The following is a 288,358-nucleotide window of genomic DNA, read 5'->3' on the forward strand; positions in this document are numbered from 1 at the left end:
AGGATGTATTTCAAGGCCTACCTTCAAACTCAGCGCCTCTTTGCTTGACATCATGGGAAAATCAAAAGAAATCAGCCAAGACCTCAGAAAAACATTGTAGACCTCCACAGGTTTGGTTCATCCTTGGGAGCAATTTCCAAATGCCTGAAGGTACCACGTTCATCTGTACAAACAATAGTACGCAAGTATAAACACCATGGGACCACACAGCCGTCATACCGCTCAGGAAGGAGACGAGTTCTGTCTCCTGAAGATGAACGTACTTTGATACGAAAAATGCAAATCAATCCCAGAACAACAGCAAAGGACCTTGTGAAGATGCTGGAGGAAACAGGCACAAAAGTATCTATATCCACAGTAAAACGAGTCCTATATCGACATAACCTGAAAGGCCGCTCAGCAAGGAAGAAGCCACTGCTCCAAAACCGCCATAAAAAAGCCAGACTACGGTTTGCAACTGCACATGGGGACAAAGATCGTACTTTTTGGAGAAATGTCCTCTGGTCTGATGAAACAAAAATAGAACTGTTTGGCCGTAATGACCATTGTTATGTTTAGCGGAAAAAGGGAGACGCTTGCAAGCCGAAGAACACCATCCCAACCGTGAAGCATGGGGGTGGCAGCATCATGTTGTGGGGGTGCTTTGCTGCAGGAGGGGCTGGTGCACTTGACAAAATAGATGGCATCATGAGGTAGGAAAATCATGTGGATATATTGAAGCAACATCTCAAGACATCAGTCATGAAGTTAAAGCTTGGTCACAAATGGGTCTCCATATGGACATTGACCCCAAGCATATTTCCAAAGTTGTGGAAATATGGCTTAAGGACAACAAAGTCAAGGTATTGGAGTGGCCATCACAAAGCCCTGACTTCAATCCTATAGACAATTTGTGGGCAGAACTGAAGTAGCACGTGCGAACAAGGAGGCCTAAAAACCTGACTCAGTTACACCAGCTCTGTCAAGAGGAATAGGCCAAAATTCACCCAAATTATTGTGGGAAGCTTGTGGAAGGCTACCTGAAATGTTTGACCCAAATTAAACAATTTAAAGGCAATGCTACCAAATACTAATTGAGTGTATGTAAACTTCTGACCCACTGGGAATATGATGAAAGAAACAAAAGCTGAAATAAATCATCCTCTCTAATATTATTCTGACATTTCACATTCTTAAAACAAAGTGGTGATCCTAACTGACCTACCAGGATTAAATATCAGGAATTGTGAAAAACTGAGTTTAAATGTATTTGGCTAAGGTGTAACTTCCGACTTCAACTGTATATGTGACCGACCACCTTGATTCAGTTATATGCAGCAAAATTTGAAATTGTGTTTTTCACATTTGATAAAAGCATTCACAGAGCTACAAAATGGAATGTCTTACAATGCATTTTTGAGGAACAATGTTCAAATAATTCTGCTTTGAAAGTTGATGAACTTGCAACTTCAATTTTGAGAAAATGGCCTTTGAATATTTTGGTATTACTACTGGAGAGCTCTCCTTTGCTACACCCATTCAGCATTGTTCACACACCCTTTAGCTAGTCCCCCACTCTTTAAGGATTCACATGTGAGGTCATCAAATAAAATTAAAATAAAAAAGTCACATGCGACGAATACAACAGGTGTAGGAGACCTTACAGTGAAATGCTTACTTCCAAGCCCTTAAACAACAACACCGTTTTAAGAAAAATAAATAAAAGTAACAAATAATTAAAAAGCAGCAGTAAAATAACGATAGCGAGGCTATATACAGGGGGTACCCGTACAGAGTCAATGTGCGGGGGAACCAGTTATTCAAGGTAATTGAGGTAATATGTACATGTAGGTAGAGTTATTAAAATTACTATGCATAGACAATAACAGAGAGTAGCAGCAGCGTAAAGGGGGGGCAATGCAAATTTGATTAGATGTTCAGGAGTCTTATGGCTTGGGGTAGAAGCTGTTTAGAAGCCTCTTGAACCTAGACTTGGCGCTCCGGTACCGCTTGCCATGCGTAGCAGAGAGAACAGTCTATGGCTAGGGTGACTGGAGTCTTTGACAATTTTTAGGGCCTTCCTCTGACACCGCCTGGTATAGAGGTCCTGGATGACAAGAAGCTTGGCCCCAGTGATACACTGGGTCGTACGCACTACCCTCTATAGAGCCTTGCGGTCGGAGGCTGAGCAGTTGCCATACCAGGCAGTGATGCAACCCAGTCAGGATGCTCTGGATGGTGCAGCTGTAGAACCTTTGAGAATCTGAGGACCCATGCCAAATCTTTTCAGCCGCCAGAGGGGGAATAGGTTTTGTCGTGCCCTCTTCAGGACTGTCTTGGTGTGCTTGTACCATGTTAGTTTGTTGGTGATATGGATGCCAAGGCACTTGAAGCTCTCAACCTGCTCCACTACAGCCTCATCGATGAGAATGTGAGCATGCTTGGTCCTCCTTTTCCTGTAGTCCACAATCATCTCATTTGTCTTGATCACGTTGAGAGAGAGGTTGTTGTCGTTGCACCACACGGTCAGGTTGTGTCATCTGCAAACTTAATGATGGTGTTGGAGTCGTGCCTGGCCGTGCAGTCATGAGTGAACAGGGAGTACAGGAGGGGACTGAGTACGCACCCCTGAGGGGCCCCCGTGTTAAGGATCAGCGTGGCGGATGTGTTGTTACCTACCTTTACCACCTGGGGTCGGCCTATCAGGAAGTCCAGGATCAAGTTGCAGAGGGAAGTGTTTAGTCCCAGTGTCCTTTTCTTAGTGATGAGCTTTGAAGGCACTATGGTGTTGAACGCTGAGCTGTAGTCAATTAATAGTAGTCTCACATAGGTATTCCTTTTGTCCAGGTGTGAAAGGGCAGTGTGGAGTGCAATAGAGATTGCATCATCTGTGGATCTGTTAGGGCGGTATGCAAATTGGAGTGGGTCTAGGGTTTCTGGAATAATGGTGTTGATGTGAGCCATGACCAGCCATTCAAAGCACTTCATGGCTACAGATGTGAGTACTATGGGTCAGTAGTCATTTAGGCAGGTTACCTTAGTGTTCTTGGGCACAGGGACTATGGTGGTCTGCTGAAAACATGTTGGTATTACAGACTCAGACAGGGAGAGGTTGAAATTGTCAGTGAAGACACTTGCCAGTTGGTCAGTGTCAGGACCCGGTGCGAGAAACAGTCACTAATAATTGGCAGAACCCAGAAGATGAGGCAGACACAGCAGTACTAGAGATGGTGGTTTAATAAAAAATAGATATCTTCCAAAATACAAAAGAAAAACCACAAAGTGGTAAAAACAGCAAGGGAAAAAACAAACCTCAAAAGACCAATCCAAAAATACACAGGAACAAAACCAGAGAACCTCTGGAAAATCCAACAAGAGAAAAATGTTCACAAAGGCTGGGGCTGGGTGCTAACATACAAACACTGAGCAAGGAACTAAGGAACACACAGGGTTTAAATACTAACAAGGGAATGACCTACAGGTGCAAACAATAATTAGGGCAAGAAAAACAAAAGGTACAAAAAAGGTGCAAGGGGGACATCTAGTGAACAAAACCAAACAGTCCTGGCCAAAACCTGACAGAATCCCCCCCTAGGAACGGCTCCTGACGTTCCTACCAGCCTTCTCAGGGTGGAGGACCCTGAACTGACGAATGAGGTCAGGGTCCAGTATGTCCTTGGCAGGAACCCAGGAGCGCTCCTCGGGACCGTAGCCTTCCCAGTCCACCAGATACTGCCAGGACCGCTGCACCCGGCGGGAATCCAGTATCCGGTGGACCGTATAAGCCGACTGGCCTCCGATGACACGGGGCGGAGGGGGAGGTCTGCCTGCCGGGATAAGGGGAGAAAAAACAACAGGTTTTAATAAAGAAATGTGAAATGTGGGATTGATTTTAAGGGAGCTGGGTAAGTGCAGGCGAAAAGTAACGGGATTGACTCTCCTGGCAATCTTAAAGGGACCGATGAATCTCTGGGACAGCTTGCGAGACTCCACCCTTAGCGGTAAGTCTTTTGTTGAGAGCCATACTCTCTGGCCGGGGTACAGGGTAGGACCGGGACGGCGACGTCTGTTGGCTTGTCGCTGGTACTGCTGTGAGGAACGCAGAAGATTAAGACGGGCCTTCTTCCACGTAAGCCGACAGCGTCTGATGAACCTCGAGGCTGAAGGCACTCTGACTTCTGCCTCCTGGTCCGGGAACAATAGCGGAGCATAGCCAAACTGACACTCATGCGGAGACATACCAGTGGAGGAGGAGCACAAGGTGTTGTGCGCGTACTCGGCCCAAACAATGAAGGATGACCATGTGGACAAGTTGTTGGAAACCATACATCTGAAGGTGGTTTCCAGCTCCTGATTCATCCTCTCAGTTTGGCCGTTGGACTCCGGATGGTACCCTGAAGATAAACTGGCCGTGGCCCCTATGAGTTGGCAGAAGGCCTTCCAAAACCTTGAGGCGAACTGGGGACCTCTGTCGGAAACCATATCTTGCGGGATACCAAAGACTCGGAACACATGGTTAATCACCAACTCAGCTGTTTCCTTGGCAGAAGGTAACTTAGTCAAGGGAACGAATCTGGCCGCCTTAGAAAACCTGTCGATGATGACTAGGATAGTAGTATTACCATGGGACGGAGGAAGGGCCAGTAATAAAGTCCAATTAGATATGGGACCAGGGTCGGTGGGGAATAGATAGAGGGTGAAGGAGTCCTTGAGGGCGGAGGTGAGAAGATTTGCCCTGGCAGCACACGGAACAGGCCTTGACGAAAGTGGCAACGTCTTCTTTTATGGTGGGCCACCAGAACTTACGCTGGATGAACTCCAAGGTGCGACCTACGCCCGGGTGACAGGTGAGGCGAGAGGAGTGCCCCCACAGAAGGACTTGGGACCTTGCTGCCTTGGGAACAAACAACCGATTAGCAGGACCTCCTCCAGGGCCCGGTTCGATGGCTTGAGCTTGTTTCACGGTATCCTCCACTTCCCACGAGATCGGAGCCACGATCTTAGCGGCCGGAAGGACAGTCATGTCAGTATCTTCTCGAATGGCAGGAGAGTAGATTCGTGACAAGGCGTCCGGTTTGAGATTCTTCGACCCGGGTCTATAGGTGAGAATAAACTGAAATCGGCTGAAGAAAAGAGACCATCGAGCTTGTCTGGAGTTCAACCGCTTCGCCTGCTGGATATACTCCAGATTTTTGTGGTCCGTAAGCACTTGAAACGGTTGAGAAGCCCCCTCGAGCCAGTGTCTCCATTCCTTCAATGCCATCTTAACCGCTAGGAGCTCACGATCCCCGACATCGTAATTCCTCTCGGCCGGGGTAAGCCGGTGAGAGAAGAAGGCGCAAGGATGAAGCCTCTTGTCTTCACCCCTCTGAGACAGGACAGCTCCAACACCCACCTCTGATGCGTCTACCTCCACCACAAAAGGTTCATCCGCCGTCGGTAGTGTCAGGATGGGAGCAGAGAGGATGCGCTGCTTGAGTCCTTGGAAGGCCGTCTCAGCTTCTCTTCCCCACAGAAACCTTGTGTTGCCACCCTTGGTTAACGCTGAGAGAGGGGCTGCCACCGAGCTGAAGTTCTTGATGAACTTGCGGTAGAAGTTAGTGAAGCCCAGGAAACGCTGAACTTCCTTAACGGACTTGGGGGTGGGCCAATCTGCTACCGCCCCTACCTTCTTGGGATCCATCTGGACTCGACCGGGTTCCACTACAAATCCCAGGAATTGTACTCGAGAGGAATGGAATTCACACTTTTCAGGCTTAACGTACAAATGGCTGTCTAGAAGGCGTTTGAGCACTTGTCTGACATGCTTAGTGTGTTCTTGAAGGGAGCTCGAAAAGATGAGGATGTCATCCAAGTAAACAAACACGAAAATGTTAAGCATATCCCTAAGCACATCGTTTATGAGCGCTTGGAACACAGCCGGGGCGTTGGTCAGGCCGAAGGGCATCACCAAGTATTCGTAGTGACCAGTAGGCGTGTTGAAAGCAGTCTTCCACTCGTCACCGGGTTTGATCCGCACAAGATGGTATGCGTTCCGCAGGTCAAGCTTAGTGAAGACCACTGCTTCCTGGAGCAGCTCAAAGGCTGTGGCCATAAGGGGTAGCGGGTAGCGGTTACGGACGGTTATGGCATTAAGTCCCCGGTAGTCGATGCAAGGACGTAATCCCCCGTCTTTTTTGGCCACAAAGAAAAACCCTGCTCCCGCCGGCGAGGTGGATGGACGCATGAGGCCTGCTGCCAGAGAGTCCTTGATGTAGGTATCCATAGCAGCTCGTTCGGGAGGAGATAGGGAAAAGATCCGACCCCTGGGAGGGCAAGTGCCCGGAAACAGGTCGATGGGGCAATCGTAAGGTCTATGGGGTGGTAGTTTGGTGGCCCTCTGTTTGCTAAATACCGGTTTGAGGTCATGGTAACACTCGGGAACTCGGGACAGGTCGATGGATTCTAGAGACTCGGGAGGGGAACTCGGGGAACTTGGGAAGATACAAGTGGCTTGGCACGTAGGACCCCACTGCTTGATAGTGCCCACAGACCAGTCGATGTGAGGGTTATGGCTGTGAAGCCAGGGGTATCCAAGGACGAGAGGGAACTCGGAACACGAGGTCAGATGAAAGTTCATCACTTCCTGGTGTTGGGAAACTGAAAGTCGCAAGGGGGTAGTGACACGAGTGACAAGTCCAGATCCCAAAGGGCTTCCATCCAACGTAGTAACCCTTATGGGATCACTTAGAGGTTCAGAGGGAACGCCATTTTCCTTCGCCCAGACACCATCCATGAAGTTACCTGCGGCTCCAGAGTCTACCAAGGCTTGAAGGGGAAGCTCGTGGTTGTCCCAGGAAAGGGTAACTGGAATGAGCAGGCGGGAGTTGGATGGATGGGAGGAGGTTATGTTTCCCGTTACAGTCCTCCCAGGCCTGCACGGGAGAGTGCGTTTTCCCTGGAGCCCGGGACACGTGGAGAGGAAATGGCCCGGTTTGCCGCAATATAGACAGCATCGCTCCCTCATCCGGCGGTCTCTCTCAGCCTGGGAGATGCGTCCAACCTGCATGGGTTCCGGTGGAGTCAGCGAGGATAAAGGTGGAGACTCGGAGCTGGGACCGATAGGAGCTAGGGTGAGAGATCTACGGTTGAGCTCTCTCTCTCTCAGACGCTGTTCTATGCGTGAAGCCAACTTGATCAGGGACTCGAGGTTGTCTGGTGGTTCCCGAGTGACCAGTTCATCTTGGATGGTGTCGGAAAGACCCTTCAAAAAGCACACTGTGAGCGCCTCGTCGTTCCAGCCACTCGCTGCTGCCACCGTGTGGAACTGGATGGCATAGTCCGTCACGCTGCGCCGACCTTGGCGGAGAGTCAGGAGCTGTTTGGCTGAGTCAGGACCGCTGGTAGGACCTTGAAACACTCGCTTGAATTCTTCAGCAAAGGTAGAGTAGCTGGCACAGCAGGGACTTTGGGCATCCCACACAGCAGTAGCCCAGGCTAGGGCTTTTTCCGACAGCAGGGTGATGATGTATGCTATCTTGGACCGGTCGGTGGGAAACGACGAGGGTTGCAGCTCGAAGGAGAGAGAACATTGGGTGAAAAACCCCTTACAAACACTCGGATCACCTGAGAACCGTTGGGGAGGCGGCAGACGAGGTTCAGCCAGGGGGTTAACTGCCACGGGCACTTGAATCTGATGAACTGGAGCAGAAGCGGTTGCAGGAGAAAGTTGATCAGAAATCTGCTTTATGGAAGTCATCATCTCCGACAGAAGTTGATGTCCAGCCAGTAAGGCCTCTTGCTGAACCAGAGCAGCTTCGTGACGTTGGACAGTCCCCTCGTGGTGGGACAGCATGGGAAAAAAGTCCTGGGTACTGGCTGCCTCTGGGTTCATATTAAGGGCTCAGTGTTTCAGTCAGGACCCGGTGCGAGAAACAGTCACTAATAATTGGCAGAACCCAGAAGATGAGGCAGACACAGCAGTACTAGAGATGGTGGTTTAATAAAAAATAGATATCTTCCAAAATACAAAAGAAAATCCACAAAGTGGTAAAAACAGCAAGGGAAAAAACAAACCTCAAAAGACCAATCCAAAAATACACGAGAACAAAACCAGAGAACCTCTGGAAAATCCAACAAGAGAAAAATGTTCACAAAGGCTGGGGCTGGGTGCTAACATACAAACACTGAGCAAGGAACTAAGGAACACACAGGGTTTAAATACTAACAAGGGAATGACCTACAGGTGCAAACAATAATTAGGGCAAGAAAAACAAAAGGTACAAAAAAGGTGCATGGGGGACATCTAGTGAACAAAACCAAACAGTCCTGGCCAAAACCTGACAGGTCAGTGCATGCTCGGAGTACATGTCTTAGTAATCCGTCTGGCCTTGCGGCCTTGTGACTGTTTAAAGGTCTTACTCACATCGGCTGCGGAGAGCGTGATCACACAGTCGTCCGGAACAGCTGATGCTCTCATGTATATTTCAGTGTTACTTGCCTCGATGCAAGCATAGAAGTAATTTAGCTCATCTGGTAGCCTCTTGTCACTGGGCAGCTCTCGGCTGTGCATCCCTTTGTAGTCTGTAATAGTTTGCAAGCCTTGCCACATCTGACGTGCGTCAGAGCCGGTGTAGTACAATTCGATCTTAGTCCTGTATTGACGCATTGCCGGTTTGATGGTTCGTTGGAGGGCATAGCGGGATTACTTATAAGCTTCCGGGTTAGAGTACCGCTCCTTGAAAGCGGCAGCTCTACCTTTTGGCTCAGTGTGGATGTTGCCTGTAATCTATGGCTTTTGGTAGTGGTATGTACTGTACGTACAGTCACTGTGGGGGGGACGTCATCAATACACTTATTGATGAAGCCTGTGACTGATGACATAATGCCATATTCCAGTCTGTGCTAGCAAAACAGTCCTGCAACTTAACATCTGCTTGATCTGAACACTTTTTTATTGACCCGAGTCACTGGTGCTTCCTGCTTTAGTTTTTTCTTGTAAGCAGGAATCAGGAGGATGGCATTATGGTCAGATTTGCCAAATGAAGGGCGAGGGAGAGCTTTATACCTGTCTCTGTGTGTGGAGTAAAGGTGGTCTAGAGTTTTTTCCCCTCTGGTTGCACAATTAACATGCTGGTAGAAATGAGGTAAAACGTATTTAAGTTTCCTTTATTAAAGTCCCCGGCCACTAGGCGCAACGCCTCTGGATGATCGTTTTCCTTTTTTTATACAGCTCATTGAGTGTGGTCTTAGTGCCAGCATCCGTTTGTGGTGCTAAATAGACAGCTACAACGAATATAGATGAAAACTTTCTAGGTAGATAGTGTGGTCTACAGCTTATCATAAGATACTCTACCTCAGGCTAGCAAAATCTTGAGACTTCCTTAGATATCGCGCACCAGCTGTTGTTTACAAATATACATAGACCGCCAGCCCTTGTCTTACTGAGGATGCTGTTCTATCCTGCCGATACAGTGTAAAACCCTCCAGCTCTATATTATTCATGTCGTCGGTCAGCTACGAGTCGGTGAAACATAAGATATTACAGTTTTTTAATGTCCCGTTGGTAGGATATACGTGCTTGTAGTTCGTCCACTTTATTATCGAGCAATTGTACGTTGGCCAATAGTTATGATGGCAAAGGCAGATTAGCCACTCGTTGCCAAATCCTCACAAGTTATCCCGATCTCCTTCCGCGAAACTTCCGTCTCTTTCTCCTGCGAATGACGGGGATGAGGGCCTGTTTGGGTGTCTGAGTAAATCCCTCTCGTCCGACTTATTAAATAAAAATTCTTCATCCAGTTCAAGGTGAGTAATTGCTGTTCTGTTGTCCAGAAGCTCTTTTCGGTCATAAGGGACGGTAGCAGCAACATTATGTACAAAATAAGTTGCAAACAATGCGAAAAAGCAAACAAAATAGCGCGGGTAGTTAAGAGGCCATAAACAGCAGCCATCCCCTTCGGCGGCATCTTTAGGATTTTGTGCTAAACAGTGAGTAGTGTCGTAAAGATTAAGACTTAAAGTGGTAAAAGTAGTAGCCCACAACAAGGAAAAATTCCAGGTGAACAGAAAGTGTCAAGATAAAAATATTTTATAAATATTAGATGACGCTTACCCAGATTGGTCATGTGAAAGAAATGCTATAACCCCCAGCCACATCTTGCTAAGTGGATGGGTCTCTACAGAAGGTGTAAACGGTACAGCCAAATGGTTACTTGCATAGTAGCAATATCAGAAATAGATAGTGTCAATATAAATAAAATAATATAAAGTATGTACTAGAACAACATCAATAATGATATCAGTGATAGATGATGTACTGTAGTTAGTTATATGCATACAATCAGGGGTAAAGTGGCTGAGTAGCGGGATATTTTTTTATAGTGGCAGCAACGTATGGCATGTGTGTTAGGAGAGAGTCATGTGAATAGAGGCACTGCAGATAGTGCTGAAGACTGGTCCGTCTGAAACCACGCATGAACAAGGGAATCTATATTCGGAGATTCTGTTTCTGTCCTGCCCTTGACATTGGTGCAGGGCATGTGATGTCCATAGCCTCTACGTCGCAAAATTCCCTGATTTCTCAAAAAGATAAGTTTGTCTAGCTGTGTCCAGTCCAGGTGGTGCTTATACAGGCAGTCCATCTATGGAAGGAAGGATGTCAGCGTCACGCAGGAGCTGCAACATGGTCCCGACTGAGTCCAAACGCTCCTTGGCGACAACAACACCAGGCTCCAGAGTATCAAAGCTGTAAACAGGAAATAACAAAAACATTTTAGAAGACATTACAACCTTGCACAACATCAATTCACCTCCCAAGTTTAGATAAGAAGAATAACCTCATACAATGCAATGAAAATGATATTCACCTGAAGTGCTGGTACTGCTTGATCTGTGGCAGCGGCCTGAAGTACAGAGTCAGATGATGTTGCCAGCCATAGCTTTCCACCAGCACCTTACCATCCTCCAGTCCAACCAGCTATGGGATGCTGACCCCTGTCCTTCACAACACCAGCAATCTCAGTCAAAGTGCCGATCATGTTGGAGGGTCAATTAAATAATCAAAACGTGTTGTTTATGCTTTCCATACCAAGAGTTGTCATTGATTCCTTGTAGAGACGCCAAACTGCTGCTTTTGTCACATGGGATGGCAGCAGCTTTCCACCAAAGTGTTTGTGTCCTGGGTGGCATCCTGGTAATACTATTTCATTATCTTGCAAGTCCACTCGCTGCAAGTCCTCATGCTTCAGGTGTAACCTGTGCTTGCTTGGGCCAGCTCTCTTTTTGATGGGAGGCATTAGACCATTCTCTTTGTATGACTGGTGGAGGAGAGTCAGGCGTGTTCTACTGATGCTGAAAGACAAATTCCAGATACAAATATCTAATGTCAGCTGGCTAGCTAACAGTAAGCTTTAACTTGGGGTGTTTTGTTTAGACATGTAGCTAGCTAGCTAAACAATGAACCATATTCCCAATCCATAGAGTACTAGCAATACAAACCAATTGTCATAGCTAGCTAAAGTTAACCAAATAGGTTCAATGTTAGCTAGCTAACATTAGGCTATAACTAGCAATGTGAAATAAGAACAAGTTTCTGACAAAATTAGAAACGTATAATATCTGAAACTAGAAGCTAGATTCGGATGAACGCTTCACTGCAGCTTCACGGCAGACAGCAACCCATTTCATTAAATAAGATGTCCTGTGTCTTTTCCGTTTTGTTTGTGCAGCTTGCTTGGCCCGTTGTGTCCAGTCACCCTGTTTCACACTGACTGTGTGCAATGCCATAAGAATCATCTCAAGCTTTAGCCCCCATCCAAACTCTGACCAATCATGTCATGCGGGAAGGTTGCTGCCTTTTTTCTGTGGCTTAACCAACTAGGCTCGTAATTTAACAGTTTGAGTTGTATTTACAGATGGCAGATATCGCTGCACAGAATGCTGTGGTAGCCATGCTGGTTAAGTGTGCCTTGAATTCTGAATAAATCACTGACAGTGTCACCAGCAAAGCACACCCACACCATCACAACATGTATTATAATACAAGCGTTTTCCGTATAGGCATGGCCACCTTGCAGCTTGTTACTTTGACTTGCATTCTCTTCTACAGATTTTGACATGGCTTGGAAGACATCAAAGAACCCAATCCCACAGGCAACACAAAAATAGTCTCATATGGGCTTGGAGTCATTCAAACTCCAGAGAGCCTGCTGGTTTACTAGAGTATACACAAATAAACAAGCAAATGTAAATGTAATGTAACCAGTCATCTCCCTTTGATGTCCTCATGTGATCAGACATGCAAACCCTGATGGCAATAGATCTCTTTGAACAATATCCAGAACAACATCACTAAAGGAATAGAGAGACTTTGTCCACGTAAACAACACACTCCTCTGAGATATGGCTGTACCCTACCAGAGCAAACACTAGACTTTCAGACGTATCAATCATTGTGGAATATCTATAAAAACAAATTTAATCGTTATAAACCAAGAAATGGCTATTGTCGCTTTGAAGGTAGCTATATATTTTTTGAACCTATTTTGCTTTTGTGGCCAGTTCTTAGTCACCACTACTTAGAGTCCAAACTCTGACTCCCTTTGTCCCTTGTGGTTCTCTGCTTTCATATTTTTTTCTCTGAAGGTATACAGTATGTGATACTCAAGCTTCCTCCATTTTGTATGTGTGTGTGGTGAAATTGGTTGGGAGTGGGACGTGGGGTTCTCTTGGAAGTGGAACAGAAGTATTCTGTGCTTAGAAATGACTGGCTATACAAAGGGAAGGAAACAAGCTCATATGAAACCACAGATGGGTGTAACATAAATACATTGATGATAGCCAGATCCCAATTTTTTCAGCACATTCCTAAGAAATTAACTAGTCCAATTTGGAATGAACAGATTAAATTACAGTACAGAGATACAGTACATCGGCAGCCATAAAGTATGGTAAATGATTATGTGCTTTAAAATTGTACAGATCACATGGCTTTTAAACAACCTTTTAGTTCTAATAACTATGGTGATGTGGTTTCCAGGCAGAAGACATTAGAAGAGTCATTAGGGGGAGAGTAGATCTAAAGTGATGTGCAGATTGGCACACCCTCAATTGTTTAATGTTTTCCCCGCCCTAAGACAATATTCCGGCTATTATTTTTCTGAATGGGTTTGCCTCATCAAAATGTCAATCTCCTTTTTTGTTGTTCTTATACTACCACAGATAACATGGACATCCATCCAAAAAGCAATCATTTTCCTACGCCTCTCACTTTCCTCTGCGATGGTGTGTTGGCTGAGCTTCATGTGTTGTGCCTGTGTGGTATGAATATGTTTGTGTGACAGTCATGTAAACACTTAACCTTTGAGGGGAGAGTAAGAGCAGAGGCATGCAACCCAGAGCGAGAGTGCATGTCAAATAGCCTCTAACTGTCAGCTTCATGACAGCCATGCTGCAAATCTGAAAAAAAAGGAGCATCTTAGAAACACCTCTAGTGGAAAATGAAGGTGGAAAACTGCTCACTCGCACCGCTTGCCAAGCCATGGGCTATATAGGCTGGCATCAATCAAGATCTATAACCTTGTGGTAATAGCACTCTCCCTCACTAAAATATGAATAACATTTTAAGAAAGTCCTACCAGCTCCAGCTCAGTGTGGTCCACTTCGATTGACTCTCAAGACATGCCGGTCTGTGTTCATTAATAAGACATGTATCCTCAGATGCCTCACACTACACCTGACTCCCTGCAGCAATATAGAGCTGATTCTGTCTTAATAACATAAAGCACTCTCATGTCTCTCCAGACTTTAGTCTGAAATGCTTGGATCAGTTGTACTGCCTATCCAATTATAGTACTGACTAGCTTGATATGCAGTACAGACTAGAGATTTGTAATCTTACTCAGACATCTATGGGCATGACAGCTATTGTGTTACTGCAAGGACTGCCCATGTGTCTTTTAGTGCTCGAACAGACCAGAAAGGCTGTTGGTCGCGGTACATAGCACCTCTGCCAAGCGTGTCGGCAGTCACATTTTTTTTGTTTTCAAACAGCACAGGACATTGGCCGTCAGCCTGGTAAAAACACTCCAGGCCACAAGGTGGCAGTAGTGTTGCTTTCTTTGTTTCCATTGGCATATGTGTACATGTTCTGCCAAGGCTAGCTATCTGTGCTAATGTTGATCCCTAGCTAGAATTTGTAGAAAGCTCTTGCTGATAGCTAGATGGTCACAACTAGCTAGCAAGACGATTAAAAACATATTGACATTCACACTGGCAGTGCTAGATAGCGAAAATGTAGCTAGCTAAATGTCTAGCATTGTCATTCGCTATCAAGCTAGCTAAAGACTTGGTCAAAGATGATAGCTTTTCATCTGTGACTCGGTACTGAACTGACTTTCGGCAGACGAATAGGCAGTTACTTCATGAAAACAAATTAATTTACATTTCATAATATTACTACCTAACATGACTAGATAGCTAGCTTATGGGGAAAGCTTTCCCATTTGTTTCATATGAAGTGTGACTGGCTCAGCTAGCAAGCTCGCTACCTAATATGTCCAGGAAAAGTGCCCTCTTTTCTCCTTGTTGTTTCTCCTTTCTGCTCGCGTCTTACGGAGGTTCATCCTCTCTGATTGGCTCAAAGTCAAGTTGTTGGGCATTGACAGCCAGGCCGATTATGCATGTTAAAACGCCAGAAGCCACAGTTCATCGGGCACACAGCAGGGGTGTTTTCCTTACGCCGGCTCTGTTTGCTTCCATTTGGTTCTTAAACGGTAAACGGTTTCCATTGCAAGACGTATTGATTACACCCTTGGTGTTACCTATTGTTGTGCCAGGTAAGGAGAGCAGCCCCCTACTGTGCATGCCGACAATCTGGCTGGTGTGTTTGACCCCTTACATGATGAATTTGTTTTAAATGTGTTTAAAGAGTATAGCGCTTAGGGACCTCTTAAGTCAAACCCAGATGCTAGGTCTCCAGGTTAAGTCAAGAGGGAAATAGCTCATGGGCTGTTCCTATTTGTTTATGTTGACTTTATGAAGTTAAGTTTTATTGACTAAATTAATCCAAACATACATTCTCACACCATGTCTTGGGAAGGATATTTGTTTTCCCACGGCTCAAATCTCAGCAAACTATTTTTGTAATTAATTTTCACTATACATAGTTAATGTAAAAAGGATTTTGAAAACCACTTTTACATTGCAGTAACGGCTATGCAGACAGAACTGGAATGGGTTCCAACAGCAGCTTGTGCGGTGTGCTGATTCTTCCCCTGTGGTGTATGAGTGGACTGTCTAAAGACCTTGAAAAGCTGCTGCTTTCCTTTTATAATTTTTTTCCTTCTTGATAACCAAGCATCCCACAGGGGTAAGAAACAAGGACGTTAATGGAGGGGATGTGAGAAGGGGAAATAGTGTGAGACTGTGTGCTCAGGCTGATGAACACACATCATGAGAGCTAGTGGCTGAAAGGCCGTTTATTTCAGTTTCAGACTCTCACAAATCAAATTAAATTGTATTTGTTACAAGAGCCAAATACAACGGGTGTAGACTTTACTGGGAAATGCTTGCTTTACGAGTACTTCCCAATGATGCAGAGTTTAAAATAAGAAAAATACAACATAGTAACACAAGAGGAATAAAATGAAGGTATAGACAGGGCGCTGTCGTACCCTCTTCACGACTGTGCGGGTGTGTGTGGACAATGGTAAAATACACCACCACTCCTCTCACCCCATCCCTCCCCTGGTATACTTTCTTTCTTTTAATAAAATTAAATAATAAATACAGGTAGCAGTCAATACCATTGCAGTGTGAAAATGAAAATGACTGAGAGAACAAGCAATATTGAATTGAATGTGTTGAACACAAATAGAAATACTATGACAAAAGAATATTGAATGCTTCCCACAGAAACTATAGGGTTAGAAGTCCATGGGGGGATTTTAACATAATCAAGTCACTGCAATTACAGCTGCAGTTTTGCTATACTAAGAGTAGATGAACTACCTAAAGCTTCTACCAATTAGTTATAACATGAGAGACACTTAGCTAAGGCTAAACATGTATATATACTGTCATGGACATCAATACAGCATGGCATTGAAATTGACCCTTTTAACTGCCAATGTCAATCTTTTTTCCTCTTCCTACGTTGAGATATTTCAGACATAATTTTAAATCACTTTTAAAAATCCTTCAAGAAAAAGCTACTTAAAGCACTTTAACCTTCACTGAAATGTTGGTGCTTTTGTCACTAAAAAGGAATCGGGAAGCTATTCTGGGGAAATTACTTGATCATGATGCAAAGTGTCGTTTTCTAGTAATCCAGTGTTAATTTCCCTATACTTGAAGTTCCCTCTAAAGATCAAATGGTCTTGATATTTTTAAGGGTAACAGCACCCTCTGATTTGGCCTTGTTTTTTGGCCTGCTCCTCAAGAAATGCAGACAGAAGTCAAATGTGAGTTGACTTGGAGGTGTGGTCTGATGTGTTTCCCGCCACTCAATCACAACAAACAAACCTCCTGCATGTTGAGTTCAATAACTACAGGCAGATGTACTGTATTGTGAGATGCGAGAGGAAGCTTTGCATAAGTCAGTAGCCTACAAAGTAATATGAGAGGAATATAATTGCTGAATTTATGTAAGTGTTTTGACAACATTCAAATGTAGTAACAGGTCCATGTAAAGTCCTTACATAATACCATAGGATCAGTGTTCTGCTAATATAACAATGTACACCTTTCACCTTTCATTGTCATTCCCAGCCGATACAGATACTGTGGTTGTTGCCATTTTGTCTGGTGGTAATGGGGCTACCTTGGCAAACATGTCAGAGTGGTCATATCTTCCTGTATGGAGTCCTGTATGCAACAGGAGAACCCTGATCCTGGTGCAGAATACACAGGGTTTCTCCATCCCCCTATTGACTGATACCATTCAATTCAATAATTAATAAAGATAAAGAACATACAAGTAAAAGTTGCGTCTAATAAAAAGTTTATGCAGAGTGCCAGGTCTCTCTCCATTTCGAGACATCGGTATCAAGTCCATCTGTCAGTCTGGACTCCAGCTCAACATCTTGCAAGTCTCCAAGTGCTAACTCCATAGATGCATCTGTGAACACATACATGCAGTCACTGTTCTATTACCAATGGCAGTTAGGATACGGGATATCTGACAAACAAACATATACTATATTGTAGTTTGAGCAGGTCAGACGAAACCTACCTAATTCTGGTTTCCCCATGGACGACCGTGGGTGAGCAGGCAAGAAATTAGGCTGGAGGTAAGGTATTGCCATCACCCCATTGATGGGCATATCAGCGTAGATCAGCTCCTGACCCCTCATCAAAGATATTGGTCGGTCACATACAAACGCAGAGCACTGATTACATTATCAGTGGTGGTTATGATTATCAGTGGTGGAACCAACCTGATTGCTGCATTCACCTTTCCATTTCACTTCAGATATCATGATATGTGAAGTCAAATAGAATGGTAAACACAGCGATCAGGCTGGTTCCACCAGGCTAGGTTATGAAGGTAAATTGGGACAAAACTCTAGACTGTTTTTACCTTTGACCAGGTCATATGTCACCAACCTGAAGTGTCCTCTCTGTTACATTCATAGGAATGATCACAGCGAGGGTATATCTGCGTGATGTTGAGGGTCCCCTTGCTGTTCTTTCTCTATGTTGCATGTTCGGCTGCAAATCTCTTGAACAGCTGCAGCAGGCAATCCTCATACGGCTCATAATAATGGCCGGAATGGATCACATGGAATGGCATCAAACACCTGGAAACCATGTGTTTGATGTATTTGATACCATTCCACAGATTCCACTCCAGTCATTACCACAAGCCCGTTCTTCCTAATTAAGGTGCCACCAACCTCCTGTGACTTCTTCATCTTATGAGGTGGTGTTATCTGGGAGGGCCTATGACAGGATAATACAATAGACAGCGAAGTGGTCAGTTGCATTTCGTTTTAAAGAAAGGACAAAGTTTTTTGATTAATTGACAAAAGAATTACTCTACTACGTGTATCTGCTTGTCTGGGTAATTAACCTACTATTTTATGAAACCATGTCTTTTTTAATACAACTTTTCCCATAGCACACATTACCGTTGTTGATGAAGCCATCTGTGTCACCAGGGCAGTAACACTGGTCAAGCTAATTCTAGGTCATCACTAGTTACCACAGGCACAAAGTCATAAAGCCCGCCTATTTCTACAATTTCTCTTCTTAAAATGTGATTTTAAACCTAACTTTAACCGTAACTACACTACGAACCTTATTCATAACCCTAGCCTTAATTTAAGACCAAAAAGCAACAACAAAAAATTATCATGAATATTTACGAAATAGCCATTTTTTTACTTTGTGGCTGTGGTAACTGGTGGAAAATCAAAATCTATGTACACTGACTGTAGCTTCAGATTGAATGGTGTCATCTCTGGTGTTCCGTTGAACATAGAGGCTGTGTGGTTTAAGGAAAACATTCAATGAGTAGTAGACGCACGTCAATTGAATCGAATGATAGACAGAAGGAAGGAGCAAAGCCTATCAATTTAACTGTCGTTTGATGAAGTGGTTCTCCCAACTTATGTAAAACTTGGGTATGCGAGATATGCGGTGAGACCGTATGTGCAGAAGCCACTGCAGTGTTACCATTGTAAAAAGTTGGGACACGTGGCAAGTGTTTGTCGAAGGAATAAATATGTAGTAGTTGAAGAGTCAGATGAATAATTTTGTAATTGTGACGGGAATCACGTTCCCGAGTTCCCAGAGTGCCCTGTACAGATGAAGGAGGTTGCAGTAGCTTGGATCAGGGCCATCCAGCAGGTCTTCTATGTGGAGGCAGTGAAAATACTGAAAGTGCTAAATGGTAGTGAATGAGGTTCCCCCCTCCCAGGTTCCTGAGCCTGTGTAGGGATCTGAATAGTACAGTTTTTGTTATTGTTTGAAATTCAGGGTAGTAATGTGAATTTGGATAGTGTTTTTTTTTTTTTTGGTAATTAGTATGATTTGTTCATCCAAAACATATTTTGTTTTTGGGCCATTTTTTACTACCCTGTACAGTAGGTGGTGGCAATACACCTTATGAGTATAGTCTGCCAATAAACCTCAGAAAAGAAAAAGAAGAAGCGCCTGATTGGATTAGATTCAGGCCGGTGACGTCATTTTGGTTTGTTGCTTCTAGTTTACTGTATTAATCTGTAATCAGTTTACTGTATTAATTAGCTACCACCATAGCTGCATCCATTATATAGTTTTGCCATAGACAATACAGAATACACTTGTATGAGGAACTAACTTGCAAATCCAACTTGTATGTTAACGTATCGAGCTATCTAACGTCAGATAGCCTGTAGCTAGCTAACCTGCCTCGCTAGCATTATAAAATTATACTGTTACATATTACATAACCAGCAGTATCTAGACAATACACAATAAACGTGTTATGCTATGACCTAACTAAGTTGTAATGAGATAGCTGGCTAGCTAGGTACACTAGCGTTAGCTAAAGCATTAGCTAGCCTGCCTCGATAGCTAACGTTAGCTAGCCTGCCTCGCTTTATCAAAAGATAGCTACCTATATCGAGCAATTACATTATCTAACGTCGTTAGCTATCGTTACTGGTGCAGTCTTGTGGTCAGATGAACTCCAAGCACCTATTCCGCATACTAACTAGAGTCCTTTGACAGGGCATGCAAACTACAGAACCTTTGGCTGTGGAGGCATGGTAATTTGCACGTGGAGCTTGGCAAAAGGGGGCCTGATATGTTGACATAATTGTAATCCAAACACAACCTTAGTTTACCTTCCAAACTCTGCTTTAGACAACACTGATTTTATCACCAAAACGATCCTATCTACACTTTGTAGTCAATTTTGACACCAGAATAAATGTTTTTGACTCATATTGATGCCGTTTTCAAAGGGATTATTTGCTTTTCATATGCAGCTCTCTTTAATCAACTCCAAAAGGTATTGTAATCTGCTCTATCTCTTGACATCTAACAATATGGACTGATATAACGATTGTGCATTTTCATTTCACATCAAATGTACTTCTAACATCTAACAACTTTTTTATTTGGACAAAAAAAATATTTTTATGAAAATGACATTCCATTTCTCCATGAGGAGTTAAATGTTCAAAAGGTTTCTTCCCAGCCTGATATATGGCTTGAAGGCTGGAGCCTTGGGTTTCCTATTAATTCTATCTTGAAAGGTCTTGGTCCTCCATTAGCCTTCAGTGCTAAATAACATTTTTTCCATTTCACTGATATACATACGTCTAAATGACAGGCCAGGTATCTGAAGCCTTAAGTTCAATATACATTTTGAATTTCAAATACAACACATCTGTGTTTTGTCTTGACTGGGGGAGTAGCCATCATTCTACTTGGTTGCGCTTAGTAGTTAAAAAAAAAATCTGATTATTCTACCTCTAAGTCATTTCACGTCACATTTTTAACATGTTAATTTTGTTTTCTGACCTACAGTATGATTATGAATGACCAACATGCTCTCCGTGTGTGCTGTTTTGATTGAAACCAATAGCATAGGCCTTTATGATTTATTTGTTCCTGCAAGGCAACTATTTGACCACCTTGGAGGGTCCTTTGGCACCTCAGCAGGCAGAAACAGATGCCTGGCAGTTAAAGTTGGCTGTAGAAGCTCTGCAGGGCAGCTGCCCATTCAGCTATTTTGAAAAGATGGGACATCAGATGAACACATTCCCAGTTTCATGTGGGAGGATGTGAGAGGTCCTTGGAAAAGGATGGGAGGATTTGGCAGTCATCGTTGACCGGATTGCATTGTTTGCTTGTTCTGTTTCCGAACTTAATTAACAAACGAACATGGCGGGTCTTCACTAAGATCAAGAATCATAATTTGACCGAATGGTAAATGTTCTACATCTTTTCAGGTGCTTTTGTTTCTTTGTTTCTTTGATATTTGTTTATTTTGGCCATATAGCTACTGCACTACTTTGTGGCATCGAGTCTTTACCCATGCATTCTTACAGAAATAAAATAAAAACAGAAACAATAAGACATGAATGATGATGTTTGAAGTACTTTTTTAAAGTAGATTTTTCCATCAAAGCATCATTAGATAAAAATGGGTATTGGGTGCAGACTATGAGCCCTAATGTGTTTTCAGTGTATGCCAGTGCTCAAGAATCCCTGAAGATCTTGTTACGAGGCAATGCTTTCATATTGAGTGCCATGTCCCCTCTGCCCGGTCCACATTTAATGTCCTTGATGACTGGAGAGGGTCAGGACCTTTATACGAAGCCATCTGGAACATGAAGTGGCCAAAGTAATGTCCTGGCAACAGGGGGAAAAGTAGGATGGTAGAACATGGTGCCCTTTTTTTCACAAAAAAAAAAGAACTTTAACCTTCAGTGTAGTTTAAATCAATGCACTTGCCCGAGTAGTGGTATATGCGTCATCAAAGAATCATTACAGCAAAGCTTTGAATGCACATCATAGCATCATTCTTCCCCCGACAGGAAAAAACACTACTGAACCACAATTTGGCTTGTATTAGTGGTAGCTGATTGCTATGGACACATAATCACTTAGCAAATCACAACATTTGAACTTGACTGCATTAAGCATAAAACAAGTCTTTATTTCTACAAATTGGATGATGTTTAACATTACAGCAGAAAGTTGCTAAGATAGTGAGAACGTATCTACTGTACATGTAAGGTCAGGATAGCCTGAAGTCAAGATTAAACCAAATACCAGATCAACCCAGCAAAGGGTTTACAATTGTTGTGATTTAATATCTGAATTAAGGGATGTAAAAAATATAACGTTTTAATTAGGCCCATTAAGAAAACACACTAAATATAGAATGACTTGCTCTTGGCTATAAAGGCTCATTTGGTAGCCATGAATGGTGAATAATACATGGACCTGTCAGGGTTATGTTGGGTTATTGTGTTTTGAGTCCTGATGGTAAACCCAGCTAAAATGTCAGACTTGGCTTTGAGTAATCTATTATCCAGTGAGAACCATTTCATACCAACCTTCTCATGAATGCTATGTTGTTACATTCCAAGGCAGTGTGTTCTAAATTATGCAGCTCTCTGTGAATATGCAAATCTTGACAGTCCGTAATTCACATTTGAATGCCATGGTTCAGGTAGGAATGCAAATAACAAGGGAAACAAATGGATATACTGTACACGTCCGAAAAGGGGGTTATGGTAAAACAAGAATAACGTACACTTTAATTGCCTCGTGAGACATAGGCCTAAATCATATTATACCTTTACTTCAAATCCATGCCTAATAAAACCTAGTATTAGAATTGACATTGACGTCTGTCATGCTCCCAGATGTGAATGTCAGGACAAAACATTACATCTCTTCTCCTTCTCTTCTCCTCTTCTGGGGCTTCCAAGTGGTGCAGCGGTTTAAGGCAATGCATCTCAGTGCAAGAGGTGTCACTACAGTCCATGGATCAAATCCAGGCTGTATCACATCCGGCTGTGATTTGGAGTCCCATAGGGCGGCGCACAATTGGCCCAGTGTTGCCGGGGTAGGCCGTCATTGTAAATAAGAATTTGTTCTTAATTGACTTAATTGACTTCTATTTACATAAATAGAAAAAATATTCTTGCCATCCCCATCTCACGCCTTTCTAAATAATACCTATATTTCTCTTTATTTGTATTTTTATGTTAGTTAAAACCTATTTGTTTTGACTTGTGAGCAAGACACATGGGTTTAGCAAATACTAAACCCTCTTACAACAAGTGCCTCAGTTTAAAGCCAAATGTGAGAGCTCTCTGAAGTTCCTAGCAGGACAGTGAGACATGTTTTGTAATTAACAATGGCCTGAGAAGCACTTTGGAACCTACTGTATATGAATGCTGGGCCGGATGCCAGTCAGAGACAGGCGAAAAAACATAATGCATTAAATCAGAAATGCCCTCATGCAGAGCTGTGAAGCTCACATAGAGTGGTGCTGTATGAGGTGCATTTCCAGATACTGATCTCGACATGATGTAATTATAATCTTCCATGTGCTTATTGCCTTGACTAGTGTTCAATGTGCTGCATTCATCATTGCTTGTTCCAGCGTGAAAGCATCACTCATACTTTAAATGAACTGTGAAAGCTATTTTTAGTGGAATAAGTGTGCTAGAAGTAGGGTTGCAAAGCTACTGGTAATTTACGGAAGTTACTGGAATCTTCAGTCATTTTGATAATTAACAGAACATGTACTGTAACATTGGGAATCTATACATCAAAACTTTATTTTTAAGTGTTAATGTACAGTGTAAATTGTTTATATCTGTGGCCATGCATTTCTAGTAGATACACCATTGACGACAAATACATATTGACATAGTCAAATAAATAAAAGTGAAAGTAAAAATATTTTATATATTTGACATGTGTTAAGGCCACACAGAGGGCCAGAGATAATTACAGACACCTGCAATAATCTGAACTACCCAAAAGGGCCACTAGTTGTTTTGTGATAGATTACATAAAATCCTTGAAAGATGCCAAAATTCTGGTAGTTTATTGGTACATTTTGAAGGTTTCCAGTAATATACCCTCCCTTTGCAACCCGAGTTAGAAGCTAAATACAGTAAAGAACAAGCTGTGTGGTGGTTTTGTCTCTGGTTTTGTCTTTGGCATCAAGTTCTATACAAGCAACGATTTCTCACGCTGGAGTGAGGTGGAGTATTTAAGGTTTCGTGAGAGTCTTTATAACTATGGGGATTCATTTGATCAATATTGTTCACACTTTCTGAGGAACACCCTTCTCCCCAAGGCCTTTGAGTCACAATGGGTTATATATCAAAGTGATATTGACTGAAACTTATTTCTCTTAGCCATCCTCAATTGGCGGCATGACTCGTTCCAATGAACTGTACCTGTCAACGAACTACTCTAGTGTGTACTTTAACCTTTGCACTTACTGCACTGGATAAAAGCCAGTACAAAATCAAGTTCTGGGAAAGAACTGACAGTACCATTTTGTCATGGTAACAAACAGTGCCGCAAAATAAATGCCTTGCCATGAAACGCAATCAATGCCCTTTGCAGAGAGAGAAATATGAATGTCTCTTGAGGTATTGTTTGGAGGGAGTGACATTAACAGCAGCTGGTAGGGACTGGAAGCAGACCTTTACAGTTTTCATAAAATATCTGGTACCATTACCTCTTACTTAAATGATTTATGGCCCATTGTTTCCATCACAAGGAGAGTGACCTGTTAACCCAGTCCTCAATACACTACTGGCCCATACAGGTACACACACTCATACACACAACATTTGGCCACAAGATACATTAGGCTTCTTGGCACTGTACAGTACAGTAAGTAACAATGGAAAATGCTACTAAATGGCAAATGCTATATAATGTAACAAATTATAGAGGTTTTTATGTCACACCTTTGGCTGTGACCCAATACACCGAAAATACACTATATACTGTATACAAAAGTATGTGGACACCCGTTTCTGAAAGGTGTATAAAATTGAGCTCACAGCCATGCAATCTCCATAGTCAAACATTGAAGAGATCAGTGACTTTCAACTTGGCACCGTCATAGGATACCACCTTTCCAACAAGTCAGTTCGTCAAATGTCTGCCCTGCCCGGTTCAACTGTAAGTACTGTTATTGTGAAGTGGGAACGGCTAGGAGCAACAACGGCTAAGCTGCGAAATCGTAGGCCACACAAGCTCACAGAACGTGACCGCCGAGTGCTGAAGCGTGTAGCGCACAAAAATCGTCAGCACAAGAACTGTTCATCGGGAGCTTCATGAAATGGGTTTCCATGGTCGAGCAGCCGCACACAAGCCTAAGATCACCATGCCCAATGCCAAGCGTCGGCTGGAGCGGTGTAAAGCTCGCCGCCGTTGGAGGAGAAAGAATAATGGTCTGGGGCTGTTTTTCATGGTTCGGGCTAGGCCCCTTAGTTCCAGTGAAGGGAAATCTTACTGCTACAACATACAATGACATTCTAGATGATTCTGTGCTTCGACTTTGTGGCAACAGTTCAGGGAAGGCCTTTTGCTGTTTCAGCATGACAATGCCCGTGTGTACAGTGAGGTCCATACAGAAATGGTTTGTCGAGATCAGTGTGGAAGAACTTGACTAGCCTGCACAGAGCCCTGACCTCATCCCCATCGAACACCTTTGGGAATAATTGGATCGCCGACTGCGAGCCAGGCCTAATCACCCAACATCCGTGCCTGATCTCACTAATGCTCATGTGGCTGAATGGAAGCAAGTCCCCGCAGCAATGTTCTAACATCTAGTGGAAAACCTTCCCAGAAGAGTGGAGGCTGGTATAGCAGCAAAGAGGGGGACCAACACCATATTAATGCCAATGATTTTGGAATAAGATGTTTGACGAGCAGGTGTCTACATACTTTTGGTAATGTAGTGTACTTCCTTTACCCTCAGACAGGGCGGCAGGAAATACTGTCCTTACCCTCCACCAGAGTCATGGGAGGGCGGCCAAACAACAGCAGCTGCTCATGAATCATTTATCTCACTTGCACTTGGATGCGAGTGCCCTCATTGTCTGGCTTCCACACAAAACAACTCAGGCCACTTTCAACCAGGCAGCTAGGCCGTCCAATTCATAAGCGAAGCCATTTTTTAAATCCAATGTGTGATTTATGAATAGTATTTTCCGGAATAATCCCCATTCATTTTGAACCTCACTGAGAAGTATTAGCTGGTTCCAGCCATGCAATTGCAGCAGCCTCTACAAAATAACGACTAAGGGCGGAAGGAAAGTAGAAAAAGAAAACTCTGACCATTTGTTTCAGCATCAAAATACATGGCCGTCAATAATGGTTGGGATTATTGTTCATGCGCTTACCCTGGAAAAATGTGGCTGTGCAGTTGTGAGTGCCTTTTGAGTCGAACCTTGACCACTCTCTTTATAGTGCTGATAGTTGTGAACAATAGGTACTTTTAAATGTCATTGACCTGGTAAGACATTATTTTCTGCTGAAATCATTGGCTGATAAAAAGAGCAACCCTACATTTCGTAAACTACAATGTACCACATCAAAAAAGTGATAGGACTTTAGAGAACTTGTTATATTTTGTTGTCTTCTTATTCCTTGAACCAGGTACATTTTCCACAAGCCACAGTATCCAGTGTGCCTCATAAATGTTTCTCAATGTGTTGTGAATATAAATTGGAAACCTTTAAAAAAATGTTGAGCTGCCTTATGTTTGTCCTCACTGAACTTAATTTCCTGGTTTTGACAGTGTATCTGACTCTGTGTGTATGTGTGTGTATGCATGTGTGTGTGTGTAAATGTGTGTTTGTATACGTGTAGGTTTGTGTGTGTGTGTGTGCGTGTGTGCTTGCCTCTATGTATCTGCGTGTGAGCAAGGCAATACTTCGTCCCCTGGAGCTTCCTGACATTTAGTTTCCTCAAGCATGCTATTCTTACTGAACTTTTAAATGCTTTCTGAGGTGAGGGTGGAAAAGGGGAGAATATGTTGCCTCACTGTGCCCTGGCCGTAGTGGCTTCTTAACATTTACCTTGAATTAATTTATATTCCAATCCATCAGGCTAAAACCGTGTGCGTCAATGCTGTGTGTACCATTACCACCCACTCTCCAACGTCCTGGTATCAAATCAAACTCAGACACAGCTACCATCCCCTCTGCATAACCTTTCCCCCTAAACAAACTGTTTCTCACTGCATTTGAATGGATCCCCGCGATAGCCCTGGGAGAAATAATGATTCATCGATGCTCCAACATTCCAAATGTTAGCGAAGGCAGAGATTTTAACCGTGTTTTAATTGTAATTTTATTCCCTCAGTCTCACCCCTGCAGATTCATCCTCCAGTTAAGGTATGAATGGAAGTCAATAGGGGAAAGGTTGCATGGCTGGAAACGGAATTACGGGGGTGGACATGGTATAGATTTAATATGGTCATTATGACACGGACATGACAGTTTAATTAACATGCCAATACTTATCATGAACCCGCAGGGACATCCCTTGCCATCCATTTTAAATGACTGTGTTCTGACAAAGGAGACCGTTAGCCTTGTGCCACAAATGACACACTGTATAACAACACATTGGAAAACCTGACATGACTTTGTCATACTGCCGCGTCAAATTGATTATTGTCATGCGTATGTCAATCACATGTAATAAGAGAGGAGGCATAACTTAGCATTTTGTCGATAGCTAGATGGTATTGCCTCAGCTGTACTTATTCAGCCATACTAACATAGAGAGTGTCTTCAAAAGAATCTGCTACTATTAACCCAATTATACCTTTTTCAATTGCCATGATGGCTAGGTGTATCATGACACTAGGCGAGACCCAAATGCAGACACAGGAGGCAGATGGTTGGAGTTTAAGATGTTTAATAAATCCAAAGGGAATAGGCAAGAGAATGGTCGTGGACAGGCAAAAGGTCATAACCAGATCAGAGTCCAGGAGGTACAGAGTGGCAGGCAGGCTGGAGGTCAGGGCAGGCAGAATGGTCAGGCATGCGGGTACAGAGTCCAGAACAGGCAAGGGTCAAAACCTGGAGGACTAGAAAAAGGAGAAAAGGCAAAGCAGGAAAACGGGAAGGCTTGGACACCCTGGCACAGAGAGACAGGAAACACAGGGATAAATACACTGGGGAAAACAAGCGGCACCTGGAGGGGGTGGAGACAATGACGAGGACAGGTTAAACAGATCCGGGTGTGACAAGGTGAGTCTGAGTGGATGACAGTGCCTCAGGTTCCTGAAAGTGGAACAAATGGGAGTGATGCAAACCGGTTTCAATCTGTTTCCCTGTGGGGAACCCCCTACTGAGAACAACGGGCTTCCTTTGTTATGTGAATGACTTGAAAAAGCAAAGATCAAAAGCATTACCAGTAGTGTAGAGCTATGGCAATGGACAAGGACTGTTAGAGGTCGCCATTGGTTGCATGTGTTTTTCTTGGTGAGATTCCGGAATAGAATAAGCTAGACAACAGGGTCAGGTCGTGATTTTCAAATGATCGTCTTGACTTCCAACTGCGTCCTCACCTTTTTTACTTTTTCATTTCATGAAATGCGTGATCACAATCATTGAGTATTCAGTGATGAAAGGGATGTGACTACAGGTAGATTAGAAACAACATTTTGAGACCTTTGCAATCCTTATGAAATAATAACTTTTTACTACTGTAATGTGAGTGTGACCCACTAGACGAGTGTCATTGCTTCAATCTGTCTAGAATAGATTTACTACTATAAGGTCCAATCAATGGCGTTCATCAATTCTGTATCCGTCAAATTTTAATGCACTGTCCATTTATTCGGAATAAAAAGACTCAATCATCAGACCATACACCTTAAAAGTAGATCCCGTTGAAGTAACAGTTTGCTGCTGATGTTTTAAAGTAACCTACAGTGCGAATCTCCGTCATTTGGAAGTTCACTGAACTGTTCAAACTTCCAGTGCTCAACAGGGCCTTGCACAGACCTTACAGGGGCAGATGCTCAAAATGAAAAAAAGGGCACCCACTGGCACACCTTCTGTCCCCCTACCTGGAAACAAAAAGGGTTCTCCTATGGGGACAGCCGAAGAACCCTTTGGAACCCTTTTTTCTAAGAGCGTAGTTACAGTGCCTCCTAAAGACATGATTGACATTGGGAAAAGAGGTGGGGTATCATGTGATCACTGATGTTGATGATTGATGTTAATCTGCTAATTAGATTGCTCAATACTTTTATTTTTACTTGATTGTGATATATCTACAATGCTCTTAAATATTATATTCATAATCTTCTAACTCATGATATATGGTTAGTGGCTTTTTTAGTATGTGGTGGCTAACTAGAGTCTAGACTACGACTACCTGTGCTGCTGCTGTCCTGACACACATGTGCAACTCCCGACTGAAGAAGGGATTGACTTGGGTCGGAGGGTCGTAGAGGCAGCCACTCCTTTTTATGTCTTTATGCCTCAAGTTGCTGTGCGTAGGCTATCAGGCAACCAGACCGAATATTGATGTTATCAAGTGTTAATCAAATGTTATGCTGCAGCTGCTGTTGCAGTACTGTTGATATTTAAACTAAGTAGCTTGTTACACATACTCGACCGGTGACCATATCTCCAGCCATGCATGTTTGGATTCCGGGCGCCCGCAATCGCGTACAGGGCAGACTGGGAAACGAGCTCTGTACAGGGCAGACTAACAGACTTAACCAACTGACTGGTTGGGGGTGGGATGGTAGCGAACTTGACGACGGGACGACGAGCAGGCAGTGGGTTCATTCAACAATGTCAAAAACATACTGTATATCTTGTGTAACATGTAAACAGGTCAGTTATGTCCACTATGAGAACAACTTTAGGATGTCCATACAATTTCACTAACAAACAGGTATGTGTGTCAATTTCCATGCATGAATCACCTCTAATTCTGCATACACATTAAACCTTTATCTGCAGTTGACTGAATTGGGGTATTATTCTCATTTTCAGGCCAGAGGGGTTCACAAACGGAATGTTTTAGTTTTCTCTCTTCGTCTGATATGGACAGGTTTTGATTCAGTTTTAATGGATTTGATTCGGTGTGGCTTGAAATGAGTTATCTTCAGCAGAGCATGAACTTGGGGATGGAGGAAACAGTGCCCTGCAATCGAATTCTGTCCCTCTGCACAATCTCCTCATGCTGCTATGAGAAGCACAAAAACAACTCAAGACAAATTTTACAGGCATGGTTATTACCAGAATGTACAGTAAGGCCTTGACATGGATGACATCTCTCTCCTAATCCAAGTGATTTATGAGGAAAAACATGGCCAAAAAGATCTATACAATAGCATTGCTTAGGTTTTCACATTTCCATAGCTATGCGAGGTTGTCTTGCCTCTCTTCTAGCTCTTCATTTCAATGTATGAATACTCAACTTCAATTCGAAATCAAATCACCAAAAAACAATTGGTTTCAAAGTAGCTGTTCCAAAAGTTGTAATCCATAACAGTTAGTTAGCATGCCACCCAATGCCCAGACAGAGTGTGAAGCTGACTGTTAAATTAAAATGGCTGGAGTGTACTTAAGGAGTACTGGGAGGTCGAGGCTGCATGCTTTGATGCAATTATGACAGTACATGAATAATTAGCCTGCCCCAGTAAAGTGGAGCAGATTTCACACCGACTGATGTACTTAAACAGTAGCCAAGTGTTGGCTATGAATTGGAGCAATTGTGTAAGGCTTATGCACTATTTTGAAGACCTAACTGTAAAAGCCTTGTCCTTTCTCCTCAGATCTACCTTAACAGAAATGTCCTTATAAATCACACAGCTATGTCTGTTAAAAGTAAAATTATTTTTGTGCAAGATCCTCAGACATCCACATTATCAGTATATCTTTCAATCAGTCTATTTTGCAGTCTTTATCCATTCCGAATGTCCATACCATCCTGGAGTGAACCATGTTTAAGTTAAACTGGCTCCTTGTATACAGTGGTCTGAGGCGGACTCTGCTATGACAAAATGTGAAGGCCTAGCAAGGTCCTACTGGGCAATGCCTTATGCCATTAGACTAGTGGCAGTGACTGCTGTAAGAAGCACTGCTCCGAGCTTGGTAGGGGTCAGGTGGAGGGGTCAGGTGGAGGGGTCAGGTGGAGGGGTCAGGTGGAGGGGTTGGATGTCTCCTTTAATAAGTTGACTCATGTAATGTCCGTCACTGGGTGCCAGATCAATTTTACTGGACTTTCAGTCACACCTTTTCTGCCAATGGAAGATAACTACATCCATCAACTACTTTTGCACTACTACATCCACTAAGACTTTGATGAGGCAATTTAAAGGCCCAGTGTAATAAAAAAGTTATGATTTTGGAGGGTTAAAAGTTAAAGCTTTGACATTTTTTTTATAATAATTTTTCGTCTATTTTTTTATTTTAATCTCTCCTGAATTATAATATGTGACTCATTTCAGGAAACTAGGCGTATGTCGCACGTCACTACTTCACAGGAGAGGCATTTGAACGTAAACATTCATTACTAACAAACTTGTATTCCATGCGTAAATACAAATACAATTGTTAAATTACGACCCTAGTTGGTTTAGCCACGGAAAAAGTCAGGAACCTTCCCTCTAGCCATGATTGGCTGAGATAATGGATGGGCTGGTCATGCCGTACTGTTACCTAGAGAATGTTAGCATGCTGGCTCGCTAGCTATCGTTACATGTATGATCTGTGTAGTAATATTCCATTTGCATTCTTAGTTATAGCCTAATGTTAGCTAGCTAACATTGGACCTGGTTTTGATACCAGCAGATTCATACTACAGCTATGACTATGTTAGTATTGGTTGGTAGTAGTATGAGTTGGGTTCATTGTCTAGCTAGTTACATGTATAAACAAAAGACAAAAGACTACATGTCTATATAAAACAATTTGCGAAATGATTACATGACCCATCAAGTTAGCCAGGTGTCTGGGGGTGATTACGGCCATCTATTGTATTTCATGAAGATGTGTACATGTCTAGACAATACTGACTCATCCACTTAGCTAGATGTGGCCGGGGGTTGGTTATAGCATTTGTTTCACATGACCCATCAATTTAGACAAATGTGTCAGGTAAGCATCATCTAATATTACACAAAATGTATTAAATATTTTTATCTGGACACTATCTATTTTTGATATTGCTACTATGCAAGTAACCATTTCGATGCACTGTTTACACCTTCTGAATCCTCTGCATGTGACAAATCAACTTTTTATTTTATGTGATATAGTGTTTACCAGAGACGGTAATGTGAAGAACAACATGACCGGCACCAAAGTCAGATTAGGATACAGGCCAAGGACTATATAAAGTGTATTTTTACCAGAAATTTTCCTTATTGTAGGCTACTACTTTCCCCACTTTTAGTCTTAACATTTTTGGTTGTTTACTAAACTAATCACTTTGTTCAGCAAATGGATTCACGTGAATCCTTAAGAAGATGGGTGGGGCTAAGGCTTCAGAGGGTGTGAACGATGCTGAATGGGGTGTAGACAAAGCAGACCTCTCCAGTATGTGTACCAAAAGCCATTTTCTCAAAAGTGGAGTTACAAGTTTATCAACTATCAAAGCAGGATTACTTTCCCATTGTTTTTCAACAGTTGTGGTTATCAGGAATCAAGGTAAGACCCAAGTGCAGACTGTGTGAAGTAACAATGTTTATTGTAACCACATGGGCAGGCAAACGACAGGTCAAGGCAGGCAGCGGTTGATAATCCAGAGTAGGAGTAAAGGTACAGGACGGCAGGCAGGATCGGAAAGACAGAGTAGGCAGGCGGGTACAGGGTAAGGACAGGCAAGGGTCAAAAACCATGAGGAAGAGAAAAAAGAGAGGCTGGGAAAAGACAGGAGCTGACAGGACGAACGCTGGTAAGCTTGCCAAACAAGACGAAATGGCACAGACAGACAGAAAACACAAGTATAAATACCCAGAGGAAAAGTGGGGAAGATGGGCGACACCTGGAGGGGGTGGAGACAAGCACAAGGACAGGTGAAACAGATCAGGGAGTGACAATTATATACTATTTTCTAGCTAAGAGTCTCTACTTTTATCCAATGTAAAAAACAGAATTTCAAATTTTGCTACATAGGACCGAATCGAGGCGGTCGGTCACATATACAGTACATTCAGTGGCGACCCGTCATTCAGGGCAGTTGGGGCACAGAACCACCAGTTTTGAGCCCCATCTGTTTAACTGGAAAATATATATATATATACAGACTATATCTTTTTTGGGGGGGATTGCCTGTTTTGCTTGTTATTTTGGGATTAATATGTGTTACATATCAGTTCGTAAACAATGTAAGAAAAATCCATACATAATTGAGTTAATAAAGCTGCATACAAACATGGTCTCTTTTTTTCTTTCTTAATTAAGGCATCTCCAAAATACATGTGTTTCAGCCTAGCTCAGTGCTTTCTGTGGTGGTGGGGCAGCCAGAGGAAAATACGGAGCGTAGGGGTTGGTAATGTTCTCTAGTTGCGCCATGATTGGATCAGTGTTCTGTCACTCATGGGGACACTACGTCACTGCAAAATCTCTGGGGAGAGCTCGAAAATTCAAGCCCCTTGCACGCTGCCATAGAGTTATTAGAGGTGCCCATACAAGAAGGCTCAAGATCATTGGCCACAAATAAAATGACATCAAAGCACGTTATATCTACAGTAGCTTTGATTGGACTGATCAAAATCTTAGCTAGCAAGCTAGCAGTTATTGTCATGAATCAAGTCGACAATCTACTGGCAAATCTTTTCGATCCTTGTCATATGAAGAAAAATTATGAAGAGAAATTGTAGATAAAACGTATCGGTGCTCATCGGCCATTGGACATAAACATTACGCAACAAGTTGGAAATGGCAAATTCAACAATGAGTGGTTTGTAAGGAATCCGTGGCTAAGTGTAAACATTGCAAAGCAATCACTAGCCTGCTATCCAGTGGAGTGGATGTGTGGTTCAAGTCTGGGTTTAAGGGTCTCTTTTCCAAGCTTAAATGATAAACATTTAACATAGGCCATGCTGTCAATCCAGCATGACTTCTACCGCTTTCAAAACAACTGGAAACTCGGAAATAGGGAAATCTCAGACTTCAGTGAGTTCAAGATAACTGGGAACTCGATAAAGAACGAGCTCCGACTGCGAAAATACATTTTGAACCGTCATCCAACTCGGAATTCCAAGTCCGTCATCCAACTGAGAATTCCAAGTCAGGGACTTGGAACAAGTTTGATGACAACATTTGCCTACGAAGGTCCGCCACGCAACTTTCCTGTTCAAGTGAGCACAGCACAACAAGGTGAGTCCAAAATTGTATTGTTTGCTGCTGCATAAATTATGCAGCATGCCAGAGAGGTATGTATACTGTAGCTAAGAAAGTAATACTAAGTGTATGTTGTGTAGTATGCTGTTAGTATCCCATGTGCCTCATCCTAATAATTTGGTCCCTTTTCCCCTTATAATTTAGCCTACTCTTCTGACTTGGTGGTGCACATGTAGCCTATAGCCTGTTTTAGAGAAATGTCATCATCGAATATTGTAAGCGCTTTCATTGTCTGCTTACATGCACCTTTTATTTATCCTATGGTCTGACTTGGTGTACAGGGAGAATACTGTAAGAACAGCCCATGTTCTGAATTCTGTCGCAGTACATTTCAAAAGTGCTGATCAAATAGTTATATTGACTATGTCCGTCGTAGCTCGCTCATTAATGTCTTAATTGAAATTACGAATTGCCTCTTATCCGCTTGTCGTCCCCTTATGCCATAGTTTGTACATCTCAATTGTCAGTAGAAACCACATTTGTTTAAGCAAGTTAGCCATATCAGGATTCTTTTTAAAGGAAGTAAATGAGGCTGATTGAACTGTTTCGCTGTCAGACAAGGCTCTGCTGATAGCCAGGTGTAACAGTGGTATGGTGTTGGGACTCTGCTGTTGGGACAGCTTTGTGTAAGCCCTAACAGTTTGTGGGCACCGTTTGTCACTGTTATAGTTCATTGAATGTGCAGTTTAGTGTTGTGTTGGGTTTTGTAGTTGCTTTGCTACCATGCATCTAAAATATAGTTTTTGGGTTTGCCCCACCAATATATACAGTACATGCTAAAATCGCCACTATGTTGCTTCAGTATTCTTTATCTATGTTATTGTCCTATGAACCAAAGAAGACAGTCATTTACAGAGTCCGAGTTTTATTCCTTCTGAGCATCAATTAGACACTAATTAGTAAGTATAATTGGTTAAGGGCAACAGTCTGACTCACCTGGAAGCTTTCAAATAGCTACTGGTAATACTTCAAGTAGTCCAACTATGGCCATTTAATTTAACCTTGTTAAAATCGGAGTGGTTGGTTGAAATGAAAACCTGCACACGCAGCGGGATCCCCCTGAGAAACCTGGAGTCCATGCCGCCCTGTGAAGAAGAAAACAATTGTTATTGAGAGATACATTTTATGGCAGCTACAATTTTCAGGTTGGATGAAGTCAAGGTCAACAGAAAATTAGAGGACAAGGGGCAGTATGGTCTGCTAGGCTAAGTGTTATTGATCACAACTCTAGACCATTTGTCTTCTAAGCTCCGGTGTGGGAAAAGCAACCCAAGCTCCATCTGACCAGGTGACATTCAATGAAACCTCAAAATTATGAGATATGGGGGCCAAGGAAACGGTGACCTTCACAGGTTACCCCATTTACACACTGATGTTTTTATCATTTTTGTTGTTGGTCTCAGACCATGCAAACAGGCAAAGTCTTCCTTTAATCATACTTGGCCAAGTCTTTAGTTGAGATATGAGTAACTCGAGCATTTGCATAATCCATGCCTTGATTTTAATGGACAATTTGTGTGAAAATCATCATAATCATCATCATCATTATCATCATTACCATTATAATCAAGATTTTAAAAAATGCATATAATCATTATGCACATACAGTGGCAAGAAAAAGTATGTGAACCCTTTGGAATGACCTGGATTTCTGAGTTGCCATCCTGCAAAGATGACTGCAAGAGCACAGCGCAGAATGCTCAACAAGGTTTAGAAGAATCCTGGAGTGTCAGCTGAAGAATTACAGAAATATATGGAACATGCTAACATCTCTGTTGACTAGTCTACGATACATAAAACACTAAACAAGAATGGTTTTTATGGGAGGACACCACAGACGAAGCCACAGCTGTCCAAAAAAAACATTGCTGCATATCTGAGGTTCGCAAAAGAGCACATCGATGTTCCCACAGTGCTACTGGACAAATATTCTGTGGACAGATTAAACTAAAGTTGAGTTGTTTGGAAGGAACACACAACACTATGTGTGGGAAAAAAAAGGCACTTCACACCAACATCAAAACCTTATCCTAACTGTAAAGTATGGTGGAGGGATTATCATGGTTTGGGGCTGCTTTGCTGCCTCAGGGCCTGGACAGCTTGCTATCATTGACAGAAATATTTATTAAATTAATTAAGTTTATCAAGACATTTTGCAGGAGAATGTAAGGCTATCTGTCCGCCAATTGAAGCTCAACAGAAGTTGAGTAATGCAACAGGACAACAACCCAAAACACAGAAGTAAATCAACAACAGAATGGCTTAAACAGAAGAAAATACGCCTTCTGGAGTGGCCCAGTCAGAGTCCTGACCTCAACCCGATTGATATGCTGTGGTATGACCTCAAGAGAGTGGTTCACCCCAGACATCCTAAAAATATTGCTGAACTGAAACAGTTTTGTTAAGACGAATGGTCCAAAATTCCTCCTGACCGTTGTGCAGGTCTGATCCTCAACTACAGTAAACGTTTGGTTGAGGTTATTTCTGCTAAAGGAGGGTCAACCAGTTATTACATCTAAGGGTTCACATACTTTTCCCAACCTGCACTGTGAATGTTTACATGGTATGTTCAATAAAGACATGAAAACGTAGAATTGTGTGTGGGTTATTAGTTTAATCACACTGTGTTGGTCTATTGTTGTGACTTAGATGAAGATCAGATCAAATGTTATGACCATTTCTTTCAGAAATCCTGGTATTCCAAAGGGTTCACATACTACTTTTTCTTGCCTACTGTATGCATATAAGATGATAATGCAAAACCATATGTGAAAAGTACAAGGTGAGGCATGAAATCGTTTGCATCTAGTGTGCCTACATGTGTAGTTGTGCAGAGCATTTTTTCTCTAGTAAATTCTTTAGGAGGACAGTAAATTGGTTTCACAAACCTTGGATTAGAAGCCCCCATTATGGTTGCTGTCTATGAGTGATTGCCTGCATGCTGAGATGAAAGGGTAGCCTGGGAACTGAGGCGATGAGGCGAATGGGATGCGATAATGAAATGAAATGAAGCGTGAACATTGGCTGTGGCTGTTATCACTTAAGAACATGGGAAAAGGGGAAGGGGAGTCCTACCGGAAGGACCTGAGAGGTCTCTGCTCAGCCCAGTTCCCTACCACCTTAATGGGCCTGCTTGCATCTGGGAGTTTATCAATATGCTAAATACATTTTATCAATCTTACTTCAGGGTCAACGGAAGAAGGGGAAATGAGGGAAGGGAAATGTGTGTCTCCCTGCACAATACAATTAATATATGTATATAATATAATAATAATTGTTGACAAACGTTCATATTTATAGCATCATCCTCAACTTAACTTGGCTGGACTTGTCTTTGCATGAAGAATTCTACGCTTCCAAGGAGATTTATTTATAGCATATTGTGATTTAAATGATAACAGTATATTTTTGTTAATAGGGAGATTGTTTTTTTGAAAATTCAGCCTAAGTAAAATAACTAGAAAAGCTTTTTTGAATTTCCCAATGTCACGTTGATATGCAAAGGTTGATTTGGAAACACATCAAGAGGAAGCAAGCACTGTAAGCACAGATACCACTTTTAATGATGTACTTTTTTCACACTAATAGACAGAAAGTAGCTAATTTGGGATAAGACAAGCAGGGTAAGCACCCAAGAGAGCATCTAACTGGATGGTGCACAGCCTGATTCACAAACACCTACAATGAACAGAGGTCATTTAAAATACTGTCAACAAAGTTTCCTGCTAAAGGACTGTAACACTGAGTGATGCTTTGTCCTCTAACTGCTCTTGCAGATCCAGACACAAGTGAGTGAAATATACCCGTATGGTGGACTCATAAGGCGCGGTGTCATTTAATTATGGTCACTCTGATCGCAGACCATGTGGAATTACAAAAGGTTGAGCCATACAATAAATGCAGTCCTTCCTTGGTCAGTCCTGAAAGACCTACTGTTTTTACAGCCTCACAGATTTAATGAGAAGTCGATTTCTATTCTGCCCTCAATTGGAATGTAACAAGTCCACTAGGTTGCTTCTCCGGCCAGCCATCCAGCCAGCGTGTGAGGGAGAGGTACCTGAGGGAATGGCTAGCAAGACTACCAAACAAATTGTTTTGGACTTCCTCTCTCCTCTGAAAAAACAAGTCAGGGGCAGACGGGCAGCATATTGGAAAAGCACTGGCCTTAACAAATTAATAAGATACACACCTTACAAATTAATCATTAATAAGATACACACCTTACAAATTAATAATTAATAAGATACACAACTTTTCTCCTTAAGCTAATTACATTTTTTAGACCTGTTGATTGTATCACTTTGTTTAACTGTGAATATCATGCCTTGATTAAACACTGTATGAAACATGAGAATTCCACACCTTTTTTATACCACGAGAATAAAATGTCCAACTTCCCATTTCTGTAATGTTATTTAATTTTTAAACACGTTTATTATTAATATATTATACTAATTAATATATTGCTACTTTGTATGAATAATAATTCATATTCTTGTGTATGATATGAGCCTATCGAGCTCTGATATTTGATAATTTCTACCTCCTTTTCTCTTCCTTTCTCTCTGTAGCTGTGAGAAGTTAAATAAATAAATACACTTTTTATTTTCAAGAGTTTATATCCTTATTGATGAATAAAGCAGAGGGTTGCCATCTTTGTGATGAATGGGGTAAGTTTCCTGAGCAAAATTTCTGAAAGGAAATTATGCAGAATACCCAAGATCAATGCCAACAACAATTATCGGTAATACTTTATTTGACACCCAGAGTCATAACACATTATGACATGGTCATAACCATGTCATAATGTCATAACAGCTGACATAACTTGTCATAACCTGTCATAATATGGTCATAACACCGTCATTACCCATATATTTACAACTGTTGTGACATATATAGCGTTATATTATGGCTGGTTATGACTCCTATATTAGAGTCAAAACCCATATTAATTAAAATATTTGTTTTACCTTCCAAGAAGTTTAATTTAATTTGAAAGTTTGTCTCTTAAATCCTTTGTTTTTGTTGTAGTGAATTCTTTAAAGTCAAATTTATCCCCATCTTATTTTACATAACTTGTAAAATATACACTTTATGACACTGTCATGAACCATTATGTCCATCCGATGTCACTTTACTTGGGCTAAGAAAATACACTTTATGACACTGTCAAGAAGTATTATGACCATCATAATCATTTAAGGGTGTGTTCGTAAATTTACTTTGGCTATCTTCTCCGATTTCAGAGCACTCTCGTCTGAGTGTGCCAGAGCGCAGAATAACTGCTGAATTTACAAACGCTCAACACCCATTGAATATAACACCCAGTAAACATCGGCAAAAAAGCATAATTCAATTGTTGCCAGCAGCACAGTTACTGTCACCAACGTTCTGGATAACATGAAAATAGCCTAACCAGCTCTGCTAGGGCGAGAAAAATGGTCAGAGAGATGTGTTCTCTCATTTGTGTCTGGAAGTAGCTAGCAAGCTAGCCAACTTTAGCCATTTAGCTTGGGGGCTTGACTGCCTGACAACGCTCTAAATTTAAGAACAATTGATAATTTAACATGGTCATATTTTTTTTTACAACAACAATACATAAACATACTGTTGACACATAGACTGTGGTGTATTGGAATGTTTTGCTTTGTGTGTCTTTACACAAAATTACACAATATATAACACAACAGGTCTAAATATATGTGTCATGACAGTGTTATGACCATATTATAACAGGTTATGACAAGTAATGTCAGCTGTTTTGACATATGACATGGTTATTACAGTGGCATAACGTGTTATGGTGCTAGATGTCAAGTAAAGTGTTACCCAATTATCAAACAATCTCCTTTTTGAGTTCTTCTTTGAGCAGTATAAACTGCTATTGCTCAAATACATTTTAAGTGACTGTACACTGAACATTTAAGAAGGTTTTTAAGGAGGTAAAAGAGTTTCAAGTGAAGCTGAGTCCATATTCTCTGCTAATTGTTGTCTAGATTGTACAATGCATGTTAATAAAAATCGAAAGGCCTCATTCAGAAATGAATAGAACTGATTGGCAACATCTCTGTTTAAATTGATTGAGTGATCTAGCTACCCCTTTAAGTGGTATTCATTCATGGCTGTACCTCAAATATAATGGCTTGTGTTTTGTACTAGCTCTACCTTTATTTCCGGTACTACCTAGCCACACATTGCTAAAATAGTGCATATAAAATATAATCATAAGGAAACCATGTATGTGTGATACCTTTAAAACCTTGAATTGATGCATTAGGGGCCCTATTCAGATGCAGGAAATGTACCCCTTTCCTACGCACACCTTTCCTACGCACACCTTTCCTACGCACACCTTTCCTACGCACTTCTCAGTAGTTGGTATTCAGACTTAATTTATGCAGGTGCGTAACAGGCTTTGCAGGTGTGATTCCTTTGAGTGTGCTGAATATACAAATTTTTTGTGACCACATTTGTACTTGTTATGTAATTTTTTGTTGGGGGTGTTACGGGTACATTATCCATCTCAAATGATATGTTTTGAAAACATGTACTTGTAGGATGCCAACAGTGTACATCGATGCAGTTTAAGATGAGGGAGGACAAAAAAACATTTTAATGAGCACGGCCTTATTTCTATTACAGCATATTGGATGACTGTCAAGACGTGGATGTCGATTATGGCAGCCCCCTGCATGCACCTCTCTGATTCAGAGGGGTTGGGTTAAATGCGGAAGACACATTTCAGTTGAGTGCATTCAGTTGTACAACTGACTATGTATCCCCCTTTCCTTTCATTCATATTCCATTCACCCAGTTCAATGTAACATCGATTGGTTTAGGTTACTACTTTACACAACATTTTTCCCTATACCCATCATGAGGTTGCTACAACCTATCCTATGAATGAAAGTTTACAACATAGGTGCACACAGGTCGAGAGAAAGATTTGAAGTGACAGACAGTGATATATGGAAAGACAGTGACCCAATCAATATGGACTTGCCTGCATCTAGCTGATCTAGGGTGTAATCATTAGACCAACAGTTGCAAACGAGAGTTTCTATTGGACAAATTCAGGTATTTTTATCCCTGTTTTGTGCCGTTTGCTTCCGTTTAAGAAATGTCTTTCAACAGAATCGGCGGAATGAATATACCCCGATCACACACAAACAGTTCACTTTAAACCCTGTCTAGTCTTAACATTCTGTATAGTCCACTTGTCCTAAGGGTCACAAATGACCCGCCTTCACTAAATCCCTAAAATAAAACAGCTTAATTGAATGTTAAACTCCAAATCTATTTTGCTTGAAGAAACAACCTGTCATTCATCACAAACTTTTTGAATATCTGGGTTTTCCCTCTTCACAATGCAGAAAGACTGCATTTAATCAGTGGATACCATTCGTTTTTATTACAGCACACCTGTCATAATTGTTTTCTTTACTAAAGTAGAGGTTTATTATTATTATTATTATTGCTAACGGTACTGCATAGGTGTAAACATACATTGAAGGGAAACAATAACAGTCTTGAACTTTTTTTGGTTTGGCAACATAATGATATATTCTTATATACTGTACAATGAGGAATTCAACTCCCATTTTTTAACCATTGCCCCTACCCACAAGGTGTATAAACAACAACAATAAATAAGAATAAAATAACATAATAGATATTAAACAAAACACAAATGCGAGGAACATAAATCAATCAACTCTAATTACCACATGTAGGAGAGTATGCAAGTGTGTGTGCATGGACTTTACAGATGTATTTCTCACATGTGCAGCATATAGTATTTGTTTTACAGTCCTTCTTTGGGGGGCAGAATTGTAATCTCCTCCTTTTGCCTGCCCCAACTGCAGCCTCAGGTGGATCAGGACAAGATTCAGCCCCCTGAACAGCTTTCACAAGCGCTGAAGAGGCTGCTGTGCGGGGGAGGCGCTCCCTTCTTTGAATGTGTGGGGTTACAAGTACCTTTCCCAGCTGCTCCAGGAATACCCTCCTCTTGTTCCGCTAATCAGGCATCCAGGTAGGGTTGATCTTGTTCCATATTACGAAGGCATTGTATGAGGACACATCAATGATGTTATGGAAGATGACCAGGGGCCAGCAGGCAGTCATCCTCCTGCAGCTGTACGTTCCACTCACATTGTCCAGGTTGTCCATGCCTCCTTTGTTGTCGTTGTAGTCCAGAATGATGGCTGGCTTCCTGTACTCACGATCACTGATCTCAGCCGTTTTGTGCAGTGTGCTCAGGAGGACCACATTCTTGTTCTTTTTTGGGAGGTAAGAAACTAGAGTGGTGGTGTGGGTGAAGGCAAACTTTGATGAGAAGGTCTCTCTCCCCCTTGTTGCGAGGAGTGCAGGGGGGAGCTCAGGCTTGTTTTTTCTAACTGCGCCAACCTTGGTGATCTTCCTCTTCAGGAGCTGCTGGCTGAGTTATATCAGTAGCACACATAATCTTAATTTCTCATTGTGTGTGTGTGTGTGTGTGTGTGTGTGTGTGTGTGTGTGTGTGTGTGTGTGTGTGTGTGTGTGTGTGTGTGTGTGTGTGTGTGTGTGTGTGTGTGTGTGTGTGTGTGTGTGTGTGTGTGTGTGTGTGTGTGTGTGTGTGTGTGTGTGTCTTTATGGTTTTTGTGGTGTGTAAATTATTTTATAACTGCCGGGTCAAAAATGACCATAAGACAAACTTTTTTTTCACCTTTATTTAACAAGGTAGGCCAGTTGAGAACAAGTTCTCATTTACAACTGCGACCTGGCCAAGATAAAGCAAAGCAGTGTGACAAAAACAACAACCCAGAGTTACACATTGTCACGACCGTCGTCTTGAAAATGACCGGACCAAGGTGCAGCGTGGTGTGCGTACATTTTTCTTTATTTTTTAAAATGTCGCCAACAAAACAATAAACAACAAAAACTAACGTGAAGCTCCGTAAGGCTAACATGCATTTAAACGAAGACAATATCCCACAACTAAGGTGGCAAAACAGGCTGCCTAAGTATGATTCCCAATCAGAGACAACGATAGACAGCTGCTTCTGATTGGGAACCACACTTGGCCAAAAACAAAGAAATAGAGAACATAGAATGCCCACCCAAATCACACCCTGACCTAACAAAATCGAGAAATAAAAAGGCTCTCTGCGGTCAGGGCGTGACACACATAAACAAACGTACAGTCAATAGCACAATAGAAAAATCTATGTACAGTGTGTGCAAATGTAGAAGAGTAGGGAGGTAAGGCAATAAATAGGCCATAGTGGCAAAATAATTATAATTTAGCATTAACACTGGAGTGATAGATGTGCAGATGATGATGTGCAAGTAGCGATACTGGCATGCAAAAGAGCAAGGGGATAAATAACAATATAAAGATGAGGTAATTGGCTGTGCTATTTACAGATTGGCTGTGTACAGGTACAGTGAACGGTGAGCTGCTCTGACAGCTGATGCTTAAAGTTAGAGAGGGAGATATAAGAATCCAGCTTCAGTGATTTTTGCTATTTGTTCCAGTCATTGGCAGCAGAGAACTGGAAGGAAAGGCGGCCAAAGGAAGTGTTAGCTTTGGGGATGACCAGTGAAATATACCTGCTGGAGCACGTGCTACGGGTGGGTGTTGCTATGGTGACCAGTGAGCTGAGATAAGGCGGGGCTTTACCTAGCAAAGACTTATAGATGACCCGGAGCCAGTGGATTTGGTGACTAATATGTAGTGAGGGCCAGCCAACAAGAGCATACAGGTTGTAGTGGTGGGTAGTATATGCGGCATTGGTGACAAAACGGATGGCAATGTGATAGACTACATCCAGTTTGCTGAGTAGAGTGTTGGAGGCTATCTTGTAAATGACATCACCGAAGTCAAGGATCGGTAGGATAGTCAGTTTTACAAGGGTATGTTTGGCAGCATGAGTGAAGGAGGCTTTGTCGCGAAATAGGAAGCCAATTCTAGATTTAATTTTGGATTGGAGATGCTTAACATGAGTCTGGAAGGAGAGTTTACAGTCTAACCAGACAACTAGGTATTTGTAGTTGTCCACATATTCTAAGTCAGAACCGTCCAGAGTAGTGATGCTAATCGGGCGGGCGGGTGCGGGCAGCAATCGGTTGAAGAGCAACTGTAATCAGTTGGAGGCCACAGAAGGAGTGTTGTATGGCATTGAAGCTCGTTTGGAGGTTTGTTAACTTCTCTTATCTACAGATACCGGATGCGGGTTTGAATTCGACAACATACGGTGATCGCCACAAATAGTCATATTAAACATTCCTGAAAATACAAGTGTCTCACATGCTTCAAAAGCCTAGAATCTTGCTAATCCAACTGCGTTGTCAGATTTAAAAAAGGAATTACTGCAAAAGAATACGATGCGATTATCTGAGCACAGAGCCCCATACCAAACTACTTTTTCAACCAGCACAGGCATAGCAAAATCACAGATAGCAATGAAATAAATCATTTACCTTTGAAGATCTGGCTCTGTTTGCAATCCCAAGGCTCATTGTTACACAATGAATGGTCTTTTGTTCGGTTAAATCCATTTTTATACCCTAACACGAAACATTTTGTGAACGCTTATCTCGTTGAATTTCGTGTCATTCAATTTTCGACGAAACATTCGACGTAAATACACAGACTAAACCTGACTTTATCCAGTCATGTTTGGTTTCCTTGCAATCAACTGTTTGTTTGTAACACAACCAAACTTGATGGGTCATTTCGCGGGACGTATTGACCCGAAAAAAACGATTGGAAGACAACAAGTAACGACCTCATTGTGCACCAATTATATGACCGCTGTTTCGTTGATTGACTGTATTTTAACCCAATGACCACTGATCGTCTTGAAATCTAGCTGGGTAGATAGCCAATGAGCAGAGGTAAACGGCAATATCTAATGTTTGTGTTTTGGAAGACCAACCCATGTAGTAAACTCCGACGTAAAGATTGTCATTCGCCATTGAAGTTTCATACTGGAAGTAGCCAAACTCATTACGCACAGCACTGTTTCGGTAACAAGCATCTTCAGATGTTTATATATCGAAAATCATGGCGAATAAGTCAGGGAAAGCTAAATATAAGACTAGATATACGAATGTAGACAAAATTATAGAGGAAATTGATCGTGAAAGTGAAACATATGCTTTTGGAAGACGACTCAGTTAGCGACCATGACTCAAATGGAAGCATATTTTTTGAACGGAGAGGACATTGTTTTGGACTGGTAAGTTCTTCTCATGCTAATGCCGTTGTTTGAAATTAATAATATAAAATATTATTTGTGATTGTTTTTACATTTTATTTGCAATATATAAAAATGTAATGAAATGTGTAAAGTACACATTGGCTATACTTCCTCCAGCGCATGCTTCCTCAACTCAGTCTACATATTATGGATTAGAGGGAGCATGGTCGAGATGTGTGTGTCTGCCGCCAACGTGTCCATCCCCAACGTGTGTCTATCCCCCTCTGAAGCTGGTTCATCCAGCTGGACCCCTGCTGTCTCTGGCTCCACACCTCCCGGGCCATCTAGAGGTAAACTGTTCATATTTACTCTTGAGGGCTATATAAATTGATTTGATTTGATAGAGGACTGAGGGTCTTCCAAATATTGAAAGTGTGTAAATAGTTACCCATGTTATTTTGTAAATGTATATATTTTTTTTCTTTATTTTTTCCCCCCCATTTTTTTCTCCTCCATTTTTTCGGGGGGTGTGTTAGAATACCATTTTGGTATTTTGTATATAGTTATTTGTTTCAAAATGTATACCTTCACCAATTTGGCCACTTGGGTACATTTGGGCTACTTGTGTGGGACACCTGGGTGACTTCATGATAAATGTCATGTAGCACACTCATTTTGGAAGTTATCATTCTGAAACTTTGCACAAGTACTGTTGCGCTCTTATGTTTTTCACTGAAATTGTCCCCATATTCATATCTGAATGTTTGTTTTATCTTGTTCATTTTAAAGATGATGATACAACAATTAAAAAGAAAAAACGTATGGTTTTTCATTGTATTATCTAAACCAGATCTATTGTGTTATATTCTCCTACATTCAATTCACATTTACACAAACTTCAGAGTGTTTTCTTTCAAATGGTACCAAGAATATGCATATCCTTGCTCCTTGTTGTCACCATATTAGCTAAAGTAGCATCATAGTCAACATAACTAATAGATCTAATGTGTTAGTAAACTCACTACAATCATGCAGTACAGTGTACAGTCAGTAATCAGTTTAACAGTTACACCAGTGCGTCCCGGGGGCAATAAATTAGTGAAACCAAAAGCTTACCTTGACTTGGAAGAGTTCCAGTGTTGGATAATCATAGCCAGCTAGCTAACATGGCATCTCTCTTTTTGAGCTGTGTATTTGAATAGGCTAAAGTAGCTAGCTGTCTTTGCTAGCTAAGTACAGTAAGTGAAAAATAGTATGAAATATATCTCTCTCTCTTGCTCCTCCTTCATTTTCGAAGAAACTAAAATAACTGTTCAACTGTTGTCTCTCTCTCTTTGAGTCAACTAGTCACCTCATTTTATGCACTGCAGTGATAGCTACTGTAGCTTATGCTTTCAGTACTAGATTCATTCTCCTATCCTTTGATTTGGTGGACAACATGTCAGTTCATGCTGCAAGAGCTCTGATAGGTTGGAGGATGTCCTCCGGAAGTTGTCATAATTATTGTGTAAGTCTATGGAAGTGTGTGAGAACCAAGAGCTCCTAGGTTTTGTATTGAAGTCAATGTACCCAGAGGAGGACGATAGCTAGCTGTCCTCCGGCTACACAATGCTACCCTACAGAGTGATGTTGAGGCTACTGGGGACCTTCATTGCAAAACAATGTGTTTTAATCAATTATTTTGTGATGTGAATATTTTTGTATAGTTTTATCTTAAACGGATAACTTTTAAATGTTTCAGTTTTTTTTTAAATTAAATTCACTGAAGAGAATGATCCTCCCCTTCCTCCTCTGAGGAGTCTCCACTGGCTGCCACTCTTAAGAAGAAAAAAAATACTGTAAAAAATGCATTAAATAAATAAATTCAGCATGAACAGGAAAGTTTTAAAAAAGTGGGATTGATAGACACAACAGCTAAAACTTTACATACGTTTTAGTAAGGGGTGTCAGGTGCGGTCAATGGACATCTCCAAGTGTCCCCTCACCCTCTCCAAAGTGTCCTAAGTATGTAAATTAGGTAATTCCACTGCTATTGCACATTGAATGTGCCTATAAGTTATTGGTCACTATAAAAACACAATTTCTACAATATCAACCTCTCTCAAACATTGTGGTGGTGTCAGGGGACAACTAGGGGACATCCAGGGGACATCCAAGTGAACCTGGGTGGTACGGGCTCCACATAATCTTCAATAGCTTCGTGACATCTGTCCTCAGGTTAATCTCCCTCTGCTTCAGTGCCCCTACATCTTGTCATCCCTCTTCTCTGTTGAGGCTAGGTGTCCTCTCTGCCCCCGCACCTCAAGATGAACTGTCTGAGAGGGGAGTGGAGCCAAGTCCTGCAGTGGGGGCAGTGGAATAGGAGTGGGGCCTTTTGTTGAGTGGTGGAGCTTGAATCATCAGTAGACGCAGCATTAGAGAATGTAGAGGGGGTTGTGTATCTGGCAAGAAAGGGTGAAGACCTTAACCGGCACTACATTACTGTCATATAAAGGCAATATACTAAAAGATAACACCCAGCCTAAATTCCCTTATGGTGTTTTTTAGCACACCATCTCACAGCCCTCTCTCAGAGACAACCTGTTCAGTAGGCACCCCTCCGTCACTGGACATAGAAGGCCAGGGGGATTCTTAACTGGCCCTTCACAACTAGCAAGTGGTGAGGAGCATTCTTGTAGTAATAATGTGTTCTTTTTTATTTTATTTTTTTGGTTGGGTGGGTCTGGCAGGGCCTGCACCCCAAGTGGAAAACTAATTAGAAATATTGCACAAACAGGACACAGTTACATACTGTAGGCCTATGCTGTGTACAGGCCAAAACACTAAAAAGCAGACCACAACTATAACAAAACGATATTACTGTAATGTATAGTAAAAGCAATAAACTAGCCTATACAATGCAGAATGTGGGACAAAGGTAGCCTACCTTTAGAGACAAAAGTAACAATGGCCATGAGAGCCCTGCTGTGTGATTTAAAAAGTCATAGTCAATCGATCAAAAACATAACACTCTTAGCAAAATCTTTTATCTTTCATTTACAATCTGTAGAATCTATGAGAATAGAAAGGTTCAGAACTTTTGTGAAAACTCACAGCACATTTCAAATATATAGCAAATATACATAAAACCTGGATGGAGGGGTTGAGTGGAGCTGAAGTGTGGGACTAAAAATAACAAGATAATTAATGCAAAATATACTGTGTCCATAAAATGTATATACATACAGTGCATTCAGAAAGTATTCAGACTCCTTGACTTCTTCCACATTTTGTTACGTTACAGTCCTATTCTAAATTATAATTTTTTTTCTCATCAATCTACACACAATACCCCATAATCACCTCCCTGACCAAGGCCCTTCTCCCCCAGTTGCTCAGTTTGGCCGGGCAGCCAGCTCTAGGAGAGTCTTGGTGGTGGACCTTGCTGCAGAAAGGTTTTGGTAGCCTTCCCCAGATCTGTGCCTCGACACAATCCTGTCTCGGAGCTCTACGGACAATTCCTTTGACCTCATGGCTTGGTTTTTGCTTTGACATTCACTGTCAACTGTGAGACCTTATATAGACAGGTGGGTTGCCTGTCTATATAATTTGATTTAGAAATATTTTTGACATTTTTAGTTCACAAAGCAAGCAATGGATAAGAGCTGTTCTTTCACCATCATGTTCAGCTTGGTCTGAATACAAAAATGTATGTGAGACACAATCCTCTGGTCTCGGATAAGATCATTTTGACCATGGTGGTCTCTAATGTCTTGGTCTCTGACAGCTTAATCTAAAACAAGCTCCTTAATTATGCCAGATCCTCCACCACCCATGCTATTAAATTCAAGAGATGCTCTCAAAACATGATTGATTGCAGCTTCACACGGAGAGAGGTTGCCTGTTGGAATTCACATGGCCCTATTACAGATGGGTCGTTCCATTAATTCGGTGCCTTTTGACATGTGTAACTTGTTGAAAAAAAAACTGTTGATTTCACCAAATTGTAACATTATGTCATAAAGAGCACATGTTCAACTTAATAAAAGACACATTTTCCCATCTCGAGATCAAATAAAAAAAATACTATAGTAAATGCCTATTATGTTCCAAATAAAGAAACAGGATAGAGGATTTCATCTTAAATCATCCTTGAATACCCTTGTGACTGGGGAAATGGAAGCTTGTTGTGTGCAACATGGAGGGGAAATTTGTCACAACTTCTACCGAAGTTGGCTCCTCTCCTTGTTCGGGCGGCGTTCGGCAATCGACGTCACCGTCTTTCTAGCCATCGCCGCTCCATTTTTCATATATCCATTTGTCTTGTCTTGTTTCCATACACACCTGGTTTTCATTTCCCCAATTAAGCTAATTGTATTTAACCCTCTGTTTCACATCATGTTTTGTGTGTAATTGTTTCTTGTTGCTGTGGTGTCTTTTACGCGCTTTACTTTTGTTATGTTCCATGTTTTTGAGCGCATTTTATTTATGTTGTGCTCTTGCTTTGTAACTTTAATGAAGTGCGCCTGTTTACATCACGCTACTCTCCTGCACCTGACTTCGTCTCTTTTACACACGCTGACAAAATTGATTGCAAGCTTCACCCCAAAAATATGTTAGGACATGCTCGACCCACTCAGTTTTCAAACAAATACACAAGAATAATGGCAAAAAGGAGTAGAATCAGCTCACCTGCTTTTACACTATGATTAAGCTATTAGATGTTCAATGTTTATTTTGAAAAAAAAAATATATATATATACATAAAGGAATAGTTTCACCGCCATCATTGTAAAACCCTAGTTATTTTGTTGCTTTGACAAAGTAATTTATGCAGATGTTTTTTTATGTGATAAGTGATTCACTTTAAGGTTAAAAAAACTGTCCTTCATGTTAAGGTCAACCTTGAACTGTCGTTTTTTATTATTTTTTATTATTGAAGTCTCCATGTGGTCTATATTAAAGGTACTTCATTGAATATAACAGGCTTTTACTGTAACTGCCAGATCTTTTTTTCTTGTTCTTTTATTTTACTTTATTTGTACTTTCTTTGTGTTCCTACAATAAAAACAAAGTCTTAAAAAAAATGAATATTGGTGCACAATTTCTACTTAAAACGTGAAAATGATGCAAAATGCACTCATTGTGTGGAATGACCCAGATATTATTATGTATCAGATGTGCTCACACTGTAGCATGGGGATAAATACAGTATCTATTACTTGTAGATGATAAGCCTGCCACAGATGGAGAAGAAAAAGCGCTCCCATTGAAGACAAATTGGCGTCGAAACAGATGGTTTAAAACCTGTTGAGGATAGAGGGCGCTATTTTCACTTTGGGGGAAAATCGTGCCCAATTTAAACGGCCTCGTACTCTATTCTTGCTCGTACAACATGCATATTATTATTACTATTGGATAGAAAACATTCTCAAGTTTCTAAAACCGTTTGAATTATATCTGTGAGTAAAACAGAACTCATTTTGCAGCAAACTTCCTGTCAGAAAGTGAAAAATCTGAAATCGAGGCTCTGTTCCAGGGCCTCCCTATCAATTTGCTTGAAATTTATGACTATACATGCACTTCATACGCCTTCCACTAGATGTCAATAAGCAGTGAGAGAAGAAATGGAGTGTATAGCTATATCTATGGTCAAAAGAGAGGTCTTGGAATGACAGGACCCCAATTTCCTTTGTTCAGGAAGACGCGGGAAGGACATCAGCTTTGGCTTCTGAAAAGCTTTCCTTATAGACGGCTAATGTCTCCGGCTTTGATTTTATTTGATAAATGTGATAATATCATCGTAAAGTATGTTTTTTCAATATAGTTTTATCAGATTATTGAAATTTTTTCGGGAGTTTTGGCGTGTTCCGTTCTCTGCGTTTGGTGACGATGGACAGCTTCGCGCCACTTGGCAAGTTTTGGTTGCTAATTCGAGAGGTGAAAATGGACATTCTGAAACCAAACAACGATTGTTCTGGACAAAGGACCCCTTGTGCAAGATTCTGATGGAAACTCAACAAAAGTAGGACCCATTTATGATGTTATTTCATATTTCTGTCGAAAATGTTTACTATTAGTTTCCGCCCAGATTTTGGGCTCTCTCTCGCTATAACGTAAGCTGCATGTCGTACTAAAGCTATTTTTAGAATTCTAACACGGCGATTGCATTAAGAACTAGTGTATCTATCATTTGCTGTACAACAAGTATTTTTTAGTAACGTTTATGATTAGTTATTTGGTCAGAATAGGTGAGTGTCAGAAATATATCCGGAGATTCTGGAAAATAGTTGCTACATTTTCACAATGTATAACAGGGGATTTCAGCTCTAAATATGCACATTTTCGAACAAACCATATATGTATTGTGTAATATGATGTTATAGGACTGTCATCTGATGACGTTTATGAAGGTTAGTGAAATAATTAATATCTTTTGCTTGTTTTGTCGCTATCGCTACTGTTGCCTTGAATCAATGCTGTTGTGTGGTTGGCTATTGTAGTAAGCTAATATAATGCTATATTGTGTTTTCGCTGTAAAACACTTAAAAAATCTGAAATATTGGCTGGATTCACAAGATGTTTGTCTTTCATTTGCTGTACACCATGTATTTTTCATAAATGTTTTATGATGAGTATTTAGATATTTCACGTTGGTCTCTATAATTACTCTGGCTGCTTCGGTGCTATTTCTGATGGTAGCTGTGATGGTAGCTGCAATGTAAAACTATGATTTATACCTCAAATATGCACATTTTTCGAACAAAACATAGATTTATTGTATAACATGTTATAAGACTGTCATCTGATGAAGTTGTTTCTTGGTTAGTTTGGTTGGTTCTTGGTTAGTTTGGTTGGTTTTGTGCAAGCTACCAATGCTGTGAAAGAAATGTCTGTGCTTTTTTGTATTTGGTGGTGAGCTAACATAAATATACGTGGTGTTTTCGCTGTAAAACATTTTAAAAATCGGACATGTTGACTGGATTCACAAGATGTTTATCTTTCATTTGCTGTATTGTACTTGTTAATGTGTGAAAGTTAAATATTTCTCAAAAATATTTTTTGAATTTCGCTCTGCCTTTTCAGTGGAATGTGGGAGGAGTTCCGCTAGCGGAACCCCGGGGCTAGAAAGGTTAACACAATGTCCTTCAGTCATATATTAATTTCTGGTATTTATTGACATTTTGTTTTAGAACCTCTTAAGGATCTCTACAGATCGGTGTCCCACCCTCGGGACGGTTGAGCTAATGTGTGCTAATGTGATTAGCATGACGTCGTAAGTATGAAGAACATTTCCCAGGACATAGACATATCTGATATTGGCAGAAAGCTTAAACAGCACTGTCCAATTTACAGTAGCTATTACAGTGAAAGAATGCAAGGCTATTGTTTGAGGAGAGTGCACAGTTATGAACTTGAAAGTTATTAATAAACAAATTAGGCACATTTGAGAAGTCTTGATACAAAATTTTCAACAGAAATGGACTGGTTCATTGGATCAGTCTAAAACTGTTCACATTCACTGCTGCCATCTAATGGCCAAAATCTAAATTGCGCCTGGGCTGGAATAATACATTATCGCCTTTCTCTTGCATTTAAAAAATGATGGTACAAAAAAATACAAGTAAACATTTTTTTTTCCCTTTGTATTATCTTTTACCAGATCTAATGTGTTATATTCTTCTACATTAATTTCACATTTCCACAAACATCAAGGTGTTTGCTTTCAAATGGTATCAAGAATATGCATATCCTTGCTTCAGATCCTGAGCTACAGGCAGTTAGATTTGGATAAGTTATTTTAGGCGAAAATTGAAAAAAAGAGGCGAGCTTCTTAGGGCTTGGCCCCTTTTTTCCCAATTTCCGCCTGAATGACATGCCCAAAGTGAACTACCTGTTACTCAGGCCCTGAAGCCAGAATATGCATATAATTGGTACCATTGGAAAGAAAACACTTTGAAGTGTGTAGAAATGTTTTAATAATGTAGGAGAGTATAACACAATCGATTTGGTAGGAGAAAATACAAATAAAAACAAACCAGATTTTTTTTTTGAGAGACCTTGCTCTTCTAATGGCAAGTATAAGGACATACTCAATTCCTATGGCTTCCACTGGGTGTCAGCAGTCTATTTTCAAGGTTTCAGGCTTGTAACTTGAAAAACAAATAAGAAATAACAGTTTTAGTACAGGGACACAGTCTTGGAAATTCGTGTTTTCGCGCACCATGGATAGAAGACGCACCTGCTAAAATCGGTTTCCTATTGAACATACTTCTTTCCCATAAGAAATATTATAGTTTGATTACATTTTAGGGTATCTGGGGAATAAATAGAAACATATTTTGACTTGTTGAAGCTTAGGAGTAGAAAAGTTTAAGAGTAGATTTTCAGATGCCTTTCTCTGAATGTTGAACGAGTGGATTACTCAAATCAATGGCGCCAACTAAACTGACTTTTTGGGATATAAAGGATTTTATCTAACAAAACGACACGTTATAGCTAGGACCCTTTGTATGACAAATCAGAGGAAGATTTTCAAAAAGTAAGTGAATATTTAATCGCTATTTGTGAATTTATGAAACCTGTGCCGCTGGAAGAATATTTTGATATGGGGCACCGTCCTCAAACAATCGCATGGCATGCTTTCGCTGTAATGGCTACTGTAAATCAGACAGTGCAGCTAGCGGGACGACTATCCCTGCAAGGTTTTAAGAGGTTTGCGCACTACATCGTCAATATCTAAGCATAACTCAAAATGAGTTAGGAATGCCCTTGTTGCAGAAAATAGGGCAATTAATCTTATCGTTTGTGTACACAAACAATTTGACAGATCCCTATTTGGCTTCATTATAACACTGCATCCAGAATATAATGGATTGCAATTGATTAATGGTGTAATTATCTACCCATCCTCCTGTTGCAATAACTTTGTAATGTTCTAAACGCCTGTTTAAATGTGCATTATAAATTGAATAATCTAAGCTTGCTGTTATGCATTTGTTTTTGTGTGCTAATTAAATTTTATAGTCTTAGACGTTGGGGGGAGAGCGGGGTGCTAATCTGACATATGGAATTGTTTTAAGATGGTCATATTATGTATTATTTAGCTATTTGATTTTGAATTTTAGGACCGCTTTAGTTATAGAAAAATATATAAATAAATATTTGATAAAATATTGATTTTGGCCTTTACTACTAAAACCCATAGAAAAGCATGAATTCATAAATGGCAAAAAGGACCAAAAAAAAGTGTCTGTCCTTAATCCAAGAAAGATATATACAGTGGGGAAAACAAGTATTTGATACACTGCCGATTTTGCAGGTTTTCCTACTTACAAAGCATGTAGAGGTCTGTAATTTTTATCATAGGTACACTTCAACTATGAGAGACGGAATCTAAAACAAAAATCCAGAAAATCACATTGTATGATTTTTAAGTAATTAATTTGCATTTTATTGCATGACATAAGTATTTGATCACCTACCAACCAGAAAGAATTCCGGCTCTCACAGACCTGTTTTTCTTTAAGAAGCCCTCCTGTTCTCCACTCATTACCTGTATTAACTGCACCTGTTTGAACCCGTTACCTGTATAAAAGACACCTGTCCACACATTCAATCAAACAGACTCCAACCTCTCCACAATGGCCAAGACCAGAAAGCTGTGTAAGGACATCAGGGATAAAATTGTAGACCTGCACAAGGCTAGGTAGGCTACAGGACAATAGGCAAGTAGCTTGGTGAGAAGGCAACAACTGTTGGCGCAATTATTCGAAAATGGAAGAAGTTCAAGATGACGGTCAATCACCCTCGGTCTGGGGCTCCATGCAAGATCTCACCTCGTGGGGCATCAATGATAATGAGGAAGGTGAGGGATCAGCCCAGAACTACACGGCAGGACCTGGTCAATGACCTGAAGAGAGCTGGGACCACAGTCTCAAAGAAAACCATTAGTAACACACTACACCGTCATGGATTAAAATCCTGCAGCGCACGCAAGGTCCCCCTGCTCAAGCCAGCGCATGTCCAGGCCCGTCTGAAGTTTGCCAATGACCATCTGGATGATCCAGAGGAGGAATGGGAGAAGGTCATGTGGTCTGATGAGACAAAAATTGAGCTTTTTTGTCTAAACTCCACTCGCCGTGTTTGGAGGAAGAAGAAGGATGAGTACAACCCCAAGAATACCATCCCAACCGTGAAGCATGGAGGTGGAAACATCATTCTTTGGGGATGCTTTTCTGCAAAGGGGACAGGACGACTGCACTGTATTGAGGGGAGGATGGATGGGGCCATATATCGCGAGATCTTGGCCAACAACCTCCTTCCCTCAGTAAGAGCATTGAAGATGGGTCGTGGCTGGGTCTTCCAGCATGACAACGACCCGAAACACACAGCCAGGGCAACTAAGGAGTGGCTCCATAAGAAGCATCTCAAGGTCCTGGAGTGGCCTAGCCAGTCTCCAGACCTGAACCCAATAGAAAATCTTTGGAGGGAGCTGAAAGTCCGTATCGCCCAGCGACAGCCCCGAAACCTGAAGGATGTATGGAGGAGTGGGCCAAAATCCCTGCTGCAGTGTGTGCAAACCTGGTCAAGAACTACAGGAAACGTATGATCTCTGTAATTGCAAACAAAGGTTTCTGTACCAAATATTAACTTCTGCTTTTCTCATGTATCAAATACTTATGTCATGCAATAAAATGCAAATGAATTACTTAAAAATCATACAATGTGATTTTCTGGATTTTTGTTGTTGTTGCATCATCTTTCACATGTACAAGAAAAGCAGATAGGATGCTGGGGATCATTTAGATGGAGAACACAAGAGTGCAACTGTAGTTGTGCAAAGTTTCAGACTGATAACTTCAGGAATGAGTGAGCTACATGACATTTAGCGTGAAGTCACCCAGGTGTCCCACACAAGTTGCCCAAATGTACCCAAGTGGACGAATTGGTGAGTGATACATTTTTATGCAAATAACTATATACAACATAACAAAATGCTATTCCAACACATCAAAAAATTTATAAAAATGTAAAAATAAATAAAATAACAAGGGTAGACCTTTGGAAGACCCTCAGTCATCTACACAATATTGTGCTGCTGATTCCATGTCCCATAGCAGTCTCTTTCTGCTGTAAAGCAGAGGCAAACCGAAGTGGTGCAGGTGATGGGGGACTTCATGCGACAAAGAACACAACGACGCCTCCATGCTGTGCCCTTTTGGCCCTGAGGCACATTCATGCCTGCAGTTATGAATTTTGGCATGTGAACACCACTGGTGGCAGGAGTAGAAGGGACAGAGGTAGAGGGGACAGAGGTAGAGGGGACAGAGGTAGAGGGGTCAGAGGTAGAGGGGGCAGAAGGTGATGCAGTGGACTTTGTGCCATAGCCAGCAAGCTCCAGGATGAGCAGCTCCCTGAAGGGTAGCTGTGAGATGGGGGGCTGTCCACAGCTCTTAGCCATTTCCTTCTGGAGGATGAAGGCATTCACCACAGCAATGTCGATGAAATGATAAAACAATGACTTGTACCATTTCATTGTCTTGTGGAGAACATTGAAGTAACCTATCAGCGCGTCTGACAGGTCCACACCTCCCATGCCCTTGTTGTAGTCCTTTATAGCTGCAAGAATGGGGACATTTTGGTGGTCCATGCCCCAGTAGCGTCCTTCACATGCCTGACGACGTGATCGCCACTGAAGGACTGGTGGATTGTACTGCACATAACCACCTCTCTGGTATCCATCCACTTCACAAAGAGCAGGCCATCTTCAAGAATCCATCGCATGGTACCCCGATCAGCCTGCTTAGGCATGTCATTCACCTTTGTCTTTGGAAAGCCCACTCTGTTGGTACGAATGGTGCCACAAGCCCACATATTCAGCTTCCTCAGGTCTGTAAACAGGGTAGGGCTTGTGTAGAAGTTGTCCACAAACAGTTTGTAGCCCTTCCCCAGCAGTTGAAAATCCAATAACTCCATAACGGAATCATAACTGAGTCCCTTACCGGTCGCAAAACTGCTTTTCCCCTCATAAACAAAAAAATTGCAAGTGTATGCACACACAGAATCAGCCAAAACAAACAGTTTGTAACCCCATTTTGTTGGTTTGTTACGCATGTATTTTTGAGGCCAATTCTGGCCTTTGAGGCTACCATCCTCTCATCTATGGACAAGTTCTGAGCGGGCTGAAAATAGGTCTTGCAGGCCTCAACCATGCTGGGGTAGAGAGGTTTGAATTTGCAGAGCCTATCAAACCTTGCGGTGCCTCTCCTCTTGTCATTGTCCTCATCAACTTTTGGGTCACTGATGTGAAGCGCCCGTGAGATAGTCAGAAACCTTTTACAAGACATGACAGTGGGGGGGAAAGGCAGTTGATAGAGTGGGGATGTTTTCCAGTAATCCTTGAGGGTTTTTAACTTCACCAGCCCCATGTAAATGACCAGTGAAAGGTAGCAGAAAAGGTCTTTCATGAAAATGGGCTTCCATGTCTCTTTCTTGCCTGCTTGCTTCTTAGCCCCATACTTGTTGGTGTTAGACACCAGGGAATCATCAACTGATGGGGTGAAAAACAGTTGAAAAAGTTGAAGGGGGCTGTACTTTGCAGTCATGTCTAGTTGAGGTCCTGGCTGCCTTTTCGGTCTAGATACTGGTAGAATTGGATCCACATCATCTTCTAACACAGTGTGCCAACGGCCGTCTGCCTCTCTGCCAGCAGGTTCCACACTTCCCCTCCTCCGCTTCTTTGTTAGTGTCTTCACACCTCTACATGGCCGGGCGGGGGTAGGTGTGGAGCCGGAGACAGCAGGGGTCCGGCTGGATGAACCAGCTTCAGTGGGAGATGGGCACCTTGGCACCGGGAGCTCCCAGTCGGAGTCGGTATCACTGTGAAAGAAAACATTTCAGAAAATAATATTTGTTATGTATGAGCCTTGTATGATCACGTAAAATAAACAGATATGTATTATATAGAGCAGAGGGAACACAGTCACTATGGTGAAATGCTGTTCCATTCCACTCCGGCCATTGTTGTGGGCCTGCCCTCCCCCCAACAGCATCCAATGGCTGTTTCATATGGAATGGGGTGGTGGAGCAGCGGGCGCACGCATCTCGGCACAATGGCCGTGTGTGTGTTTGCTGTTCAATTCTACTCCATTCCATTTTTATAAAAAATGAAGAAAAAAAATAAAAATAAAATATATATACACACACACACACACACACACACACACACACACACACACACACACACACACACACACACACACACACACACACACACACACACACACACACACACACACACACACACAGGTTATGGGTCATACATATACACACACACACACACACACACACACACACACACACACACACACACACACACACACACACACACACACACACACACACACACACACACACACACACACACACACACACACACACACACACACACACACACACACACACACACTATGTATAGCCAATGTGTACTTTACACATTTCATTACCCATTTCATTACTGATTATATTTCTATAAATACACAAAAAAAAGAGGCCGAAGAGATGTTTCTGCACGGAGGGGACATAACTTTGGACTGGTAAGTTCTAATGCTAATGCCGTTGTTTGAAATGAATAATATGATAATAATATGATGTTTCTGCACGGAGGGGACATAACTTTGGACTGGTAAGTTCTAATGCTAATGCCGTTGTTTGAAATGAATAATATGATAATAATATGATGTTTCTGCACGGAGGGGACATAACTTTGGACTGGTAAGTTCTAATGCTAATGCCGTTGTTTGAAATGAATAATATGATAATAATATGATGTTTCTGCACGGAGGGGACATAACTTTGGACTGGTAAGTTCTAATGCTAATGCCGTTGTTTGAAATGAATAATATGATAATAATATGATGTTTCTGCACGGAGGGGACATAACTTTGGACTGGTAAGTTCTAATGCTAATGCCGTTGTTTGAAATGAATAATATGATAATAATATGATGTTTCTGCACGGAGGGGACATAACTTTGGACTGGTAAGTTCTAATGCTAATGCCGTTGTTTGAAATGAATAATATGATAATAATATGATGTTTCTGCACGGAGGGGACATAACTTTGGACTGGTAAGTTCTAATGCTAATGCCGTTGTTTGAAATGAATAATATGATAATAATATGATGTTTCTGCACGGAGGGGACATAACTTTGGACTGGTAAGTTCTAATGCTAATGCCGTTGTTTGAAATGAATAATATGATAATAATATGATGTTTCTGCACGGAGGGGACATAACTTTGGACTGGTAAGTTCTAATGCTAATGCTGTTGTTTGAAATGAATAATATGATAATAATATGATGTTTCTGCACGGAGGGGACATAACTTTGGACTGGTAAGTTCTAATGCTAATGCCGTTGTTTGAAATGAATAATATGATAATAATATGATGTTTCTGCACGGAGGGGACATAACTTTGGACTGGTAAGTTCTAATGCTAATGCCGTTGTTTGAAATGAATAATATGATAATAATATGATGTTTCTGCACGGAGGGGACATAACTTTGGACTGGTAAGTTCTAATGCTAATGCCGTTGTTTGAAATGAATAATATGATAATAATATGATGTTTCTGCACGGAGGGGACATAACTTTGGACTGGTAAATTCTAATGCTAATGCCGTTGTTTGAAATGAATAATATGATAATAATATGATGTTTCTGCACGGAGGGGACATAACTTTGGACTGGTAAGTTCTAATGCTAATGCCGTTGTTTGAAATGAATAATATGATAATAATATGATGTTTCTGCACGGAGGGGACATAACTTTGGACTGGTAAGTTCTAATGCTAATGCCGTTGTTTGAAATGAATAATATGAAATATTATTCATTTCAAACAACGGCATTAGCATTAGAATTTACCAGTCCAAAGTTATGTCCTCTCCGTGCAGAAACATCTCTTCGGCCTGTGAGTCAAAGCTATGCTCACTCATAGACTCGTCTTCTTGTAACAATTCTGTCTCACTTTCCCTATCAATGTCTTCTAAAAGTTGGTGCAAATCTGTATACCTAGACTTTGACTTTGCTTTTCCCGATTTAGTCGCCATAATGTTTTCTATAAAATTGTTGAAAATACTCTTTACAAAATACTGCTGTGTGTAACGCGTGTACCTGCAACAAGTCTGATCTTGAATAGCGAATGAACCTTCTTACGCGTGTGTTTACTAACAAGGGCTGGTCTTCCAACCCATAACCATCACATACTGGCGTATATCCCTGTGGCGCTAGGCTAGGCTATGCTAGTCAGCTTTTTTGATGAGGATGATCCCGGATCCGGGAGGGGGGGGTTGGTAAAGGTTAACTCAGCTCATTGGCTATCTACCATGCTAGATTTTAAGACGATCAGTGGTCATTGGGCCGAAATAGTCAATCAACGAAACTTCGCTAATATTATTGGTGCGCAATGAGGTCATTGCTCGGTGTCTTCAAATCAGTTCCTTTGAGTCAATACGCCCCGCAAAAGAACCATCAAGTATGGCTGTGTTACAAACAACCAGAGGATTGCAATGAAACCAACCATGACTGGAAAAGCGTATGTTTAGTGTGTGTAATTACATCGAATGCTTCGTCGAAAGTTGATAGAGACGGAATTCACGACACAAGCGCGGTTTACAAAATGTTTCGTGTTAGACTATAAAAATTGATTTTATCCATTTGTTTTTGTTATGTAACTTAGATTGAAGCAGAGGTACGTCAATCAACTCTAGGGTTTTAAGGCCCTTCCAAAAATAGAACCATTGCTTTTGTAGATCAAGCAGAAAAGTGGATTGAAGCTTTAGGCCCACTGCACACTACAACAGGTGTACCACTGTAGTGAGCCATGCAACCTGTAATAAGACTATGCAATTAACATGAACAGTCTATTAAAAATGTTTATCTGACTCAATAAAGATTATTCATCAATGTGCAAGCAGGACTATTGTTGATTTACAGGAATAGTCTATCAAGAAACGACTGATAATGTAATGCTAAAAGCAAATATGTTTAATTACATTGTAAAATGTATGGATTCACTTATAAGGTATACACAGCATTACTAGCATTACTAGCAATATTAACCTAGCCATGATCAGAGAGAGACAGAGCGAGAGAGCGTGAGAGAGGGAGACAGTGTACTTACAGTGAGGGAAAAAAGTATTTGATCCCCTGCTGATTTTGTACGTTTGCCCACTGACAAAGAAATGATCAGTCTATAATTTTAATGGTAGGTTTATTTGAACAGTGAGAGACAGAATAACAACAAAAATATCCAGAAAAACGCATGTCAAAAATGTTATAAATTGATTTGCATTTTAATGAGGGAAATAAGTATTTGACCCCCTCTCAATCAGAAAGATTTCTGGCTCCCAGGTGTCTTTCATACAGGTAACGAGCTGAGATTAGGAGCACACTCTTAAAGGGAGTGCTCCTAATCTCAGTTTCTTACCTGTATAAAAGACACCTGTCCACAGAAGCAATCAATCAATCAGATTCCAAACTCTCCACCATGGCCAAGACCAAAGAGCTCTCCAAGGATGTCAGGGACAAGATTGTAGATCTACACAAGGCTGGAATGGGCTACAAGACCATTGCCAAGCAGCTTGGTGAGAAGGTGACAACAGTTGGTGCGATTATTCGCAAATGGAAGAAACACAAAACAACTGTCAAACTCCCTTGGCCTAGGGCTCCATGCAAGATCTCACCTCGTGGAGTTGCAATGATCATGAGAATGGTGAGGAATCTGCCCAGAACTAAACAGGAGGATCTTGTCAATGATCTCAAGGCAGCTGGGACCATAGTCACCAAGAAAACAATTGGTAACACACTACGCCGTGAAGGACTGAAATCCTGCAGCGCCCGCAAGGTCCCCCTGCTCAAGAAAGCTCATATACATACCCGTCTGAAGTTTGCCAATGAACATCTGAATGATTCAGAGGACAACTGGGTGAACGTGTTGTGGTCAGACGAGACCAAAGTGGAGTTCTTTGGCATCAACTCAACTTGCCGTGTTTGGAGGAGGAGGAATGCTGCCTATGACCCCAAGAAACCATCCCCACCGTCAAACATGGAGGTGGAAACATTATGCTTTGGGGGTGTTTTTCTGCTAAGGGGACAGGACAACTTCACCGCATCAAAGGGACGATGGACGGGGCCATGTACCGTCAAATCTTGGGTGAAAACCTCCTTCCCTCAGCCAGGGCATTGAAAATGGGTCGTGGATGGGTATTCCAGCATGACAATGACCCAAAACACACGGCCAAGGCAACAAAGGAGTGGCTCAAGAAAAAGCACATTAAGGTCCTGGAGTGGCCTAGCCAGTCTCCAGACCTTAATCCCATAGAAAATCTGTGGAGGGAGCTGAAGGTTCGAGTTGCCAAACGTCAGCCTCGAAATCTTAATGACTTGAAGAAGATCTGCAAAGAGGAGTGGGACAAAATCCCTCCTGAGATGTGTGCAAACCTGGTGGCCAACTACAAGAAACATCTGACCTCTGTGATTGCCAACAAGGGTTTTGCCACCAAGTACTAAGTCATGTTTTGAAGAGGGGTCAAATACTTATTTCCCTCATTAAAATGCAAATCAATTTATAACATTTTTGACATGTGTTTTTCTGGATTTTTTTGTTGATATTCTGTCTCTCACTGTTCAAATAAACATACCATTAAAATTACAGACTGATCATTTCATTGTCAGTGGGCAAACGAACAAAATCAGCAGGGGATCAAATACTTTTTTCCCTCACTGTACCTCACCAGAGAAGGACAGGAGCAAAAGAAACAGAGCAAATTAATCTAAGACCCTTTTGTAACTGTTTGACTGCTTTGATTCAAAGTCTGAGTTGGTGACCAATAGCATTACTGTTGAGTTAACCTCCAATCACATTATACCTACAGGACCAACAGTACACCTCTGGTTTGCAGAGGTGTCAAGATTGTGGAGATGGAGAGAGCAACACAGATAATTCAGCATTCCTGAGAAGACAAAGCAATCCTTGCATACAGTAGTTTAGCGTTCACCCTGTACAGATAACAGTTACCACATACTGTAGATCATACATCTATATAGATGGCATCAGTGTTCTCATCAGGGAAGAAGTTTCAAATAAATACCAAACATGGCTGCAGTAGTATTATCCTATCACACATTCCAGTAGTCAGTTATCTGGATACTGTAACAGAGAGAGATAGGGACATTTTTTCCTCTTGACAAGGGAGGGGCTGATTACCCCCAAAATAGTATTTTGGGTTTTGGGCCATTTGGTCCCAGGTGACAAAGCACATTTGGGTGCAGGACCTACACCGCTGAATTATCCATTTCATTTTCCATAACTGGGAACACAGTGCGTCTTGCGCTGGTTGTAAATCTTCTATTGGGGTTTCCAACAATGTTAAAATGTTTAATTTTCCCATCACACTCATATTTCTAACATGAAATTGGAATAGAATATTCTTAGCATGTCCACACTGATACACCATTTCATAGACATCTTGTATCACTCATTTTGATCAATGATATGTTGACAGTGATTAGCTGTGAATTATATTCAATATTGATTCAGCACTGACCTGGAGGTTAAAGTGCAGTTAACTCACAACTGACTGATTTAAGTAGGATTAGGATGTAATTAGGACATTGAGTAAATATAAAATACAAAATTGCTATGTGAGTTAATCATTGTGAAAATATTTCTCCAACTTAACAGCATAGATTGGGTCTCTAAGGAGAATGAGATTCACTGACATCTGAGAATGATCACTTTTTACAGTGTTCCCATCAAATGATTGAGGTGACACTCCAGTTGGAATTGAACTTGGGGACGATTTAGAAAATATACAAATATATAAGCAGTGAGTGAAAAACAAAGACAAACAATAGGGAAAGATTAGAAAGCCACTTCTCATCCCTCTGTATAGGTTTTTTGTTAAACTCTTGAGTGTGATCACAAGAGCAGATATCACCCCAACCATATGAAATCAGGCTGCAGACAGAGAGGTGAGGCTTGACAATTTCCCCCCCCACAATGTTCAATCATGGGTTAGCCTGTGATTTCTTAGTTCCCTCTTGCCTGGCTCCTGACCTGGCCTCTTAAGACATGATGGATGAAAACAATCACACTGGATCATCAATCAGGCCTGCTACTGCAACAGGACAAAAACGTTATTACCGGGTGACGCCAGGTGAAATACATAAAATAAAATGGTTCTTTCTATCTTCTGCCACACCTTCCCCAAACCATTGTGCAGCAGGCCCAAGTGTTCACAGCAGGTTGGCATGTATTGCCCTGGAGACAGCCACAAAGTCATAAGATCTGATTTAAAATATAAACGTAACCACACTGCCTAACCCCAAGCTTAAATTCAGACCAAAATTTTTTTTTTCTTTATAATTTTACGATATAGCCAATTTTGACTTTGCAGATGCCCATCTAGCAGAAATAGTTCAGTTCTGCCTCCAGGGCAAGATTTGAGACAATAAACGCCAACCTGCATGTTCACAAGGGAACACAATGTTAACTTTTGGAGAATCCTGCCAAAAAGCACATTAAATACATTAATGTTATGCATTTTGTCTATCATACATACAGTAAATTATCCCTTAACATCCTTTGTCCTTGTTTGTCTTGAGATATCAGCTGTATTTCCTGTTCATTTCATATACGGTCAATTTCTTCTGTTATAAACTACAGACTATCAGTAACATTTCAACTATCTACTAACTCTATCCCTTATCCTAACCCTAACCTTAACCCTTACCTTATCCCCTATTCTAAAACTAACCATAACCTTAGCAAGCAGTTGCTTATCAACAGATAGTATGACTCTACAGATGGAAAATCCGGACTATCCAACTTAAGTGTGACCGAATCTTTTTTCACCAGAAGAGGGACGGATAGTCATGGATATTGTTGCTCATCCCTAAAAGATATCAGACTTCTGTAACCTATGCACCACTATAAACAGATTCTCACTCGGAAGATTGGCTTTTCTCAAAGGTCATCAGTTTGTGTTTCCGTGGCAGTCCACTATAATATTCCACTATCACTGTTCTGAAGGCTAATTCTGTACTTAATGGACAGCTCTAGGACTCTCACAGTTCTGTCACTTAGGATTGGACTACGATAAACCAGATGATGGATGGGGGTGTCAGTCAAATAGGAAAATACCCCCAGGATGCAGCTCTGCTCTGGACTGCTCAACAGTAAAACCAATCTCTAGAGTCAGGCCCAACAGCCACACTGCACAGAACACTAGCTACTTTAAGATCAAGTCCCAGGGCCCTGCAAGATTGCTCACATTTTATTTTATTTAGGAATGTGTCAGTGCATTGATGGAAATGAAATGTGTGGCCACTCTTGATGCTCAGCTGAAGACACTTAAGTCCATAGTTTACATGTGGTTATAAAAAATAACAAAAAATAAATAGGCTAGCATGTAATTTAACAAAAATTAACTCAATCTGCATTTTAGTTGGGGATGAGATGCTGACTCATGAAAATAGTCAGAGGTAATCCCTCAGTGAACACAATACTATAATTAAACATTTACCCTACAAAGCACCTTATTAAATAACCTCATGCCACACACAAAAGCAGCAGTATATGTTCAACTTTCCAATGCCAGTTAATCCCTAGCCACCCTGGAATTCAGAATGGACAGCCAATACATACTTTTCTTCGACTGCAGTTTCCTTGTTTCACGACTAAAATAACAGATTATTATTTATAACCTATTACGATAGTGTACTCAGACAGCTGTTGAATCTACACTATAATTGTAAATTATGGTATTAAAGTCAATCTCGTGATTTATGGTCTAATTCTCATTTCATTTGGAAAATACATAAAACCAAAATAATTGAATGCAAGTCTCTTCTTCTTATTGGTGACCTTTAGTAGTGGTTTCTTTGCAGTAAATCAACCATGACGACCTGATTCACATGGTCTCCTCTGAACAGTTGATGTTGAGATGTGTCTGTTACTTAAACTCTGTGAAGAATGTCTTCACTATTATTCTACAATGTATAAAATAGTACAAATAAAGAAAACCCTGGAGTGGGTAGGTGTGTCCAAACTTTTGAATGGTAATTTTATGTAAATAATGTATTTCTGTTTTCTATTTCTAATACATTTGCAAAAATTTCTAAAAACCTGTTTTTGCTTTGTCATTAAAGGGTATTGTTTTTAGATTGCTGAGGATAAAAAAATAAACAATTTTTTTAGAATAAGGCTGTAATGTAACAAAATGTGGACAAAGTCTGAATACTTTCCGAAGGCACTGTATACAGCATGTAGGGGTAAAGTGACTAGGCAACAGGATAGATAATAGACAGTCGCTGCAGCATATGTGGTGTGCATGTGTGTTTGTGTGTGGCATCAGTATGCATATGTGCACGTGTTATTTATGTGTGGGCGTATGTAGTATGTGTGAGTCTGTGGATAGAGTCCAGTGTGTCTGCATAGAGTCAGTGAAGGAGAGATAGCGCACAAATGTGTGTGTCGGGGTGTCAGTGTAAGTATGTGTGAGTGTGTGGGTAGAGTCCAGTGTGCAAGTCAGAGCAAAATAGTTTTTCTGTCTTAAAGGGACCATGTTGTATTTTGACACAGGCTTGAATAAGCTAAGTAGCCAATAGGCAGAAGGTAGCATCATTTGTCTGATTCTCTGTAATAATGGTATGGGAATAATAATGCCTTTTATTTAGCATCAAACAACACCATTTTAGTCACCTCCTTGTCTGATGGACAAGTGGATAAACAGATTTATGTCAAGTCCTGCATGTTTTTTTCCAAAAGTCTCATGGAATGTAGGCCTACATTGAACACCACACATTGGCTGCTACTGTAGGCTGAATGATAGAACAGCTATTCCCATGTTAAAATGTTGTGGGATGCATTCTCTCCATTGTTTTAGATGGTAGGCCAGTCTGGTAGGCCTACATTATGATCAAATAGCCACAGTAGCCTACTTGTCCACTGTGGTAACTGTAACTTAGAGGTTACAGCCTCAGTGTTCACAGTAAACGCATGCCAGAAGTTGCACAGAATTTTCACAATGTTCAAGTTTGCACTCAGCAGACCTGAAATTTGCTCAGTGCTGAAAAATATGAGAGGGAACATTGGTTGGGAGCATTGCAGTTGCAGTACCAAGCGGTGATGCAGTCAGTCAAGATGACCTCATTGGTGCAGCTGTAGAACTTTTTGAGGATCTGAGGGCCCACGCCCAATATTTTCATGTTGTTGATGGGGGTGTTTCCGCCCCTCCATTTCCTGTCGTCCACGATCAGCTCTTTTGTCTTTCTGACGTTTAGGGAGAGGTTGTTGTACTGGCACCACACTGCCAGGTCGCTGGCCTCCTCCCTACAGGCTGTCTCATTGCCTTCAGTGATCACTGCTACCACCGCTGTGTCGTCAGCAAACTTGATGATGGTGTTAGAGTCGTGCACTGCCACGCAGTTGTGGGTGAACAGGGAGTAGAGGAGGGGTCTAAGCACACACCCCTGAGAGGCCCCTGAGCTTATGGTCAGCATGGAGGATGTGTTGTTGCCTACTCTCACCGCCTGGGGGTGGCACGTCAGGAAGTCCAGGATCCAGTTGCAGAGGGAGGTGTTCTGTCCCAGGGTCCTGAGCTTGGAGGGGACTATGGTGATAAACGCTGAGCTGTAGTCAATGAACAGCGTACATAGGTATTCCTTTTGTCCAGGTGGGTGAGGGCAGTGTGAAGTGCAATTGAGATTGTGTCATCTGTGGATCTGTTACTCCATCCTTGGAATGTGTCTGAAGTGGGTATGGTGAAATAAGTGGGTGGATAATCAGCGATGGGTGTAACTCTGTGATTGGGTGTAACATCAGTGCTCTGTGATTTTTTTGACGGTTTTGATTGACCGGTGTTGTTTCCATGGAACTACCGCGAGAGTTTGGAGTTTTGATGTCAGAGGATGAGTCTGAGTTGTATTTGAGTGTTAGTTTTCACAAATAATTGCAAATGTTCAGTTAATAAAATTGATGATTGTTTATTTTTATTAAAAGCACTGATGGGGGTAATGTTGCTTGTATGCGTTGTATACAGTACGTGTGCTTACTGTGACTGTCACCCTGATATTGGCTACACTAGGCTAGCTCCCATGCTGTTGTGGGACAGCAGTGCTTGGCAACCGGGAGGGAATGACACTGTGTTCCAGTGGTGTTGCCGCTGTGTTCCAGTATTGTTCCCGCTGCCATTCATGCTCTACCCATTAAGTAGACTGTATCAAGGTGACATCTAGATGGTTATCAATATTAGTTATTTATTGTGTATACTACTTGAACTAAAATCATGGAAGGGGAAAAAAATGGCCATGTTAGCTACTGCCGGTGACATGGTGATATAGCTGCAGAGTGGGAAGCACCTCAAGTCGGCAAGAACCTTGACACAACGGCAGTACACTGGCCGCAACGTTAGCTACCGCTGGTGACACCGTGATACAGCTGCCTAGTGGGAAGCAACTCAGCTCGGCAATCCTTTATACCTGGAAATGCTTTGGAATGACTTTCTATGTATTTTGGGGGGTTTTCCATTGGATCAATGCTGCCTTCATAAGTGGGAAACTCCGAAAATACTACTTGTAAACCGGGAGCAACGAGTTGTGTGAGTTCCCGTGCTTTGAACTCGTTGAGAACGCTAATTGGCTAATGGCAAACAAGCTGCATCAACCATAAACTAAAAGTACAGCTTTCATGCTTGCAAACATATTACAGTGCTGAAAAACCATATTAATTAATAGATTATTTTTCCTAAATTATGTTTTGTTGTTGTTAGTTTGTGACTTGGGAAAAGTCGGATCTGAGAAATGACAGACAAGTTTCCCAGGAGTAATTACCAGTTGGAGAGGTGTTAAAGTGGATTTTCCCCAGTCGTATGCTGGTATTTACGAATTTACAAGATGTACCGTTTGAACACAGCAAGTCCTTGGATTTGGACTTCCTTTCAAAGACTCAAAAACTCAGACCAGGAGTTCTAATAGGACATTTTTATTTATTTACATTGTGGTTTTGTCCTTTGGACTGTTGTCTCTGAAAGGACTATTCATTTGTTGTTTATTACATCATTATTTGGTTGCTGTGTTTGTTATGATTTTGTAATGATTTGTTATGAATTTACTCTCAATACACTAATCCACTGACCAAGTTATTTCTGACAAGTTTGTGTGTTTTATGCAAGTTTGTTGCAGTTCCATTTAAGTGGTCAACCGCGTAACAGCATGGTTTAGAATCCACAGAATGGTCAACCATAATATGGCGGCATTGTGTAGAACCCTCGAAATGGTCAACCATGTGATGGTGATGTGTAGAATCCTCGGAATGGTCAAACACGTGACACTACTGTTGTGTAGGATCCTCAGAATGGTCAAACACGTGACACTACTGTTGTGTAGGATCCTCAGAATGGTCAAACACGTGACACTACTGTTGTGTAGGATCCTCAGAATGGTCAAACACGTGACACTACTGTTGTGTAGGATCCTCAGAATGGTCAAACACGTGACACTACTGTTGTGTAGGATCCTCAGAATGGTCAAACACGTGACACTACTGTTGTGTAGGATCCTCAGAATGGTCAAACACGTGACACTACTGTTGTGTAGGATCCTCAGAATGGTCAAACACGTGACACTACTGTTGTGCAGGATCCTCAGAATGGTCAAACACGTGACACTACTGTTGTGTAGGATCCTCAGAATGGTCAAACACGTGACTCTGTGTGTTGTGTAGAATCGTGGGTGTTTGTCTTGTTTACTGACTGGGTGAAGGACATGTTTCTCATTAAGTACAAAGAGTTCCTTTAATTAACCGTGGAGCTGGCGAGAATCTCTGTATTGACTGGGCCATGTTCATTAACATGAAGTCCCGATGGGGATAATTGGAATAGAAGTAAATTAGAACATTAACAACAATGTTGATCTGATCTCTGTCACATACACTTCACAGAGAGGAAGGTGGCCGGGGCCAGGTTGCAAGGTAAATTGTTGTGCTGTGTTGAATCACAATGATTTTGAACCGGTTTGAGTTAGGGATCCCTGATGTTTCTCAAACCAAAATATATGTAGATACAAACAGAGTGCTACATTTTCAAGTATGTAATGCTCACTCTCTTAACTGGGATTTCTGTTTTCATTTTCATAGAGTGTCCCCTTGAAATTACCAATATTTCAGAGATAATAACTTGACAGTATGCTAGTTCTAAAGAAGAAAAATGTCAAATACAACTTGCTAAGATAAAGAGGAGGGAAATTAATGTAAGGAGCAACTGTGCAACTGACTGAAATATATTGCCAACTGTGAAACTAGGGCATTAGTTGTGCCAGCTTCACAGCTTTAGAAACTTAGCTTTGATGAAAGTTTTAGATCAATTGGTTTGTTTTTGGAAATGTGCTAGCTATGTTAATACCACCCAGTTATGCAAGAAGTATACAAGTGCAATTCTATCTAACGGAATGTTTTGATTTGATTAAACTCACAAAGACCACTAGCTATTTCAGTGAGGAATGACACTGTTATAACATTAATCCAATAGCCATAACAAATTTAACTGGAGAAGAACTGTTGTTATCCATTCGCTATGACTTATCAAATCAAATTGTATTAGTCACATGCGCCGAATACAACAGATGTAGACCTTGCAGTGAAATGCTTACATACGAGCCCCTAACCAACAACGCAGTTTTTAACAAATACAGTTGGGGGTCAATGCAAATAGTAGCCAGACTATTTACAGTAGCATTCATAGCAGCTCTCCAGAGGTCTATCCTACTACTAGATCTACACAGAGTTTTCTAAAGCTATCCAGCTTAAGCTAACTTCACATTTCACATCCGTACTAGACAGTGGATATTGTTAGTCTGCCTGCCGCTAACTCTAGCAGGCTTGTAACAGTGCGTACACGTCGCACATGGCTAGTGGAACGCCAAACTCTTCATTGAGACAATGGTGGAACATCAATCCATGAGCGAGTCAGTGACACATTTTCATTTGTGACAAAATAGGAATGAAAGAAAAGTTATCTTGCAAATTCAGCAGGCTATGGTGTGAAATAGGCTTTTAGAAGTGGTGTCTTTATTTTTTTATCGTTAATGCCGTCTTTGCTGTGCTTTGATGTGCTTATCAATGCACAAGCACCTTTTTTCACACTCCTATCGATATTTTGTTTTTAATAAGTCCTACAAACATGTTACATGTCATGTAAAATACATTCTGTCATTATTAAATGTTTATAAAATTGAACACAGAAAAAAACATTTGATTAATAAAATATTTAATCAGTCGTCTTCCTCAAATGAAGGGGTTGATGATGCAATCTTTGCAAGAGAGAGGGAATCAGATTTCATTGTTGGTCCTCAACTCGCGGCTCAGTCTTTTAATTCAAGGTAAGTGGAGTTCAGTGGCGACTGGTGGGAGGAGCTATAGGAGAACAGGCTCATTGTAATGGCTGGAACGGAATGCATGGAATGGTATCGAACAGATCAAACATATGGAAACCACATGTTTGACTCCATTTAATTTATTCCATTCAAGCCATTACAATGAGCCCATCCTCCTATAGCTCCTCCCACCAGCCTCCACTGGGGTAGTTAACCCTGAGTTAGTCTGCCCCGAAGCAGGTTAGTTCTGAAGTATTAATTACCCCAAAAAATGTACCTGGCTAAAAGGTGAGTCACTTTCTTATGACCTGTTATCCTGAGTCGAACTCAGAGTTGACCTGTTACCTTGCTAACTCCTCAAACCTGCCCTCAGAGCAGGGAAATTGTATGTTTTGTTAGCGTTTTACTCTTCTGCAGAGCCCATGTCAATTTAGTTCCCCTTTACTGAGGACATGGACATGCTGATTTGGGGTGGGGGAAGGCCCTTTGGTAAGGTAGAAAATGGGATAATCGGTCCCTGGGCCACTATTACAAACAGGGGGCTCATCACAGTTGGAGTAGGCAGTCGGGCACTCTTTCACCCTCTGTCCTCACTTCTGCTCCATTTCCTGGCTGATTTTATGCACTCCCAGCAGCACAGTGGAATGACCCAATAGAAAATGACAGCTTTTAGCCTCCTCTGACGCCACATGAGGGGTGAGATGAAACATCTCCCATTAGCTTGTTGAGGAGAGGTGCAAAGACCACCCCCAAATCTCCCCTGTCTGTAGTTCCAGCAAAGGATGTTAACAAATAACAGGAAAGCCCCCTCTTGCCGGACAGACTTAGCGTCTTGGCAACTTGAAGGAGGAACATGCATGGTAGTTGAATGGGAGTTGAAACCACACAGAGCATGATGGTTGTGCATTCAGCTGAGTATATATGGATGCTTGACAAATCTATGTATGGCCTCCGGATTCCCCTCATGGCTATGAGTGGTATGATACTGTTGAGGGGATTGAGTGAGAGCCGACTGGTTGTGCCAGGACAGGATCTACCAGAGTGAGCTGTACAAGCCCCAAACGTCTCTTTTGACTGAAAGGTCAGGTTGTGTCATGGGCTGGTTCATCGAGGCTAGAAAGATAGAGAAACTTGAGATGCTTCCTGTTGGGCCTTGGCCCAGAGAGCTGGTCTCTGCAGTGAGAGGAGTAGGGAGCATCAGGTGATTTGTGGGGATGGCTGGCTGAACAGATCTGCCCCTGGGGAGAATCAACCGGATGACTAGGGAGAAAGGCAGCGGAGAGCAGTTGACATGTCAAAACATTTGACACACAACATCCGTTCAAAAGCAAAGGGGTGGGATTCACCTTTGAAAATACTATTAAGGTCGACCTGGTAGTCAAAGAAAGAGAGGGATAGAGAGAGACATTGTATGTTGCTCAAGACAGATTCATGATTGTCAACTTATCTTCTGTTGTCCTCTTCTAATGCCCATGGATCATGCTGGACCCAGACACCACATGATTAGCAAAAAACATGCAGCACCATGTGATTAGCATGGAGGAGATATCCCAAGGACATCAGCCATTTCTGAGACTCTAATGCAGTCCTAGACACCTGCATATCCAACGTAACCAGACACACTCCTTACACTCTGCAGTAAAATCAATTAACAAGGTAATCTATAATTTAGGAGTATTGATTTGCAGCAGCAGCTGTGCTAATTGCCAGAGGACTCATCTTGCATTGTGTGTGAAAAGCATCCCATGTCATTGCAATCACAATGCAAATGAAGGCTCCTTGTCTTTTTCCATTGAGGATAGAGTAGGATATCTGAAGGACACCTTAAACATGTCATTTTTCCTTGACCTTCTGTTCAATTGTGTCAGTCAATCTTATACAGAACTGTTAATCAACCTTCACTCATGGCATTCAGTACCATGTCTGCAATTTTTTATATTTAAACAAATGAAAAACAAAAAAATCCATAAAAGTACAGGAACAAAAACTTTGTGCCTTGAACTACAATTGAACGTGCAAAAACAGAGCTTTTGAACTTGCCTCTGTAGTCCAAACATATTGATCACAATCAACCTTTACTAAAGTTATCAAACGCCCTGATGAGTGACTGAGAGTGCTCGTACAGAGATTGCCTCCATTTGGTGAACTTCAAAGATTTGGGATTACATTGTTCCCCATACCACAGAATGATTCATATGGCCGTGCGATGCCTTTCATTGTATCGACATTGAATCTACGCTTTCCAATTGAAATTAAACGATTTAAAAAAGGTGTGGTGTTGCAGTATTGGTGTAGAAATTGGTTTTGTCTAGGGACAGGCACTGCAAGTTAACACGTTACGGTGCAATGCAGATTACTGATCTAAATTGCAATGTGTCAATGTTATTGCATCTGTCCCTACTCAAATGAATGATGATAATAATACAAATAATAATAATAACAGGGTTGATACAATATCTTGGATTTTGTTCTTTGGGACAGTAAATTAGAAAAGGGACTATAACTTATCCTGGCAGTATTGATATCTACAGTTGAAGTCGGAAGTTTAAATACACTTAGGTTGTAGTCATTAAAACTTGTTTTTCAACCACTCCACAAATTTCTTGTTAACAAGCTATGGTTTTGGCAAGTCGGTTAGGACATCTACTTTGTGCATGACACAAGTAATTTTTCCAACAATTGTTTACAGACAGATTATTTCACTTGTAATTCACTGTATCACAATTCCAGTGGGTCAGAAGTTTACATTCACTAAATTGACTGTACCTTTAAACAGCTTGGAATATTCCAGAAAATTATGTCATGGCTTTAGAAGCTTCTGATAGGCTAATTGACATCATTTGAGTCAATTGGCGGTGTACCTGTGGATGTATTTCAAGGCCTACCTTCAAACTCAGTGCCTCTTTGCTTGACATCATGGGAAAATCAAAAGAAAACATCCAAGACCTCAAAAAATTGTAGACCTCCACAAGTCTGGTTCATCCTTGGGAGCAATTTCCAAATGCCTGAAGGTAAAACGTTCATCTGTACAAACAATAGTGCGCAAGTATAAACACCATGGGACCACGCATCCGTCATACCGCTCAGGAAGGAGATGCGTTCTGTCTCCTAGAGATGAACGTACTTTGGTGAGAAAAGTGCAAATCAATCCCAGAACAACAGCAAAGGACCTTGTGAAGATGCTGGAGGAAACAGGTACAAAAGTATCTATATCCACAGTAAAACAAGTCCTATATCGAAATAACCTGAAAGGTCGCTCAGCAAGGAAGAAGCCACTGCTCCAAACCACCATAAAAAAGCCAGACTACGGTTTGCAACTGCACATGGGGACAAAGATCGTACTTTTTTGAGAAATTTCCTCTTGTCTTATGAAACAAAAATAGAACTCTTTGACCATAATGACCACCATCATGTTTGGAGGAAAAAGGGGGAGGCTTGCAAGCCGAAGAACACCATCCCAACCGTGAAGCACGGGGGTGGCAGCATCATGTTGTGGGGGAGCTTTGCTGCACGGGGGACTGGTGCACTTCACAAAATAGATTTCATCAAGAGGAAGGAAAGTTATGTGGATATATTGATGCAACATCTCAAGACATCGGTCAGAAAGCTTTGTCGCAAATGGATCTTCCAAATGGACAATGACCCCAAGCATAATTCCAAGGTTGTGGCAAAATGGCTCAAGGACAACAAAGTCAAGGTATTGGAGTGGCCATCACAAAGCCCTGACCTCAATCCTATAAAAAAATTGTGGGCAGAACTGAAAAAGCGTGTGCGAGCAAGGAGGCCTACAAACCTGGCTCAGTTACACCAGCTCTGTCAGGAGGAATGGGCCGAAATTCACCCAACTTATTGTGGGAAGCTTGTGGAAGGCTACCTGAAACGTTTGACCCAAGTTAAATAATTTAGAGGCAATGCTACCAAATACTAATTGAGTGTATGTAAACTTCTGACCCACTGGGAATGTGATGAAAGAAATAAAAGCTGAAATAAATCATTCTCTCTACTATTATTCTGACATTTTACATTCTTAAAATAAAGTGGTGATCCTTACTGGCCTAAGACATGGATTTTTTACTAGGATTAAATGTCAGGAATTGTGAAAAACTGAGTTTAAATGTATTTGGCTAAGGTGTATGTAAACTTCCGACTTCAACTGTATGTATTGATGTTTTTAGCTCACACGTAAGTACCATGCCATTGTCCATCTACAGTAATGGAGTTCTACTACCATTGACACAAACGTATTGACATATATAATCAATTAAAGATTAATCTTATAATAAATCAATGAAGTGCAGTTCTTGTCATCAATAAAGCAGACACTGTAGCACTATATGCAAGTGATGCCTCGAAGTGAAACAAACATAGACTTTTAAATACACTGTGAGTTAATGCTTTTTATGGGCAGTTCTGGACTTAAAGTGTTGGTCATGACATGTCTTATTTTTATGTTCTGCCTAAAGCTGTTTATTGATTTTGATGTCTTTACTTTGATGGTGAACTATCTCTGAGAGTTTTCAAGATTGAACTACAGTATGTTGGAAAAAGACATTGTGAAGTTTTGACATCTTGAAACCCTTAAGATTTCATTTAGAGTTATAAGCCTTTTGAGTTATAAGCCTTTGAAGCTTACAGAAACTCATAAAGGATTTGGCAATGCAATCTCACTTTGGTTATAAATCATTCAAAATCAAGACAGGCATTCATTAAGTCCACTTTGAGAGGCTAATGAAATTTTAGCTTTGCCTCAATAGTTTCATTGCACACAAAATTGTTAGCATAATGAAAAATGTATGGAGAAAATTATGGAGACCAGTTGTATGGTTGTAGAGAAATACCTGACCTGTATACTGTAGCCACAGAAGTCAAAGTTCAGACTCGAAATGTATGAATTTACTCCAGGAAATCCATATGCTACATTGTTTTTAGATAGTAGACTACTTCTTATGGTATATTATCGCATGCTACTTCTTATGGTATATTATCGCATGCTACTTCTTATGGTATATTATCGCATGCTACTTCTTATGGTATATTATCGCATGCTACTTCTTATGGTATATTATCGCATGCTACTTCTTATGGTATATTATCGCATGCTACTTCTTATGGTATATTATCGCATGCTACTTCTTATGGTATATTATCGCATGCTACTTCTTATGGTATATTATCGCATGCTACTTCTTATGGTATATTATCGCATGCTACTTCTTATGGTATATTATCGCATGCTACTTCTTATGGTATATTATCGCATGCTACTTCTTATGGTATATTATCGCATGCTACTTCTTATGGTATATTATCGCATGCTACTTCTTATGGTATATTATCGCATGCTACTTCTTATGGTATATTATCGCATGCTACTTCTTATGGTATATTATCGCATGCTACTTCTTATGGTATATTATCGCATGCACCTCGAAACAACGACCGTGACATTATCATAACACTGCTTGCTGAGAGAATGATTGTATACGTGTGATGAATTTTTTATAATTTTTTATTTAACCTTTATTTAACTAGGTAAGTCAATTAAGAACCATTTTTTATTTACGATGACAGCCTACCAATAGGCAAAAGGCCTACTGCGGGGATGGGGGCTGGGATTAAACAAAACAAAAAGTTGGACAAAACACACATCATGACGAGAGACACCACAACACTACATGAAGCATTCATTCCAAAACAATTATATAGTAAGTGTTCCTATGTGTCCATAAAATGTAGCTCATTGCTTTGTGAATAGTAATTACTATTCTTTACAGAATTTACCCATTATTCGCAAATATTCAGGAACTATTCACCAACCATTGCAAGCTTCTTATAAACAATTAATATCACTAATGCATGCAATTTTACAGCACAGAATATAATCATGCTCCCTATGTAAGGGATCGTTTTACGCGCTTCATTTTGTGAGGATTGGTAATTGGCAGCATTCACAGTCTCAACAGATTGCTGCGCCATAATTTTTCATGACCTTACATGCTTAATTATGCTGGTTGCTGCAGGTTCTTTGTACTCAAAGATCCCTGTCTATCAGTCTGGCCAATGCATTAACCAAGTATCGCCCTTATCTGCATGGAAGCACCTAATTATCAAAATTCTACATCAGTGTTTGACGTCTACACATGATCTCTCCTTTCGCAGTTTGTAAGACGACTGACACATTATTTTATCTTCTGAACTCAATCATATCAAGGTACTGTGGGCACAATGTGATGAAGATGGAAAAGTCAAGAGAGGTTCGATTTTTCCTATACCTCTACTGGCTGTCCATCAAACCACAGCATTCTTTGCAGTGAGATCAGATAACTATATGGGGGAGAGAGAGCCTGCCAATCAAATTACACCAGAGATAGTGCAGTGTTGTGGTGTGTAGAGGCAGGATCACTCCACCAAGATGTCTTGAAAATGAATGGAAGATTCTGGTGGTACAACATAAAAACTATCCCATCCACACCACACAATAGTCCCTGAAAGCTCTGCTCAACAGGTATGGGTTTACATCCATGACACAGACGTTTGTGAACAAGATGATGGAATAGAAGGATATGTGATGTGAGAAGTAGGTGGTTGGAACATCTTGACAATTTTTGTGTTAATATCGATAGTAGTTAAAGGCCCAGGGTAGTCAAAAATGTGATTTTTCCTGTTTTAATTTTAGTCCACACAATGACGTCGAAATAACACCGAAATTGTGCAAATGATGATAATGACCCTTTTCTGTAAGAGCTGTTTGGGTGAGATGGAGTTTTTGGCAAATGCATAACGTCACACGGCGATCTGATTATAAGGGATCAACTATCGTTCATCTTGTATTTGCACAATCATCTGGTATTTATTTTGTAACTTTTTTTGTAGGGGGTAGATCAGCTTTAATATTGCAAATAGATTGTGGCTTCCATCAATGTAATTGTCTGCATTCCAATCCTCCATGTATATTATTTTGTAAATATACAGTGTAACTATATACAGTATATACTCAACTAGTCTAAAGAAGGCCAGTTTTATTTCTTCTTTAATCAGAACAACAGTTTTCAGCTGTGCTAACGTAATTGCAAAAGGGTTTTCTAATGATACATTTTCCTTTTAAAATGATAAACTTGGATTAGCTAACACAACGTGCCATTGGAACACAGGAGTGATGTTTGCTGATAATGGGCCTCTGTATGCCTACGTAGATATTCCATAAAAAATCTGTCGTTTCCATCTACAATAGTCATTTACAACATTAACAATGTCTACACTGTATTTATTATCAATTTGATGTTATTTTAATGGACAAAAACATTTCTAAGTAACCCCAAACTTTTTAACGATAGTGTGTGTGTGTATATATGTACATTTGAATATAATTAAAAATACGGCTGTAACACAACAAAATGTGGACATTTTTGTTGTGTTACAGCCGTATTCTAAAATGTATTAAAATGTATGTTTTTCCTCATCAATCTACAAACAATACCCCATAATATAAAAGTGAAAACAGGTTAATAGACAATTTGAGCAATCGGGGGAAAAGGGCCTTGGTCAGGGATGTGACCAAGAACTCGATGGTCACTCTGACAGAGCTCCAGAGTTCCTCTGTGGAGATGGGAGAACCTTCCAGAAGGGCATCTCTGCAGCACCAATAAGGCCTTTATGGTAGAGTGGCCAGATGGAAGCCACTCCTCAGTAAAAGGCACATAACAGTCCGCTTGGAGTTTGCCCAAAGGCACCTAAAAGACTCTCAGACCATGAGAAACAAAATGATCTGGTCTGATGAAACCAACATTGAAATCTGGCCTGAAATGCCAAGTGTTACATCTGGAGGAAACCTGGAACCATGTTTTTCAGCGGCAGGGACTGGGAGACTAGTCAGGATCGAGGGAAAGATGAACGGAGCAAAGTGCAGAGAGATCCTTGATGAAAACCTGCTCCAAAGCGCTCAGGTCCTCAGACTGGGGTGAAGGTTCGCCTTCCAACAGTAAAACAACCCTGAGCACACAGCCAAGAAAATGCAGGATTTGCTTCGGGACAAGTTTCTGAATGTCTTTGAGTGACCCAGCCAGAGCCCGGACCTGAGCCAGATCGAACATCTCTGAGAGACCTGAAAATAGCTGTGTAGCGATGCTCCCCATCCAACCTGACAGAGCTTGAGAGGATCTGAAGAGAAGAATGGGAGAAACTCCCCAAATACAGGTGTGCCAAGCATGTAGCGTCATACCCACGAAGACTCGAGGCTGTAATTGCTGCCAAAGGTGCTTCAACAAGGTACTGAGTAAAGGGTCTGAATACTTATGTAAATGTGATATTTACATTATTTATTATTTATACATTTGCAAAAATGTCAAATAAACTGTTTTTGCTTCGTCATTATGGGGTATTGTGTGTAGATTGATGAGGGGGGGAAAAACAATTTAATCCATTTTGGAATTAGGCTGTAGTAACATAACAAAATGTGGAAAAAGTCAAGGGGTCTGAATACTTTCCAAATGCACTGTAGGCATTTATCTTGTCCAGGTGAGATAGGGCAGTGTGCATTGCAATGGCGATCTGTTGGGGTGATATGTGAATTGTAGTGGGTCTAGGGTGTAGAATAAGGTGGGGGTGATATGGTCCTTAACTAGCCTCTGAAAGCACTTCATGAGAGAAGTGAATGCAACGGGGCGATACTCTTTTAGATCAGTTATCTTCTCTGTCTTGGGTACAGGAACAACGGTGGAAATCTTGAGTGGGTCAAGAGACTGGGATATGATGAGATTGAATATGTCTGTGAATACTCCCATAAAATAGTTTTTCCCTGTGAGTAATGCTGAGACAACCCAAAAGTCTGTATGTGGTAATTGACATTGGGGTTGGTAAGGGCTTCCTCAATGTGAGTCTAGAGAGGGATCATTAGAGGCAGGAAACAGAGGTTCCAGGAAGCCTATTATGAGACAACACCTCCAGGACTGACAGTTAGGCAACATTTTACCCGCTAGCATAGCCCAAAAAAGTTGCTACACCTCGTATGAAACCTGGTCCCTAATGTGTTCTCCTACACAAGATCATCGTCACATAATGATGCCAAATATAACTGTGTTATGTTACCAATTAGGTGAATGTTGTTGCTTCCCACATAATAAGATACCCCAGAGACTGAGGTACTAATGTTGGTACTCTGCTGAGCTGCTGAGGAGGCACCCAGTCATTAAAATTGCACTCTTCCTGAGAGGAATTGCCAGGATACCCAGACTAAGATGTTCAGGTATAATTTACTGGCCATCTGCCCCTGCTCTTAACTAACCAACTAGCTAATGTAATAATTTTCACTTGAATTGTCCATTTACTGCCAATGGCACAAACTAGAATATCATGTAGGGAATAAAACGAGGGCAGGATAGCAACAACCTTATAACGGTAAAGAGAGATTGGTATATAGTAATATATAGACTGGAACTAGATGGGGGTTCATGGAAGTTTCCCAAGAGATGTCTAATATAAAGATCAAGCACATCTCATTGTCTGGTGTGACACAGTAGCACTGGGCTGAACCTCGACAAGGAATCTGGAGTGTTGCTCAACCAGCCATGACAGATCGCCATTTCATAGGAAAATACAGTAATTAGCCAAATCAAGTGATACTGTAAATACATTGACAGTGTGCCCTACTACGTGTAACTGTTTGGGGCTTGCTCCACTATACTGTTTGTAGGTAAATGCAGTGGACATTATTTTGTAAATCGTCAAGGGGGCATTCACAGATGTAAATACAATGTGTGACTTGACTGAAATGGCACAGTACCTACCTCTATAACTATGTAGACATGGTTTTAATATCACTTGACAAAAAAAGTGGAACCAAAAATGCTTTCATAAAAAAGAAAATGCTAAACCAGCTGTCAGAAGGATTGCAGAGCTGACAACATATATTTTTTACCCAATTAGGAGAAACCACAGGGTACCTAGAACTACCGTAACAATTACACTGACAGTTGCAGCTGCTGAGCTGCTGAGGAGGTACTCCTAGGAAATATGCAAATATTCAGTATGAGCTCCCACCTCTACGGCAGCTTACCATATCGACATTCTTCCTGTGAAAATTACTGGAGATCTAATGTCTACAACTTGAAGAGCAGTCTCACATAAAGTGCTTGTCCAATCAGTTTCTGTAAGGTCCGAGTCTAATAATATCTATTACATTTTCTTCATCTCTATGTCCCTCCTTCTCTTGATCTCACACTCACACTCACACACACACACACACACACACACACACACACACACACACACACACACACACACACACACACACACACACACACACACACACACACACACAGACACACAGACACACACACACAACTCTCCCTTTCACACACAATCTCATGCTGGGAAATGTATTTTTCTTTGCGATGCAACATCGTATCCCATTTTTTCATCAGATTTGAATTTCAAAGCCTCCGAACTTCCTCATCTCTGGGCCGGGATGTGACCCAGCACGACTGAGGGATAAAACGACTTTTTCTTTTCTACTAAGTTTAATACTTCAAAGCAGCCGGCCCACTCTATAGACTAGACCTATCAACAGGGCAGGCTGGATGGAAAGGTACTGCACTTTGAAGTCAACTAGGGTCTTTAAGCACTGTGTGTCAGATGGTTAGGGAAATTGACCCAGAGTTAATCATTGGTTGCTGTCCAATGTGCTGAATTGGCTGAGTAGTAGTGGCTGGCTGACTGACTGGTAGTGGCCGTGTCCGAAAACCCATACTTGTGTCCTAAATAGTAGGCCGTTTGAATATGCGAACAAATTAATTTCATTGTATGTGACCTTTCAGTATACTTTAAATGCTCCGATGTCATTCTCATTTCGGCTTTTCGCGCTACCGAAATCAACAAATAGCGGGAAACAAAGCAATCACGTAAGACGCATTCTCATTATGCAAAAATAGAAAGTGTTATACAGTAGTATGTGAATTTTCAAAAATTGAAAATACTTTAAAGGCCAGGATGTTATACTCATTTGCTGCACACTTTTCGGGAATTTTCCAGCCACAGTGCATGGGAAGAGGGGGGCTGGGGGTTTTGATAGCTAGATCTGTCAAGTAAAAAACAAAACAACTTTGAAGATGGCAAATAGCAAAGATTCTACGGTGGTGTTCAAAAGTAAGTCGTTTTTGTTCTCCTTAAAATAATCACTATTTCAATGTAACATTGGATCTTTGAGAACAGATCAGCAGCTTGCTGCCTGGCATGCCTTTAGCTAGCTACGCACTTTAGTATGACTAGAAATTCTAACTGTTCGAATAGTTAGCTACAGGGTTACTTGCTTGCTGCTGAGCGTCGACTTCATATTTAACGTTAGCGTAGTTATCTAGCTAGCTAGCTGCTTGTTTTAAATACCAGGGCTTGTGTTCAGACTGTTACAGGGTCTGATGACAATACTAGGCATTTAATTCAGTGGCAAACACGGCAGGTGAAATGCCGCCAAAAATGTGTCCATAGTTGGCTTTCTTGCCACTGCACTATGCACTGCCACTAGCTATAGCTAACGTTAGGAACGCGGTACCCTAGCTACGTTCCTATTTTACAAAGCAGTGCTCGTTCCAACACTTCTCTTTTCTTTTGATTTGTCACGTCGATTTATTTGTGTTGAGCTAACTGTCACGTCTGTTTATTTGTGTTGAGGTGATTGTAATGTTCATGCTATGCAATATTAGTTTCTACCTGAACGGTTAAAACCTGAATGGGTCGAGCTAGTTTCATTGCACATAACCTGTTATGGTGAAAGTAATGGTAAGCTGCACTTGTTATTGTTTTACCTTGCCACTCCGATTTGATAAAGTATGTGGCAGTCTAGCCTTCTACAGCTAACGATAACTTTGCTGATGTTTTGGTTAATGTTGTAAGTTCATCTTATGTCTTTCAGGATTTACGTGAACGAGTGTGAGCTGGAGGGGCAGCTATCTCCTGCTTTTACAGGTCTTTACGTGTATCATGTTTGATTCTGAAAGCTACCCATACAGCAAGTGGTATGCGGTTATAGATCAGGTGTTGCAGGAGATGTCACTCCATCACCCACTGGTCATTGTCTCCTCCTCTCACTCGCAGAAGGGTCCATATGTGGAGGCAGGAGAAGACTGCCAGGGATGCACACCTTATAGCCATTTTAGAGGCCATGATTAAGAAGTATTTTTATGTATTTTATTTATAGCTATTCATTTTCTGTTTTTGGTGCATTCCTTTTTTCAAACCCAAAGTGAATTTCTGTTTTCTCATTAAAAAGTGTTTCTTGTTCTCAATAAACCTAATAATTTAATAGCGGTACATCTGTTGGTGTGTTTTACATTCAACATAAGAAAAATCTGAGCTGTCTTGTTGCAGGTGCATAATAACAACTGCATAAGTTGAAAGGAAAAAGGAACCTGCACACTGCTCTTGCTAGTATATCTTTTTTATTGAAGCTTGTGTGTAGGCCTCTTGGTCTTCGTCAGAGCTTTTTTCTCTACTAAACTAAATCATCTTTGGTATAATAATAATTGATTACATTTCAATAGCGCTTTTCATAATCTCAAAGCGCATGAGTAGCCTAGCTATAGGTCAACCAATAGAGGCAAAGTCTAAGTGCATGATGGAGAGTGACAGTTCATGGCTTGATCAGAGGAAAGTGATCAGGGAGATGATTGATGAAGATGGAGTCTGGTGATGATCTTGTAGAGGGCTACTCTGGGAACCAGCCTGAGTCGTGTAGCCACTCCTTCACAACGTATGGCACCCACTTGGGTGATGCTTCAGAATCAAAGCTTAACACACACAGTTCAGAATTGTAGCCAGTCATCCTCACTACGAGCCCTCTGCCTCAGCACTGCATTCTTCTATTGCATCTCCCATTCCTTTCAAGCTTCATGTGACTCTTCAATTGATACATGCGTAGGCCTACTGTACACTCAAGATTACTCCAAATATGTTGTTCCAAATCCAAAACAACAACATGAAAGGTCACTGGGTGGTACTACAGATGATCCTTTCTGGTTCATATGTCCTGTGTTGCTCAGTTGGTAGAGCGTGGCACTTGCAACATCAGGGTTGTGGGTTCAATTCCCACTGGGGGACCAGTACCAACAAAAACTCATTTTATGCACTCACTACTGTAAGTCGCACTAGATAAGAGTGTCTGCTAAATGACTCAAATGTAAAATGTAACTGATGGTGTGTTCAAGACTACAGGGAACAACGTTTTTTTTTTTTTACTGCGACTGGGAAAAACTGTTTTGAACGGTCATCCAACTCAGAATCGCAAGTCAGAAACTCGGGCATCATCCTAGAGCATCGACTTCTCTGACCTGAAGTTTACTGATGTCATTCCCAGCCTGAGCTCGTTTTCCCGAATTCCTAGTTGCCTTGAACACAGCAAATGTAGTACGTTTCGGCCATGGCATACTCCATTCTATCGTACTAAACAGTACGTGCTAAATATTGCGTAGTATGATTAGTACACAGCATGCAAGTTTAAGTAGTAGGCAAATCCGATTTTGGACATGGCCAGTGTCTGATGGCTTTGAGGTTGCTGTCCATTGTGCTGAATATGCTGAGTAGTTAGTGTGTGAAGTGGTTTTGGTCGTCCATTTGGTCTAAGTGGGCTGATGGTGCCTTTGCACAATAATTCATAACTCTATGTCCTACTAAACATACACCTCAAACCATAGCCGTTATATATCTACCTCACAAACATTTTAAATATTTACAAATTTGAACAGTGAGATTGTTTGTTTGCCATTAGAATCTATACAATAACGAGGAAAACATATTTAAACCATGAATACCTCTGAGGAGGTAACCTCTGCAGGATTGTATATTTTTATAACATGCAATGTTGTGGTTTGTCCCCCCCTCCCCCCGCCCATGATGAATCCAGCTGATTTTCACATTGCATCTCCACAGGAGTGATTCCCACTCGAGGTAGACATAACATTAACAATTTGGATGGGTTTACTTTCGAAAGCAAGAGGAACAGGAGAACTGTATCATTGCAGTACATAATCTTGCAAATAACACATTTTAGTGTTCCCTGTTGTTTCCAGGTGCTCCTTCTCAGGAGTGTAAACCTCACGGTGTATTCCTCATCCTTCTCCCCACTCCTGCTCTCTCCCACTCCCCATCGCCCTCTCTCACCCACTCTTTCTCTCCCCCTCTCATAACCTCTCCATTACTCTCTCATCTCCCATTACTCTCTCTCCCTCCACCCCCCCTCTCCCTCTTTCCATCTTCATTGTATCTATATGTTATCTGAACATTTATTTTCTGCATCTAAACCCGTGGACTCTCCTTTGACACACCACGGGTTATTGTTCGATAGGGGATGATAAAGGATTTTCTGTTAGCATTAATCCAACAAGACAGCCTCTATCTTCTGTGATGTCAGTTAATCTGATACCAATGTGCAATCTCAGTAAACACTTTCCCAACTGTAGAAAGCCTGTCAGATTTCATTAGCCGTTTCACTCAGAAAATGGCTGTTCTTCAAGTTATCCCCCTCGTACGATTCCCGGTGAAAAACACAGTGCCAGACAAGCCTCATCACTAGTCACCTTCTGTTGCTGTCATCACAGCAACAGTGTGTATGTGTGTGGTGTTACACTCCACACGTAAAACTCAATTGTCCCAGAGGAAAATGTACGTCACCGAAGAACTTTAATTCTTGCAAATCAGGAGTGAAGACCAAACGTGTAGCTTTGAAGGATCTGAAATCTCCTGTTCTTGTCATCACATCACGTGTGTATGTGTTGTTTTACACACTACATGCAAAACGTCATTGTCCCTGAGGAAAATGTACTTCACCGATCAACATCCATTCTTTTACATAAGTGAAGACCAAATGAGCAGTTTTGAAGGATCTGACAGCTGCTCATTCATCTTGATATCATCTCACTTGATATTCAGATATGTTTTGTTTGTTTGTTGGTGCATTGTTCTCATCTATAGTTTTGAGGTTGGGAAACAACTACCCCGAGGACGTTTACAGCAAACAGATATTTTACAGTCAAATCATTAAATTAACATCATGAACTAACAATATTAATACCAACATTTTTGCAATTGTATTTATTATTTTTCTTCTTTGTTTTATCATCCCTATTGTTCCACCAAGTAATTCAGCTACTTGTTTGCAGCCTTGCATATGATTCCAGGCTGGCATAGGAAGCATAGAGACCTTTTCATGGTAATAAGAAGCTCCATCTGGCTAGTTCAAATGGGGCTCTATGTACCCAGTGGGAACAGCTGCTTTCCCACCTGTCTTCATTGCCTTCATCCAGAGTGCTTACTTTATTGTGGACCATATGAGAATTCCAGCTAATATGAACTGGTGAGCTGAAAAACATCGCTAAAGCATTTGCATGGGTTCATGGGTTTAACAATGGAGCACAAATGGCAATCCTCCAAAATATAAATAAAACGGTTTAAATTAAACCACTAAATGGCTATGGTCAGCTGAAGGACAATCTGCTCCTATGGTTACCATGTTGAGTGAAAGAGTGAAAGTGAAAGGGGCAGGGAGGTGTCCATCTCTTATCACTAGGTAGCGATGGGTCTCCCGTTGTCAGGTACCCTGCTCTCCTCGTCCCTCCTCTACTCCTCCCTGCTCTCCTCCTCCCTTCACTCCTCCTCCCATCTCTCCTTTCTCCTCTCCTCCTCCCTGCTCTCCTCCTCCCTTCACTCCTCCTCCCATATCTCCTTTCTCCTCTCCTCCTCTCTGCTCTCCTCCTCCCTGCTCTCCTCCTCCTTTCTCTCCTCCCCGCTCTCATCTGCTCTGCTCTCCTCCTGTAGGTGGGGGCTCAGTCAGCCGCAAAGCAAACCATGTACTGCTGGTTAATGAGCCATCATCTCAGAGACAGAGCTCAGCCATGCGGCACTGAAAACTCCTCAACTCCAGCTCCTACAGCTCCAAGCTAGAGAAGGTAGAGCTCTGAGACTCACCTGATCCAGGGACCAATGTTGATTTCTGTATTATTTTTGTGTTCATGCATCACACATTTTTTTGCTCGTGCATAAAACATGCTTGTGCATAAGAGATTTGTTTTCGCTTTACTGTCAAAGCATGCTGCATGCATTCATGATTGAACTTCAAGGAAATAAGAAGATTATATACATTTGTAGGAAAATTCCACATTCATGTTGATATTTGTTGTGCTCGAAGATACATAAGTACTGTACACTGATGATGCTGCTTCATGTCACAGTAGCAGCATCATCATCCATAGGTTTCTTGTTTTTTTCTCCTATATGCCTTCCTAGTATGTTGCTGCTCCGAGATGAAACGGCTAGATTATCCTAGAGGAAATGCAAATGGCCGTTCTCATATTTACCTTTGAGAAACAAACCGAAACACCAGTGATCCATTATTGGTGGTTTCCCCTGTGTCAGGTGAAAGAGATATTGACAACCACATCCTCTCAGAGGACCAAGTCCTCATGCACTCCTTTCCCAGAGAGAGATAACGAGGGCTGCCCCTTTAGCTCCCTCTACCCCATGAAAGCAACTCGATCGGCTGTGGTGTAGCTTTTGGCACTGGTGAGAAAGCCTCTACATGACTTATAAGCTCTGCTTTAAACAACAGGGAGACACGAGAGTAAGGTGGCCTCAGAGTGATGGTGTGGGCACCATTAGAGTGCTAGATAACATGTTTCACACCCACATATTGCAAACATTTCCCAGTCCTTCATCACAGGCCTGACAGCAGGGACCTTAGCTATTACCGACAGCCTATGGACACTTTCCTCTCATCAGTGCAGTGCTTAAACCTCAATGGCAGCTGGGTTTGATATTGTCATACCAGTAATCTTTTCTGCTGTGATTGGTCTATATTCTACCTCTTTGGATGGTTGCCATCATTTGACCAAAGCGTCAGTACCATAAAGTCATTGGTTTAAAGTGTTCCTGTGAGAGTGAAAAGAGGGTCAGTGTGAAAGGGGAATGTCCTAGTGAGAGGGAGTGTATGGTTTAGAATGTTGCCTCAAAATTGGAGCTGCAAGAGATTTAACCTCTGAAGCAAGTGTTTAACACACTTCACCAATGGCAATGTAATGTGCCCAGATTGTGCCAGCCAGCAGCATGACCTTGGGCTGTAAAGAAATATGTATTTAATAAATTAATCTTAAACTTAAATATGAAAATTAGCAAAAACTTGGTCAGGGAGATATTTAATTGAATGTTCAATGTGTTGAAACAATCTGTAAAAAGAGAAAAGGAAGAAAGAGGAAAAGAATAGTGCCAGAATCCCAGTGATATTTTGAAATTGGGCAAGTCATCAATATTTTCAAGACACTGAACTATCTGACTGCAACGGAACTTTTATGGAGTTGTTCGGTGAGAAAATGTGTCATTATAGACTGCAAAGTTCAGTTTACAGCAGGAGATCTCTAAAATTGCCATGCAGATTAATGCAAATGTTCTCTGTTTAGGAATTCAAACTGTGGCATTGAGCCACTGAATGGCTGATCAATTCATCAAGTGATAAATGAGGTAGAACTCCACACCAGGAGTTCTCTACATTCCATCCCAAGCTCTAAAATTATACTATGTGTGACGGATGATACAAATACTGTTCCACTGTTGTTCACAGTTTGGAGGTCCATTTAGGGAAGAGTGTCTTTCTTTTGGAACACTATTTATTCTCATGTGGAAGGTTTTTAAAGGCCCAATGCAGCTGTTTTTATCTCAATATCAAATCATATCTGGAGAACAATTAAAATGGTCAAAAATAAACAAAAATAGCTTTTAGTGGGGAGTGGGGAACTGAAAACTATCTGTAATTGGCAAAGAGGTTTGGAACTCTATTTGTTATTTTTCGTTTAAAAAATATACGTCATGGTGATGTCACCAGGCAAGCCAAAACTCCACCCATGCAAAACCTGCTGATTAGGTCCTGTGTAGACTGTATTGTCAACCAGCAACTACTAGGAAATAACACTGATATCTTTTTTTCAAACTTTTACAGTGTTAGTTTCATCAGCTCTTGTACAATATGATACAAAATGCAGGAACAACAGAATTTTTGTCTGCACTGGGCCTTTAAAGTACTTTCTCCGCATTTGACTGCTCTAAATCCAGCAGAAACATTACCCTTAGTACTTGCTTCACTATAATTACAAACCCACTGACAGGCAGTGTTGCGTCACGGCTGCGGTTAGTGACCTAACATTCAAAACCGAATGGCTAGAGTCAACATGGTCATCTTTAATAGAATAATTCAAGTACCCTTTGGCAACAGCACGTGGTTTTCACAGTTGTGCTGTTACTCAACAGTCTCACATCTATCATGAAATCACGGTCATACTTTATTTGGATAGTCCCATATCAAATCAAAACAAACTTTATTTGTCACATGCGCCGAATACAACAGGTGTAGCCCTTAACCAACAGTGCAGTTCAAGAAATCGTTTTTTATTTAACCTTTATTTGAAGTCAGTTAAGAACATTAAGAACAAATTCTTATTTACAATGACAAAATATTTACCAAATAAACTAAAGTAAAAGATAATTTAAAAGAAGTAACACAATAAAATAACAATAACGAGGCTATATACAGGGGGTACCGGTTAAAAATAAAGAAAAACTTAGTGTGTCCAAACTTTTGACTGATACTGTACACTGATAATGCCAAACATTAGAAACACCTCCCTAAAGCCTAAAGGCTTTCTCAATTGTCTCAAGGCTTTAAAAAAACATTATTTAACCTGTCTCCTACCATTCATCTACACTGATTGAATTGGGATCATAGCTTCTACCTGGATTCACCTGGTCAGTCTATGTCATGGAAAGAGCAGGTGTACAAAAACAACAAGATAATTCATGTAAAATACATTTTGAAAAGATATGTATATATATTTACACAAAAAAATATGGGGGATTGGAAAAGATGCAGACAATTACATTGATGGAAGCTACAATCTATCTGCAATATTAATACTAAGTGTAGATAATTTACCGATGGTTATACTATCAACAAACAATTTGTTGATAAGTAAATGCTTGCTACGGTTACAGTTACGTTTAGGGTTATGTTTAAAATACGGGTTAGGTTTAAGATGGTGTCTGTTTGTGCTCGTATCAAACAATGGGTTGCACTGTCTGCATATTGCAAGTTAATATGGTCTGGAGAGGGTGACTGAACATGCAGCGTTTTTTGCCTGGGGGATCAATGGAGGCCCAGAGCTCAGAGAGGTCACTTGCAATGGTTCAATGAGAGGAGGACAACAATAAGAGGAAGACAATGGTTGATTAAGTGCTAAGGGTAAACAAATAGAACAATTATAATAAAGAATGAAAGCTGGATCAATAAATCAATAGGTAAATAATTGAATAAGTAAATAATATAGTAAATAATAAAAAATCACACCAAGGGTTTAATGGATTTAATGCTGCTATGTTAAAATGCAAAATATAAGAAAATGTAATAAATATAAAAAGACAAAACTAGACACAAAACAAGGTTATGGTTATGGTTAGGGTAAGGGTTAAGACTAGGGTTAGGGCTAGGGTTAGGGTAAGGGTTAAGACTAGGGTTAGGGCTAGGGTTAGGGTAAGGGTTAAGACTAGGGTTAGGGCTAGGGTTAGGGCTAGGGTTAGGGTAAGGGTTAAGACTAGGGTTAGGGCTAGGGTTAGGGCTAGGGTTAGGGTAAGGGTTAAGACTAGGGTTAGGGTAAGGGTTAAGACTAGGGTTAGGGCTAGGGTTAGGGTAAGGGTTAAGACTAGGGTTAAGACTAGGGTTAGGGTAAGGGTTAAGACTAGGGTTAGGACTAGGGTTAGGGCTAGGGTTAGGACTAGGGTTAGGGCTAGGGTTAGGGTAAGGGTTAGGACTAGGGTTAGGGCTAGGGTTAGGGTAAGGGTTAGGACTAGGGTTAGGACTAGGGTTAGGGTAAGGGTTAGGACTAGGGTTAGGACTAGGGTTAGGACTAGGGTTAGGGTAAGGGTTAGGACTAGGGTTAGGGCTAGGGTTAGGGTAAGGGTTAGGACTAGGGTTAGGGCTAGGGTTAGGGTAAGGGTTAGGACTAGGGTTAAGACTAGGGTTAGGGTAAGGGTTAAGACTAGGGTTAGGACTAGGGTTAGGGCTAGGGTTAGGACTAGGGTTAGGGCTAGGGTTAGGGTAAGGGTTAGGACTAGGGTTAGGGCTAGGGTTAGGGTAAGGGTTAGGACTAGGGTTAGGACTAGGGTTAGGGTAAGGGTTAGGACTAGGGTTAGGACTAGGGTTAGGACTAGGGTTAGGGTAAGGGTTAGGACTAGGGTTAGGGCTAGGGTTAGGGTAAGGGTTAGGACTAGGGTTAGGGCTAGGGTTAGGGTAAGGGTTAGGACTAGGGTTAGGGCTAGGGTTAGGGTAAGGGTTAGGACTAGGGTTAGGGCTAGGGTTAGGGTAAGGGTTAAGACTAGGGTTAGGGCTAGGGTTAGGGTAAGGGTTAAGACTAGGGTTAGGGCTAGGGTTAGGGTAAGGGTTAAGACTAGGGTTAGGACTAGGGTTAGGGTAAGGGTTAGGACTAGGGTTAGGACTAGGGTTAGGACTAGGGTTAGGGTAAGGGTTAGGACTAGGGTTAGGGCTAGGGTTAGGGTAAGGGTTAGGACTAGGGTTAGGACTAGGGTTAGGACTAGGGTTAGGGTAAGGGTTAGGACTAGGGTTAGGGCTAGGGTTAGGGTAAGGGTTAGGACTAGGGTTAGGGCTAGGGTTAGGGTAAGGGTTAGGACTAGGGTTAGGGTTTGTTGAAATGTTGTTGACAGTTATTGAACATCTACTGAACATCTACAAACAATCTACAACCATCTACTTGGGACTATCCAAATAAAGTGTAACCAAAATCTGTGGTTTAGAATTGGCCTGGGAATATTCTCTATGTATGGCCAACATTTTACAGTTAATATACGTACTAAGTATATCTGATTATATTTGTCTCTAATAATTTATTTTATTTTTTATTGAGTCATCAGAATTCATTTTCCTCCATATGCCAAACACTCAATAGGATCATTTTGAACAAATTGGTTACAGGTGGCTCTTTACACTTGTACCTGTATACGGGTTGAAAATGGCAGATTTGGGCACTGATAAACACCTAAATTGGACTGCAGTGGCTGTACAGTAACATGCTATACATGATATAAGACTCCGGGTTCTGCACTTCACAGCGCTGTATGGGTTTTGACTGACAACCACTCTGAACTTGAGCACTGTGAGCGACAAGAATTTGACCCCATCCCTCCTGCTAATTGCACATTTTTTGTTCCCTAAGTAAGGGAAATGCTGTACATTAGGAGGACTCTATGTATTTTCAAAGATGAGACGTTATGGATTAAAATAAATACCACACCTGGGCAGAAAATGGTTGTGGAAATACTTGAGATAGTCGAAAATACTGTAGTTCATATAGAGTTTCAAATAAAAGGCAACTTTTTTATTTAACATTCAAATACAGGTCTCAGAAAAATATAAACATATTTGAAAGTATTGAATGCCTCTCAGAAAACCAAATAATATTTGAAGGCATATGCAAGTTAATAGAAAACAAAAAAGTATTATTAGATGGCTGCCAAATATTTGATGAAGAACCAAAAACCTAGTTGAATTGAGTTAGTTGAATTAGTGTAAATATATTGTCATATGCACATGGTTTGCAGGGCTCTTAGGTATGAATCTTAAAGCCTATAGCCTAGAATTAAATACATGGAATCAGCTCAACATGAGAGTAAACCCCTTTTGCAGCTTCAAAATGATTAATAAATATATTTTCACATAAGGTAATACAGTAACTGTCACGACTCCCGCCGAAGTTGGCTCCCCCTCCTGTTCGGGTGGTGCTCGGCGGTCGTCGTCACCGGCCTACTAGCCGCCACCGATCCCTTTTTCTTTTCGGTTAGTTTTGTCTCATTAGTTACACCTGTTCCTATTTTGTGTGTGCTTGATTTGCTTCCCATTTTAGTGTGTGGAACTCACCCCTTTGTTGTGCGGGATTATTTTCATGTTCACGTTTGTGTCGTTGGTGTTGTTTGTGCTCTGGACCGTGTTACCCGTTGTGTTGGGTTGGTCAGTGTTTTGCGCCCTGCGTGTTTGGGCATTTACTTTTGGTGCCGCATTAAAGTGCATCTTTCCCCTGGACCTCTCTGCTCTCTGCGCCTGATTCCTATCTACACACCTAGTCAGCCGTGACAGTAACACTTCACATCAGGTTCTTATACATGTGTAGTAACTTTGTGATTATTACAATAGCAACATTGTTGTTACATAGGACTTTGGAAATTGCTTAATAGTTGCAAAATTATAGAGTCATTATATAAATGGAATAAGGAACAGTCAATGTTCCTCTTCAGTACAGTAGTAAAAAAATGTCAGCTCATTGCTATGCAATTCAAATGTAATTACCAAAGTATTACGTAATAACATGCTAATAAAATGTTACTCCAAAAGTAATTACACTTTTATAACACATGCACAAGAACAGTTTAATGTTAAATGTTACTGAGAATGCTAACAGTAACAAAATATGGCTATTAAGTGTCGAAAGTAAACTAAATAACCTAAAACTGCCTACTTGAATGAACTACAGGCGAGGTAGGTTGAAAATCATGTTAGTTTCTATCCCTTCAACGATGGTATAGTGCTTGTTTGAAACAAGAAGCCCTCAGATGAACAAAGAGTTTCAAAGTTGTTTTTGCTAAGCATCCAACTTGCTGTTTGAAATGTTTGCAACTGGCTTTGAATTACTTCAAATTATTTTCAGGTATCATAAAATTAATTAAGCTTTCAACCTTTTCAGTGGTATGTTGAAAGAGTCATACAGTAGTTTTGCGTCACAACTTATTTATACTTATCTGTTCAAAATATAATTGGTTAATTGGTTTGACTTGATTAAGTACACCTGGGGCTATGGACATTAAGGAGAATGGACATTTGTAAAATGTTCAGATAGCAAAGTACTGTGTAGATAAAATACACAACATGACCAAAGATATGTGGACACTTGCTCGTTGAACATCTCATTCCAAAATCATGGGCATTAATATGGAGTTGGTCCCCCCTTTGCTGCTATGTCATTGTATGCTATAGCGTTAAGATTTCCCTTTACTGGAACTACGTGGCCTAGCCCGAACCAAAACAGCCCCAGAGCATTATTCCTCCACCAAATTTTACATTTCGCATTATGCATTTGGGCAGGTAGCGTTATCCTGGCATCCACCAAACCTAGCTTCATCAGTCGGACTGCCAGATGTTGAAGCGTGATTCATCATTCCAGAGAACACATTTCCAATGGTCCAATGGCGGCGAGCTTAACACCACTCCAGCCAAAATTTGGCATTATACATGGGGATCTCATGATTGTGTGTGGCTGCTCAGCCATGGAAACCCATTTCATGAAGCTCCCGGTGAATATGTCTTGTGCTGACGTTGCTTTCAGAGGCAATTTGGAACTCGATAGTGAGTGTTGCAACTGACGGTCCCGTTATGTGAGCTTGTGTGGCCTACCACTTCACGTCTGAGCCGGTTGATGGTTGACCGGGGCAGCTCTAGCAAGGCAGAAATTTGACGAACTGATTTGTTGGAAAGGTGGCATCGTATGACGGTGCCACGTTGAAAGTCACTGAGGTCTTCAATAAGGCCATTCTACTGCCAATGTTTGTCAATGGAGATTGCATGGCGGTGTGCTCGATTTTATACACCTGTCAGCAACGGGTGTGGCTGAAATAGCCGAATCCACAAATGTGAAGGGGTGTCCACATACTTTTGTATATATAGTGAATGACCGTCAGATAGATTAAAATATCACAGGAGATTGTGTGTGCTATATTCATTATATTTCTATCTTCAACATTCAGTTCCAGTTATGAACCTGCCATTAGTTGAACACAACCAAACCAATAATTTCAGAAAAGTAGTCACTTCCTGAGATCTGTAATAAAATATGTGTAAATGGAAGTTGCTTTCTCAAATCTGTATTAAAACAGTTTACAAAAATAGGTTACTTTCTGAGATCTGTATTTTTTGGGATATATATTCAAATATTTGTAGTCACCTCCAAAGTAACTATTTGTTCCCTTTGAAAAATAGCTACTTTCCACAAAGCATTGTTAAAACTATAGTTATCCCAGGTCTAAAAAATACTGATTTGACGTCATACATGCAAGCCAAACACCCGTGAGTCCGAATGTGCACTTCACATTTCCATATCATAAAACTCATGTCATTTACAGTGTCAACGTTTATATTTGAGGTACAGTTACATGACATGGCGTCATACCCTGGGTTGTCCTGAACTGAATGAGCCTATATTTGTCTACTGTGAAGAAAATTCACTGCAGCGCACGCCCTTGAATGCACTCAGGACTCCTTTCTATGCGCACCAAAATTATAATCTGTTTCTCTGAATTGTATTGTGAAAGCCTAACACTGTAATATCATATATTATAACTTAGCTAGTCATGTTGGCAATAGAACAAGCTTTCAAATGATGCCCACCTGACCCAGATTGGGATTTATAATGCACTGTTTTTGGATTGTGTAGAGAACAACAGTAATTGTGTGACGGCGGGGATGCAGGGTTGTGTTCCAAACAGAACAACTACAAGTGTGCTTGCTCTAGTTCCTCAACGGCACAGCTAGGAGAGCTCGAAAAAGGACCTTACAGTTGAAGACTTTTCTTTGTCATAAAAGTGCATTGAAATTACTTTGGAAATGTGCTCACTTTAGAGTGGTGTGGGGCCACTTGGAGACAGCAGTTGGTCCTCTCACTCAAACTCTTGTAAAATCTTATGTTGCACCTACAACACATTTTCCAGGAATATTCTTATTCGTTATCAACAAATGTGGCAAAAATTACAGAAAATGTAAAATGCACATACAATCAACAGTATGATGTTTGTTTTCAGTCTTGTGTCAGGTGAACTGTTGCGTCCTCACCTTTGTTGTAATAATTTTCCCATAATCTCAAAACGATTCCCTTTCAATTGCTACCATGGTTATGCATAAGCTTTTCATATTTCTTCTGTAAGGAACATTTACATTTATCCCTATCCATATACTGTAGGCCAATTCCCATGAGTATAAAGGGTTAAAGCTGATCATTTTTTAATTGAAAGCCAGTGTTGCCATTGAATTCAGAGAGCCTCTGTCATATTCACAAGCCTGCAGGGTATTTAGTACAGACAGCATTTAAAACCACAGGCTTGTGAATATCCTGTTGATTTGAGGTTGGGATTTTGATAAAGTATTGAATTTATTTGAAATCGGCACCCTTATCTCGTCGCGCCATCCCACGTCAGCTGATGAGACTGATATTGTCATTTTATGTCACACTGGTAGAGCAGGTGGCAATACGGGCTCCACAATCGATGGTATCACGCTGTGATGTGGACTCCCAGATCAATGCTACAATACATCTGATTCAAGTTGAAAGAAGCCTAAAACGAAGCTTGCCTCTGGTTCAGTTGTCTGGAAACTGGGTGATGTCTACACACGTGTTGCCTCCGGACCGTCAATCACCAATAGCTAATGATGTGAAACCGCCATGTGTTTATTATAGTTTTTTGCTTAACATGACATTTTGGTTTGGACACTTTGCTTTTGAATGTGTGACAGAATAATAAGCACATAATGTATAAGTATCCACACAAAATATACATTCCATATTTACCTTTACTTGAGAAAACACTAGTGGACCACACCAGGCTAATATGTGGTCATAAACAGCATAGATAGAGTGGATCCAAATGTATCAAAATGCTGCAGAATTTCATGGCTTAGGAGCTAAACGTTTCGAGACAGTCACAAACCCCACTGAAACCAGACAATAAATACGCCCACACAAGCAATGCAGAGTTGTCTGATTGAGTGTGCTTCACAACCCGATTTTATGCTGCACAAGCCCTCCGAGAAGTGGTTATGATAATTCATTCCCCATTGTAGCAAAGTATTGAATATCAAGAGAACTTCCTAAAAATGTTGCACTTTTCAGTTGTTGTTGTTGCTGTTTGATTTCTGTTGATCAGAATTGTAAGGCAGACCGAGAGACAGACCAGGTATAGTCATGAATTTACCATATCATCCAGGAGTCTGTGACAGACCATAGAAGAATGTTTACAACAGACTGAAGAAAAACTGAACTGCTTGAACTAGTAGGCTTCTGAGAGCTGTGTTCACAGCTTTATCCTGAACTTTGTTACGGAAGTTTCGTTATTCGAAATGTTCCCAGACACAGCAGGAAATAAAGAAAAATAAGAAATCTTTCCCTTCTCAGTATTTTCCATGTTTCTCCAAATGTACTTGATATCTATTGAAAAAATAATCTGCTTTTGTGTATGTCGTTTTTCTATGATATCATACGGAACAAACTTCGAGGCAAGGCATATTTATGTTGGCTGGGCATTGAACCTGCATCTTCTTGCATTTAAAAAGTATATCAACCTCCCCTTGTATCTCACCCCCTTGTATCATCAGATTATCAATTTAAATAGGAGTTCACTCTTATACTCCATAAGTTAACCTTTCACAGACTCCAGTCAGGCTCCATCCAGTTTTGTCTACTCTCTAATGAGGTTAGTAGGTAGATGGCAGCGAGGCTTTCCAACAAACCAGAGGGCAGCCGTGTTGTTGTTTTGTTTCCACTTGCACTTTCAGATCAATCCAAGGTGAGCTCTTTGAAAGAGAGTTATTAAGTGCTCAAAGCTGTCAAGTTCCATCCTTGGCAGAGAGGATTTTGCTATGACTGATCCCACTAAGCATCGTAAGAGAGCAGAGGATGTTTTCTGGGACTCCCTTTGGCCTTTCACTGACTCCCCTTCCTCTCAACAGTCATGTTCAAACAGTCCTACAGGCCATAACACCGGCTTGATGCATAATGCATTATTCTCAGCATTATGGCTATAGTTTTGGACAAGGTGCCAGTTATGTGGTGATGCCTGGTGCATGGGGCTGCGTGAGGTGTCTCCCCCCCAGATAAAGAGAGACTTTTGTGTCAAGCTGCACTCTGGGCCTCGTTACCATGTGTGCATAATTGAATTGCCGGGGGGGAAATACATCTGTTTGTTCTTTCCGCTGTTGGTGTGAATGCATGAATACTTCATATCCCATTTGGATGCCCCAGTTAAGTCAATTGCAAAAAACAATTACTACAACTGTTGGCACCTGGAAAAAAATGAGTTGACAGTGGGTAAAGCCTGCTCGATATCTCTGGCTTGTGTTGATGACATACAATAGGAGCATAGCATTTCAGAGCAATAACTGGAGAATCCTCACCAGGGCCTCTGTGTTTCCTGTTATCTTGTATGTTCACTGCTTAAAAAATCATGCACTTTTTATTTACTGCACAAAGTTCAACGAAAGTGATAGTGAGCGTATAGAGATTTGAAATGACACTAGATTATAGAGCTTTGAGGGGACCTCTAAGTCACAGTGTAAAGGTTCACTGTGACCTTTGTGTCAAGCAAGAAGTGACAGAGGTGTCTCAGAGGTGACATAGCTGTCTCAGTACCTCACCAACTGCCGTAATCTTTTTGAGACAGTCTATGATATGTGTATCCGCATAAACCATAGGGGAGCTATCGATTTCCCAGATGGTGTAAATTATCCATTTGTTAGAGACTGTGCACATAATACTATAGGTACGTACATAAGTCATCTATGGTCTACATAAAATGGCACAAAATACTGCAGTGTTAAAAGTAACATTTTACTTAAGATAAGCTGAGGTATAATCACGACTGGAACAACTTCAATTTCCTTTTTACCCAAAAGCGATCCTCCATGTATCTCATACCTGTTTAATTCCAGAGGAAAATAGCAGGTGCGTGTAAGATATGGTTGGATTTCACCTGACAGTAATCCCTGCAATCCCTGCATAGACCCATTTGAACCTGGGACTGTAATATATGCAAGCCTCCCAGGTCTCAGCCTCTCAGTTGTGTGCACCTGACAGTACCCTCTCCTCTTGGGCAGGGGCTCCTGAGGGTCAGTAGCATATTCACACTTTGCATTTTGCGATTAACAGCATGTTACCATGGCAGCTCTCAAGGGCAGGCTCATCCCTAGGAATAGCATGTCTCATTATCTCCAGCTTCATATATCATGTGTGTTCTGTAGTACATGAAATGCTCCCAGATGTCATTAGAGATATTTCAAAATGCTTGGCTGTGTCTTACTAGAGACACATAAACATATATTACAATGGAATGTACAGTAGTTGCCGTTCTCTGTGTGTTTAGCTAGTGATGAACAAAGTCACTAGAGTCATAGAGAACATTGGTATTCATTGCCTGTTACTCACTACCTAAAAAGAGAAAACTACTTGAGCACGTCTGGTGTCCATTGAAGGATTATCAATTAACATTCATATATCAGAGTACTGTGCTTTGTGTCTTTAGGATTGGGAGATTATATTATAATCAATCCAGGCTTTGGAACATAGATCATGCTGTCTGTACTATAAAACTTCCAGTCATCTATCAAAAAATGTAATGCATCAGGGGGGATGAGGTTCAATTAGAATGTTCTCTCCTGAATGACAGGGAATGTAATCACTTCTTCACTGATGGTAATGACAGTGTCAAATACTAAAACAGTGATTTCTGGTGGACAACATACAGCGTTGATAGAGGCAATGTTGGTGTATGTTAGAGATTTTCTCAATACGTGCCCAAGTTAGGTGAAATGGACATTGTCCTGTTTTTGTTTCAGGCTGTGCATAGTTTTATCATGTACTCTAATTGTAATGTAGCGCAACATAATAAAAATACACATACATTATGGACTCACAATATAAGAATATCTGGCATTCTTTCTGTCCATTGTTACCCTGTAACTAATATGGCACAAGATGTTTCTCAAAATAACTGTTATTTTGTTCCTTTCTCACTGTCCCACAGTTTTCTACGAGACCAGCTTGACATTGTCTCTCCGTTGGACTGAGACAGACTTGCCAGACAAGAAAATTGAAATATTGTAAAACCTCATGGAAGGTAACAATGCCATGGATATCTGTCAAGTATCCAATGCTCTCTTGGCAAAATGCAGGATGTAATTCTTACTGTTCACATGCAGATTGCTTCTCGCTTAAATATATTTGAGCAAATCATATCTGAGATAGCATTGGCACTTCAGAGTCAAAAGACTGCCCGTAGTAGTTTCAGCTGGATAGCTTCAATCACAGTAAATGGATGTTCTAAATGCCAAAGAAGCCATTGGTTCTGAGAAGGGAGCAGAGAGCTAACTAATTTAGCACAAATAATGTATTGTAGACTGCCAAGACATTTCCATGCATTTTCAAGCCAAATCAAGATTAAATATAGATTTCACAATGCCTCCCCTTTGTGAAACAGCCCCCATATCCAATATCCACCAAACCATTTCCTGGGTCATCCTGATGCATCTCAGTTTCCCTCAATGTCACTGTTTAGTTGAATGAGCTGCCTAGATTTGTTCATTCTAAACTCTCATGTTTATTTCTATTTGAATCCCTCACACGCCATATAGACGTGGGCTTTTACCAAATAGGGCTTCTGTATACCACCCCTACCTTGTCACAACACAACTGATTGGCTCAAACGCATTAAGAAGGAAATAAATTCCACTATTTAACTTCCAACAAGGCACACCAGTTAAATGAAATGCATTCCAGGAGACTACCTCATGAAGCTGGTTGAGAGAATACCAAGAGTGTGCAAAGCTGTCATCAAGGCAAAGGGTGGCTACTTTGAAGAATCTCAAATATAAAATATATTTTGATTTGTTCAACACTTTTTTGGTTACTACATGATTCCATATGTGTTATTACATAGTTTTCAGTATTATCTTCAGTATTATTCTACAATGTAGAAAATTGTACAAATAAAGAAAAACCCTGGAATGTGTAGGTGTGTCCAAACTTTTGACTGGCGCTGTACATATCCCACCCAGAAGCCATAGATTACAGGCATTATCTGCACTGAGCTAAAGGCTAGAGTTGCCACTTTCAAGGAGTGGAACAATATTCTGATGCTTATAAGAAATCCCTCTACGCCCTCCGACGAACCATCAAACAAGAAAAGTGTCAATACAGGACCAAGTTAAAATCCTACTACACTCTGAAGCTTGTCAAATATCATAAATATCATACCCCACCAAAAAATGCTGATGAGAGGTTAGCATATCATGGGGGTATGTTATTTGTGACTAATTTCAGGAAACTAGACGTATGTTGCACGTCACTCCTTTACAGGAGAGGCATTTGAATTTGATTTATTAACCCTTTTTCTCCCCAATTTCATGGTAGCCAATTGGTAGTTACAGTCTTGTCTCATCGCTGCAACTCCCGTACGGAATAGGGAGAGGCGAAGGTCGAGAGCTGTGCGTCCTCTGAAACACAACCCAGCCAAGCTGCACTGCTTCTTGACACAATGCCCGCTTAACCCGGAAGCCAGCTGCACCAATGTGTTGGAGGAAACACCATACACCTGGCAACCATGTCAGCGTGCATTGCGTCCGGCCCGCCATCAGGAGTCGCTAGAGCGCGATAGGACAAGAACATCCCTGCCAGCCAAACCCTCCCCTAACCCAGACGATGCTGGGCCAATTGTGCACCGTCCCATGGGTCTAACAGGCGTGGCCGGCTGCGACAGAGCCTGGACTTGAACCAAGATCTCTAGTGGCACAGCTAGCACTGTGATGCAGTGCCTTAGGCCACTGTGCCACTCGGGAGGCTGTAAAACTGTTTTTAAATATCAAAATGCCCTCTGGAACATATAAACTTTCATGTGCCTTAATAACACATTTGTATGCCATCTGTAAATAAGAAAAAATTAAAAAATTACGATCCCAGTTGGTTTAGCCATGGAAAAGTCAGGAACCTTCCTGCTAACTATGATTGGCTAAGATAATGGATGGGCTGGACATGCCGAGAGATGAGTCTTCCATGTAACACGCTTCTGTCTATAACATTAGCTGCTTAGTATGTGTTGGAAATCATTTCTTAACCCTCCTGTTGTGTTCCAGTCGAATTGGACCGATTTACAAGTTTTCTCTCTGAAAAATGTAGTTCATTTCATCCCACTTCTTTGGGATCGGTGTCCCTTCCACGGGACGGTTGAGCTAACGTAGGCTAATGCGATTAGCATGAGGTTGTAAGTAACAAGAACATTTCCCAGGACATAGACATATCTGATATTGGCTGAAAGCTTAAATTCTTGATAATCTGACTGCACTGTCCAATTTACAGTATCTATTACAGTGAAAGAATACCATGCTATTGTTTGAGGAGAGTGCACAATTTTGAACATGAAAAGTTATTAATAAACAAATTAGGCACATTTGGGCAGTTTTAATACAAAAGTTTGAACAGAAATGCAATGGTTCATTGGATCAGTCTAAAACTTTGCACATACACTGATGCCATCTAGTGGACAAAATCTAAATTGCACCTGGGCTGGAATAATACATTATGTCCTTCCTTTCTCTTGCAAAACAAAGATGATGGTACAAAAAAAGACAATAGAACGGTTGTTTTTTTCTTTCTATTATCTTTCACCAGATCTGTTGTGTTATATTCTCCTACATTAATTTCACATTTTCACAAACTTCAAAGTGTTTCCTTTCAAATGATACCAAGAATATGCAGATCCTGATTGTCATATGGTTCCATGACTTTGTCCACACAGGGCATCTGAACACACCAAATAAATTTGGATGATTTTCCAAAAATTTGGGGTGTTTTATTTAACTTTTGTACACCTGTGGTGTTCACGGTCAGAAATGACCAGTCATTAGAAATTAATTGGTGAGACTACAATTAGTGTATAAAATTGAGTTCAGGCACATGCCCATTCATCAGATGGACACACTTCCTCTACCAGACCCCCACTTGCATGTGTGTTTGAGCACACACACACACACACACACACACACACACACACACACACACACACACACACACACACACACACACACACACACACACACACACACACACACACACACACACACACACACACACACACACACCTCTCTCCCCTTCTTGGCTTCCATGGCAACCCCCACGGGATGTATGATATACAATTTTCTAGCTCTGTCTACTTTTATCCAATGTAAAAAAACAAATGTTCAAATGTTGATATATAATCGGTCACATTTGTGCGTCCTTTCTCACTCTTTATTCACAATTCATTCAAGACTATCCGTAATTTACATTTACATTTAAGTCATTTAGCAGACGCTCTTATCCAGAGCGACTTACAAATTGGTGCATTCACCTTATGATATCCAGTGGAACAACCACTTTACAATAGTGCATCTAACTCTTTTAAGGGGGGGAGGGTTAGAAGGATTACTTTATCCTATCCTAGGTATTCCTTAAAGAGGTGGGGTTTCAGGTGTCTCCGGAAGGTGGTGATTGACTCCGCTGACCTGGCGTCGTGAGGGAGTTTGTTCCACCATTGGGGTGCCAGAGCAGCGAACAGTTTTGACTGGGCTGAGCGGGAACTGTACTTCCTCAGAGGTAGGGAGGCGAGCAGGCCAGAGGTGGATGAACGCAGTGCCCTTGTTTGGGTGTAGGGCCTGATCAGAGCCTGAAGGTACGGAGGTGCCGTTCCCCTCACAGCTCCGTAGGCAAGCACCATGGTCTTGTAGCGGATGCGAGCTTCAACTGGAAGCCAGTGGAGAGAGCGGAGGAGCGGGGTGACGTGAGAGAACTTGGGAAAGTTGAACACCAGACGGGCTGCGGCGTTCTGGATGAGTTGTAGGGGTTTAATGGCACAGGCAGGGAGCCCAGCCAACAGCGAGTTGCAGTAATCCAGACGGGAGATGACAAGTGCCTGGATTAGGACCTGCGCCACTTCCTGCGTGAGGCAGGGTCGTACTCTGCGAATGTTGTAGAGCATGAACCTACAGGAACGGGTCACCGCCTTGATGTTAGTTGAGAACGACAGGGTGTTGTCCAGGATCACGCCAAGGTTCTTAGCACTCTGGGAGGAGGACACAATGGAGTTGTCAACCGTGATGGCGAGATCATGGAACGGGCAGTCCTTCCCCGGGAGGAAGAGCAGCTCCGTCTTGCCGAGGTTCAGCTTGAGGTGGTGATCCGTCATCCACACTGATATGTCTGCCAGACATGCAGAGATGCGATTCACCACCTGGTTATCAGAGGGGGGAAAGGAGAAGATTAATTGTGTGTCGTCTGCATAGCAATGATAGGAGAGACCATGTGAGGATATGACAGAGCCAAGTGACTTGGTGTATAGCGAGAATAGGAGAGGGCCTAGAACAGAGCCCTGGGGGACACCAGTGGTGAGAGCACGTGGTGCGGAGACAGATTCTCGCCACGCCACCTGGTAGGAGCGACCTGTCAGGTAGGACGCAATCCAAGCGTGGGCCGCGCCGGAGATGCCCAGCTCGGAGAGGGTGGAGAGGAGGATCTGATGGTTCACAGTATCAAAGGCAGCCGATAGGTCTAGAAGGATGAGAGCAGAGGAGAGAGAGTTAGCTTTAGCAGTGCGGAGCGCCTTCGTGACACAGAGAAGAGCAGTCTCAGTTGAATGACTAGTCTTGAAACCTGACTGATTTGGATCAAGAAGGTCATTCTGAGAGAGATAGCAGGAGAGCTGGCCAAGGACGGCACGTTCAAGAGTTTTGGAGAGAAAAGAAAGAAGGGATACTGGTCTGTAGTTGTTGACATCGGAGGGATCGAGTGTAGGTTTTTTCAGAAGGGGTGCAACTCTCGCTCTCTTGAAGACGGAAGGGACGTAGCCAGCGGTCAAGGATGAGTTGATGAGCGAGGTGAGGTAAGGGAGAAGGTCTCCGGAAATGGTCTGGAGAAGAGAGGAGGGGATAGGGTCAAGCGGGCAGGTTGTTGGGCGGCCGGCCGTCACAAGACGCGAGATTTCATCTGGAGAGAGAGGGGAGAAAGAGGTCAAAGCACAGGGTAGGGCAGTGTGAGCAGAACCAGCGGTGTCGTTTGACTTAGCAAACGAGGATCGGATGTCGTCGACCTTCTTTTCAAAATGGTTGACGAAGTCATCAGCAGAGAGGGAGGAGGGGGGAGGAGGGGGAGGAGGATTCAGGAGGGAGGAGAAGGTGGCAAAGAGCTTCCTAGGGTTAGAGGCAGATGCTTGGAATTTAGAGTGGTAGAAATTGGCTTTAGCAGCAGAGACAGAAGAGGAGAATGTAGAGAGGAGGGAGTGAAAGGATGCCAGGTCCGCAGGGAGGCGAGTTTTCCTCCATTTCCGCTCGGCTGCCCGGAGCCCTGTTCTGTGAGCTCGCAATGAGTCGTCGAGCCACGGAGCAGGAGGGGAGGACCGAGCCGGCCTGGAGGATAGGGGACATAGAGAGTCAAAGGATGCAGAAAGGGAGGAGAGGAGGGTTGAGGAGGCAGAATCAGGAGATAGGTTGGAGAAGGTTTGAGCAGAGGGAAGAGATGATAGGATGGAAGAGGAGAGAGTAGCGGGGGAGAGAGAGCGAAGGTTGGGACGGCGCGATACCATCCGAGTAGGGGCAGTGTGGGAAGTGTTGGATGAGAGCGAGAGGGAAAAGGATACAAGGTAGTGGTCGGAGACTTGGAGGGGAGTTGCAATGAGATTAGTGGAAGAACAGCATCTAGTAAAGATGAGGTCAAGCGTATTGCCTGCCTTGTGAGTAGGGGGGGAAGGTGAGAGGGTGAGGTCAAAAGAGGCGAGGAGTGGAAAGAAGGAGGCAGAGAGGAATGAGTCAAAGGTAGACGTGGGGAGGTTAAAGTCACCCAGAACTGTGAGAGGTGAGCCATCCTCAGGAAAGGAACTTATCAGGGCGTCAAGCTCATTGATGAACTCTCCAAGGGAACCTGGAGGGCGATAAATGATAAGGATGTTAAGCTTGAAAGGGCTGGTAACTGTGACAGCATGGAATTCAAAGGAGGCAATAGACAGATGGGTCAGGGGAGAAAGAGAGAATGTCCACTTGGGAGAGATGAGGATCCCAGTGCCACCACCCCGCTGACCAGAAGCTCTCGGGGTGTGCGAGAACACGTGGGCAGACGAGGAGAGAGCAGTAGGAGTAGCAGTGTTATCAGTGGTAATCCATGTTTCCGTCAGTGCCAAGAAGTCGAGGGACTGGAGGGAAGCATAGGCTGAGATGAACTCTGCCTTGTTGGCCGCAGATCGGCAGTTCCAGAGGCTGCCTGAGACCTGGAACTCCACGTGGGTCGTGCGCGCTGGGACCACCAGGTTAGAGTAGCAGCGGCCACGCGGTGTGAAGCGTTTGTATGGTCTGTGCAGAGAGGAGAGAACAGGGATAGACAGACACATAGTTGACAGGCTACAGAAGAGGCTACGCTAATGCAAAGGAGATTGGAATGACAAGTGGACTACACGTCTCGAATGTTCAGAAAGTTAAGCTTACGTTGCAAAAAATCTTATTGACTAAAATGATATAGTACTGCTGGCTGGTGAAATAGGCTAGCTAGCAGTGGCTGCGTTGTTGACTTTGTTTGAAAGTGTAGCTGGCTAGGTAACCTCTAACTGGCTAGGTAACCTCGACAATTACTCTAGACTACACAATTATCTTGGATACAAAGACGGCTATGTAGCCAGCTAAGATCAAACAAATCAAACTGTTGTACTGTAATGAAATGAAATGTAATACTACCTGTAATACTACCTGTGGAGCAAAGCGGAATGCAACTACTCGCTCCAAACCAAACCGGAAGTGCGTATCGTAGAGGGAGAGGCAATAGAAGTGTTGTTTCTTGTATTATTGTCTTTTGTGTCTTTAGAGGACTGCTTCACCTTAATGTCCCCTTTCCCTTTTCTTCTGTCCTTATTTTGTCCCACTTTGTCCCTTCTTTGTCCCTTCTTCTCTTCTGCCAACTAGACACTCCTTGTTAGCTAGCTAGCTTCTTTCAGGAATGTCCCTAGCAACTGCCTAGCAACAGGTAAACAACTTAGCTAGCTAAGAAAACGGTATAATTTTATGAAAAATTGTTACTTTTTCAAAAGCCTTTCTTCTTTGTTTGCTGCTTGTTTGGTCTCCTATTCAGTTTGCAGTTTTCTTTTGATTTTTTTTCGATGTACTTTACTCTACAAAAACATTTAAATTTCAATATTTGTAGGAGCTCATCTTTTCAGCTGCTGCTGCTTAATTTGGAACTCCGGAACGTAATCATGGTAGCATCCACAGTATTAATGTAGAAGTGTTAAGAAACATATTCTATTCACTCCATTCCAGCCATTATTATGAGCCGCTCTCCCCTCAGCAGCCTCCTGTGCGTTCAATGCCATAGTGCCCTCCAAGCTTATTACTAAGCTAAGGACCCTGGAACTGAACACCTCCCACTGCAACTGGATCCTGGACTGGTGGCGAGGGAAGGCAACAACACATCTGGCATTTTGACCCTCAACACGGGGGCCCCTCAGGGTGCATGCTTAGTCCCCTCCTGTTCACCCACGACTGTGTGACTGAGTACACCAACATTCAATTTGCAGACAACACGGCGGTGAGAGGAGCTGATCGTGTACTACAGGAAACGTACGGCCGAGCCCACCCCCATTCACATCGATGGGCCTGTAGCAGAGCGTGTCGAGAGCTTCAAGTTCCACGGTATCCACATCACCTATCATCACCTATCACCAACACAGTCGTGAAAAGGGCCCAATGCCTCTTCCCCCTCAGAAGGCTGAAAAGATTTGGCATTGGGTCCTCAGATCCTCAAAAAGTTCTACAGTTGCACCATTTGAGAGCATCTTTTCTGGCAGCATCATCGCTTTGTTATGGCAACTGCCTGGCATCCGACCATAAAGCGCTACAGAGGGTAGTGCGTACAGCCCAGTACATCACTGGGGCCGAGATCCCTGCCATCCAGGACCTCTATACCAGGCGGTGTCAGAGGAAGGCCCTAAAAATTGTCAAATACTCCTGCCACTCAAGTCATAGACTGCTCTCTTTGCTTCCATATGGCAACCGGTACCGGAGAACCAACTCTGGGACCAAAGGTTCTTTAACAGCTTTTACCCACAAGCCATAAGATAACAGTTCAACAAATGGCTACCCTGACTATTTGCATTGACATCATTTTTATTTGCACTGACTCTCTTGCACCAGCTCTATGCAGATGCACCGAATTCTACCCACACACTCACACATACTACAATGACACTCCAAAACACACATGGATTACATAGGCCTACATACGCTCACACACACAAAACATACACACGCATATTGACACCACACACACACACGCACACACACACTCACACATAGACACACTTTCACACTCTTCACATACAGTGCTTTCGGAAAGTATTAAGACCCCTTGACTTTTTCCACATTTTGTTACATTACAGCCTTGTTCTAAAATGTATGAAATAAAAACAAATCCTCCGCAATCTGCACACAATACCCCATAATGACAAAGTGAAAACAGGTTTATTGAAATTTTTGCAAATGTATTAAAAAAGTCAAACTGAAACCCTTTATTTACATAAGTCTTCTGACTCTTTGCTATGAGACTCAAAATTGAGCTCAGGTGCATCCTGTTTCCATTGATTATCCTTGAGATGTTTTTACAACTTGATTGGAGTACACCTGTGGTATATTCAATGGATTGGACATGATTTGGAAAAGCTCACCTGTCTATATAAGGTCTCACAGTTGACAGCGCATGTCAGAGCATAAACCAAGCCATGAGGTTAAAGGAATTGTCTGTGGAGCTCCAAGACAGGATTATGTCGAGGCACAGATCTGGGGAAGGGTACCACCAAAACATTTCTACAGCATTGAAGGTCCCCACGAACACAGTGGCCTCCATCATTCTTAAATGGAAGAAGTTTGGAACCACCAATACTCTTCCTAGAGCTGGCCGCCCGGCCAAACTGAGCAATCGGGGGAGAAGGGCCTTGGTCAGGGAGGTGACCAAGAACACGATGGTCACTCTGACAGAGCTCTAGAGTTTCTCTTTGGAGATGGGCGAACATTCCAGAAGGACAACCATCTCTGCAGCACTCCACCAATCAGGCCTTTACGGTAGAGTGGCCAGACTGAAGTCCCTTCTGTAAGTAAAACACACATGACAGCTTGCTTGGAGTTTACCAAAAGGCATCTAAGACTCTCAGACCATGAGAAACAATATACTCTGGTCTGATGAAAATGAGATTGAACTCTTTGGCATGAATGCCAAGCCTCATGTCTGGAGGAAACCTGGCACCATCCCTACGTGAAGCATGGTGGTGTCAGCATCATGCTGTTGGGATGTTTTTCAGCGGCAAGGACTGAGAGACTAGTCTGGATCAAGGCAAAGATGAACGGAGCAAGGTACAGAGAGATCCTTGATGAAAACCTGCTACAGAGTGATAAGGACCTCAGACTGGGGCGAAGGTTCACCTTCCAACTGGACAACGACCCTAAGCACACAGCCATGACAACGCAGGAGTGGCTTTGTGACAAGTCTCTGAATGTCCTTTAGTGGCCAAGCCAGAGCCCGAACTTTAACCCCTCTTCTAACATCTCTGAAGAGAACAGAAAATAGTTGTGCAGCAACACTACCCATCCAACCTGACAGAGTTTGAGAGGATCTGAAGAGAAGAATGGGATAAACTCCCCAAATACAGTTGTCTCAAGCTTGTAGCATCATACCCAAGAAGACTCAAGGCTTTAATCTCTGCCAATGGTGTTTCAAAAAAGTCCTGAGTAAAGGGTCTGAATACTTATGTTAATGTTTCTGTTTTTTAGTTTTTATAAATTAGCAACAAATTCTAAAAACCTGTTTTTGCTTTGTCATTATCAGGTATTGTGTGTAGATTGATGAGGGGGAAAAAACGATTTAATCAATTTTAGAATAAGGCGGTAACCTAACAAAATGTGGGAAAAGTAAAGGTGTCTGAATACTTTCCAAAAGCACTGTACGCTGCTGCTACTCTGTTTATTATCTATCCTGATTGCCAAGTCACTTTTACCCCTACCTACATGTACATATTACCTCAACTATCTCATACCCCTGCACACTGACTCGTTAACGGTACTCCTTGTATATATTCTCGTTATTGCTAGTTTCTTGTGTTACTATTTCCTTTTTTATTTATAATATTGTAACTCTGCACTGTTGGGAAACTGCTCAGAAGTCAACACCTGTATTCTGTGCATGTAACAAATAACATTTGATTTTCTTTGTTATAAAGTTGACTAAAGTAGAGCTCATCTTCTGTTTATAGGTATTTTCACATGGTAATGAGTAATAAGCAAATATATAGAAAGTGCTCATAGATAACTATAAAGTTACACTTCACTTCAAATAGCCAAATCAACTAGCGATAACCTAGATATGTACTCTGTGGTGTATTAGTGTTTTTATTTTCACACTTGGAAGGTACTTTCAGAAGCTGACGATTAGATTGTCAGGATGGGTAACGCACTTTGTAAGTGCACAATAATTACAAGTACCCCTCAATATACACTTCATTTCAACTAGCTAAATCCTTTGTTAAACCTATTGATTACATGGTACTTATGCAGATATTACATGTGCTCTATGGTGTACTAGTGTCATTATTTTCTCACTTCGATGGTGTTTCCAGAAGCTTTCAAATGATGGCCAGGTTGTCAGGTTGGGTAATGTACTATATAAGTACACATTAATTACAAGTAAGTACACCTCAAGATATAATTAAATTGAGCTAGCTAAATCCCGTGTAACACCAAGTAATTACCTTGTACTTATGCAGATAAATATTACATGGGCTCTGTGGTGTACTTGCGTGTTTATCCTCCCATTTGGATGGCGCTTCCGGAAGCCTTAAAATAAGGGAAAGGTTGTCAGGATGGGTAATCTACACATTACTTACAAATAAGTACCCCTCAATATACACTTAATTTTAACTATCTAAATCATGTGTAACACATAGTAATTACATTGTACTTATGCAGATATAACATTTACTCTGAGGTGTACTTGGATGGCAAGAAGGTTCAGGTTGTCATAATGGGCAATGTACACATTCATTATATATATAAATTAAAATATATAATCTGGGATGACACCCATATGGTAGACCTCAGTCAGTGAGGTTGTCCTTTTATCTGATCTGTTTATGTAAACTCAACCAAGTTAACCCAGAAGGTAAAAGTGCTAGCAACAACATTGAGTAGAGAATTTGAAGAGTGCGCGTTCATAGGTAGGTAGAGCCTCCAACCTTTGTAATCTGGGACACCCAGCGCATCTGTCCACAAGAGATTACAACCTTGTGACAGTTATTACTGAATTGGATGCAGCTGAGAAGAAACTAAACACTAAATTGGGGAATTTTGTGGAAACTTGCCCATTTGTAACAAACATTTGTTGTTACACCTCTGTAATTACAGACTGCAATTACCACCAGTTACATGTTATTATTACAATGTAACTATGAATTACTACAATTAACTACAATACTTGTCTGAAGGGTGATCTCCTCAGATATAATAAGAAAACACCAAAACGCTGAGAAAATAACAGACGTGAAGCAGCCCTTGACTTCACATGTGAAGAGGGGGTAAAGGTTTGAGTTTGACAATGATGCCACCCACACCAATTTAGCTAGGTACTGGACAAATCCACACTAACGGAATTACGGTAAAATCTCCCTCAGTTTGTTATGCAACCACATTTTTCCAAAACTCTGTTAAACATCTGCTCTCAATTAAGATTCAAAAGATGTCTGCAGAAAGAATGGGGTGCCAGCTATGACATGGCACCTTGAGTTTGAAAATCCACTTCACTACAGTAAGTGAAGTGGATTAACACCTGGTAACGGAATTACAGTAATGGAATTACATCATGGGTACCTGATCTGTACTACACAGAAATGCAGAATTATGTATATGAATGTCATTCTCCTAATGTTTCACAAGTTTACAGCACAGCATAGCAGATCAGAGTAGAGTAAGGTAAAGTGCAGTACAGTGCAGTAGAGTACAGTAGAGAACAGTACAGTAGAGTTCAGTACAGTACAGTACAGTAAAGTCGAGTATAGTTCTGTACAATAGAGTACAGTACAATATACTGTACTCTAGTTTACTGTACTGTACTATATTCTACGTTTTGACAGTACTTTATTGTACAGTACTATGGTATTATACTGAACTGTATTGTACTGTATTGTATTTTATTGTACTCTACTCTACTGTACTCTGTACTGTACTGTACTGTACTGTACTGTACTGTACTCTACTCTACTCTACTCTACTGTGCTCTACTCACTGTATTGTATTGTACTTTACTGTGAAACATGGACGTTAACATCAAAGCAAGGGTGGACTGACCAACTACTTTTCAACATCCATGGACAGCCGGTGTCAGTCGGTGCTCAGTGGGTTAGGATGCGGGGTCTCATGGGTAGGTGTCAATAAGAACTGGGAGAAGTGATAACTGTGGAGTGAGAGAGAAAGGCAGAGAGAGACAGTGGGTTAGAGGGAGGTGTTGTCCAGACTGTTTTATACTCTTGGTTTGACCACCAGACGACATAAAGAGAAATAAAACAGTTATGAGCTGAACATAATAGTATGCCAGTGGAAGGGAGGACAGTAGCAGGTGACACAACTGTGGTTTGTTAATATTATGATTTCCCATTGTAACCAATTCAGTTGCAGTAATTCCGTTACGGATTTTATGGGTATTCTGTTACCAATTTGGTAACAAAATTACGAGTTTTAATCACTTAATAATTCATAAACAAAACTGATGTCAGTCAAATCACCTTAACTAATTTGTAGTTCTACCATTACCTTTTACTTCTGTGAACGTTCATTATCCTCCATCTTCAATTAAGACTCAAATCTATTCTTTCCATTTGTGAGCTCAGAAAGTCACTTGTTGGTCATGTCTAAAAAATTAAATACAAATTACCTCTGTGCACCTATCATCTGTATTTTTAAAATAAGGTATTTTAACAAGTTGACAGTTACCCTGATGATAATGTGACAGAGAGTCAGTGAAAAAAAATCTACACAAGATGTAGAATTAGGTGTTAATGTGTAATTACTCAATAAGGTTGGACTACCTGATTTGGTCGGGCTCCAATGTTCGCAACAGTTCCATTGTCCACAGTGGCAGGTTAGGTAAATTACAGGTTAGATTAACAAAATTGTCAGGTTAGGATATTTAACATAAAAGGTTAGGTGAATTCACATGGCAGGTTAGGATAATTAGGTTCAATCTAGGAAAAGTACTTTATGGGAGCAGATATGCCGCCTTTAATATAAAGAAAATCATAGCCAGTCACATATGTGACACTTCCCATACGGAAAACGAATATATTATAATATATGTACAGTACATACAGCACAAGTCAAAAGTTTGGACACACCTACTCATTCAAGGGTTTTTCTTTATTTTTACTATTTTCTACATTGTAGAATAATAGTGAAGGATTCAAAACTATGAAATAACAGATAGAGATTAATGTAGTAACCAAAAAAGTGTTAAACAAATCAAATAGATTTCAGATTCTTCAAAGTAGCCGCCCTTTGCCTTGATGACAGCTTTGCACACTCCTGGCATTCTCTCAACAAGCTTCATGAGGTAGTCACTTGGAATGCTTTTCCAACAGTCTTGAAGGAGTTCCCACATATGTGACCCGTTTCAGGAAACTAGGCGTATGTCGCAGGTCACTACTTCACAGGGGGGCTGTTTGAATGCGTTTTCTGGCAGAAATGCCTTCTCGAACATGTCAACTTTCACGTGCCTTAATAACAAATGTATATGCTATCTGTAGATATGAAAACCAGATATGCTATCTGGTTTATAAGCGCAGAAATCGACTCTGCCGCACGAGCATGCTTTTGCGGCACAGTCGATAGCGCGCCGGACCTCGGGCTAGAAGGTCGAGGGTTCGAGACCTGCTCCCTGCTGTTTCATAACATTGGTGTCAGAAGTAATCGGACCTTGCATCCACGACAGTGCGTGTGCTTTGCCGGTGAGCGCGTTCCTGTAAGACGTGGAGGCGCAAGCTAGCGCGAGGACGCGCTCTTTGAAAGGAGGGAGTAGTGTAACGACCCTGGGTTTATAAGCGCGGAAATTGACTCTGGCGCACGAGCATGCTTTTGCGGCACAGTCGATAGCGCGCCGGACCTCGGGCTAGAAGGTCGAGGGTTCGAGACCGGCTCCCTTCTGTTTCATTACATTAATAATTTTAAAAAATCTATTACGAGCCGAGTTGGTTTCGCCACATAAAAAGTCACAAACCTTCCCACTAGCCATGATTGGCTGAGATAATGCGTGGGCTGGACATGCCGAGAGATGAGTTTGCACGCTTCTGTCTATTTGAGCTGGTCAGTATGCCTAGGTAATCCTGTCTAACACAGCTTTAAAAAAATATATATATTGTGCATTAAAACTACAAAAGTGTTGCTCTCCACTTTCTGGAGGACTGAGTTTTGAAATCAGTGGAATTCGAGTATGATAGCTAAGGAGATGGAGAAAACACCTGTCTCTGGATTACATTTTCAAACTAACGGCAACCATGGCATCCGACAGGAGACGTGTCCATTCATGAATAATGTATACAGGTAAGATAGTCTAGCTAGCTAGCTACATTTTCAGATATTACATGTTTCTAATTTTGACAGAAAGAGCCATGTGCTTGGCTAGCTACCTGCAGATTCATGCAGGTTAGTAACGTCATGAGTTGGGATTATGGTTCATTGTTTACCTAGCTAGCTAACATTAGCTGGCTGGCTCACTAGCTAACGTTACGTGTATGACCTTATTATTCATATCTCAGAGCCATTTGCTTAGCTAGCTAACATTGCACCTGGTTGGTTAGCTACCTGCAGATTTATGCAGGGTAGTAATGTCATGAGTTGGGATTATGGTTTATTGTTTACCTAGCTAGCTAGCTAGCTACTGTTGACTAACCCCATTCCGTACAAATTTGCGCAACCGCTGCATTCAAACGCGGCCGCAATGAAAACTAATGTGACTGCAACGACTGTGTTGGCATCAAAATCTGGGGTGTGAACTACGTTTCTATTCAAGCGCTGATTGACATGGTAATGGCTCGATAGTATTGGAGAAAAGTTGAAAAAACGGACCCCTCTGACGTTGTACGTTAAATTGTGACGTGTCATGATTTAACGTACAGCACGCATAATTCAACTCATTCTGTGTCGTACAGCCTCTCTCCACCAGGTGTAGAGCTTCTCTCGCAGTTTGAAAACAAGAAAGGGACACGGTAAGGGGGATACCTAGTCAATTGTACAACTGAATGCATTTATCTTTTGCGTCATCACTGCAAGCTAACATGACCCTCAAAAGCTGCGACAGACGCTGTTAACTTCTGAAGATAACTTTAGCGCCACCCTAAAAACCCAATTCAAATTCGACACAAACCTTCAAATAGGTACGTAATGACACATTATATAAACTCTTTATAGTGTTTCATTTACATTTTAGAGGTGATGTTGGACAGATCAGGTGAAAAAAGTTGTTTCCCCATACTGCTTATCTCCCCCTTTCCCTATCACACAGTAGGTTTCGCTTCCCCACCCTCATTTTTAAAAAGACCCGACAGAGCTCATTGCCTTCTTCAATCATGCAGAGACAGGCAGCATGAAGGGCCTTGTCATTGATTTTGCTGGAAAGGAGATAAATTGTGCTTTACAATGGTATTGATATTACAATTTACTTGGAAGAATTAATTTTTTTGTCTTTTACTTTCGGTTTTTACACCATCTTCAAACAGATGAAAATACAATATACATTTGTTAAGATGGTGCAATGATTTTCTATACTACACTTGCTTGTTTTAATACATAAAATGAAATTAAGCCAACTATTAGAATTTTTACAACCAGGAAACGGCGTAGCGATTTCTGCATTGTGCATCTTTAAACAACTAAACAAAACTCTATAACTGGAAAAACCTTCCCGGGACAGTTAAAAAAAAAAAACTATTTTCACTCCAAACCACTTTTTGTTGATAACTCTGCGAAACACGATCAGACTGGGCTGTTTTTTGTTGTTGCAGGGAGCTCGTCCACCATGTTAGTAACGTGCTTTGTTACTTTTGTCCTGGCTTTCAGCTACCCTCTGTAATATTACAAGTATATACAGTTTGTAGTAGATATACAGTAGCAAGCTGATGATCACAAAAGTATATGCTATTTTCTAATGTACATTGCCTTGCAAATGTATTCACCCCCTTGGCGTTTTTCCTATTTTGTTTCATTACAACCTGTAATGTAAATTGATTTTTATGTAATGGAGATACCCAAGTTGTCCAAATTGGTGAAGTGAAATGAAAAACATTACTATAAAAAAATGATAAACAATTGAAAAGTGATGCGTGCATATGTATTCACCTCCTTTGCTATGAAGCCCCTAAATAAAATCTGGTGCAACCAATTACCTTCAGAAGTCACATAATTCATTAAATAAAGTCCACCTGTGTCCACCTGGGCACCACCAAGCAAGCGACACTATGAAGACCAAGGAGCTCTCCAAACAGGTCAGGGACAAAGTTGTGGAGAAGTACAGATCAGGGTTGTGTTATGAAAAAAATCTGAAACTTTCAACATCCACGGAGAACCATTAAATCCATTATTAAAAAATGGAAAGAATATGGCATCACAACAAACCTGCCTAGAGAGGGCTGCCCACCAAAACTCACGGACCATGCAAGGAGGGCATTAATCAGAGAGGCAACAAAGAGACCAAAGATAACCCTGAAGGAGTTGCAAAGCTCCACATCAGAGTTTGGAGTATCTGTCCATAGGACCACTTTAAGCCGTACACTATACAGAGCTGAGCTTTACAGAAGAGTGACCAGAAAAAAGCAAACACGTTTGGTGTTCGCCGAAAGGCATGTGGGAGACTCCCCAAACATATGGAAGAAGGTACGCTGGTCTGATGAGACTAAAATGTATATTTTTGTCCATCAAGGAAAATGCTATGTCTGGCGCAAACCCAACACCTCTCATCACCCTGAGAACCCCATCCCCACAGTGAAGCATGGTGGTGGCAGCATCATGCTGTGGGGATGTTTTTCATCGGCAGGGACTGGGAAACTGGTCAGAATTGAAGGAATGATGGATGGTGCTAAATACAGGGAAAGTCTTGAGGGGAACCTGTTTCAGTCTTCCAGAGATTTGAGACTGGGATGGAGGTTCACCTTACAGCAGGACAATGACCCTAAGCAGACTGCTAAAGCAACACTCGAGTGGTTTAAGGGGAAACATTTAAAAGTCTTGGAATGTCCTAGTCACAGCTCAGACCTCAATCCAATAAAGAATCTGTGGTATGACTTAAAAGGTTTCTGTACACAAGCGGAACCCATCCAACTTGAAGGAGCTGGAGCAGTTTTGCCTTGAAGAATGGGCAAAAATCCTAGTGGCTAGATGTGCCAAGCTTATAGAGACATACCCCAAGAGATGTGCAGCTATAATTGCTACAAAAGGTGGCTGTACAAAGTATTGACTTTGGGGGGGTGAATAGTTATGCACGCTCAAGTTTTCTGTTTTTTTGTCTTATTTTTTGTTTGTTTCACAATAAAACATATTTTGCATCTTCAAAGTGGTAGGCATGTTGTGTAAATCAAATGATACAAACCCACTAAAATCTATTTTATTTCCAGGTTGTAAGGCAACAAAATTGGAAAAATACAGAGGGGGGTGAATACTTTCACAAGCCACTGTAAATCATCAGGTGTTGCCATCACTCATGGCATATGAAGCTTTCGATAAGAACATATTTGTAAGCTCCATTAGGTTTAGAGAGATGGGAGTCTGAGAACTGACTTTCCAACAAAATTATTCCTCTTCTTTTTTTTGAGGTGTCACAGTTGGAGTTGTTTTAAATGCCAAATTTCTGTTAAATGTTGGACTGTGATAAGCTGTCAGTGAGTGAGGTGGGCGAAGACACACGCCCTCTGTTCTTTTGCTTCTGTTAAGGCAGACCACTGTGGAGCACAGGTGATCTACAGCAGCCCATTAGCCTAGCTGTCAGGCTGAATTAAAGCTGTGAGTGGGGCAGGTTCAGACATCTGCAGAAATCCATGCATCCCCCTGAATAGAACGCCACTGGCTTCAATACATTCATTAACCTTTGAAAATAGGTGTTCAGTTCCACAAGGTATTGTGGTAAGTTAAAGTTCTGGAAATGTTAGCAAGAAGAGGGGTTTTGGGGGCTTTTAAAGCCTGCAAAGTATCTGTTTTACACCTGTTGAAATGGAAAATACAGTGCAAACATTTGTAATGAAATTTAGTTTGTATACATTTGTTTGAGCATATACTTTGAACATAGAAATACAAACCCCTACTATCCAATACTTTGCTTTGGTGAATGACCTGAGGTGATCTCAATATACTGATATGGAGTGAAATGAACGAGAAAGTTCAGCCAATTGCATAGGAGGGAGATATTGTTCCTCTGCAAGAGAAATGAGAGTGGCAAAAGGCGATTGTATAGTAAAAATCTATAGGAAAGGAGGAACACTTTTATCTATATTCTAGAGAAATAAAGCACTAATGTAGTGTGTGGGAAAAGGTCTGGTTACTGTGGTCTGTCTTTCCATTTGGAAAACATAGTTCACATTTGAGGCATATTTTGTGTTATGTGCCGCAGTGCTTAGATTGGTAAGAGGTTGACATATTACATTTTAAAGATAGTATTTGTGACTTTTCTTGTTTTCCATTTCCACATTTATATTGTATGTGTTTTTTATGAAATCCAAGGTCTTCAAAATCATTGATGGCGAATCCACTCTTTTTTTTTCAAACAGATTCAAATTTAAAAATGGCTCTGCTCTAAATGATTCATTTCTTTTTTTCTTGGGAAATGTATTATTCAACCGGTGGAAAGTCAAAGCATTAAGATTTTCTATAAGACAACTGTGATGTTTTCTCTCTAAAATGCATCAAAACAAATGTCAAAGCATTAAAGAAGACTAGAACACTCTCCTGCCGAGTGCTTTGAGTAGGAATACAACCTCTCTGTAGGTGCTTTAATGGATATGCCCGGTTTGAAATGGGGACTCTCTCCATCTATAATGCTGAAGGCCTGTGGATATCTGCCCACTGTAATATAAACAACAACACCCACTACTGACTCACAATTTATAAGTAACACACAGGTTTTGAATTATACTGTGGCTTTTGTGTGGATTACTAACACAAATACACTCCCTATTGAGTTTGAAATTAGTGGCTTCCATTGACTATCATACAGTGCCTTGCAAAAGTATTCACCCCTCTTGGTGTTTTTCCTATTTTGTTGCATTACAACCTGTAATTTAAATTCGTTTTTATTTTAATTTCATGTAATGGACATACACAAAATAGTCCAAATTGGTGAAGTGAAATGAAGAAAATTACTTATTTTAAAAAATTCTAAAAAATACAAAATGGAAAAGTGGTGTGTGCATATGTATTCACCCCTTTGCTTTGAAGCCCCTAAATAAGATCTGGTGCAACCAATGTAAGGGTGTGTGCTGGTGGCAGGGAAGTCAGGTGCAGGAGATCGAACTTGGTATAAACGGAGCAGTTTAATAAGTGCTCAAAAACTCTGAAAAACAAAATATACAAAATAAAACAAGTGGGCACAAAACCCGTCGCACACCAGAACATAACTTGCACAATGCTTACAAACAAACACTCACTGACAAGGACAATGAGGGGGAACAGAGGGTTAAATACACATTAATTAATGTGATTAATTAAATTAATAGGATTGAAACCAGGTGTGATACAAGACAAGACAAAACCAAAGGAACCATGTTTTGTAAATCAAATGATACAACATGAAAAATACCAAAGGGGTAAATACTTTCGTAAGCCACTGTACATATGTAAACAGGATGGTGTGTGTAAAAAAATGGTATTTCGAACAGGTGCTATAGAGCACAGACCTAGGGAAGAGGAGAAATCTCTTGGTTGTCCCAGGCCCTGTGGGTGACAAACAGGCCACTAAAATGTAACTGCCTCAGCAAGCTGAAGTACCCATCCATAAAATGTTAATTGATAGCCCTTGAAAGAGATATTGATGATGCAATCCATACATTATCGCTAGAGGGAAAGGGTATTTGCTAATGTCAGGATCATAAATGGTATGGTGATGGAACACACATCCTGTCATGCGTGTCATGAGGTCACACACTTGGCAGTCGTACACAAGGCAGTCGTACACAGGGCAGTCGTACACAAGGCAGTCGTACACAGGGCAGTCGTACACAGGGCAGTCGTACACAAGGCAGTCGTACACAGGGCAGTCGTACACAGGGCAGTCGTACACAAGGCAGTCGTACACAGGGCAGTCGTACACAAGGCAGTCGTACACAGGGCAGTCGTACACAAGGCAGTCGTCACAGGGCAGTCATACACGGGGCAGTCGTACACAGGGCAGTCGTACACGGGGCAGTTTTACACAGGTCAGTCATACACGGGGCAGTTTTACACAGGTCAGTCATACATTATACTGGGCAACACGGAATGAACAAGGTACTGTACAGTCTTAGCATTTGCTTCGCCAGTAATTGCTACAATAGGCCTAATTTTCTGATATTTTTCTCAAGCACATAATTACAAATGAAAATGCTTGCACACCAAGCCATTAATTTGCAAACACATTCATCTCTTTCTTAATTTTGTCATGTTGGGCTAATAAGTAGCATGAGAGCTGAAACTACTACTTTGGAGGATAACTTCCAAGGGACCACAGCTGGTGGCACACATGGGTATCTCTCAGCAGTAAATAACACGGCCTACTCTAAATGGGTGGAGGCCCGGCTTCCCCTGTTAAAAGGCATCAGGTGCTATCCCGAGTTTACAGCCACAGTTTCATTTCAGATCCCAAAATTATTTACACCATGCTCTCAAAGCACATTTATTTGCTGTGGTGGGATATGCCCATCTTTCAACAGGCAATTTTCGAACAATTGGTTCAGCCATTTTGATACCTGGGGAAAGGGAAACTTCGTTTGAGCATAGCTCGGCTTGATTAATTGTTATGGAAGGAGGTAGCGATATGGCAATCTTATATTCACAGTCCGGGAACAAGCAGAGCTTATTTTTAGACCAGGCAGCTGCCAAGAGACACATTTAACTAAGATTTCTCTACTAGGTGACATGATTCTGCTCTCTCCCCTCTTCTCATATGAGAATGAAGCTGTCAGTTTGATGGCTGAAATCCTGTGTGGTTAGAAGACGTCTCAGATTGCATATATATTTCAGGGATATATCCCGATCTAACCATCCTCTTGGCTACAGAGTGCAAAGTGCATTTTTTAGGTAATTATTCAGATTCAAGCTGGTGTCGTTCATGAGGAAAGATAGAGATTTCAGGCCTTAATGATATTTGAACTAAATGATATTCAACTGAAAGAAGTTGAAAGAGTCATGCAGTCTAATTCAATCTCCTCTACTTTTGCAAACAGCGCTTTCTAAGTAAAATGGCTATGAGAATTAATAGAGTAAAAAATGATATATTCTGTATATATATACAGTATGTATATGTTTTTACTCTGTCCCCATCAATGGCTTTATAAAAAGGTCTTACCTTGGTCACTGAACATTATAATTTATCTCATCTCCTCTTCAGAAAGCAGTAATTTAATTATTTGAGGTAGAAACACAGATGCTAATTAACCTTGGTTGGGGTGAAGGAGGTGGGAGACTGCTGTTGTTTTAACTGGTGAACCAATGTCTCCCAACAATGATTAATCGTTCCAGGGCTGCAGTCTTCCAATAAACAGGACACCTTGGGGTTCTACAGTTACCGGTACAGTAGGAAGTAGGAAGCTTGTTAAGGTGAAGGTGTGTGTGCGCATGTGTGTGGAGGGTTGTACATCACTCTCCTCACGGGGCCCTAACACCTCGCAGGATACACAGGGTTCCTCATATAAATGTCATACAGAGGGTATCTCAGGTATTAGTTCTAACATGGTGAGAGGATGTATCCCTGTGAGCCACTGGGATGTAAGTATATTGTTTGCAATTATTCATATCAGGATGAATACAGAATTGTACCTCAATAACAAACCACTCTTTAGACCATGGATATATACGTCGTTTAGAACTGTTTACTGCTGAATGATGTAAACAGAAAATGGCATATCTGCTTATTCATGGTAAATGTTTTCTTCCTCTCTAAACTGGCTCTTCTAGAGTATGTTACAGAGAATGTGTACTTTATCTCTTCAGAAGTGGTCTCTTGGCAAGTGCTGTCACTCTGTATACCCAGAGCCAGCTCACTATGTTAGAGGGGTTATTGAGTTCAAACAGGAACATATTTTGCACAGGGCTATTGTTATTTGCATGGAAACAAGCTAATTATATAAAAACAAATGTATTATTTACTGGGGCAGCACAGTGGAGTGTAACACTGGAGGGAATAACATTGCATCACGTAGTTGTCATACTAACAATGTGTTTTCCCACACTATATAATTTCCTGTTTGTTTTCCAATTCACAGTATACCTGTCTGTGACTGTTTGCTGGCAAGCCAATATGTTGTCTGCCTTTGGAGTAATAGTCACGTCTCAGGGCATTGAGATCAAAACAGGGGGTGCTGAGGAATATTTCTCTCCTCTAATATAGGAGTAATAAAGGTCTAGTTCACCCAATTTGTTGGATTATTATTAGTATATATATACTTTTTTGTTGTTGTTGCAAAACATTTTCTGTTGTTGTTGTAATTTCTATTAAACCCCCTACTTCCCGCGGCTATGGTCCTAACCTAGACATGCCAGCTGGTAGCTCCGGTACCCTCAGGCTCAGTCCCAGTCAGACCAACTAGTTGTGACCTTTACTATTGAACACAACATTCACTTTAGGGAGGAAGTACAACATTGTTTGTTAACATAAATGTTGAGATTGGAGAATGTGTTTCTCTCGAGGGTGCTATTAAAATTGAGATATTACCACAAGGAATGGAACTGATCGTAAACTGTGGTTGAACATGTTATGAGGAAACAACTTATTTTGCTTCCCAGGAGAAAATCAATTACGTCTTTTGATGGTAATAAAACTAAGCAAAATGGATATGCATTCGAAGTGTGAACACATACCATATGTATACAATATAACTGTACACTGTGTAGAAGCAAACTATAACCTCGAGAGTGTCATTTCAGTGACAAGTGTTCACCAGACACTCACAATGCAGTCTTTTCATCCATTCTCTTTCCCAGACAACTTCAAGCATGCATCTCTTTGTGTAGCTAAAGTTTGTCTCCTTTGACAGGGGTAAAAAAGATTTTGACCCTGAATAAAAAGTAAGCATAGGATTCATCCAGCTTAACACTAATCTACAGATAAAAGAGCTGGTTTATATTGGATAACAGTGTCTGTAACTTCCTACAGAAAGTTTCCAGGACAGAGGACCTATTTGACCTTGGTACTCAGAAAAAGACCATCAACACCAAAGTCTTAGGAGGTGGTTGGTAACATCACTGACTTGGAGACCATAGGCAAGTATCAAATGAATAAACAGAAAACAAATGCACATGGAACACAGGAGGACCTCCTGTCGTGGACAGAACCCTGTTCTATAAGAGTCTGGTCACAACCACTCCAACGAGATTGAACACTGTGTAGAGAGGAAGAAAAAATCACGATATCCAACTACCGAAATGGTTGTACTCACTGCCTCTTGAGAATGATTAAAGTAGCCTCTCATAAGAAACCTTGGTGTACTCACCACCATTTCTGAACAGTAATTCCAGTATCTTTTTAACCTCTTTCCAATTGACAAGTTTTTAAACTCAAAAGTGTACATACCTTCTAGCAAACCAGCTTCTGACAGGCTTAAAGAAGGAAGCAAATTACTTATCAAGGCACCTGGAGCAGGAATTATCAGCTTGCCCAGAGGATCTACCCTAGCAGAAGACATTCATTATAGATATCAGGCAGTTTCTCTGTCTCAGGTGTGGAGTCATTATCAAGAATGTGGCATATTGTCACCCTCCTCTGAGCCAGAGTCTATTTGTTCCCTCTCCTTTCCTCTAAATCTGGCCCCCAGTGAGAACATATGGTGAAGAGCCTGAGTGACAGTCTATCACTCTTTTAATCTTTCAAGACCCAGAACCAGTCAGGAGTTTGAAATGGGTGTCACCGTTACAAGCTTTATCAACCATGACAACCTCTACTGCCCCCTAATACAGCACAGATGGTGTTTTGGAGGATGTCCCCGTTTGTCACAAAAATACAAGAGTGACAGGGTCTTCACCAGTAGAATCCAAAATTGGGGACCAAGTAGTAGTTGACAACGTAACAAATAGCCACCTGTTCTCAGCTGATAAGTAAGGGAGAAGTGGTAATTGTGAGAATCTGGGGCATTGTTGCCAAGAACACCATGACCTGTTAAGGTTTTAATTAGGCCAAGCAGGAGACAACGAGGAACTGCCTGACTTAGTGTCCCGCACAGACATTGATTGGCATTGTGTCCTCTTCCAGAGGAGCAAGACTTATTTTACTCGTCCTTTTGTGTAACACGTACAGTATCACACTTTCTACATTAATCCTGGTAGGTACTTCAGACAGATTTATTGAACAAATGTGTTAGGAGCAAGATACACTTCTCAAAAGTTACCGAATTAGACCCATGTCTGCCCCCATATAAAAAAAAATGTCAAATTCAAACTTCAACTAGACATATCCTGTAGGTGGTAAATGAAGCAACTTCATCCATGACAAAACAATGTGTATTACTTTAAAGTAAATATTCAATCAATGTTGCATCTCAGATACAGTGTCCCTGCCATATGCAATAGATAAGATCAATGTCCATATGTTACCTTATTTTCTTTTGAGATCTGCTCAAGGGATAATAGACAATAAAATGTAATCAGCTGTTCCGTATGACTGTGTGATCACGCTCTCCGTAGCCAATGTGAGTAAGATCTTTAAACAGGTCAATATTCACAAGGCCGCAGGGCCAGATGGATTACCAGGACATGTACTCAGAGCATGCGCTGACCAACTGGCAATTGTCTTCACTGACATTGTTTTATCTGTCCCTGACCGAGTCTGTAATACCAACATGTTTCAAGCAAACCAACATATTCCCTGTGCCCAAGAACGTCAAGGTAACCTGCCTAAATGACTACCGACCAGTAGCACTCACGTCTGTATCCATGAAGTGCTTTAAAAGGCTGGTCATGGCATCGACACCATCATCCCAGAAACCCTAGACCCACTCCAATTTTCATACCGCCCCAGCAGATCCACAGATTACGCAATCTCTACTGCACTCTACACTCCCCTTTCCTACCGGGACAAAAGGAACAACTATGTGAGAATGTTGTTCATTGACTACAGCTCAGCGTTCAAGACCATAGCCCTCAAAGCTCATCACTAAGCTAAGGACCCTGGGACTAAACACTTCCCTCTGCAACTGGATCCTGGACTTCCTGACTTGCCGCCCCCCAGGTGGTAAGGGTTGGTAACAACACATCTGCCACGCTGATCCTCAACACAAGGGTGCGTGCTTAGTCCTCTCCTGTACTCCCTGTTCACCCACGACTGTGTGGCCAAGCACGACTCCAACACCATCATTAGGTTTGCCGATGACACAACGGTGTTAGGCCTGATCACCGACAACAATGAGACAGCCTATAGGTAGGAGGTCAGAGACATGACAGTGTGGTGCCAGGACAACAACCTCTCACCTCAACGTGAGCAAGACAAAGGAGATGATCCTGAACTACAGGAAAAGGATGGCCCAGCACACCCCCATTCACATCGACGAGGCTGTAGTGGAGAAGGTCGACATCACAATAAACTATCATGGTCCAAACACACCAAGACAGTCGTGAAAAGGGCACGACAACGCCTATTCCTCCTCAGGAGACTGAGGAGGAACTATCGAGAGCATCCTGACTGGTTGCATCACTGCCTGTTATGGAATGTGTTCGGCATCCGACCGCAAGGTTCTACAGAGGGTAGTGCGTATGGACCAGTACATCACCGAGGCCAAGCTTCCTGCCATCCAGGATCTCTATACCAGGCGGTGTCAGAAGAAAGCCCTAAAAATTGTCAAAGACTCCAGTCACCCTAGTCATAGACTGTTCTCTCTGCTACCACATGGCAAGTGGTACCAGAGTGCCAAGTCTAGGTCAAAATGGCTCCTTAACAGCTTCTACCCCCAAGCCATAAGACTGCTGAACAGTTAATAAAATGGCTACCCGGACTATTTGTATTGACTGCCCCCTTTTTTACGCTGCTGCTCGCTGTTTATTATAACTTGTACCCTCGCCCATTGACTCGGTACAGGTACCCCCTGTATATAGCCTCATTATTGTTATTTTATTGTGTAATTTTTTAAAAACTTTGGTATATTATGTAAATATTTTCTTAACTCAACATTTTCTTAAAAATGGCATTGTTGGTTAAGGGCTTGTAAGTAAGCATTTCACGGTAAGGTCTACACTTGTGTATTCAGCGCATGTGACAAATACAATTGGATTCGATTTTCTGAATGTATTTAAACATTTCCAATGTTACTTTCCTTTTGATCTGTCTAATTCAAATGTTTTATTAATGCTCAGAACAAGTTATTTAACAGATTACAGAAGATAAAGGAACACCATTTCATTCCCTCATTAATCAAAGAAAAAGTTGGCCAATTAGGAATATATTCTCTTTCATCTTGGAGGGTGCAGTAGGAATCTGTGCCGCCATAATAGACATGCCCAGAGCTTGTTTGTTGAAGTGTTACTTACCATGAGAGGCAAGGCTGCCGGGCTATAGCCTGGTGTAAAATACACCTCTATTGTTTTCATTATTCTAATAAGGCTCTCTCAAGTGTGGGTATTACTATTAATGAGCCCAAATACCCTCATAGTTCCCTCATTAGTCCATGGGCTATTGGAATGGGCAACTACATCTAGAAGCATATTTGAAGTGAGAGTTTATTGCACTTTTTGTGGAAATTGTACTGCGAAGGAGTGACTTTACAAATTACGATGGAGTTATTTTGATAAGACTCGGTTGCAACTGTAGTCACAAAATGTACCCTTACCCGTATGCATGCACACGGACCTGAGAGGGTTTGCAACTGTTGCCAAAACACTGCTTTTCCGAGTGACAGTCCTGTGAGATAAAAAGCTGAGTTTGGGCTGCACCAGGAGATTTGTGAGCCAGTAATTGAGCACTGAGGTCAATGTGTCACCTGCAAGTTAAACAGCTCCCAGGATGGCATGCATCACTAATGAAAGGTTTCACTCTCGCCAGCAGCCGCCACCTCTGTCCTCCCTCCGTCAGTCAAATGCTCTCTTTCCCCCTCTTCAATGAGAGCAGCTATAATATTAATGGCTGTTGTGATCACTCTGGTGTGTAAAACAATCTACCGCTCGGAAATGTCTCTAAAAAAACATGTATTTGTTCCAAATGGATAATTACATTGCCTATATATAGTACATGTGAAGACTGTGCTGAGGCAATTTTTGTCCTTCACATTTCAGTAGTTAAATCCGCTCCTCATAGCTCCTCTGAACTCAGTCAAATCTCTGCTGACTGAGGAACAGAAAAGAGTCATTTCCATTTAAATTATATAATTCCATGTAGTTTAGTGGGGACCCGGGTCCACGGAGTGTCTACCCTCTCCACAAGGGCAACGTACATTTTAGCTCAGTGAGAGAAAGTAAACACAGTAACTGATTTCCCCATGAGCATGTACCTCAACCTCACTGTTGTAGGTTTCGTTGCAATGTGTTTGTGTTTCAATGAATCTTGGTTGAGTGTCTTTCATCCATGAAATGCAATTGGCTAGACCCACAAGGTATGTTACTATCAGAATGGCAGCTGCTCAGACGCTCTAGCACTGGCGTACAGAGACATTGAATTGAATACACTGGCACAGGTACAGTACATGCATATACATGCAAACATGTAAACACACACACTTACCTGCCCACCCATAGAGCCAAACAAAGCATCCATAGATCTCCAGTTGTCATTAGGTTCAGACTGTGTGTGTGTGTGTGCGTGCGTACGTACGTACATAAGTGCTCGTGTGTGAAGTCCTCTGAGAAAGCCAATCAGATGTAACACTGTGTTCAGTAATTACAATTAACAACCCATCTACACATCCCACCTAACAGAAAGGTGGGAATTCTGTGTTTCACAAAAACACACCAACCTATCAATATGTACGAAATCTGGCAAAATTATACAAACAAATATTTCAAAACGATGCCCCTTTAGAGCTCCAGTTTTGAATAAATACTAATAAGTTCAACACAGATAAAGACCATCAAATATTTCAAATTTTCTTCAATATTTTCTTCCCTGAAAAAATAAGTTACTAGTGAATCATGGGGGAACGTGTATGCATCACACGTTTTTCTCTATGACAGTGTACCAACTACTTTAATTTACAAATAGCCTGTTTAGGACATACTGAAGTCATAAATAGATATACAGTATTACAGAGTATATTTGTCATACCTGCCTCCATTTCTAATATGCCCATAATGGACAGAGACAATGTGTTTTTCTGAGAAATTCATGTAATTGTGACAATTTCCCAACATCTGTTTCTGAAAAAAATTGGATTATGTCCCTGTTCCACAGTCTGCATACCATCTGCAGGCTTGTCAAATCTGGAGTTGTTCCATTTCTCGAAAGGAAAATTGTGGCAATTAAAAAGGCGCTGTGTTTATGGATCGCCCACCATAAGTCTCGTCCCAGTCAGTCAATAGATACGCAGCCATAGGATGGAGGCAAGGAAGCAAGGGAACACTCATAAGTCGTGAGAAGCGTTAATAAAAACAAACACTTAACTCAACTCTATTCATCACAAACGGACCTCAGTTAAACATAATGCTTTTTTACTTACCCACACCTCTTGGATACATCACAAACTAATAGCTTACAGTTGCATAGATCGGTCAGTTTGATACTTACTGCCAAGTCTCTATAATTGAGGGTAACGTTCAATAATGTGTGCTCTTCATTTAAGGAGCTTAATTGTTTTCACACCTGGGCCATTTTCATTTTCTAGCCAGAGTAAAAGGGTCGTTCCACGAATTGAGTCCCTTGTCAGTAGTATTTCAACAAATATGTTCAACTTATAAAAAAACTAAAATCCCTTTCAAGAGGTCAAATATAATAATCACTACAGTAATTTCCAAATATAGTAACAGGGTTGACGATTGAATCTTAAATCAGCCATAAATCCCCGATTTCATCTTAAATGAATCACTCAAGGAGTGTTATTGGCCCTTTGCTAAAATCTCTCTGGGATATGTGGGACGGTAGCATCCCACCTGGCCAACATCCAGTGAAAATGCAGAGCGCCAAATTCAAATAAATTACTATAAAAATTTTACCTTCATGAAATCACACATTCAATATACCAAATTAAAGCTACACTTGCTGTGAATCCAGCCAACGTGTCAGATTTAAAAAATGCTTTACGGCGAAAGCAAACAATGCTATTATCTGAGGATAGCTACCAAGCAAACAAACACAGACCATCATATTTCAACTCTCCCGACGCGACACAAAACGCAGAAATAAAGATATAATTCATGCCTTACCTTTGACGACCTTCTTCTGTTGGCACTCCAATATGTCCCATAAACATCACAAATGATCCTTTTGTTCGATTAATTCCGTCGATATATATCCAAAATGTCAATTTATTTGGCGCGTTTGATCCAACTTTAGGTATTTTTTAATGTAAATAATCGATAAAATTGAAGACGGGATGATCTGTGTTCAATACCGGAGGAAAACAATGTGTAGCATGCTTTCTGGTCATGCGCCTCTAACAAACAGAACACTTCACTGGAGCCTCATTCTGAACATGGCTACTTCTTCAATTCTCAAAGGAAAAACCTCAACCAATTTCTAAAGACTGTTGACATCCAGTGGAAGCGATAGGAACTGCAGGAAGGTCCCTTAGAAATCTCGATTCCCAATGAAAATCCATTGAAAAGAGAGTGACCTCAAAAAAAACAAATCTGAATGGTTTGTCCTCTGGGTTTTGCCTGCCAAATAAGTTCTGTTATAGTCACAGACATGATTCAAACAGTTTTAGAAACTTCAGAGTGTTTTCCATCCAATACTAATAATAATATGCATATATTAGCATCTGGGATTGAGTAGGAGTCGGTTTACTCTGGGCACGCTTTTCATCCAAACGTGAAAATGCTGCCCCCTATCCACAAGAAGTAAGGCCTGCCACAGAATTTGGGGAAACCATTCCTAGTGCTCCAATGGATAGGAACTGTCATCGAGTCCAACACCTCGGACAAGCTGATGTTTGAAACACATGAAAGCCATTGAGTGCATTACTAGAATTGTTAGTTTTCAATGGCTAAATAATTTAACAGTGCGCCAGGGGTACTTGCTACTGTGATTCCAAAAATGCAGAGCATGTTAAATATTTTTTAAATCTGAAATTATACTTTTGTTACATTGTTTGCTAACTCAGCTATTTAGCTAGCTAGCTCTCAGCCTTATTGACCACCAAACGTTGCTAATGCTAACTAGCTAGCCAGTTAAAATACAGTGCCTTGCAAAAGTATTCACCACTCTTGGCATTTTTCCTATTTTGTTGCATTAAAACCTGTAATTTAAATGGATTTTTATTTGGATTTCATGTAATGGACATACACAAAATAGTCAAAATGAAGTGAAATGAAAAACATTACTTAAAAAAAAAAAAAAATTAAATTAAATTAAATTAAAAAATAAATTAAAAATAAATTAAAAATGTAAAAGTGGTGTGTGCAGATGTATTCATCCCTTTGCTTTGAAGCCCCCAAATAAGATCTGGTGCAACCAATTACCTTCAGAAGTCACATAATTATTAAATAAAGTCTGTTTGCAATCTAAGTGTCACATGATCTGTCACATGATTTCAGTATATATACACCTGTTCTGAAAGGCCCCAGAGTCTGCAACACCACTTAACAAGTGGCACCACCAAGCAAGCGGCACTATGAAGACCAATGAGCTCTCCAAACAGGTCAGGGACAAAGTTGTTGAGAAGTACAGATCAGGGTTGGGTTATAAAAAAAATATCCAAAACTTTCAACATCCCACGGTGCACCATTAAATCCATTATTAAAAAATGGAAAGAATATGGCACCACAACAAACCTGCCAAGAGAGGGCCGCCCACCAAAACTTACAGACCAGGCAAGGAGGGCATTAATCAGAGAGGCAACAAAGAGACCAAAGATTACCCTGAAGGAGCTGCAAAGCTCCACAGCGGAGATTGGAGTATCTGTCCATAGGACCACTTTAAGCGATACACTCCATAGAGCTGGGCTTTACAGAAGAGTGGCCAGACAAAAATAATAAGAAAAAAATAACACAAACACGTTTGGTGTTTGCCAAAAGGCATGTGGGAGACTCCCCAAACATATGGAAGAAGAAACGCTGGTCAGATGAGACTAAAATTGAGCTGTCTTGCTATCAAGGAAAATGCTATGTCTGGCGCAAACCCAACACCTCTCATCACCTCGAGAACACCATCCCCACAATGTTGGTGGCAGCATCATGCTGTGGGGATATTTTTAATCGGCAGGGACTGGGAAACTGGTCATAATTGAAGGAATGATGGATGGCGCTAAATACAGGGAAATTCATGAGGGAAACCTGTTTCAGTCTTCCAGAGATTTGAGACTGGGACTGAGGTTCACCTTCCAGCAGGACAATGACCCTAAGCAGACTGCTAAAGCAACACTTGAGTGGTTTAAGGGGAAACATTTACAATGTTTTGGAATGGCCTAGTCAAAGCTCAGACCTCAATCCAATTGAGAATCTATGGTATAACTTAAAGATTACTGTACAGCAGCAGAACCCATCCAACTTGAAGGAGCTGGAGCTGTTTTGACTTGAGGAATGGGCAAAAATCCCAGTGGCTAGATGTGCCAAGCTTATAGAGACATACCCCAAGAGATTTGCAGCTATAATTCCTGCAAAAGGTGGCTCTACAAAATATTGACTGGGGTGGTGAATAGTTATGCACGCTCACGTCTTAATTCTTGTTTGTTTCACAATAAAAAACATGTAGCATCTTCAAAGTGGTAGGCATGTTGGGTAGATCAATTGATACATTTTAATTACAGGTTGTGAGGCAACAAAATAGAAAAAATGCCAAGGGGGTGAATACATTCGCAAGCCACTGTAACTACTTTTCTATGTTAGCTAACTAAGTTACTGGAAGAGATAAGACAAGGAATAAAGAAAGCAAATGAATAAATCCAGAACTTGGGCTTGAATGCAAAATAAAGATGTTTATTAAAACATCATAATGCCCCAAAAATCATAGTGCAAGAAAGTGCATAAATGAAAGGTTAAAACAAAACACAAATGTTTGAGGCTCAGTGAAAATGAGCTTCGCAAACAAATGTAAATTGTTAAAACATTTATAGCCTGTTTATCTACGAGTAACAGGTTTGACATGTTGTGCTCAACCCACTCATTTTTTCCCACCACAAAACACCAGTAAATGTCCAAAAAGAGTAGAACCAGCTCACCTGAGTTTACAGTATGATTTGACAATTAAATGTTCAATGTTTCTTTTGAAAAAAACATTTTTAAATGAAGTTTCACCATATTAAAATGAGAGTTCAGTTCACGTAACAGTGTTTACCTTAAAATTAATGACTAATATCCTTAAATAAATAATAATCCTCAGAAATGACTTTGTCAAAGCAACAACATACCTAAGGCTTTACAATGATGGTGAACGTGATGAGCGCACAGAGAGACATGTCAAAATGCAGAATTTGGACACTTTAGAAAGTCTTTATTAATATTACAAATATGATTTATAGAATTGTACATGTGGTCTATATAAAAGGGCACTTCGTTAAATATTGGTGGATAATTTCTACTTAAAAGATCAAAGTGATGCAAAAGGTACTAATTTCGTGGAACAACCCAAAAGCTTAGCAGAGGCCGGGGAAAAAATCATGTGGTTACCGAATTCATCAAGTTGAAGTTCAGGCTCAGTGCACTGTTTATCATTCCCACCGGGTGATTTGATTTAGAAATAGGATGCTTTTCACGAAGGCATGGGAGACGCTCTCAGGAATTACAGCAGAACAAGGAGTAAACAATTAAAGGAGGGTCAGAATGCTATATAATGTCTGCCATTGCTAAGAATGCATAGCCTATTTGTGTGAATAAGGGGTATGTGTGTTTGCTCTTGATGGTTGTGGTGTTAATAATTCATGCTGTTTTAAATGGACGTAACACTTAGTGCAGCCCACTGAGAGCCATAATTTGTTTATGCACTTTTTCTAATGCAGAAACAGTTTTAGACATACATCTTGAGTGTTTTGGATAAGTTAGTGACATTACAGTATGTGGCTGGTATGTAAAATGCAATTCACAAAGGAAATTACAGTTCAAACGTGGCTTCCTCTGGTAATTACACATTAATGAGGATGCTCTCTCCCTCCTGGTGTGACATCTCACATGCGAAGGAAGGTGGCCTTAGCATGTGCCTGTCATTCAAGAGTAATGCATGCCATAATATGTTCTATGGATATTTCATTCTGACACATGAGCAGTTCACAGCTAAATGTCTTTATAAAGTCCACCTCTCACTGTGTGAAGGCCTTCACTACTCAATCAACATTTCACCCAGTATGTGTCAGGGGCGGAGATTATGTGTATGTGAATCGAGTGTGCAGGCATATCTGTGCGTGGGTGTTTAAAAGGGGAGGGGGTTGGCACCAGAACTGCCTGCAAGGTAAGCTATGTTGGCTCGCTAACCTTAAATTCAGCAAAAGAAGGTTGGCTTATTCACAGCAAAGAGAACATCAATAAGGATAGGTAAGGTGAACCCTTGCTAGGCTTCCACTTCTGTCTAGTGAGCTAATAGAACGTCATGGCCCTAGCTTTCAAATCTAGCCCTAGACCCCAGTAAATACTATATTATTAGTTTCAGTTTCCCTATTGTGTTTGCTCAATACAACACATTAAAGCATATTTTAAGATACTCATCAGTGATCTGAGTAGGGTGACTAATTGAAAAAACTAAGAAGCAAGGAAAGCAATTTACTCTGTTCAAAATGACTTCTTATCATACAAATGCCATTATCCGGCGGGTTCTGCTCTGGTTTGGTTAGGCCTAGGATAAATAAAACTTAAGTCAATTATATTATTCACAGAAACGTGTACGTTTGGATTCAAGCAGACATTGCAGATGTTGTACATTTTCACGGGCCAAGAGGTTTTGTGTCAAAATAGGAGTATGCTGATCTACATAGGTCAGGAGTATGCTGATCTACATCACTAACAGTGATTCTTAAAGCACTATCTCTGGAACCATTAACTCTTGAAGCCAATGCATTTACCAAGTGTGCCAAACTGAATGCACATTCTTTGCTTTAGACGCAGTTTGTAATTTTATAACACACGTTTTGCAAAACTGTAAACACAACTCACTGCTTTACACACAGGTTGCAATTTAATAACACACTTCTAGCAAAACTTAAACATTGGTCTCTACATTGCTACATTATTTCGACAATTTCCTTTCCGCATTGACACATGTGAAAGCACTTTTAGATAAATAGTTTACTTACAAATCAGAGCTTGAGCACTATAAATAGGCCACAGGTAAACATTTGGTTTGGACAACAATGGAGGCCAATGTTGGACAGAGAGTAAGAGGGCTCAGAACTAGAGGAGGACGAGGAGGAAGTGGAGGATGAGAAGGTGAAGAAGTAAGAGGAGGAGGAGGAGAAGGAAGAGGTGAAGTAGGACGGGGGAGAATGAGAGGACGGGGAGGAGGAAGAGGAAGAGGAAGGGGAGTCAGGAACACAATAACTGATGAAATCAGAGTGACTGTGGTTGACCATGTTGTCAACCATGGGATGAGCATGAGGGAGGCTGGGCAACGGGTTCAACCGAATCTGAGCCGCTATACCGTTGCCTGTATCATCCAGATATTTCAAAATGAGAACCGGTAAGTAACTGTAAGTGCTGTAATCGTACTGGTACAGTAATATGTACTGTACTTTCATAATGAGAAGGATCTATCACTAAAACCATTCAAATGTTTTTACTGAACTTTTACTGGAAACCAGTATCTGGTGGAAGAGGTCGACTGTTCGCCCCAGAGCAGGAGACGCACATTGTAAATATGGTCATTGCAAATAACTGCATCAGATTCAGAGAACTGCAGGATCACAAAATGGCAGACAACACAATATTCCAAAACGTCTACAGAGTGAGTCTCTCTGCACTGTCTCGTCTACTGAAACGCAATAGAATTAGGACGAAGCAGCTGTACAGAGTCCCTTTCGAAAGAAACTCAGACCGTGTAAAACAACTGAGATATGAATATGTGAAGGTAAGCTATACTATCCTATCATTGGTACTGGATCTGGAAGTGTATGGTGCTACATCATATTGACTGATCCCTGTCTTTTCGTACTGCGCTACATTGTTTTGTCTTGTCTCTTTCAGAGATTCATGGAGCTAGAAGCAGATGCAGTGCATCATTAGCTAATATATGTTAGCGAGGCAGGTTTCAACCTTGCAAAAACAAGGGCCCGCGGCAGAAATATCATCGGACACCGTGCCATCATCAACGTCCCGGGACCACGTGGTGGCAACATATCAATGTGTGTGGCTTTTAGTCAAAACGGCGTCCTTCACCATCAAGCAACCCCAGGCCCATACAACACTGCAAACATTATCACATTTCTGGACACCCTCCACAACAGACTAATCCCTGATGACCAGGGGCCAGAGCTGCCCAGATACGTTATCATCTGGGACAATGTTAGTTTCCACCGGGCTGTTGTGGTCCGCAGTTGTTTCACAGATCACCCACTTTTCATCACACTCAATCTCCCCCCATACTCTCCGTTCTTGAATCCTTTTGAAGCATTCTTCTCTGCATGGCGTTGGAAGGTGTATGATTGCCAGCCCCACCAACGCATACCCCTTCTACAGGCAATGGAGGAGGCTTGTGGAGACATCGATCAGGGGTCATGCCAGGCCTGGATACGACACTCCAGGCCATACTTTCCATGCTGACTAGCTCAAGCCAACATCGCATGTGATGTGGATGAAGTCTTATGGCCAGACCCACAAAGGCGAGATGTAGCCACATTTTGATCTGTTTTTTTTCTTCTAGCACAACTGTTGTTTTCTTTTGTTGTTTGAGTGTTAGAACATAAAAAAATGTTATTTGTATTTATAGTGTGTTATGTTCGGATTACACATCCATACTTTACACATTTGGATACCTTTGTGTATGTGTGTTTACTCCATGTATGATACAACTTTATTGCAAACTGCTATGCCCTGCACACAGAAAAAAACAAAAGCCACAAGTGTTTTTCATTTATACTATCAGTGCGTAGTTGGTGCTCCGTGTGCTTATTCAAATGATGGTTTGTGTCTACTGTTTTGATGCAAGATTGTACTGTTTGAATAGTTTTGCAAGATTGTTTGCTTTTGCAAGAGATGTATATTGTTTTGCTGGTTTGGTGTAAGGTTTTGTGGTTAGTGTGTAGAGTTTTGCAAAAAAAAGCCTATAGTTTCAAGGTTGGTGCCTAAGCAATCAGAAAAAAACAGTAATACATAGGCCTCTCCACCTAGAGGGATCTCTGAGACAATGGGAGTGAAAATAACAGTGGCTGATGCAGATACAGGGAAATTACAGTGTTTTAATTATATTACAGTATACCTGCATTTGCACAGCAGGGCCAAAGAAACATACCTAAATAATTAACATTGAGTAAATGGAATATTTGAATGATGTAACGGTTTTCGTTGGTGGAAGGAGAGGAGGACCAAAATGCAGCGTGGTATGTATCCATAATATCCTTTTAATGAGAATGAATACAAAAAAAACAAGAGATTCAAAATAAAAAAGAAACAGTCCCGAATGGTGCAAACACAGAAACGGAAAACAATCACTCACAAAACACAACGAAAAACAGGCTACCTAAATATGGCTCCCAATCAGAGACAACGACTGACTCCTGCCTCTGATTGAGAACCATACTAGGCCAAACACATAGAAATATAACATACAGAACAAAACATAGAAAAACAACATAGAATGCCCACCCCAACTCACGCCCTGACCAAACTAAAATAAACACATAAAAAAGGAACTAAGGTTAGAACGTGACAAATGATAAATAAATGGACCTCCCTCTGGTATGAGTTTGACATTTAGATGATTCCTATCATGGGGAATATAGTATCTAATATGCGTTTATAATACAGGTTACTGTATATGTGCAATATGGGCATAATATCGACGCATTATTTGTTTTTAGATGATCAGGGAGTGAATTATAACCATCAGATCCTCCTCTCCAGCCTCTCCGAGCTGGGCATCTCCGGCGCGGCCCACGCTTGGATTGCGTCCTACCTGACAGGTCGCTCCTACCAGGTGGCGTGGCGAGAATCTGTCTCCGCACCACGTGCTCTCACCACTGGTGTCCCCCAGGGCTCTGTTCTAGGCCCTCTCCTATTCTCGCTATACACCAAGTCACTTGGCTCTGTCATATCCTCACATGGTCTCTCCTATCATTGCTATGCAGACGACACACAATTAATCTTCTCCTTTCCCCCCTCTGATAACCAGGTGGTGAATCGCATCTCTGCATGTCTGGCAGACATATCAGTGTGGATGACGGATCACCACCTCAAGCTGAACCTCGGCAAGACGGAGCTGCTCTTCCTCCCGGGGAAGGACTGCCCGTTCCATGATCTCGCCATCACGGTTGACAACTCCATTGTGTCCTCCTCCCAGAGTGCTAAGAACCTTGGCGTGATCCTGGACAACACCCTGTCGTTCTCAACTAACATCAAGGCGGTGACCCGTTCCTGTAGGTTCATGCTCTACAACATTCGCAGAGTACGACCCTGCCTCACGCAGGAAGCGGCGCAGGTCCTAATCCAGGCACTTGTCATCTCCCGTCTGGATTACTGCAACTCGCTGTTGGCTGGGCTCCCTGCCTGTGCCATTAAACCCCTACAACTCATCCAGAACGCCGCAGCCCGTCTGGTGTTCAACTTTCCCAAGTTCTCTCACGTCACCCCGCTCCTCCGCTCTCTCCACTGGCTTCCAGTTGAAGCTCGCATCCGCTACAAGACCATGGTGCTTGCCTACGGAGCTGTGAGGGGAACGGCACCTCCGTACCTTCAGGCTCTGATCAGGCCCTACACCCAAACAAGGGCACTGCGTTCATCCACCTCTGGCCTGCTCGCCTCCCTACCTCTGAGGAAGTACAGTTCCCGCTCAGCCCAGTCAAAACTGTTCGCTGCTCTGGCACCCCAATGGTGGAACAAACTCCCTCACGACGCCAGGTCAGCGGAGTCAATCACCACCTTCCGGAGACACCTGAAACCCCACCTCTTTAAGGAATACCTAGGATAGGATAAAGTAATCCTTCTAACCCTCCCCCCCTTAAAAGAGTTAGATGCACTATTGTAAAGTGGTTGTTCCACTGGATATCATAAGGTGAATGCACCAATTTGTAAGTCGCTCTGGATAAGAGCGTCTGCTAAATGACTTAAATGTAAATGTAAATGAATTAGTATCTCAGTAATTGCATCTCTAAATGAGATATTACGTCTAAAGTGCAGCTAGCAAATTAGGGTTGACAGGCAAAATCTGGAACCAGCAACCTTATGGATGAAAGCACTTATATGTGCAATATAATGCCCACACCTAGTAGTACAAGTCATAGTATATGTACATACATCAGGGACACACAAAAAATACCAATAGAAAACACGGACCAAGAGGTTTATAACTAATTTCCCAAGTATAGATGCTATCTTGTTACAGTAATCCTATGAGATTTGTTAAGTTGTTTGACAAATCACATTTTCAGACACTTAATAAGGAGAAATGGAAAAACAAATAATGCATCTTGAGCAGCACGGTGACTTAAAGTGCTCCACTTAGTACACTCTGATGTTTTGTGCAGCACACCATTATTGTGAAGGAGATTTTACATTTTTCATAACACAAGTTTGCTATGTACTGTATATGTCCCACAGGAGGTTGGTCGCACCTTAATTGGGGATGATGGGCTCATGGTAATGGCTAGAGCGGAATAGGTGAAATGGTATCAAATACATCAAACAGATGATTTCCATGTGTTTAATGCCATTCCATTTGCTCCGTTCCGGCTATTATTATGAGCCGTCCTCCCCTCAGCAGCCTCCTGCTATATAGACATTCCTGCCAGTGACAAATCCTCTTTTTTCTGTGTCTCCCATTCTTGAAAAAAAACATGTCTTTCTCTGTCTCAAAGCTTAAACAACACAGTATTGTAAAATGGAGTGATACAAATCTATGTCTCCAAACTAAAGTGTTTTAAAGGCACCACTAGTTAGTTATTCAATGGTTTCACCTAATTGCTGGAACAATCCCATTGGATTCAACATGTCTGGATTCAAAGATTCTGACATAAATTTGATCTGACTATTTTGTTGATACAATGGTTTTATTCAACTAGAGGGAAAATACTGTAAGTCGCTCTGGATAAGAGCGTCTGCTAAATGACTAAAATGTAAATGTAAATGTAAAATCTACTGTATAAATACGGCAGTGTGGGTTTGTAATGAGCCTGATATAGTGGTGATTAGACTATATATCACACTGCTCCCTGGTGTCACTATTGGATATTCATGGCAGGCCCATAAACTTGACCGTGAACGCCTCGATCTATGTCAGTGCACTGATGCAAAGATGGAGAGAGGCTTCAGATTTCTGCCGTGTCATGAAGCTTTCGAGTAAACAAGATCTGTCTCTTTGGTTCACTGACATTCGGGCAGAAGAGTCATTGATGCAGGGCAGACAGTTTTGGCACACAGTTTCCTGCCTACCAAGGGTTTTGGGCTCGGCTTATTGAGATCCCCCTTTTTGAAGACAGCATAAGTAGAAGGGAATAGATTACTTTAACAGAAAGACCTTCATCTGATGCCCGGGAGGTTAGAACCAAACTTTTCTAAACAATTTTGTGGAGGCGGGTGTGAAAAGTCATGCCTTTGATGAGGGCACAGTTTAAATGGGTATGAATTCCTAGACTTGAGAACCCTACTCCACATGAAAGAGTTTTGAAAATCAGAACAATCTACAATGTGCACACCCTGGTATGCATATCTGACCTCACATATTGGAATGCATTCTTTAAGTAGCCAGTACAGTTGAATAAGTTCCATAAAATCCACAGCAGTTGTGCTATGAAGCTGTCTGATGGGTAATAGATGACTGCGTCATGTGACACCGCACACATGTAGAAGACATGTTTATGAAACAGATATATGAGGTGTGACAGGGAATGAGCATAGAGAGGCCGTACACGCTCTACACTGTACACACAGCTAGAAGGGAATGGCAGCATTCCATCACTGGTGCCGTGCATTGAGACAGCTAAAATGTCAATCTTTATGGCCCTCTATGACAGAGAACGACTAAATGCAAATGTCATCTCCATTAATGAACAGACTATATTACACACAATTAATTATGCATGACATCTTGCCTGCCAGCACACTAAGCTAAGCACATGCAGTATGTCTCACCCAAGACTATTTCTAACCTTTTATGAAAACTACAGGTATAGGCTATTGCTGTAGATTTTCAGCGTCACCATACAGTTCGTCATCTTACCGGTATTGGCTGAAAAGTGGCCAGCAGCGTTCCACAAATTAAATCAAGGCACTTTCTATACGTTTTGGACCATTTGTGAAATATTTACAAACCTTAGATAATCTTGCTGTACATTGAATTACTAACGCTCAGTAGATGACAATTTCCAGCAAAGTATAAGTCTCCAGATATGCAGGAAGGGTCTATTCATTATGAACATCCATTTAAATATCTCCCTCTTCAACAAAGCATTTCTTCGATCTAGACAAACAGAGTTTAATTTAATACTGCAAATCAATTAACTAATCTGCTCTTTCTACAGTCCATTAAGATATTGCTCATCCATAACAAGAAGACTTGTAAGAGTAACATCAGTTTCGTTAGGTGTTGTTATGTGCTCAGTTTTGTGTATATTACAGCTAATCGATTTCTCTTTCACTGGTGTTTTAGAATCAGGATCTATTGACTTTATTGACATGCGGTGCAAACAGCTAATCCTCTGCATTTACTTCCTATTGATGAACGTAACACTGCTCTCACATTTTGCAGCCTGGCCTCAGAACCATATGAAATATCCTTTATGTATTTCTGAGCTCCTCCAAGATGTACGATACATACTAATAGTCTAGTTACTTGAGACAGAAACGAAAGTAGGGAGATAGGCGTAATCTGCAATAGTCTAGCAATCAAATGTTGCATGTAGCGTCAAGGACAACTGGAGCATTTTAGCTAACCCTAACCATAACCCTTATTCTAAACTTAACCCAATTTACCTAACTTGCTATGTTTATTCACCGAACCTTTGTTGTTTGAATTCTCCTAACCTTTGTTGTTAGTTCTCCTAACTGCCAACTTAAATTGTTCCTGTAATTGTCCTTCGTTGTTACAGCGCAACAAGCAACCTGGTCTCAGATAAAGACATGCAATACTCTACGTCAGTCAAGACATATGATAAGTTACATCATCCAATTAGAATGCTATTGTACGACCAGGTAAGACGTATGTGTCACGACTTCCGCCGAAGTTGGTCCCTCTCCTTGTTCGGGTGGCGTTCGGCGGTCGACGTCACCGGCTTTGTAGTTGCCACCGATCCATGTTTCATTTTCGTTTGGTTTTGTCTTCATTATACACACCTGATTTCTATTCCATTAATGATGTTCCTTATTTAACCCCCTGGCTTCCCTCTCTGTTTTGTGTGTTATTGTTTGTCATGTGGGTTCGTGTTCTTGTGCTTTGGATTTTTGTGTTCCGTGTTGGAATATTATTCTTTCATTTTTTGAGTAAACTGTTGGACTATACTCATCTCTGTGTCCTGCGCCTGACTCCACCTTTCTCCATTCACCAACACCCTCACAGTATGACACCGTACATCCTCTAATTCATATCATATTGTGCGACCACTATTTCATTCATAATGTAACCTAACGTAAAATAACATACTAAAAGGCAGGTCACAGATTTACTTACAGAAAAATCTAAATTTCCCTGAGACCACGATTCATTTTTATAATTCCGCTCAATCCATTTTGTTTATTTGCCAGTGTTATACAGATGTCAGGTTGTTTGTACAATTGATTTCACCAAAGCGCTTTGCACACCCTATTGTGCTTGTGTCTACATTGTACTGTATACGTCTCATTTTCTTCTGGACTCCTTCCAAGAAGTAAGATGTGGGACTTATGTCTCACAAGAGGAGCATCATTTCTTTCCAGATCTGCTGCTCAAGTTTATGAATTTTAAGCTCTTAAAACAAAGGAAGGGCACCCTTCTAAATGCTTCTTATGCAGTTTATTATTACAACTAAAATGCATAAAATCAAGAGTGTAACGCTCAAAGAGTGAATGGGTGTGGAGTCAGGCGCAGGGAGCAGAGGATACGGGAAAAAACACGCTTTAATGTCCAACCGAAAACGTACAAGAGGTGACGCCGAACACAGGCGTAATACACTCCACCTAAGTACACACTGGTATCTAACTGGACAGCGGAAAACCCACAATAATAAAGAACACCTCTTACATAACAGAAACACGCCCGCACAAACACAAACGGTCTAATCGAACTTAAATAACACCAACCCAACAACCCCAACAAGGAACAGGTGAAAACAATTAGACAAAACCAAACGAAAAGGGAAAAAGGGATCGGTGGCAGCTAGTAGACTGGTGACGACGACCGCCGAGCGCCACCCGAACGGGAAGGGGAGCCACCTTCGGTGATATTCGTGACAAAGAGATGATTAAGGCTCACAAAGGTGGCAAGACCACTGTGGTTTATAGGAAGCTGTGTGGTTCTTAATATAGCAAGTTGCTCCAGGCCTTATGAGGTCAGTCACTTTCAACTCCAGCAAAGTCCTTCTAGAAAACAGAGTTGGTTGGAGATGGAGCAGTACTGGCATGTTGACAGAGAGTGAAGAGACTGAGATAGCAATGATATTGCTATTCACTGGCCTGCACTCCAAACTCTGAGATGATGTCTTCGGCCACTGAGTCTGTAATGTCTCTAGTCTCTGTGTATCTACAGTTTCATCTATGCCAGCAGGGTCAGTCTGTCAGCTCCCTATGGCTAATACTGTGTCTCTGGAGCAGCAGGAACCATGTGCTGCCCCCTCACCTCCTGGGTAACCCCATGGGTAACAGAGGGAGCTGACAGGCCTTGATTGAGGAAATACCAACTGAATATAATCAGCAGAATATAATTACTGTGATTATACAAGTGGAAAGCCTAAGTGATTAGGGATCCCTTGGTTTTTATGGCAAATGAGAGAGCGGTATTATCATGGTTTCAAAGCAAAAGAAGAATGCAAGGTCAGTTACTGTTGAAATGGACTGTACCTGTGTTATGTGCACTTGTATTATGAATACCTACAGTGTATACTGTAAAATGTGAAGAACCTCACCAACCATGAGGATGATGTTAGGTTTTCATTTACTTCACACTGCCTAAATCCAAACTAACAGCCTGTTAAGACATCTCTCATCTTTAGTGTCTGTAAGTGAAGAGTTGACTTTGCATGGTGGAGGTTATTCTTCAGTAATTGGCTCCCTGTGTGTTGTTGGGAGGGTGGTAGCTGAACATGTGCTTTGTCTGCTTGCTTCCATTAGCCTAATGTTAAATTTGTTCCTGATGAGTGCTGAGGTGAGCATCTCTGAGGCTACAGTAGGTACACAAGACTGTTGGTCGGAGGGATGTCCGGGCTTACCAGGGCATTGCTTCCCTCCTGCTGCAAATTACACATATTTTGCAAATGGTGCATAGTAAAGCTGATACAGTAGACCATGGCAAATAAATAGTGTATTACAGTGATGCCTTCATTGAAAATATATAAAGTGTGAAAAAGAGGCTGAGCAAATGCAATAACACAACAATTTCTCAATACCTTAGGATTAATTGTAAGCAGTTGAATTAATCCCCAGATACATCAGTACAGACTGTTGTTACAGCTACTCCCACTGCCTGGGTCATGAGATGATAGATAATGTTATGCCATTGGGGCTTGTGAGAGAATTAATAGGGATATTACTTAACCATGCCATTGGAAAAGTAGTTAGCTCTCTGCAGCACTATGGCAATGACTCCCTCAAGATGAATAAGTATGAAAATGAATGATGGTTCTCTGCATCATGAGTCAAAATGCTTAGCCCTCAGGTAAAGGTTTAATATTTAAAGACCACCCAACACTAACAATTGACTAATCTCAAGCAGATAGATATGAACATCTCTGAGAAGTTATGTTAGAAAAAGAAGGTTCTTCTGTTCTTCCTGACACTTGTTCTTGATTATTGTAACTCTGCATATGAAACAAACCCAGCCTGAGGGGTAGCAGAGAGAGTGTGTCTGACAGTCACAGGAGTCAGTGGGCCATCATCTGGATGTGCCGCCAGAACATCTGGACCACTCACAACATCCAGGGGACTACAGCTGTTCTCACAGCTGATGAAAGGAAGAAGAGCGCTATCCATGCACACCTCGCAAACCTCAGACAATTTCCCTTTTAGTATCCTCTGATGTGACTTTGAGAACTGTAAAAGTAGACCAAAGGTAGTTACACGTTAATAACACATTACTGAGCTATATTATGTTATGAAAAGTTTGAAACTGTATCCATAACAAAGTAATGTTATATATTGTGGCATGAATAGGTTGCAAACAACTACATTAGGCTACAATATCGAAATAGAGAAAAAGCCAATAGTGTGCAGACCCTCATGGAACTTCTTATTCATGCCTGGTTGTTGTGCTTTGTCAGTGAGATGTCTGAGTTACTATGTAGGTACCTACAATGCATTTGGAAAGTATTCAGACCCCTTGACGTTTGCCACATTTTGTTACGTTACAGCCTTATTCATAAATTGATTAAATTGTTTTCCCCCTCATCAATCTACACACAATATCCCATAATGACAAAGCAAACAGGTTTTTAGAAAGGTTTGCAAATGTATTTAAAAAAAAAATGAAATATTACATTTCTCTCATTCTTCTCTGCAGATTCTCTCAAGCTCTGTCAGGTTGGATGGGGAGCGTTGTTGCACAGCTATTTTCAAGTTTCTCCAGAAATGTAAGATTGGGTTCAAGTCCGGGCTCTGGCTGGGCCACTCAGGGACATTCAGAGACTTGTCCCGAAGCCACTCCTGCATTGTTTTGGATGTGTGGTTAGGGTCATCGTCCTGTTGGAAGGCGAATATTCGGCCCATTCTGAGGTCCTGCGCGCTCTGGAGCAGGTTTTCATCAAACATGCTACCACCATGCTACCACCATGTTTCACCTTAGGGATGGTGCCAGGTTTCCTCCAGTTGTGACGATTGGTATTCAGAACAAAGAGTTAAATCTTGGTTTCATCAGACCAGATAATTTTGTTTCTCATGGTCTGAGAGTCTTTATGTGCCTTTTGGCAAATGTACCTTTTACTTAAGAGTGGCTTCTATCTGGCCACTCTACCATGAAGGCCTGATTGGTGGAGAACTGCAGAGATGGTTATCCTTCTGGAAGATTCTCCGTTTTCCACAGAGGAACTCTGGAGCTCTGTCACAGTGACCATCGGGTTCTTGGTCACCTTCCTGTCCAAGGCCCTTCTCCCCTGATTGCTCAGTTTGGCCGGGCGGCCAGCTCTAGGAAGAGTCTTGGTGGTTCCAAACTTCTTCCGTTTAAGAATGATGGAGGTCACTGTGTTCTTGGGGACCTTCAGTGCTGCAGAAATGTTTTGGTACCCTTCCCCAGATCTGTGCCTCGTCACAATCCTGTCTCTGAGCTCTACAGACAATTCCTTCGACCTCATGGCTTGGTTTATGCTCTGACATGCATGTCTTGAAAGTTTCATGTTCAGAATAAAAATAGTAATACTACTTGATACAGTCGCCTATAGTTATCAGGGTGCACGCTTTCACCTGTAAAGGCAGTCAGGTCTTGGGATTGTGGTATTCATGAGCAACTCAACAAAGGTTGGGCTATGGGCTACTTAATGCAGTACTTTGTTTGATGCTAAATTTTAATGCTCTAATGTGTAGAACATTTCTATAGTACATGCTAACGTATTCTGACATCCATCTTGGCAAAGCCCTTGCAGCAATTCATTAAAATTATTTAAAATTGAATTGCTTCCATTTTTAGCCTCCACTTTGCCACCATCAGCCCCCTTTTTAATTAAGGGAGGGAGAGATTGCATCTCTGGTTGATTAGCAAGCATGTTTCATTCATTCAGCAGTCCGGCTCACCTTAACCTACTGGTTAATATAGCCCTTCTTGTGTTCAAACACAATGGAAGCCTCCTACAGTATCTCTAGTGTAGCATGACTGACAGGCTTTTCCCTCACCACAAATTTACAGCATCCGATCAAACTGCACCACATGCAAGTATTTGATTGACAGCTTGTCAGCTACACTTAGAGAGGAATAAGTCATAGAAATTGGACCATTTATTTTGTTATCCTCCAAATATCTGGAGTTTTCATTTAAGATTCAATCTGGTCCGCGGTTTCTTATCTGCAGCATTTACTTTGAATGAGATCTCCGGGACCGCGTAAACATTGCCTTTAATTAAATGGTGCATAGCCAAATCCTATTCTGTCTACTCAGGTCATACTTTGAGTCTGTAGTACAAATACTCTATTCCAAAGTTAAGATTTAAAGGCTGAAGGTAATTAACTGACGAAGGCCTGTCCAATGTTAATGTATTTACAGTTGAAGTCAGAAGTTTACATACACTTAAATTTGAGTCATTAACACTCATTTTTCAACCACTCCACAAATTTCTTGTTAACAAACTATAGTTTTGGCAAGTTGGTTAGGACATCTACTTTGTGCATGACACAAGTCATTTTTCCAACAATTGTTTACAGACAGATTATTTCACTTATAATTCACTGCATCACAATTCCAGTGGGTCAGAAGTTTACACACAGTAAGTTGACTGTGCCTTTAAACAGCTTGGAAAATTCCAGAAAATGATGTCATGGCTTTAGAAGCTTTTGATAGGCTAATTGACATCATTTGAGTTAATTGGAGGTGTACCTGTGGATGTATTTCAAGGCCTACCTTAAACCTCCGTGCCTCTTTGCTTGACAACATGGGAAAATCAAAAGAAATCAGCCAAGACCTCAGAAAAAATGTGGACCTCCACAAGTGTGGTACATCCTTGGGAGCAATTTCCAAACGCCTTTCCAAACGTATAAACACCATGGGACCACTCAGCTGTCATACCGCTCAGGAGGAGACGTGTTCTGTGTCCTAGAGAAGAACGTACTTCGGTGCGAAAAGTGCAAATCAATCCCAGAACAACAGCAAAGGACCTTGTGAAAATACTGGAGGAAACAGGTACAAAAGTATCTATATCCACAGTAAAACGAGTGCTATATCAACATAACCTGAAAGGCCGCTCAGCAAGGAAGAAGCCACTGCTCCAAAACCGCCATAAAATAGCCAGACTACAATTTACAACTGCACATGGGGACAAAGATCGTACTTTTTGGAGAAATGTCCTCTAGTCTGATGAAACAAAAATAGAACTGTTTGGCCATAATGACCATCTTTATGTTTGGAGGAGAAAGGGGGAGGCTTGCAAGCCGAAAAACACCATCCCAACAATAATGCACGGGGTGGCAGAATCATGTTGTGGGGGTGCTTTGCTGTAGGAGGGATTGGTGCACTTCACAAAATAGATGGCATCATGAGGCAGGAAAATTATGTGTATATATTGAAGCAACATCTCAAGACATCAGTCAGGAAGTTCCAAATGGACAATGACCCCAAGCATACTTCCAAAGTTGTGGCGAAATGGCTTAAGGACAACAAAGTCTAGGTATTGGAGTGGCCATCACAAAGCCCTGACCTCAATCCTTTGAGCCAAGTTAAACAATTTATAAGCCAATGCTATCAAATACTAATTGAGTGTATATAAACTTCTGACCCACTGGGATTGTGATGAGAGAAATAAAAGCTAAAATAAATAATTCTCTACTATTCTGACATTTCACATTCCTAAAATAAAATGGTGACCCTAACTGACCTAAGACAGGGAATTCTTACTAGGATTACATGTCAGGAATTGTGAAACTGAGTTCAAAAGTATTTGGCTAAGGTGTATGTAAACTTCTGACTTCAACTGTAGGTTCCTATGAGAGGTTCATGGCTCTGTTCAGGATGGTCTTTGATCATCCACCGGAGGGCAGAGAGGGAGGTGAGCAACTATTCTAACTTTGGCAGGGCGCCTAGACTGCTGCGGTGTACGCCCTCACCTTCCAGACCGTGGAAGCCTCCAGCGGATGGAATGAGCAGGCGCTCCGCACCCTATTCAGAAGAAGACCCCATGAAGAGGTCCAGAGGGTGCTGGCGTGTTGAGACGACAAGCTCTCCTTGGTTGCACTCATCGCGATGGCCATACGTCTGGATAACCTTCTTCGGTAATGTCGGCAACTCCATTGCCTCTCGCCATCCTCCTTTGGTTGTCCTGAGACAGAGCCTGAATCCATGGAGGTAGGGTCTACACACCTCCCTGCGGTAGAGTTACGTCGTCGGACACAGCTGGGCCTATTGCGGTCAGGAGGGGCACCAGCTTCAACTGTGTCTGGTGCATCCTAACCAGGGGTGCACGAGGACAGAGGAACAGCCCTGTGATCACCCGTCTCTCAGGGTTGGTGTGAGTATTCCATTATCTCTCTCCACCAAACCCTTTCTGGTTTGAATTTCACTGCTTGCTGTTCCTCATGTATCGTCTCTACAGCTCTAGTGGACTCTGGTGTCCCTTGCTTCCGCCCTGAACATCCCCTCATACCCGCTTTCCTCTCCTTTTCCAGTCCAAGCCCTGGATAAGCAACCATTGGGATCCAGCACAATCACATACAGCACCCCTCAGCCTCACCGTGGGACCCATGCACCAGGAAAATCTTCCCTTCCCTTCCTCTTCACCACCGCACCGGTACACAAAGTAATCCTCAGCCTCCCGTGGTTCCAACATCACAACCCCACCATCTCCTGGTCAAGGATGAAAATCACCGCTTGGGGACCATGATGCTTTCTCGTACCCTGTGGTTCCACGCCGGTTGAGAGTCTTGTAAGTAGAGCCTCCCGGGTGGCGCAGTGGTCTAGGGCACTGCATCGCAGCGCTAGCTGTGCCACCAGAGATTCTGGGTTCGCGCCCAGGCTCTGTCGCAACCGGCCGCGACCAGGAGGTCCGTGGGGCGACGCACAATTGGCCTAGCGTCGTCCGGGTTAGGGAGGGTTTGGCCGGTAGGGATATCCTTGTCTCATCGCGCACCAGCGACTTCTGTGGCGGGCCGGGCGCAGTGCGCGCTAACCAAGGTAGCCAGGTGCACGGTGTTTCCTCCAACACATTGGTGTGGCTGGCTTCCGGGTTGGAGGCGCGCTGTGTTAAGAAGCAGTGCACCTTGGTTGGGTTGTGTTTCGGAGGACGCATGGCTTTCGACCTTCGTCTCTCCCGAGCCCGTACGGGAGTAGTAGCGATGAGACAAGATAGTAATTACTAACAATTGGATACCACGAAATTGGGGAGAAAAGGGGGTAAAATAAAAAAAATAAAAAATAAAATAAAAAAAGAGGGTCTTGTAAGTGCCCTCGCTTCATTATTAGACTCACCTCCTTCCTAACTCCAGGTGTATATGTTACAAATACCCTGTTAAGGTTTGCTGTGGAAAGGGAATTTTGAGTCGAATAGAAAGATTCTGCTCGAGACGTGAGTAGAACAGAGACCGACACTTGTTTGTTGAGCTTAAAATGTTTTAAGATTGCCCTAATACCCAGGGGATTTCTATTTTTATTTATTTACGGTGTTATTAATTGTACTTTAATAATGTTCCATAACTAAATAATACATCCAAGTGAAATTGCAGTCAGTGTGTGGTTGTATTTGATTGAGTCACACATTATTTTTGTTGCATGGGAGAATATTTTGAAACGGTAATCTAAGCCTTTATTAGTAATATCCCTAGCCTTGAGATTGTAGCTTGGTGCACAGAGCAAATAGTAGCTACACACAATACTGTTGTACTGAGTAATGTGTCTGTTGAAATGACGAACTGAATGAAGCCCTGAGCCATGTTAAAGCTTTTGGGAAGGTTTTGGTACGCAATCGATGTTCATATGCATCTGGTAAAAAGCACTATGTCTTGGTTGAGATATCACATGACCTAACTGAGATAGCAGTACCAGATGTTGTAGGGATACCTGGACAAGTTGGTCCCTGGCCTGTGCATGTCATTGTTGTTTCACCTGCATCTCCTGCTGAGGATGATTTTCAGTCTAAGCTTCTGTCATTTCTGAAGAATGAACTGAAGAATGTTGGCGATGTTAAAAGGCCTTATAAGTTCCTCACCTACTGTTGATCTAAACACTGAGCGGGTTGGCGCCATTAGCTCATTGGTGAAGAAATGTCAGTGTGCCTCCTGAGATGCAAAGTTCTCTAGTGTGAAGCCTACTCCCAGGGGAAAAGAGGAGTATGATGCTTGGGCTGAGCAGACCACTCAATTGCTGGATGAATGGCAATGTACTGTAAATGTGAATATTTGAAAGTCTTAAGGGTCTAAAGAGGTTTTTGAAGATTGGAAATCCCACAGCAACTGCTACTGATTACATGAAAGCTCTTGAAAATGTATTCAAAACCACTGAGGGTGCATCTGACCTGATGCGAAGGTTCAGACACATGTACCAGAATGAGGGGGAGAAGCTTTCTGCTTCTCTGCTGAGACTGAATAAACTGCTGTACAGAGTTTTTTTGCAAATAAGGACTTCAACTGTCTAAGATTAATCGCACTGAACAGGTTGTGAGAGGTGAACTGTCACACGACATGGTTTCTCTACACATACGGATAAGGGTAGGCAACTGGAGTCAGTCAAGGGATGTTTTTTTTGCAATGATTGGTCGTGGGACTGGATCATAATTATAATAATTTGTACAATGCAAATTGACCACAGCTAAGCCCAAAAAGATATTGTATTTGAAAATAACAATAATTTCATACTTGAATTACATTGAGAAATAATCATGTCTCTTTTTATTCATGGGAATACCTAGGAACAGATTTCCTAAAAGAAACTAGTTTGTTGCTAAATTCCTGGTGATTTTACAGTCTTTTTTGACAAAAAAAAACCACAGCAAAAAACAGCCAAGAAAGGAAGAAAGCCCAAGGAAGAAAAATACAATGTGTACTTGAAGACCAACGAGACCTTCAGATCCAGGTGGGATGAGAAGTGTGAAATGGCTTTTGAGAAACTGAAGGAAAGTCAGATGAAAGCTCCGGTGCTGGCTTTTGCAAACCCTAAACAGCCATATGTACTACATGTTAATGCAAGCAGTGAAGGGTTAGGTGGAGTACTGTACCAAGAGGTCTTCTTGCCTCGGGTATGCGTGGCAGGCTCCCACCCCACGTCATGCTTCAGCCGGACCATCAGGTACTATCCGGCGCCGAAACGAGATGGCCGCCTCGCTTCGCGTTCCTTGGAAAATATGCAGTATTTTGCTTTTTTATGTGTTATTTCTTACATCGGTACCCCAGGTAATCTTAGGTTTCATTACATACAGTCGGGAGGAACTACTGAATATACGATTAACGTCAACTCATCATCGTTCCTACCAGGAATATGACTTTCCCGAAACGGATCCAGTGTTTTGCCTTCCACCCAATACAATGGATCTGATCCCAGCCGGCGACCCTGTGCGACGCCGTAAAAGGGGCAAACGAGGCGGTCTCCTGGCCAGGCTTCGGAGACGGGCACATCGCGCTCCACTCCCTAGCATACTACTCGCCAATGTCCAGTCTCTTGACAATAAGGTTGATGAAATCCGAGCACGGGTAGCATTCCAGAGAGACATCAGGGATTGCAACGTGCTCTGCTTCACGGAAACATGGCTAACTCAAGAGACGCTAACGGAGTCGGTGCAGCCAGCTGGTTTCTTCATGCATCGCGCCGACAGAAACAAACATCTTTCTGGTAAGAAGAGGGGCGGGGGGGTATGCCTTATGATTAACGAGACGTGGTGTGATCATCATAACAACACACAGGAACTCAAGTCATTCTGTTCACCTGATCTAGAACTCCTCACAATAAAATGTCGACCGCATTATCTACCAAGGGAATTCTCTTCAATCATAATCACAGCCGTATATATTCCCCCCCAAGCAGACACATCGATGGCCCTGAACGAACTTTATCTGACTCTTTGTAAACTGGAAACCACACACCCTGAGGCTGCATTCATCGTAGCTGGGGATTTTAACAAGGCTAATCTAAAAACAAAACTCCCTAAATTCTATCAGCATATCGATTGTGCTACCAGGGCTGGAAAAACCCTAGATCATTGTTATACTAATTTCCGCGACGCATATAAGGCCCTCCCCCGCCCCCCTTTCGGAAAAGCTGACCACGACTCCATTTTGTTGATTCCAGCCTACAAACAGAAACTAAAACAACAAGCTCCCGAGCTCAGGTCTGTTCAACGCTGGTCCGACCAATCTGATTCCACGCTTCAAGACTGCTTCGATCACGCGGATTGGAATATGTTCCGCATTGCGTCCAACAACAATATTGACGAATATGCTGATTCGGTGAGCGAGTTCATTAGGAAGTGCATTGACGATGTCGTACCCACAGCAACGATTAAAACATTCCCAAACCAGAAACCGTGGATTGACGGCAGCATTCGCGTGAAACTGAAAGCGCGAACCACTGCTTTTAACCAGGGCAAGGTGACCGGAAGCATGACCGAATACAAACAGTGTAGCTATTCTCTCTGCAAGGCAATCAAACAGGCTAAGTCCCAGTACAGAGACAAAATCGAGTCGCAATTCAACAGCTCAGACACAAGAGGTATGTGGCAGGGTCTACAGTCAATCACGGATTACAAAAAGAAAACCAGCCCCGTCGCGGACCAGGATGTCTTGCTCCCAGACAGGCTAAACAACTTTTTTGCCCGCTTTGAGGACAATACAGTGCCACTGACACGGCCCCCTACCAAAACCTGCGGGCTCTCCTTCACTGCAGCCGAGGTGAGTAAAACATTTAAACGTGTTAACCCTCGCAAGGCTGCAGGCCCAGACGGCATTCCCAGCCGCGTCCTCAGAGCATGCGCAGACCAGCTGGCTGGTGTGTTTACGGACATATTCAATCAATCCTTATCCCAGTCTGCTGTTCCCACATGCTTCAAGAGGGCCACCATTGTTCCTGTTCCCAAGAAAGCTAAGGTAACTGAGCTAAACGACTACCGCCCCGTAGCACTCACTTCCGTCATCATGAAGTGCTTTGAGAGACTAGTCAAGGACCATATCACCTCCACCCTACCGGACACCCTAGACCCACTCCAATTTGCTTACCGACCCAATAGGTCCACAGACGACGCAATCGCAACCACACTGCACACTGCCCTAACCCATCTGGACAAGAGGAATACCCATGTGAGAATGCTGTTCATCGATTACAGCTCAGCATTTAACACCATAGTACCCTCCAAACTCGTCATCAAGCTCGAGACCCTGGGTCTCGACCCCGCCCTGTGCAACTGGGTCCTGGACTTCCTGACGGGCCGCCCCCAGGTGGTGAGGGTAGGTAACAACATCTCCACCCCGCTGATCCTCAACACTGGGGCCCCACAAGGGTGCGTTCTGAGCCCTCTCCTGTACTCCCTGTTCACCCACGACTGCGTGGCCATGCACGCCTCCAACTCAATCATCAAGTTTGCGGATGACACTACAGTGGTAGGCTTGATTACCAACAACGACGAGACGGCCTACAGGGAGGAGGTGAGGGCCCTCGGAGTGTGGTGTCAGGAAAATAACCTCACACTCAACGTCAACAAAACAAAGGAGATGATTGTGGACTTCAGGAAACAGCAGAGGGAGCACCCCCCTATCCACATCGACGGGTCAGTAGTTGAGAAGGTGGAAAGTTTTAAGTTCCTCGGTGTACACATCACGGACAAACTGAATTGGTCCACCCACACAGACAGCGTCGTGAAGAAGGCGCAGCAGCGCCTCTTCAACCTCAGGAGGCTGAAGAAATTCGGCTTGTCACCAAAAGCACTCACAAACTTCTACAGATGCACAATCGAGAGCATCCTGTCGGGCTGTATCACCGCCTGGTACGGCAACTGCTCCGCCCACAACCGTAAGGCTCTCCAGAGGGTAGTGAGGTCTGCAGAACGCATCACCGGGGGCAAACTACCTGCCCTCCAGGACACCTACACCACCCGATGTCACAGGAAGGCCATAAAGATCATCAAGGACAACAACCACCCAAGCCACTGCCTGTTCACCCCGCTATCATCCAGAAGGCGAGGTCAGTACAGGTGCATCAAAGCAGGGACCGAGAGACTGAAAAACAGCTTCTATCTCAAGGCCATCAGACTGTTAAACAGCCACCACTAACATTTAGCGGCCGCTGCCAACATACTGACTCAACTCCAGCCACTTTAAAAATGGGAATTGATGGAAATTATGTAAAAATGTACCACTAGCCACTTTAAACAATGCCACTTAATATAATGTTTACATACCCTACATTACCCATCTCATATGTATATACTGTACTCTATATCATCTACTGCATCTTGCCATCTTTATGTAATACATGTACCACTAGCCACTTTAAACTATGCCACTTTATGTTTACATACCCTACAGTACTCATCTCATATGTATATACCGTACTCTATACCATCTACTGCATCTTGCCTATGCCGTTCTGTACCACCACTCATTCATATATCTTTATGTACATATTCTTTATCCCTTTACACTTGTGTGTGTATAAGGTAGTAGTTGTGGAATTGTTAGGTTAGATTACTTGTTGGTTATTACTGCATTGTCGGAACTAGAAGCACAAGCATTTCGCTACACTCGCATTAACATCTGCTAACCATGTGTATGTGACTAATAAAATTTGATTTGATTTGATTTGATTTACTGTCACGCCTGCTCCCACTCTCCCTCTCTGGCGCTTGAGGGCACCGGTCTGCCCTTTGTTACACACACCTCTCACCATCATTACATGCAGCTGCGCTATGTTGAACTCACCTGGACTACATTACTTTGTTGATTACCCCCTCTATATCTGTCTGCTCCCCCGTTTGTTCCCTGTGTGAGCATTGATGTCATTCTTTTTCCCGTGTCCAGACACTGTTCCTGTTCTGTTTCATGTTCGTTGTTTATTAAATGTTTTCACTCCCTGTACCTGCTTCTCGTCTCCAGCGTCGATCCTCACACTTGAGTAAAAATAAAGATACCTTCATAGAAAATGACTCAAGTAAATGTGAGTCACCCAGTAAAATGCTACTTGAGAAAGTCTAAAAGTATTTGGTTTTAAATATACTTAAGTATCAAAAGTAAATGTAATTGCTGAAATATACTTAAGTATCAAAAGTACAAGTAAAAGTATAAATCATTTCAAATTCCTTAAATTAAGCAAACCATTTATTTACAGATAGCCAGGGGCACACGCCATCAGTTAGGCATAATTTACAAACTAAGCATTCGTGTCAAGTGAGTCCATCAGATCAGAGGCAGTAGGGATGCTCTCTTGATAAGTGCGTGAATTGGACCATTTTCCTGTCCTGCTAAGCATTCAAAATGTAACTAGTACTTTTTGGTGTCAGGTGAAATGTATGGAGTAAAAAGTACATTATTATCTTTGGGACTACGTTACTAGCCTTTTCCCTGCCAGTACTGTTGCCCTTTTGGACCCCATCTGCCTGCTCCTGGACTCAGCTACCTGCCTCCTCCTGTGGTCCTTTGCAATAAACACCTGTTTTGCCCTGCTCTTGAAACCAGCTCTCTGTCTCCCCTTGTGTTCATGACAACAGGGGATAGGAGGGGGGATGAATTAGCCAATTGATAACTGGGGATGATTAGGTGGGCATGATGGTATGAGGGCCAGATTGGGAAATTAGCCAGGACACCGGAGTTAACACCCCTACTCTTACGAGATGCGCCATGGGATCTTTAGTGACCATGGAGAGTCAGGACACCCATTCAACCCTTGTGTGGTTTTCATGTTTTTATTGATGTTGATGTTTATTGCTTTGAACTTAACACATTGGAATAAAACATTTTACATACAGTATTTTATGGGAATGACAAATGAGCCCCATTGAACAAAAATGAAGGCCGGTCTACACACCGCTTGAGGGAGAGAGTTTTACTGTGTGTGTGTTGCAAATGTATTTCGTGCACTTGATGCATGTGTACTGTGTCTTCCTGTCCTTCTTGGGTCCACGCACATCGCAGCGCTTTTTCTTGTTGCGACTGGTTGTAATCTAGAATGATAAACACTTAGTTTAGGAATTTTACTTTAACATCTCACTCACTCACATATATAGTTACAGCAGGCCAAGGTAGGAGAGTCAGAAACACACACATGCAACATCACTCACACTTACTTCCGGTATTGGAGTTGTCGGTTCTGTGGGTCGGGCAGATGGAGCACTAGCATCCTCCTCCTAAATCCTCCTCACGATGGCTGCAGAAGCTGGGGTTCTTGCGATATGTTGCCTCCTCTGTATTTGAGGTCTTACCAATGCCTTGCCCTGCTCCTCAAGAAAGAACCATCTCCTCTGGAGCTTCCCTCTGTTCCATTCTGGGTTTAATGACATCCAGATGACAAACACGTTGTACGCCGAGATGCCCAAGATGTTGAAGAATATCACAAGTGCCCAGCGTAGGGTTCTTCTTTTACAGCTGTAGCCAGTCACCAGCTCGTCTAAATTGTCCACCCCTCCTTTTGTGGCATTGTAATCCATTATGATTTCTGTTTTTTGATGTTCCTGGCCACAGATTCTCCCATCACTATGCAGCGTACTCATGAGTACCAAATTTTTGCCTTTCTTTGGCACGTAGGACACTATGGACTTGTCGGCCATGAACACAAACTTAGAGGAATTGATAGGCCTGTCCATGTATTCAATAGCTGAGGTGGGAGTTCTGGCTTGTTTTTTTGTACTGTTCTTACCATCGTCAGCTTCCTCTTGAGGAACTCCTGTCCGAGGTAGTGCGAAGTAAAAAAAAATATTGCATGAGATGTTATGGCCACGGAGTCCCTGTGTTACGTCCAGGACAATCCTCATCTCTTCGTTCTTCTCAGGGGCTCCTCCATCTGGCTTCCCCAAATACACTTGCAAGTTCCACACATATGATGAAGCAGCATCACAGGCAGCCCAGATCTTTATTCCATATTTTGTGGGTTTAGACAATATGTACTGTCTGAAGGGGCAGCGGCCCCTAAATGGCATAAGCTGCTCACCAACAGTAACGTTGGGCCCAGGGTTGTAAAACAAGGGAAGGCTGTTCATCCACTTGTCCTACACTGACCTGATTGCAGCTAGATTGTCTTTCCTCCGCCGAGCTGGTCTGGTGTTGTCACGGCCGATGCTGGAAGAAGACCAAGGTGCAGCGTGGTGAGCGTAAATTTTCCTTTTATTTGAGAAATGTTGCCAACAAAACAACAAACGAAAGAAACAACCGTGAAGCTTACAAGGCATTAGTGCCACATACAAAGTTAACTACCCACACCGAAAGGAGGGAAAAAGGGCTACCTAAGTATGGTTCCCAATCAGAGACAATGATAGACAGCTGTCCCTGATTGAGAACCATACCCGGCCAAATCATAGAAATAAAGAAACATAGAAAACAACACATAGAATGCCCACCCCAAATCACACCCTGACCAAACCAAATAGAGACATAAAAAGGCTCTCTAAGGTCAGGGCGTGACAGTACACCCCCCCCCCCCCCCAAAGGTGCGGACTCCGGCTGCAAAACCTGAACGTATAGGGGAGGGTCTGGGTGGGCATCTATCCGCGGTGGCGGCTCAGGTGCAGGACTCAGACCCCGCTCCACCTCTGGCTCACCCCACTTTGGTGGCACCTCTGGTGCGGAGACCCTCGTCGCCGACCCCGGACTGGGGACCCTCGTTGCGGGCCCCGGACTGGGCACCCTCGTTGCGGGCCCCGGGCTGGGGACCGTCGCTGGAGGCTCCGGACTGGAGACCGTCGCTGGAGGCTCCGGACTGGAGACGGTCGCTGGAGGCTCCGGACTGGAGACCCTCGTTGCGGGCCCAGGACTGGGGACCGTGGCTGGAGGCTCCGGACTGGAGACCGTCGCTGGAGGCTCCGGACTGGAGAACGTCGCTGGAGGCTCCGGACTGGAGACTGTCGCTGGAGGCTCCGGACTGGGGACCGTCGCTGGAGACTCCGGACTGGAGACCGTCGCTGGAGACTCCGGACTGGGGACCCTCGTTGCGGGCTTCGTGCCATGAATCCTCACTGGAGGCTTCGTGCCATGACTCCTCACTGGAGGCTTCGTGCCATGGATCATCACTGGAGGCTTCGTGCCATGGATCATCACTGGAGGCTTCGTGCCATGGATCATCACTGGAGGCTTCGTGCCATGGATCATCACTGGAGGCTTCGTGCCATGGATCATCACTGGAGGCTTCGTGCCATGGATCTTCACTGGAGGCTTCGTGCCATGGATCATCACTCATCACTCCCTCCGACCTGGCTGGATGCCCACTCTGGACTGGGGACCGTCGCTGGAGGCTCCGGACTGGAGACCGTCGCTGGAGGCTCCGGACTGGAGACCGTCGCTGCAGGCTCCGGACTGGAGACTGTCGCTGGAGGCTCCGAACTGGGGATCCTCGTTGCGGGCCCCGGACTGGGGACCGTCGCTGGAGGCTCCGGACTGGAGACTGTCGCTGGAGGCTCCGAACTGGGGACCCTCGTTGCGGGCCCCGGACTGGGGACCGTCGCTGGAGGCTCCGGACTGGAGACCGTCGCTGGAGGCTCCGGACTGGAGACCGTCGCTGGAGGCTCCGGACTGGAGACCGTCGCTGGAGACTCCAGACTGTAGACCGTCGCTGGAGACTCCGGACTGGGGACCCTCGTTGCGGGCTTCGTGCCATGACTCCTCACTGGAGGCTTCGTGCCATGACTCATCACTGGAGGCTTCGTGCCATGGATCATCACTGGAGGCTTCGGACTGGAGGGACACACAGGAGGCCTGGCTCTGGGAGCAGGCACAGGACTCCCCAGGCTGGGAAGACAAACAGGAGGTCTGGTTCTGGGAGCCGGCACAGGATACACTGGGCAGTGGAGGCGCACTGGAGGTCTCGAGCGTAGAGCCAGCACAACCCGTCCTGGCTGGATGGTTACTTTGGCCCGGCACATGCGGGGCGGAGTCACAGGACGCACTGGGCTGTGCAGACGCACCAGAAACACAGTGCGCAGAGCCAGCACAGGATATCCTGGGCCGTAGAGACGTACTGGCGGCCAGATGCGCTGAGCCGGCACCCTCCGACCTGGCTGTATGCCCACTCTAGCCCGGCCGATTCGGGGAGCTGGAAGGTAGCGCACCGGGCTGTGAACGCTCACTGGAGACACCGTGCGCTCCACCGTATAACACGGTGCCTGACCAGTACGACGCTCGCCACGGTAAGCACGGGGAGTCTATACGGCTCAGGTCTATAACCCGACTCCGCCAATCTCCCCGTGTGCCTCCCCCCAAAAAATTGGGGCTGCCTCTCGGGCTTCCTTGCCAGTCGTGTTCCCTCGTAACGATGGGCCCCTTTACCAGCTGCCTCTGCCTTCCTGGCTGCTTCCACCTGTTCCCATGGAAGGCGATCCCTTCTGTCCAGGATGTCATCCCATGTCCAGTCCTCCTTTTTACCACGCTGCTTGTTTTTTTTTGGTGGGAAGTTCTGTCACGGCAGATGCTGGAAGAAGACCAAGGTGCAGCGCGGTGAGCATACATTTTCCTTTTATTTTAGAAATGTCGCCAACAAACGAAAGAAACAACCGTGAAGCTTACAGGGCATTAGTGCCACAAACAAAGTTAACTACCCACACTGAAAGGAGGGAAAAAGGGCTACCTAAGTATGGTTCCCAATCAGAGACAACGACAGCTGCCCCTGAATGAGAACCATACCCGGCCAAAACATAGAAATAACGAAACATAGAAAACAAAACATAGAATGCCCACCCCAAATCACACCCTGACCAAACCAAATAGAGACATAAAAAGGCTCTCTAAGGTCAGGGCGTGACAGGCGTCTCGGTTATCGAAGCGATAATCCTGGAATTAATGTGGAAGTTTTCCAGAGACATTGTTGCAGAGAAAGGTTTTCTGCCAGTTTCTGCATCCTATAGGGATTCTGTGGATTCCCTATTGCATCTGAAAACACTAGCAAATATGAGAACCCCAAACTATGCATTTAAATGAGTTTGGTCCATCTCCTTCCATTTCTCTCCAAAAACACGCCTTCCCTCCAAATTGGTGTAGTCCAGAATGATTTTCTGGATGGTGTCTGTGATGAACAGTTCAAAAGAAGACTTTATGTCCTGCACATGAGTAACCACCATCTGCGTCGGCCCTGGTTGCATTCTTATCACATTGGCAGTGTCACACCCTGATCGGTTTCACCTGTCTTTGTGCTTGTCTCCACCCCCCTCCAGGTGTTGCCCATCTTCCCCAGTATCCCCAGCGTACTTATTCCTCTGTTCTCTGTTTGTCTGTTGCCAGTTCGTTTTGTTTCGTCAAATCTAACAGTGTTTTGCTGTGCTCCTATCTTTCTGTAGTTCCTGTTTTCTAGCTTTCCCGGTTTTGACCATTCTGCCTGCCCTGACCCTGAGCCTGCCTGCCGTTCTGTACCTTTCGGACTCTGATCTGGACTACTGACCTCTGCCTGCCCTTGACCTATCCTTTGCTCCGGTTGTTCCTGTTTCTGTAATAATTTTTTGTTTCTTCAAAACTGTCTGTTTCTATCTGTGTCTTCTCCTGAGCCTTGATAGGCAGCCATGCAGAGTGGATCATTCCATGGGCAAGAAGACCTTTCAGTAAAAAAAAAATGTATGTCCTTATTTCTCTTCCTGCAGGCTGCTGATGAGCTAGTTGTTGAAGGGCTGGTCCTGGGGCTGGCTGAGGGTCAATCTCATCCTCTTCTTCCAACTCACTGTCAGACTCCAAAGTGACAGAGACATGCTCCTCATATTCTGACAATTCTTAATCTTCCAAAGCTCCTTCCACACTAGCTTCTCTCTCTGCAAAAAGTATTTCTAAGGCCATCTGAGCAGAGATTATTTTTGCCATACTGATTGATTGTGGTAAGGAGCCACACATGCAAAGCTATTTTTTTGTTGTCTCCCTCCACCAATTTGCACCTGGCTGGGATAGTGTGGGAAAATATGGAATTTTTTACAATGTATTGAAATAATGTATATAATAATGTATTGTAATAACATTGTGTAGTTCGGGCAGGGTGACAGACAGGTTCTTGGTGCTATGTTGAAACAGAAGGCCCAGGGAGGAGGAAGACAGAGTGAAGGCACACAGCAAACCTTTTTATTTAATTTTACCTACACACATACTTTTCCACACTTTTATTACCCTCGGGTCCAGTGGACCCAAACACAACATAAGTAATATAAATGTGTAGGGGGGTGAACAGTGTGCAGTCAATGAGAATGTGTTATTTTACATGTTCCTCACAGAAGAGTCTCAGGTTGAAAAAATTAATAATTCTATCATTTGTCATTCAGTAAACATTGAAAATGGGTCCCACAGACCCGTACACCACAAAATGGTTAACATCCCATCCGAAAGATGACATGATTTTTACACTGGTTTACTTGTCATGAGGACATGTCCATTTTGGTAGGGGAGGGTGTTAAACCCTGTTAAAACCATGCATGAGAAACACTACATTTACTACAGCTTTGTGGCTGAGTCTGTTTTTATTGCGTTGCATCACACGTGTTACTTTCAAATGCAAACTTCAAAGAAACGACCTGTTAATCATTTAAGAGGCACCATTGGTTTAAGTCCTTTGATGCGCTGTCCACTTGATTATTTTGATCTTTTACGTTTTATATAACTAGAATGGACTAATTGGGTTTAGAAGAAGCCTTGTTAAGTTTTTGGGCCAATCGTGTAAACTCTGGGTTTGCTCTTGCAAACGACTTTTAAATTGAACTGGAGGATTCTTGCTCAAGACTTGAGGTGTTTTTTGAGCTTCGAACTATTACATCTGAAGAGATTACGAATTGCATTTAGCAAAGAGATGTAATCTTACTGACCTGTTACAAGTCTAGAGAAAGTCTGGTGAAAGATCTACGTATATATAGCTAGCCATCGTTGCAACAGGCGTTAATCTGGCTCCATCGGATCCGGAGCTGCTTTGTTCCGAGACGAGTGAAGACTTTAGTGACCTGGACATCTTTTCTGTTGCATGCAAGCCATATTCCACCAGGGATTACAAATAGGTATCGGCCTTGGAATTCTTTTTTCAGGGAGTTTGGGACAGTGCTCAATTGCTGTATCATTCGTCATACATTCACTGAGCTCCAACGTGTGCCAACTTTAGCTTGCAAGAATGAAAGGTATGACAGTGTGAGTGACTGAGTTTTATAAAAGTGCACTCTAACACCCAGGGTTGTTGTACTTTTATTTATATACACTATAATTGATTGTATTGTGTAACTGATCATTTTTCATAGCTAGATAATACAGCCAAGTCGAATTGCATTCAGTGTGTTGTTGTATTTCATTGAGTCATACATTCATTCTTAATGCATGGGAGATGACTGAAAACAGTCATCTAAGCATTTCTATACTGTATCTATTAATAATATCCATAGCCTCTTGCATTTTCCCCTACAGTGTCATTATCATACAAGTTAATTTACTGAGATGTCCTTTTCACCATTATTCTAGTCCGTGGTGAGACGGTTTAACATGCCCCAACTTCCTCTATTCCTCTATCGTCAAACCTCTTTAAAAAGATCTATGACATTGATTAAATGTCTACAGTTTATAAAAATCCTAACATTGTGATAAATGTAAATAAATATATCAACTCTATTCATGGGTTTATGACGTAAGGCAAATGTAATAATATTTTAACCAATATTACTGCCTGCTCTGCCAACTAACCATTTGTCACCATGCCAACAGTATTGGCCTAAGAGCTGGTTTCCTGAGTAGGGACTATATTTTCTGCTTCTCTTTCCCTAAGTCTCTCATTATAGCTTGTGTCTAACATCGCTGAGAGTGTGCTGCCTGGCGATGTCTGACTCCCCGCAGCATTAGACAGGAGAGCTATTGGAACCAATCCTGACTCTAAGTCCTAATAACCTGAAACACTTCATCTCTCTCTCTCTCTCTCTCTTCTCTCTCTCTCTCTCTCTCTCTCTCTCTCTCTCTCTCTCTCTCTCTCTCTCTCTCTCTCTCTCTCTCTCTCTCTCTCTCTCTCTCTCTCTCTCTCTCTCTCTCTCTCTCTCTCTCTCTCTCTCTCTCTCTCTCTCTCTCTCTCTCTCTCTCTCTCTCTCTCTCTCTCTCTCTCTCTCTCTCTCTCTCTCTCTCTCTCTCTCTCTCTCTCTCTCTCTCTCTCTCTCTCTCTCTCTCTCTCTCTCTCTCTCTCTCTCTCTCTCTCTCTCTCTCTCTCTCTCGTGCAAAGTGTAATGGTTAAAAAAGGTTTCCATAACAGTCTTCATAAAATGAATGGTCTTTTGTATTCTAATTAACGTTTATCTCAAAGTTGAACTATGCATATTACATAAACTAGAGAGGGGTCATGGGTGTCGTCAACTCATCTCAGACCTTCCTCCCTACTCGTTGTGTTAATAGAGACTCCTGTGTGTTAATTAGAAACATGGCCTTTACCCTGCCCGTAAACAAGACTAACACAGCAGACGGCACTGCATCAAGGAACCTAAATGAAGGCAACAGTAATTAATGAACATAAATAATTACAAGAGAGCAAGAAATGCTGTCAACCAGCAGTTTAGACAAACTATTGCTGTGGTTCTCTTCAAATTGCTGTATTGCTGGGCTGGTATTGTATTTCACATGATGTTGACAATCGATTTTAAATTACTATTGATCTCTGATTTTCTTTGTGATCTGGGCAGCTTTTGTCAACAAAGCAAATGTCAGCATTTGGATAGAAGAAGGAATACAGTGCCTTCAGAAAGTATTCAAAGGCCTTGATTTATTCCAAATTTCCTGAATTAAAAAAGTATTAAATAAAAAAAATGTCTCTCACCCATCTACACACAATAACCCGGAATTACAAAGTGAAAACATATTTTTTGAGATGTTTGCAAATGTTTTGAAAATTAAATACAGAAATATAAACTTGACATAAGTCAATAGCCTACATGTTAGAATCAACTTTGGCAGCAATTACAGCTGTGGGTATTTCTGGGTATGTTTCTGGGTGATTTCCACACCTGGATTGTGCAACATTCGCCCATTATTACTTTCAAAATTCTTCAAGCTCTGTCAAATTGGTTGTTGATCATTGCGAGACAACCATTTTTAAGTCTTGCCTTAGACTTTCAAGAAGATTTAAATCAAAACTGTAACTTGGCCACTCAAGAAAATTCACTGCCTTTTCAGTAAGCAACTCCAGTATAGATTTGGCCTTGTATTTTAGGTTATTGTCCTGCTGAAAGGTGACTTCATATCCCAGTGTCTGGTGGAATGCAGACTGTACCAGGTTTTCCTCTAAGATTTTACCTGTGCTTAGTTCCATTCCATTTATTTTTTATCCTGAAAAACTCCCCAAACCTGAGCGATTACTAGCATGCCCATAACATAATGTTTGAAAAGATGTACTATGTACTAAAGTTAATTGCTTTGCCACATTTTTTAAGTATTATTTAGTGTCTTGTTGCAAACAGGATGCATCTTTTGGAATATTTGTATTCTGTGCAAGCCTCATTATTTTCACTCTGTCAAATAGATTAGTATTGTGGAGTAACTACAATGCTTTTGATTTCTTCTATCACAGCCATTAAACTCTATAACTCTTTTAAAGTCAACAGTGGCCTTCCACTCTGGCTGAGTTAGGAAGGATCTCTCTATTTTTTAAATTTTACCAGGCAAGTCAGTTAAGAACAAATTCTTATTTTCAATGACGGCCTAGGAACAGTGGTTTAACTGCCTGTTCAGCAGTAGAACAACAGATTTGTAACTTGTCAGCTCGGGGATTTGAAATTGCAACCTTTCGGTTACTAGTCCAACGCTCTAACCACTAGGATACCCTGCCACCCTTATCGTTGTAGTGACAGGGTGTATTGATACACCACAATCTAAAGTCTAATAACTTCACCATGCTCAAAGGGATATTCAAGGTCTGTTATTTTTTTCCTATCTACCAATAGATGCACGTCTTTGCGAGGCATTGGTAAACCTCCTTTGTCTTTGTGGTTGAATCTGTGTTTGAAATTCACTGCTCAACTCAACTCAGGGACCTTACAGATAATTGTGTGGGATACAGAGATGAGGTAGTCATTCAAAAATAATTTTAAACACTATTATTACACACAGAGTGTGTCCATGCAACTTATGATGTAACTTGTTAAGCACATTTTTACACCTTAACTTATTTAGGATTGCCATAGCAAAGGGTTTGAAAACCTTTTGACTTAAGACATTAGGGCTTTTCATTTTTCATTAATCTGTAAAATTGTCTAAACGTAATTCCACAACAAATACAAATACAAAAAATCTAAATGTAATCGATTTAAAATTTAGGCTGTAACACGAGTCAAGGGGTGTGAACACTTTCTGAGGAATACTGCTGTGTTTTCCGCATTAACAGAAAAACAGCGGCAGACCCTCTTGAGCGCAGCGGTGCAGGGGAGCTCGACATAGCGGTTGCTAGCCTCTGTGCGGGCGATTGTGGTTTGGAAGAAGATGTAGAAGGTCACGTCTCACACAACTTCATAGTAGATACGGTAGCTGAAAAATTACTGATTCCTTATGATGAGAAATTGGCTAAATTTGCGACAGGAAAAAGTATTACATTTAACAGTGTAACAGGGGCAGAATCAAAAGCAATAAGAAACTACTACCCATGTCTCTGACCATATGACCAGTAACAATACCCGGATCATTTTATATGGCGACGGGGGTGGAACCAATTTTGGGGTTGGATAATCTATGCGAAATGCCAGGGGAACACACCAGCACGCACACTCAACCCACCTGTTATGAATATGTGTTAACCTGTCTAGGACCCCGTTCCACTAGCGGAACCTTTCACCAACAGCCAGTGAAATTGCAGGGCGCCAAATTCAATCAACAGACATCTCATAATTCAAATTTATCAAACATACAAGTATTAGACAACATTTTAAAGATACAATTCTCCTTAATCCAACCACAGTGTCCGATTTCAAAAAAGCTTTTCGGCGAAAGCAGAACATGTCATTATGTTAGGTCAGCAACTAGTCACAGAAAGCATACAGCGATTTTCCAACCAAAGAGAGGAGTCACAAAAAGCAGAAATAGAGTTAAAATGAATCACTAACCGTTGATATTCTTCATCAGATGACACTCCCGGGACAACATGTTACACAATACATGTATGTTTTGTTCGATCAAGTTCATATTTATATCCAAAAACCTCAGTTTACATTTGGCTTTGCCTCCAAAACATCTCGTGAATTTGCACAGAGCCACATATATTTTACAGAAATACTAATAAACATTGATAAAAGATACAAGTGTTATTCACAGATTTAAAGATATACTTCTCCTCAATGCAACCACTGTGTCAGATTTCAAAAAAACTTTACGGAAAAAGCAAACCATGCAATAATCTGAGTAAGGCGCTCAGAGACCAACACAACCCCAAAATATATCCGCCATGTTGGAGTCAGAAATACAACATAAGTCAGAAATAGCATTATAAATATTCACTTACCTTTGATGATCTTCATCAGAATGCACTCCCAGGAATCCAAGTTCCACAATAAATGTATGATTTGTTCCATAAAGTCAATAATTTATGTCCAAATAACTCCTTTTGGTTCACGCGTTCAGTACACAATCTAAACTCACGACACGCGGGCAGGTCCAGGTAAAAGTTCAAAAGTTCAGACGAAAAGTCATATTACAGTTCGTAGAAACATGTCAAACGAAGTATAGAATCAATCTTTAGGATGTTTTTAACATAAATCTTCAATAATGTTCCAACCGGAGAATTCCTTTGTCTTCAGAAATGCAATGGAACGCAAGCTACCTCTCCTGTGAATGCGCGTGACCAGCTCGTGGTACTCTGCCAGACCTCTGACTCAATCCCCTCTCATTCCACCCTCCTTTATAGTAGATGCATCAAACAAGGTTCTAAAGAATGTTGACATCCAGTGGAAGCCTTAGGAAGTGCAAAATGACCCCATAGACACTGTGTATTCGACAGGCCAAGAGTTGAAAAACTACAAACCTCAGATTTCCCACTTCCTGTTTGGATTTTTCTCAGGTTTTCGCCTGCCATATGAGTTCTGTTATACTCAGACATCATTCAAACAGTTTTAGAAACTTCGGAGTGTTTTCTATCCAATCCACAAATAATATGCATATATTAGCAACTGGGACTGAGTAGCAGGCAGTTTACTCTGGGCACGCTTTTCGTCCAAATGTGAAAATGCTGCCCCGTAGCCATAAGAAGTTAACCTCTACGGGATCGTTGTTCCTAAACCAGGACGGTTGTTGCTAACGTACGCTAATGTGACTAGAATGACTTTGTAAACAACGGCCAACTTTCCGGGACATAGACATGTCTTATATGGGCAGAAAGCTTAAATTCTTCTTAATCTAACTGCATTGTCCAATTTACAGTAGTTATTACAGCACAACAACAAAAAACTTTTATCACGGCAACTGGTTTGATACATTCACCTCTGAAGGTAAATAATGTCCTTACATTCAGTAGTCTTGCTCTAATTTGTCATCCTGAGGGTCCCAGGGAGAAAATGTAGCATCGTTTTTTTTATAAAGTCAATATTTATAATCAAATGTAGGATCTGTGTTCTACAGTTTGAGCCCCTGCTGTCTCTGGCCCAGCCATTTAGATATGTGAAGGTTAATGTATTTTCTGTAGGGAAGCTAATTATACATCATGTGTGACATTACTGAGAGTGTGTAAACTTAAATGTTTTATTACCTTAGCATTTTTGTATGTTCTCTATAGTTATGTATTTGAAAATGTATCAATTGACCAATTAGGCACATTTGGGCAAACTCCTGGCAGACCTGACACAAAATATTGTGTAGTGACGTAATTATTCAATGGATCAGTCTGAAACTTTGCATACACACTGCTGCCATCTTTTGGCCAAAATCTAAATTACACCTAGACTCCTATCTGACTGTATGGCCTTTCTCTTCCATTTCAAAGATGATGGAACAAAAACAAAAATAGAAAATGTATGCTTTTTTGTTTGTGTGATCTTTTAATGTGTTATATTCTCTTACATTAATTTCACATTTCCACAAACTTCAAAGTGTTTCCTTTTTTGGTATCAATAATATGCATATCCTTGCTTCAGGTCCTGAGCTACAGGAAGTTAGATTTGGGTATGTCATTTTAGGCATTTGAAAAACAGGGTCCGATCCGTAAAAGGTTTTTAAACACGTATTATCTCTCTTCCCTGTTCAAGTCAATACGTTTTCTAGGTGGCGTGGAACATGTGAGTTATCATGGTTCCAGATGAGGGACTGTTGGAAACGGACTAATTGACTTGAGTACGTTTTAGTATGTTATTAACTATATATAAGTGGCCTAGCAGTAGTGATTAATGTGTTATGAGTTCGATGGAATGATCTATGTACAAATATATTTGTAGCCGTACAAAGGGGGCCTGTCTCTGAGACTTATAGGAGGCATATGATAGAGCTGCTACTATAGATTGTGAACTATTGCCCTATAACACTGTCTTATAGCTTCACTGTTTTGTATCATTATATTCGCTCTATGTTTTTCATCATGATATTCACTTGAGTATGAATTGATCGCTTATTCTCAAATAGCTCTTTGTGTATGAGTCCGGATAATTAACAACAGACTGAGGCAAGGTGCAAGAATGTATTCTCCCAACTGATTAGAAGACCGGTCTGGAGTATCTGAAATATCAATGAACCCCAAGGGCAATGGGAGATCAGGAGTAGGAGACAGATTCAATGCAATAGCTATTCTCATGGCAGTCGTTGTAGGGACAGCAGCTGAGGGAGCGGTAGTAGTGGTGAAGGATGCTATAGTAACAGCATGGAACTGGACAACGAGGCCAATGAGGGGTATTTTCAAGTGTGCATCATGTGCAGTGTTAGCGGTAGCAGGTGTTACCTTGTTAGCATTGCTGGGATATCACCTTCTGAAGGTGTTGAAACGTGTATGCAGTGCTGACTTACCTCAAGATGAGGTACAGTTGATTAAGGCCATCACACGTGTGTGTCGGGTGGCCTTGGAGGGAGAAGGAGGAGACGGGTGGTGGAGTGAGTATGATATGGCGTGAGAACAACTTTTGTAAATCTGCATCCTGAGGAGGAAGTCTGGGTATAAGCATGAGGAGTTTAGAGCCTTCATTTTTGTGGATCCAAGCAAAACAGAATCCCAAAAGTATAGAGCCAGGATACGGGAGAGTGGGAACCGTCATGTTATCAAACTTTGGTTTTTGCCATAAATGTTTATGCATAGCTTAACGCATTACTAATATTTTGTGTTTTCTTTTGCTTTTCAAGTCTTTTGCCATCACTCTCTTAGAAACCCGAAGGAGGAGGAGAAAGTCAAAAACTCCAGCTGAAATGTCATTATGAGTTGTATAAAAGGAGGGGGAATAAGAGTGTGCATAGCGTGATTATAATTCAGAGGCCATACGTCTCGGAGGTGTAAACATACAAATCAACTGAGAATGGTAATCATGTTTTCTTTTCTGTTCATTTATGAGTAATTTCAAAGTTTATATAATGTTGAACAGTACCGAGTTATTCTATTCAAAAAGGAGGGACTGTTGGGTTCTAGCTTGAAGTATACTTATTTATGCTACCATACTAGAACGTATTGATTACTTTACATTCATAAGGAATGTTGGGGTCAAGGGTGGGTGGATAAGTACTAGGTGTATGAAAGTTACTGAATGAGACAAGGGGGAGTGCAGAAAATATACATTCTGTCAAACATGTTATTGTTAAATCTCATGGCTCCTATGGAGGGAGGCAAATATCAACAGTCTGGTTTCAGTCACTGATAAGGTTGGACAGCCGTGGATTAGGGAGGAGTGAGGAATTCGGCCCGAGGTCAGGTCAGATAAAGTGAGATGGAACAGGCCTATTACACACACATACACTTCCACGAAGGTTCTAGCATCAGGCAGGGCCATGACTACACCAGTGAGAGGAACCAATTAAGTTCCTGACTGAGCAACAGAGATGTATTGGCTGTCTAGATGTGCAAGGAGTTGTAAACTTTGTCATTGCAGCTGTGTGACCCAGTGCTTGAATAGACTTGGTTTGATCTTTTTCTAGTTGTCTGTGAGTTTTTACTCTGTTTGTTCAGAACCTAACAAATCCAGTAAGTAAACGACTAGTTTTTTAAAAGTATATTGCATTACAATATTTTTGCTGGTAATGTAACTGATAACAGTTACAGTTTTTCTTGTAATCAGATTACAGTCAATCCTATAGAAAATTTGATTAGGCCTACATTTACTGATTAGGCCTACATTTAATAAATTACAGCCCAACCCTTGCAGTCCTTAATGTATCCAAATGTTAAAAATAATTATCCATAGAGATTTGTTTTTAATCAAATGCTGCTTTGCTTACTGGACTGTAACAATGCTTGACATATTCTGTTTGAGATGACTTTGAGGGGCAAAAATGCTTAAACTACCTTTCCTGCATCATCATGGGTTTCCTAAGTGGTTTTTGGCCCAGAGATGCCATATTTGTGTAAGATAGATACAATTTTGTCCTATTAATGCATACGAATCTGGTTCATGTTAACAATGCACAGTGGCACAAGAAAAAACAAAGTTCAATTGATATGAATTTGTTTGTGAAATGGCTGCTCCTAAATATCCAAACATCAGCATGCCTCGGGTTATAAGAGAACCAATTGCCTTTTTAGGACCATTTTATTCCACCTCCCCAAATATACTGTATATGTTCTCCCCAAAGATATACAGTTGAAGTCGGAAGTTTACATACACTAAGGTTGGAGTCATTAAAACTCGTTTTTCAACCACTCCACAAATTTCTTGTTAACAAACTATAGTTTTGGCAAGTCAGTTAGGACATCTACTTTGTGCATGGCACAAGTCATTTTTCCAACAATTGTTTACAGACAGATTATTTCACTTAAAATTCACTATATCATAATTCCAGTGGTTCAGAAGTTTACATACACTAAGTTGACTGTTCATTTAAACAGCAAGGAAGATTCCAGAAAATGATGTCATGGCTTTAGAAGCATCTGATAGTCTAATTGACATAATTTGAGTCAATTGGAGGTGTACCTGTGGATGTATTTCAAGGCCTACCTTCAAACTCAGTGCCTCTTTAATTGACATTATGGGAAAATCAAAAGAAATCAGCCAAGACTTCAGAAAAAGGTCTGGTTCATCCTTGGGAGCAATTTCCAAATGCCTGAAGGTACCACATTAATCTGTACAAACAGTAGTATGCAAGTATAAACACCATGGGACCACTCAGCCGTCATACTGCTCAGGAAGGAGACGCGTTCTGTCTCCTAGAGATGAACGTACTTTGGTGCGAAAAATGCAAATCAATCCAGAACAGCAAAGGACCTTGTGAAGATACTGGAGGAAACAGGTACAAAAGTTTCTATATCCACAGAAAAACGAGTTCTATATCGACATAACCTGAAAGGCCGCTCAGCAAGGAACAAGCCACTGCTCCAAAACCGCCATAAAGAAGCCAGACTACGGTTTGCAACTGAACATGGGAACAAAGATCGTCATTTTTTGAGAAATGTCCTCTGGTCTGGTCTGATGAAACAAAAATAGAACTGTTTGGCCATAATGACCATTGCTATGTTTGGAGGAGAAAGGGGGAGGCTTGCTAGCCGAAGAACACCATCCCAACCGTGAAGCACGGGGGTGGCAGCATCATGTTGTGGGGGTGCTTTGCTGCAGGAGGGACTGGTGCACTTCACAAAATAGAGGGCATCATGAAGAGGAAAATTATGTGGATATATTGAAGCAACATCTCAAGACATCAGTCAGGAAGTTCAAGCTTGGTCGCAAATGGGTCTTCCAAATGGACAATGACCCCAAGCATAATTCGAAAGTTGTGGCAAAATGGCTTAAGGATATCAATGTCAAAGTATTGGAGTGGCCATCACAAAGCTCTGACCTCAATCATATAGAACTGAAAAAGCATGTGCGAGCAAGGAGGCCTAAAAACCTGACTCAGTTACACCAGCTCTGTCAGGAGGAACGGGCCAAAATTCACCCAACTTATTGTGGGAAGCTTGTGGAAGGCTACCTGAAACGTTTGACCCAAAATAAACAATTTAAAGGCAATGGTGCCAAACACTAATTGATTTTATGTAAACTTCTGACCCACTGGGAATGTGATGAAAGAAATAAAAGCTGAAATAAATCATTCTCTCTACTATTATTTTGACATTTCACATTCTTAAAATCAAGCGGTAATCCTAACTGACCTAAAACAGGGAATTTTTTACCAGGATTAAATGTCAGGAATTGTGAAAAACTGAGTTTAAATGTATTTGGCTTAGCTGTATGTAAACTTCCGACTTCAACTGTATTAAGGGAGAAGTTTTTCAATATCAGATGGTAGACTCGGACATACAATTGATATGTATAGCCTTCTTTTCGTTGAATCACTTGAATCTCTCCCATTTCATCATTTTGTGGGTTCCCTTGTTGGAAAAGAGGCATCCTTAGGATGACATCATCAGACAGTATTTTCACTGATTACATTTTGAAAATGAAGGTATGGAAAGGTTATTTATCATATTGGTTGCTTGCTAATGCCATCTGCACTTGGCGCCAGGTTTTAATCATTGTCTTATAATAAAAAATGAATACAACACTAGGCAATATATCATGAAGTATAACACATTGTTGTAGATTAAAGCTGTGGTGCTGGTTTGTCTTCAACTAATAGCATTTAGGCCTCCCTCCTACAAAGAAACTAAAGATCCATACTAATTTGTTACAATACTTCAAAGTTTTGGATGTAGAAACTTCAACAATCTGCAGTGATCTTTTCAAAATGAACTACGGATGAGCTCATAAATCACAAAGGCTTAATTTTGGATTTTAAGAATTACCTGAAGTAAAATCTAATAAGAAGCTACAAAGCAATGGGAGCTCATTATTAATCTATGTACAGTATGCCTCAAATGGACTGTTATCCAGTGGGGGAAAAGTTTCAAAAAGGGTATAGCTTCAAAACTGTAAAAATTATATTTTTGAGGGTTTCGTTGTTATGTTTTTTAAATAACATTCTGGGAAAACATGATTGTTTTCAGCAATTTATTGGATAACTTATGTTCATGTTTTGAAAATCTATACTGAACAAAAATACAAATGCAACATGCAACAATTTCAAAGGAAATCAGTCAATTTAAATAAATTCATTAGGCCCTAATCTATGGATTTCACATGACTGGTCAGGGGTTTAGCCATGGGTGGGAGCCAGGTCCAGCCAATCAGAATATGTTTTATTGACGTCTTGATTTTGTCTAAAGTAAAGTTTAGCAAAATTAGGTAAATTGAGAAAGCACACTTTCCTAAACCATAATGTCAACTTGTTTTTACTTTGCGTTGTAGATTTTAGCTGTATAGATTATGTATTTTTTATGTTTTCATTGTATTTTTTTATTTTTATGTTTTGCACTAAAATGACAAAAAGTTCACTTGAGTTAACTGATTAACTCTGACAGCCCTAATTAGAACCAATATGTACTACAATAGCATGCACAGACAATGAAAATGCACCAGCTGAATTGCAATTTATTTCACTGAGGTGGGTCTTCTGAGAGAAACTAGAGGTCCCAAAACAGCTGGAGAGGAAACGTGACAGTGCCAATCCGTAGATTGTTGAGCAAGCTGTGCATACATGCAGTGGTGCAATATCTAGTCATGTGCATTGTTCCTCAATAAACCAGATGGAGAGAGAGTGCCCATACATCAATTATGGTAGACTCCTGATGGTTAAATGTTCCAGGGAGACCTGTATCGCTCTACTGAAAAAATGCAATTCAGAGCATACTGTTATTATGCCGCTATAAGGACTACAACTTTAATGTATTCAAGGATTCACACAGTCACAATTGAACAATTCTTATGTAGCCTTAATAAATGGTTCTACTGCATGTATTATTGAACACTGAAAAGCCAAATACTTATACATCTGTATTTTCTTCATTGTAAATACCCCTTACAGTTCAATATTAAGGTCATGGAAAAACATTTTTTTTATTGATATTTATGTCCAACTAACACACTGAGAGATTATTTTCTTAACAATGCAATGCTTTCTGATTAACCTCCAACTGAACCCCACCATGAATATAACTCAAGGCCTGAACTTGAGTAATCCAATACTTGAGAAATGTATGTTAATAAATACTTGTGAATCTGTACAGTATGAGAGGTAAGGATATGGTTAGAGAGAAAAGAAGAAAATAGAGAGAGTATCTGAATCATTCTTTGGACATGTATTGCTCAGGGATACACTTCTTTAAGCTCACTGGGCCTGTTATTTTTTCAGAAATGTTAAAAAGTAAGTAACATTTTAATATCACATTAATATCCCACAAGCAGTTCTACAGTAGTCATGAACACAGATCCAGCTAAGTGTTTTGCACTGGTTTAGCATCACTCTTAATTGCTTGGAAATTTACGGAGTTCGCAATAAGGTTACGCCAGGAACGTAATATCGTTCTCACACGCTAAGTGTTATGCTGGTGAATGAGGACCCAAAAGCGACGTAATAGTAACAGAGTCTTTATTCCAGTATTAAACAAATAATGATTCTCCTGGATATTATCAATGGTCAATCCAAAACAGGAACTGAAATCCTCTCGTCAATAGAGAGGAACGACTGGAGACGCGACCACAGACTGCAGGTCGCTTCAGGAAGGCACTGGCCGTAGCTGACATAGACACCTGCTCACACGCAGCATCTGAAGAAGGCAAAGAACACGACAGGGCGGAACAAGGACACAGGAACAGCAAACATCAAACAAGAATCCGACCAGGACAGAAGCGGAAAACAGAGGGAGAAATAGGGACTCTAATCAGAGGGCAAAATAGGGGACAGGTGTGAAAGAGTAAATGAGGTCGTAGGAGAATGAGAAACAGCTGGGAGCAGGAACGGAACGATAGAGAGAGAGAGCGGGAGAGGGAGAGAGGGAGGAGGAGAGAGAGAGAGAGAAAGAGGGAAAGAACCTAATAAGACCAGCAGAGGGAAGCACAGGGACAAGACATGAAGATCAAAGACAAAACATGACAGTACCCCCCCACTCACCGAGCGCCTCCTGGCGCACTCGAGGAGGAACCCTGGCGGCAACGAAGGAAATCATCAATCAACGAACGGTCCAGCACGTCCCGAGATGGAACCCAACTCCTCTCCTCAGGACCGTAACCCTCCCAATCCACTAAGTACTGGTGACCACGTCCCCGAGAACGCATGTCCATGATCTTCCGTACCTTGTAAATAGGAGCGCCCTCGACAAGGACGGGGGGGGGGGGAGGGAAGACGAACGGGGGCGCGAAGAAAAGGCTTGACACAAGAGACATGGAAGACAGGGTGGACGCGACGAAGATGTCGCGGAAGAAACAGTCGCACAGCGACAGGATTGACGACCTGAGAGACACGGAACGGACCAATGAACCGCGGAGTCAACTTGCGAGAAGCTGTCGTAAGGGGAAGGTTACGAGTGGAAAGCCACACTTTCTGACCGCGACAATACCTAGGACTCCTAATCCTACGTTTATTGGCGGCTCTCACAGTCTGCGCCCTGTAACGGCAAAGTGCAGACCTGACCCTCCTCCAGGTGCGCTCACAACGTTGGACAAAAGCCTGAGCGGAGGGAACGCTGGACTCGGCGAGCTGGGACGAGAACAGAGGAGGCTGGTACCCAAGACTACTCTGAAACGGAGATAGCCCGGTAGCAGACGAAGGAAGCGAGTTGTGAGCGTACTCAGCCCAGGGGAGCTGTTCTGCCCAAGACGCAGGGTTTCGAAACGAAAGGCTGCGTAATATGCGACCAATCGACTGATTGGCCCTTTCTGCTTGACCGTTAGACTGGGGATGAAACCCGGAAGAGAGACTGACGGAAGCACCAATCAAACGACAGAACTCCCTCCAAAACTGTGACGTGAATTGCGGACCTCTGTCTGAAACGGCGTCTAACGGGAGGCCATGAATTCTGAACACATTCTCAATGATGATTTGTGCCGTCTCCTTAGCGGAAGGAAGCTTAGCGAGGGGAATGAAATGTGCCGCCTTAGAGAACCTATCGATAACCGTAAGAATCACAGTCTTCCCCGCAGACGAAGGCAGACCGGTAATAAAGTCTAAGGCGATGTGAGACCATGGTCGAGAAGGAATGGGAAGCGGTCTGAGACGACCGGCAGGAGGAGAGTTACCTGACTTAGTCTGCGCGCAGTCCGAACAAGCAGCCACGAAACGACGCGTGTCCCGCTCCTGAGTAGGCCACCAAAACCGCTGGCGAATAGAAGCAAGCGTACCCCGAACGCCGGGGTGGCCAGCTAACTTGGCAGAGTGAGCCCACTGAAGAACAGCCAGACGAGTAGAGACAGGAACGAACAGAAGGTTACTAGGACAAGCGCGCGGCGACGCAGTGTGAGTGAGTGCTTGCTTTACCTGTCTCTCAATTCCCCAGACAGTCAACCCGACAACACGCCCTTCAGGGAGAATCCCCTCGGGGTCGGTAGAAGCCACAGAAGAACTAAAGAGACGGGATAAGGCATCAGGCTTGGTGTTCTTATTTCCCGGGCGATAGGAAATCACGAACTCGAAACGAGCGAAAAACAACGCCCAACGAGCTTGACGTGCATTAAGTCGTTTGGCCGAACGGATGTACTCAAGGTTCTTATGGTCAGTCCAAACGACAAAAGGGACGGTCGCCCCCTCCAACCACTGTCGCCATTCGCCTATGGCTAAGCGGATGGCGAGCAGTTCGCGGTTACCCACATCATAGTTGCGCTCCGATGGCGACAGGCGATGAGAAAAGTAAGCGCAAGGATGGACCTTATCGTCAGAGTGGAAGCGCTGAGACAGAATGGCTCCCACGCCCACCTCTGAAGCGTCAACCTCGACAATGAATTGTTTAGTGACGTCAGGAGTAACAAGGATAGGGGCGGATGTAAAACGCTTCTTGAGGAGATCAAAAGCTCCCTGGGCGGAACCGGACCACTTAAAGCAAGTCTTGACAGAAGTCAGAGCTGTGAGAGGGGCAGCCACTTGACCGAAATTACGAATGAAACGCCGATAGAAATTAGCGAAACCGAGAAAGCGCTGCAACTCGACACGTGACTTAGGGACGGGCCAATCGCTGACAGCCTGGACCTTAGCGGGATCCATCTGAATGCCTTCAGCGGAAATAACAGAACCGAGAAATGTGACAGAGGAGACATGAAAGGCGCACTTCTCAGCCTTCACGTAGAGACAATTCTCTAAAAGGCGCTGGAGTACACGTCGAACGTGCTGAACATGAATCTCGAGTGACGGTGAAAAAATCAGGATATCGTCAAGGTAAACGAAAACAAAAATGTTCAGCATGTCTCTCAGTACATCATTAACTAATGCCTGAAAGACAGCTGGAGCATTAGCGAGACCGAACGGCAGAACCCGGTATTCAAAATGCCCTAACGGAGTGTTAAACGCCGTTTTCCACTCGTCCCCCTCTCTGATGCGTACGAGATGGTAAGCGTTACGAAGGTCCAACTTAGTAAAGCACCTGGCTCCCTGCAAAATCTCGAAGGCTGACGACATAAGGGGAAGCGGATAACGATTCTTAAACGTTATGTCATTCAGCCCTCGATAATCCACGCAGGGGCGCAGAGTACCGTCCTTCTTCTTAACAAAGAAAAATCCCGCTCCGGCGGGAGAGGAAGAAGGCACCACGGTACCGGCGTCGAGAGAAACAGACAGATAATCCTCGAGAGCCTTACGTTCGGGAGCCGACAGAGAGTATAGTCTACCCCGAGGGGGAGTGGTCCCCGGAAGGAGATCAATACAACAATCATACGACCGGTGAGGAGGAAGGGAGCTGGCTCTGGACCGACTGAAGACCGTGCGCAGATCATGATATTCCTCCGGCACTCCTGTCAAATCACCAGGTTCCTCCTGAGTAGAGGGGACAGAAGACACAGGAGGGATAGCAGACATTAAACACTTCACATGACAAGAAACGTTCCAGGATAGGATAGAATTACTAGACCAATTAATAGAAGGATTATGACATACTAGCCAGGGATGACCCAAAACAACAGGTGTAAAAGGTGAACGAAAAATCAAAAAGGAAATGGTCTCACTGTGGTTACCAGATACTGTGAGGGTTAAAGGTAGTGTCTCACATCTGATACTGGGGAGAAGACTACCATCTAAGGCGAACATGGGCGTGGGCTTCCCTAACTGTCTGAGAGGAATGTCATGTTTCCGAGCCCATGCTTCGTCCATAAAACAACCCTCAGCCCCAGAGTCTATCAAGGCACTGCAGGAAGCAGCCGAACCGGTCCAGCGTAGATGGACCGACAAGGTAGTACAGGATCTTGATGGAGAGACCTGAGTAGTAGCGCTCACCAGTAGCCCTCCGCTTACTGATGAGCTCTGGCTTTTACTGGACATGACATGACAAAATGTCCAGCAGAACCGCAATAGAGGCAAAGGCGGTTGGTGATTCTCCGTTCCCTCTCCTTAGTCGAGATGCGAATACCTCCCAGCTGCATGGGCTCAGTCTCTGAGCCGGTGGGAGGAGATGGTTGAGATGCGGAGAGGGGAAACACCGTTAACGTGAGCTCTCTTCCACGAGCTCGGTGACGAAGATCTACCCGTCGTTCTATGCGGATGGCGAGTGCAATCAAAGAGTCCACGCTGGAAGGAACCTCCCGGGAGAGAATCTCATCCTTAACCTCAGCGTGGAGTCCCTCCAGAAAACGAGCGAGCAACGCCGGCTCGTTCCAGTCACTGGATGCAGCAAGAGTGCGAAACTCTATAGAGTAATCCGTTATGGATCGATCACCTTGACATAGGGAAGCCAGGGCCCTGGAAGCCTCCTTCCCAAAAACTGAACGATCAAAAACCCGTATCATCTCCTCTTTAAAGTTCTGATAATCGTTAGAACACTCAGCCCTTGCCTCCCAGATAGCTGTGCCCCACTCCCGAGCCCGACCAGTAAGGAGTGATATGACGTAAGCGATCCGAGCTCTCTCACTAGAGTACGTGTTGGGCTGGAGAGAGAACACAATATCACACTGGGTGAGAAAAGAGCGACACTCAGTGGGCTGCCCAGAGTAACATGGTGGGTTATTAACCCTAGGTTCCGGAGACTCGGAAGACCAGGAAGTAGCTGGTGGCACGAGACGAAGACTCTGAAACTGTCCAGAGAGATCGGAGACCTGAGCGGCCAGGGTCTCAACGGCATGACGAGCAGCAAACAATTTCTGCTCGTGTCTGCCGAGCATTGCTCCCTGGAACTCGACGGCAGTGTTGAGAGAATCCATAGTCGCTGGGTCCATCTTGGTCGGATTCTTCTGTTATGCTGGTGAATGAGGACCCAAAAGCGACGTAATAGTAACAGAGTCTTTATTCCAGTATTAAACAAATAATGATTCTCCTGGATATTATCAATGGTCAATCCAAAACAGGAACTGAAATCCTCTCGTCAATAGAGAGGAACAACTGGAGACGCGACCACAGACTGCAGGTCGCTTCAGGAAGGCACTGGCCGTAGCTGACATAGACACCTGCTCACACGCAGCATCTGAAGAAGGCAAAGAACACGACAGGGCGGAACAAGGACACAGGAACAGCAAACATCAAACAAGAATCCGACCAGGACAGAAGCGGAAAACAGAGGGAGAAATAGGGACTCTAATCAGAGGGCAAAATAGGGGACAGGTGTGAAAGAGTAAATGAGGTCGTAGGAGAATGAGAAACAGCTGGGAGCAGGAACGGAACGATAGAGAGAGAGAGCGGGAGAGGGAGAGAGGGAGGAGGAGAGAGAGAGAGAGAAAGAGGGAAAGAACCTAATAAGACCAGCAGAGGGAAGCACAGGGACAAGACATGAAGATCAAAGACAAAACATGACACTAAGTATGACATATCATCCCACTAACCCCAAAAACTCTTAGTGACCCTGAAAAAGCTTTAATTATATGGGTGATTCTACAGAAGTGGTGCCAAATGCAATTCCAAGGCAATAAAAATCATATTGTTAAATTAACACAGTTCAAGGTCATGGTTTATATACCTATTTCTATTGAGAGGTGGCTGTCCCAAACCCTGACTCATGAACTTTGTTTGAAAATAAGCATTTTTTTTTCTCACCATTTTTTCAAAAGAAAATCTTGAGTTGTCCTATTATTACATTGAAAGATACTGATCTAATAAGTCGATTTGTTCATTTTTTTAACATATAAAAAAAAAAAATGCTGTACCACCTTTTGATGTCACTACTGAAACACACATATTAAAAGATTGTAGAATTAATGCGCCTTAAGCCACACTCCTACAAATATCACCAGGTGATGGGATTGCAGCGCTTTCAAGCATGACCACATGGTGAGTACGATTTATGATTTTATTCGGATTCCCATTAGCTGTTGAAGAAGCAGCAGCAATTCTTCCTGGGGCCCACTCAAAACACTGAACATGACAAAATACACAACACTAATAGACAAGAACAACAACACACATTTAAACTAAGAACACTACGACTAAAGAACAATACGACTAAGTATCTTAGGTTTCATAGTAAACATTCCCATTGAGGCAGGTTTCCAGAGAAGTGACACAAAATTCTGTGATTAACCCTAACCCCAAAAAAATAATAAGAAAGAAAAAGTTACGAAAAATAAATACATTATTATTACTAATCTCAAACATTCAAGTGCTTTGTCATGTAGACACTTTTAGGCTGTTGCAACAAAATATACAACTAAACAATCGTGTGTGTGTGTGTGTGTGTGTGTGTACGTGTGGGTGCGCGTGGGTGTCCACAGTCTGTGTTGTTCCTTGCGGTGTTGTTTTATCTGTTTTTAAAACTGAATTTATTGCTTGCCTGAGTTACCTGAGGTGGAACAGAATTCCATGTAGTCATTGCTCTGTACAGTACTATGTGTCTCCCGGCCTCTGTTATGGACTTGGGACTGTGAAGACACCCCTGATTGCTTGATTTGTGGGGTATGTGTGGGTTTTTGAGCTGTGTGTTAACTGGCTGAACAGACAATTTGGTACTTTAAGCATGTCAATATTTCTTACAAAGACCAGCAGTGATGCAGTTAATCTCTCCTCAAATGAATCAGGAGAAACGGACATGCATGTTACTGACACTTGCCCTCCATGTACATTTGAGGGCCAGACGTGCTGCTCTGTTCTAGGCCAGCTGCAGCTTTTCTAGTTCATCTTTGCCACACCTGACCATACAACTGGACAATAGTCAAGATGCGACAAAACCAGAGCTTGCAGGACTTGTTTGGTCGACTATGGTGTCTCTTTCTCACAGACATACCTCTCCCCATCTTTACAACAATATAACCAATATCCTTTGACCATGACAGTTTACAATCGAATACAACACCAAGAAGTTTAGTCTCTTCTACTACCTCAACAGTTAGTGTTCATTACCGGATTCAGCTGAGGTCCAGTACTTCGGGGGTGATTTGTACCAAATAAAAATCTAATCAAATCAAATTGTATTTGTCACATGCGCCGAATACAACGGGTGTAGACCTTACAGTGAAATGCTGACTTACAAGCCCTTAACCAACAATGCAGCTTTAAGGAAAAAGTGTTAAGAAAGTATTTACAAAAATAAACTAAAGTAAAAAAAAATACAAATACAAAAAAAAAATAAGAATACAAAAATAACAAATAATTTCGGAGCAACAATAAAATAACAGTAGCGAGGTTATATACAGGGGGTACCGATACAGAGTCAATGTGCGGGGCCACCGGTTAGTCGAGATAATTGAGGTAATATCTACATGTAGGTAGAGGTAAAGTGACTATGCATGGATAATAAACAGAGACTAGCAGCAGTGTAAAAATGGGGCTGGGGGGTTGGACAATGCAAATCGTCCAGTAGCCATTTGATTAGCTGTTCGGGAGTCTTATTGGCTTGGGGGTAGAAGCTGTTTAGAAGCCTCTTGGACCTAGACTTCGCTCTCCGGTACCGCTTGCCGTGTGGTAGCAGAGAGAACATACTATGACTATGGTGGCTGGAGTCTTTGGGAATTTTTAGGGCCTTCCTCTGACACCACCTGGTATAGAGGTCCTGGATGGCAGGAAGCTTGCCCCCAGTGATGTACTGGGCCGTACGCACTACCCTCTGTAGTGCCTTGCGTTCGGAGGCTGAGCAGTTGCCATACCAGACGGTGATGCAACCAGTCAGGATGCTCTTGATGGAGCAGCTGTAGACCTTTTGTTGATCTGAGGACCCATGCCAAATCTTTTCAGTTTCCTGATGGGGAGTACGTTTTGTCTTGCCCTCTTCACGACTGTCTTGGCATGTTTGGACCATGATAGTTTGATGGTTATGTGGACACGAAGAAAGTTGAAGCTCTTAACCTGCTCCACTACAGCCACGTCGATGAGAATGGGGGCGTACTCGGTCCTCCTTTTCCTGTAGCCCACAATCATCTCTTTTGTCTTGATCATGTTGAGGGCGAGGTTGTTTTCCTGGCACCACACGGCCAGGTCCCTGACCTCCTCCCTATATGCTGTCTCATCATAGCCGATGATCAGGCCTACCACTGTTGTGTCGTCGGTAAACTTAATGATGGTGCTGGAGTCTTGCTTGGACATGCAGTCATGGGTGAACAGGGAGTACAGGAGCGGACTGAGCATGCACACCTGAGGGGCTCCCGTGTTGAGGATCAGCGTGTTAGATGTGTTGTTACCTACCCTTACCACATGGGAGTGGCCCGTCAGGAAGTCCAGGATTCAGTTGCAGAAGGAGGTGTTGAGTCCTAGGGTCCTTATCTTAGTGATGAGCTTTGAGGGCACTATGGTGTTGAACGATGAGCTGTAGTCAATGACTAGCATTCTCATGTATGTGTTCCTTTTGTCCATGTGGGAAAGGGCAGTGTGGAGTGCAATGGAGATTGCATCATCTGTGAATCTGTTGGGGCGGTATGCAAATTGGAGTGGGTCTAGGGTTTCTGGGATAATGATGTTGATGTGAGCCATGACCAGCCTTTCAAAGCACTTCAGGGATACAGACATGAGTGCTATGGGTCGGTAGTCCTTTAGGCAGGTTACCTTGGTGTTCTTGGGGACAGGACTATGGTGATCTGCTTGAAACATGTTGGAATTATAGTTGGTCAGCGCATGCTCAGAGTACACATCCTGGTAAAGGTCTTACTCACATTGGCTACGGAGAGCATGATCACACAGTCATCCGGAACAGCTGATGCGCTCATGCATGCTTCAGTGTTGCTTGCCTCGAAGCGAGTATAGAAGTTATTTAGCTGGTAAGCTCGTGTCACTGGGCAGCTCACAGCTTTCCCTTTGTAGTCCGTAATAGTTTGCAAGCTCTGCCACATCTGACGAGCGTCAGAGCCGGTGTTGTACGATTCAATCTTAGTCATGTATTGACGCTTTGATGGTTCATCGGAGGGCATAGCGGGTTTCTTATAAGCATCCTGGTTAGAGTCCCGCTCCTTGAAAGCGGCAGCTCTACCCTTTAGCTCAGTGCGGATATTGCCTGTAATTCATGGCTTCTGGTTGGGGTATGTAGAACATGTAAAGTGTGGAATTCCACAATGGAGATGTCTTGGCCCTTTACTGTTGGTTTTAGATCGTGTATGTTCAGTACTGGTTTATTCCTAGCCACCCCTTCCAAATCTGAATGCAACTCTTTGTTAACGGTTGCAGTGATTTCACTACCTGTGGGTGCTGACATGTATAGTGTTGAATCATCTACGTACCTAGATACACAGGCTGTGTTTAATGTTAGCGGTAGACTATTAGTAAAAATAGAGAACAGTAAAGGGCCAAGACAACTCCCTTGTGGAATACCACACTTTATGTTCTATTAGATCAGTGGTCACAAACCTTTTCTGAGTCAAGATCACCTTCACAGTCAAAAAGCAAGCCAAGATCTACCACTCATATTTATTTTTAAAGATGTCTTAAAAAATGTAAGCCTATACAACATTAACCTAATAAAAATAGTTATGTAGGAATGAGGTTTGTGTAGTAGGCCTAATACATTAACACTGCATATTGGCTATACGGTATACTTGCCCTGATGGTACCTGCATCTGATGGTCAGTCTCAGGAGAGGGAGGGAGAGAGCAGCAGAGGGTCCACCGCTCACGGTCCCTGCTCTCTCCTTTCCTCCGGTGAGACTGACAAGAGAGAGGGGACCTGATGATGAAATTTGAGTCGCACCGCATTCACCTCAAGCACAAATTAATGGTGTTCCTATGACCTAGGAAAGTGAAATATTCCTTAATATTAAAATAGACACGATAAGCTGATAATAATATAAACACAGCTGCAGCACGAGTGGAGGCAGGGAGAAGCACATTTTATATTTTGGAAAATGTTGAATAAAAACAGTGTTGACAGTGCTGAATAAAAACCTAAACATGAACTCACTCATAAAAACGGTAGCTCCTTGCTGAATTTTTTGACAGTCTCTCTCTGGTCATGGTTTTAAAAGTTATGAAATCTCATGTAGGCTAGTATCAAACTTTGCTGTGGGGTCGTGGAAGCTGATTTGAGCTCTCTGATTGGCGAGCGCAGTAGGCACACTTGATTTAGCCAGAGCTCTCCTGGTCCGCCGGGTAGGTGGAGTTTGTCCCTTCAGACAAATTAAATGGTTTAAAATGGGAACACTTATCCTACCCGGCGCGCAGGGCTTCTGAATCATGTGCACCTATCACCAACAGCGCAAGGAAAAAACAAAACAAAAATAGAAGCGCAAGCCTTTATTGTTGACTTTTCTATAGAAATGTTTGGTGATCGACTAGGTATGACTTGAAGATCGACCAGTCGATCGCAATCAACCGGTTGGTGATCACTGTATTAGATAGATAGCTCTCTATCCATGATATGGCAGATGATGTGAAGCCATAACACATACATTTTTTCAATACAAATTATTATCCAAAAAATCAAAGGCTGCACTGAAATTTTACAACACAGCTTCCACAATCTTCTTATTATAATTTTCTTTCAGCCAATCACCAGTCATTTGTGCAATAAATGTTGAGTGTCCGTCCCTATAAGAGTGCCGAAAGTAAGTTGTTCATAGAAATAGCATTGTATCTGGTCAAACAATCTTTTTCATAAGTTTGCTGAAAACTGGCAGCATGCTGATTGATCAGCTGTTAGAGCCAGCAAAGGGAGATTTACCATCTTTGGGAGGCAGAATAACTTTAGCTTCCCCCCAGGTCTATGGACAAACACTTTTCTCCAGGCTCAGAAATATAGCCTGCTACCATCCTCAGTAGTTTTCCATCTAGGTTGTCAATACCAGGTGGTTTCTCATTATTGATGGACTACAATACTTTTTCCACTTCTCCCACACTTAACTAAAAGTTCAATGATTTTCTATCATTAAGTATTTTATGCATTAATATGATGGCTCGCATTTCCTGCCTAAGTTTTCGGATATCATAAGGTGAATGCACCAATTTGTAAGTCGCTCTGGATAAGAGCGTCTGCTAAATGACTTAAATGTAAATGTAAATGTAAGTTGGCCCACTTTTCCAATAAAATAATTGGCAATGTAAACAGGTTTTGTGAATCAAGACAAAATCAACAGAAAAGGGAAAAGGAATCGGTGGCAGCTAGTAGACCGGTGACGACGACCGCCGAGCGCCGCCCGAACAGGGAGAGGAGCCACCTTCGGTGAAAGTCGTGACAGTGATGAATAATCCATCTGAGAGATGGAGTTGAATTAGTCCTTCTGCCCATAACTTCATTTAAAGTACACCAAAGTTTTTTCCCATCATACTTCATATCATTTATCTTGGTTTCATATTACAATTTCTTATTTTTGTTCACTTTAGTCATATAATTTATCAATTTACAATATGTCTGCCAATCAGATGTGCAGGTAGACTTAATTGTCGCTCCTTTTGATTAATTTTTCTCAACTATACAGTGTTTTAATTCCTCATCAGTCCAGGGAGCCTTAAAGCCCCTATGCAGTACTTTTTAATGTTTAAAAAAAAAATCATCACTTTGTCTAATAAATCACTGTGTGTGTTTATTGTTTTCAAATACCACAAAAATAAAAAATATAATTTATTTCCCTGAGCCTCCTTGTTTTTCATTGTTGAAAGTACATAAAGAAAGCAGACTGCAATGAAAGCTTGTTGTCATTCTTCATAAATGGTTAGTTATCTACATAACATAATAAGCAGAACGGTAACAAGGTCATAATGAAAGTCCAAATCATGGCATGGAAGGATTTTTTCAAGTTATTGTTTTACAGCTCAAGATCTGAGAGGTACAACCCAGTAAAGGGTATTTCTATACAGATCCTTACAAAATAAGGAACAGGCGACTCCGGGATGCTGTCATTCTAGGCAGAGTTGCAAAGAAAAAGCCATATCTTAGACTGGCCAATAAAAAATAAAAGATTAAGATGGACAAACAACACAAACACTGGACAGAGGAACTAGAAGGCCAGCGTCCCGGAGTCGCCTCTTTACTGTTGATGTTGGGACTGGTGTTTTGCGGGTACTATTTAATGAAGTTGAGGACTTGTGAGGCGTCTGTTTCTCAAACTAGACACAGTGATGTACTTGTCCTCATGCTCAGTTGTGCACCGGAGCCTCCCACTCCTCTTTCTATTCTGGTTAGAGACAGTTTCCGCTGTTCTGTGAAGGGAGCAGTACATAGCGTTGTACGAGATCTTCAGTTTCTTGGCAATTTCTCACATGGAATAGCCTTTAATTCTCAGAACAAGAATAGACTGATGTGTTTCAGAAGAAAGTTTTTTGTTTCTGGCCATTTTGAGCCTGTGATCGAACCCACAAATGCCAAAATACAGTCCTCCTGTCCCCTCAGTCTTAGCTAGCTAAAGTTTTACTGAATCTAAAGTCAATCTGGCGACATCACAATAATGACAAAAGGCTTTCCTACTAATGATTTACCTCCTTTAGAAATGTAATTGTGTTGCATAATGTACTTTTGTTTCGTCCCTCAATGAGCCATTGTTTACAGACAGATGTGGACGAAGCAAAATGCACTTTAGACGAAATCATTGCATTGTACTAGAATGTTAATTCGGGCATCGGCCCTCAAGAGAACGTTCAAAACAATATTGTGCGAAGTGTGAAATCTAGCATGTCCTTTACTTTTGATAATAGAAAAATGGCTATCTAGAAACTTACTTCATGAATGGTTTCTGCTGCTACCGGTTTCAAGATTCACAACCTTGATGGAGCTGCTGTGAAATCCATGTGTGTACCTAGCCTGATTTGCAATGCTGTCCGATGCGAAGTGTACTGTGGATGCAAATGTTCTGAACTTCTATGGTACTGGATTATTACATATAAATGGAATCCAAATCCAACAAAATTATTGTTCGCTACCGCACAGTTTCTCTTGCTTTTGCTTTAAAGTAGGAAGTAGGCCAAACGTCAGAAATATTTAGGTCTTTGGGAGCCTAAATGCACGCTGCTAACAATGAGCAATGGAATGTCAATATGACTGGGCAGGGCCAGCAGCAGGGTAGCAGGATATGTACAAATCAAGGGTGAACTATCATTGGTCTATTACAATCAGACCGCTGGGTGACGTTATGCGGCGAGCCAAAACACCAACACACTTGAACAGGCTGAAATTCCAGGTGTTTTTTGAAACAAAAAGAGTATTATCATAATTTTCACCATTTCAGAGTGTTATTTCGACCTCATAGTGTGGAAATATATATATTTTTAAAAAACAGGAAATCACGTTTTTTGGCTGGACTGGACCTTTAACAGTTTTCATGGTCTTTGGTTTACAAACCATAGGCAACCCAGTTTGAAAAAGACAATGATCTCTGATCATTGGCTGATCACTCCCAGCCCATAGGAATCCCCACCCAGTTGACTACTTTAAAATGGTAGAAGCTCTCAAAGGCAATGTCTAGACTAAAATGAGTTATATCCATTGAGAGTCCTACATTTATCTCTTTGATTGACACTTAACACTGAGACACCTGTAGGTAAAGTGATGATTTAAACATCTTACAACGTAATTAATTAGATGTATAAGTCATTTAATCAATCAACAGGTTTCAGATTCATCCAATCAACATTCAATATTTTACAGAGAACAATAGAGATATTTCTCTAAATTGAATTGAAAGGTTTGGAAAATCATTTTTTAAATATTTTGTTAATTTGGTGTGCAAATACATGTTCTGATATTAATCTGTAACAGAAGGTGAATCAAAATGATCACTACTGTGCATGGTTCTCCCTTTACTGCAACTTTTTCACTATGTTTTTCGATAGTGACAGATTTTGTGGGGTGGTAAAGAATTCAGATAACTATTTCAAATATGCAATGCAAACAAAGTGTGTCAGTAGTATATACGGTATGTCTATTACCTGACATATGGAAGACGTGTGCTGAAAGTTGGGGACAATTAGGATACAAATGTGTATTTCTTTTCAACACCGAATTTGACCCACTTCTGTGGAATGACCCATATATATGGATGATGGTGGATGGAGCATGGGGGATTGTAAATATATAAAAACATCATAAACAATCTTTCACCTAGCCCCTCTGGTAATCATGTTCTTTGTGCTGTTGTCGTGGGAGTGGCCCAATTGATGGTCAGATGTAATTGTTCACATTCATCACGTCCTGCCAACCTGGATACAGAGGCAAGCTGGGCTGGAGGATCCCTTCGCCTGACAACTAGGGAGGAAAAAGCAGCACAGCAAGTTAATAAATCCTCCTAGAGTTGATTGATCCACCGGTGTGTCAATCTAAGTAACATCATTAAAAAAATCCCCATCAAAATGTGTCAGTTTAAGCTAGAGACACAGTATCTGGGTCTCGATCCACTGCATCCGCCGATGTCGCACTTCCGCATCTGCGGTGAAAGGTGGCAAAGCTAGAGTGGTATTTGTCAGACCATGACACATTACAAAAATCGGTCTTCTCAAGAAAACGTCTGTAGCGTCGATAAGGTTTGACCTACAAAACTTATGAGACTCTCATGAACACGATGGTAGTCACGGGACTAAAAAAATGAATGGAAGTATGAAGGTAGGCTTAGACTTTTAAGGCTTAGACTTTTAAGAATTTTAACAGCACAGTGATTGAACTTCAAGGGAAGCACATGTCAAACTGGTTGGTGTGGGTGTGGAAGTAAAACAGTAACCATTCACTTCCCTCTTTTATCAATTTAACCTGATACGTGACCTTCAAATAAACGACCAGAAGATGCCCGCAATTGAGGCCCTCCTTTAAAACATTTTTTTTTTCTTATCAGCTGGAGACCAACCATAGTAACCCTTATTCACAAAAGGAAGAAGAAGGAAAAGACAGTTATATAGTCCTCTGAACTAATTTCCAAAGGATTGTCCCTGTTTCATTTGTAAGCTATAACCCATTATAAAACATGGCCTCAGGGACTGAAAGGTTGGAGCCTTGGATTGTTATTCATGCATCCATCTTCTAGATGTTGATGTTAAATTATGGTGCGTGGTGGTTTATTGGCGGGACATGCCATGCATATCCATGCAGAGACAAATTCCAATTATGTCCAATCATGTTTTGCAAATAATTTATCAGAATAATGTTAGGGCCATAATCGTGATATAGCTCCAACCTCATTCCAGTAAGTTATTCTACCATCACCTTACAATTTGAAAGGGGTTGATGTTTTGTTTACTTGGAAAGCCACTCTTGTCACAGCCTGTCTCTCACCCTGCAACACCTCCCAGTAAAGCCATAACCAATGCTCAATCACACCTCTGCCTGTCCTGAGGCAACATCTGGCATTCAAGGACCAGGAAGATGGATGCCGCTTGCAGGCCTCTCTGAATACATTCCCTGGCTCTATCCCTTGCTGTGTGGTGAAGGTTATGGATGTGCATCGAAATACCGGGGTTAGTCGCAGACAGAGCACTTAACAGTTCTAGAGTAGCATTCTATCTACTTAATCTGTGTGGGATTCTTGGAACCAAACAACCATGATACGAAAAAAATTGAGGCACATTCAATTGAATCTAGGGCTTGGAGAAATATTGTTATGTAATGCTTTTTTCTTAAAGGATACAGTGTGTGATTGAACTGTTGATAGTATGTGATAGAGCTATTTATATATTCATCCATATGGGAGGCCTGGGTTTCGTGATGTCTCGATGCAAGGCCAGACAAATGAACAGTGACAGTAGGAAGGAAATGACCTTGCCCTTCCATTTTGTAAGACAATTGTGTGGATGCACTGTCCAGCAACTCGCCATCATGCTGCCTCGTCGCTGTCATATTGATATACTCACGGAATAATGACTGGCATAGTTGATCAGAATGTAATAGTCTGACTCGGCGGACAAGCAATGCATAGTATGCTAATGAGATCTTCTCATTAGTAACACAGATTTACATAGGTTTAGCTACATAGATTATAATAGAGCTCTCCTTATTAATTTATACATTAGGGCCATTCTCATAGAATACCTGAAAGCAAAACACCAATAGACATATTCAATGTTGTTTATGAGTGTTGAAAAGCCTACAATTCACCCTCCTTTATCCCTTGTGGTGTCCTCACACATTCTGATTTTGAAAAGAATGACCTCAATTTGTGGGCGAAAATGAATGCTGGAGGTGTACGCTGACTCTACTAAAGAGGATATTAAAGGCACATGTATTTAAAGTGGCATCTTTGACATTGTTCAGAGGACCAGGTGCTAGCATTATTCATGTACATCTGTCATTATCCCACCCAAGGTACCTGCACCACACTCTCCCGACAGGCTAACTACAGATCCAGGTCATAAAAACAGCCTCACATTGCCTCATATTTTAACTACAGTGTGAGACATTGTACAGTATAACACTGCTAATTGAAACTTAGAACTGAAAAGGTTGAGAAGTGCGATAAGCTGCAAACTCCAAATGAATAGTGACATCAATGCAGATTCGTTCACTTTTATTTTAACTTTCCCTTGATCTATTAAATTATGCACGAAAGCCTCATGAAAACATTTGTTTACACTGCCTTTCTGTCTGTTTTAGAGGCTGACAAAAATATTGAGAGTTGGAATTCAGAAGCTTAATAATTAATTAACCTGCAATTATGCTTTCAGATACACAAAATGAGAATGCAAGAATGAGGCCCAGTCAGGTAATTTTTTGGGGGGGACCAAAAAGTTGAATTGTATGTAAGCCCTGAAGCACAAGGCAATAAATATATATTGTGACTCTTCAAATTTTCTCATTTAAATGACTTAGTATCTCGTTTGAACGACTTTAAAAATATATACATATCTTTAAGTCATTCAAACAAGATACTAAGTCAATAGTTATAAGTCATAAGTCATGCTTCTACACCTGCATTGCTTGCTGTTTGGGGTTTTAGGCTGGGTTTCTGTACAGCACTTTGTGACATCAGCTGATGTAAGAAGGGCTTTATAAATACATTTGATTGATTGATTGATTGATTCAAACAAGATACTAAGTCGTTTTAATGACATCTCATTTGAATGGCTTAATTGTTATTTTGTCTAATTAGGCCTAATTTGTTATGCTATTTGAAAGACTGTATAATGGTTGCTGAAGCCCTCTTTCAATGATTCCATCCGTTGATGTGATTTTTAATTGCCAGTTCTTTGATAGCAATAAGCAGGGCTGCTTTGAATGTAAGAGCATTTCATTCAACATTTAATTCTAGCTCACAATCAAGGACAGCGGTGTATTCCCTCCAGCAGTGTGAAGTGTAGGCCTATGACTATATAGCCTTGTGACACTGTCCTACTGGACTCTGTGCCAGTCCCTGTTTAATTTAAATAGAGTACTATGGTATGATGGACTCTCATTATCTTCCTGATGGCAGTATTGAGTCATGACCTGAGGGCCTACTTATTTTCTTTCTCCAATCAAATCTAAATCTAGGCTTTTAAAATATATTGTATTCTCCCTGGTCTTGTTTATAAAGATGGCTATATTCCCACTAATATTCATTTATGCAATTAAGCTTTTACATGTGTATTTTTCAGTCTTTATAGTAATAATAATATTTAATTGGTAGAGTACATTTCCCACGCTCAATACACATGTGAAGCTTGTTGGTGCTTGCTTCTTTGAGCAAATCATTTGACTGATGCTCTTTGAGATTATTAATTTCCTTTTATTCATGAAAAGAAGCTAACACTGGCCTTTATTATTTACAATTTATTTCAAATATTTTAGCTCAATTAGATTGATTTATATTATGATGTTTCTATTCCAAGGAAAAATGTTAATACATTTTACAGTAGCCTATGTATTGCCAACCTAAAACATCTATTAATACATTTGAAGTTCTTCAAAATATAAACTACATATCCTAATATTATATATAGTATAATATAAACTAGACATAGGCTACTGTGGGTGGGGTAGGCTAAATAATTACAACCGATTAGGCCTAATTAAAGTAATAGTAGGAAACAAACAATGCTAGGCAGAGCATACCCAGAGCTTGTGGTTGAGCAGTACCAGAGTGAAATTGGAGCGGGAGAGAAGGCCAACATTTTTTAAACCTGCTCAAATAACACTCTGCACCCCGCTCCACACTTGCCCAATTACGTGCTCTAGCATTCAAAAGCAGCCCTGGTTTAGGCTATCAAAGAACTGTCAATGAGTAATCATATCAATGTACAGGGAATATAGAAAGTATTCAGACCCATTGACTTTTTCCACATTTTGTTACGTTACAGCCTTATTCAAAATTTACATAAGTATTCAGACCCTTTAGTCAGTACTTTCTTGAAGCATCTTTGGTAGCGATTATAGCCTCGAGTCTTCTTGGGTAAGATGCTACAAGATTGGCACACCTGTATTTGTGGAGTTTATAACTCGGGTTAACCCGAGTTAACCCTAACCCATTCTTCTCTGCAAATCCGTCAGGTCTCTGTCAGGTTGGATGGGGAGCGTCGCTGCACAACTATTTTCAGGCCTTTCTAGAGATGTTAGATCGGGTTCAAGTCTGGGCTCAGGCTGGGCCACTCAAGGACATTAAGAGACTTGTCCCGAAACTACTCCTGGGTTGTCTTGGCTGTGTGCTTAGGGTCGTTGTCCAGTTGGAAGGTGAACCTTCGCCCCAGTCTGAGGTCCTAAGCGTTCTAGAGTAGGTTTTCACAAAGCATCTATCTGTACATTGCTCCTTTCAAATTTCCCTCAATCCTGACTCGTCTCTCAGTCACTGCCGCTGAAAAACATCCCCACAGCAGGATTTTGCCACCACCATGCTTCACCGTAGGGATGGTGACAGTTTTCCTACAGACATGACGCTTGGCGTTCAGGCCAAAGAGTTCATCTCAGTTTCATCAGACCAGAGAATCTTGTTTCTCATGGTCTGAGAGTCTTTAGGTGCCTTTTGGCATACTCCAAACGGGCTGTCATGTACCATTACCTGAGGAGTGGCTTCCGTCTGGCCACTCTACCATAAAGCCCTGATTGGTGGAGTGCTGCAGAGATGGTTGCCCTTCTGGAAGGTTCTCCCATCTCCACAGAGGAACTCTGGAGCTCTGTCAAAGTAACCATCGGGTTCTTGGTCACCTCCCTGACCAAGGCCCTTCTCCCCCGATTGTTCAGTTTGGCCGGGCAGCCAGCTCCAGGAAGAGTCTTGGTGGTTCCAAACATCTTCCATTTAAGAATGATGGAGGACACTGTGTTCTTGGGGACCTTCAATGTTACAGACATTTTTTGATACACTTCCCCAGATCTGTGCCTCAACACAATCCTGTCTCAGAGCTCAACAGACAATTTTTGCTCTTACATGCATTGTCAACTGTGGGACCTTATATAGACAGTTGTGTGGCTTTCCAAATCATGTCCAATCAATTGACTTTACCACAGGTGGACTCCAATCAAGTTGTAGAAACATCTCAAGGATGATCAATGGAAACAGGATGCACCTGAGCTCAATTTCGAGTCTCATAGTAAAGGGTCTGAAAAATTATGTAAATAAGGTATTTCTGTTTTTTTATTTGTAATAAATTTGCAAACATTTAAAAAAAAAACTGTTTTCGATTCGTCATTATGGGGTATTACGTGTAGATTGATGATACTTTTTTTTGCCTTGCTTTTGGAGAATAGCATCGTTCAAACACTGAATTTGTTGTTTTGTTTATTGGTGTTCAGAATATCAGTACATCTTACATCAACAGATGCATGAGATACTCTCAATGCACAATTACACCTATAACTCGAAAGTGAGGAAGATAGTCATGCCGGCATAATTCAGACATTATATAATAGAAGCACCTGACGTATCCGGGCCCTGGTTTCTACTAAAACCAGAGCAGAATCCCTGACATGAAAGTGGCTCGGCAAAATGACATCAACGCTTCGGCACAGAGCTAGCTCTACTCCAATGTCAATTTGTCAGCTGTAGACAGCTTTGTCTGTGGTGATTTCCTTTACTGGGAGTCTAGAGAGTGTCCATTGGCTTACAGGTTAGCCGAGAGACATTCAATAGCCTGAGTTGTTGTTTATCTGTCCTGTACATAGGCTCTCCTGTCCACAGAATTACATTATAATATCTCTATGGTCCTGTCCATATGTATCCTCAGTTTCACCAGGCGGTGAAATTTTCAGGTATGAAATATACCAGCCGTATAGACACAGGATTCATCAGCCGTACTATCTAATTACAGCAACAATGATATCAGATCTGTTTGACTGAACAAGGTTGAACTATAAAATAAAATAATTCTCACTTTCATATTTTAGCCTTGGTGTGATACATGGGATATATGACCTGAGCTAAAGAAAAGAAAATATATATTTTTTAGAAGACACAACGGTAGTAGTGATTAAGTAATATTTTTACTCTTGTGTTTTTATATATCTCAACAATTAGAGGATAAAACATTGCCATTTTAAGAGCAGGCCAACCATTCCATCTAGTTAATTGTGCTCCCAGATAATGTAAGTCAGATGGACAGGCACATTACTCTTTTAGTAGTAGTCTGACTTTACCAGATCCTAGATTAGGTACACTGAGGTATACCATCATAAAGTTTCAAGTTATTGCCTGCTTGTACCGTCAGGTTGTCCTGTCAATTGTGAACTGATATTGTTTGTCATGCTCTTGCTGCTGAGCTGCTCTGTTTCAGTCAGATAATGATGATGTATGGCTGTTCTCTCTCCTGGTTCCCCAGAGTTACCTAGATCTGTGCAGCTCAATCCTAGTCCATCTTGCTGTTCTGTTTATTTAATCGAACTTCTGACTTAACACACAAACTATTAGAGAACATGCTCACATTCTTTGGAGAGAACAACCACTTGAATAGCATTTTTAGGTTAGTCAATGTAGCTAGAGATCTTTATGAAGTATGTTATCACTGTCAACTTAAATGATGAATCACATTTATCTCAAAACCTCCAGGGGACCATGACACAACCTCTCAAGAATGTTCAGGGGACCTTCAGGGGACCATGACACAACGTCCCAAGAATGTCCTAAAAACGTCCTCGGGGACATCCCCGGGACCAACCGAGAACTAGACAAAACCTCCAGTGGACCATGACATGACATCCTAACGACTTTAAGCGACCATTTCGTGACGTCCCGATGACGTCCTAACGACTCATTATTGTTTGCAGGGTTTTGGGGCCCATATAGAACCCTTTCCACAGAGGGTTCTACATGAAATCCAAAATGGTTCTACCTAGAACTAAATAGGGTTTTACCTGGAACCAAAAGGGTTCTCATATGTGAACAGTCTGTCTTTTAGGGCTAGTGGCAGAAATTGACTGCAGAGGAGAGATACGTCAAAGGGCTCACAGCAGAAGTTCTCAGAGTGAAAAAAAAGTAATGATCCCTGGTTCAGCAGAAGCACTGCAATGAGCAGACGCCCTGCACAATCTGCTCTACAATTCTGCCTCTGCCCCCGTGACCCTACAACCGAAAACATTACTTCACAGACATGTCGATCCGACTTCTGATGTGTTGCCTCCTTCTTTGATCATTGTGCCTTTCCAACAGGGCCTTAAGAATAGAGCCTATGGTCTAATTGGTTTTCCTCCCAGCCTCCCCAGATAGGGTCTCAGTGGAAAAACACTGCCTCTTCTCTTTAATGCGGTGTAGCAGGTTCAAGGGTGTGGGGTTTCCACGTCACCAAGTTCAATAACCAAACACGCACAAGGAGCACAACTAGAATGCAAATGGGGAGTTTATATGGGAGTTTTGCACACTGGGGAAAAGGGGGGAATTCACCAACCATTTCACAGTCCACAATCCATTCTCGTTGTCCGTTTCATTTTCAAGGGGTAATCCTAAAACTCGGGTCCTCAGCCAATCCGGTTCGGTACACAGTGGGGTGGTCAGACAGTCTCACCTCGCTGGGGCAGTAAGTACATATAAGGCTCGGGGATGGAGCCAGCAGGCTGCAAGATATCTCCCTTCAATAACCCACTCCCCTCACCGCTCCCTGACGTCTGCTACAGCGGACATCAATGACAGACTGATTATGGTCTATGAACCATAGGAATCCCCTTACTTGGTTATAGTTCCAACATCGAGCTCCAAGGCTTGATCCCTTATTTTTATATATACCACTTATGGGATTTATTGAATTTTGTCTTTCTGTTTTTTTTCTTTTTACGCAGGTTTTTTATTTAGCCTTAACCAAGTAATGGTCTGATGAATTGAACACTGTAAGGTTAGGCTCAAGGCTTTGACTCATAATGTAGAAATTGTTCATACCAGCCTCAATCCATTCACATGTCAGGTTAAGTAAATCTTGTACTAAATGTCAGTATTTCTTACTAAATGGCCTGCCAGTTTGTGACTGGTGGAATCATTATTGATGATGCCCCTAGCGCATGTGACCCTGTGAGACCATGGATTTCATTAGTAGCTAGCATAGTCCACTCAAAGGTCAGGTCTGTATGCTGTTTCCTTCATCAACAGTAACTAGTCAAGGCAGATCATGTATCTGTCAAACCCAAATGAGAACATCAAAACACTGATATGTAATGGTAGACTGTTAGACTGATATCATTCAAGAACACTAACATTATAGATGTTTGTGTGATTGAATTCACAGTAATGCGTTATTGATCTCCATTCCTCATACTCCGGGATTGAATCATGCTGTACCATGGAAGGGTTAAGATATCTTTATGACTGTAATTCAATTATAGGCAGTCTCCATGACGACACCATCATTTCACACATGAAAGAGATTGAAGAGGCATAGATGGTTTCTATGATTGTGTTCATGCCATTTGTATTTCCCATGCGCAATCATGCTCACTCTCTCTCTCTCTCTCTCTCTCTTTCTCTCCCTAATTAGCGATATGAAAAAGGCTTCGTACTGTAACCCATATTATCTGACCATAACAAGCATTTCAGCATGAACATGGATGAAAGTTATTGTTATTTTGTATTTTTTTTGGTACAGTTTCACCTGGGATTGATTTAGAATATGTGAAGAATCATGAATGATTAGTCACATTTACACATAAGAATGTACAAAGAAATGTTTTTGCAGGTAAGTTCATCTCATTGGATCCACATTATGTTACTATGTGTAGCAGTTTTCCTTCCGTCCCTCTCCTCGTGCCTATCTTGGCTCGAACCAGGGACCCTCTGCACAAATCAACAACTGACACCCTCGAAGCACTATTACCTATCGCTCCACAGAAGCTGGGGCCCTTGCAGAGCAAGGGAAACAACTGCTTCAAGGTCTCAGAGCGAGTGACGTCACCGATTGAAACACTATTAGCGCGCACCCCGCTAACTAGTTAGCCATTTCACACCGGTTACACTCTTGGTGCCTTGACCCAGATCACTGGTTGCTGCGGAAAAGGAGGTCAAAAGAGGGATGAGTGTAACCGGTGTTACACTCTAGTTAGCGGGGTGCGCGCTAATAGCGGGGGTGTCCGTTGTTGATGTGTGCAGAGGGTTCCTGATTGGAGCCCAGGTAGCGGTGAGGAGAGGGACGGAAGCTATACTGTTACATTGATGCTGTTAACCCGGATCACCGGTTGCTGCGGAAAAGGAGGATATCAAAAGGTGGGTGAGTGTGCGGTGTGAAATGGCTAGCTAGTTAGCAGGGTGCGCGCTAATAGCCTTTCAATTGGTGACGTCACTTGCTCTGAGACCTTGAAGTAGTTGTTTCCCTTGCTCTGCAAAGGCCGCGGCTTTTGTGGAGTGATAGGTAACGGTGCTTCGGGGGTGTCCGTTGTTGGTGTGTGCAGAGGGTCACTGGTTCGAGCCCAGGTAGGGGCGAGGAGAGGGACAGAAGGAAAACTGTTACATATGGATCAGAATACACCAGAGGATTTGCATAATGGAAAAATATATACCGTAAAGCACAGACCTTGATAGGGAACCTGCTGCCAATGACTGGAACGAACTGCAAAAATCACTAAAGCTGGAGACTCGTACCTCCTCCCTCACTAGCTTTAAGCACCAGTTGTCAGAACAGCTCACAGATCACTGCACCTGTACATAGCTCATTTGTAAATAGCCCATCCAATCTACCTCATCCCCATACTGTATTTATTTATTTATCTTGCTCCTTTGCATCCCAGTATCTCTACTTGCACATTCATCTTCTACATATTCTACCATTCCAGTGTTTAATTGCTATATTGTAACTACTTCGCCACCATGGCCGATTTATTGCCTTACCTCTCTTATCCTACCTCATTTGCACAAGCTGTATATAGATTTTTCTACTGTATTATTGATTGTATGTTTGTTTATTCCATGTGACTCTGTGTTGTTGTATGTGTCGAACTGCTTTGCTTTATCTTAGCCAGGTCGCAGTTGCAAATGAGAACTTGTTCTCAACTAGCCTACCTGGTTAAATAAAGGTGAAATAAAAATAAATAAAAACCACAATAGTGGTATGATATCATTTTTGGGTTAACATAGAATTACCCATGCTGCAGTAGAAAGTTGTCTGGAAATAATGATTCAATAATATATGGCAGAATTCCTCTTGCATCAGGTCTCCCAAAATATACCGAGCCCATGGAAACCACATATCATTCTAATATGCCACAAAAAATGTCCTCTACAATTCACCTGAAACGATTCTCCTGCCTCTTCTATACACAAATGATTGAGTGTAGTGCTCATGTTAAGCATTCCAAATAATGTCCCAAATATACGTAGTGTGTTTGGAAGTGTGGGTGTGTGTGTGTGTGTGTGTGTGTGTGTGTGTGTGTGTGTGTGTGTGTGTGTGTGTGTGTGTGTGTGTGTGTGTGTGTGTGTGTGTGTGTGTGTGTGTGTGTGTGTGTGTGTGTGTGTGTGTGTGTGTGTGTGTGTGTGTGTGTGTGTGTGTGTGTGTGTGTGTGTGTGTGTGTGTGTGTGTGTGTGTCGCACAGCTGAACTAAACCTGTGACCAGCCTATTATTGCATTATCTGATAATTAATAAATCACTGTCAAAATACAGTTTATCTACAACCATTTATAATGTCTTAGTAGTTAACACATTACATTACACATTTTTCACCAGCTTATAAAATAATGTATTTACACCAGCTACAACAACAGCTGTGCTGAGCTCCAGCAGTGTTTGCCTACAGGGGTAAATGGATAAGGTTGACTCCAGGGTCAGAAGCTCCTCCTGGGCAGGAGACAGCTGCGGCAGCTCCCTCAGTTGTGGTCCACAACTACAGTGTGAGGTCATTCCTCTAAGCCATATCAGCTAGCAGAGTGCCCCCAGTATATATCTGTGTTTTGTCAAAAGTGTTTAATTCATTATTTAATGTCACAGACAGGGGCTAGAGGCTACAGGCCTGGTAACAGACCATGGTCACAGATGGGCAGCTGAGGTGAAGGTTCCAATCACACTGAAAATGACCACAGATAGCGAAGTCCAATCCCCTGACTTCCCTGACCAGCTGTTCTGTCAAATATAAGAGGGAGAAAGGTCAGGTCAGATTGAACAATGCACAACCGTATAGTAACACAACCAAAAATGCCCAGGGGTTATATTAGGTTTATTCAAGAAATAGGTGTAATGTACTGATACCATCATTGGTTGACAACTCCATTGTGTCCTCCTCCCAGAGTGCTAAGAACCTTGGCGTGATCCTGGACAACACCCTGTCGTTCTCAACTAACATCAAGGCGGTGACCCGTTCCTGTAGGTTCATGCTCTACAACATTCGCAGAGTACGACCATGCCTCACGCAGGAAGCGGCGCAGGTCCTAATCCAGGCACTTGTCATCTCCCGTCTGGATTACTGCAACTCGCTGTTGGCTGGGCTCCCTGCCTGTGCCATTAAACCCCTACAACTCATCCAGAACGCCGCAGCCCGTCTGGTGTTCAACTTTCCCAAGTTCTCTCACGTCACCCCGCTCCTCCGCTCTCTCCACTGGCTTCCAGTTGAAGCTCGCATCCGCTACAAGACCATGGTGCTTGCCTACGGAGCTGTGAGGGGAACGGCACCTCCGTACCTTCAGGCTCTGATCAGGCCCTACACCCAAACAAGGGCACTGCGTTCATCCACCTCTGGCCTGCTCGCCTCCCTACCTCTGAGGAAGTACAGTTCCCGCTCAGCCCAGTCAAAACTGTTCGCTGCTCTGGCACCCCAATGGTGGAACAAACTCCCTCACGACGCCAGGTCAGCGGAGTCAATCACCACCTTCCGGAGACACCTGAAACCCCACCTCTTTAAGGAATACCTAGGATAGGATAAAGTAATCCTTCTAACCCCCCCCCCCCTTAAAAGAGTTAGATGCACTATTGTAAAGTGGTTGTTCCACTGGATATCATAAGGTGAATGCACCAATTTACACCAAAATGTAAATGTAAATTGGTGCAACAAACTGATACCATCATTGAAAGTCAAACTTAAACAATGTCCAATACAGAAATGTCACGAGGCTTACTGTACAACTGCAAAATATTATTTGAGAAGATTTATCCCAAATAAAATATATCCATGGTAGAATAATACAACAGGGCACTCTTCAAACAGACCATTAATCTGGACAAATTATAAAACATACTGTAAAAACATACTTTACAGAATGTCATGGTCCAACAATTATCTGATCTGATTGGTCAAAGATCAGAACTTGTCTGCCTGTCTAAATGCAGCTATAGTCTAGCATAAAGTGACTCATCAGAGTCCATGAAGAGAGAAAACCAATTCCACAGCATCCCCTACCTCGTCCCCTGCTTGACCTGTGATGCCCTGGGGCCCTTATCCAACAACAAGTTCCCCAAAAGAAAAATGCAAAAAACAATGACATAGTACTCTAGTCATTTATTTTCTCTTGCTGGATGTAATTTTCAGAGCAATGTCACCATTTAAATGACTCAATCATTTTGCTGTGAGAATATTTTATGATCTAAGGCCACATGGATTCCTAGGAGGCATTTTCATTCATATTCATACGGTAGTTATAGGGATTCAATCTATTTTCTCTCATCTCCAGAGCTCCAAGCAATTCCAAACGCGAGCTAAGTAGGACTAAATATTTAAGAGGTAGGTACATTTCCCATAAATGTACATGGATATCTAGAGTACTCCCATAGTGCAATGAGAACCCATATTGAAGTGTGTCCATTTTTATTCCAAAGGAGCAAAAATAAGTATGATTTTGGTCCTCTTATCCCACCAAACTTCTTGGACCATTCAATAATGAAAAATACTGATGGTGATATTGATATTTCAGACAACTTTCAGGTGAGAATACTGTCCTATACCCCACTCTTTAGACAGAGCTAGGAATCTTCTGATTGACAGGTTCTGCCATTACAACACATTGCATAATTTCAGACAGTCCACCTATCTATTTGAGTGCACAGCTGACATTTCAGACCCGACAGTAATTGAGGATTTTATGTCTAAGCTAAAGACTGGAGTGTTATTTCAGCAACTTCATCAAGTTTTCCATTCAGGGGATTAGATTGTAATAAAACATGTGCTATTAGACACTAATCTAATGCATAGGCCTGCAGTCAGTATTCTTTTGTCGTTCACTCTTACTGCATCTGAGAGAGGCCAGTCAATTTAATATTAATGACTTAATGAAAATTGACATTCTAATGCCTTTCAAATTTGCATCTGTCATTGATGGTATGGTATGAGGTTGCCACCCTCTTATTATCTCACAGCTAGAATTTGACTGAATGTCTTTTCACACCCCTTCATAACTTCAGTGTATCCTCTATAAGTAGACAAGCACGGGGTTTGAAATCAAAGTGAAATCTAGCCGAGCTACAAAGGAGTGCTGGTTCCTAGGGGCCCTTATCTATTTGCACTACAAGGAAGAACATTGTTGTTTTATCAAGAGCAAGCCCTAGCAGGTAGCTAATCTCAGACATTTCAGAAACACTGAGAAATCGAGTTGAAACACATTTTGTTGCACATGGAAACAGCTCAGTCCAGGTGCATTAGTGACTTTGTGTATTTGTTCATAATGAGTGTTGTTGTTTGAGGAGGATAGGAAAAAGCATGTTCAGTAATGTTAGGCATAACACGTCATGTCAACCTTCATGTTTGTTGTCTTCTGCAGCTGTGTTTACCAGCCATCATAGCATGTTGTATGTGATATGATTTATGGTTGTAGCATTATCCTTTGATATGATCACATGCAAAAGGAGAACATGATATGGAATGGTTAGCCTGTTTTGGATATTATTGTTATTGTCAATATTTGTATAATTTAGCTTTATATTTGCTCAATCTTCAGACTGCTTGGTAACTAGGGCTGTGTATACACAGGCAGCCCCATTCGGATATATTTTTGTTCACTAATTGGGCTTTAGACCAATCACATCAGATCTTTTCACATCAGATCTTTTTCAGAGCTGATCTGATTGGTCAAAGATCAGAACTTGTCTGCCTGTCTAAATGCAGCTATAGTCTAGCATAAAGTGACTCATCAGAGTCCATGAAGAGAGAAAACCAATTCCACAGCATCCCCTACCTCGTCCCCTGCTTGACCTGTGATGCCCTGAGTGACAGGGATGTCCCAGAAAGTGTCGGCTTTAGAATTCACACCAATGGTGTCATGTCTGCACCCTGACACGTAGGCGACCTCTCTATCCCTTGGCCTCTGTTTTATGGAGTGGTAGAGGAGGCAGAGTAGGCAGCTGGAATCACAGGCGTATTGTTTTGGAATACCCACAGAATTATTTCAATGTGTAAAACCAGACAATTTCCATAATGTTTTTTCAATTTACATGTTGATTATCTTTTGACTGTGATGGGATTGTTTACGTCTCCAACAATAAAATGTAACAGATTTGAGAAAAGCTTGAGGGCACACAAACAATATTCCTAATGTTTCACCAAAATATACAAACGTATGTAAACTTGTAGTATGCTTTCTGTCTCCTAAACCAGAGCACTGTGTTGATCTACAGTGCTTTTCTACTCGCCTCATGTCAAACTGTGTTCCTCTTTTAATGAATGTTGCAGTACTATCAGACTTGAAACAGAAATTGATTTAAGCAATTTCAGAATTACCAAACGGTCAGAGGTTCCTGAATCCCCAACCCTACAGAAGGGGGATAATTGATGATTCATAATTTTTAGGCCCTTCAAGTCAGTATCTACTCCTAGGGTCAAGGTGCCATTTCCAATGGGAAATTGAAGTATATCATGTGTTTACAATATCTCTTTATGTTGTGCCCATGAGGTAAAACAAAGAGCCCTCTGCCACGTCTCTGTCCTTACCAGAATCACATGATGGAACTTCTTGATCTGCTTGATCCTGTCACTATCCCCAGATGGTGGTGGAACACACTGGCAACTCAAGAGGCATTCATGTACATCAATATTACATGCATGGAAATTATACATTTAATGTGATTTCATATGTTTACATTTTATCCTCAAGGGTATTTTTATGTATGTAGCTGTCTTACTTGAATCCATACCATGCTTTGATATAATTCAATGACAAACCCATATTGCTGGCTTTGCTTCATCTACACCATGACCTAACATTGAGGTTGAAACATCTCAGTGTGCATCATAATGGGCGAAATTATTTAAGAAAATAGTATTCATAAATCAACACAGATCCTCGAAATGGCTTCCGTTTATGACTTGGCCTGCCCGGCTGCCTTGGCAAGGGTTGCCTAGTTAAGTATCGTTGTCATGGCGCCAGGCAATGCAGGCCTTTGCGTCGAAGTGGGAGTGAGTGAGATAAATGATTCATGAACAGCTGCCATTGTTTTCACTCCATTGTATGGGTCAAGCAGTGTCCTGTGTGCATCAACAATTATCACCCCCCCTTTTCTTGACCCTGAATTAGAGGGGGTTCACTCTGATTGAACCCTCATAACAGATTGGCACCATATTGTGGAAAAGTCTGTTCATCAGTGTAGTTCGTCATTAATGTGACATGTCAAGGTGTACTCTACCATCATTGTTTTTTATACCTGGAAACGAAAATTCAGCAGATTTGTTGAATTGTGTGTAGTGGCATGTGTTGGATTGATGCTATTGTAACAGTATAACTTTAGTACGTCCCCTCGCCCCGACACGGGCGCGAACCAGGGACCCTCTGCACACATCAACAACTGACACCCACGAAGCATCGTTACCCATCGCTCCACAAAAGCCGCGGCCCTTGCACAGCAAGGGGAAACCCTACTTAAAGTCTCAGAGCAAGTGACGTAACTGATTGAAATGCTACTAGCGCGTACCCGCTAACTAGCTAGCCATTTCACATCCGTTACACTCACCCCCCTTTCAACCTCCTCCTTTTCCGCAGCAACCAGTGATCCGGGTCAACAGCATCAATGTAACAGTATAACTTTAGTACGTCCCCTCGCCCCGACCTCGGGCGCGAACCAGGGACCCTCTGCACACATCAACAACGGTCGCCCACGAAGCATCGTTACCCATCGCTCCACAAAGGCCACGGCTCTTGCACAGCAAGGGGAAACCCTACTTAAAGTCTCAGAGCAAGTGACGTAACTGATTGAAATGCTACTAGCGCGTACCCGCTAACTAGCTAGCCATTTCACATCCGTTACACTATGCTGTTGTGGATGGTACAGAAAGGAAACTATGATTATGTTAACACACAAGTATAAAATGTTTGAAGATCATCTCAGCTGTTTGACGTGTGTGAGCTCAAGTATATTGAGAGGTTTTAAGGTTTGATTTAGATAAGGACCGAAACAGGAATGTTGTCAAGGGTCCTTTATGTGTGCATGATCAAGTATCACTTCCTCTTAACTCTGTCCTCTGGGTCACCCTGTGAATGGTACTAATGTGAAAAAAAAGTTTACGCTTGTGTGATAAACAGAAACTGAGGTGCCAGGGATGTGAAGCACATTAAAGGAGACATTTTAGTTGCCATCGTATCTACACACCAGGGCTTATCAATAGTGACTGCTATCCACAGGCCTGAATACATTAGTATACAGCAGTGTTGCTGTCCATGGTCCTAAATAGGTTACGACACAGCGGTGTCGCTGTCCATGTTCCTGAATAGGGATTGCGCTATAGTGTTGCTGTCCAAGGTGATGAATCATAAGTTAAGGTTCTATAGTGCTGCACACTGTATAGCTGGGAGGGGAGGTTTGCACTGGCACTGCAGTTTGATGTGCTGAATAAGTATGTTTTAGGTACCAGGGTGCTGAATCTCTCAAATTTGATGGAGTAGCGATGGGTGTCCACATCCCTGAATCAGCATTCTATGTTTTAGCCAAGTGCCACACACCATAGAGTAAACCTTCCCTTCATTGTTTTGTTCTGATTATTACCTGAGCATAATATGAGTATAGCTCAGGCATTACACCATGAGTTAATGTAATACTAATACAAATTCCTGGAATGAATATGTTGTTTCCTTCCATCTAGGCTCTTCCTTTCCATCCTGTGGCCCTATGACATTTCTCTTCCAGGAGGATGGCATTCTTCTGTGTGTATTTAAATACATTTGGAGGTGAAGGCAGCATATGGGGAGAATATGTTGGTTCACTGTGCAGCTCTGTAACCTTTATTTTCAATGTATTTCTATTTCAGGTTGTCGGTTGGGGAGGAGAGTCCGAGCCTTGCCAGGAAGTGCAGGGTGCCAGGCTGCCAGCTAGTTCGTCTTGCCATTAGCAACACTCCCTCTAACCCCATGTCTGAAGCACACAAGGTCTTTAATCAAACTCCAGATGCAGTATAGCTGCTTCAATTCTATTCACACAAAGCCTAATGCATTTGCTTGTATCTGTTTAGTCATGCACCGGTATGCATTTGGATTACATAATGTGAGTCAAATGTATTCACTGCACTTTACACTTAAATGAAGTGCAAACAGTAGCAACATTTCCTCAAATAAGGAAATAAGACAATAGATGCTGTAAGTACGCTTAGCACTATTTTACCTGTTCATCCTTGTAAAAACGTAAATAGTTTTGTTTCAGATTCCTTCAAAATATGACAGTATGAAAGATCATAGTTCATCATATTCCATTTTGCCAGACAGCTTCTAAAGTCTCCAAATGATGGTTCAGGCAAAGCCATTAGTATTGCATGGGGAGAGATGGATGTGGCAGGATGACAAATCTGTGACTTGCTTTTAGTGGAACAGTGGGACGTTGCATTCGATGTGTTTATTCTGAATCTTTGAGAGGGATTTCACACTGAGAACTGAAGCCCTTGCCTGGAATGTGAATAACAGGAAAGCATGGCCCAGAAAAATGGAGGCAATGAACAAGGACTGTTGGGGGTCTCTGTTCCATGGCAATGGGTTGCAATAAGGACGTATTGGTTGAATAGAGAGGAAATAAGTTTCAGCCTCCCTGTGTTTTGCTCTCTTTCTGTAATGCTCCAGAAACCACTGGCTGTTCTTTCATAATTTCCTTTCAACGAGCTGAGTTATTTGACACATGGATTGATTCACATGCATCGTGCTTTGGTATTGTTCATGGACTGTAATCGACCAATAGCCCAATATGATACTACAATCGTTATAGGAAATCAGAGAGTATTAATTACTTTCCTGTATTATCCTGTGTTATCTTCAGTTTAGATAAACTATGAATTGGAGCATCAAGTTCATGTGATCTTCTCTATTGAATAATTCCCATTTGGGAATAACTGTGGCATTTTGCTCCTCTGAAAATAATTCCATCTCAGGGAGAGTTGATAGCATTTAGGACAGAGTTTCCCCCGATTTTGAGCCCAGAATAGACAATTGTGTCCCAAGCAGCCTTGCATTTTCTCCTAGGTATTGCTCAACTACAGTATGTCTGCTTCATGATTTATTCCCTTGAAGCCTATAGATCCTCAGGGGAGTGATGTAAATAACTAAAATCTCTCTTGATTTCTGTTGCATTTAATTACACCAGAGTTGTTATTTACTGTTTGAAAAGCACATGAATTAAAATAGCCAGGAGGGCTCAGGAAATGTATTTGAGATAACCTAGCTCTGTTCAGAACTCAGCTGTAATCTGTCCCCCTAAGGGGCGTTCAGTGGGATTGGGGATTCATGTGTTGGACGTTGTGTGTATCTGTGGGAAAATGAAATGTATACATTCTCAGAGCAAGATAGAGAAACTAAATATGCTTATTAGATGGGAAGAGTAGTATAGTATCTGTGGAGACAACATAAACAACAGACTATTTTCAGAAAAGCACATACCATGATTACAGCCTTATGGGTTAAAATGAAGAATAAAAATACAACTGGACAATTTGTTAAAGTTTAGAACTAATTTATCCAAGGTATAATTATTTACAAAATCTGAAAATCTACATCTGACATTGAATAGATGTACAGCAAGTGCGTGGTTTTATTTATCTGGTCCAGAGCTCATTGGCTTGTAACATTAACATCTCTCTATTGCCCCTTATGCATAAAAGGCCATTCATTCTTAAGGAAAAAGTTTCCTCTGCAGTGAAACTCAGGTATGAAGGCTTTCCAGTCAACTTCTCAGCATCCTTTCATCTACAGTAACACAGTAATGCTCACCAATATAAATAAATAATAGAAGTTGAATATGCAAAAATAGAAGTGGAATATGAGTATGGGCTTGTGACAAAGCTACAAGTACAAGCCTGAAGCAAAGCCTTAGAGGAAACAGGAAGCAGCTAGTAGGATTGATGTCTATTTTCTTTTCAAACAGTGCCTTTCTTTCCCTCCCAGTGGAGTAAGACGCTTTCCCACTTGTCCCTAGAAGATGTCTCACTTTTCTGAGAGGAAACCACGTTGACAAAAAATAGATTTGTAGACTACTAGGACACATTGGAATGGAGCAATTATGATCAATAACTGAAAGGACCAAATAGTTCAGAGAAATCAGTGAAGATATTTTCCCCGTTTCAAATGAATGAAGGATGAGTTTTAGATTTGCAAATTGGGAAGTAATTAGAATAGATTTCTGACCATTACTTTAAATCCGTATGATTGCTTTGTGTCAAATAATTGTCCTGCTTTTGTGTGGTAAATCTTCGTAGAGTAGAGATGAGAAAGGCTTTACATCTAGTCTTTATGCAGAGATGACAAAGTCAGCTGAAACAGCTTGCTTTCTCACCAAGCTGTTACCTCAGAATTAAGATTTAATCTGTGTTGTGAGAATTAGAGAGAGGGTTCAATCTAGTTTATCTAACAAAACCACATGCAACTGTCCCAGACTGCAGCCCTGAGTCCATTTATAGTTTTGCTCAACCATCTGCGTCTTTAGATAGAGCAGGGCATACTCTTCTGAATATGTTATTATGTTTTTCTGACCTCAGTTTGATCTTTTCAATTGTGACTTCTCAGAATCCTTCTACAGCAGGAGTGTCAAACTCATTACATGGGGGGCCTAGCGTCTGCAGATGTTTTTTCCTTTCAATTAAGCCCTAGACAACCAGGTGTGGGAAGTTCCTTACAAATTAGTGACCTTAATTAATCAATCAAGTACAAGGGAGGAGCGAAAACCCGCAGACATGGCCCTTTGCGGAATGAGTTTGACACCTGTGTTCTACAGCTAAACTGTATTCATGTGGATGTCTGAATCAGCTGGGTCTTGCTCTTCATACAGTATAACTACTTATTCTGTATTACCATCACTCAGGCAAAAGCATAATATAGAACAAAAAAAATTGTAAAGATGACTGACATCTGAATAGAACACAGCTGCTTTGTTCATTGAAAAATGTTTCAACCTGCGGATCTCTCCATTGTGGAATGGTGTCTCTCTTCTTTCTTGTACCTTAACCCCCATTTGCATGTCTGTAGGACTGCATGAAAGCCTGTCCCGTATAACCTTGTGCGGGGTCATTCAGAAGTACACCATAAAATAATGTTCCTCGGTTTCACTTCTTCAGTGTTCAGTTCTGTATTGCAGGTTACAGAGGTTTTGTTTTATCTTCAAACTGTTATTTTCTCCCAAACTAACCACTTCGTCTCCAGCTGTTAAAGTGAAGAGGGTCGCTGAAATCCAGATGTTCTGGAGTTGAAATAAAAAGGAAAAGATAAAAACATTTTCCCATATTCCAGGTCAAGACACCCGGGGGACTTTTCTTTGTTAGGTAGGAGGAGAAACCAAGGAATGTTGATGATTGTTACAGGGATATATTGTACTATAGGAAATGAATAAAATCCTCAAAAGTAGGTAAAATGCAAATACATTTCATAGCAAATTACATTTTCAAAGCTATTTTTATTCTTGATTATGGTAAGTGCATTAGCACTTTTTCTTAATCTTTGCATAATGATGTTAACCCTCATACTACCAACATATTTTAGATACATGAATTAACTACTAGGGTTCTTTTGACCCCAAGAAGAAATTTACAGCAACAAAGCAAAATATCAACTAATTTCAACTTCTTATCAAAACATCATAAGACATGAAAATGATGTTATAAAAACACCTTTTTTGCCAAATTACAGTTAATATGCATATTCTTTCAACTAAAATATACACACATATACACAAGAATACACACCAATATAGCACTTGGGTACATTTAGAGGGTAGCTGGTTTCAGTTATGGTTATTGGTTATGGTTATGGTTATTGGTTATTACAGTTCTACCAAGTATTCATACCACTGACATGCTTTTATGCACTGTTTTGACTGCAACTAAGGTCATTTTGATTTGGATTAGAATAACTACTTGTTCAGATTTTCCCCAGAATAACTGCTTTTTGGAGAATACACACCAATACAGCTCTCTGTGTAGATTCAGAGTGTATCTGAGTTCTGTATTGCAGTTCTATCAAGTGTTTATACTGTTGGCATACTTTTTAGAGCATTGGCAGATTTTCATATGCCCAAAGAAAAGGTTATTTTGGTTTTGTACAAAGGCACACAATGCGTGGCATAGAAAAGTACAATCTTAGGCGATTACATGGGGAGCTATATCTCTGGCAGATGATCTATCTATCTGGTCAAAATCACTAATGCAGGTCCCCCTCCACACTCTGGTGGTATGGATAACTTGTAATTATGTTTCCAGAGAAACCTACACTTAGGAAAAAAAGTGCTATCTAGGACCTAAAAGGGTTATGTGTCTGTCCCCATAGGAGAACCCTTTGAAAACACCTTTTTGTTTCCAGGTAGAACCCTTTTGGTTCCAATGGAGAGTTCTACCTGGAACTGAAAAGGGTTTTTCGAAGGGTTCTCCTATGGGGACAGCTGAATAACTATTTTGGAACCCTTTTTTCTAAGAGCGCAGATTCAAATAAAGGTCCTATCCATAAATCCTTTTTTTAATGTTTTATTGTCACATACACCGGATAGGTGCAGTGAATTGTGTTGTTTTACAGGGTCAGCCATAGTTGAATGGGGCCCCTGGAGCAAATTAGGGTTAATGTTTCAGCTACTGGCCCAATGCTCTAACTGACGAATTAGGTGTTTTTGACCCCGAAGGACTTACATTTTGTATAAGTTCATAGTGATACAGAAACACTAAGCAATGATCTAGATCTATTAAGAACAAGTTGATTGACAAAGTTATGAAAATGTTGAAGAATTCATTAAATGTCCTTTGGGCTGTGATCAAAAAGATGTCTCTGGAGTCAAAATGTTCCAGTCGGTAGTATGAGGGTTAAATGGCTGTCCCTCTCTATACTGCAATTGAATTAAACAAATGTAATATTTTAAGAACTGCCAATTATTCTCTAATTATAAGTACATAAATATTTCACATATGTACATAACTTATCATCATGTTTTCTTGTACTGTGCATGACCTTGTCTAGACAGGTCCTACTGTAGTCATATATGTTAGGGATTGACTTAACCAGATCAAAGCCTTAGCAAAGTCACAGACAAAGTGTCATAGCTTATTATAGACATGCTGTGTCACTCCTAGTGACCCTAAAATCAACTATCAGTAAATTACCATTTCAATAGTGACATTGATGCCGTGTATACAGTATGTTGCTAATTAGCGAGCAGGGACTGTAATATCAAAGAGGTGAGAGAAGTGAAATAAGTATTTGATCTGTGTTACTATTCAGTTAATCAGAAAGCTAAACAAATAACTCAGTGTTTTCTTTTTATTTCAAATAACATTTTAGCTCTGTTTAGTATCATTGGCCTTGAACTTGAAAGGGCGTAAAACATCAGTTTCTCTAAAGTCACTACCTCACATGTTTTGAAAGATCTTAGCTCAACCTCGTGTAACGTAACTTCATGATTCCACTGCATTTACTTGTTTTCTGTTTCCTCCAGGGGCACGTTTCTATTTGACTGTGCTTGGATGAGAAATGTGACTCTTCAGATGCCATCAAATGAGTATGTCAGAGAGGTTCTCGCTACAAATATAAATATACATCATGCATATCATGATTCTGCAGAACTATTGCATTGTTTACTATCACAGCAGCTGCAATCTGACTGTTGTAACAATTTGTTGAAAGGGGGCATATGGAACTCAACTCTGAATGTGACGAACACTGCCTATGACAAACTCTGCGATACTTTTGGGCATAGCTTTCTCACTTTATTACACATGTACACCTCTTTTGCATTAGGTCCCTTATAGAGTCCCACAGTGGAGTTGTGATAACACCCATACAACCTAGCAGTCAATCAGGGAAATGGTTCCAATCGATTTTCCACAATTTATTTTTCCCATAAGGGATTTTAGAAACACTTAAAATAAGGTCTGTGTTTCGTGTCGGCGTGACTTTTATCAATATACAGTTGAAGTCGTAAGTTGACATACACCTAAGCCAAATACATTTAAACTCTGTTTTTCACCATTCCTGACATTTAATCCTAGTAAGAATTCCCTGTCTTAGGTCAGTTAGGATCACCACTTTATATTAAGAATGTGAAATATCAGAATAATAGTCGAGAGAATAATTTATTTCAGCTTTTATTTCTTTCATCACATTCCCAGTCGGTCAGAAGTTTACATACACTCAATTAGTATTTGGTAGCTGTCACGATCATTATAAGGAGTGGACCAAGATCCAGCGTGGTATGTTTCCATCCTTTTTATTTGGAAGAGAAACTCAAAGGAAAAAACAATAAAGCGAAAAAAAGTAGTGCTCGCAGGCAACTATACCTAGACAAGGTCCCACAAAGCACAATGGGGAAATGGCTGCCTAAATATGAACCAATATCAGAGACAACGATAAACAGCTGCCTCTGATTGGGAACCATACCAGGCCAACATAGATCATTAATCACCTAGATAACCCACCCTAGTCACTGTCACGCCCCAACCAACATAGAAAATAAACAGCTCTCTATGGTCAGGGCGTGACAGTAGCATTGCCTTAAAATTGTTTAACTTGGGTCAAATGTTTCAGGTAGCCTTCCACAAGCATCCCACAATAAGTTGGGTAAATTTCAGCTCATTCCTCCTGACAGAGCTCGTGTAACTGAGTCAGGTTTGTAGGCCTCCTTGCTCGCATATGCATTTTCAGTTCTGCTCGCACATGCTTTTTCAGTTCTGCCCACACATTTTCTATACGATTGAGGTCAAGGCTTTGTGACGGCCACTCCAATATCTTGACTTTGTTGTCCTTAGGCCATTTTGCGACAACTTTGTTGCTTCAATATATCCACTTACTTTTCCTACCACATGATACCATCTATTTTGTGAAGTGCACCAGTCCCTCCTGCAGCAAAGCACCCCCACAACATGATGCTGCCACCGCCGTGCTTCATCGCTGGGATGGTGTTCTTCAGCTTGCAAGCCTCCCCCTTTTTCTTCCAAACATAACGATGGTCATTATGGCCAAACAGTTCTATTTTTGCTTCATCAGACCAGAGGACATTTCTCCAAAAAGTACGATCTTTGTCCCCATATGCAGTTGCAAACAGTAGTCTGACTTTTTTATGGCGGTTTTGGAGCAGTGGCTTCTTCCTTGCTGAGCGGCCTTTCAGGTTATGTCGATATAGGACTTGTTTTACTGTGGATATAGATACTTTTGTTCCTGTTTCCTCCAGCATCTTCACAAGGTCCTTTGCTGTTGTTCTGGGGTTGATTTGCACTTTTCGCACCAAAGTACGTTCATCTCTAAGAGACAGAATGCGTCTCCTTCCTGAGCAGTATGACGGCTGCGTAGTCCCATAGTGTTTATACTTGCGTACTATTGTTTGTACAGATGCACATGGTAGATTCAGGTGTTTGGAAATTGCTCCCAAGGATGAACCAGGTCTACAATTGTTTTATGATATTATTTGATTTTCCCATGATGTCAAGCAAAGAGGCAATGAGTTTGAAGGTAGACCTTGAAATACATCCACAGGTGCACCTCCATTTGACTAAAATTATGTCAATTAACCTATCAGAAGCCTCTAAAGCCATGACATCATTTTCTGGATTTTTCCAAGCTGTTAAAAGTCACAGTCAACTTAGTGTATGTAAACTTCGGATACACTGGAATTGTGATACAGTGAATTATGAGTGAAATAATCGGTCTGTAAACAATTGTTGGAAAAATGACTTGTGTCATGCACAAAGTAGATGTCCTAACCGACTTGCCAAAACTATAGTTTGTTAACAAGAAATGTGTGGAGTGGTTGAAAAATGTGTTTTAATGACTCCAACCTAAGTGTATGTAAACTTCCGATTTCAACTTCATTTCAACTTCAACTTTATTTACTCTCAGATTAATTAGCATCAAAATAGACATCATGCAAATCGACAAATCCCAGCAAGCTCCTGCACGTCATCTCTGGCTGACACCTTTGCTAACAGGTATTGTGTCAATTTAAACTTGCAGAAGACCCTTCACAGAATTGTCCATTTAAAGAAACTTAGACAATTTATGTATACAGGCAAATATATTGATAAAAGTCACCTTGACATAGAAAAATGTTGTTATCAAAACGTCACGCAAGTGTAAGCCTACACGAAACACAGCCCTTATTTGAAGTGTTTCTAAAATGACCTACGGGAAAAATAGTGGGAAAACTATTGGAACCCGAACTAATACAAAAATACCTTAGTAGCCTTTGTGGGTATCTTTGCCCTTGCCGATGGCAGGCTGTTTCTACAGTTTATTCAAGCTATGAAGAGAGGCAATAGGAAAGGACTTAAATGTGCGGCATCTAACTCTAACATTGCAAAAATGCTCTGTCAGAAGAAAATAGTCTCTTTATAAACTCAGTTTTCCAATGCATTGCCTACAGTTGTTTATTACAGGGACAAATCTGTTTTATCAGAAATACCTTCCTTTTGTGTGAAACATCAAAGAAAGTGGAACACATCTACTCACCATGTAGAACTTTCTTCCACATCTGGAGAGAAAAAACAGATGTTGCTGAATCGCTACATGCCAAGAAAAACTCTTTGGGAGTGCTGTGAGTGATGCCATGATTGAAGCCAAGTTTATTCAAGAGTCCTCCTTTACCTTGTGCGGCACATCCCGGGATAGATGACGTTGAGTCTAAAGAACACTTCCGATAAACAGACCAAAGAAAAAGTTTTATTTTTCCTGGGGTCAGATATTAAAACCTTTAACCTTTCTAGGACACACGTTCCGCTAGTGGAACACCCCCCCCCCCCCCCCCAACATTCCGCTGAAAAGGCACACAATAAGGCACACTTTCACACATTAACAAGTCCAATACAGCAAATGAAAGATAAACATCTTGTTAATCTACCCATCGTGTCCGATTTTTTTAATGTTTTACAGCGAAAGCACAACATATATTTATGTTAGATCACCACCAAATCCAAAAAACACACAGCCATTTTTCCCAGCCAAAGATAGTCACACAAAAGCAGAAATAGAGATAAAATTAACCTCTTGACTTTCCCAAGGTCAACGGACTATTTCTCAGGTCCAGATCGTAGAATATGCATATAATTTACAGATTAGGATAGAAAACACTCCAAAGTTTCCAAAACTGTCAAAATATTGTCTGTGAGTATAACAAAACTGATTCTGCAGGCGAAAACCTGAGAAAATCTAACCCGGAAGTGATATATATATTTGTTTATCTGTGTTTCCTGGCCAGTCTTTCTTCCATTTAAAGGGGTATCAACCAGATTCATTTTCCACTGGCTTCCTCAGGCTGTGACCAGGCTTTAGACATAGTTTCAGGCTTTTATTTTGAAAAATGAGCGAGATTTTTCAAAACTAGTCAGGTGTCCTCTGAATAGTTCCTGCGCGCGATAGGGGAGCTCTCCATTTTCTTTTTCTCTCTTATTGAATAGGTTACGGTCCGGTTGAAATATTATCGATTATGTTTGTTAAAAACAACCTGAGGATTGATTATAAAAAACATTTGACATGTTTCTACGACCATTACGGATACTTTTTGAAATTATCGTCGAACGGAACGAGGCTTTGGTTTTCTGAACATAACGCGCAACCCAAATGGCGTTTTTTTGTTATAAAAGTAATATTTATCGAACAAAAAGAACATTTGTTGTGTAACTGGGAGTCTCGTGAGTGCAAACATCCGAAGACTATCAAAGGTAAGCGATTAATTTTATTGCTTTTCTGACTTTCGTGACCAAGCTAACCAAGCTAATATAAGGCTAACTGTTCTAGCATTGATTGATACACCCACAAAAGCTTAGATTGTTTTTGTTGCAAAGCATATTTTCAAAATCTGACACGATAGGTGGATTAACAACAAGCTAAGCTGTGTTTTGGTATATTTCACTTGTGATTGCATGATTATAAATATTTTTTGTAATATTTTGCGCCCTGCAATTCAGCGGTTGTTTAGGAAAATGATCCCGTAAAAGGGATCCGTAGCACAGAGAAGTTAATCACTAACCTTTGATAATCTTCATCAGATGACACTCATAGAACATCATGTTACACAATACATTTATGTTTTGTTCGATAATGTGCATATTTATATCCACAAATCTCGGATTACATTGGCGCCATGTTCAGAAATGCCTCCAAAATATCCAGAGTAATTACAGAGAGCCACGTCAAATAACAGAAATACTCATCATAAACTTTGATGAAAGATACATGTTTTACATATAATTAAAGATACACTTGTTCTTAATGCAACCGCTGTGTCAGATTTTTAAATAACTTTAGTAAAAAGCACACCATGCAATAATCTGAGACGGCGCTCAGATTTAACAAAATTTCTCCGCCATGTTGGAGTCAACAGAAATACGAAATTACATCATTAATATTCCCTTACCTTTGAATATCTTCATCAGAATGCAATGCCAGGAATCCTAGTTCCACAATAAATGGTTGTTTAGTTCGATAATGTCCATTACTTATGTCCAATTAGCAACTTTAGCTAGCATGTGTAGTACACGTGTCCAAACGCTGGCGCTGATGCAGGCAAATGTCGGACGAAAACTTCAAAAAGTTATATTACAAGTCAAATAAACTGGTAAAACATAGTAGAGAATCAATCTTCAGGATGTTGTTATCATATATATCCAATAACGTTCCAACTGGAGCATTTCTTCATTTCTTCATGTCTGTATAAGTAACGCCACACATGGCCATTCCATGACTAGCATTCTGCCAGACCACTGACTCAAATAGCTCCCATCCGGCCCCACATCACACTAGAGGCTTCATTCCACGTTCTACTGACTGTTGACATCTAGTGGAAGGCGTAGGAAGTTCAAACAGATCCATATATTACAGGGAATTGAATAGGCGATGACTTTCACATCGACCCTTCTCAGAATTCTCACTTCCTGTTTGGAAGTTATACTCACAGACATAATTCAAACAGTTTTAGTAACTTCAGAGTGTTTTCTATCCAATAGTAATAATAATATGCATATATTATCATCTGGGACAGAGTAGGAGGGAGTTCACTATTGGCACCAAATCATCCAAAAGTGAAAATGCTGCCCCCTATCCCAAAGAAGTTAACTGCAGTGGGCTAAATAAGGGGCACATAGAGTGATTATTGGTAGTATTAACTTCACTAGTGTAGGGGGCAGCATTCGGAATTTTGGATGAAACGCGTGCCCAAATTGAGCTGCCTGCTACTCAGCCATAACAGCTAGAATATGCATATAATTAGTAGATCTGGATAGAAAACACTCTGAAGTTTCGAAAACTGTTTTAATGATGTCTGTGAGTATAACAGAACTCATATGGCAGGCAATGACCTGAGAAAAAATCCAACCAGGAAGTGGGAAATCTGAGGTTTGTAGTTTTTCAAGTCATTGCCTATCGAATATACAGTGTCTATGGGGTCATGTTGCACTTCCTAAGGCTTCCACTAGATGTCAACAGTCTTTAGAACCTTGTTTGAGGCGTCTACTGTGAAGTGGGGGCGAATGAGAGGGGATTGAGTAAGGTCTCTCCCAGAGTGCCATGAGCTGACCATGCGCGTTCACGTGAGCGGTAGCTTGCGTTCCATTGCAATTCTAAAGACAAAGTAATTCTCCGGTTGGAACATTATTGAAGATTTATGTTAAAAACATCCTAAAGATTGATTCTATACATCGTTTGACATGTTTCTACGTACTGTAACGGAACTTTTTGACTTTTCGTCTGCACCTAGTGATCGCGCCTCATGAATTTTGATTACTGGGCTAAACGCGCAAACAAAAAGGAGGTATTTGGACATAAATTATGGACTTTACCGAACAAATCAAACATTTATTGTGGAACTGGGATTCCTGGGAGTGCATTCTGATGAAGATCATCAAAGGTAAGTGAATATTTATAATGCTATTTATGACTTCTGTTGACTACACAACATGGCGGATATCTGTATGGCTTGGTTTTGTGTCTGAGCGCTGTACTCTGATTATTGCATGGTGTGCTTTTTCCGTAAAGTTTTTTGGAAATCTGACACAGTGGATAAGGATAGGGATAATGATAAGCATTAAGGATGAGTGGATCTAAAATTCCATGCATAACAGTTGTATCTTTTAGCAATGTTTATTATGAGTATTTCTGTAAATTGATGTGGCTCTCTACAAAATCACCGGATGTTTTGGAACTACTGAACATAACGCGCCAATGTAAACTGAGATTTTTGGATATAAATATGAACTTTACCGAACAAAACATACATGTATTGTGTAACATGAAGTCCTATGAGTGTCATCTGATGAAGATCATCAAAGGTTAGTGATTCATTTTATCTCTATTTCTGCTTTTTGTGACTCCTCTCTTTGGCTGGAAAAATGGCTGTGTTTTTCTGTGACTTGGCTCTGACCTAACATAATCGTTTGGTGTACTTTCGTCGTAAAGCCTTTTTTGAAATCGGATACTGTGGCTGGATTTACAACAAGTGTATCTTTAAAATGGTGTAAAATACTTGTATGTTATGGGATTTCTGTTGTTTTGAATTTGGTGCGCTGCAGTTTCACTGGCAGTCCCATATACCCTAGTGAGGTTAAACAAATCTACTTTGAAACAAAATTATACACCTCACACGCATGGTTATGGGCTTAAAAAAAAGATGCCTGTACCATGTCAGATATCATTTTGAATTTGCATCCCAATATTACACTTTATATACATCACAGAAGACTGAAATATAACAAAACTTTTCGACACTGGATTTTCGTCGTTTAAAAAAAATAATCGCATCATAAAAAAATATATGAAACATTCCACCCATAGGCCAAATAGGGCACTTTTGGTCTTTGACTGAAGGATAGGGCTACGATGTTGTTTTAAATATGTATTTGACTAATAAACAGACAATTAAAAAATGAACTACAATGACCGTAATCCATATCGTTCCCGCTTAAACTTGTCCGGTCTGTGCCGAGCAGACACAGAGACTGAGAGAAGAGAGAATGTGCAATTAAGAGGGATAGAAAGCAGTTGCTTCGGGAGCCTGAAAATACATTATCTAAGTCACGTGTCAAAGTCTTTCCATATAGGGCCGAGTGTCTGCGGGTTTTCACTCATACCTTGTACTTGATTGAAGAATTCAGGTTACTAATTAGTAAGGAACTCCCCTCACTTGGTTGTCTAGGTCTTAATTGAAAGGAAAAACCAAAAGCCAGCAGCTCCTACGCCCTCCATGGAATGAGTTTGACACCCCTGATCTAAGTGATTGATAGTTGTCTTTTTTTTTTAAGAACTACTAAAATAGTGAGTTTGTCAGACAGCATAGGTATCAGCTCTATGGACATATGATGACTTGGAATTAAATAATAAAGTAATCAAATGAAACAAATATTTTATTAAAGTAATGTGAATAAATGATAGTTAATAAGTGATATGCAGTAATGGGCAGTCACTACCATTATGGGACTTTTATTAATTGTTTTATTTTGTGTTACATCTATCAAAATGTAACACAAAAATTGTGAAACCAAAATCAAAACCATGATAATTTTTTTAATAATCTAACCGAAACTGAACCGACCTCAAAAAGCACTAAATGCTCACGACTATCAAGATTCTTTGACAAACGGTCAATTATTTATTACTGATAATAAAGATTCACACTTTGGCATGCACCACAGTGGTAGCCACCCAAACTGGCCTTTCATAACATGCTTTGATTATTTGTTAGAGCTGTATGGATCTCTAAATTGACTTAGTACTCTTATGAAAGTAATGAGGGTGTCCTGATGCTAGGTACATTCAGTCAGAGATCAGATACATTAGGTTTTAATGTGACCATTATACACTGGTTGTATAATGACCACAAAAAGACAGAGAGCAGGCTTGTTAGCTAAATGAGCCCTCTCTCTCTGGGTTGGGTTGTTGCTGGTTCCACAGCCTTGGGGTGACATTAGTGGAAATGCTTCATTTACTGTGATAATGGGCCCATCCATGTCGTGACATCTTCAGTCTACAGATCAGGGCTTGTTTTGTTAAGGGTTCTATTTAAAGATGTGTGGGGTAGGTTGGACATGAATTCAGCTTTCAGGTAATCTGGAAAAAAGTAACGTTAACGATCAGATTGGTTGATATTGAATGGATGGACAAACATAGATTTTCTTCTCGAAAATACAAATATAAAAACATATTATTAGCTTATTCCGATTACACTAAACAGTGCTCTGCTATTCTTTCTGTTAACTGGCGGCTTCAGTGAACCAGTTTCCATCATATAATTTCTCATAAATAGTTGCTTTTTAATCTGTTCGGAGCGCTCTAGTGCCTAAGATGTCTGCCTGTGTCTTTTCAGTCTTTTATCTACATTGTAATGTTCTGTTCCCACTCCTATAATGGAAATGAATTACAGGAGTTCCTTTCTTTTGAAATAATGTTTACTCAGACAATATTTACTTGATGGCCACTTTTTAAAGTGACGTAAGTAAACAGTACAATCCAAGGCCTCAGATCAGCTTGGCAAATGCCTGACGATGACAAGACCCAGACCCCTCTCACCCACAGATGAAGGGTGGGGGTGGGCTGGGCTGGTTTTATGACACCTCACACCAATCGTAAATGTTATGTAGCACAGAACTCTCTCTTGCTCTTTAGTATCAAGATTGGAATGTCTTTGTTTCACAAAGACTTTTGCCGGCCAAAATCTCTAATGTCCAGAAGTAAACACTGGGACAATATTTCTAAATATCCAGATGTGGGGAATGATGAGAGATGGTCTATGGAACATTAACATTAACATCTATTTTGGGATGTCATTACAATTTTTATAATTTTTATAATGAAAATATTGTAACTTGAAGAGCTTTCACACTGTGTATGTCAGGTTTAGATCCTTTACATTGTGTAGGAAATATCAAGGATGAAGAGAATATTTTTGTTAAGAAAGGAATGTGATTTTAGTTTTCTAACGAGATTATAGTTTTGATGATACGTTGCCCATTAAATAGCCACGCCCTGAATGAGGTCAGAGAGCTTGTCAGCATGATGGACCCGCCCTTTTCAACCAGAGTGCTTAAAAGGACTGGCTAAGATTTTACATACCAGACCAAAAGATGTGAGACCGTGGTCCACACGTTGAAATGGTTGGGAACTTTGAAACTCTCAACCTGAAACACGAGGTGAAGAAGATAACCTCACCTACCAGACCAGAAAATGTGTAGCTGTGGCTACATGGCTGAAAATGATTTGAACTTTGAATCTCCACTCGAGATGAAGAAGATAAAGACTAGACCTTAGCATTGCCAATCTGCAGCTGTGCGTGTAAAGTGAGTTTGGAACTTTGACTATATACCCGAGGAAAAGAGGAGAAGCTCACCTCAGACAATCACTGGTGAATCAATGAAGCCACAGACAACTTAGAAGAAGGACATTGTGACATCTGGGGGACAATCATAGACTTACACCCACGAGAGAACCCACCGAAACAACCTTCCGAGAGGGCTTGGTTCTGACCGAGATAGACAACGAACGAAGGCATTCACCATGTAAATACATTCATTATTTTCTTACCCAAACGGGCGGTGGTTCATGTATAAAGGTACATATATGAGTAATGTGAGAATAGTTGCAAAATGTATCCACGATAAATGTCCCTTTCCCTATCGCTCTTTTCCCCACCCCCTCTCCATATGTGTACCAAGCCGTCATATTTTGTCAGCCCACTAGGGACTTCTGTCTCATGTAAGTGTGTATGTGTATTCTGTGTTATTATTTATTTAGTTAGTAAATAAATAATTACATCAATTTGTGCAGTACTGAATAATCAGCAAAGGCTCGGGTTCTTGTGCTTCCAAAAAGGTCATGACTGTTCAGAATGAGTACTGATATGAGGTAATGATTAATAAGTGACTTTTATCGATATGTAACTTATATATATCTTCTTGAGTTTAATTCAGGGATGGTAACTCATTAAACAACTTCTTCCATGGTGCCCCAAATTCCTAATGAGTTAATTGTTACATGATTAATTTAATCGAGTAACAATTAAAAATAGTTTGTTCATTTGATACATAACAGTCATCAGATTAATGAAAGTCACGTCAAGACAGTATGAACTCAAGTAACTTTGGTGAGTCTTTTAAAGTCAGGAACAAACTGTGTTACCTTCCTTTGACATAACATATTGCAAATCTATTTCCCTATGGCAGCTGCCGGGTTCACTTGTGGTTTGCATTAGAGCATAGGAACCAAGCGCTGAGTTGTCTCTTGGGTTTGACCAAATCCCATTGTCTATCACAGATATGCCAAAGAGTTTGATTTAGCAGCTGTGGGAGGAACCATGGGGACATTCCCATATTCATCTCTTCCCGAGGATATCCATGGCCACAGCTGTTTCCCAGCCAGGGATATTCCATCTCAGTGGCTCAGAGTAAACAACAGCAGTGGTGCTCTACTATGTTCTAATAGCTACCTGAGGATGGACCTGCAAGCGGGCAAAATCCTGCAGATCCAATCTCAAAAACCACAACAGACCCGGTTCCTACCTGTCCTGCAGGCTAGCTAGATCATACTATAATGTTCTCCCTTTATTTATTGAAACTGATGATAAAGACATATCTTTCACATTGTGCACATTCTGTCTTGGAACTTGACTTCTTAATGGATTATTGTGCAAGGGGAAATGTCATAATTATTACACAATTCACTAGCATGGCTATTTGCTGTTTGTTTTGGTTTTGTTTGCTTGCCGGCATTGGTTTTTAGACTCAAAGTGCATTGTATGTCCTCAGACTAACACATTTCTGTTCAAGGATTGCCAAATAGATGTGCTCTGATTAAAAATAACTATTCATACTGTAAGAAAGATTTTAGAAATAGATGGATTTTTTTCTAGAATGCCGTATTGATGATTACTTGAAACACATTATAAAAGCAATAAAAGCAACGTCTGACCTCTTAGAAGTAGTTTGCGTACCTTTTCATGAAGTTACGGTGGAAAGGATGCATGTCCACATAACTGAATTATTGCTACGATATTCAAAATTCAAACCTAGTTGTATTCTCAATAGTAATATTAAATAATCACGAGTACACTTTCTGTATGATTATGATTTCATACAGAGAAGGTATTTTAGGGATACGGAAAGCTGCAAAAAATATTAAATGGACATTCTGTCAGGGCAACAGCATGCATGCAAAATAATAAAAGACACCCAAAGCAAAAAACACCCCATTTGACCAAACTCATAATATTGTGCATCATATTGTGACATAAAGGCTTCTCTTCTGGGTGACCTCCACAACCATTTGCTTGAGCGACCATGAAATATTGGCTTTGACATCCAGGGGCCATCTTATGTCTGTACTGCTATTTACACCAACCACCTCCTCTAATTGCGTAGGACGCCGGGTGAATTCCTCACACCACACGAGAGAAAAAACAGACCTGTCTCCATACCATTTAATGACCCCTTGTGTTAAGGATTTACATGAGGCTAATTTAGCCCTTGCTTGATACAAAACACTGACATGCAATCTTTTAGTAAATATATCCTTCAGGCTATTTTCATACATATGTTATGCTACTCACAAATACATGTTAAACATGGTGTTCATTGTGTTAGAGTAGAGTCCCCCACTTAATTATTAGGGAGGAAACACACATTGTGAGGGTTGAACTAAAACTTACTAAGATATTCGGATCATTATGAACGTAATGTACTGAAATGTGACGTGAATTGGTGTACAAATTAGCAGAAATTCATCCATGACTGATCCTGTTTATTAGTATGTGAAATTGATGTGCTTCACTTCCAATTAGTCAGATTGTTGATGAATTAATCAGAATGTAAACAATACTGTTTATTGTGAAATAATAATTAGATATTCTTCATACATGAACTGTGGTGTGTTGTAGATATTTTATCCTCCAGGTTATTGATTACATGATTACAAAGTATTATAGCAAACATTGTATTTATTTACTTGTATTCATCCATGACAGAGAGACACATGACTAACAATTGAAAACAAAAGTAAGTGTAATTTGTATTCTGATCATTACCTCCTATGGACTCAAGCTCTTAATTCATTAATGTCAAACATTTTGATTAATAGTAGTGGTTGAGACTATTTCTTCTAATTAAGCCTAATTTACACCTTCCATTTCCACACCGTCTGCTAGGTCTGCTAGAACGAAATAATGCTATACATCCAATCTCTTTTCAAGGGAGGGGCGTCAATTTCGGACATGGAAACCTGTGCAGACGGAAACGGATGTTCGATTGAAGTGGAAGGTGTACATTGGGATGAATGATTTCAGCATCAATTTAACACATTGCTTTAACCATACAGTAACCTCAGCGTTTGGACTGAGGCAATGAGGCCATACATAAAATGGCCACATATGTCATGTACGCAATAACATACTAGCTGGTATCCCCTGTCTTACACAGAGGCCTTTGGGCATTCCTCGGGGCATCTCCTGCCTAGGGTGACAATGGGATTCATATTTAATGCATGGCAACAGGGTTGTGTAAATGTTTGCGGCCCATACGCTAGGGACAGCGCTCGTATGAGACCTTGGACTCCCTTGTAGATTTTTTCAGGGGGGAAAGTTTGCTCAAGACTGAATGCACTGGTTACTTTAGGATGACTTTGCTATCCACATACAGTGAAGGTAGTCCACACTAACATTTATTCAGGAAACGTTTTGGTTTGTATGTAACACATGGAACTGCATATGGAATTTGTAGGCAAAGACATTTTCTTAGGATTTCCATTGAGAGGAATGTACATGGTCTATTTTCCCCTTTAGTTTTAGCAGGGGTTAAGAGACAAGCTCTCTCTGTGGAGAGAATGTATCTCTGTTTTTCATACTGTTGTATTGTTGTCATCCTCTGACTGTCCCATAATGGGAGAGGACATGTTTGTTGACACTATGCTATTGGACGGACGGTGCACTATCCGATAGTTATTGGCAGCATCCACAGTCTCAGCACTTCCAGTGATGACAGATATGCCAGGTGGCACGTTATCCTCTGGGTGCAGAGTTTTTTGCTGCTCCATCATATCATACGACCTTACTTGGTTAATGTCGTTGCAAGTCTTCGTATTCCAAGTTCAGCCTATTTTTCCTGTTATTGTATTTGACACTTAAAGAGAGTTATCCTCTTCTATCATACATTTAATGAAGATGTTATATAACGTGAGCTTTTACACTCAGAGAAAAGATAGACAGATTCAGACACCTGATGGTGTTCTCCACACTCTGCGTGAGGTTGACAGCCTGTCCATAAGATCTCAGCATTTTGGCGTACTGCAGAGAGGAGGCGGCACATCAGTTTGATCACACTAAAGATATGAACCACTCAGTCAGTCAGTCAACGCAATGAGAATCTGTGTTGTGACATGCCGGTGCTAATTACACTCAGTGGCTAGTTTATTAGGTACACCCATCTAGTAAGTTCGGACACCCTGTTGCCTCCAGAACAGCCTGAATTCTTCAGGGGAATGGAAACGTTGCTCAATTGGTATCAAGGGACCTAATGTGGGCCAGGAAGACATTCCCCACACCATTACACCACCATCACCAGCCTGTACCGTTGACACCAGGCAGGATGGGGCCATAGATTCATGCTGCTTACGCCAAATCCAGACTCTTCCATTAGCATGACTCAACAGGAACCGGGATTCATCGGATCAGGCAATGTTTTTCCAATTCTGAATTGTCCAGTGTTGGTGATCGTGTGCCCACTGGAGCCTCTTCTTCTTGTTTTTAGCTGATAAGAGTGGAACCCGGTGTGGTCGTCTACTGCAATAGCCCATCTGTGACAAGGACCGACGAGTTTTGAATTCCGAGATGCCGTTCTGCAGACCATTGTTGTACTGCACCGTTATTTGCCTGTTTGTGGCCCGCTTGTTAGCTTGCACAATTCTTGACATTCCCCTTTGACCTCTCATCAACAAGCTGTTTTTGTCCACAGGACTGCCACCGACTGGATGTTTTTTGTTTGTCGCACCATTCTCGGTAAAGCCTAGACTCTGTCGTGTGTGAAAATCCCAGGAGACAGGCCTTTTATGAGATACTGGAACAGGCCCGCCTGGCACCGAAGATCATACCTCGCTCAAAGTCACTTAGGTCACTTGTTTTGCCCTTTCTAATGTTCAATCTAACAGTAACTGAATGCCTCAATGCCTCATCTGCCTGTTTTATATAGCAAGCCACGATCACGTGACTCACTGTCTGTAGGAACAAACCATTTTTGTGAACGGGGTGGGGTACCTAATAAACTGGCCACTGAGCGTCAATCACACATACAAAAACATACACTTACTACTGCTTTGTTGTCTTCCCATGTTTACATTAGAGCTCACTGAAAGAAGAACAAAGCATGGTTATTTGAGATCTAATGTCACAAGGTCACCATATATTATTTTTGTTGCTGCAAATCCTGTCAATAAGTATAAGTCCTACTATCTCTGTGCTCAGGGGGAAAATATACTGTATATAATTCACATCATTCCATTTGAGAAAAGGTCCATATCATACCAGTGTCATCATAACTTGAGAAGTTTTCTCTAATATGTCACACACTTTTAAATAGACCTACAATACAGGATATACATGTATTTCTGAATCCCCCTCCCCATAGACATACTTTAAAGCAAATTACAAAGGACATAATGGGAGAGTGGATGAAAAGGTACGGTTCTGTGCTGATCCCTACAGTTCTATAGCGGCTGTGACAGATGATTCTAAGGCTGAGTGTATGAGATGTGTCAGCCCTAGCTCATGTGGAGCTGCTCACAGGGTGCCCTGTGTTGTCTTGGTGGAACTGCTCACAGAGTGCTCTGTGTTGTCCTGGTGGAGCTGCTCACAGAGTGCCCTGTGTTGTCTTGGTGGAACTGTGGAGAGAGGAGTGGACAAGCCGGCTGACTGGGGGATTTTTGGAGGTGTCCAATGACTTATTGATTACACTCTGTGCTTTTCAAAGTCGTTAAAAGTCACTCCTCTCCATGTCTGACGAGGCCAGTGAGTAATTGTGAAAAAGACTCAGCCTCTGGTAATTGAACTTCTGTGGTTGGAAACAGATGGCTGTAGACAGACAGGAGAGGGGAGGGATCATTTAAGGATGATAAGATGAGGAAGATTGCTCTCGTAGAGGGAGGACAAAAACGCCTTAACAGCTTTATAGTTTAATAATGGATTCAGATCTAAATCAAATCAAATTATATTTGTCACATACGCTGAATACAACAGGTGTAGACTTTACAGAGATATACTTACTTACAAAGTATTATCCAACAATGCAGAGTTAATAAGAAAATAAATATTTTAAAAAACATATGAGAAATAAAACACACAGGAATGAAGCTACAGTATATACAAGGAGTACCATACCCATTTCAATGTGTAGGGATATGTGGTAATTGAGGTAGATACTGTGTTGGGGGGGAGATAGATTGTGTGTGTGGATAGAGACCTGTGAGTGTGCATATAGCCAGTGAAGGTAGAGTCACCGCAGATAGTCCATAAAGTCCAGCCTACAGTGGGGTGTTAAATAAATGGCAGAATTTCTGTAATTTGCCTTTCTATGTCAAAAGAAACCTCATGAGGTAATACAAACCACAGTACAAAACACAAGTCACATTAACAGCTAACTGATAAGTAAAATAAATAACAGCATGTACTTAGTGGTATTTCCATTAGAGTAATAACAATTAAGTGACCTGAGGAACTGCTGTGATTTCTGAGCTTAGCCAATTAACTGTCCTATTTGTTCTTTTGTTCTTTTGGTTTTTTAATGATTAAGATATTTTTTAATCTATCCCGGCTTTTTAATTTTTTATTTTTTATTTTTATTCTCAGTCATTAAGTACAGCTTTATTGGACAATACCTCAACAAAAGCAAATGGGTCTGAATCTGTATCTGTATGCACATTTGTGGCCTGCTGGAGGTCATTTTGCAGGGCTCTGGCAGTGCTCCTCCTTGCACAAAGGCGGAGGTAGCGGTCCTGCTGCTGGGTTGTTGCCCTCCTACGGCCTCCTCCACGTCTCCTGATGTACTGGCCTGTCTCCTGGTAGCGCCTCCATGCTCTGGACACTACGCTGACAGACACAGTAAACCTTCTTGCCACAGCTCGCATTGATGTGCCATCCTGGATGAGCTGCACTACCTGAGCCACTTGTGTGGGTTGTAGACTCCGTCTCATGCTACCACTAGAGTGAAAGCACCGCCAGCATTCAAAAGTGACCAAAACATCAGCCAGGAAGCATAGGAACTGAGAAGTGGTCTGTGGTCACCACCTGCAGAACCACTCCTTTATTGGGGGTGTCTTGCTAATTGCCTATAATTTCCACCTGTTGTCTATTCCATTTGCACAACAGCATGTGAAATTTATTGTCAATCAGTGTTGCTTCCTAAGTGGACAGTTTGATTTCACAGAAGTGTGATTGACTTGGAGTTACATTGTGTTGTTTAGGTGTTCCCTTTATTTTTTGGAGCAGTGTATTAACCTGCTCCGGTTTCACACCACTAACCACAGGGACCTTTCATTTTCCTTATATTAACCTGCTCCGGTTTCACACCACCAACCACAGGGACCTTTCATTTTCCTTATATTAACCTGCTCCGGTTTCACACCACCAACCACAGGGACCTTTCATTTTCCTTATATTAACCTGCTCCGGTTTCACACCACCAACCACAGGGACCTTTCATTTTCCTTATATTAACCTGCTCCGGTTTCACACCACCAACCACAGGGACCTTTCATTTTCCTTATATTAACCTGCTCCGGTTTCACACCACCAACCACAGGGACCTGAAAACCTTTTTATTCTCCGCTATATTTTTGGTCCACAGAGCTGTCATTGCACTGTCAAAGTTATGGCTCTACATCCTGGCTCTTTCATGTATAGATATTCATCCAATGGTGAATATAATATTGTGATATACTGTTTTCTTTGATACATTTAGGGTACAATGTTGCTATGTGATTTTTCCATCAGTGGCTCTTTGGCTGCTACGCAATTACCATTTTCAAATCAAATCAAATGTTATTTGTCACATGCTTTGTAAACAACACTGAAATGCTTAATATACTGTGTCTGTAAAATGTATATAGGTTCAGAACTTTTGTGAAATACCACAGTTGAAAATATATGGCAAATAGAAGTCAAACTGGATTGACATCAGAAATAGATGGGAGAGGTGGAGGTTAGAGGAAGGCCAGGACTAAAAACAAACAAAATATAACTATTGTAAAACAGATTGTGTCCGTAAAATGTATATAGTATGTATAAGCTGGAAGTAGAAGCCTAAGTGTTGTTGTTTATTGGTTTACTCCAATTAGGGGAGGGGTGGTAGGGTTTGCAGGAAATAATAAAGGAATATATATTTAAAAAATATATGTATACAAGTTTTAGAACATTTACTCATTCAAGGGTATTTCTTATTTGTACTATTTTCTACATTGAAGAATAATAGTGAAGACATCAAAACTATGAAATAACACATATGGAGTCATATAGTAACCAACAAAAGTGTCAAAGTATCAAAATACATTTTATATTTGAGATTCTTCAAATAGCCTCCCTTTGCCTTGAGGACAGCTTTGCACAGTAGCCTCTTAACTGTTGACGTTAAGACTGGTGTTTTGCGGGTACTATTTAATTAAGCTGCCAGTTAAGGACTTGTGAGGAGTCAGTTTCTCAAACTAGACACTCTAATGTACTTGTCCTCTTGCTCAGTTGTGCACCGGGTCCTCCCACTCCTCTCTCTTTTCTGGTTAGAGACAGTTTGCACTGTTCTGTGAAGGGAGTAGTACACAGCGTTGTACGAGATCTTCAGTTTCTTGGCAATTTCTCACATGGAATAGCCTTAATTTCTCAGAACAAGAATAGACTGACGAGTTTCAGAAGAAAGTTCTTTGTTTCTGGCCATTTTGAGCCTGTAATCGAACCCACAAATGCTGATGCTCCAGATACTCAACTAGTGTAAAGAAGGCCAGTTTTATTGCTTCTTTAATCAGGACAACAGTTTTCAGCTGTGCTAACATAATTGCAAAAGGGTTTTCTAATGATGAATTAGCCTTTTAAAATGATGAACTTGAATTAGCTAACACAACGTGCCATTGGAACACAGGAGTGATGGTTTCTGATAATGGGCCTCTGTACGCCTATGTAGATATTCCATTAAAAAAAATCTGCTATTTCCAGCTACAATAGTCATTTACAACATTAACAATGTCTACAGTGTATTTCTGATCAATTTGATGTTCTTTTAATGGACAAAAAATGTCCTTTCCTTTCAAAAACAAGGACACTTCTAAGTGACCCCAAACTTTTGAGCGGTAGTGTATGTGTATTTCTATGTATGTATATGCATGTGTATATGCATGTATATTTATGTGTCTATGTGTATGCATGTATATATATAAATATATATCATTACCCAAAAAAGATATGGGGGATTGGAAATGATGCAGACAATGACAATGATGGAAGCTACACTCTCTATTAAAAGCTGATCTACCACCTCATTTAATAAAAATAAAAAATACAAATAAAAAACATATACAATGAAATGCTTACCTAGGGGCCGTTCCCAACAATGTAGAGAGAAACATTGAAAATTCATAGAAAAATAACTCAAGGAATAAATACACAATTAGTAACAATAACTTGGCTATATACACACGGTACCAGTACCGAGTCGATATTCAGGATACGAGGTAATTGAGGCAGATATGTACAAATAGGTAGGGGTAAAGTGACTAGGCAATAGTATAGATAATAAACAGTAGCAGCAGCGTATTTGGTGAGTCAAAAGAAAGGGTCAATGCAGATAGTCCAAGTAGCTATTTGGTTAAAACCTCTTTGGGATCGGTGTCCCGCTAGCGTTCCACTATGAAAACATCCGGTGAAATTGCAGAGCGCGAAATTCAGAATACAAATATTGTAATTTTAAACATTCATGAAAATACAATGTTCTTACATCGTTTAAAAGCCTAACTTCTTGTTAATCCAACCGCGTTGTCAGATTTCAAAAAGGCTTTACGGCGAAAGCATACCATGGAATTATCTGAGGACAGCTCCCAACATCAAAATACTTTTTCAAACCAGCACAGGCGTCACAAAATCCAAAATAGCGATAAAATAAATCACTTACCTTTGAAGATCTTCCTCTGTTTGCAATCCCAAGGGTCCCAGCTACACAATGAATGATAGTTTTGTTCAATAAAGTCCTTCTTTATATCCCAAAAAGTCTGTTTAGTAGGCACCATCGATTTCAGTAATCCACTCGTTCAACATGCATACAAACGAATCCAAAAAGTTACTGGTAAAGTTCGTCCAAACAAGTCAAACGATGTTTCTAATTAATCCTCAGGTACTCTAATATCTAAATAAACAATCAAATTTAAGACGGAGAATAGTATGTTCAATAGGGAAGATAAATAACGAAGAGTGCACACCTCATTCACACGTGCAACAAGACAAATTTTCTAATGAGACACCTTGGAAAAACTACTTGTTCATTTTTCAAATAACAAGCATGAAACCCTTTCTAAAGACTGTTGACATCTAGTGGAAGCCATAGGAACTGCAATCTGGGTCCTATCTATTTGTTTTTCCCGTAAGCTATCATTGAAATGGCCTGTGATCAAAAAATAAACATTTTCGGGTGGATTTTCCTCTGGTTTTTGCCTGCCATATCAGTTCTGTTATACTCACAGACATTATTTTAACAGTTTTCGAAACTTCAGAGTGTTTTGCTACCAATGCTAACATTATATGCATATTCTAGCTTCTGGGCCTGAGTAACAGGCAGTTTACTTTGGGCACGTCATTCATCCGAACTTCCGAACGCTCCCCCCGAGCCTTAAGAGGTTTTAATCATTTAGCTGTCTTGCGGTTTGGGTTTAGAAGCTATGTTGGTTCAAGACTTTTACTATGCAATATCTTAGTACATTCCATGTATACCTCACATATGAGTGTGGGATAAAACTATACTTAATGATTCACTGAGGCAATTTAAAATAACCTAATCAATCAGGTTGTCTAAACTTCTTGACGTCTAGATTGACATTTACCCACAGGCCTAGTAGATGTTGCTTCCCAAACAAGGTCTTAGTCGTGACAGTATTTCATCTACATTCAGAAAACATTAGCTTCAATAAGCAATTAAATAGACAATTTTCAATAAGCAATCAACCTTTGAGTCTGGCGTACATGAAGGGCACCATCATTGCTGAGTGTACATGGTCATATTTTTACTGCAATTAATACGATCTGGCAGTGGAAGCTGAAACTCATTTAGGCCTAATAGCCTTAGAAAATGCTGTTATTTTACCAGATCTTGGATACTGTAGGCAAGTGGTTCCTATCCTAGTGGTGCAACCCCCATAGGGGGGAGCTAAAGTTTCCTGGGGGATCGCGGGGCCTGACTTGATTTCTGGGGTAAAAAAAATAAGAATTATAATAATAATAATAATTTGACATTAATTTACTCGATCTATAATGATGAATAACTCTGCAATTAATACCTACATGGTGGTTATTCATCTTACAATACAGTAAGAAATAAGAGTCGAAGGTAGATACAGAATCAGTGCCAGTACCAGATTTACATTGTGCAGGGATACTGGAGTATTTGAGGGAGATATGTACATATAGGCAGGGATTAGGAGAAAGTGACTGGTAGCAGGTTAAATAATAATAATAGTTAACATGGCAGCAGCATAGGTGGTGGGTGGGTGTGTGAGTGGTGGCGTGTGTGTATGCAAGTTTAAGAGTGTGTGTGTGTGTGTGTGTGTGGGGGGGTGTGTGTGTGTGTGTGTGTGTGTGTGTGTGTGTGTGTGTGTGTGTGTGCATGCAAGAGTATCAGTGTAGATAGGTGGATATACAGTGCATTCGTAAAGTATTCAGACCCCTTGACTTTTTCCACATTTTGTTATGTTACAGCCTTATTCTAAAATTGATTAAATAGTTTTTCCTCCCCTCTGTATCAATATACAAACAATACCCCATAATGACAAAGCAAAAACTGTTTTTTGGAAATTATTACAAATGTATAAAAAATTATTCAGACCCTTTGCTCAGTACTTTGTTGAAGCATCTTTGGCAGTGATTACAGCTTCAAGTAATATTGGGTATGGCGCTACAAGCTTGGCACACCTGTATTTGGGGAGTTTCTCCCATTGTTCTCTGCAGATCCTCTACGGCACTGTCAGTTTGTCGGGCACAGCTGTTTTCAGGTCTCTCCAGAGATGCTCGATCAGGTTCAAGTCCGGGCTCTGGCTGGGCCACTCAAGGACATTCAGAGACTTGTGCCGAAGCTACTCCTGTGTTGTCTTGGATGTGTGCTTAGGGTCATTGTCCTGTTGGAAGGTGACCCTTCGCCCCAGTCTGAGGTCCTGAGCACTCTGGAGCAGGTTTTCACCAAGGATCTCTTTTTACTTTGCTCCGTTCATCTTTCCCTCGATCCTGACTGGTCTCCCAGTCCCTGCAGCTGAAAAACTACACCACAGCATGATGCTGCCACAACCATGCTTCACCGTAGGGATGGTGTCAGGTTTAATCCAGACATGATGTTTGGCAATCAGGCCAAAGAGTTCAATCTTGGTTTCATCAGTCCTTTAGGTGCCCTTTGTTAAACTACAAGCGGGCTGTCATGTGCCTTTTTTCTGAGGAGTGACTTCCGTCTGGCTACTCTACCATAAAGCCCTGATTGGTCGACTGCTGCAGAGATAGTTGTCCTTCTGGAAGCTTCTCCCATCTCCACAGAGGAACTCTGAAGCTTTGTCAGAGTGACCATCGGGTTCTTGGTCACCTCCCTGACCAAGGCCCTTCTCCCCCGATTGCTCAGTTTGGCCAGGCAGCCAGGTCAAGGAAGAATTTTGGGGGTTCCAAACTTTTTCCATTTAAGAATGATGGAGGCCACTGTGTTCTTGGGGACCTTCAATGCTGCAGACATTTTTTGGTACACTTCCTCAGATCTGTGCCTCAACACAATCCTGTCTCGGAGCTCTTCTTTCGACTTCATGGCTTGGTTTTTGCTCTGACATGCACTGTCAACTGTGGGACCTTATATAGACAGGCGTGTGCCTTTCCAAATTATGTCCAATCAATTGAATGTACCACAGGTGGACTCCAATCAGGTTGTAGAAACATCTGAAGGATGATCAATGGGAAACAGGATGCACCTGAGCTCAATTTCGAGTCTCAAAGGAAAGGGTCTGAATACTAATGTAAATAAGGTTTTTATTTTTAATAGATTTGCAAAAAGTAAAAAAAAAACAGTTTTCACTTTGTCATTGTGGGTTATTGTGTATAGATTGATGTGGGGAAAAGATTATGTAATACCATTTAGAATAAGGCTGTAATGTAAAAAAAAAATGTGGAAAAGGGAAGGGGTCTCAATATCTTCCGAATGCACTGTAAAGTGACTGGTAGCAGGAATATATAAATACGTATGGTAATATACTAATAGTAATATAAACACGTAAACAGGATAGTGAACAGTGGTAGGATAAATATATAGATACTAATGGTAATGGAAATCAATAATCAATGAACAGCAGCGTAGTGGTAGTAATAAATCGAATCAATAATAATTTTAGAAGCCACGTAGGTGAGAAGGGGAGCAGTAGTTGTTAGCCATTTAACAGTCATATGACCATGGGATAGAAGCTGTTTAGGAGTCTGTTTGTCTGAACCTTGATTCACTGGCACCGTCTGCCCGACAGGAGCATGGAGAACAGTCGCGGGTCTCGGGTGGCTGGAGTCTTTAGCAATTTTTCTGGAATTTCTCAGACTCCACCTGACATGTACGTCATTCATGGCTGGGAGCTCACCCACAGTGATGCGCATGGCCATCTGCACCAGCCTTCCGGTCGAGGGCGGTGCAGTTGCCATACCAGACGGTGATAAAACCAGTCAGGATGCTCTCGAAGATCCTAAGGATCTGAGAGGCCATGCCAAATCGTTTCATTCTCCTAAGTGAGAAGAGGCACTGCTGTGCAATCTTCAAGACTGTGCTGTGTTAAGAGGTCCATATTAAGTCCTCAGTGATGTGGACACAGAGGAACTTGAAGCTTGTCCAAGATTCCAGTCTCCCAAGTCAAAGACTGTTCTCTCTGCTACTGCACGGCAAGCGATACTGATATACCAAGTCTGGAACTAACAGGACCCTGAATAGCTTCTACACCAAGCCATAAGACTGCTAAATAGTTAGTTAAATGGCGACCAAGATTATCTGCATTGACCCTTTTTGCACTTATTGTCTGTCACTTTATTCCTAGTTATATGTACTTATCTACCTCAATTTCCTCGTAACCCTGCACATTGACTCGGTACTTGTACCGCTTGTATATAGCCAAGTTATCGCTACTCATTGTGTATCTAAACTCAGCAAAAAAAGAAACGTCCTTTTTTCAGGACCCTGTCTTTCAAAGATAATTTGTAAAAATGCAAATAACGTCACCGATCTTCATTGTAAAGGGTTTAAACACTGTTTCCCATGCTTGTTCAATGAACCATAAACAATTAATGAACATGCACCTGTGGAACGGTAGTTAAGACACTAACAGCCTACAGACGGTAGGCAATTAAGGTCACAGTTATGAAAACTTAAGACACTGAAGAGGCCTTTCTACTGACTCTGAAAAGTACCAAAAGAAAGATGCCCAGGGTCCCTGCTCATTTGTGTGCCTTAGGCATGATGCAAGAGGGCATGAGGACTGCAGATGTGGCCAGGGAAAAAATTGCAACGTCCGTACTGTGAGATGCCTAAGACAGCGCTACAGGGAGACAGGACGGACAGCTGATTGTCCTCACAGTGGCAGACCATGTGTAACAACACCTGCACAGGATCGGTACATCCAAACATCACACCTGCAAGACAGGTACAGGATGGCAACTACAACTGCCCGAGTTACACCAGGAACGCACTATCTCTCCATCAGCACTCAGACTGTCCGCAATAGACCGAGAGAGGCTGGACTGAGGGCTTGTACGCCTGTTGTAAGGCAGGTCCTTACCAGACATCACCGGCAACAACGTCGCCTATGGGTACAAACCCACCGTCGCTGGACCAGACAGGACTGGCAAAAAGTGCTCTTCACTGACGAGTCGCGGTTTTGTCTCACCAGGGGTGATGGTTGGATTTGCGTTTATCGTCGAAGGAATGAGCGTTACACCGAGGCCTGTACTCTGGAGCGGGATCGATTTGGAGGTGGAGGGTCCGTCATGGTCTAGGGCGATGTGTCACAGCATCATCGGACTGAGCTTGTTGTCATTGCAGGCAATCTCAATGCTGTGCGTTACATGGAAGATATCCTCCTCCCTCATGTGGTACCCTTCCTGCAGGTTCATCCTGACATGACCCTCCAGCATGACAATGCCACCAGCCATACTGCTCGTTCTGTGCGTGATTTCCTGCAAGACAGGAATGTCAGTGTTCTGCCATGGCCAGCGAAGAGGCCGGATCTCAATCCCATTGAGCACGTCTAGGAACTGTTGGATCGGAGACTGAGGGCTAGGGCCATTCCCCCAAGAAATGTCAGGGAACTTGCAGTTGCCTTGGTGGAAGAGTGGGGTAACATCTCACAGCAAGAACTGGCAAATATGGTGCGTCCATAAGAAGGAGATGCACTGCAATACTTAATGCAGCTGGTGGCCACACCAGATACTGACTGTTACTTTTGATTTTCACCCCCCCCCCCCTTTGTTCAGTGACACATTATTCAATTTATGTTAGTCACATGTCTGTGGAACTTGTTCAGTTTATGTCTCAGTTGTTGAATCTTGTTATGTTCATACAAACATTTACACATGTTAAGTCTGCTGAAAATTAACGCAGTTGGCAGTGAGAGGACATTTCTTGTTTTGCTGAGAATATATTACTCTTACAGAATTTCCATGTGGGCGAGGATATTGGACATTTAATCAAAGCCTATCGGATGGTAACTAGTTTTTAACTAGGACAGAAGAATTTACAGGTTACCTGACATTTTCCGACATAACATTTACATTTAAGTCATTTAGCAGACGCTCTTATCCAGAGCGACTTACAAGTTGGTGCATTCACCTTATGATGTCCAGTGGAACAACCACTTTACAATAGTGCATCTAACTCTAAGGGGGGGGGGGGTTAGAAGGATTACTGTATCCTATCCTAGGTATTCCTTAAAGGAGGTGGGGTTTCAGGTGTCTCCGGAAGGTGGTGATTGATTCCGCTGACCTGGCGTCGTGGGGGAGTTTGTTCCACCATTGGGGTGCCAGAGCAGCGAACAGTTTTGACTGGGCTGAGCGGGAGCTGTACTTCCTCAGAGGTAGGGAGGCGAGTAGGCCAGAGGTGGATGAACGCAGTGCCCTTGTTTGGGTGTAGGGCCTGATCAGAGCCTGAAGGTACGGAGGTGCCGTTCCCCTCACAGCTCCGTAGGCAAGCACCATGGTCTTGTAGCGGATGCGAGCTTCAACTGGAAGCCAGTGGAGAGAGCGGAGGAGCGGGGTGACGTGAGAGAACTTGGGAAGGTTGAACACCAGATGGGCTGCGGCGTTCTGGATGAGTTGTAGGGGTTTAATCGCACAGGCAGGGAGGCTAGCCAACAGCGAGTTGCAGTAATCCAGACGGGAGATGACAAGTGCCTGGATAAGGACCTGCGCCGCTTCCTGTGTGAGGCAGGGTCGTACTCTGCGAATGTTGTAGAGCATGAACCTACAGGAACGGGTCACCGCCTTGATGTTGGTTGAGAACGACAGGGTGTTGTCCAGGATCACGCCAAGGTTCTTAGCGCTCTGGGAGGAGGACACAACGGAGTTGTCAAGCGTGATGGCAAGATCATGGAACGGGCAGTCCTTCCCCGGGAGGAAGAGCAGCTCCGTCTTGCCGAGGTTCAGCTTGAGGTGGTGATCCGTCATCCACACTGATATGTCTGCCAGACATGCAGAGATGCGATTCGCCACCTGGTTATCAGAAGGGGGAAAGGAGAAGATTAATTGTGTGTCGTCTGCATAGCAATGATAGGAGAGACCATGTGAGGATATGACAGAGCCAAGTGACTTGGTGTATAGCGAGAATAGGAGAGGGCCTAGAACAGAGCTCTGGGGGACACCAGTGGTGAGAGCACGTGGTGCGGAGACAGATTCTCGCCACGCCACCTGGTAGGAGCGACCTGTCAGGTAGGACGCAATCCAAGCGTGGGCCGCGCCGGAGATGCCCAACTCGGAGAGGGTGGAGAGGAGGATCTGATGGTTCACAGTATCAAAGGCAGCCGATAGGTCTAGAAGGATGAGAGCAGAGGAGAGAGAGTTAGCTTTAGCAGTGCGGAGCGCCTCCGTGACACAGAGAAGAGCAGTCTCAGTTGAATGACTAGTCTTGAAACCTGACTGATTTGGATCAAGAAGGTCATTCTGAGAGAGATAGCAGGAGAGCTGGCCAAGGACGGCACGTTCAAGAGTTTTGGAGAGAAAAGAAAGAAGGGATACTGGTCTGTAGTTGTTGACATCAGAGGGATCGAGTGTAGGTTTTTTCAGAAGGGGTGCAACTCTCGCTCTCTTGAAGGCGGAAGGGACGTAGCCAGCGGTCAAGGATGAGTTGATGAGCGAGGTGAGGTAGGGGAGAAGGTCTCCGGAAATGGTCTGGAGAAGAGAGGAGGGGATAGGGTCAAGCGGGCAGGTTGTTGGGCGGCCGGCCGTCACAAGACGCGAGATTTCATCTGGAGAGAGAGGGGAGAAAGAGGTCAAAGCACAGGGTAGGGCAGTGTGAGCAGAACCAGCGGTGTCGTTTGACTTAGCAAACGAGGATCGGATGTCGTCGACCTTCTTTTCAAAATGGTTGACGAAGTCATCCGCAGAGAGGGAGGAGGGGGGGGAGGGGGAGGAGGATTCAGGAGGGAGGAGAAGGTGGCAAAGAGCTTCCTAGGGTTAGAGGCAGATGCTTGGAATTTAGAGTGGTAGAAAGTGGCTTTAGCAGCAGAGACAGAAGAGGAGAATGTAGAGAGGAGGGAGTGAAAGGATGCCAGGTCCGCAGGGAGGCGAGTTTTCCTCCATTTCCGCTCGGCTGCCCGGAGCCCTGTTCTGTGAGCTCGCAATGAGTCGTCGAGCCACGGAGCAGGAGGGGAGGACCGAGCCGGCCTGGAGGATAGGGGACATAGAGAGTCAAAGGATGCAGAAAGGGAGGAGAGGAGGGTTGAGGAGGCAGAATCAGGAGATAGGTTGGAGAAGGTTTGAGCAGAGGGAAGAGATGATAGGATGGAAGAGGAGAGAGTAGCGGGGGAGAGAGAGCGAAGGTTGGGACGGCGCGATACCATCCGAGTAGGGGCAGTGTGGGAAGTGTTAGATGAGAGCGAGAGGGAAAAGGATACAAGGTAGTGGTCGGAGAATTGGAGGGGAGTTGCAATGAGATTAGTGGAAGAACAGCATCTAGTAAAGATGAGGTCAAGCGTATTGCCTGCCTTGTGAGTAGGGGGGGAAGGTGAGAGGGTGAGGTCAAAAGAGGAGAGGAGTGGAAAGAAGGAGGCAGAGAGGAATGAGTCAAAGGTAGACGTGGGGAGGTTAAAGTCACCCAGAACTGTGAGAGGTGAGCCATCCTTAGGAAAGGAGCTTATCAAGGCGTCAAGCTCATTGATGAACTCTCCAAGGGAACCTGGGGGGCGATAAATGATAAGGATGTTAAGCTTGAAAGGGCTGGTAACTGTGACAGCATGGAATTCAAAGGAGGCGATAGACAGATGGGTCAGGGGAGAAAGAGAGAATGTCCACTTGGGGGAGATGAGGATCCCAGTGCCACCACCCCGCTGACCAGAAGCTCTCGGGGTGTGCGAGAACACGTGGGCAGACGAGGAGAGAGCGGTAGGAGTAGCAGTGTTATCTGTGGTAATCCATGTTTCCGTCAGTGCCAAGAAGTCGAGGGACTGGAGGGAAGCATAGGCTGAGATGAACTCTGCCTTGTTGGCCGCAGATCGGCATATCCAGAGGCTGCCGGAGACCTGGAACTCCACGTGGGTCGTGCGCGCTGGGACCACCAGGCAGCGGCCACGCGGTGTGAAGCGTTTGTGTGGTCTGTGCAGAGAGGAGAGAACAGGGATAGACAGACACATAGTTGACAGGATACAGAAGAGGCTACGCTAATGCAAAGGAGATTGGAATGACAAGTGGACTACACGTCTCGAATGTTCAGAAAGTTAAACTTACGTTGCAAGAAATCTTATTGACTAAAAAGATACAGTGCTGCTGAAGTAGGCTAGCTAGCAGTGGCTGCGTTGTTGACTTAGTTTGAAAGTGTAGCTGGCTAGGTAGCCTCGGTAACTGGTTAGGTAACCTAGACAATTACTCAAAACTACACAATTATCTTGACAGCAAAGACAACTATGTAGCTAGCTAACACTACACTAACCAAGTCGTTCCGTTGTAATGTAATGTAAATGTAATAGTCTCTACAGTGCTGCTATTCGGTAGACGGTAGACGTTGGCTAGCTGGCTAGCTGCTGGCTAGCTAGCAGTGTTTCCTACGTTAAGAGGGACGACAAATAGCTGGCTAGCTAACTTCGGTAAATTACGATAAATTACTCTAAACTAAACTACACACTCTAAACTACACAATTATCTCGGATACGAAGACAGCAAAGACAACTATGTAGCTAGCTAACACTACGCTAATCAAGTCGTTCCGTTGAATGTAATAGTTTCTACAGTGCTGCTATTCGGTAGACGGTGGACGTTGGCTAGCTGGCTAGCTGCTGGCCAGATAGCAGTGTTGACTACGTTAGGACGACGAATTACGATAATTACGATAATTACGATAAACTACACAATTATCTTTGATACAAAGACGGCTATGTAGCCAGCTAAAAAGAATTGCTAAGATCAGACAAATCAAACCGTTGTACTATAATGAAATGTAATGAAAAGTAATACTACCAGCGGCGCGAAGTGTGAAATGCGACCACTCGCTCCAACCCGGAAGTTACCTATAACATAGGTAAAGCAGATCGCCTTATTGTATGAGACACTTTTAAAGGTGCCTTTAAAGGTCACGCAATGCAGTACTCCTCTCTAAAGCAAAAGCAATTTAGGTCAAACGAGTCCATATTAACCAAGGAAATGGAAGCGCTAACAGTACAGATAGATAGCTGTCACGCCCTGATCTGTTTCACCTGTCTTTGTGATTGTCTCACCCCCCTCCAGGTGTAGCCTATCTTCCCCATTATCCCCTGTGCATTTATACCTGTGTTTTCTGTCTGTCTGTTGCCAGTTCATCTTGTTTGTTCAAGCCTAGCAGCGTTTTGTCTCAGCTCCGGTTTTCCCTGGTCAATTTTTCTCGTCCTCCTGGTTTTTGACCTTTGCCTGTCTTGACCCTGTACCTGACCACTGTCTGTCCTGACCCTGAGCCTGCCTGCCGTCCAGTACCTTAGCCTCTGCTCTGGATTATCGACCCCTGCCTGCCTTGACCTGTAGTTTGCCTGCCCCTGTGGTTACAATAAACATTGTTACTTCATACAGGGTCAGGTGACCCTGTCTTACCTTGATTCCTGATATTACGAACTGGCCATGACTGACCCAGCAGACTTGGACCAGCTCTGCAATGCCATCTCCTCCCAAGGAGCCCTCATTGGTAGACACGAGGATATGTTTCGTGGTCTGATGGAAGGGTTCCAGGACGTGGCCGAACGTCACGACCTAGCCTTGGACGCATTGCGGGAGCAATTCCATGGGTTGCCTTCAGGGCAGCCTACCAAGACGGTAACCTCCCAGCCCCTCAGTAACCCGGCTAGTAGCAGCACCGTCACCCCGGTTTCCCGGGAACCGCACTTACCTCCCCCGGAGCGCGACGATAGAGATTCCAGAACCTGCCGGGCCATTCTCTCCCAGTGCTCCCTCGTTTTTGAGCTGCAGCTCTCTTCGTTCCCCTCGGACTGCTCGAAGATGGCGTACATTATTAAGCTGATGTCTGGAAGGGCACTCGCCTAGGCCACGGCAGTGTGGGAGCAACAATCCGCCATCTGCCTCAGTCTGGAGGTATTCGTGGTGGAGGTAAGAAAAGTTTGAGGCTCCGGTGTCCGGGAGAGAGGCTGCCCAGAAGTTACTCCAGCTTCAGCTGGGCTCCCTCAGTGTGGCAGACTATGCGGTGGAGTTCCGTATGCTGGCCGCAGAGGGTACCTGGAACCCGGATGCACTGTTCAACAAGTTCCTGCACGTTTTTTTGGCGGGGGTAAAGGACGAGCTTGCAGCCCGGGAACTACTGACGGATCTTGACTCACTCATCGCCTTTACCATCTGGATCGATGGACATTTACGGGAACATAGGATTGAGAAGAGATCTGATTGCGGTCCTAATCGCTCACTCAAGGATCCCACCTTGCATCTCATGAACTCTGGAAGTCCCCGAGAGGATCTGTGCTTACCCGAGTTCCTCCAAGAGCCTCCGAAGACTGTAAAGTTGCCTCTTTCCGAGCCAATGCAGCTCGGCAGGGCTAGACTGCCTCCAGCCGAACGCGTATGCAGACTGAACACCCAGAGTTGTCTGCATTGCGGTACTGTCAGTCATTATGTGTTAGAGCGCTGGACGGGCGCTTTATAGGCCGGGTCACCCACAGGACCACCCCGTCAACCTAGGATCCAATTCCTGCTGTTTGAGTCGCCACAGGTTCCCGTGGTATTGGGATTCTCTTGGCTCCAGCGATACAATCCCTCCATTGACATGGCTACTGGTGCCATCAGAGACTGGAGCCCGTCCTGCTACACTCATTGCCTGAAGTCAGGTCTGCCTGCCTCGGGAAGTTCTCTTGGGGTCTCAGGAGTACCAGGACCTCCATGAGGGGTTCAGTAAGGCCAGGCCAGAGCCACTTCGCTCCGCTGCACCGACCGGTATCCAAGAAGGTCAAGCCTGAGGCATTGGCTCACCGCGGCTACTACCCCAGAAGCCGAGACCTTTTTCCCCTGCTCCAAGATCATTAGCCCCTCTGCTGTTCATCCTCTGTTGACCCGTACCCTCTGCATTTTTACTACCTTTTCTGTCTAGAGTTAAAACCATGTCTGACTGCCCCTTGTCTCCTGTTTCCAGGCCCACCCCTCTCCCTCGTCTCATCGATGGCCGACCGGTGTACATGGTAAGACACCACACACAAAAATGTACCTTCAAAATGGAAATTCCAGACAAAATAATTTACTGAAACGTGTTACAAATGAGGGAGACACCCATGATTCACCAAACAATATTTTGAGAGGAAGTAAAGTACTTTAAACATATGTTTTCATTGAAATCTCCTCCATCTCCACGAACCGAAGCTAATTGTATAGATTTGTTTTCTATGAATAATGTCAAATGAACCACTCCTATATAAATGGTAGATTATCAGACACTCAACAAGAAGGTCTGATTTCATTATTATTGAAACAGGATCCAAGTGGTAAATATAAAGATCCAGTCCATTTAAAGAATCGGCCTCTTACATTTCTATCAAAATGCATAGTGCATAGAATTAAAAAAGGTATTGATATTATTAATCCTAATCAAACACGTTTTTTACATAGACGATACATTGGAGATAATATAAGACAAGTACTGGAAACAATAGAACACTATAAAAAATCTGGGAAACCACACCTGCTATTCATACAGTAGCTGACTTTGAAAAGACTTTTGATAAAGTACAACTGGAGTTTATATACAAATGCCTGCAATATTTAAATGTAGTATAAAATAGTAAATAATGGCTACTTCTCAAAGTTACAAACTGTTAATTAATGAAGCTGTGAGTTGAGGAGCCAGTTTGCTCTGTTCTGTGAAGGGAGTAGTACACAGCGTTGTACGAAATCTTCAGATTCTTGGCAATTTCTCACATGGAATAGCCTTCATTTCTCAGAACAAGAATAGACTGACGAGTTTCAGAAGAAAGTGCTTTGTTTCTGGCCATTTTGAGTCTGTAATCGAACCCACAAATATTGATGTTCCAGATACTCAACTAGTCTAATGAAGGCCAGGTTTATTGCTTCTTTAATCATCACAACAGTTTTCAGCTGTGCTAACATAATTGCAAAAGGTTTTGCTAATGATGAATTAGCCTTTTAAAATGATAAACTTGGATTAGCTAACACAACGTGCCATTGGAACACAGGAGTGATGGTTGCTGATAATGTGCCTCTGTACACTTATGTAGATATTCCATAAAAAATCTGCCGTTTCCAGCTACAATTTACAACGTTAACAATATCTACACTGTATTTCTGTGTCATGACTGCCGCCGAAGTCGGTCCCTCTCCTTGTTCGTTTGGCGGTCGACGTCTCCATCCGGATCGCCCTGCGTCTCGTCCTCCGGGTCGTCCCCGAGGTTGGTGTCAGCGCGCTGCTAGAGCCTAGCGTCAAAGTGGGGGTACTGTCACGACTTCTGCCGAAGTCGGTCCCTCTCCTTTTTTGTTCGGCGGTCGACGTCACCGGCTTTCTAGCCATCACCGATCCACTTTTCAATTTCCATTTGTTTTGTCTTTGTTTTCTACACACCTGGTTTCTATTCCCCAGTTACATGTTCATTATTTAACCCTCTGTTTCCCCCATGTTTGTGTGTGTGTTTGTATATCATGTTCAGGTCGTTACTTGTTGGCTGGTATTGTTTGCCGGGTTCGTTATTACGCCCGTTATTTACGAGTGACCGGTTATTTCACGCACCTTTAGTATTTGTTTTATACTGGTGCTTTTCGTGGAATAAATTACCTTGTACACTCATTTCTGCTCTCCTGCGCCTGATTCCATACACCAGTTACCCACGGCCTGACATTCTGATCAATTTGATGTGCTTTTCGTTCAAAAACAAGGACATTTCTAAGCGACCCCAAACTTTTGAATGGTAGTGTTTATTTATATATATATATACACTGCTCAAAAAAATAAAGGGAACACTTAAACAACACAATGTAACTCCAAGTCAATCACACTTCTGTGAAATCAAACTGTCCACTTAGGAAGCAACACTGATTGACAATACATTTCACATGCTGTTGTGCAAATGGAATAGACAAAAGGTGGAAATTATAGGCAATTAGCAAGACACTCCCAATAAAGGAGTGGTTCTGCAGGTGGTGACCACAGACCACTTCTCAGTTCCTATGCTTCCTGGCTGATGTTTTGGTCACTTTTGAATGCTGGCGGTGCTTTCACTCTAGTGGTAGCATGAGACGGAGTCTACAACCCACACAAGTGGCTCAGGTAGTGCAGCTCATCCAGGATGGCACATCAATGCGAGCTGTGGCAAGAAGGTTTGCTGTGTCTGTCAGCGTAGTGTCCAGAACATGGAGGCGCTACCAGGAGACAGGCCAGTACATCAGGAGACGTGGAGGAGGCCGTAGGAGGGCAACAACCCAGCAGCAGGACTGCTACCTCTGCCTTTGTGCAAGGAGGAGCACTGCCAGAGCCCTGCAAAATTACCTCCAGCAGGCCACAAATGTGCAAGGTTGATTTACAGTTAGTGCGTTCATCTTAAGATAGCTAGGTGAGACAACCACATCCTGTACCACAGTCAATTATACAGGATACGAACATTCCATTCCAACTAAATAATAGATATATTTTATAGGCACATACACAAAGCAGACACTATTTGTACACATTCTTGAGTGATAATTTGGCAGCAGGTAGCCTAGCGGTTAGAGCGTTGGGCTAGTAACCAAAATGTTGCTAATATGAATCCCTTAGGCAACTAGCTAAACAATACAAAAAACACATTTCAATTTCACACCACACACTTGTACGTGTGTTAAACAGGACAAATATAAGCTCCCCCTATTTTGATTTCAGATAATTTCTCACACTATGGGGAAATTTGGGATTTCACAAAATTTCCACAGATGCAAACAAACAGAATGTGGTTGTTATTAATTGGTTACTACTTCCAGCATCCACAGGTACGGTACATTTCAGGTATGCTAGAAACTGATTTACCACCTCGGGCAATGCAGCAGTTGGAGTATTCTCTGATCCAGCTGTTGCTGTGAGGCAGCCAGATGCTGACCCCGCCCTCTTCATCCACAAGTTTCACGATGGATTTGTATGTCAGAGTGGGTTATTATGTAACAACATGTTTCCCAGAGGGATCCAGTAAGTAGATTGTGATTATGTTAACTACAACCAAGTTGTTTAATTGAAAGACAAACAACTTTAAGTTTCTTAATTACAATCTATTAGTCTCCCTTTCTATTTTCCTCTCACTTTAACTCACTCTCTTTGCATCTCTCCCTCCCTCCCTCCATCTCTCTCTCCTTCTCTCTCTCCCTTTCTCTCTGGTGTACTGTAGGCTTCATTATTTCATATCGAGTCACGCTCACCTCAGCACTCATCAGGAACAAATGGAACATTAAGCTAATGGAAGCAAGCAGACAAAGCACATGCTCAGCTCCCTACCTCCCAACAACACACAGGGAGCCAATTACTGAAGAACACCCCCCCCCCCTGTCAGACATGCACAGTCTATGCTACAGGCCTACTCTACTGATAAAGCGTAAACAGCATTTTCAATGTTTACTAAAATAAAAATTATACAACAAATACTTTTTTCAACCTGAGACTCATTGGCCTTGGCTCATTTTCAGTGAAGAACCTGAAACATAACACATTCTCATTGAGTGCACACTGTGCACTCCCCTACACATTTACATTACATATTTGGTGTTCAGGTTTTACATTCGACTGATGTAAAAAGGGCTTTATAAATACATTTAAATTATTGATATTACAATACATTATCTCGATACATTGTAAAAAAAAAAAAAAAGGATTTTCCCACACTCTAGCCCAGCCAGGTGAAAATTGGGGGAGGGACACAACAAATAAATAGCTTTGCATGTGTGGCTCCTTACAATCAATCAGTATGGCAAAAATAATATTTACAAATAATAATATAATAATAATAATAATATACAAATCAAGTTGTATTTGTTGTATTTGTCACGTGCCGAATACAACAGGTATTCACCTTAGAGTGAAATGCTTACTTACAAGCCCTTAACCAACATTGCAGTTTTAAGAAAAAAATTATAAGAAAATAAAGTAAAAAATAATTAAAGAGCAGCAGGAAAATGACAATAGCGAAGCTATATACAGGTGGTACCGGTACAGAGTCAATGTGCGGGGTCACTAGTTAGTCGAGGTAATTGAGGTAATACAGTTGAAGTCGGAAGTTTACATACACTTAGGTTGGAGTCATTACAACTAGGTCTTCACCCACTCCACAAATATCTTGTTAACAAACTATAGTTTTGGCAAGGTGGTTAGGACATCTACTTTGTGCATGACATAAGTCATTTTTCCAACAATTGTTTACAGACAGATTATTTCACTTATAATTCACTGTATCATAATTCCAGTGGGTCAGAAGTGTACATACACTAAGTTGACTGTGCCTTTAAACAGCTTGGAAAATTCCAGAAAATTATGTCATGGCTTTAGAAGCTTCTGATAGGCTAATTGACATCATTTGAGTCAATTGGAGGTGTACCTGTGTATGTATTTCAAGGCCTACCTTCAAACTCAGTGCCTCTTTGCTTGACATCATGGGAAAATCAAATTAAATCAGCCTCAGAAAAAGACCTCAGAAAAAAAATTGTAGACCCCCACAAGTCTGGTTCATCCTTGGGAGCAATTTCCAAACGCCTGAAGGTACCACGTTCATCTGTACAAACAATAGTACGCAAGTATAAACACCATGGTACCACACAGCCATCATAGCGAACTATTGTTCTGTCTAGTAGAGATGAACGTACTTTGGTGCAAAAAGTGCAAATCTATCCCAGAACAATAGCAAAGGACCTTGTGAAGATGCTGGAGCAAACAAGTACAAAAATATCAATATCCACAGTAAATCGAGTCCTATATCGACATAACCTGAAAGGCCGCTCAGCAAAGAAGAAGCCACTGCTCCAAAACCGCCATAAAAAAGACAGACTATGGTTTGCAACTGCACATGGGGACAAAGATTGTACTTTTTGGAGAAATGTCCTCTGGTCTGATGAAACAAAAATAGAACTGTTTGGCCATAATGACCATCATTATGTTTGGAGGAAAAAGGGGGAGGCTTGCAAGCTGAAGAATACCATCCCAACCGTGAAGCACGGGGGTGGCAGCATCATGTTGTGGGGGTGCTTGGCTGCAGGAGGGACTGGTGCACTTCACAAAAAAGATGGCTTCATGAGGAAGGACAATTATGTGGATATATTGAAGCAACATCTCAAGACATCAGTCAGGAAGTTAAAGTTTGGTCGCAAATGGGTCTTCCAAATGACCCCAAGCATACTTCCAAAGTTGTGGCAAAATGGCTTAAGGACAACAAAGTCAAGGTGTTGGAGTGGCCATCACAGAGCCCTGACCTCAATCCCTGAGAACATTTGTGGGCAGAACTGAAAAAGCATGTGCGAGCAAGGAGGCCTACAAAACCTGATTTTGTTACACCAGCTCTGTCAGGAGGAATGGAACAAAATTCATCCAACTTATTGTGGGAAGCTTGTGGAATGCTACCTGAAACGTTTGACCCAATTTAAACAATTTAAAGGCAATGCTACCAAATACTAATTGAGTGTATGTAAACTTTTGACCCACTGGGAATGTGATTAAAAAAATAAAAGCTGAAATAAATCATTCTCTCTACCATTATTCTGACATTTCACATTCTTAAAATAAAGTGGTGATCCTAACTGACCTAAGACATGGACTTTTTACTAGGATTAAAACTTTTTAGGGATAGGGGCAGCATTTTCACTTTGGATGAATAGCGTGCCCAAAGTGAACTGCCTCCTACTCTGTCCCAGATGCTAATATATGCATAATATTATTACTATTGGATAGAAAATACTCTGAAGTTTCTAAAACTGTTTGAATGATGTCTGTGAGTATAACAGAACTCATATGGCAGGCTAAAACCGAAACAGGAAGTGGGAATTCTGAGGCTGGTCGATTTTCAACTCATTGCCCATTGAAATCCCAGTGGGATATGGATCTGTTTGCACTTCCTACGCCTTCCACTAGATGTCAACAGTCTGTAGAACGTTGAATGAAGCTTCTACTGTGATGTTGAGCCGGATGGGAGCTGTTTTAGTCAGTGGTCTGGCAGAGTGCCAGGTCCTGGTCACGCGCATTCCACATTATATCGACTTGCGTTCCATTACTTCTACAGACACAAAGGAATTCTCCGATTGGAACGTTATTGAATATTTAGGATAACAACATCCTAAAGATTGATTCTATAGTTAGTTTGACAAGTTTTTTCGACCTGTAATATAACTTTTTGAAGTTTTCGTCCAACGTTTGCCTGGACCTGCACGAGCGTTTGGATGTGTGTACTAAACGCGCTAACAAAAGTAGCTACTTGGACATAAATAATGGACATTATCGAACAAAACAACAATTTATAGTGGAACTAGGATTCGTGGGAGTGCATTCTGATGTAGATCATCAAAGGTAAGTGTAACGCTTGTCGTGGTTGGAAGAAGAGGAGGACCAATGCGCAGCGTGGTAAGTGTCCATATTGTTTTAATACGAATAATGACCACTGAACAAAAACAATAAAACGACAAACGAACACTCCTGTACGGTGAAACAAAACACAGAACAGAAAATAATCACCCACAACACACAATGACAAACAGGCTACCTAAATATGGCTCCCAATCAGAGACAACAACTGACACCTGCCTCTGATTGAGAACCATACTAGGCCCAACACATAGAAATCTACCAACAGAACAAAACTTAGAAAAACAACATAGAATGCCCACCCCAACTCACGCCCTGACCAAACTAAAATAAAGACATAACAAAGGAACTAAGGTCAGAACGTGACAGTACCCCCCCATCCCCAAAGGTGCGGACTCCGGCCGCAAAACCTGAACCTATAGGGGAGGGTCTGGGTGGGCATTTACCGCGGTGGCGGCTCTGGAGCGGGACGAGGACCCCACTCCACCCTAGTCTCGGCCCACTTCTGTGACACCTTAGGAGCCACGACCCTCGTCACCGACCCTGGATTGGAGACCCTAGTAAAGGGCACCACTGGACTGAGGGGCGCCTCTGGACTGACGGGCGCCTCTGGACTGACGGGCACCTCTGGACTGACTGGCGGCTCCTGACTGAAGGGCGGCTCAGGCGGCTCCTGACTGAAGGGCGGCTCAGGCGGCTCCTGACTGAAGGGCGGCTCAGGCGGCTCCTGACTGAAGGGCGGCTTAGGCGGCTCCTGACTGAAGGGCGGCTCAGGCGGCTCCTGACTGAAGGGCGGCTCAGGTGGCTCCAGACAGACGGGAGGCTCAGGCGGCTCAGGACAGACGGGCGGCTCAGGCGGCTCAGGACAGACGGGCGGCTCAGGCGGCTCAGGACAGACGGGCGGCTCTGGCAGCTAAAGACAGACGGGAGCACCTGTAGGGAGGAGACGGAGAGACATCCTGGTGCGTGGGGCTGCCACAGGACCCACCAGGCTGGGGAGACCTACAGGAGGCCTGGTGCTTGGAGGAGGCACCGGAAGGACCGGGCTGTGGGGGAGCACTGTAGCTCTGGTGCACAGCCTTGGCACCACTCCCCCAGGCTGGATGACTACTCTAGCCCGGACCCTTCAGAGTGCAGGCACAGGTTGAACCGGGCTGTGGGTGAGCACTGGAGATCTGGTGCATACTACACGCACCTCCCCCTTAGGCTCAATTCCCACATTCGCCCGGCACGAGCGGAACGCAGGCATAGGACGAACTGCACCCTCCCAGCGCCCCGGAGACACAGCACGCAGAGCCGGCACAGGATACCCTGGACCGAAACGGCGTACCGGAGACCAGACACGCTGAGCAGGCACAATACGCCCTGGCTGGATGCCCACACTCGCATGAAACTTTCGGGGGGCTGTCCTATAGCGCACCGGGCTATGGGCGCGTACTGGCGACACCGGGCGCTTAACCGCATAACACGGTGCCTGACCAGTAACGCGCTGCTTACAATAAGCACGAGGAGTGGGCTCAGGTCTCCAACCTGACTCTGCCACACTCCCCGTGTGCCTCTGCCTCTCGTACCTGTCGCGCTGCCGTGCTGCCTCTTCATATCGCCGCCGCTCAGCTTTCGCTGCCTCCATCTCTGCCTTAGGGCAGCGATATTCCCCAGCCTGTGCCCAGGGTCCTTTACTGTCCAAAATCTCCTCCCATGTCCAGGAGTCCAGAACTCGCTGCTGCCCGATACCACGCTGCTTGGGCCTTGGTTGATGGGTGATTCTGTAATGCTTGTCGTGGTTGGAAGAAGAGGAGGACCAATGCGCAGCGTGGTAAGTGTCCATATTGTTTTAATACGAATAATGAACACTGAACAAAAACAATAAAACGACAAACGAACACTCCTGTACGGTGAAACAAAACACAGAACAGAAAATAATCACCTACAATGACAAACAGGCTACCTAAATATGGCTCCCAATCAGAGACAACGACTGACACCTGCCTCTGATTGAGAACCATACTAGGCCCAACACATAGAAATCTACCAACAGAACAAAACTTAGAAAAACAACATAGAATACCCACCCCAACTCACGCCCTGACCAAACTAAAATAAAGACATAACAAAGGAACTAAGGTCAGAACGTGACAGTAAGGGAATATTTATAATGTAATTTCGTATTTCTGTTGACATGGCGGAGAATTTTTTTTTCTATCTGAGTGCCGTCTCAGATTATTGCATGGTTTGCTTTTTCCATAAAGTTTTTTTTTAAATCTGACACAGCGGTTGCATTAAGAACAAGTGTATCTTTAATTCTATGTAAAACATGTATCTTTCATCAAAGTTTATGATGAGTATTTCTGTTATTTGATGTGGCTCTCTGCAATTTCTCCGGATATTTTGGAGGCATTTCTGAACATGGCGCCAACGTAAACTGAGATTTTTGGATATAAATATGCACATTATCAAACAAAACATACATGTATTGTGTAACATGATGTCCTATGAGTGTCATCTGATGAAGATCATCAAAGGTTAGTGATTAATTTTATCTATATTTCTGCTTTTTGTGACTCCTATCTTTGGCTGTGTGTTTTTTGGACTTGGCGGTGATCTAACATAATCATATGTTGTGTTTTCGCTGTAAAGCATTTTTTAAATCGGACACGATGGGTAGATTAACAAGATGTTTATCTTTCATTTGCTGTATTGGACTTGTTAACTTTTACTTGGTACTCATCCCGGATCCGGGAGCACCCCCCACAGTAAAAAAGCTGACTAGCATAGCCTAGCATAGCGTCACAAGTAAATACAAGCATCTAAATATTATTAAATCACAAGTCCAAGACACCAGATGAAAGATACACATCTTGTGAATCCAGCCATCATTTCTGATTTTTTAAATGTTTTACAGGGAAGACACAATATGTAAATCTATTAGTTAACCACGTTAGCAAAAGACACCACTTTTTTTACTCCACCAGTTTTTTACTCCATCAGTAGCTATCACTAATTCGACTAAATAAAGATATATATAGCCACTAACCAAGAAACAACTTCAAAAGATGACAGTCTGATAACATATTTATGGTATAGGATATGTTTTTTTTAGAAAAATGTGCATTTTCCAGGTATAAATCACAGTTCTACATTGCAGCTGCAATCTGAAATAGCGTTGGAAGCAGCCGGAATAATTACAGAGACCGACGTCAATTACCAAAATACTCATCCTAAAACATTTCTTAAAAATACACAGCCTACAGCAATTGAAAGACAAAGATCTTGTGAATCCAGACAATATTTCAGATTTTCTAAGTGTTTTACAGGGAAGACACAATATGTAAATCTATTAGCTAACCACGATAGCAAAAGACACAACTTTTTTTCTCCACCATTTTTTTCCTGCATCAGTAGCTATCACTAATTCGAGTAAATAAAGATATATATAGCCACTAACCAAGAAACAACTTCATAAGATGACAGTCTGATAACATATTTATGGTATAGGATATGTTTTTTTAGAAAAATTTGCATATTTCAGGTATAAATCACAGTTCTACATTGCAGCTGCAATCTGAAATAGCGTTGGAAGCAGCCGGAATAATTACAGAGACCGACGTCAATTACCAAAATACTCATCCTAAAACATTTCTGAAAAATACACAGCCTACAGCAATCGAAAGACACAGATCTTGTGAATCCAGACAATGTTTCAGATTTTCTAAGTGTTTTACAGCGAAAACACAATATATCGTTATATTAGCATACCACATGAGCTAACATCACACCAGCATTGAATCAAGGCAAAAGGGGCGATAACGTTATCGCCACCAAAATATATACATTTTTTCACTAACCTTCTCAGAATTCTTCAGATGACAGTCCTGTAACGTCATATTACACAATGCATATAGAGTTTGTTCGAAAATGTGCATATTTAGCATCACAAATCGTGGTTATGCAATGTAATCTGTCAAAACATGGCATGCATTCTGGCCGGCGCCATCTTGGAAAGGCACCTAAGTTTACGATTATTTATCGATTAGATTGACTAAAAAAATACAGGTTGGACAGCTAATGAAAGATGCATTGGTTATTAATGCAACCGCTGATTTAGATTTTTAAAACTTACGTTACTAGACATACATTGTGAGTTACAGCCAGACTAGTGCCGCAAAAAATGGCTGACAACTGCGTTTACATTTTTCCACATAAATACGGAATAAAATCATAAATAACTCTTACTTTTGGACGAGCTTCCATCAGTATCTTGGGCAATGTGTCCTTTGTCCAAAATAATCGTTGCTTTGTTGTAAAACGACCTCCTCAACTTCGGAACTAGCAGCTAACGATAGCTACACGGCACACACATGCCCAAATCCTCAAACGCAATACTAAGGAAATTCAGAAAAATAGCAATATACTCGCATAAACTGATATAAATCGGTTTCAAATAACTTCGTTATGATGTTTCTAACACCTATATCGAATTAAATCACAGACGGATATATCTTCGATCAATAACGAGAGCTTTTGAGCATGCGATTCTGATGTCCTCCCTTGCGTCCTGGCGAGCGTCGAAAAGAAGGGACATCTCACTCCATTCCCTTTTATAAACTCTGAGAAACACCTAGAGACACCATTCCACTTCTCATTGGTTACTGACATCCAGGGGAAGGCGGGTGCAGTTCATGTCAAGCCATAGGGCACACACAGAGTTTTAAACTGATCCGAGATCAGAGACTATTTTTCAGAGCTTCGCATGTCCTGTCATGAGTTTCGCTGTAGAAAGAGTTCTGGTTCACCCACAGACATAATTCAAACGGTTTTAGAAACTAGAGATTGTTTTCTATCCAATAGTAATAATAATATGCATATTGTACGAGCAAGAATTGAGTACGAGGCAGTTTAATTTGGAAATGTAAAAAAATGAATAATGCTAACAGCTCCCCCTATTGACAAAAGGGTTAATGTGTGAAAGTTACATATTTCGAAAAAATATTTTTTAATTTCCCGCGCTGCCTTTTCAGCAGAATGGTGTCAGGGGTTCCGCTAACGTGTGTTCTAGAAAGGTTAATGTCAGGAATTCTGAAAATCTGAGTTTAAATGTATTTGTCTAAGGTGTACGTAAACTTCCGACTTCAACTGTATATACATGTGGGTAGAGTTATTAAAGTGACTTATGCATAGATAATAACAGAGAGTAGCAGCAGCGTAAAAGGGGGGTTAATGCAAGTGGTCTGGGTAGCCATTTCATTAGATGTTCAGTAGTCTTATGGCTTGGAGGTAGAAGCTGTTTAGAAGCCTATTGGACCTAGACTTGGCACTCCGGTAACGCTTGCCGTGCAGTAGCAGAGATAAGTCTATGACTAGGGTGGCTGGAGTCTTTACCAATTTTTAGGGCCTTCCTCTGACTGATGTGACTGATGTGGTGTACTCCTCAGTGCCATCGGAAGAATCCTTGAACATATTCCAGTCTGTACTAGCAAAACAGTCCTGTAGCTTAGCATCCGCTTCATTTGACCACTTTTTTTATTGACCGAGTCACTGGTGCTTCCTGCTTTAATTTTTGCTTGTAAGCAGGAATCAGGAGGATGGAATTAGATATAATTTGCAGAGAAAAGCTAGTGTGGAAGGAGCGTCTTCCACTTTGGAAGATGAAGAATTTTCCGAATGTGAAGATAATGTTTCTGTCATTTCTGAGTCTGACAGTGAGTTGGAAGAAGAGGATGAGTAGGACCCTCAGCCAGCCCCAAGACCAGCCCATCAGCAGCCAACCCCAGGGCCAGCCTGTCAGCAACCAGTTTATCAGCACCCTGCAGGAGGAGAAATATCAACGACAACAAAAAATTATTGCCCATGGAATGAGCAACCCCACATGGCTGCCAATGTTTTACAACCCTGGGCCCAACAATACTGTTGATGAGCAGCTTGTGCCATTTTAGGAGCCGCTGCCCCTTCAGGCAGTACATACCGTCTAAACCCGCAAAATATAGAATCAAGATCTGGGCTGCTTGTGAAGCTGCGTCATCATATGCGTGGAACTTGCAAGTGTATACGGGGAAGCAAGATGGAGGAGCCCCTGAGAAGAATCAAGGGATGTGGGTTGTCCTGGATGTGACATTGTCCTGTGGATGTGGGTTGTCCTGTGGCACAACATCACATGCAATAACTTTTTCACTTCACACAAGCTGGGACAGGAGCTCCTCAAAAGGGAGCTTACGATGGTAGGAACAGTATGAAAAACCAAGCCAGAGCTCCCACCTCAGCGGTTGAATACACTGAACAGGCCTATCAATTCCTCTAAGTTAGTGTTCATGACCCTAGTGTCCTACATGCCAAAGCAAGCCAAAAATGTGCTACTCATGAGTACGCTGCAAAGGGATGGGAGAAAATGTGGCCAGGAACAACACAAAACAGAAAACATAATGGATTACAGTGCCACAAAAGGAGGGGTGGACAATTTAGACAAGCTTTTGACTGGCTACAGCTGGAGAAAAAAAAAATCTACTCTGGCCACTTGTGATTTTCTTCAACATCGTGGACATCTCGGCGTACAAAACGTTTGTCATCTGGATGGTGTTAAACCCAGATTTGATCAGAGGGAAGCTCCAGAGGAGACAGCTCTTCTCTAGACCTCAAATCCAGAGGAGGCAACATATCCCAAGGACCCAAGCTTCTGCAGCCATCGTGAGGTTTCAGGAGGAGGATGCTGGTGCCCCATCTGCCCGACCCACAGAACCAATGTCACGACTTCCACCGAAGGTGGTTCCTCTCCCTGTTCGGGCGGTGCTCGGCGGTCGGCGTTGCCGGCCTACTAGCCATCACCGATTCATTTTTCTTTTTCCGTTTGTTTTGTCTTTGGTTCTTTCACACCTGGTTTCATTTGCTTTAATTTCTGTGTGTATAATTACCCCTGTTGCCTGCTTAGGTTTGTGCGGGATTATTCGTGTCATGTTGCTCGTTGAGGTTGTGCCTCAGTTATTTTCACGTACAGTATATACCGATTGTGTATAAGTTTAAGGAGCGTTGTTTTTCCTCCTTCCGTGAGTAACTGTGTTCTCTTTTGTCGTGGGCGTTTATTTGGGATTGTACCTGACCCTATTGTTGTGGACTTGCCTATTAAAAGACGCTACTTGGACATCTCTGCTCTCCTGCGCTTGACTTCTTCACCTACCTCTAAATACAATATCGCAACAAGCAACAACTACAATACCGGACGTAAGTATGAGTTATGTTGTTGCATGGGTGTGTGTCTGATTCTCCTACCTTAACCTGCTGTAAATACATATGTGAGTGAGTGAGATGTTAGTAAAATTCCTGAACTAAGTGTTTTCATCATTCGGGATTTCTGTAGCAACAACAAGAAGCACTGCGATGTCTGTGGACCCAAGAAGGACAGGAAGACACAGTACACATGTATCAAGTGCAAGAAATACATATGCAACATACACACAGTAAAACTCTCTCCGTCATGTGGTGTGTAGACCGGCCTTAATTTGTATTTAATGGGGCGCATTTATCATTTCCATAAAATACTATAATACTATGTGTGTAAAATTTGTCCTTACAATTTATTCAGTTCAAAGCAATAAACATCAATAGTGATGAAAACCTTGTTTCATTTATATTTGTTCAAGATTGTCATGATGTATTCCACCCATGTCTTGATTTTTTAAATAAAAAAATGAATGACGCTTTTATTGATAAATGGGATCTATCAGAGTTAAATGGCAAATAATAACCATGTATGCTGTGTATGTTGCTTGTAACTGATATCAGTCAACATCTAAGTATTAAGTATTTTTACGTAAATTGTTATGACTGGATTGTTTTAAAAACCCAATAATGCTGTGGGTCCATCAGCCCCGCAAACATTGGGTGAATAACAAAAACAAACACCACACAAGGGTTAAGATCCATTCACAGATAAAACTTTGACTGTTCTGTTATGACTGCTCTTTTAATGTTTGTGTTCAATCGGTCCTATCTGCATCACAATAAAACAAAATAGGCCTATTTCTCTTTTTGTTTTGACCATTAAAGAAGAATAACTGGTACAGAGAATATTCAGGGCCTCAACTGAACTTCAGTATATGCCCTTTGGAATAAGCTGTTCCAAGAAACACATAACGGTCAATCCGAGGTATAAGAGTGGAACAGTGGCAACATTTACATGTTCAATAAAGCTGATATCATCCTTATTAGCCCCAATGAAGTGCTGCTGTGGGCATGGATGGGCAATTCCTTAATGGACTATAGAAAGACTAGATTAGCTCATTGACTGCCAGTATTGGATCTCCTGAGTGAAATTACCCAGCCTGCCTGTCTGGATAAGAGTGAGGGACTGCTTAGGAGAGGAGAAAGAGATCTCTCACTGCCTGTTGGTCAGACTGCAGTCAGCTCTCTCGGGGACTCTGATGATAGAAGTTTACCTTGCTACAATTGATGTGGCCCTGTTTTAAAATCAATTGGGCTATAATCACAAAATCCAGACCTTTGAATATGCACCACCGTTCAAAAGTTTGGGGTCACATAGAAATGTCCTTGTTTTAGAAAGAAAATTAATTGTTTTGTCCATTAAAAAACATCAAACTGATCAGAAATACACTGTAGACATTGTTAATGTTGTAAATGACTATTGTAGCTGGAAACGGCAGATTTTTTTTATTGAATATCTACATAGGCATACAGAGGTACATTATCAGCAACCATCACTCCTGTGTTCCAATGGCACGTTGTGTTAGCTAATCCAAGTTTATCATTTTAAAAGGCTAATTCATCATTAGAAAACCCTTTTGCAATTATGTTAGCACAGCTGAAAACTGTTGTGATGATTAAAGAAGCAATAAACCTGGCCTTCATTAGACTAGTTGAGTATCTGGAACATCAATATTTGTGGGTTCGATTACAGGCTCAAAATGGCCAGAAACAAAGCACTTTCTTCCGAAACTCGTCAGTCTATTCTTGTTCTGAGAAATGAAGTCTATTCCATGCGACAAATTGCCAAGAAACTGAAGATCTCGTACAACGCTGTGTACTACTCCCTTCACAGAACAGAGCAAACTGGCTACTCAACTGGCAGCTTCATTAAATAGTACCCGCAAAACACCAGTCTCAACATCAACAGTGAAGTGGCGACTCCGGGATGCTGGCCTTCTAGACAGAGTTCCTCTGTCCAGTGTCTGTGTTCTTTTGCCCATCTTAATCTTTTCTTTTTATTGGCCAGTCTGAGATATGGCATTTTCTTTGCCACTCTGCACTAGGTCGGGGTTTTTTAGTCTCCAAATATCCACTTTTTCTAATGTGTCCATAATATTTGTGATTTCCTTAAGGGCACGTTGATGACAGTTTGTAGAATGATTAACCTTTACGGTCCATTGAGGTACTTAACACTGTGTTATAGTCTCCTACCATAATGATTTGATCGTTTGTTGCCTGTAAGTTCAATAAATTGGTTTAATTGTTTTCAAAGAAGTATGGATCATCCTGATTTGGACCATATACAGTTGAAGTCGGAAGTTTACATACACTTTAGCCAAATACATTTAAACTCAGTTTTTCACAATTCCTGACATTAATCCTAGTAAAAAGTCCCTGTCTTAGGTCAGTTAGGATCACCACTTTATTTTAAGAATGTGAAATGTCAGAATAATAGTAGAGAGAATGATTTATTTCAGCTTGTATTTCTTTCATCACATTCCCAATGTGTCAGAAGTTTACATACACTCAATTAGTATTTGGTAGCATTGCCTTTAAATTGTTTAACTTGGGTCAAACGATTCAGATAGCCTTCCACAAGCTTCCCACAATATGTTGGGTGAATTTTGGCCCATTCCTCCTGACAGAGCTGGTGTAACTGAGTCAGATTTGTAGGCCTCCTTGCTCGCACACGCTTTTTCAGTTCTGCCCACAAATGTTCTATGGGATTGAGGCCAGGGCTTTGTGATGGCCACTCCAATACCTTGACTTTGTTGTCCTTAAGCCATTTTGCCACAACTTTGGAAGTATGCTTGGGGTCATTGTCCATTTGGAAGACCCATTTGCCACCAAGCTTAAACATCCTGACTGATGTCTTGAGATGTTGCTTCAATATATCCACATAATTGTCCTTCCTCATGAAGCCATCTATTTTGTGAAGTGCACCAGTCCCTCCTGCAGCAAAGCACCCCCACAACATGATGCTACCACCCCCGTGCTTCACGGTTGGGATGGTGTTCTTCGGCTTGCAAGCCTCCCCTTTTTTCCTCCAAACATAATGATGGTCATTATGGCCAAGCAGTTCTATTTTTGTTCCATCAGACCAGAGGACATTTCTCCAAAAAGTACGATCTTTGACCCCATGTGCAGTTGCAAACCGTAGTCTGTCTTTTTTATGGCGGTTTTGGAGCAGTGGCTTCCTCTTTGCTGAGCGGCCTTTCAGGTTATGTCAATATAGGACTCGATTTACTGTGGATATAGATACTTTTGTACCCGTTTCCTCCAGCATCTTCACAAGGTCCTTTGCTGTTGTTCTGGGATTGATTTGCAACTTTTCAACTTTTTTTTCTTTTTTAAAAATGTAACCCCTTTTCTCCCCAATTTTCGTTGTATCCAATCGCTAGTAATTACTATCTTGTCTCATCGCTACAACTCCCGTACGGGCTCGGGAGAGACGAAGGTCGAAAGCCATGCGTCCTCCGAAGCACAACCCAACCAAGCCGCACTGCTTCTTAACACAGCGCGCCTCCAATTCGGAAGCCAGCCGCACCAATGTGTCGGAGGAAGCACTGTGCACCTGGCCCCCTCGGTTAGCGCGCACTGCGCCCGGCCCGCCGCAGGAGTCGCTGGAGCGCGATGAGACAAGGACATCCCTAACGGCCAAACCCTCCCTAACCCGGGACGACGCTAGGCCAATTGTGCGTCGCCCCACGGACCTCCCGGTCGCGGCCGGCTGCGACAAAGCCTGGGCGCGAACCCAGAGACTCTGGTGCCTTAGACCACTGCGCCACCCGGGAGGCCTGATTTGCACTTTTTACACCAAAGAAAGCGTCTCCTTCCTGAGCGGTATGATAGCTGTGTGGTCCCATGGTGTTTATACTTGCATACTATTGTTTGTACAGATGAATGTGGTTCCTTCAGGTGTTTGGAAATTGCTCCCAAGGATGAACCAGACTTGTGGAGGTCTAAAAAAATGTTTCTGTGATCTTGGCTGATTCCTTTTGATTTTCCCATGATGTCAAGCAAAGAGGCACTGAGTTTGAAGGTAGTCCTTGAAATACATCCACAGGTATATCTCCAATTGACTCATATGATGTCCATTAGCCTATCAGAAGCTTCTAAAGCCATGACATAATTTTCTGGAATTTTCCAAGCTGTTTAAAGGCGCAGTCAACTTAGTGTATTTAAACTTCGAACCCACTGGAATTGTGATACAGTGAATTATAAGTGAAATAATCTGTCTTTAAACAATTGTTGGGAAAGTGACTTATGTCATGCACAAAGTAGATGTCCTAACCGACTTGCCAAAACTATAGTTTGTTAACAAGAAATTTGAGGAGTAGTTGAAAAACGAGTTTTAATGACTCCATCCTAAGTGTATGTAAACTTCCGACTTCAACTTTTTATTTATTTTTATTTCACCTTTATTTAACAAGGTAGGCAAATTGAGAACACGTTCTCATTTACAATTGCGACCTGGCCAACTGTAGATTAATGAGCCAAATTTATTTTCGTCCACTTTCATATTCAAAATAATCCACCTTCCTTGCGAATCATTCCTGACTATTTGCACATTCAGATCTACTATTTTTGTTAATTAATATCATCACACCTTTTGAGTTCCTTTGTCCATGACAGAAAATTATTTCACCACCCCATTCCTTTTTCCACGCAACTTCTTCTAAATTCCTTTTCTTTTAGCTATGTAAAGACTGATCTTCTTTTTTATAATCTGCTAAAACATTACAATTATAACTGGCTATACTTATTTCACCCCTTCCCATAACTAGATACTATTCTCAGTCTAAATTGACCATAATTGGTGCTTGTAAAGTTACTGCCATCAGAGGTATTATGACGGTCAAAACTAGAGCTTTCAAATGTCTGATATTTAGAATTCAAGAAATAGGTTCTCGCAATATGTTTTATTCCCTTACCTGTTTGCCTGTGAGCCAATGCCACAGATGTTAGAAAATTGAGACAAGATATTATGTGTAGTAAATCTGAGTAGGTTGATGTGTATGATATTGGATGTGATTTAGTGAGTGTGTGTACAATGTCTGTATAAGAGTAAGACTATAATGTGTGATGTCCAAATAAATAATAACTCAATTTGCATGGTTGAGTGTCTATGTGTGTAACATGTAGTGTGTATAGCCTTAATATTCATTATGATAATTGTAATCCATATCGTATCACCGTCATAGTTGCATCATAATTACCTTTAACATCATTGAAAAACACATCCCAGCATTTCCATAGCAATTGACGTTTCACATGACCATGAAAGAGACCCTGCATTACTCTAGAGACGGCTTTACTACAGTACAAATATATTCCGTACAATATGTTATTATTCCCCAATGCCCCTATTCTGATATCTCCCCCTTGCTTGTTTGAACATATATAAACTTGTAGACAAATACATAAAAAGATAGACAAACAATAAACACATTAAATTATAAAGCAGTTCTCGACAATAGAGAGGGAGAGAAGAGAAGAGAAAGAGAGAGTGAGAGAAGAGAGCGAGATCAGCTGTGTGTGTGTGTGTGTGTGTGTGTGTGTGTGTGTGTGTGTGTGTGTGTGTGTGTGTGTGTGTGTGTGTGTGTGTGTGTGTGTGTGTGTGTGTGTGTGTGTGTGTGTGTATGTATAAGTCCATATGTGTAAGCGAGCATGTAATTGAGTATGTGTGTGTTCATATCCACTTCATAGTGTTCAGATATTTTTACAGTTCCCATACTTTCTTTTGTTTGTAACCTGAAGTCCCTGTAGAATTTTGTACAACTATGGTGTTATGGAGCTATCTCGGAATAGCTGTCCATCTATATAGAGTTTGTAACAATGAGAAAGGCACGCTCCCTTTGTTGCCTTTGTACCGGATACAGTCTCTTACAACGTTTGTTTATCTCCCTTGGAAATTGGTCATTGAGACCGAATATGGTCCCTTTAAGCTCCCTTCCCCTGCTTTTGATCAGCTCCTTTTGCTGGTAGTGTTCAAATTTTGCGATAATCGGTCGGGGACCCTTGGTCTTGTCACTCTGAGCTCCAAGTCTGTGTACTCGGTGGAAAGCCACCTTGTTTACAGTCTCTATAGGAAGTTTCAAGGCGGATTGCATAAATTCTCTGATCACGCCCTCTGGATTATTGGATGCGTCCTCAGGAATCCCAGAAAAAAAATGATTTTCACGCATGCTACGACTTTGTATGTCTAGTAGCGACTCCTTCATCACCCTGTTTTCCCTGAGTAGACAATCCATGTTGCAATTGTGGATTTTTACCTTGGCTGCGAGTGCCTTGTTTTCTCCTTGGAGCGTGAGAATTTCACTCTGGCTGAACTCCAAACTCCCCCTCAGCCCTGCTACCTCCTCACACAACTTTTCCAGTGTTGCATGGATTCCAGCCAGAGCACTAGCCTCTACTTCAACGATAAGTAAATTGTCCATGTCTGTAGATGAATCTGTTTAAATTTTTTTTGCGGGTTAAAGTTATTTCGTGCAGTAGTCGGATCTTTCCGTGGTGGTGTATGTTATTCCTCCATAGCATAAATCTGTTGGTACTCATATATTTCCCTCGGGATGTCCTTAGTATCCAGGTTTGCTCTTTACTGCAACCAGTTGTTTTGCTAAAAGATAACAATGAGTCTTTCCCACGAAGACGACAGGTGTCTTTAGTACAGCCAGCTAGCACTCGCGGAATCCACGCAAAAAAGTGGAACACAAACTTGCAGTCCCAGCCGTAAAGGCTAACGGCATTGTGGAATCCTTAGCAACAAAAATGTAGTTCGGATTAAAATCAATTTAATATTTTTTTATATATATAAACAACAAACCGAGTGTAGAAAGTACAATGTTCTGTTGTAATTCAATTGTTGCCAGTTCCGCAGTTAAAGTCACCAACGCTGTGGATAACATGAAAACAGCCTAACTAGCTCTGCTAGTGCAAGTAAAATGGTCAGAGTGGGGTGTTCTCTCATTTGTCTGGAAGCAAGCTAGCCAATGTTAGCCAGTTAGCTTGGGTGCATGACCACCGTTGTGAGGTCAGAACGTTTCGATCAACCCTACTCCTCAGCCAGAGCGTCCAGTGTACGCTCTCAATGCACCGAGAGCGAAACGCTCTGAATTTACGAACGGACAATCTGACAGCACAGTTACCGTCACCAACGCTCTGGATAACATAACAGCCTAACCAGCTCTGCTAGGGCGAGTAATGTTCAGTGAGCTGCTCTCTCATTTGTGTCTGGAAGTAGCTAGCAAGCTAGCCAACGTTAGTTTGGGTGCTTGACTGCTGTAGTTAGTACAGAATGCCCGGATCAACCTTTAAAGAGATGGGTGGGGCTAAAGCTTAAGAGGGTGTGAACAATGCTGAATGGGTGTAGACATAGAAGGGCTCTCCAGTAGTAGTACCAAAACATTCAATAGCCATTTTCTCAAAAGTGAGTTTACAAGTTTATCAACCTTCAAAGCAGAATTACTTTCCCATTGTTCCTCAGCTGTAGTGTATGATATACCATTTTGTAGCTCTGAGTCTCTAATTTTATCCAATGTAAAAAACACAATTTCAAATGTTGCTACTTAAGACCGATTTGAGCAGGTCGTTCACATATATTTATCAATCCAAACCAATCAGCTGTAAAAGGACCAGATAACATTTTTGCCAAATGGTTTTTAATTACGTTATTGATGTAGGGGAATAGTTTTTGGTGCCCTTATAGTACTGCTGATGTGTTGTTTATGATGTACTCTGGCATCTAAAACCAGCCATATGGCTTATCTGGTACCCAGAACAAGCATTTGCTCAGATTCAAACAGGACTCAAAACAAAGACACAAAGCCTTTATTGACTTGGAATGTTTAGACATTTACAAGCATGTTTTTGCTTTCAGCTATGTGTACTGTGAAAGTATGGTTATCAGGTTGTCCATATGGAGATATCACACATGACATTCATTTGTAACCATTGCCAAATTCATAAGTTCTCATTTGCATTTCCAATCAAAAGCAATATGAAAACATAGGGAAATATCCATGAAGGGTAATTGCTGCTACAGAGAACTGTTTGAATAGCTGCAGGGAAGAAAATCATTAAACGTATTGCTTTATGCTCAGTGCATGCATTGGGAAACAGCCGACTGAACTGTGCAGAGATTACGTACTATTTGCATTATAACTGTGTATCCTAGAGAAACATACTGCATGTGACTGTATTGCATCCTCTTTAACCAAAGCCTTAAAAAAGCATAATTTAAATAAATAATACATATGTGTAAAATCACTAGAAACCAAGTTTGCACCGGAGAGAGCCTTAAAGGTTATATCTCAACGTGAAAATACATTTCCGAGGACCACTGCTACTTACAGATGCAGTGTCTTACTTTGAGCCAGTTTGCTACAGCAGGAACATAATCCTGCAGCAACGGGACATATGAATTATGTGGATTATAATTAATGGACATGTTGGATGATACTTGATTTTCCCTTGTGAAAAATTGATGACATTTCTAAGTGGAAAATACAAACTTCAAAAGCTTTTTAAACCTCAAATACACTATCTGTTTAAAATGTCCTTCATTGTAGGAAAGTCCTCCTGCAAGAGGGTGATCAAATGAAGATCCTACATCTGTAGTTATTCCATTGTCAATCATAACGAAACAACTGATACACCCTCTACTTACTATTATCAAGGTTACACACCCAGAGCTTGGAAAAGAGGGTCCTTGTGTACAGTACACTGTAATACAGTACAATGTAATAATGTAATGGACAGGTCCTCAAGTCCAACCTTATGACATAGCATCAACCCTATTGTTTGGTACTGCTGTGATATAGTAAGGGGATGTGTGTACTGCACCTATACCCACGCAAAGCTTTATATTAGCCCAAACCTCACCCACCAATCAACATATCAATTTACCTAGCCTCTACTGTATAAACAGCCAAAGTGAAAGCCACAGACACAGGGGGTTCAAGAGTGGTTTTGTGAGTGCACATTCGTGAATGAAAAATATTTAATTATATCTTGAATATTTATGTTTTAGCTGACAATTATATTACGGTATTGTAGTGGGGTAATATTTTATATTTATGCAGTAGTGTAAAGTACTTAAGTAAAAATACTTCAAAAGACTACTTAAGTAGTTTTTTGGGGTATCTGTACTTTACTATTCATATTTTTGACAACTTTTACTTCACTACATTTCTAAACAAAATTATGTACTTTTTACTCCATACATTTTCCCTGACAACCAAAATTACTCATTACATTTTGAATCCTTAGCAGCAGAGGAAAATTGTCAAATTCATGCACTTATCAAGAGAACATCCCTGGTCATCCATATTGCCTCTGATCTGGAGAACTCACTAAACACAAATAAACCCTGTATATCCGTAAGATTAAAAAACTAGAAAATTGTGCCATCTGGTTTGCTTAACATAAGGAATTTGAAATTATTTTTACTTGTACTTTCACATTTGATACTTAAGTATATTTTTGCAATTACATTTACGTCTGATTATTAAGTATTTTTAAAACCAAATACTTTTAGACTTTTACTCAAGTAGTATTTTACTGGGTGACTTTCACTTTTACTTGAGTCATTTTCTATTTAGGTATCTCAAGTATGACAATTGGGTACTTTTTCCAACACCGTATATATAATATTATAGATACCTCATATGCGACCCATAATAAGACTAAGCCCATTAAATGAATTCTTACTACATAAGATAAATAGCAATATGCAAGAGACTAGAGTTGAGTTACAGTAATAGAAAGGCCAAGAAAGGTCTGAGAATGGATTTGTAAATATAAGTGTATTTAATTACTTAGTCGAATAATACTTAGTCGAATGCTAACATTATACAAGGCAAGAGCTTAAGTTAACAAGCATTACAAGGCATTATTCTAGATATGATCAGAGAGAGAGAGAAAAAGAGATCCTGCGACCTAAGAGGTATGTATCAGATGTTCATCATGCTCTGGTCACACCTACTGTGATGGTCTGGGCCTAAACCACACAAAAACACTAGACAATATGGAACACAAAGCTTTTACTATTTCATCCTTGAATATACAAGATCCGAGGTCATCTGCCTTTGGCCTAAAGAGCAGGATCAAATCGAATGTATTTATATAGCCCTTCTTACATCAGCTGATATCTCAAAGTTCTGTACAGAAACCCAGCCTAAATCCCCAAACAGCAAGCAATGCAGGTGTAGAAGCACGGTGGCTTGGAAAAACTCCCTAGAAAGGCCAAAACATAGGAAAAACCTAGAGATGAACCAGGCTATGAGGGGTGGCCAGTACTCTTCTGGCTGTGCCAGGTGGAGATTATAACAGAACATGGCAAAAATGTTCAAATGTTCATAAATGACCAGCATGGTCAAATAATAATAATCACAGTAGTTGTCGAGGGTGCAACAAGTCAGCACCTCAGGAGTAAATGTCAGTTGGCTTTTCATAGCCGATCATTGAGAGTGTCTCTACCGCTCCTGCTGTCTCTAGAGAGTTGAAAACAGCAGGTCTGGGACAGGTAGCACGTCTGGTGAACAGGTCAGGGTTCCACGCAGGCAGAACAGTTGAAACTGGAGCAGCAGCACGGCCAGGTGGACTGGGGACAGCAAGGAGTCATCATGCCAGGTAGTCCTGAGGCATGGTCCTAGGGCTCACGTCCTCCGAGAGAGAGAGAAAGAAAGAAAGAAAGAAAGAAAGAAAGAAAGAAAGAAAGAAAGAAAGGGAGAATTAGAGAGAGCATACTCAAATTCACACAGGACACCAGATAAGACAGGAGAAATACTCCAGATATAACAGACTAACCCTAGCACCCCGACACAAACTACTGCAGCATAAATACTGGAGGCTGAGACAGGAGGGGTCAGAAGACACTGTGGCCCCATCCGATGATACGCCCGGACAGGGCCAAACAGGCAGGATATAACCCCACCCACTTTGCCAAAGCACAGCCCCCACACCACTAGAGGGATATCTTCAACCACCAACTTACCATCCTGAGACAAGGCCAAGTATAGCCCACAAAGATCTCCGCCACGGCACAACCCAGGGGGGGGGCGCCAACCCAGACAGGAAGACCACGTCAGTGACTCAATCCACTCAAGTGACGCACCCCTCCTAGGGACGGCATCAAAGAAATTGGAAATACAGACATTGTCATCCTACAAGAAACACGGTATAAAGGAGATGGATCCACTGGTTGCAGAGCTGGTATTCAATTCAATCTTTATTTAACTAGGGAGGTCAGTTAAGAAAAAATGTGTATTTACAATGACGACCTACCCCGGCCAAACCCGGACGACACTGGGCCAATTGTGCACCGCCCTATGGGACTCCCAATCACTGCCAGATGTGATACAGCCTGGATTTGAACCAGGGATTATAGTGACAGGGAGGGAGCTGAAAGTCCATATTGCCCAGCGACAGCCCCGAAACCTGAAGGATCTGGAGAAGGTCTGTATGGAGGAGTGGGCCAAAATCCCTGCTGCAGTGTGTGCAAACCTGTTCAAGAACTACAGGAAACGTATGATCTCTGTAATTGCAAACAAAGGTTTCTGTACCAAATATTAAGTTCTGCTTTTCTGATTTATCAAATACTTATGTCATGCAATAAAATGCAAATTAATTACTTAAAAATCATACAATGTGATTTTCTGGATTTTTGTTTTAGATTCCGTCTCTCACAGTTGAAGTGTAACTATGATAAAAATTACAGACCTCTACATGCTTTGTAATTAGGAAAACCTGCAAAATCGGCAGTGTTTCAAATACTTGTTCTCCCCACTGTATATCAACAAATTGGCGAGTGCACTAGATCAGTCTGCAGCACCTGCCCTCACCCTACTAGAATCAGAAGTCAAATTTATTCTGTTTGCTGATGATCTGGTGCTTCTGTCCCCAACCAGCGAAGGCCTACAGCAGCACCCAGATCTTCTGCACAGATTCTGTCAGACATGGGCCCTGACAGTAAATCTCAGTAAGAAAAAAATAATGGTGTTGCAAAAAAAGGTCCAGTTCCCATGAACACAAATACAAATTCCATCTACACGCCATTCCCCTAGAGCACCCAAAAAAACGATGCATACTTCGGCCTAAACATCACAGGTAACTTCCACAAAGCTGTGAACGATCTGAGAAGTAAGGCAAGAAAGGCCTTCTACGACATCAAAAGGAACATACAATTCGACATACCAATTAGGATCTGGCTAAAAATACTTGAATCAGTTATAGAACCCATTGCCCTTTATGGTTGTGAGGTCTGGGGTCCGGTCACAACCAAGAATTCAGAAAATGGGACAAACACCAAATTGAGACTATGGATGCAGAATTCTGCAAAAATACCTTCCGTGTACAACGTAAAACATCAAATAATGCATGCGGAGCAGAATTAGGCCGCTACCCGCTAATTATCAAAATCCAGAAAAGAGCAGTTAAATTCTACAACCACCTAAAAGGAAGCAATTCACAAACCTTCCATAAGAAAACCATTAAGTACAGAGAAATTAACATGGAGAAGAGCCCCCTAAGCAAGCTGGTCCTGGGGCTCTGTTCACAAACACAAATAGAACCCACAGAGCCCCAGGACAGTAACACAATTAGATCCAAACAAATCATGACATAGCAAAAGAAAATTACTTGAGACATTGGAAAGAATTTACCAAAAATCTGCAAAAACTAGAATGATATTTGGCCCTAAACAGAGAGTACACAGTGGCAGAATACGTGACCACTGTGACTGACCCAAAATGAAGGAAATCTTTGACTATGTACAGACTCAGTGAGCATAGCCTTGCTATAGAGAAAGGCCGCCGAAGGCAGACCTGGCTCTCAAGAGAAGACAGGCTATATGTCAGGACCCGGTGCGAGAAACAGTCACTAATAATCGTCAGAACCCAGAAGATGAGGCAGACACAGCAGTACTAGAGATGGTGGTTTAATTAAAGAACAAAATCTTCAGGCAAAGAAACTAAATCCACAATGTCCAAAAATAAAGCCAAGAGGCACAAAATGGAAATCCTCCAAAATACAAAAGAAACTCCACAAAGTGGTAAAAAACAGCAGGGAAAAACAAACCTCAAAAGACTACTCAAATAATACACAAGAACTAAACCAGAGAACCTCTGGAAAATCCAACAAGAGAAATATCTGTATAAAACAAGGCTTGGGCTGGGTGCTAACTACCAAACACTGAGCAAGGAACTGAGGAACACACAGGGTTTAAATACTAACAAGGGAATGACCTACAGGTGCAAACAATAATTAGAGCAAGAAAAACAAAAGGTACAAAAAAGGTGCAATGGGGACATCTAGTGACCAAAACCCGAACAGTCTTGGCCAAAACCTGACAGAATCCCCCTCCTAGGAACGGCTCCTGACGTTCCTACCAGCCTTCTCAGGGTGGAGGGTCCTGAACTGACGAATGAGGTCAGGGTCCAGTATGTCCTTGGCAGGAACCCAGGAGCGCTCCTCGGGACCGTAGCCTTCCCAGTCCACCAGATACTGCCAGGACCGCTGCACCCGGCGGGAATCCAGTATCCGGTGGACGGTATAAGCCGACTGGCCACCGATGACACGGGGCGGAGGTCTGCCTGCCGGGATAAGGGGAGAAAAAACAACAGGTTTTAATAAAGAAATGTGAAATGTTGGATTGATCTTAAGGGATCTGGGTAAGTGCAGGCGAAAAGTAACGGGATTGACTCTCCTGGCAATCTTAAAGGGACCGATGAACCTCTGGGACAGCTTGCGAGACTCCACCCGTAGTGGTAAGTTCTTAGTTGAGAGCCATACTCTCTGGCCGGGGTACAGGGTAGGACCGGGACGGCGACGTCTGTTGGCTTGTCGTTGGTACTGCTGAGAGGAACGCAGAAGATTAAGACGTGCCTTCTTCCACGTAAGCCGACAGCGTCTGATGAACCTCGAGGCTGAAGGCACTCTGACTTCTGCCTCCTGGTCCGGGAACAATAGAGGCGCATAGCCAAACTGACACTCATGCGGGGATATACCAGTGGAGGAGGAGCACAAGGTGTTGTGCGCGTACTCGGCCCAAACAATGAAGGATGACCATGTGGACGGGTTGTTGGAAACCATGCATCTGAGGGTGGTTTCCAGCTCCTGATTCATCCTCTCAGTTTGGCCATTGGACTCCGGATGGTACCCTGAAGATAAACTGGCCGTGGCCCCTATGAGTTGGCAGAAGGCCTTCCAAAACCTTGAGGCGAACTGGGGACCTCTGTCGGAAACCATATCTTGCGGAATCCCAAAGACTCGGAACACATGGTTAATCACCAACTCAGCTGTTTCCTTGGCAGAAGGTAATTTGGTCAAGGGAACAAACCTGGCCGCCTTAGAAAACCTGTCGATGATGACTAGGATCGTAGTATTACCATGGGACGGAGGAAGGCCAGTAATAAAGTCCAACGAGATATGGGACCAGGGTCGGTGGGGAATAGATAGAGGGTGAAGGAGTCCTTGAGGGCGGAGGTGAGAAGATTTGCCCTGGCAGCACACGGAACAGGCCTTGACGAAAGTGGCAACGTCTTCTTTTATGGTGGGCCACCAGAACTTACGCTGGATGAACTCCAAGGTGCGACCTACGCCCGGGTGACAGGTGAGGCGAGAGGAGTGCCCCCACAGAAGGACTTGGGACCTTGCTGCCTTGGGAACAAACAACCGATTAGCAGGACCTCCTCCAGGGCCCGGTTCGATGGCTTGAGCTTGTTTCACGGAATCCTCCACTTGCCACGAGATCGGAGCCACGATCTTAGCGGCCGGATGTCAGTATCTTCTCGAATGGCAGGAGAGTAGATTCGTGACAAGGTGTCCGGTTTGAGATTCTTCGACCCGGGTCTATAGGTGAGGATAAACTGAAATCGGCTGAAGAAAAGAGACCATCGAGCTTGTCTGGAGTTCAACCGCTTCGCCTGCTGGATATACTCCAGATTTTTGTGGTCCGTAAGCACTTGAAACGGTTGAGAAGCCCCCTCGAGCCAGTGTCTCCATTCCTTCAATGCCATCTTAACCGCTAGGAGTTCACGATCCCCCACATCGTAATTCCTCTCGGCCGGGGTAAGCCGGTGAGAGAAGAAGGCGCAAGGATGAAGCTTCTTGTCTTCACCCCTCTGAGACAGGACAGCTCCAACCCCAACCTCTGATGCGTCTACCTCCACCACAAAAGGTTCATCCGCCGTTGGTAGTGTCAGGATGGGAGCAGAGAGGATGCGCTGCTTGAGTCCTTGGAAGGCCGTCTCAGCTTCTCTTCCCCACAGAAACCTTGTGTTGCCACCCTTGGTTACAGCTGAGAGAGGGGCTGCCACCGAGCTGAAGTTCTTGATGAACTTGCGGTAAAAGTTGGTGAAGCCCAGGAAACGCTGAACTTCCTTAACGGACTTGGGGGTGGGCCAATCCGCTACCGCCCCTACCTTCTTGGGATCCATCTGGACTCGACCGGGTTCCACTATAAATCCCAGGAATTGTACTCGAGAGGAATGGAATTCACACTTTTCCGGCTTAACGTACAAATGGCTGTCTAGGAGGCGTTTGAGTACTTGTCTGACATGCTTAGTGTGTTCTTGAAGGGAGCTCGAAAAGATGAGGATGTCATCCAAGTAAACAAACACGAAGGTGTTAAGCATATCCCTAAGCACATCGTTTATGAGCGCTTGGAACACAGCCGGGGCGTTGGTCAGGCCGAAGGGCATCACCGAGTATTCGTAGTGACCAGTAGGCGTGTTGAAAGCGGTCTTCCACTCGTCCCCGGGTTTGATCCGCACAAGATGGTATGCGTTCCGCAGGTCAAGCTTAGTGAAGACAACTGCTTCCTGGAGCAGCTCAAAGGCTGTGGCCATAAGGGGTAGCGGGTAGCGGTTACGGACGGTTATGGCATTGAGTCCCCGGTAGTCAATGCAAGGTCGTAATCCACCGTCTTTCTTGGCCACAAAGAAAAACCCTGCTCCCGCCGGCGAGGTAGATGGACGCATGAGGCCTGCTGCCAGAGCGTCCTTGATGTAGGTATCCATAGCAGCTCGTTCGGGAGGAGAAAGGGAAAAGATCCGACCCCTGGGAGGGCAGGTCCCCGGAAACAGGTCGATGGTGCAATCGTAAGGTCTATGGGGTGGTAGTTTGGTGGCCCTCTGTTTGCTAAATACCAGTTTGAGGTCATGGTAACACTCGGGAACTCGGGACAGGTCAATGGATTCTAGAGACTCGGAAGGGGAACTCTGGGAACTCGGGAAGATACAAGTGGCTTGGCACGTAGGACCCCACTGCTTGATAGTGCCCACAGACCAGTCGATGTGAGGGTTATGGCTGTGAAGCCAGGGATAACCAAGGACGAGAGGGAACTCGGAACAGGAGATCAGATGAAAGTTCATCACTTCCTGGTGTTGGGAAACTGAAAGTCGCAAGGGGGTAGTGGCACGAGTGACAAGTCCAGATCCCAAAGGGCTTCTATCCAACGTAGTAACCCTTATGGGGTCACTTAGAGGTTCAGAAGGAACGCCATTCTCCTTCGCCCAGACCCCATCCATGAAGTTACCTGCGGCTCCAGAGTCTACCAAGGCTTGAAGAGAAAACTCGTGGTCGTCCCAGGAAAGGGTAACTGGAATGAGCAGGCGGGAGTTGGATGGATGGGAGGAGGTTATGTTTCCCGTTACAGTCCTCCCAGGCCTGCACGGGAGAGTGCGTTTCCCTGGAGCCCGGGACACGTGGAGCGGAAATGGCCCGGTTTGCCGCAATATAGACAGCATCGCTCCCTCATCTGGCGGTCTCTCTCAGCCTGGGAGATGCGTCCAACCTGCATGGGTTCTGGTGGAGCCAGCGAGGATAAAGGTGGAGACTCGGAGCTGGAACCGATAGGAGCTAGGGTGAGCGGTCTACGGTTGAGTTCTCTCTCTCTCAGACGCTGGTCTATGCGTGAAGCCAACTTGATAAGGGACTCGAGGTTGTCCGGTGGTTCCCGAGTGGCCAGTTCATCTTGGATGGTGTCAGAAAGACCCTTCAAAAAACACACTGTGAGCGCCTCGTCGTTCCAGCCACTTGCTGCTGCCACAGTGCGGAACTGGATGGCATAGTCCGTCACGCTGCGCCGACCTTGGCGGAGAGTCAGGAGCTGTTTGGCTGAGTCAGGGCCGTTGGTAGAACCTTGAAACACTCGCTTGAATTCTTCAGCAAAGGTAGAGTAGCTGGCACAGCAGGGACTTTGGGCATCCCACACAGCAGTAGCCCAGGCTAGGGCTTTTTCCGACAGCAGGGTGATGATATATGCTATCTTGGACCGGTCGGTGGGAAACGACGATGGTTGCAGCTCAAAGGAGAGAGAACATTGGGTGAAAAACCCCTTACAAACACTCGGATCCCCTGAGAACCGTTGGGGAGGCGGCAGACTAGATTCAGCCAGGGGGTTAACTGCCAGGGGCACTTGAATCGGATGAACTGGAGCAGAAGCGGTTGCCGGGGAAAGTCGATCCGAAATCTGCTTTATGGAAGTCAGCATCTCTGACAGAAGTTGAGAATGTCTAGCCATTAAGGCCTCTTGCTGAACCAGAGCAGCTTCGTGGCGTTGGACAGTCCCCTCGTGGTGGGACAGCATGGAAAAAAAATCCTGGGTACTGGCTGCCTCTGGGTTCATTATAATGGCTCAGTGTTTCTGTCAGGACCCGGTGCGAGAAACAGTCACTAATAATCGTCAGAACCCAGAAGATGAGGCAGACACAGCAGTACTAGAGATGGTGGTTTAAACCTCTTATGGCTCAAAAATCAGCCGTAAGTATAAGCAGTGGAAAGAGGTGGCCATTTCAAACGGCCTCGTACTCAATTCTTGCTCGTACAATATGCATATTATTTATTACCTTTGGATATAAAACACCTTCTAGTTTCTAAAACAGGTTTAATTATTTCTCTAAGTGAAACATAACTCTTTTTACAGCCCATTTTCTGGAAAAAGTGACATTTCCAAGAAGCTATGTCTCTCTTCAAGATACTCTCTATAAAAGGCCTTGGCACTTAGGACTGTACAAACACGTCACACATCTTCCCCTGGTTGTCATGCGGAAGTGAGAGAAAAAAGGACTTGATTATCTCTGTCAGGGACTGAAAGGAACCTCTTTGAGTGATAAGTGCGCACTTTATATTTTTTTCTGGGCGCGAAGTAGGAACTGGACTGCGCTCCTGGAAAACACTCGTTATAGGTGAATATGACCTCCAGCTTCGATTTTCTTTGATACATGTCACAAAATCATCCTAAAGTATGTTTTTTCAATATACTTTAATTATATTATTGAAATTTATTCTGGACTTTAGACGTGATGCGACGCAAGAATTTTGTCAAGACGGAGAGGTTAGCACGGCATGGCCAGTGTGTCATGCTAATTCAACAGGGACATCGTTCGTTCTAGGTCCAAATGAACACGGTTCTGAACAAAGGACCCTTTGGAGAACATTCTGATGGAAAATCAACAAAGATAAGGACCCAATTTGGGATGCTTTTTCATATATCTGTCGAACTGTGCTATCGCTAGCGTTTGACTAGAATCAATGCTGCTGTGTGTTAGCTATTGTAGTAAGCTAATATAACGATATATTGTGTTTTCGCTGTAAAACACTTCAGAAATCGGAAATATTGTCTGTATTCACAAGATCTTTCTCTTTCATTAGCTATCCACCATATATTTTTCTGAAATCTTTTCTGATGTGAAATTAGAAGTAGACGTTGGTGTCTGTTTTCTCTGGCTACTGCCGTGCGATATCTGACTGTAGCTATGATGGTGGCTAAGATGGTAGCAGTAATGTAAAACTGATTTATAGCTAAAATATTCAACTTTTTCGAACAAAACATAGATTTATTGTGTAACATGTTATAGGACTGTCATCTGAGGGAGTTTTTTCTAGGTTATTTAGGTTAGTTCTAGGTTAGTTAGGTTGGCTTTGCATGCTAGCTGCATGCTAGCTGCATGCTACCGGTGCTGTGAAAAATATCTGTCTCTCTTTTTGTATTTGGTGGTGAGCTAACATGAATATATGTGGTGTTTTCGCTGTAAAACATTTAAAGAATCTGAAATATTGTCTGTATTCACAAGATCTTTCTCTTTCATTAGCTATCCACCATATATTTTTCTGAAATCTTTTCTGATGTGAAATTAGAAGTTGACGTTGGTGTCTGTATTTTCTCTGGCTACTCCCGTGCGATTTCTTACTGTAGCTATGATGGTAGCAGTAATGTAAAACTGATTTATAGCTAAAATATGCATTTTTTTTGAACAAAACAGATTTATTGTGTAACATGTTATAGGACTGTCATCTGAGGTAGTTTTTTCTAGGTTATTTAGGTTGGTTTTAGGTTAGTTAGGTTGGCTTGTGCATGCTACTTCATCCTACTTGTGCTGTGAAAAATGTCTGTCCTCTTTTTTATTTGGTGGTGAGCTAACATAAATATATGTGGTGTTTTCTCTGTAAAACATTTAAAAAATCGGACATGTTGGCTGGATTGACAAGATGTTTATCTTTCAAATGCTGTATTGGACTTGTTAATGTGTGAAAGTTAAATATTTTACAAAAATAGATTTTGAATTTCGCGCCCTGCACTTGCAGTGGCTGTTGTCATATTGATCCCGATGTCGGGCTTGCAGCCTGAAGAAGTTAATTAAAGAACAAAATCTTCAGGCAAAGAAACTAAATCCACAATGTCCAAAAATAAAGCCAAGAGGCACAAAACGGAAATCCTCCAAAATACAAAAGAAACTCCACAAAGTGGTAAAAAACAGCAGGGAAAAACAAACCTCAAAAGACTACTCAAATAATACACAAGAACTAAACCAGAGAACCTCTGGAAAATCCAACAAGAGAAATATCTGTATAAAACAAGGCTTGGGCTGGGGCTGGGTGCTAACTACCAAACACTGAGCAAGGAACTGAGGAACACACAGGGTTTAAATACTAACAAGGGAATGACCTACAGGTGCAAACAATAATTAGAGCAAGAAAAACAAAAGGTACAAAAAAGGTGCAATGGGGACATCTAGTGACCAAAACCCGAACAGTCTTGGCCAAAACCTGACACTATATGCACAATGCACACAACATAAGGTGGAAACTGAGCTGCACTTCATAACCTCCTGCCAAATGTATGGCAATATTAGAGACACATATTTCCCTCAGATTACACAGACTCAAAAACAAATCCAATTTTGATAAACCTCAATATCTTTTGGGTGAAATACCACAGTGTGCAATCACAGCAGCAATGTTTGTGACCTGTTGCCACAAGAAAAGAGCAACCAGTGAAGAACAAACACCATTGTAAATACAACCTATATTTATGTTTATTTATTTTCCCTTTCGTACTTTAGCTATTTGCACATCATTACAACACTGTACATAGACATAATATGGCATTTGAAATATCTTTATTCTTTTGTAAGTGTAATTTTATTTTACATTTGTATTGTTTATTATCTATTTCACTTGCTTTAGCAATGTAAACATACATTTCCCATGCAGAGATAGAGATAGAGATAGAAATAGACGCCCATAGCTCATGGGAGAAATAAAGACAGCAGTTCAGGAACAAAAAAAGAGAACAATGAATCTAAGACCGTTTATAAGCATCTGAGTTGTTTGGATTAAGAGTTGTTGACCAATAATACTACTATACAGTTAACCTCCAATCCGATTTCAGACGTACAGGATGCAACCTCTGCTTCTCAGTGGTGAGACAGTGGGTGTTGGACAGATAATACAGAGAAGGTTGAATTCCTGAGAAGACAATAAAACCTTTTGCATAGAGTGTTGATAAAAAGAGTCACTTCGGGGGCTGAGTTATATAAACCTCTCTTGAAAGCATCTGATTCTGCATCAGAAAGAAATGTTCAAAACCGGATAGCCAGCGCTGTAGTCTATCAGGAATCAAGGTAAGACCCAGATAAAGAAACGTCAAATTGACAATGGTTTAATATTCCAACAGGGGCAGACAATAGACAGGTCAAGGCAGGCAGGGGTCAGTAAACCAGAGGTGGGGCAACGGTACCGGAAGGCAGGCGAGCTCAGAGTCAGGACAGGCAAGGGTCAAAACCAGGAGGGCGAGAAAAAGAGAGACTGGGAAAAGCAGCTGCTGATAACAAAACAGGAGAAAAGGGGCTGTGAGACATAAGTTTGAGTCTGGACACATGAAAGGTGGGATGTATACAAAGGGTACTGGGCAACAGAAGACGAACAGCAGAGGGGCTAATAATCTTGGAGATGGGAAATGGGCCGATTAACCGGGGGGAGAGTTTGCGGGATTACACCCGGAGTGGCAGATATCAGGTGGATAGCCATACCTTCTGCCCGAGATGATACCGGGTAGCCGGGGTCCGATGGTGATCCGCTTGTCGTCGATACCAGGAGGTGGTCTTGAGGAGGCCCGACCGGGCTCTCCTCCAGGTATGACGACATCGGCAGAAAAACATCTAGGCAGAAGGTACGCCGACCTCTTCCTCCTGCTTGAGGAAGAGCAGGGGCTGGTACCCCAGGGAACACTCAAATGGAGATAGGCTTGTGGCAGAGCAGGGAAGGGTGTTGCCGGTGTACTCGACCCACACCAGCTGCTAGCTCAGGGAGGTGGGGTTGGTGGAGACAAGGCAGCGCAGAGTAGTCTCAAGATCCTGGTTGGCTCGCTCCGACTGGCCATTGGACTGGGCGTGGAACCCAGAGGACAGGCTGGCCGACGACCCAATAAGGGCACAGAATACCTTCCAGAACCGGGTCGAGAACTGAGGCCCCCGGTCGGAGATCATGTCACGGTCAATCCCGCAGTCATAAGGTCGGTGCAGCTGGACCGAAGTGGCCCGGGCCTTGCTGAACACCTCCTGGAGGTCCAGGTACTCTACGGGAATGGCGGAGAGGTCTGGGGCACCTTCCGAGCCCCCAGGAAGATGTCCCGGGGCAGGTTGTGCAGACTTCCGGCAATGGATGTGGCAGAACGGGCTCCAGCCCATGCTGGCACCAGTAGACCAGTTAAGGAGGGGATTGGGTCGCTGGAGCCAGGAGAATCCTAATACCACGGGTACTTGATGAGCGGGAGCTGGATAGCCTCGCTGTGGTTCCCTGACACACGTAGGTTGATGAGAGTGGTGTTGTGGGTGACTCGGCCTATAGAGCGCCCGTCCAGCGCTCTAACGTCCATGGGAATGGAGAGGGGCTGAGTGGGGATGTTCAGCTCAGACCCCAGGGTATCGTCCAAAAAGCTCTCGTCGGCCCCAGAGTCAATGAGAACCCGGAGAGATTTGGACTGGTCTCCCCACATTAGAATGGCATGAAAAGGGGTGCATGCAAGGGAAGCAGGAACGTTCTCCATATGGCCCACCAGAGTACTCGCTCCTACTGGTGAGCCTGGTTATTTTTAAGGACAAGAGAACACGAAATGACCAAGAGTCCCGCAATACAGACAACTCTTCGTGTTGATCCTGAATTGCCATTCCACTGGCGACAGCCCAGCCTAGTGGCATAGGCTCAGGAAGCGGTGACTCGGCCATCTTCGGCAGCCCTCAGGGCAGATCGGGAAGCCTCGGGTTCTCTCGGCAACGAGACCGTCGGTAGCTTCCGGGATGACTTGGAGGCAAGGTGGGATCCCTGGGCGTGCGGGCAAAATCCAAATTCCATTTTCTAACAAATAATGACTTTTCACAGCACACACACATTTTTACATTCAGATGGACTTAGCCATATGCACCACGCATAAGAAAACAAACGATTCTTTGATAATACCGAGAAGGCTGAATTCCTGAGAAGACAATAAAACCTTTTGCATAGTTGTTGATAAGAAGAATCACCTTGGGGGCTGCACAGCAGTACACTGTATGACACACAAATTACTGATAGGCCTGTATCAGCCAATAATTTGCACTCACAGCATTATACACCTATTTTTTTTATGTTAAAAAAAATTGATTTTAGAACTTGACTTTATCTGTCTTGTTGCTGTATTGCCATATAACGATGAATAACATATACATAGGGTTTAATAACACATCAATAGCCTCCACCTGCATTTTGTAAAAATTTTTACAATCATGTAAATTAATCGGTGGTCTGAATCAAAGAGTGAGACCAGATCAAGACAAAGGGCCCTGACAACTGCATGGGAATGGATCTGGCCCAGCCGGGTATTATGACAAATCTCCTTCAGAATGAGAGCTTACTGTGCAATGCATCAGAGAGGAAGATTAGTGGGCCACTTCAAGTCTGAATTTGATTCAAGTTACAGAGTTTTTCTCTCTCTCGCTCTCTCTTCTTTCAAAGTTTCGGAGAAGATGAAATGCCAAACACTAGTAAAAAGAGCATTAACCAAACCGTCTTATCTTTTGGATGGAACATTGTCAGTGAAGAAGTGCTATCCCACAGGCAATAATTGGTTTTGAGGAAAGGGGCCATTTATTGTTTTATTTTTGTTTTATTGTGTTACGTTACATTTTTTGTTGGTAAAAACAATAGTTTATTAACTAGTTTTCATTGTAGTTAGTGCAGAGAACACAAGCACATTAGGTTTGTGTATATGCTAGATGCATGTTCGCTTTCCCCTTGGATGCTCTAACAAGCTTTCTACCTCTCTCAACACAGATATTACCACCCTGTCACCCATGTCATATCCTCTGATAGGTCACATGAACATTATATTGAGTAACTGTCAGAACCTGTCATCGTGGCATTGGCTATGTGAGTTTTGATTGACAGCTGTATGCAGTGAGACTCCATGTTCCCACTGTTCCTCTATATCCTCTTTGAAATAGTTAAATAACCTTATTGATTCATGGCCTGAGAATCTGATCTAGTGTATGTTCTTCAGTTGAAAGGTGTCATTAAATAAGCATATGAATAATTGAACAATGTGAAAACCAGACCATGGAAAACAGGAGGGTTTCTGTAGATAAAAACACATAACATGATTCATCTTAACCCTAAGATGGCACCGACAGAGAGGGCTGCCTTGCTTCTATTTCTTAGGAAACTTTGCAGAATTTCGTTTTTTTATATTTTATTTCTTACATTGAAGAACTATTGAGAAGAACTATTGGATATCAGAGTGGTGGTAACTCACCAGCACAACCAGCATTACGGATCCTTTGTTCGCACCACTCAGGGCAATTGAACTGATTCCAGAGGCCGACCCAAAACAACGCCGGCGAAGGAGGGGTACTCTGAGCGGTCTTCTAGTCCAACTTAGGAGGTGCGCACACCACCCACCGCTTCCGAGTATATTACTCGCAAATGTTCAGTCCCTGGATAATAAACTTGACGAGCTCAGGACAAGGGTTTCTTTCCAGAGAGACATCAGGGATTGTAACATACTCTGTTTCACGGAAACATGGCTCTCTCGGGATATACTGTCGGAGTCCGTCCAGCCATCTGGATTCTCAGCTCATCGCGCCGACAGGAATTAACATCTCTCCAGGAAGAAGAAGGGTGGGGGTGTATGTTTTATGATTAACGACTCATGGTCTAATTGTGATAACATACAGTCCTTTTGTTCACCAGACTAAAATACCTCACAATCAAATGCCGATAGTATTATCTCCCAAGAGAATTCTCTTCGGAGCTAGCACCAACTAGCCTGGGGCTAGCCCATGCTAGACCCATCTCCCGGCTCACTCCTGGGCTACAATATCCGGACCCTTTCTACTGCCGATACGGGGCATGGAACCCCACCGATCCTCTACGACTGGAATACCGACATAATCTGCCCGAGGATTCCAACAGGCCCCTCAGGCGCGACGCCGGCTGAAGGCACATTCTGCTAACCTGCTAAGCCTACTAGCTACCTAGAGCTACTTGGAACCCTACTAACTTCACGACTGGTCTATCGACGTCACCGCACGAAGAGGCAAAAACAGACTTACCCCCATCGCGACGTCCCCCAAAGGCTAACTTGCTAGCCCTGGTCTACTAACTGCTAGCTTGCCTGCCACGGTCTGCTAACTGCTAGCCCCTGCTAACTGCTTGCTTGCTAACCCGGTCTGCTAACTGCTAGATTGTTTAGCCCCAGCTTACTAACTGTTAGCGTGTTAGCATCGGCCTGCTAACTGTCTGTAAATTATTACAACTACAATACCTCTTTCGCCATCTGGCTTGGATCCTTAGTCAACACGGCGCCCCGCCGCACCCCCACGACAGGTCTGCCGACGAATACTCCATCCGCTGTGCCTTCAGACGCTTCTACTAGCCCCGGGCTACTAACTTTAAACTCTGCGTCGCCCGCGTGCTAGCGTAGTAACGACGACTCCGCGGCTTCCCTGTTCCTTCTATTGCTGCCCCCTGGACCCTATGATCACTTGGCTACATAGCTGATGCCCGCTGGCCTGTCCAATAATCACGGTACTCCATTCTGTTTATTTATTTATTTTTGTTTATCTGTCGGCCCCAGCCGCGAACTCAGGCTCTGTGTGTAGTTAACCGACCCTCTCGGCCAATTCATCGCCATTTTACCTGTTGTTGTCTTAGCTGATTAGCTGTTGATGTCTCACCCGTTGTTGTCTTAGCTAGCTCTCCAAATCAACACCTGTGATTACTTTATGCCTCGCTGTATGTCTCTCTCATACGTCAATATGCCTTGTATACTGTTGTTTAGATTACTTATCATTGGTTAAGTTTACAATGGAGCCCCTAGTTCCACTCATTATACCTCTGATACCTCCTTTGTCCCACCTCCCACTCATGCGGTGACCTCACCCATTATAACCAGCTTATCCAGATATACAACCTCTCTTATCATCACTCAGTGCCTGGGCTTACCTCCGCTGTACCCGCACCCCACCATACCCCTGTCTGCACATTATGCCCTGAATCTATTCTACCACGCCCAGAAATCTGCTCCTTTTATTCTTTGTTCCCAATGCTCTAGGCGACCAGTTTTGATAGCCTTTAGCCGTACCCTCATCCTACTCCTCCTCTGTTCCTGGAGGTAACCCCAGGCCCTGCGTGTCCCCAGGCACCCTCATTTGTTGACTACTGTGATAGAAAAAACCTTGGTTTCATGCATGTCAACATCAGAAGCCTCCTCCCTAAGTTTGTTTTACTCACTGCTTTAGCACACTCCGCCAACCCTGATGTCCTTGCTGTGTCTGAATCCTGGCTTAGGAAGGCCACCAACAATTCTGAGATTTCCATACCCAGCTACAACATTTTCCGTCAAGATATAACTGCCAAAGGGGGAGGAGTTGCAATCTACTGCAGAGATAGCCTGTAAAGTTCTGTCATACTTTCCAGGTCTATACCCAAACAGTTTGAACTTCTAATTTTAAAAATTAACCTATCCAGAAATAAGTCTCTCACTGTTGCCGCCTGCTATCGACCCCCCTCCGCTCGCAGCTGTGCCCTGGACACCATTTGTGAATTGATCACCCCCCATCTAGCTTCAGAGTTCGTTCTGTTAGGTGACCTAAACTGGCATATGCTTAACACCCCGGCAGTCCTACAATCTAAGATAGATGCCCTCAATCTCACACAAATCATCAAGGAACCCACCAGGTACAACCCTAAATCCGTAAACATGGGCACCTTCATAGACATTATCCTGACCAACTTGCCCTCCAAATACACCTCCGCTGTTTTCAATCAGGATCACTGCCTCATTGCCTGTATTCGCTATGGGTCCGCAGTCAAACGACCACCCCTCATCACTGTCAAACGCTCCCTAAAACACTTCTGTGAGCAGGCCTTTCTAATCGACCTGGTCCGGGTATTCTGGAAGGATATCGACCTCATCCTGTCAGTCGAGGATGCCTGGTCATTCTTTAAAAGTAACACTGTAAAGGACACTGTAAAGTCCATGGAGAACAAGAGCACCTCCTCCCAGCTGCCCACTGCACTGAGGCTAGGTAACACAGTCACCACTGATAAATCCATGATAATCGAAAATTTCAATAAGCATTTCTCAACGGCTGGCATAGCCTTCCTCCTGGCTACTCCAACTCCGGCCAACAGCTCCGCCTCCCCCGCAGCTACTCGCCCAAGCCTCCCCAGCTTCTCAGATGTTCTGAAAGAGCTGCAAAACCCGGACCAGTACAAATCAGCTGGGCTAGACAATCTGGACCCTCTTTTTCTAAAACTATCCGCCGCCATTGTTGCAACCCCTATTACCAGTCTGTTTAACCTCTCTTTCGTATCGTCCGAGATCCCTAAAGATTGGAAATCTGCCGCGGTCCTCCCCCTCTTCAAAAGGGGTGACACCCTAGACCCAAACTGTTACAGACCTATATCCATCCTACCCTGCCTATCTAAAGTCTTCAAAAGCCAAGTTAATTAACAGATCACTGACCATTTCGAATCCCACCGTACTTTCTCCGCTGTGCAATCCGGCTTCCGAGCCGGTCACGGGTGCACCTCAGCCACGCTCAAGGTACTAAACGATATCATAACCGCTATCGATAAAAGACAGTATTGTGCAGCCGTCTTCATCGACCTGGCCAAGGCTTTCGACTCTGTCAATCAGACTCAATAGCCTTGTTTTTTCTAATGACTGCCTCGCCTGGTTCACCAACTACTTTGCAGACAGAGTTCAGTGTGTCAAATCGGAGGGCATGTTGTTCGGACCTCCGGCAGTCTCTATGGGGGTACCACAGGGTTCAATTCTCGGGCTGACTCTTTTCTCTGTATATATCAATGATTTCGCTCTTGCTGCGGGCGATTCCCTGATCCACCTCTACGTAGACGACACCATTCTGTATACTTCTGGCCCTTCCTTGGACACTGTGCTAACTAACCTCCAAACGAGCTTCAATGCCATACAACACTCCTTCCGTGGCCTCCCAACTGCTCTTAAACGCTAGTAAAACCAAATGCGTGCTTTTCAACCGTTCGCTGCCCGCACCCGCCCGCCCGACTAGCATCACCACCCTGGACGGTTCCGACCTAGAATATGTGGACAACTATAAATACCTAGGTGTCTGGCTAGACTGTAAACTCTCCTTCCAGACTCATATTAAACATCTCCAATCCAAAATCAAATCTAGAATCGGCTTTCTATTTCGCAACAAAGCCTCCTTCACTCACGCCGCAAAACTTACCCTAGTAAAACTGACTATCCTACCGATCCTCGACTTCGGCGATGTCATCTACAAAATAGCTTCCAACACTCTACTCAGCAAACTGGATGCAGTCTATCACAGTGCCATCCGTTTTGTTACCAAATCACTTTATACCACCCACCACTGCGACCTGTATGCTCTAGTCGGCTGGCCCTCGCTACATATTCGTCGCCAGACCCACTGGCTCCAGGTCATCTATAAGTCTATGCTAGGTAAAGCTCCGCCTTATCTCAGTTCACTGGTCACGATAACACCCACCCGTAGCACACGTTCCATGCAGGTATATCTCACTGATCATCCCCAAAGCCAATTTGGCCGCCTTTCCTTACAGTTCTCTGCTGCCAGTGACTGGAACGAATTGCAAAAATCGCTGAAGTTGGAGACTTTTATTTCCCTCACCAACTTTAAACATCAACTATCTGAGCAGCTAACCGATCGCTGCAGCTGTACATAGTCCATCTGTAAATAGTCCACCCAATCTACCTACCTCATCACCATACTGTTTTTATTTTATTTACTTTTCTGCTCTTTTGCACACCAGTATCTCTACTTGCACATCATCATCTACTCATGTATCACTCCGGTGTTAATCTGCTAAATTGTAATTATTCGCTCCTATGGCCTATTTATTGCCTACCTCCTCATGCCTTTTGCACACACTGTATATAGACTTTCTTTTTTCTACTGTGTCATTGACTTTTTAATTGTGTTATTGGCTTGTTTATTGTTTACTCCATGTGTAACTCTGTGTTGTTGTCTGTGTCACACTGCTTTGCTTTATCTTGGCCAGGTCGCAGTTGCAAATGAGAACTTGTTCTCAACTAGCCTACCTGGTTAAATAAAAAATACAAATAAAAAAGTAACGGCCGTGTATATCCCCCTCAAGCCGATACCATGATGGCCCTCAAGGAACTTAACTGGACTTTATGCAAACTGGAAACCCTATATACTGAGGCTGCATTTATTGTAGCTGGAAATTTTAACAAAGTCAATTTGAGGAAAAGGCTGCCTAAATTCTATCAGCATATCGACTATAGTACTCACGCTGCTAAAACACTCAACCACTGTTACTCCAACTATCCGTGATGCATACAATGCCCTCCCCCACCCTTCTGTCAGCAATTCTGACCACAAATCCATTTTGCTCCTCCCTTCCTATAGGCAGAAACTCAAGCAGGAAGTACCTGTGCTAAGGACTATTCAACGCTGGTCTGACCAATCGGAATCCCTACTTCAAGATGTTCCGGGTAGCTTCCGAGAATAATATTGATGAATACACTTAGACGGTAACTGAGTTTGTCAGGAAGTGTATAGGAGATGTTGTACCCACTGTGACTATTAAAACCTACCCTAACCAGAAACCGTGGATAGATGGCAGCATTCACGCAAAACTGAAAGTGTGAACCATCGCATTTAATCATGGCAAGGTGACTGGTAATATGGCAGAATATAAACAAAGCAGTCATTCCATCCGCAAGGCAATCAAACATGCAAAACGTCAGAATAGAGACAAAATGGAGTCACAATTCGATGGCTTAGACACGAGACGTATGAGGCAGGGTCTACAAACCAGCCACGTCGTGGACACCGACGTCTTGCTTCGGGACAAGCTAATCACGCTCTTTGGCCGCTTTGAGGATAACACAGTGCCATCGACGCGGCCCTCTACTAAGGACTGTGGGCTCTCCTTCTCCATGGCCGACTTGAGTAAGATATTTAAACGTGTTATTAACCCTCACCGGCCCAGACGGCATCCCTAGCCGCATCCTCAGAGCATGCACAGACCAACTGGCTGGTGTGTTTACGGACATATTGAATCTCTCTGTATCCCAGTCTGTCCCCACATGCTTCAAGATGGCCACCATTGTTCCTGTACCCAAGAATGCAAAGGTAACTGAACTAAATTACTATCGCCCCGTTGCACTCACTTCTGTCATCGTGAAGTGCTTTGAGAGACAAGTCAAGGATCATAGCACCTCCATCTAACCTGTCACTCTAGACCCACTTCAATTTCCTTTCCGCCTTAATTGGTTCACAGACGATGCAATCGCCATTATACGGTGCACTGCCCTATCCCATCTGGACAAGAGGAATACCTATGTAAGAATGCTGTTGACTATAGCTCAGCATTCAACACCACCGTACCCTCCAAACTCATCATTAAGCTCGGGGCCCTGGTTCTGAACCCCACCCTGTGCAATTGGGTCCTGGACTTCCTGACGCACCGCCCCCAGGTGGTGAAGGTAGGAAACAACACCTCCACTTCGCTGATCCTCAACACAGGGGCCCCACAAGGGTGCATGCTCAGCCCCCTCATGTACTCCCTGTTCACCCATGACTGGGTGGCCAAGCACGCCTCCAACTCAATCATCAAGTTTGCTGACGACACAACAGTAGTAGGCTTGATCACCAACAACGACGAGACAGCCTACTGGGAGGAGGTGAGGGCTCTTGGAGTGGGGTGCCAGGAAAATAACCTCTCCCTCAACGTCAACAAAACAAAGGAGATGGTCATGGACTTCAGGAAACAACAGAGGGAGCACCCCCTATCCACATCGACAGGACAGCAGTGGAGAAGGTGGAAAGTGTTAAGTTCCTCTGCGTACACAACACTGACAAACTGAAATGGTCCACCCACACAGACAGTGTGGTGAAGAAGGTGCAACAGTGCCTCTTCAACCTCAAGAGGCTGAAGAAATTTGGCTTGTCACCTAAAACCCTCACAAACTTTTACAGATGCACAATTAAGAGCATCCTGTTGGGCTGTCTCACCGCCAGGTACGGCAACTGCACCGCCAACAACCGCATGGCTCTCCAGAGGGTGCTGCGGTCTGCACAACGCATCACCAGGGACAAACTACCTGCCCTCCAGGACACCTATAGCACCCGATGTCACAGGAAGCCAAAAAGATTATTAA

General features: G+C 42.1%; 1 long non-coding RNA gene across 1 annotated transcript; it reads left to right on the top strand.

The window, feature by feature from the left end:
• The first annotated feature begins 275,142 nt into the window (after positions 1-275,142).
• LOC139546789 (uncharacterized) lies at positions 275,143-276,860 on the top strand. Its single transcript, XR_011669272.1, has 2 exons — positions 275,143-275,573; positions 275,686-276,860. It is a non-coding gene; the product is annotated as an uncharacterized lncRNA (long non-coding RNA).
• Positions 276,861-288,358: the final 11,498 nt, after the last annotated feature.

This window comes from Salvelinus alpinus, chromosome 20 (genome assembly GCF_045679555.1).
Source record: "Salvelinus alpinus chromosome 20, SLU_Salpinus.1, whole genome shotgun sequence".
Classification (NCBI taxonomy): domain Eukaryota; kingdom Metazoa; phylum Chordata; class Actinopteri; order Salmoniformes; family Salmonidae; genus Salvelinus; species Salvelinus alpinus.